Genomic DNA, 288,358 nt, shown 5'->3' on the forward strand with positions numbered 1-288,358 from the left:
TATATTACGTTTGAAACAACAACAACAACAACAACACAATAACAACACGACTAATATAAACATATGTTTACGTTTGAAACAACAACAATAAGACAATAGTTATGTTCGTTGAATTTTATTGGTCAACAACAACACGACTAATATAAACATAAACAACAATACCAACAACAGCAACAACTAGATCTCAGGGTTCCCTGTGGTTTATTGAGCCAGTTGAGCTCAAGCAGGATTGAAAGAGGTCCCAGTTTAGAATAAGCAGGAGAGCGTGTTTGGGCGCGCGGTCAACGATTCAGAGACCCTCTAGCTTGGTTCGAATTATTCAATCCGCACTGCTGCTGCCACACCGCGCTTCAATCTGTGTGTGGAGATTGATGTATTCTAGGAGGTAAAATACCTTTGTAACAACCTCAAAGGATGAACTTTTATATACATGTAAGTTGTAGATCTTTGTTTAACATTTAACTTACGCTTAGAAGCAAATAAGATTGACTTAGTCTTTCCCAGACGCAGAGATAGTTAACAGAAACAACGGGGACATCAAATTAATAAAAGGAAAACAAAAACGATATCCTGATGAATTAGAGTTGCGAAAAACATTCAACAAATTAATTACATGTAACCCAGACTTAACATATACAAAACTTGTAAATTTCAACACAGCTATTGCTGACATTTAAGATGTTTGTCATGGCCTTAAAGATATTGCATATAATGAAAATGATAAAACAACGCGAAATAACAAAACCCTTTCCTGGTTGATTTCTCCCACACACAGTTTTACAGTCATTCATCATCAATGACAATGTTTGCTGTTCGTTGCGAAAATCATAACGCACTCCATCCCGGCATCAACCCACACAGGAAGACAAATATTGACACCAGTACCCTCGAAAACACGTCATCAGGTTTTTAGAGTTGCAACTTTCGATAAATAGGGTTGTTGCTGAATACCATGCAGACATTTACTCGGAGCAGCATTGTTCATTTGATTGTCTGCTGACTCATCGGAAGGTAAGCACTGCAACATTTCTATACGGTGAAATTTCTTTTACAGATTGCATTCGGATGACAGTGGGACTAACTACAGACTTACCTCAACGGCGTGAATGGACAGAGTATTGTGAGTTGGTAGAATTGACACACTCTTTACATGTTCAACTTTATTGCGGTCTTGTTGCGTTTGTCTTTGCGGCGGAATGTTGCAGCAAGAAGTGAATTTTGAAGTTAGTACTTCGACACTTAAGAATTGGGTTTTGGTTTAGCTGAGTAGTTGTGATGACAAGTTTAACAGGTACTGTGTAGGTTATGAGCTCGAATCCGATCGAAAAATGACAGACTGATTTTCAAGAATGATGCGCCATGAGAAACGTCAGTTACAAAGCACCTTCCTCGAACAAGATTAATGTTTAAACCGTAATTGAAACAGAAATGACCCTGAATTCATAAAAGGTACCAATGATGGCAATCTTTTTCACTTTCAATTTCTGTGTCCGAGTCTCTGCTGCAGTATTTTAACAAACTGTATTTGTGTTATTGTGCAAAGAAATGTGCTCCCTTTCAAGGAATCAAACCCAGGGTTTTGTCATTGCAGTGATTGTTTAGATGAATGCATTTGGTTTTTCGCCTTACCTGATTCACACACTGTGATAAATAATTTGAGGGGAGCCAGCAATTATCAATCGTTCACCTCTTGGTTCACAACCTTGGTGTTACTCTGCAGCTTGATGCACCAGCATTTAAAAAGCTGGTCGAAAGTTTATAGAAGTCAGCATCGTTTGTTTCATTGAGATTTTGAAAAATACGCAAACTTTGATCAAAACTCTACTGAAACATTTAAGTCAATGCCCTTACCACACCCAGAACTTGATTACTGAAACAGTTTTCTTTTTGACCCGTCGAATGATCAATTCAAGAAATTACAGTTTATTCAAGACTTGGCTGCACACGTTGTATCATTGGATCACATTCAATCAGTATTGTTTAGCTTGCATTGGATTGCTATTCAATAGGTAAATCGAGTTCGAAGTTTTCAGGTTTTGAAAGTTGCGTACAAGTTGACAGAGCTATTCAACGTTCGTATACCTGGTCGCAGTAGTCAGTGGCGACTGCTGCAGAGGGGTTACACCACTCACTCTATACCAACCATGTCGGTAACACGGTTACTTACTGTACATCATTTACTGTTTGCACACCGCAGTCATGGAATAGATGTAAAATGTCGTGTAGAAACTTGTACACATCTTCTGTATAGAATTGGTACTGTGATTTTTATCTGTCAGTGTGTTGTTTGATCTTTCTTTTCTGACGGTGTCGTTCAGCATTATGTGATTTCTTCTTACGCTAAAAACTCCTGTTTTTGTTGTCTTTATTCTTGGTATTATTCTGATCATAATATGGATTATACCGCCATGTTAACTTTTCTTTCCTGTAGGTCTTATCAAAGTTGCAAAATGTTGAAGACTGTCATACTAGTCTCATGTATGTTATTCAGTGCCGCATTGGCAGGACGTGAGTATAGGCCAAGTTTTGTCTTCTTGAAACTTCCATGCGCGAACGAAACTCTCACTTCGTGTGCAACGTGTTTTGTAGTTTAGGCATATGTAGATTGTAATGAGCGCCCCGAAATAGAATTCGAAGTTTTTAACTTGTGTTATTTCTCTCATCAATAACTTTAAAGCATTGTTTTTTCAAAATAAATAATTTAGTCAGCGTTAACTGTGCAAAATCTGGGATTAATGAGCCAGATTACCTACAAGTTATTGATATTTGAAATTTAAAGTGACCGCTAAGACTATGTCAACTCTATGGAGAAAAATCAAAAATTAGGATGTTCACAGAAAACAAGAAGCCTCAGGTTCAGGTTCAATTTCTCGACATATACCGGCATCATAGTGATCCCATAACAGTAGCTGATAGGAAACTGTCCAAGATGAGGAAAATACCTAAGGGGCGTATAAATACATGGGGGTTGGGTTACGATGGCCGGCAAATTATTCTTGCTCCTCCATAACCCCTCGACAACTTAAAAGAAACAGATGTGAAGTGGAAATGCTCCCCTGTTTTGGTATAAGTCTTGTGCAGAGTTTCCTATCTAATTACTGACAATACTCCCATTCCTTGTTATGATCAACATCGTCACGAACATTCATCATATTTACCGAAGCCATTACCAAGAAAGGCGAAATGTTAAAAGAATTACCGATCTTTTGCAATGAAATTGCAAATATCTTTTAGTTCACTTATATGTTTTAATGAGCGATATCAGACCTGTGTGAAATTTCATTGAGTTTGATGCAGTGACAAAGTGGTATATAGCTTCAATGAAAACATCAACACGATTGGAACTAATTTGGGAGGATTGGATCTTTCAATTGTTTAATTTCATCAAAAATGTAAGTTGTCCTATAGCTGAAAGTTGCAATATTACAAATTACCCATAAAAACAAGTATATTGCAAAAAAAGCAGACGAGCTCACATTTGCAGATTAAACCAACATCATTACTACATTATCCAATTATCCCAAATTAGTTCCAATCGTGTTTATCATTAATTTTACGAATAAGCAATTAACTGACATGGAACTGTTTAGTGTTTTTCTCCACTATTTATATATGTGTATCGTAAAGAACAGCAAGACATCAATATTTCAGCTATCAAGCATCACAGATTAAACTTTTATACAAGTAGCACATATTTGTTAACCTTAAACTTTCACTACCCATTTCAGCTAAAGCATGACAAGAACATGCCATTCCCACCCTTCTGGTAAAAGCTATGGTATGACAAGGCATAATGTACTTGCTACGAGAAGATATTAATAAAACAGAAAATACTTGTTTTCAGATCATATTTGTGCGGAGTATGGCCTTTATTTCTTAGAATATTTTTGCACGCTAAATCCGGGGTCTTTTTTGACAGTTGGTTAGTAAATCCATCTTTTTCCCGTGTGAAAGTCACCGCCCCCCCCCCCCCCCCCCTCTGCAGTTTTCAAATTTCAGATCATCCACCCCTAAATTTTGCCGGCCAAACTTGGAAATAATAACTGAACGCTCTCTAACACCAATAAAGAGCAGCATTGGATAGCACCATATCTTGCCATTAAAACCAACTCCTGCTCTCGAAAACTCGGTCTTACTGGCAAGCTCATTTCAATGTTATGACCATCTGAACCAGGTCTCACATTATTACACGCTTCGTGTATCGAACGTCGCGTGCTCCATAGGATTTCAATGGTAATACGTCGATGTCTTCTCGGGCCGCATAGTCATCATTTGACTGACAGTGAACCAGAAGTATTTTAAACGTGACAATTTCGGTGTTTAAATATGTAAAGTTGCATTTTGCACATGGTTTTTAGAAAATAGCCTACACATAAAAATCGATAAACCGTATTATTTTAATTTCAATATGTCGTTCGGATTTTCGTCTAACATGGAAAGAAAGCATGTGATTGTCATTTGCGAATTCCACAAAACATTTGGAGTGAAAACTGTGAAAGAGAGGTATGTGATAAAAATGTTATGGCCAAACAAGAAGCTATGTACCCTCGAGACAGGAGAAAATTTACCCTTATGACGTCGGGCAAATGGTCATATACCCTCGGGCACACAGTCCCTTGTTTGGACTATAATATATATGTTATATCTGCTCCTTTGCCCGTAGCTTGCCCGTCTGGATGGATAAAGTTTAAGAAGAGTTGTTACCATGGAATCGCGTCTCCAATGTACACATATCAAGAAGCAAAGCAAGTGTGTGAGGGATTGCGCAGTACTCTGGCGGTTGTCAACGATGCGGAGGAAAATTTGTTTTTGAAGAGTAAGATCGACTTTATAAAGACTCCATTTGACATCTGAATCTTTATTTCCCAAATCAAGAAATTTACTTATGCAAAGGTTATTAGAAAACATTGCTTGTTATGCACTGATAATGACTAACTTCTTCGGAAAATATCCTTAATCGAGAACTTTGTAAAATTCTGATATGCGGGCACAGAAATTGTACAAAGTATGTGCGAACTTTAGGGAGAATGAGGATAAATACGAAGGCTGAAAATTAAGTTGGAAACACTTATTCTATATGGCAACGCGATTTTTATCTTAGATTTTTATATTAATGTGTTTAAGGCCCCAATAGCAGTAACTCTATGAAATTTGTTGACCTCAAAATATCTTCCTATTCTCTCCTGGTTTCGGTACAAATAGGCACAGTATCCATACACACATGGGGCTGCGAACATTCAATCGCAGTGTAATCTTTCTTGTTCAAAATTGCATATACAGTCCAAGAGGGTAGTTAATGATAAGTGTGTACACATACCTAAATTAGTATATTATTACAAACTTATATTAGCTTAAGAGTAAAATCTTAAAAATAATTTTAAACGATACAGCAAAGTGGGGCTTTCAAATTGAGTCCGAAACATTTTGCAGTTGTTTGTTTGTCATCGAAGCGTTCGTCTGTCCATGGCTTGTCATAACAATAATGCATAATAAAATGTATTACGTGTAATAAAAGAATAAGGATTAAATTCAGGAGAATGTAATGAAAAACATCAGTCCTGAACTAAAAAATTTTAAAAACTTTAATGATTTTGCGTCCACAGGATACACACTCAATCAGTTTCACTTTTGGATTGGATTAGATGACATTGACAGTGAAGGAAATTATGTATGGGCGGACGGTTCCTCAGTAAGTATAAACAATTTATATTTTTTCCATAGAACTGTAAACATGACGTATTTCGGGCAAAAGCCCCAAGAATTTTAAATTTTGTCGTCTGTCTGTTCTGATTTAATGTTGTGAAGTATTTGCCGCCTTGTGAAACATGTGTGGGATAGATTTAGGCTGTTTTGTGATATGCTATGAATTTAAGTATGATGTACCGATATGTTTTGAATAAGAGATGTTTTATTATTATACATTTACAATCGAGAACAAAAGACTTTTGCGTGCGCTAAAAAAGCAATATGCAGCGAATGTGATATTTACCGTTTCCAGGTGCCCCCATATGCTGATACTTGGTGTATTCCGTGACTGCCTCTGCGCGTTCCTTGTTGAATCGTTTCAAGGGACCCATTGCACTATGACCAGAATATGATTCGCGCTCAGTACGTGACGTGTACAGCAAAGGCTATCCCCAGAAGCGCGTATGATACGCTATAAGTCGGTCAATAAAACGGTCAATACTCGGCCCATTTGATGCTTATCCTCGAGAAATGTTCTAAATTACTTTTATCTTTAATGCAGCTGACATACAGTAACTGGAACAGCGCTCAACCTGATAACTATGGCAACAACGAAGATTGTGTGCATCTCATATCAAATGCAGATGGAAAATGGAACGATTTGCCGTGTTCGAATCGTATCAGTTTCATTTGTGAACGGAAAGCTCGCAATTAGAAGTGAGTTGTGCTTTCTTTGCATCTTTTTATGACATTTTGGTGCAACACTTTTATGTGTGGAAACAGTGGCTTTGCGAATATAGAAAAAGGGTTGAAAAGATGCAGGACAGATATCCACTAGTCACGTTCTTGACATACTTTCTTTGTGAATTGTTGTACACTTCCCTCTATTGAAGCTGTGGCCAAAGAGAAAAGAGCGGGATAGCAACAAAACCACTGATGCGTTTGGTCAGCTTTAAGAAACTAAATAAAGAAACCAGAAATCTAAATTAAACAGCATCCTACCAGGGTCGACTCTGGATCAACATTTACAATATTAGTCCATCAGCCTGGCTCTTCTTGTGCTGGGTAGTCTACAAGGTATCTCCCAGGCAGTTTGTCTTTCCAAAGGCACTTAACTAAACTTCTTCCTCGGGTGCGCGTTTTAAACATCCAATGCCATGTATATGCGGGATCCTCTTTCTGTACACGTTGTACACTTGCGCAGTATAGAACAGTGTGTAAGTTAGAGAGCCATACGTAAGAGAACCAGACGTGACACCGGTAAGATATCCTCTTGAACGCCAAACTGATGCCTGCTTGGTATAAGAGTGTTATTCAAAAATGCTTCGCGTAAACTTATATTGCTTTACTATTCGTAAGAGTCAATGTTACCAAGTCGTGTCAATCTACTTTTCTACTCGTCGTTCTTAGAGTTCTCTGTCTGTCTGTCTGTCTGTCTGTCTGTCTGTGTCTGTCTGTCTGTCTGTCTCTGTCTCTCTCTCTCTCTCCCCATAGGCTTATATTGCCTTTTAAAGACACCATGTTAATCATTCATGCCTTTCTGACTTTTTCAGCTTAATGCGTATGTCAGATTCTCTAGTGTAGTTGATGTATCAAGTTTAGATGTCATCCTGAGAAGTTCAGAGACCTGGCCTAAATAACTCTTCATTCCTTGAAGGGTATCCATATAATACAATGTCATGATTAAGAAATTCAACTTTTGCCTTTACAGATGAATTCATTAAACAAACACTCATTACTAAGTGTTAAATAAATGAATAATGAAATAAAAAAGATCAATCATGACTTTTTCAAGTATGAAAGTACGCACGCACCTATAAGCTTATGTATGTATGTATGTATGTATGTATGTATGTATGTATGCACAACTCTCACTTAAATTGCTGAATATACACCGTTACATAAAGTTCGACCTCAGTCAAGCTTTTGTAATGAACTCTTCATTCGCAGTGCCTTCCATGCAGATAAGAATGGCAGCTTTCCCTTACATTCTGGGAATGATTATTTGTCATAGGACACATGTCGGGATTGGAATAGTCAACATCGGAATAGAAGATATTTAGCAACGAAACAATCGGGCATCTTCCCCTAATGATGGGGACCAGAAACAGAGAATCCTTGCATGCCGAAAACACCTTTACTCCAGTGTACTTGTAGGGTCAATGACCTTGAGTGACCCCATGCCAATCCAAAGTGCAGAAAATTGTCTGTTTTTGTTGCTTGTTTTTACGCCCTGTCTGAACTTTTTCCTGTATGTGTGGATCTTTTCTATAGATGAGTGAGTTCAATGTCATGCAGAGTGCTTTGGTAACCCACGAAGATAGTCCATAAAAAAGTAGTGTCTGATTTAAAGTTGTCTTTATGTTGAGCAATACTCTTGCCTAACTTTTAACTTGAGCTTCAGATTTGAGAGGTTGGTGACAAATCAGTTTAGGCTCCCAATATCATATTCAATGTCGATGAAAACTTTGTGGAGATTAGTTAATTCACTGTCATGCAGAGTACTTTGGTTATCCATAGTCGTCAGGGTGAGTTGTACTTTTCCGACATGCAGAAATTCTTGTTTAACGTGAGATTAACATGTGAAAGACACGTGATAAAAAGCCGCTTCATGCTCCTACGGATGTGTAAAAGTGAGGTTAGAAGTAAATGTCAGAAAATGTTGTCCATCTCAAGATAGCAGAGGCGAGTACTCAGAAAGCGAGAGAGTTGCATTCCTTTTAGAAAACATTTAACTACCGAACAATCGGATATCTTCCCCTAAACACAGCAGAGGCAAGTACTGGGCCATGTGGGGCGTTTTGGGGTAAACCAGGAAAAAAAATAGAGGCTCCGCCGGAACGGGTAATCCACAAATGGCGAATTTTCCCGTTTTTTTTCTCTCGAAATTCAGTTTCTTTGCAAGCCAGGCTTATATTTAAGAATGTATTTACTTTTTTCGACATATAACCACTTAGTAGGTCAAAACCACTTAGTGGGATCAAAAGCCTCCATGGGTAGATAAGTTTTAATTCAGTCAAAATACTAGAATACAAAATACTGAGAAGCGCAAGTACTTGCCTTGAATAATCCTTCATTCCTTGAAAGCAATCGAAAAAATACAAACAAGTCATGTCGAATCAATTGAAATTTTAGCTCTATTTTACCAATGACTTTACCGTGAAACAAACGCTCATTACTGGATGTTAAGCAAACTTTGAAAAAAGAACTACCATGACTTTTCATGTATGAAAGTGTGCACGCATCTAGTGGGTAGTGGTCTGTATGTATGTATGAAAAAACTATCACAGGGCAAGACATCCAAAGTGAATTGTGAATCGGATTAGTAAATGAAAATAACTTAAAAATAAGCACACTGACATCTAGTTATTTTGTTTAGACTTAGGTGTATTTCTTGTATACTGTCAATTGCAAAATAACAGTGAAATTTGTTCCATTTAGCGTACACAGAAGTTAAATGAAACTTACAACAGATATATATATATATATATATATATATCACCCTCTTTTCGAAAGTTATAAACATTTGTCACAATTGACTATTATTTTAACCATCAATTTAAATTGGTCTGTTTCATTACTGTGACAGAGTGTATTTAAAGGAATTATCGCTTTATATTTAAGTAAAGAAAAACAAGTATAGGTCAATTTGAACATTTGACTTTTCCAAATTATACACCACCATTCCCCACGATAAACTAAAAACAAGGCTGTCATCTCTTGTGAAACAAGCGCTCCTGCATAAAAGTGGCAGTGCAAGGTACCAATACATTATCATCAAACATAGGTCAGGTTTAGTAACAAAAACACGAATGGAACTAATTTGGGAAAATTGGATCAACATATTTTTCAAATTTCTCAAAAGTGTTTGGTGCCCCATGGCTGAATGTTGCAATATTAAAAATTACTCATAAAAACAAGTGTATAACTCAAAAAGAAAAGCAGATGAGCTAATATTTGCAGATAAAAATATAACCGACATCAGCATCCAATTATCCCAAATTAGTTCCAATCGTGGTGAACATGGATGCCCAGCATAAATACACAGATGAAGTTATTAAAAAGCTTACAATGATTGATAACATATTTTTTAGTTTGGTAATATGACATTTCAACAATCTATCCGTGTACCAATGGGTTCGAATTGTGATCTTTTCTTGTTGACTTATTTCTGTATTCATATGAAGCGAGTTCCAACAATCTCTCTAGAAAGTACTGGTGCAGTGCCAGGGACTGGAATTGTTTCAATTTCACCTCCCAAAACAGGTAGTGCTTCGTGCAAACAAATTTGGATGATCCATCTCTTATCACAAATTATACCCCTTTACATTGTGTTGATATGACTAGTAAGAAACATGTTTTACATTGAACACGATTGGAACTAATTTGGGTTAATTGGATGGTGTTGTAATGTCGATTTAATCTTTAAATGTAATCTCATCTGCTTTTCTTCTTATATTACACACTTGTTTTCACGAGCAATTCGCAATATTACAACATTCAGCTGTACGGCACCTAACACTTTTAAGAAATTTGAAAAATATGAAAATTCAATTATCCCAAATTAGTTCCAACCGTGTTATTTTTAAGAAACATGTTTCAGACCACATTGATAAACATGTATGGCTTGAAATCTAGGCAGCTGCACCTCAAATCTAATCTGGTTAATAAAATTGTAACATGCTAGCACCCAAGCTGAACTGTTCTGCAAAACACGTTTCAGACATGTCAGCAATCAAGAATCTATCCTGCTCAATAAGGGATTATCATATGTGTATGTGTCAGTTTATAAAAGGTCTTAAAAAATTTCAAATTTCTAAAGTGTTCTGGTCATGACAATAAATACACCCTTAAAATGAAAGAAATGCAACTTTTGAAATTCCTCAGAATTTCTCATCTGCTATCACTACTATAATACAATCATGCCATAAAATACCATAATCTTTAAAATGCCATGACTAGAATTTGGCTTTTCAAAACAGTCTGTATATGTGTACTATGTGTTATCACATGTACAAGCTAGGTTTGTCATCTCAGAACAAAAAATATGGGATTTATTCTCTAGTAGTTCTACATCATGACAACACACATCTGTGTCATCAACTGTGGTGCATTGGACCTTTTTTGCATTGATCTTCTGTGTGCTCGTCAATGCAGGGCTAAAAATTAGCGGTAAATTTTTGGATTTATCGGTCTATGCCAACTTGAGTTAATCCAACTCAATTGCTCCTGCCGAAGAGCACACAAAATGATGATCATGAGAGAGTGGGCAAATCGTGAATTCTGGCTAATTGTCATATGGTTGTGATAAAAACTGAGCACAGTGACCTAATAAAATTTGTTTCAAAAGTACAAGACATATACGAATTAGTTGCTACTCAAAATTGACAATACTGGAAGGTCAAAATATTCAATCAAATAAATGTTTTCATCTCTGAAATTTTGGTTGTAATAATGCTAAATTTGGTTAAAAAATATCTAATTTAGTCAAATCTTTTTTCATTTAGTCTTTACTGTTCGAAGTTTTGCTTTTGTATGAATTTATGATGAGAATGTGAAAATCTAGAAAATCAAGCATGGTGACCATATCTTTTTTCTTTAATATTTGATTATTCTCATATGCCAGAATTCAAAAATTCCCCATAACTTTTCAAGTCTCCTGGTCTTCCATGTGTTGCTCTCTGGCCTGATCTTGTGTCTGAGTATGTTTCACTGTCATGAGCGTCATTTGACCCACTCTTCTTCAACTACCATGTACATCAGAGTCAGAGCTACCTCTATCACTGCTCTGATATGCAGTGACAGTGACACTGCAGTAGCAGGGCGGTACCTGATAGTGACACTGCCCGCAGGGGGTAGCTGTATTAACTTTGATAATTTTGACAATATTTTTGTTCAGTTAATACAACTGTGTTCTTGTTCTACTCCCTGCAGCATGTTGAACTGTCCAGTATTCAGCTTGCTAACACAGCCTGTGTATGTGTACCATGCATCTGTATCATCAACAACTGACTGTCAGTCTGGACTCTAATTAAATTATAACCTAATACATATTTGTACATACAGGCTTTGTCGACAAACTGAATATTGTATGTTTGAGGATGCTATAGGGAAATAGCAAAAAACTGTCATTGATATATTGCACAGAAATACTGCAATATGGTCTTGATATATTGCACAGAAATATTGCAATATGATCTATTTTTATCCCTGCTACAGTATGTCTCAGTGCTGAGAAGGTTGTGTCGTTGTTATGACGACTATCAAAATTTGCATACAACTATGGGAGTGAAACGGGTTGTCAAATAGATCACCAAACCTGTTTCCTTGGGTATTAAAGGTGTGCAATATTCACATCAAATAACTAGAAAATTCACTTCATGGGCAGAATCTTGAAAAATAGTCTTTTCTTGTCTGATTAACGAAAAAAGATATCCCTGAACTAAAATATGCATGGGCTACCAGCCATTCTCACTGGGCTACCAATGTCAGAGAATGGTAGCCAAAGTGGACTACCTGGAAAAAAGGTTAATTTCGAGCCCTGCAATGTAATCAAATAGCATAGCGGTCAATATTTCTCCCAAATCAAACTGTGCCTGACGTGAAAATATCGAAAAAAATTAGTCATAATAATTCTGGTAAGACAAAATACATCCGCTTCAAATATTTTAAGTCCTTATTTTAGTTTTGTCGCCAATTTCGGGGTTTGTAATGGTGTGGACCTTGCTGACACTGGAACTTTCGACACACTGTATCTTTTATGTGGTAGACATGTGGTGTCTATTGCAACAAGGGGGTTAACTGCAGTGTCCAGGCCTCAAATAGTCATGTAATGAAATCAATATTTTCATGGACTAACATGATAATAATCCGAACAATGAAAACACAAGAGTGTATTGCCTGTATATTCCAAAGGAATTACATGAATAATTTGTGGAAACAAAGCACTTGAATCTGGTCGCCTTACTGTGGGATTCGTAAGCATTGTAACCAGGGTCAGGCACAACATTACACAGTGTTCACGCTGTATGGATTCAGTCAATTTTGTTCCCAAAAAATAGTGCAACTCTGTCTGAGGTAAATTTCTAAGCCTACGTTATCTTTGAAATAGTGAATTTGCAGAAGGTGTGTGTAGACTGAGAAGTTGTCTAGCATTTATTACTCCATACATGATCGTGAACGCTGTGTTCCTCGCTCTCGCGATGGATTTCGACCCCACAGAGTCTGCTTTCTTTATAACCTACAAGTCCTTATCTCCTCTCCAACCTGTGTGCATACTACTTACAATAATTGTTCCGCAAATGTTGCCAACTTGCTAATTGGCTGTCCGTATTAGTGGATTGCTTGATTAAGTCAACACGACAGCCATCCCACACGTAGCAAAATATGACAAGGGGTGAAGATCGTAACACAGTGTCACGATGTTGTCCGTAAAACTAGTGGATGTTTTATATATTTATGAATTCGTAAATAAACAGGAAGGTACACAACTTATAATTCAGAAGTAGATGGGAAATGGGCTTGCTGGTGACTAGTCGAGGAGAGAAAATACTGAAAGTCTGAAAGCCACAACCTCGCGACCGGTTGTGGAGAAAAGTTACTGAAAAAAAGTAAGGAAGACCCGAAAGCCATGATCCTACGACAGGTCGTGGAGAAAAAATGTCGGGAAAATTCCACAATTTACAGCCATGAATGACCTGGCGATTGGTCGTGGAGAGAAATTACTGAAAAAAGTTAAAGGCCTGAAAGCCACGACCTAGCAACCAGTCGTGGAGCAAATGTCGAGAAAAGTTCAACTTTGTGCTTAAATGATTGGCCACCAGGTATGTGAGTTTTTTGTCGGTCAAAATGCAGAGATGTTCCACAAACCTGTCGCCTAGACGACATTTCATTTCACCAATATATAGCATGCTGCATCGCCGTCTATTATAGACAACATTAGCCGAGGTGCAAGTGAACACGCCGGAGTCACTGACTCTTCAGTGAGGGCCTTTAATAAAATTAGTTTTGAAAGTGTAGGGCAAGTACTACAAACTCGGTGGCCATATGATAATGTGCCAGTTGCACATTCGTGACTTTGCACACTTGAATGAACAAGATGGTCTTTGATATTGGAGTCATGTAAAAATGCCATATTGGCAGGTGCAGAAAATCTGTGACAGGTGTTGGAGGAGTTAGCTAAAATTGAAAACTCCTCAAAATGATTATGCAAATATTATGGTTAGAAGGGTGATAGGTTAACACTAGAGGGATGCAATTGCATTGCATGCCAGAAAATGCCAAGACATTTTGACCGGTTGACCTCGCTGTTAATTTTATGCAGGAAATTACAATAACAATGCTTGGTCGAATGACGCAGTGCCTTGAGGGTGGGATCGCCAGTGGTATATGGGGAGGAGTACCTTCCCGATGGTGATAAGTGGTGCAGATTACCGTCGCCTAGGTGACTGGCGTATACGTGTGCCAAAAGACACCTATGGTTGATTTCCTGTTGACCAGTCGGATGGCAGAGTTGCAAATACCTGGACTGAACATTTGGTTTTTTGTGGGTGTCGGTGGTACTTTGACAATATAAGTAAAGATGCACATATATTGAGTTTATTGTCTTGTTATGAGCGGCCAGTATTTCCAACAGCATAAATTATGTGCATTTGCCCTTGAAGAAATAAATAATTTTCGAATAAAACATCGCGAATGTAACTACATTCCTTAAGCTCGACGTACACTTAAGTGCCCCAAAGAACCATGAATCGCCCGACTTTCGATTGAAGAGATGAGTTTTGCCAAACCGCGAATACAGAAAAAGTGGCAGATGACTTTATTTTTAGAATCATAGACAGTGTAGCGAGATGTAAAAAATGTGAAACAGGCTCCCCACCTAACTATCCTAAATGTTTTTGTGTCGAGTTTGTGTTTGATTCGTTTCGAAAATGTGTTCCTACATTCTTATCCGATTGTTTGTGTTAATGAAATGTTTGTTTCGCTTTGGATATTTGTAGAGAAGTTTGGATTAGTGTGTACGGTAATGTTTTGTTTGTGTGGGGAAAGCCTATGGTGAGACGCAGCCGGACCTATGTTGTTACAAAAGTTGATAGAGTCGCCCTTTGACACTTGCGTTTCGAAACCCGAGTGTGGTTTCTCATCAGTCGCAGTGTAGATTCTTTCCTTAGTTTGTGTTTGTGAAAATTTATTTTAATGCATTTTAGTGGTCTTGCTTTCCGATTAGCGAGGCGAGTATATTAATTTTGGTCACGTTGTGAGTCCGTTTGGTGTTCGGGTTGTTTGTTCTATATTTCTTTACTTCAGTAAATTTTGTTTTGACTGGTGTGTCTTTTAGATTTTTGCGGAGGTTTGTGAATTTTTAGGCAATAAGTACCACTGCGGGGTACGGATTTTATGTTTATTGGATCAAGATACTTACAAGTATCCTGGTTGATGTGCTTGTTCTCGTACATTTTAATTAATAGTTCGTTTACTTTGTTTACTGTTTGTTCTGGCTTGTTGTGTATAATACTGAGTGTTACGTAATTGCCTTTCGCATTCGAGTACGTAATCGTTTGTGTTGACAATAACGAAAAAGCGACCCTTGTCGAAGGGTTATTTTCCCAAAATTTGTCCATTGTTTGCAAGCTGGTTTATCGCGATTCTTTTGGCACGCGACATGTTTTGTTTCCTTGTTTGAAAGGGTATCTCTAGAAGTGCGAGTTTAGAAGCTTCAGATAGCTTTCAAGTTTTTGTTTTTTTGTTGTTCGTGGAGTCCAATTTGACTTTTCTTTGAATTGGTGTTGCGATTGTTTGTGTCTCACGATGTAGCGTAGTCACATTATACGACTTTATTTGTTGAAATCCTGAGGTGGTTTTATTCTGTTTGGTTTTGTTGGTGTCCGAATGAATTTTAAGGCTTTTGCCTAGTACTATTTTTCGGAGTTTCATAGTTTGAGCGATGATAGGTTGTTGTTGAATTTCATGTTGTTGTCGGCTTTTCTTTGGAAATAGCTGATTTATTTCTACGGCCATGTTTTCTGTTACGTTACTGTGATTGTTTATTTTGTATTCAATGTTGTGTTTCAGTTGTTTGTTATGTGTACGATTTTTGTTATTTCTTTAAGTGTTTGTGTGTTCTACGTCATTTTATCGTATTTTTTGGTAGTTCTCTTTTTGGAGTATTTGGTGGCCCTGAAAAGGGCCGCTTGGTATGGGTTTTTTGTTAGCGCTTGGCGCGTTTGTTTTGGCGATGAGCCTAGCTTTTTTATGCTTCTTTTCGCCGATTCGATGTGCTTGGTGAGTAGGTGTTTGCCGCCTTCTTGTCACTGAGTGTGCGTACATGGACAGTCTGCATAGCCCTTGAATGTGGTCTCGATTTTGATCAAACTTACAAAATTAGGAGTATATATCAAAACTGATAAATGATTTATGTGATTACTGTAGCTATAGATAGGCTACATTCAGGACGGGCAGTAATTAGTAGGCAAAACAGGTGGTTTTCACCGTGGGCAGAACTCGGTGCAATGATACTGAACATTAATAGTAAGCCTGTCACCTTGAAGGTAATGCTGTAGGTGAAACAAGGACTTCAAACGCACGATGGTACAAACAACACCACAAGTGAAACGTACACATAGAAATACACGCGTTCCTACGTTGTGCCCACCCGGGCCACGCAATTAAAATATGACTGATACTGCTGGATAGTGTTAATTGGGTCGGTAAACAGTCAATTAATAGTTTAATTGACTACCTGGGTGATTGGCAGGTCGTGTCCAACGACGCATATGCAAAGCAGGCCAAAAGACAAAAGCCCCAAAGATATTGACAGCTGGCCAGGGGTCACCATGAATACGTAATGACGCTTCACTACGCAGAAACTGCGTAGTCAAACCCTTCTTCACCGGTCAAACCCTCTTGGCATTTTCCCTCATGTGGGAGGGGGTGGTTGACACCACTGGTGCCTCTTGTGTTACTGTTTTGATGTGCTGCTTGGTTTTGTCAACTACAGAGCAAAGATATCCTCGAGCCGTGAACCAGGTGCTTATGGTATCTATAACTTTTACTCAAGTCCTGATGATCAGAAGAAATATGGCGAGCACATAAAAATTGTGATAATATTGGAATGAATTCCTTCCCAGCATAGGCCTGAGACGAACTGAAAACACAGTACGCATGAGAGTCTGTAGCTCTATAATGAATGGAGGTAGACAACGAATCATCATTCATTGAGACTAATATGTCCAGAAATGCAACCAATATGTCTAAAGCAGTGAAAGTAACAGGGAAAGACACTTATTTTTTTATTCACTTTGGGCAAGTGGGGGGTTAAGTTCACTTGCCAGAATTGGAAAACCACTTGCCCAGTAAAATTAGGTGTTTTGAAAAAAGCAAAAGCATTGATTTTTTATTTCATACACTTTATTTCAAAAACTTTATTATGTTATTCATCAAAAATGTCAGTTACTCTCTCACTATTCTCCACAGACTTCCAAGAGTGCTGGACAGCTCATTAATATTCATGATCATTAATATTCATGAAAAAATATAATATTTAATATGCTTTTACATTTACTTTCTTAGGGCTATAATAATGTACAAATAATAACAGCCACTTCCACTGTACCTTCAAGGTATTTTTTCAGTCTTAACTGAACTATACAAAAATAAAAATCTTTAGAAGTTATAAAGGGATGTCTTGAAGCTTCTGAAAATAATGTACTTCTTTTCCATGTTTTTACACTGCGTATATCATCCCTCACAAGTTATCATTACATTACACTGTACCAGTATCCTTTTTTCTGATGACCTAGGTGGTCTTTTGAATGCTCATGCGCAGATTCAGTAACTTTAAATCAACAACTTAAGGGTGTGAGTGAATTTTCAATGTTTTGAAAGCTGAATTTCTCAATATGAAATTCTGTCCGATTGCTTCTTGACAGTCATTTTAGAATGGGAAAAATTCACAAACAGAGAGGTTGGTTGCCAAGGACAAGTAACTTTTGGCTTATTGACCAGAGAAATAAGTCAGTGTTCATTGAATTCAAAGACTGGACCAGTTATTAGTTAACACCAAAGCTTGCTCGTGACCATACTGTCATCTTTGAACACAGTCTTTCCGCAGTGCCACCCGTGAATGCCACTGAACCGTGCATTGTAGAGTACGTTTTAGTAAAAGTCCTATTTTTTTGTGCTTATTTTCGCTACCTAATTTTATTTTTATAGTGTTGTAAACATTCATACAAAACACAAAAACTTCGTGTGTGTCTCCTTTTTGATCGTACAGACATGTGACACCATAACCTTGTCTTGTGAGGGCAAGGAACTTTGTGGACGTACGCTCAACCAGCGTACGGTAATTAACCGATGGTATTGTTTATTGAAAACGATCATGCAATTTTGTGAAAAACTTTATGCTAGTTCGCACAATGACATAAAATGATTATTATTTGTTGTTTAAGTCGGTGTTCCCACATCAGAAAATCGATCTCATGGATTTGATTTCTAGGTAATTATTTTTTCACTTGTCCCGTCGGGCAAGTGGCATCGGCGTTTCACTTGTCCAAATGGGACTTTCACTTGCCCCGGGCAATCGGACAACTGTTAGTGTCTTTCCCTGAGTAAATTCCAATGCAGGGTCAAAAATGTGAAATGAATTCAATAAAATCGTCCAATTTAGTGCAAGAACAAGAAGCAACCCCGAAGCAGTCATGGACCAGTGTTCTTCCTGAATAAGGTAACAGGGGCGTGGCGCCCTCTTGTAAATTCCGAGCGCCCCTTGCCAGAAATGAAAGACCAACTGTATGTGTGTAACATCTAATGCTTCTATGATTCATCGCATTCCTTCTATTTATCTCAATAGAGTTAAATTAGCATTTGTCACAAAGAAGACACATTTGGGTTTTGTTCTCAACAATCACTTTTGTGATGATGACGATATTGAGCGACAGATGATTTGCTTTTATATATCAGCTAATATGCTTAGGAGAAAATTTTCTCAAATGTACTTTTGAAGTTAGGAGTGTTTTTTCAAAACATATTGTTATTAATTATATGGTGGTCCAATTTGGGTGTCATGTTGCTTATAACAATGCTGCTCGTCTCTTATTTGGATGAACATGATTGTGCGAGCTCTGTGATTGTATCTTACGGAATCAATAACTGTGATCAGCGGTCGAGAAAATTTGAGTGCCTGAAGGCTGTCCTGATAAGCAATGGAAGTATGGCGGGCCTTTACATCAAGTGTAAATAAATAATCAGTTCATACTCATAGGTGAGTTTCACGACTGGAAAGAGGTCGTACGACCAGTCGTATGACTGGTCGTGTAGCATGCTCATATAAAATGTTGGCTCATTTAAGGCCAGGTATCTAAGTTCGAACTTTGACCTTGTAGAACATTCAAAGCATCATGGCAAATGTTTACTACTTGGTTGGAAATACACAGGAAATAAACAGGTTTTAGGACAAAAGGTTCTACTTCAGACTGCCACCATGACAGACATCGCACCACGGCCGACTCAATAATATAGAAATAATGGGCGACGTGCTGACCATTAACGTTTATTTATGGGCAAGGGCGAGAGGAAAGCCAAAAATTAACGGGTGAGGCTTGCCGGGCCTGTTAATTTTGGCTTTCCTCAAATCTGTTATTTCTATTATATTATCAACGAACCAAAGAACTGAGCAATACGCAACGCACTGTCACCAATTTTAAAATTTGGGCAAATCCGGAGATGTTTTCCGAAAAAATGTATCTCAACTTGGCCCACAAGTGCCCCATTCTATATTTTGATTGATTATGATTTACATTTCAGCTGTAAAGTTAAGAAACTTTGAGTTGTTAATCCTATTATTCATATTCATGGCCATGTAAACAAACCATGACTGTGTATTTGTAGTCAGTCAAATGGTTCAGCTCGACCAATCAAAATGTCACGGTCAGGGCATGGTAATATAACGTAGGTTAGTTTTCTGGCTCAATACAACCATTCAGCATTTCATCAGTATACTGATACCATTGATAGTTGTTAAATTTCGATTGACTTCCATACCTGCTTAGATTTTTATTTTGTCGTGACACCATGTCTGTGATCTTTACCCCTTGTCTTATTTCACTATGAGTGGGACGGCTGTGGTGTTGACTTAATCAATTAATCCTCTGATACGGACAGCTGATTAGCAAGTTAGCAATGTTTGCGGAACAATTAAAGTAGTATGCACACAGGTTGGAGAGCAGATAAGGACTTGTAGGTAATGAAGAAAGCAGTCAGGGGACTGACTGCTTTTCCCTGTCATTGAAATGGACCCTTTTCCTACCTGCAGAGTGAACAAAATCTGAGAGCCATGAATCAATTATTTTCTCAATGAGTAAAAGACAACATGAGAGTTGAGATGCAAATCAACAGTTTCAAGAACATTGCATGACCTCATTCATGTGAAACATAGATGACCAAACCCAGTGATTCAAGTATCAAATTACTAGTGAGAAAAAGTTGAAAAGCAATAAGACATAAAACATAGTCATAGTCCTTGATTTGCAATGTTCAATTCTAGCAAGTGAATCAAAGATTTTGCCACAGTTACCATGGAAAGAGAAAATCTAACCAATCACAGATTTTAAGCAGGTGGCCGCTTTTTAAAAACAGCGCCCTCACATGGGTATACATAGATTACAGGTGACTGTATACCTTTAAGCAAATAAGGTTCCTGTGTACAAATCAAATCAAAGAGAACTAGGTTAGGCTTACTTTTTCAAATATGCATAAAAGAAGTAAATAAATCGAACAAAACATGATAAAATAAATCATAAAATAAATCAAGCCTACAAATCACCCTCCTTTTTCCTTAAGTGAAATCTTGATGCTGTGAAGAGACTGGAGAGTGCCGCATTCACTTGAGCTTCAGTTAGTTTCTCTTGGCAGTTATGCTGACAGAATTCTGTATACACAATAAAATGAATAAAAAGAACATCTCTAAATATAGGTAGATGCATTTCATATTTTCATTATCACAAAATAATGCATAAATAGGATTGACATTCAATATTTAAATACCTTATGAAATGATATCAAAAGAATCTGACCATTATGCCTTTACGGTGATACTGAAGGATTCAAGTATCTAGGCAATGGTTGCTGGGGAAAATTTGTAAAATCCACGAAAACAAGAGCTTTTGTTCATTTATTGACCCGAAGATGCAAAACAATGGCACCAAAACCAAGCAGCTGCATGGTTGCCGGTCATGGAACGTGTGATGTCATAGATATGTAGATTAGCACAGCATGTTTCTCAAAAGATTAAGCCACTTCAAATATACTCAAAATCTCCTGAAATATTAAACAGTGATACTTGACATACTCCTTTAAAGTCCCAGGCATAGATTTGGTCAGCCGTGAAACAAACACTATGTTTTTAAATGGCAAAAATCAACATTGTAATTTCGTACAATTTTTAATCCTATTCCTGCAATATCTCAAAAATTATTGAGAAATTTTCTAAAAGGCATGCTTAGCCTTATTTATCTTGGCGGTGAATAAAATTCTGCCAAAATTCATTTCAACAGATGAAAAATTGGCTGACTTGAAAGCTTTTAAACATTTGCACAACAGAAGAAGACTATAGTGCCTGGAAAACTGTGTAAATAGTGCCTGGAAAACTGTGTAAATGGTAACAATTTTCATGTGCAAGAACGCGCTTTTGGAACACTGCCAGCCTTAGTGACCACATGGATTGAATCCTTCGGAATCGCCTTAAAAATGAAGTAGTTTATGCTTTCTTCAGCTTTCTTGATCATAGGAAAGCTCCGTATAAGCTGATATTAAATCTTTTTATTAAAGGGGAACGTCACAAGGCTGATTTTGTAATGTGTCTCATTTTGTTCCCATTAAAAGATAAAAATCATTTTCATTGATCATAAATCATGCGATTTCTCTAAAACAAAAGATACATGACAGGTGTGCATTTGCTGGGTTTCAAAATCCAAATTCTGAAGCTCTTAAATATGTACGGTATGAAGGGCCAACCATTTTTTTGCACAGGGACAGGCTCTGCTGATGCTGTTGACTTTTCATATCTATTGTTTTCAATTATCATCACATGTCGTGTACCTGACAATTTTGTATTACTTCTGACTTTGTCTGTCTTCTTTTCATTACTGTAGTATAAAGATTGCAATTCAACAGCCACTGACAATTAGTAAAAGTTTCACAGTATTGTTCCCCTTGCAAAGATGGTTATCCCTCTTGTATATTAAAGAACCCCAGCCATCTAGTTTGAAGCCCTGAAATGCATACCTATCACACTTTTCATCTTTGTTTTAGAGAAATTACATGATTTATGGCCAGTGAAAGGACTTCCCCTTACTCACCAAACCTAAAACAGACACGTATGACAAAATCAGGCCCGGTGACCTTCCCCTTCAAAAAGTAAATTTTTATCTTGACCAGTGTTCTCAATGGGCCAATTTAATGTGGTGATGCACCACAATAAAATTCATGTGCCCCACATAAAACTAACTGCTGCCACTACAACAAAGTGACTTTGATTTTCAGGATGAGCAATGTTTCTTCCTTCATAGAGCCGTTTTTGTCAATAAACTTTGTATCATTGACACAACAGGACCTTTGTCTTGCACAATGTGTGAAACTCACCATTGTTTGACATAAATGTAAACCGTTCAACACATACTGGAGTACGTATCAACCATAGACTCCTTTAGTCCAGAAGCCTGCCGATATTATCACACTGTTTTACCTACTCGGTCACTGACACGAAGGCATTGTTTTAAACAATGTGGACTGAACATACTGACAGTTACATAAAAAATATTAAAGAAATGACATGTAATCTTGTCAGATTACTTCTGTTGCACTCTGAATTGTTATAAATACACTAATTATATTCTAGCAGTACTTTTTTGTAATCTACTCATGCTTAACATTTTAAATAATACTGAAACATTTTATTTTCTCTCATCAGGGGCATGACCGGTTCATTATAAGTGTGTGTGGTAACATCAAAGCAAGGTTTCCTGATGTTGCATTTTCTCAGTGTAATCCAAAAGCTGTTCCAGATTTGGAATTATGTGAGGTTCTGGATAGTCATAGTCAGGACAAATTACAAGTAAGTAAGTACTCATCGGTAACAAAAAACATGTTTTTCAACTTCCTCCCGTTTTGAGTTTTAGTTCAAAAAAAGAAATTGAACACTCCAGTATATGATAAACCAGATTATACAATAACTTTGAATTCCAGTTTTCTGTTTCTTCTTTAGTTTTCTACAATTCTTTGAATCATAGAATGGAGTCTACTATTTGTTTTTCAACATTAAATTTCTAAAATCTCTGTTCTCTTTTTTCAGATACTTACACAACATTATGAGTGCATCTTTAACATGGAGGCAACTAAAGAAGAATGGAAGTGCCTACTACCAACTATTCACAGAAGAAGAGACTCGCTTACATTCACAGACACTCTGAGACTGGTTGTCACTGATATGGCAGCAGCCTTCCCAACTTGGCCAAACTTGCGGAGGTGTCATTGACAATACCAGTATCCAAAGCAGGTAAGCCTTCCCTTAGTGTCTTTAAATAGTTCATATGACTTCAGAATTGTTTGTCAGGTTGGTAAGCTAACTTTGTGATGAATGATTGCTGCTATCATTTGAGACAACTGGCAAGAATAATTGTACATGTATAATAACTTCAGTATTTCTCTTTTTTCCCTTTTCAGACTGTGTGCATGGCTACAGCGTACTGTCCAGGGTGAAGACAAGGATGAGGAATCGTCTATCAAAGAAAGTGCTGAATTCACTCTGAATGGTATCCATCAACGGCCCTTCCCTGAACAATTCAACTTCACAGAAGCTGCCTGGCTTTGGACCACCATGAGGAATAGAAAACTGACCATTGACAATGACAACTGATGAAAATCTAGGGATTTTCAGATTGAATGAATTGATGCCTCATTTGTTGTTATTAAATTGATGATTTACTTGTTATCGAAATTTATTTGTTTATTTACTTGTGTTTATTGAAAAATTTCCCTTTATTGGGAATGCTGTATTTTATCACTCTATTGTTTATATTCACAATTTATGAGGGGAAATAACTTTAAACTCAGTAGTTAATAATGTAAGTGGTTGTTCTTGTATTTTTTTGAGTGTTTGTTGTCAAATTGTGAAGTGAGATGCCTGTAGGAAACTTCTTTTGACAAATGCAAATTTTATTCAAATTCTTTTGACAAATGCAAATTTTATTCAAATTCATGCAAATTATATATGCTTTATTTTATGCAAATTAGGCGCCACATTAATTTTTCAACCTGTGGAGAAAACTCTGTTGACTAAAATAAACGTGCAAACAACATTGCACATTACAGGTATAGAGTGTTGACAAGCTGAATATTGGGCATCACAACATGCTTTATGGAGTGAGACAGGCACTGGGAGGAAGAAATAATAATCCTGAAAGAGACAGTTACTGTCCCACTGACTATCATAGTACTCAGCATAAAATTTGTTACACAGCAGCTCATCACTGAATGAACCACCAGATAAGTGTACAAAAGAATAAGACTCACCAACTATGGCAGTTCTGATATCCGGGTCGATTGCTGACTTCCCATGCTTGCCCCTATGGTTCATTCCAGCCAACTCCCTTTCTGAGAAGAAGCAGCGGCCGAGGAATCTGGCACATTCAGAATATGATGAATGTATCTTGGCCAATGCCTTTAGTCGTTGACGGCGGTGAACATACACCATAGTATCTGGATGAAGTTCTTCCATCTTCATAGATATAAAACACACAAGGGAAATATTAATGCACTGAAATTGTACTTAAATGTAAGTATGAAGAGTATTATTTAAGGTGGTGCCGCATGTCATCTGCACCTTTTTCAAATTAAATTTATAATCAAAGACAACATGGAAACCCCTTCACTCTATACATTTTCAGAAAGCTGAGTATCTGAATCTCAGTATAAGAACAATTATTGTTTTCTTTGAAATTTTCAAAACATGTGAAAAAAGAAGCCAAATTAGGGGATTTGCATACATCTGCATAAATTAACACCTCACTCTCGCCCACCTTGCAACTCCTTATTTTGCAAAAAAGTGCAATCTGCCAGAATATCAGGTTAAAATTAACATATATGGTACTGAATTTAGATCAGTTTAAGGCAATAAAGTAGAATGTGGCAAAAACTCTGAGTAAAATGCAGCGCCACCTTAAATGAAAAAAAGAGCAAATTATAAATAGAATCACTCCACACATTCCTGTTGCCACAGCAGGATTTGAATGGGTCCGTCACTTCAATGTCGTTGCCTAGCATAGTGGCTAACAGTGTGCCCTCTAAGCCTATGTTTGACATGCCGGGACTCAAGAATATTCTCTGTGACTAAAGAAAATTTTCAGTTGAATAGGGAATATAAAATTGTGACTCAAGAAAATTTCACAGATTTTTCAATTGGCTCAAGAGTTTCCCGAAATGTTTGTAACAGGGCAAACTGGTAGCCAGTATAGACGGGTGGGACACCTTATGAGCAAATTTAGTAGAACAGAAAAGGGGCGTATTTACTCCCTCCTATGGTGTTTTTAACACAACTGGCTTTATGCAAAGAAAAAAGATGAAAAAGACAGAGGTGAAAACTCAAAAGATACCTTTGGGCTGACACAAGCTGAAGAATTTTATGTGCATGTCTGAACATGAGTGATGCAGATTCACACCTTAATGCCCGCCTTCAGACATCTGTATACTTACATGTCAACTGCCAATAATTCACATTTTGATGTTGTTCTTTACAAGGAGATGAAAGTTAGACATGATAGTCTGAAAACACTTATGAGTCAAAAAATACTAAAAATGCCTTTGTCCTTTGTATCATAGTATGTCAATAAAGATGCAATCTATTCTTGTCCCTGCTGATTTGACCAGTTGAAAACTTTGTGTTTAGAGGCGTACTTCATATAGAGTGGAGCATGAATCTCCACTTGATAATATCCACTGAAAAATCTGTCAAGAGTTACAACTACCATATTCCTCTCAGAAAACATTTTTGGTGCATACAAATGTAATTACCTTGTATTCTGTCACCAAATTAGAGACTGATTTACTTTGGAACATTTTTAAAAACAATATTCAGGTAATTATCCGATATGAATTTATTGCCATACCTTAAAAATTCTTGCGATGTCCACACCCACTTTTCCGGCTCTTGGTGGAGTGGCTGCTTCGATAACATCAAGGGGAAGATCTGAAAAAAACAAAACATTCATTAACAAGTTATGCCAGACAGTGTAAAACAACCAGTCACATACATGTAGGCATTGCTAGCGGTATCAATTCATGACTTATTAGCCTGGCCATTTTTCTGTCAATTGGTAAATGTACATCCTTACGGGTTTTTTTGACGTGATCATTACATTGCTTTATTAGCATTTGTAGCTGCAGACACTTATTTTTTCTGTTATCACATACCGGTATACAGTTTGTGTACACTCTAAATTAGGAGACGTTTAAAATATATCCCGTAAACCCCCATGTGACTAAAATGAACCAATCACCGTATCGATAACGTCATGCGGGACACTGGCGCCAATGTTGAGACGTACGTCTGTGGTCTGACACATGTGCATATCGCGACTGCTCAACTCCGCCTATCGAGGAAAACAAAAGTTCTTGCCATGGACAGACAGAAGACACTTTCACATGGTCTTCAAGACATTTTTCGCTGAGGACTCACAATTGATGTAAACATCGGATAGCCAGTCATTTCATGTCTTCGTCCACGGTCCGGACCGTGCTTTGTCGTTCATGCCGTTGATTATCGACATCGTGTTGTGACCAATGAAAAATTAAATGAAAAAGAACTCATCAGGGCCACAGCTGGAATACACTACCGGTACTGTACTAGTCAGGCGACCGGCGATCAACAATGCTTCCCATTTTCAAAACCGTGCAGCGTTGTGCACCTTTCCGTGGCACCCACGTGTTAGGCAGCGTTAGAAAGCTGGTTTTCTGCCCCTTCGAATGATATAAGAAATAACTAAGTAAGCTAGAACTATGATCGTAAAACGCCCGCAAAAATGAGTCAACTGTCAACGTTAAAATCGCGGGCAAGTGTAATGGCGATTTGCGTATTTCAATGACTGACTTCAAAATGATGTAACGAGAAAAATCTCGCACGTGCCGCCCTCCAAAGCTGCCATTTTAAAGTGTAGATCATTTTGGAGATATTTTCATCTGAAAGACACCGAATATCTGTCAACTGGGGTTAAAAAAACCCGCCGAAAGTTGCCAATGGGCTCGTTCCCGCCAAATCGTTCACCAATTTAAACATTCATGAAAACAGGGTTCATACACTTCAAATAAATAAAAATTCCAGGACTTTCCAGGAGATTTTTTGCCATTTTCCAGGAATATTTGTGGTTGAAAAATGCCATTTTCCAGGAGTGTTTGCATGATAAAGCGTGCAATTTTAATAAGTATCATACACCAATTTTTTCTTAAGTTTTCATTGTCCACAAAACTTCAGCCTATAAGACATCATTTTGCTGACAAATACAGTCAATGACGAGTTGACAGGTTTTGACGGTGACGACATCTTGAATAACATTGCTGATGACTGAGACAGTTGCGAGTTGCGAGTGTAGTGTCGGGAAAGATAAACCCGGGGAAGGCTTAGAATTAGTCGTTGACTTTACATTTGATGAAGATCGGGCAAAGAAATCATTAATATTTCATTTACTTGCTCCTGTTTTTTCCTACCAGAGCTCGATGTTTTGCTCCTTAAGCATGGCTTTTCATAGCCCAGCGTACGATACTGTGTGTTCCCGGTGTTATAAAGCCTCCCACTACAGCCCTGCTAAGGTCCATAGACATGCGGTCCCAATTTGGACCGCACACGAAAAACCACTTTTCTAACTACTTTCGGCCGAAATCAACTCGATTCCAATCTATGCCTACCCGAATCACTCAACCGCTCACAGACTGCAAAAAAGAATTGTTCGCATGACGTCCAAAACCATTAGTTTGCTGGCGATGCATGGTCAAGGGCCCAAAGGCCGGCAATATCTCGCATGAATGTACCGAATGGTGAGCCACGGAGCATCATACGCAGGGCTAGGCTTTTCGATACATCGAAAGTCTTTTCACAAAGTTTGCATCTTGCTGCGAATTTATCTTGTGCCAGCTCCAGCCATCCTATGTACTCGGGCTGTTTCAACCAATGATCGCTGAATAAACACTTTCCAGGAGGCATTGCTGTGACTGATGACCCGAACAAGCTTTAAATTTCAACACAGTCCCTCCACAAGCTACTCATGCATACTTCGATGTCACTGTACGTGCGATGTTGCGTGCAAAACCGTGGATCATGGAATACACAACATGGTCTCGCCCACGCTAGTACAAGGGTACCCCTTTACGACATTATAAGAAACACTACTACGCTTTCCAAATTTTGTCTCAGGAGGGCTCCCCACCTGTCGCAAAACATCTTTTCACATTTTACGATTTTGACGTTCGACAATTCTACTGTTTGACTCTCGCCTTTACGATCTGGCCGTTCTCGACCATGTGCGATCGTAACTAGCGATTTTCCAGGAGTTTCCAGGAGTAAATTTTGATTTTCCAGGAGTTTCCAGGACTTTCCGGGAGTGGTTTTAAATTCCAGGACTTTCCAGGACTTTCCAGGACTTTCCAGGAGCGTACGAACCCTGGAAAAATGTCCTCCTGCGATTGGCCAATACAAAAGGTCATGACTTCAGCAAACGTCTCCTATTTTAGAGTGTACATGAACTGGTATATGATTCAGCTTAAAAGCTGACTGGTTTAATATCAGTGTCTTTACTACATGGCATATAAAATTGTATAACGTAATAACAAATCAAATTGTCTGGATGTAATCATGTCAAGGATTCTGAAAACCCCAACATATTTCAATTTCAAACAAAATACTGTAGACAAAATTTCAAATGGAAAATTGATTAACTAAAGATTGAAATATGTTTACAAAATAATCATGAGATAAATTGAGAAACAGCGGCCATATTGGATCATATCACAAAAGAAATTGATGTGCATATTTATGCCATAGTATTTCATCTGTGTACCAACATTGAACGAATCAGTTCAGGGATAGTTGATTTATGGTTCGAAAACATGAAAAAATCGCAACAAAATGGCCGTCTGGTGGCCATATTGGATCGTATCACAAAATGAATTGACGTGTATGTGTATGTCACAGTACTTTATCATTGCACTCAGTTTAAAAAAATTGCGTCAATGACACTGTAGCTCCCATCCTGGACTATTTAGTGTTTGTTCTCTGGTCAGATATTTGAACATGTGTGAAAGGGATAAAGTGCATGAAGTGAAAATACTTAAATGAAATGTACTGGAGACAGTGAAATATGTTTAATGTAATTATTCAGAATATAAAATGGAAAAATACAGAATTAGATATGTCGAATACTGTGATACAACCATTAACTCAACAAGTCATTTACAATGACATAGTCCCCACTTGTAATAGGAGTATTAGTCTTGATGGGGCAGGAATATGTGGTCATTAAGAAGTATCACTGGAGTGTATATGTTGAGATCTATGGGCACATAGGTCTATGTCGTTGTTCCCAATTTGAAACACATGAGGCATGTCTAAGTTATGGTTCTAAATCGGGAAAAAAGATCAGACCTCTAGCAGTATTGGCCAGCCAAGAAATACATATGCGCATTATAAATGAGGTACAAGATGTGACATCTTAAGGTCTAATATCCTATCAAAATTGGAGGGTATAGAACTTGTGGTTACTGAAATATGCATATATATGTATAATCAAGGTCAAAGGTCATCGAGGTCACATGACATTTTGAAAAAAATTATATTGCTAATTAATCCCTTTATGCCAAAAAAATCCGATCTCTAGCTCTATTCGCTTGCCCAGAATTAGATGTGTAACATAATTAATGAGGTAAAGCGTGTGTAGTCATAAGGTCTCCCATCCTACTAAATACAAAGGACATAGCACTTGTGGTTACTTATTTATTGACATAAACATATATTTTAGGTAAAAGGTCATCGACGTCACATGACATTTGGTCAAAAAATTTCTCTCCTATAGTTATCCCTATATACCAAAAATCAGACATCCAGCTCTATGGCTCGCTAAGAATGAGATATGCGCATAATTATTGAGGTACAGTATGTGGCCTCATAAGGTGTCCAATCATACCGAACATGAAGGGTGTAGCACTTGTGGTTACCGAGTTATGGAAAATATGTATATTTGAGGTCAAAGGTCACCGAGGTCATGTGACATTTTGTCAAAAAATTGTTTTGCTAAGTTATCCCTATATACCAAAAATCAGACCTCTAGCTCTATTGGCTCGCTCAAAATTAGATATGTGCATAATTAATGAGGTACAATATGTGGCGTCATAAGGTGTCCCATCATACCATACATGAAGGGTGTAGCACTTGTGGTTACTGAGTTATGGGCAAATATGTATATTTGAGGTCAAAGGTCACCGAGGTCACCTGACATTTTGTCAAAAAAATTGTATTGCTAAGTTATCCCTATATACCAAAAATCAGACCTCTAGCTCTATTGGCTCGCTCAAAATTAGATATGCGCATAATTAATGAGGTACAATATGTGGCGTCATAAGGTGTCCCATCATACCATACATGAAGGCTGTAGCACTTGTGGTTACTGAGTTATGGACAAATATGTATATTTGAGGTCAAAGGTCACCGAGGTCACGTGACATTTTGGAAAAAAAATTGTATAGCTAAGTTATCCCTATATACCAAAAATCAGACCTCTAGCTCTATTGGCTCGCTCAAAATAAGATATGCGCATAATTAATGAGGTACAATATGTGGCGTCATAAGGTGTCCCATCATACCATACATGAAGGCTGTAGCACTTGTGGTTACTGAGTTATGGAATAATGACAATATGTATATTTGAGGTCAAAGGTCACCGAGGTCACGTGACATTTTGGAAAAAAATTGTATAGCTAAGTTATCCCTATATACCAAAAATCAGACCTCTAGCTCTATTAGCTCGCTCAAAATTAGATATGCGCATAATTAATGAGGTACAATATGTGGCGTCATAAGGTGTCCCATCATACCATACATGAAGGCTGTAGCACTTGTGGTTACTGAGTTATGGACAAATATGTATATTTGAGGTCAAAGGTCACCGAGGTCACGTGACATTTTGTCAAAAAATTGTATTGCTAAGTTATCCCTATATACAAAAATCAGACCTCTTGCTCTATTGGCTCGCTCAAAATTAGATATGTGCATAATTAATGAGGTACAATATGTGGCGTCATAAGGTGTCCCATCATACCATACATGAAGGCTGTAGCACTTGTGGTTACTGAGTAATAAATGGACAAATATGTATATTTGAGGTCAAAGGTCACCGAGGTCACGTGACATTTTGTCAAAAAATTGTATTGCTAAGTTATCCCTATATACCAAAATCAGACCTCTTGCTCTATTGGCTCGCTCAAAATTAGATATGCGCATAATTAATGAGGTACAATATGTGGCGTCATAAGCTGTCCCATCATACCATATATGAAGGGTGGTAGCACTAGTGGTTGCTGAGTTATGGACAAATATGTATATTTGAGATCAAAGGTCATCAAGGTCACATGACATTTTGTCAAAATATCCGAGATATCTGCGTGAACGGATGGACTCACGGATGGACGAACAGACGGACATGACCCAATCTATAAGCTCACTGGACTTCATCCGTGGGGACTAAAAATTGTGTCACTGCATCCTTTTTGCAATATGAATACGATGAGAAACTAAATTTTTATTTTTCGTGGCCTTATACAGGGAGTCTATCAAGATCTGCCTATACATGGGAGTCTATGGATGTGTAAACTAAAAATATGCAAATTTCACCACGATTTGCCCAAATTTGGGAAAGGTCACTCCTATGCACTTCCATACCAAGTTTCAAATCAATCGGACTTGTGGTTTCAGAGCAGGAGATTTTTTGACCAAAAATGGGAGAAAATTACAAAAAATTACATATGGCTATGGGAGCTAAAAATTGCCTCAGGGATGACAGAGAAACGACTGCTGATGGACGGACGGATGGACGAGACTCAATCTATAAGTCCCCGCCCGACTGCGTCTGCGGGGACTAACAAAAGGATAGATAATTCATACAAATTGCCTTGCTCTTCTAAAAATTTCAATTTGATTGTTAATTAGAAGGTGAAGTTGGTTTTGTGACAAAGTGAAAGTGGCTTCACACATCACCTATCTTGTTCTGTATGTGCTTCAATGTATTGTGTATATATTGTGTTTTGGCTGCTAGCAGGTGAGTGTGAAAATTAACAACAGGCCATTATCGCTAAAACAATGAAGACTTAAGTTCAGGTTTGAAATCTTTCAGATTTTCTTCTATCTATGTCTAATCATGAAAGGTGGATGCCTACATCTTCAATGTCGATTGAGTATTATTTGTGCCGAATTTAAATCAAGCTTCTTTGTTGTGAGACAATACTTTTTGTCAGAGCAAAGTCTGATATCTGTTCTCTGCAGTGGTTGGTTGTCACATAGGGTTTATATGTACGTCACAACTTCTTGGCACAGGTTTCCCTTTTCCTGCCAAGTCGGTGAAAATCCGCTTGAAATTCGGTGTAGCCAGAATCTAAGCACTGGTGACCGTTATTCTACCAACCCGGTGGAAATCGGGCCCTTTTTGGGTACCCCCTTTCCTGCCAAGTCGACGGCACTACGTTTTGCTATCCCCTATGCGTTTAGGGGTCATCCGAGGACAGGTTTTCTGACAAGGAATGCCTTTTCCCCTCGAAATGGGTTTGCAGGGAGTCGATAGACAGGGAAAGGTGCAGAAACCTGTCCGCCAGTCCCCCACACCCGAGGGGGGCTGGGTTTTTTTTACCGCTTTTTAGCGGACTTGGCAGGATAGCATGGTGACGTTTTCTGGCGGAGTTGGACGTACTTGGCTGCCTGGCACTATAGAGATTGCTGCCGAACTTGACCAACTCGGCAATGCTAATCTAGAAGGCTACCTCTTGCAAACGACTTGGCAGATGGTGCCGATGGTGCGAGACGAAAGTCACTTATTCAGTTGTGCATGACTGAAAATGAGAACGTATTTTTGACGGGACGGCTCGACTTGTTCCTCCGATGGAACGGATATGAACGACTCGGAAATACCATTACAAACTGGTGTCCGACGTACTAAGCTGGGCTTCAGCTCTGCAAGTTCAAGCCAGGCAACGTCCTTCACTGCCTTGGCCGTGCCATTCAATGGACGTGGCTTTGGATTTTTTATTTATTCCATCGTCCGAATATTGGCTCTGGTTAGCAGGCAAACATATCCTCTTGCCGACGCATTGGTAACTACGTACGCTGTTTGGGTACGGAGAATTCAAAAGGGGACATGAGATCAATGCTACGGGGATACCGCCTGCACTTAGCAGGGACTGCTTTTGTTATGCAAACCAGCTAGTAGTACAATGGCCGCCAGGCATGTGGACACGTCAATGGCTAGAACAATGGAAGCATATTGCGTTGTACCCGTGCATCGCAAAAGTGAGACTGACAACTTGGGTGTAGTGACTGGTTATCACTGGTTAGCTGCAGCCCAAGCCATGACGGTACAAACCCGTACCTGACTGAGGACCACTCGATTAAGTTGGTAAGGCCAAAAAAAAAATATGTGCTGTTCCGATTACCCGACCTACCCCAATTTTATCCCCCCGACCCTAGACTTTTTAGAGCTTCGTAAACCCGGAAGTTAAAATAATGATATGAAAAACCGTGAAACGCATGAAACTAATTTTAGTTCGATTTTGATACTTTTTGAACTACTTCAATAAAATGCTGTTGAAACGATACAACGCATAAATTTCCGTACGCTGAATTTGCATATGAAAGCCTCTCAGCCAGTTGAGAGTTACGTTCACAAAAGTTCATTGCCCTTGCCCGATAAGGTTTCTGTGTCACATCGTCTCTGTACGATTTAGAAAAGGAGACAAACTGAAGTTTTTGTGCATCATATGAATGTCCATAACACTCTGAAAATAATTCTGATAGCAAAATTGACACGAAAAATTGGACTTTACTGTCACAGAAACGTGTTCAGTGCAGACTGCACAAGCATTGAAGCAAGCTGTGGTGTCAATGGGCCCGGTTTTTGAATTCAGTGAACAGACACTGACTCATTTTTCGGGGCAAATAAACCCTAAAATTAACTGTCGGTGACAACCAACCTTTCTGTTTGTTATTTTCCCCATTCTAAAATGACTGAAAAAAAGCAACTGGAGCAAATCTGACATCGAGAAAAACTCAACTCCGCATTCAATTCAAAACAAGGGATCTGACCCTCTAGTTGTTCGTTTTACCTCTACTGAGTCTGCGCACAAGACTACAAGACCAGCTAGGTCACTAGAAAAATACAGCTCATTGGTTTGCAAAGGGCAATGTTGATCCAAACTTACAGTAGTGAGGGATGATATACGCACAGTAAAAACGTGACAAACAAGCACATTATTTTTTCAGAAGCTACAAAACATTCTTTTATAACTACAATAGATTTTTTCTTCCTTTGTGTAGTGCAGACAGTTCAGTGAAAAATGAAAAAATCCCTTGAAGGTACAGTGGGAATTGCTGGCTGTTGTTAATTTTCATGTTTGAATGTACATTTAGCCCTATGAAAGCAGACTTACAGAATATGTGCTAACAAACATACAGAATATTTAAGCATGAGGGAATATGCTACAATTTTTAGGGATATTAAAGCTTATGAATATTAATGAGCCGTCCGCCACTCTTGGAAGCCCTATACATTCACAACAGTGATACCCAAATTTGTTGACTTTTGAAAAAATCTTATAGAGGATGGTGTTTGGAGCCAGCAGCTTGGATTGTGTAAGCAAGTGATTTATGGCTTGAAGTATGTATATCACAAGTGACATCACTGCAACATTAAAACTTACATATAAGATGTCATTAAATGTTTCAGTTAAATCCCCCCAAAATTTTAAAATCCCCCTCAAAAATTCCAGTAGAGGGGGACCAATCCTCCCTGGTATAGTATCCTAGATGAAACACTGCATTGATGACAGTAAATATTGTGTTTTGTCAGTTCTTACAAGTCAGACTTACCTGTGGATAAACAGTTCACTTTCCTGTCAAAGAGTTGTAATTCAGCCATATCAATTTCCGTGGCAGTCTAATAAACTAAAAATTTCAATTCTACTGATGAATATTTATTTTAATAAATTGGTATTCACTTTTAGTGCGTTTCATGAGAAATTGTTCACTGGTAGTTTGTTTGAACGCGTACAAAATGCACATTGAGAAATAAAATAAAATTGAAAAAAAAAAAATTTCCCTACCTACCTACCCTATTTTTGAAAACCATGTAATCGGAACAGCACAATTTTTTTTTTTTGGCCTAATGAACGGTAACACTCGTAAGCCAACTCCCAATGAGCTGGCTAAACTACGTGGAGCTGTGCTTCAATGGCTTAGCCATGTCGTTAATACAACGGCAAAAACGTAGTTTTTGTGCTACACTGCCAAGTCGTTGAAGGTACGTATTCAATTGACCCTACCCTGGGGAAACAGGACAGGTTTGCCGGTGCTGCCGCACCCCTAGCACGACCCCAAGGGTCTCTGACTAACAGACGAGTGAGGTGATGTTTGTGCCTAGAGGACGTGCGCAATACTGAAGGAGTTTATTTCAGAAAAAATAAACATGAAACGGCAATAAAATGACACACTCCCAGGGCAAACAAAGCCGGTGACCTCAATTTTTTTCTGCAGTAACCCTTGAGCTCCTTCCCCTGTCTACGGGCATGTAGAAATTATCAAAGTCTAACACGTATAAGTACGGCTAAAACTACCCTGAAAATGGGCGATTTCTGCCAAAATGCCTGGCAGGATAACGTGCAGGAGAGCCAATCTCTAATGGGGCGGTTTTCTACTGACTTGGCAGGATAACGGACAAGGGCGCTCGGCAGGAAAAGGGTTAATTAAAGTCTAGTAAGCTTAGCTCCGTGGTCTAAGTGAGATGACACAGTCCCTCTCCACACATTCTCCATAAGTCGCTTCAGTTTCTGTGCGAGCCAGTGTCACAGCATGACTATTACAATTATAAACATGGCAAATACTGGAAATATGTCAGCAGAATTAGCAAAAGTGGTAAACGGTAAATTGTGTAACTAACGTTAGGGCAAATTAAACATTGTAACTAATATTGTGTTTGTCTAGTACAGACTAAGGAGAACTCACTATTGTGAGAACCAGGGATTGAAAATTGCCACTTTAACTTAAGTACAGTACTCTTCTCGTTGTCCAGTTTGAATGATTTGAAAAATTGCACTTGATTGAGAAAGGAGATGGCAATTTTGATGAATTGTTGGACACTTTTGTAGCCAGCTATACAGTAAAGTTTACAGGAAAGTAGGGAGACAAGTTGCACTGTTTTGTCAAATAAACAGATACTGATTATTTTGAATGGACATTACAGAAGAAATTTGCATGTAAACTTTAAAACAAGCGACCTAGCGGCCGATATAGCTCCGCTGTGTTTATGTAGAGAATAACTATTTTTGACACATGTTGATGAAGAAGGTGGAAATCTTTGATAGCTCAATGCAGTGGCCAGAAAAAAGTGGCTAAAATAGCTGCAAAAATACACAATAAGAGATTTCATTGTACTTTGAATATATCACATTGGATCATCCCTAAGAACATGTCAACCAAAGCTATCTGATGAGTAGTTTTTTGGAGAATAAAATTTTCTGACCAAAAATGGCACCAATTGCCCCCAAAAATTAAATTTGCAGATTTCATCATAATTTCAAAAGGTCAAATTTAGTTCATCTATAGAAACCTGTATACCAAATTTCAAAGCTGTCGAACAGTACTTTTTGAGAAGCACATTTTTTAACCAAAATTGGCAAACATTGCCCCAAAAATACAAAATTACAGATTTCATCAGAAATTCAATATATATTACTTAGCTCATCTGTAGAAACCTGTATACCAAATTTCAATGCTATCAGACCAGTACGTTTTGAGAAACACATTTTTTGACCAAAAATGGCAAAAATTGCCCCAAAATTACAAAATTGTAGATTTCATCAAAATTTCAATAAATATTATTAAGGTGATCTGTAGGAACCAGTATACCAAATTGCAAAGCTATCAGATGAGTAGTTTTGGAAATACACATTTTTTGACCAAAAGTGGCAAAAATTGCCCCAAAATACAAAATTACAGATTTCATCAGAAATTAAATATATATTACTTAGTTCATCTATAGAAACCTGTATGCCAAATTTCAAAACTATCAGACCAGTACTTTTTGAGAAATACATTTTTTGACCAAAAATCGCAAAAATTGCCTTAAAAATGCAAATTTGCATATTTCTGCATAATTTGAACAAATCTGAAATAGATCATCCCTAGGGACATATGTACCAAATATCAAATCTATCTGACTGGTAGTTCTGAAGAAGAAGATTTTTAAAGATTTTTTTACCAAAAATGACAAAAATTGCCTTAAAAATACAAATATGCAAATTTCACCACGATTTGAACAAATCTGACTGAAGTCACCCTAAGTAAACTGCATATCAAATTTCAAAGCAATCGGACAAGCGGTTTCAGAGAAGAACATTTTTTTACCAAATACACAAAAAAATGCCCCCAAAATACAAATATGCAAATTTCACTATGATTTGAACAAACTTAAGTGGGGTCACCCCAAGTGAGCTGCATATAAAATTTCAAAGCAATTGGACTTGCAGTTTCAGAGGAGAAGGCAATTGTTGACGGACGACGACGACGGACGACGACGACGACGGACGACGACGGAAAATCAACCTATTTGATAAGCTCCGCGTCGCTGACAGTGGAGCTAAAGAGAATGGCCACCTCAGTTGGTCATTACCAACCTTCCAAAAGTGTGTCATTTGCACTCCGTGCAAACCTTGAATTTTTGCCATTTAGTAGTTATTTTGAAACTTCTACTGGAACACTAAACTTATAGGCCGTGGGCTAGAGAGGGTCTACGTACACCCCCCACAGGATAACAAACCTGTATTTTTCAGAAGCCTTGGGATCCCTAGAATACAAAATGGAATTTTAACAGAAAAAATATAGGGACGCAATAGCTGTTATGGTCATGTTTTGAAGGGTACCGAAAAATCACAATTTTCCAACCCAAATGCATTTTCGTCAAATCTGCCTTCTTGTAAGTCATGTGCTGAGCTTAATTTTTAACTTAACCTCATTTGTTTGGTATCATTAGAAAGGAAATTTATTCCTCTTTAAGATTACATATTGTACTATGCAATTTCTTCTACAATTTTTGTGAAAATTGACCAAAACGTACCAAATATCCCAAAATTTATCATTGCAAATTACAGTAAATCTCAAATTCTACCAATTTTTTAGCTAGGCATAATAAAAAATAGCGTCAATGACACTGTAGCTCCCATCCTGGACTATTTAGTGTTTGTTCTCTGGTCAGATATTTGAACATGTGTGAAAGGGATAAAGTGCATGAAGTGAAAATACTTAAATGAAATGTACTGGAGACAGTGAAATATGTTTAATGTAATTATTCAGAATATAAAATGGAAAAAATACAGAATTAGATATATCGAATACTGTGATACAACCATTAACTCACAAGTCATTCACAATGACATAGTCCCCACTTGTAATAGGAGTATTAGTCTTGATGGGGCAGGGAAATGTGGTCATTAAGAAGTATCACTGGAGTGTATATGTTGAGATCTATGGGCACATAGGTCTATGTCGTTGTTCCCAATTTGAAACACATGAGGCATGTCTAAGTTATGGTTCTAAATCGGGAAAAAGATCAGACCTCTAGCAGTATTGGCCAGCCAAGAAATACATATGCGCATAATAAATGAGGTACAAGTCATTTTAACAGTTCTCCTTTTTGATTCGTGTATGTTTTTTTTTTCAATTTAATGTATCGTGCTACTTTTATGGTTGTCTTGTACATTTGTCTTGTGATTGTGTGACTTTTTTGTTTCGCAGATCTGTTAGTGGGTTTGCCCGTCGATCTGTGTATCAAATAAAAAAATAAGATGTGACATCTTAAGGTCTAATATCCTATCAAAATTGGAGGGTATAGAACTTGTGGTTACTGAAATATGCATATATATGTATAATCAAGGTCAAAGGTCATTGAGGTCACATGACATTTTGAAAAAAAAATTATATTGCTAATTAATCCCTATATGCCAACAAATCAGATCTCTAGCTCTATTCGCTTGCCCAGAATTAGATGTGTACATAATTAATGAGGTAAAGCGTGTGTTGTCGTAAGGTCTCCCATCCTACTAAATACAAAGGACATAGCACTTGTGGTTACTTATTTATTGACATAAACATATATTTTAGGTAAGAGGTCATCGAGGTCACATGACATTTGGTCAAAAAATTTCTCTCCTATAGTTATCCCCATATACCAAAAATCAGACATCCAGCTCTATTGGCTCGCTCAGAATGAGATATGCGCATAATTATTGAGGTACAGTATGTGGCGTCATAGGTGTCCAATCATGCCAAACATGAAGGGTGTAGTACTTGTGGTTACCGAGTTATGGAAAAATATGTATATTTGAGGTCAAAGGTCACCAAGGTCACGTGACATTTTGTCAAAAAAATTGTTTTGCTAAGTTATCCCTATATACCAAAAATCAGACCTCTAGCTCTATTGGCTCGCTCAAAATAAGATATGTGCATAATTAATGAGGTACAATATGTGGCGTCATAAGCTGTCCATCATACCATACATGAAGGGTGTAGCACTTGTGGTTACTGAGTTATGGACAAATATGTTATTTGAGGTCAAAGGTCACCGAGGTCACGTGACATTTTGTCAAAAAATTGTATTGCTAAGTTATCCCTATATACCAAAAATCAGACCTCTAGCTCTATTGGCTCGCTCAAATTAGATATGCGCATAAGTAATGAGGTACAATATGTGGCGTCATAAGGTGTCCTATCATACCATACATGAAGGCTGTAGCACTTGTGGTTACTGAGTTATGGACAAATATGTATATTTGAGGTCAAAGGTCACCGAGGTCACATGACATTTTGTCAAAATATCCGAGATATCTGCGTGAACGGATGGACTCACGGATGGACGAACAGACGGACATGACCCAATCTATAAGCTCACTGGACTTCATCCGTTGGGACTAAAAATTGTGTCACTGCATCCTTTTTGCAATATGAATACGATGAGAAACTAAATTTTTATTTTTTGTGGCCTTATACATGGGAGTCTATGGAGATCTGCCTTATACATGGGAGTCTATGGACGTGTAAACTAAAAATATGCAAATTTCACCACGATTTGCCCAAATTTGGGAAAGGTCACTCCTATGCACTTCCATACCAAGTTTCAAATCAATCGGACTTGTGGTTTCAGAGCAGGAGATTTTTTGACCAAAAATGGGAGAAATTACAAAAAAATTCATGAAAAATAGCAAGTCCAAGATACTGACCCAAGATGCGCACAATCATTTCATGTCAGCCCAAAGTACTTACATGCTAATTTTTCATGTAATCTGCTCAGTGGTTATTGAGTTTTTTCAATTTTGACTGTTTTTACATTTTTTCACTTAATTTGCATATTTTTGGCAATGACAACTTCCTTTGAACAAAATCTCATCTACAGCCCATCATCCATGTACACACCAAATATCAAGATGAAATGTGCAGCGGTTTTGGAGTTTTTGATGTTGACGGACAGACATACAGACATACAGACATACATACATACAGACATTTTCCTAGCCTATAAGAATAGCTTCCATTGCCATATATACATATGGCTATGGGAGCCAAAAATGCAATGCTTTGTATTAAATCTGTTTTATTTGATAGAGGAACATGTAAGAAATATCAAATAGACTTTTAACATAAAAAATATTGGGATTCTACAGCTGTAATAGTCATATTTTGAAGGGTACCACAAAATCACAGTGTTGCAGATTTGCATGTATTTTCGTTAAATCTGTCTTCCTATAAGTCATCTGCTGAGCTTGTTTTTGAATATAACCTCACTTGTTAGGTATCATCAGAAAGATAATTTACTAATCTTTCAAGTGACATATTGTAACATGCAATATCTTGTATAGTTTTCATGATATATGACCAAAACTTACCCCATACCCCAAAGTTTACATTGAAAATTGCAGTCATAGCTAAAACCAAATTCTACCAATTTTTTAGCTAGACACAAAAAATCTGGCCGGTTCTGTATTATTTGGTACAGGGACATGTCAGAAATATTAAATAGACTTTTAACAGAAAAAATATTTGGACTTTACAGCTGTAACAGTCATATTTTGAAGGGTACCACAAAATCACAGTGTTGCAGATTTGCATGCATTTTGGTTGATACTGTCTTCTTATAAGTCATCTGCTGAGCTTGGTTTTGAATAACCTCATTTGTTAGGTATCATCAGAAAGATAATTTACTAATCTTTCAAATGACATATTGTAACATGCAATATACACCATACCCCAAAGTTTACATTGAAAATTAGAGTTTTAGCTAAAACCAAATTCTACCCATTTTTTAGCTTAGCAGACACAAAAAATCTGGCCGGTTTTGCTATTAAATCTGTTTTATTTGGTACAGAGACATGTCAGAAATATTAAATAGACTTTTAACAGAAAGAAATATTTGGACTCTACAGCTGTAACAGTCATATTTTGAAGGGTACCACAAAATCACAGTGTTGCAGATTTGCATGCATTTTGGTTGAACCTGTCTTCCTATAAGTCATCTGCTGAGCTTCTTATACAAAATAATGTTAGTTGTTAGGTATCATTAGAAAGATAATTTACTAATCTTTCACATGACATATTGTAACATGCAATATCTTGTATACTTTTCATGATATATGATAAAAACTTACCCCTTACCCCAAAGTTTACATTGAAAATTGCAGTCATAGCCAAAACCAAATTCTACCAATTTTTAGCTAGACACAATAAATATGGCCTATTTTGCTATTAAATCTGTTTTATTTGGTACAGGGACATATCACAAATATGAAATAGACTTTTAACAAAAAATTATTGGGACTCCACAGCTGTAACAGTCATATTTTGAAGGGTACCGCAAAATCACAGTGTTGCAGATTTGCATGCATTTTTGTTAAACCTGTTGTCTTATAAGTCATCTGATGAGCATGTTTTTGAATATAACCTCACTTGTTAGGTATGATTAGAAAGATAATTTACTAATTTTTCAAATGACATATTGTAACATGCAATATCTTGCATAGTTTTCATGATATATGATTAAAACTTACCCCCTACCCCGAAGTTTACATTGAAAATTGCAGTCATAGCTAAAACCAAATTCTACCCATTGTTTACCTAGACATATATAATCTGGCCATTTTTGCTATTAAATCTGCTTTATATGGTACAGGGATGTGTAAGAATATCAAATAGACTTTTAACAGAAAAAATATTGGGACTCTACAGCTGTAATAGTCATATTTTGAAGGGTACCGCAAAACAACAGTTTTGCAGATTTGCATGCATTTTTGTTAAACTTGTCTTCTTATAGGTCATTTGCTGAGCTTATTTTTGAGTATAACCTCACTTGTTAGGTATCATTAGAAAGATAATTTACTAATCTTTTAAATGACATGTGTAACAGGCAATATCTTGCATAGTATACATGAAATATGACCAAAAGTTACCCCATACCCCAAAGTTTACACAGCAAATTACTGCAACTTTGAAACTCTACCATTTTTTACAATTTATTAACTTTGTATACAAAAGGCAATGCTTGTATGCAATCTATGAAATCTGTGTTTTTGTTAAAAATGTATGTCACAAATATGAAATTAACTTTTAACAGGAATATGATATGATTTTGTAGCCTTTTGGATCATATTTGGAAGGGTACCCAGGTATAACATGGCAAATTTGCCGAAACACATACATTTGCCATATATGGGTTCCCCCTCTAAAAATGATCCAAATTGCTACTAAATTGCATTATCTTCCCGTTTAAAGTTAATTTAATACTTGTGACATACTTTTGTAACAAATAAATCAGATTTTATACAAGAATTGCCTTTTGTATTATGTGTAGCAAAAAATGATAGAATTTAAGATAAGCCGTAATTTGCGATTTGAACTTTTGGGGTATGAGGTAAAGTTTGACCATATTTCAGGAAAACTATGAAGGGCATTGCATATTACAATATGTCGTCTTAAAGAAGAATAAATTGCCCTACTAATGATACCTCACACGCCAGGTTGTATTACAAAATAAGCTCAGTAGATGACTTACAAGAAGAAGAATTTAACAAAAAAGGTGCCAGTCTGCGGTACTGCGATTTTGCATTTCCCTTCAAAATATGGCTGTTACAACTAAACAATCCAAATATTTTAATGTTAAAAGTCTATTTCACATTTCTGACATGATCCAGTACCAAATACAACAGATATAATACCAAAACAGAGCTCTTTTTATCAAGTCTAGCTAAAATTTCGCGGAATTGATCACGATAGCTATGACAGTACTTTCTATATAAACCTTGGGTACAGGGTAAGTTTTGGCCATATTTCATTAAAACTGTACAAGATATTGCCTGTTACAATATGTCACTGTAAAGACTGGTTAATTACATTTCAAATGATACTAAACAAGCCAGGTTATAATCAATAACAAGCTCAGCAGACGACTTATAAGAAGACATATTTAAACATAGGGCCAAAGTCCCTGAAGCTACTATAGACATGGATACAAATTAAGTATTTCCTGACTGTATGAAATTATCTCACTAAGGTCATCCTAGGGACTTGTAAACCAGTTAATATTAAAGCTGTCTGAAAAAACAAGTGACCCAACAGTTGATAGAGCTCTGCTGTGTTATGTAGAGAATTAAACCTTTTGTGACACATGTATTGATGAAGAAGGTGGATATCTTTGATAGCTCATTTCATTTAATAGAAATAGTTTTCTCAAATTATATATTTTATCTACACAACAAATATCAAATCAGTAAGTACTGCAGTTCTCAAGATATTTGAGTGGGCGGACGCCTCACAAACGGACATACATACATACATGCATACATACAGACTGATGGTGGACACCGGACGGATACCCATCCCAATAGCTTCTATAGACTATACCGGTATTAGTCTAAAGTAGCTAATAAATGAGAGTTAATTACATTTTAATTAAAGTAAACAAGACTTGTTATCAAGATTTACGTCATAAAAAACAGCATATCTGTTAGGTTATAAGGAATCTTCACCTGGTTTAATCTTTATCAGTATTTTCATCCTATTAACCAAGCACATTTTAACTTTCAAATTAACATTGTAAGTATTACTAAGTTCTTTGAATAAGTTGAGACTGTACGTACTCAGAGAAAACACACTGAAGAGACAAATGTTTGAAACTTAAGAAGTCCAAGGTCATCAAAAGCATTATAAGGAATCATGTAACATTTTCATTGCACTGTTTACACAGATTGCATAATTGCTATAAATAGCACATGAGGAATCTTACAGCCCAGCTTTACCATAAAAACCCTATCACTTTGACCACTCTTTTAATTGACCACTCTATTTTTTTCCTCAAAAAGTAATTTTAGTTTATCCTTACCAAGTCAACCATAAATGGAAATTAGAACTTTCTCTATCTCTATTTATTTGACCACCCTATCATGACAAACTATTTGAGCAATTTCTTTTAGATAACATACAGAGCGCAATATATGATGGTTCAGAATATGTCAAAGTTGGGATTAAGGAAAGTTGCCTTTACCCCTTTTCCTGCCAGACAGTAATAACTGTATCACTTCCCCATCAGCCAAGTCAGTAAAAAGCGGTATTGAGCCAAAACATGACGGATTTTCACCCACTTGGCCTGGTATGTTATAGCATCTTTAGTCAAAAAAAAATCAACTTTACAGTATTATGTTTTCAGCAGCCTTCAAATGTACATTATTATATGTTAAAATACATCATATGGAATACATTTTGTTTCATTAATATTAACCAACTTGACCTGGTGGTGAAATATGGACTTGGCAGGAAAAGGGTTACATGTTTTAATCCTCCAAGATGGTAAGCATTTCACTATGAACTGTCAAAAAAGTTGAACTTTCTAATAATTCTCCACTAAAATCATTTGGCTTTGATGATCTCCTAATTAATTCAATTATTTAAAATCTTATTTCTTATTTTTTTCTGGGTGAATTGATAGGGTTTATACAGTACAAGAACTACAAACAACGTACCGGTAAGTCAAATTTTGACCAAAAATGACAAAAAAATTCCTTAAAAATACACATTTGCATATTTCATCACAATTTGAACAAATTTAAGTTGGGTTATCCCTGGGGACCTGTATACGAAATAACAAAGCCGTCTGACCAGCGGTTATGAAGAAGAAGATTTTTTACCAAAAACGCCTTTTTCGGCATTAATTTGCATATTTTCAACAATATCAAATTAAAAAAAAATGGTTTCTCAAAATCATATTTTTCATCTACATAACAAATATCAAATCAGTAAGTACTCTGCGGTTCTCAAGATATTTGAGTGGACGGACGCCTCACAAACGGACATACATACATACCGGTACATACATACAGACTGACGCCGGACGCCGGACGGATACCCATCCCAATAGCTCCTATAGACTATAGTCTATAGTAGCTAACAAAAACACTTGCGAGTCATGAATACTGAGATTTTGCGGTACCACTCAGAATACGACTGTTACAGCTATAGAATCCCAATATTGTTTCTGTTAAACGTTCATTCCATATTTTTGATATGGTTAAGTACAAAAGAAAACAGATTTCATACTAAGAATCGCCCAATTTCTTATGTCTGCGTAAAAAATTGGTAGAATTTGACATTAGCTATGACAGTAGTTTTCGTTGTAAACTTTGGGGTATGGGGTAAGTTTTGGTCATATTTCATAAAAACATTACAAGATATTGCATGTTACAATATGTCATTTTAAAGGCTAGTTAATTATCTTACGAATAATACCTAACAACTTACATTATATCCTATAAGAAGCTCAGGAGATGACTTATAAGAAGATAGATTCAACAAAAATGTACGCAAGTCAGGAATACTGAGATTTTGCAGTACCCTTCAAAATCTGACTGTTACAACTACAGAATTCCAATCTTTTTTCTGTTAAAAGTCAATTTTATATTTCTGACATGACCAATTACGGAAAGAAATAGATTTCATACAAAAAATGCCTGATTTTATATGTCTAGGTAAAAAAAAGGTAGAATTTGATTTTAGCTATGACTGCAATTTTCAATGTAAACTTTGGGTATGGATTTAGTTTTTGTCATATTTCATGAAAAATATGCAAGATATTGCATGTTACAATATGTCATTTTAAATATTAGTAAATTATCTTTCTAATGATACCTAACAAGTGAGGTTATACTCAAAAACAAGCTCAGCAGATGACCTATAGAAAGACAGATTTAACAAAAATGCATGCAAATCTGCAACACTGTGCTTTTGCGGTACCCTTCAAAATATGACTATTTCAGCTGTAGAGTCCAAATATTTTTTTCTGTTAAAAGTCTATTTGATATTTCTTACATGTTCCTGTACCGAATAAAACAGATTTAATAGCAAAAACAGCAAGATTTTTTGTGTCTAGCTTAACCTGTTCACCCCCAATTCCCTGTACACAGGTCCACACTCACCATTGATAACAATAGGATTGGGCCAAACCATGGTGGTGAAAGGGTTAAAAATGGGTAGAATTTGGTTTTATCTGTGACTGCAATTTTCAATGTAAACTTTGGGTATGGGTTTAGTTTTTGGCAATATTTCATGAAAAATATGCAAGATATTGCATGTTACAATATGTCATTTGAAATATTAGTAGATCATCTTTCTAATGATACCTAACAAGTGAGGTTATACTCAAAACCAAGCTCAGCAGATGACCTATAGGAAGACAGATTTAACAAAAATGCATGCAAATCTGCAACACTGTGATTTTGCGGTACCCTTCAAAATATGACTATTAAAGCTGTAGAGTCCAAATATTTTTTTCTATTAAAAGTCTATTTGATATTTCTTACATGTTCCTGTACCGAATAAAACAAATTTAACAGCATAATAGGCCAGATTTTTTGTGTCGAGCTAAAAAATTGGTAGAATTTGGTTTTATCTGTGACAGCAATTTTCAATGTAAACTTTGGGGTATGGGGTAAGTTTTGATCATATATCATAAAAACTATACAAGATATTGCATGTTACAATATGTCATGTGAAAGATTAGTAAATTATCTTTCTAATCATACCTAACAAATGAGGTTATATTCAAAAACATGCTCAGCAGATGACTTATTAGCGACAGGTTTAACAAAAATGCATGCAAATCTGCAACACTCTGATTTTGCGGTACCCTTCAAAATATGACTGTTAAAGCTGTTGAATCGCAATATTTTTTTCTGTTAAAAGTCTATTTCATATTTCTGACATATCCTTGTACCAAATAAAACAGATTTAATAGCAAAAACGGCCATATTTATTGTGTCTAGCTAAAAATTGGTAGAATTTGGTTTTAGCTATGACTGCAATTTTCAATGTAAACTTTGGGGTATGGGGCAAGTTTTGATCATATATCATGAAAACTATATAAGATGTTGCATGTTACAATATGTCATGTGAAAGATTAGTAAATTATCTTTCTGACGATACCTAACAACTTACATTATTTTGAATAAAAAGCTCAGCAGATGACTTATAAGAAGACAGGTTCAACCAAAATGCATGCAAATCTGCAACACTGTGATTTTGTGGTACCCTTCAAAATATGACTGTTACAGCTGTAAAGTCCAAATATTTTTTCTGTTAAAAGTCTATTTAATATTTCTGACATGTCCCTGTACCAAATAATACAGAACTGGCCAGATTTTTTGTGTCTAGCTAAAAAATTGGTAGAATTTGGTTTTAGCTATGACTGCAATTTTCAATGTAAACTTTGGGGTATGGGGTAAGTTTTGGTCATATATCATGAAAACTATACAAGATATTGCATGTTACAATATGTCACTTGAAAGATTAGTAAATTATCTTTCTGATGATACCTAACAAGTGAGGTTATATTCAAAAACAAGCTCAGCAGATGACTTATAGGAAGACAGATTTAACGAAAATGCATGCAAATCTGCAACACTGTGATTTTGTGGTACCCTTCAAAATATGACTATTACAGCTGTAGAATCCCAATATTTTTTATGTTAAAAGTCTATTTGATATTTCTTACATGTTCCTGTATCAAATAAAACAGATTTAATACAAAGCATTGCATTTTTTATTATGCCTAGCTAAAACATAGGGCCAAAGTCCCTGAAGCTACTATAGACATGGATACAAAATTAAGTATTTCCTGACTGTATGAAATTATCTCACTAAGGTCATCCTAGGGACATGTAAACCAAATATCAAAGCTGTCTGACCAGCGGTTTTGAAAAAACAAGCGACTCAACAGTTGACAGAGCTCTGCTGTGTTATGTAGAGAATAACCTTTTGTGACACATGTATTGATGAAGAAGGTGGATATCGTTGATAGCTCATTTCAGGATGGCCTGACCAAAAATGGAAAAAAATTCCGTAATAATACAGATTTGCATATTTCATCAGACTATATTAGTCTATAATAGCAAATAAACCAGAGTTAATTGCATTCTAATTAGAGTAAACAAGACTTGTTTAAATCAAGATTTACATCATAAAAAACAGCATATCTGTCAGGTTTTAAAGAATCCTGAGCTGGTTATCTTTTAATATCAGTATTTTAATCCTATTAACCAAGCACATTTTAACTTTCAAATTAACATCGTAAGTTCTGTTGAATAAGTTGAGCCTGTAGGTAATCAGAGAAAGCACACAGAAGAGACAAATGTTTGAAACTTAAGAAGTTAAAGGTCATCAAAAGCGTTATAATGGATCATGTTACACCTTCATTGCACTGTTTACACAGATTGCAAAATTGCTATAAATAGCACATGAGGATCTTACAGCCCCGCTTTACCATAAAAACCCTATCACTTTGACCACTCTTTTAATTGACCACTCTATTTTTTTCCTCAAAAAATAATCTTATTTTATCCTTTCCAAGTCAACCATAAATGGAAATTAGAACTTTCACTATCTCTATTTATTTGACCACCCTATCATGACAAACTATTATGAGCAATTTCTTTTAGATAACATAAATGGTGGTTCAGAATGTATCAAAGTTGGGATTCAGGAAAGTTGCCTTTACATGTTTTAATCCTCAATTCACTATGAACTGTCAAAAAAGTTGAACTTTCTGATAATTCCACACCAAATTATTATGGCTTTGATGATTTCCTAATTAATTCAATTATTTAAAATCATATTATTTTTTTCCGGGTGAATTGATAGGGTTTATACAGTACAAGAATTACATACAATGTAAGTCAAACTTTGACCAAAAATGACAAAAAATTCCTTAAAAATACACATTTGCATATTTCATCACAATTTTAACAAATCTAAGTTGGGTTATCCCTAGGGACCTGTATACCAAATAACAAAGCTGTCTGACCAGCGGTTATGAAGAAGAAGATTTTTAACCAAAAACACCTTTTTTGGCATTAATTTGCCTATTTTCAACAGTATCAAAAATTAAAAAATAGCGTCAATGACACTGTAGCTCCCATCCTGGACTATTTAGTGTTTGTTCTCTGGTCAGATATTTGAACATGTGTGAAAGGGATAAAGTGCATGAAGTGAAAATACTTAAATGAAATGTACTGGAGACAGTGAAATATTTTTAATGTAATTATTCAGAATATAAAATGGAAAAAATACAGAATTAGATATATCAAATACTGTGATACAACCATTAACTCAACAAGTCATTTACAATGACATAGTCCCCACTTGTAATAGGAGTATTAGTCTTGATGGGGCAGGAAAATGTGGTCATTAAGAAGTATCACTGGAGTGTATATGTTGAGATCTATGGGCACATAGGTCTATGTCGTTGTTCCCAATTTGAAACACAGGAGGCATGTCTAAGTTATGGTTCTAAATCGGGAAAAAAGATCAGACCTCTAGCAGTATTGGCCAGCAAAGAAATACATATGCGCATTATAAATGAGGTACAAGATGTGACATCTTAAGGTCTAATATACTATCAAAATTGGAGGGTATAGAACTTGTGGTTACTGAAATATGCATATATATGTATAATCAAGGTCAAAGGTCATCGAGGTCACATGACATTTTGAAAAAAAAATTATATTGCTAATTAATCCCTATATGCCAAAAAATCAGATCTCTAGCTCTATTCGCTTGCCCATAATTAGATGTGTACATAATTAATGAGGCAAAGCGTGTGTTGTCATAAGGTCTCCCATCCTACTAAATACAAAGGACATAGCACTTGTGGTTACTTATTTATTGACATAAACATATATTTTAGGTAAAAGGTCATTGAGGTCACATGACATTTGGTCAAAAATTTCTCTCCTATAGTTATCCCTATATACGAAAAATCAGACATCCAGCTCTATGGCTCGCTCAGAATGAGATATGCGCATATTATTGAGGTACAATATGTGGCGTCATAAGGTGTCCAATCATACCAAACATGAAGGGTGTAGCACTTGTGGTTACAGAGTTATGGACAAATATGTATATTTGAGGTCAAAGGTCACCAAGGTCACGTGACATTTTGCTAAGTTATCCCTATATACCAAAAATCAGACCTCTAGCTCTATTGGCTCGCTCAAAATTAGATATGCGCATAATTAATGAGGTACAATATGTGGCGTCATAAGGTGTCCAATCATACCAAACATGAAGGGTGTAGCACTTGTGGTTACAGAGTTATGGACAAATATGTATATTTGAGGTCAAAGGTCACCGAGGTCACGTGACATTTTGCTAAGTTATCCCTATATACCAAAAATCAGGCCTCTAGCTCTATTGGCTCGCTCAAAATTAGATATGCGCATAATTAATGAGGTACAATATGTGGCGTCATAAGGTGTCCCATCATACCATACATGAAGGCTGTAGCACTTGTGGTTACTGAGTTATGGACAAATATGTATATTTGAGGTCAAAGGTCACCGAGGTCACGTGACATTTTGTCAAAAAAATTGTATTGCTAAGTTATCCCTATATACCAAAAATCAGACCTCTAGCTCTATTGGCTCGCTCAAAATTAGATATGCACATAATTAATGAGGTACAATATGTGGCGTCATAAGGTGTCCCATCATACCATACATGAAGGCTGTAGCACTTGTGGTTACCGAGTTATGGACAAATATGTATATTTGAGGTCAAAGGTCACCGAGTTCACGTGACATTTTGTCAAAAAAATTGTACTGCTAAGTTATCCCTATATACCAAAAATCAGACCTCTGCTCTATTGGCTCGCTCAAAATTAGATATGTGCATAATTAATGAGGTACAATATGTGGCGTCATAAGGTGTCCCATCATACCATACATGAAGGCTGTAGCACTTGTGGTTACTGAGTTATGGACAAATATGTATATTTGAGGTCAAAGGTCACCGAGGTCACGTGACATTTTGTCAAAAAAATTGTACTGCTAAGTTATCCCTATATACCAAAAATCAGACCTCTAGCTCTATTGGCTCGCTCAAAATTAGATATGTGCATAATTAATGAGGTACAATATGTGGCGTCATAAGTTGTCCCATCATACCATATATGAAGGGTGGTAGCACTTGTGGTTACTGAGTTATGGACAAATATGTATATTTGAGATCAAAGGTCATCAAGGTCACATGACATTTTGTCAAAATATCCGAGATATCTGCGTGAACGGATGGACTCACGGATGGACGAACAGACGGACATGACCCAATCTATAAGCTCACTGGACTTCATCCGTGGGGACTAAAAATTGTGTCACTGCATCCTTTTTGCAATATGAATACGATGAGAAACTAAATTTTATTTTTCGTGGCCTTATACATGGGAGTCTATGGAGATCTGCCTTATACATGGGAGTCTATGGACGTGTAAACTAAAAATATGCAAATTTCACCACGATTTGCCCAAATTTGGGAAAGGTCACTTCTATGCACTTCCATACCAAGTTTCAAATCAATCGGACTTGTGGTTTGAGAGCAGGAGATTTTTTGACCAAAAATGGGAGAAAATTGGCTCGCTCAAATTAGATATGCGCATAAGTAATGAGGTACAATATGTGGCGTCATAAGGTGTCCAATCATACCATACATGAAGGCTGTAGCACTTGTGGTTACTGAGTTATGGACAAATATGTATATTTGAGGTCAAAGGTCACCGAGGTCACGTGACATTTTGTCAAAATATCCGAGATATCTGCGTGAACGGATGGACTCACGGATGGACGAACAGACGGACATGACCCAATCTATAAGCTCACTGGACTTCATCCGTTGGGACTAAAAATTGTGTCACTGCATCCTTTTTGCAATATGAATACGATGAGAAACTAAATTTTTATTTTTTGTGGCCTTATACATGGGAGTCTATGGAGATCTGCCTTATACATGGGAGTCTATGGACGTGTAAACTAAAAATATGCAAATTTCACCACGATTTGCCCAAATTTGGGAAAGGTCACTCCTATGCACTTCCATACCAAGTTTCAAATCAATCGGTGGTTTCAGAGAAGAAGATTTTTTGACCAAAAATGGGAGAAAATTACAAAAAAATTCATGAAAAATAGCAAGTCCAAGATACTGACCCAAGATGTGCACAATCATTTCAGGTCAGCCCAAAGTACTTACATGCTAATTTTTCATGTAATTTGCTCAGTGGTTATTGAGTTTTTTCAATTTTGACTGTTTTTACATTTTTCACTTAATTTGCATATTTTTGGCAATGACAACTTCATTTGAACAAAATCTCATCTACAGCCCATCATCCATGTACACACAAATATCAAGATGAAATGTACAGCGTTTTGGAGTTTTTGATGTTGACGGACAGACATACAGACATACAGACATACAGACATACAGACATACAGACATACAGACATACATACATACAGACATTTCCCTAGCCTATAAGAATAGCTTCCATTGCCATATATACATATGGCTATGGGAGCTAAAAAATAGTTTCTCAAAATCATATTTTTCATCTACACAACAAATATCAAATCAGTAAGTACTGTGGTTCTCAAGATATTTGAGTGGACGGACGCCTCACAAACGGACATACATACATACATACATACATACATACATACATACATACATACATACAGACTGACGACGGACGCCGGACGGATACCCATCCCAATAGCTTCTATAGACTATAGTCTATAGTAGCTAAAAATTGGTAGAATTTGAGATTTACTGTAATTTGCAATGATAAATTTTCGGGTATTGGGTACGTTTTGGTCAATTTTCACAAAAACTGTAGAAGACATTGCATAGTACAATATGTCATCTTAAAAAGGAATAAATTTCCTTTCTAATGATACCAACAAATGAGGTTCAGTTAAAATTTAAGCTCAGCACATGACTTACAAGAAGGCAGATTTGACGAAATGCATTTGGGTTGGAAAATTGTGATTTTTCGGTACCCTTTAAAACATGACCATAACAGCTATTGTGTCCCTATATTTTTTTCTGTTAAAATTCCATTTTGTATTCTAGGGATCCCAAGGCTTCTGAAAAATACAGATTTGTTATCCTGGGGCACGTAGACCCACTCTAGCCCACGGACTAATACATTTATTACATAAAAACATGAAACAATAGTCTTTTATATGTCAAATCTTCATTTAAATTTCTCAAACAAAAAAAAATTACAAGAAAAGCAAGCTTTAATGGTACAAATCAGAGAGACTTGTGGGTAATTGAAAGCACTGTTGAGTACAATACCCAAGTTGACAGCTGATTTTGACACTGACCAAAATATAAAGAATAGAGATGTAAAATACACTCACCTTTATTTTCCTTTGCAGCAAGTTGTACCCTAAGGTTGGCATTTTCTTTCTCCAGATTTCTATAATCTTTCTTCAGGTCTCTAACCTGCTTTTGCAGTTTTTCTTCTCTTGTGCTGCTACTGGGTCTTCCATGACTGGTGGATGCGGCACAACTGGCTGAACTGTTGGCACCTGCCATTGTACAACGTCGGTTTTTACTGCTGGAAAGTGACTCATCATGATGGGTTGAAGTGTTGGATGACGGGCCGTGCTGTGTTTCAGTTATTGAAACTGTGCGAAGTTCAGCCGCTGGACATGGTCCATCAGTTGTAGGCCCAGGAGTATTGGTGTTGGGTGAAGATGATGCAGAGGGCAGTACAGCAGCTGGTAGGTGATCAGTATCAATATCGCTGGCTGGCAATTCTTTACTTTGAGTTGATTCTATGGTTGACAGAATGTCCATGCTTCCAGTTACCACATCAGTTGTGAAGGTACTCCCCTCATCATCACATTCACTCTCCTCATCATCACATTCACTCTCCTCATCATCACATTCACTCTCCTCATCATCACATTCAATTGAATGTGTACCTTCAAAGATGCCTTCATCCTCTGTGATATCTAAAGCATCTGAGTCATCAGAGTCACTGAAAGGAAAATTAAAGAACTCATTATTTTTTAACCCTTTGGGCGCCACAGTCAATTTCTGTCACCTTTATGAAATATTCCCCAGTCAAACTTTGCTGATATTTTGCCAAAGTTTTGATAGAAAACTGAAATGTGATGTCCATTGGATCCAAAGTTATCAAACAAATTACAAAAAATTCATAGAAATAGATAAAAATTGCACTAAAATTTTGGTGGGAAAAATTACAGTACTCAAAGAGTTAATACATTTAAAGAGTCTGACTTTGTGCATGTTTTAATATACCATACTGACAAACCAATGAAAGCATGAAATACGTCTTGCTCTTTTGATTGTTCAAAGCCGGAATTTTCAATCCCAGGTTCTTGCAGTAGTGGAGTTCTCCTCCCAGTCAAACACTTGGCCAGTACAATATTTAATTTCTATAATATTAATTACACAAACTGATCTCAACCTTTTAGCACCTTTTGCTAATCCTGCAAAGAGAGTTTATACAAGCGTTTGATTAACGGTCGGTTCAAATCAGGCAACGGCCATTGATTCCCCACCACCGACGCTCTAATTTCGTAAAAAATCATCTTCCAGTCACGTTAGAATTTAAATATAACCACAGAGTTCGATCGGCAGCAGCTTTGCGCTGACCGCTTGGCAGTCTGTCTGCATTTTTGCGGCCTGAAAAAACTAAAATGTGGCACTTTCTGGAGCGTGTGCCCATGTGTTGCTGGTTTGGTGTCCACCTATACAATGAACGCCACCATAGCTCGGCCTTTAACTCCTCGAAATTTTGTTTCTATCTAGTTTTAATAAATAACAGATTCACTGGTTCATAGGACAATTAAAAATCCAGTGGTCTAGCTTTGGGGAAATTGGTGATCCTGGAGCTCTGACCACTGGATTTCCTCACCTGCACCTGTTTTTTTCCTTGTAAGCACAAGGTTTGTATACTCAAGGCCACTCAAAGTGCAGGACATATTACACATTTTTAGCAGTTTCTAGGAACATCTTAACCCTTTGAACCCAGCTCGGACATAAATGTCCGCATGACTTCATACATGTAGGGTTCCAGGGGGGCAGGGTGCAAAGGGTTAATAACAATTTACCCATTTCCAGTTGGTTTTATTTTTCCACTTTATTTTCCATATCATTTTGTTACAACTACATTTTACAAAACCCTGTAATTCTAATAGATCACATGCCTCAAACCATATCCTCATTCGGCATTTTCTTTCAATATGGCCCTCCTCTCCATAGCCACAGCATTTCGTATTTTATTGCTTGTATGTGTGTCACTGGTGATCAGTAGGGTGATTGCAAGTGACCTCGAATATTATTCAAAAACTTCCCCACTTGAATTTTTATTTCTTCCCGCTCTTTGAAAGCCAGCAAAAGTATTATAAACTTCCGCATCTATTCTGAACTCATTTCTCTCAAATTTGGAAAGACGTGACTGTCCATGGGCGTTGAAACTGTCGATGATTTGCTGCAGTGGCTCTATCACCCAGAAGAGTTGAGGATTTCAAATCTTGATGCGAACCTGTGCAAGGTCCATAACTCTCGGAGTGCCACGCCCTTTCCATGTTTGCGGAGTCTACGTCCCCGCAGTGCAGCAGTATTTCGACCTTGCTTTGCAAATGTAGTCGTGCATCTCCTACAAGCAACTGCAAACAGAAGGAAAAAATCTCTTTATAAATTGGCCCCAAATGCCAGTCAAGGTGTCGGACACCATACACAATCTTATTCATTCCTCTGTGTACATATCTCCGAAGCGTCCTCGCTCTAATGAATTATCAGTATCTATCGAGCCTAAGCGCTCGTCCCAACCCTTTCAAACACAAGAAGCAGAGACAAAGATTTGAGAGAGAGAGAGAGAGAGAGAGAGAGAGAGAGAGAAAAGCAAAGTACAGGGCTGACCAACATCACAACTCTTTCACGAAAGCCAAATAGTCTAACAGCTGTGCTTGCGCCCGCAGTAGAGGCAACATACAAAAAACTTTGCACATAAGATTTCAATTACAAGGGCTCACCTGAGTTGCACAATATTTTGCTGTAAAGGTACCGTTGGCACACTTAGAGAAGGCGGAGTCCCTACCACTGATGGGTCAGAGTTTGTAGCTGTAATACCCTGAGTTACTTCAGCATGCTTCAGCTGCAAACGGGTTGCCATGGGCTGACACAAAAGATGTGCTACACTGCATGGTTAGCGGAGTAGAAGTGTGACTGTTGTTCTGCATCGCCGACGTTATCAAGAGAGACTGAGAACTATTGTCTTGGACTATTTTATATCTATCTATCTATCTATGTATATATCTCATGAGTATTCATTACATGCGTAGTGATATCGGTCAGTGATTCGGCTTTTACACAAGATTAAGACTGGCACTTTCTACAATGATAATTTTAATGAGTTTGCTAAATCATCTGTACAAGCTTTGCATTTGTTTTTCTCTGTCTAATACTTTCGAGACGTTGAATTGATGAAGTTTATTTTGACATGATAATGCAATGTCTACTCTTCATTTGAATTGTTTGCTAAAATAAGATTTTATTTCTTTTTCAAATAACTGTATGGTATTAGCATGACAGAGAACAACATGTCATGATTTTTGAATCCTGCAAAAGGACAAAAGTTATATAGGTTGCAACTCTATCACAAAAGACAAAAGTTACTGTTGAAAACATGCCCAAATAAAGGAGATTGGCAACTGCTGTCTTGCTTCAGCTAGAGACAGTGCGCATTTGTAGATTTATCTGAAACTTATGAAAGCTCCAGGCAACATTTTTTAACCCTTTCACCCCCAGTTCCCTGTATACAGGTCCAACTTTACCATAGAAAACAATGGATTTGGGACAAACCATGGTGGTGAAAGGGTTAAGGTAGAACGCACCTCGGGGACAGACATTCGGACTCTCAAACTTTTACAATTCTCTTCTGATATACCACATGTGGGGGTTCATTTTAAAGCTCTTGGTGAAAGAAAACTTTTCACCGGCTTACTTTTTCGAAATTCGAAAATTTTTATTTTTCCCCATAGAGTTAACACAGGGATGGCGGCCATTTTGAATTTCTAATATCGGTAAATCTTGGGTAATTTGTTTCTCTAGTACCAAAATTTGCACGGTGACCCCCGATTTTTATTCTTGATTTTGAAAGAGAATGGTTAAAAGATTCCTTGAGGAAAGTTTAAGCAAAAGTTTAAGTCTTTCACATTCAAGGTGCATACTACCTTAACTTCTGAAAAAAAGGAATTTTTATCCCTATGACTTTGAATCATATTTCTACCGTACTTGAAGCCGAGATTTGATCAAAGGATGACGATAAAGGTGTTATTAAATGAAGCAGTACTTTGTGTATGTTGTATCATCATTCAGTGTACAGGGGTTTCATTAAGAGCCGGCAGCCGGCGAAATTGACCGGTTACTCTCACGATTTCGCCGGCTACTTTTTTGGAAAATTTTGAGTCTTTCATCGCTAAAATATGTTTTACCTTCTGAAATGGTTCGGACAAGTATCACAAGCTGTGCTATCAAACTATTCAACAGGTTTTATGTGAAACAAAGTTTAGTAGACGGGCGACCACTATGATTGCCGTGTAGCACAGTCTAGCTATACTGCCTGAATAAAAATCGGAATGGCAACGGACGATTTTATTGGCTACCTGAATTGCTGACTCCTACGTGGTGACTTTTATATTCGCCAATGAAAACGTGCGTACTACACCTGTCGGCCGTCATAAGCTCAATTCAAAATGGCCGATAAACAACTGAAGAAGCGATCACAAGGTCAAGCTTCGCTGTACGATCGTGGGTTTTAAAGTGCACCAAAGAACAAGAGAAGGATAATTACGTGGATTTAAACTGTTTTCGAAGGCAATGGTCTGATTTTTTCTCACGAAAAACATTCCCGATTTATTACAGTTCGAATTTTAGTAGGTCGACGTGCGTTGCACTGCAGTAGCTCCGTAAGCTTAGAAAAGGTATAACCAGCTGGAGGTATGATATGTAAGCCTACTGCTTTTCGGTCTATCCACGCCAATAAGAAGTCGTCTAGCGTGGTTGAAAATACCAGCACACCCTCTGAACTCACTTCAAAAACGATGGTCAGGTTAAATCCATATATGAGCTTCTGAACGTAAAAATTTTCATATCCTATATCAAGGTTCTTACTTTGCATACCCACAAGCTTATCTTATAGGCCTGTCAAATAACCTTGAGGATCTTGGTTTCTATTAGCGAAGTATGGTCATTATTGTCATTTTTAATTATTATTGAAAAATAAATTATCCTTTTAACCTCCCTAGAGGTATAAAAGTTCTTCATTTACAGATTTTCATACCCAACATCAGGGTTCTTAATTTTAAGCATATGAAAATTTCTCGTTTTCTTTGTTTAAAATATCAGTCTCATCCAGGATGGCATCAACAGGGGGATTTCCCCCTTTACCAGAAAATTTAGGGGTAATTTCACCAGTTTATGTGTTCTATTTGTATCTCTAAGGTGTGACTTGCACCATTTCATTGGGGGGCTGCCCCCCCCCCCCCCCCTTGATAAATTAATTTGGGGTGCCAGCATGTAAAAAGAGGAGGAATGTCCCATCCCACTGTCAAGATGAAACACTGTATCATATCATATACAATATCAAATTTATATCATTAATAACAATAGTTATTATAAATTATCTCAGAAAGCATATAGGTTCTTGACATACTGATTTCCATACCGGTGTGGTTCTTACTTTCAGAGCAATATTGTCAAACTATTTCTAGACTTTAGTTTTCTGTGTTCAAAATATAGTCAACATTTCCACATTTTATCATTTTTATTACAAATTATCATATTCAATCTCCCAGGAAAATGGCTTTTATGTTATGAACAAGAATTGTCCTTGAACACTGCTGACAATACTTTCTGTCATACTAGAATTTCAAGTGACTGTGAGCTGTAAAAAGTGAAATTTTTAGCTGATTTTCAAAGGCTTCCGGCCTTTGGCCGGGAGGGGAAACACCTCCTGGAAGACTGCTGACAATACTTTCTGAATATACTAGAATTTTAAGTGACTGTGAGCTGTAAAAAGTGAACTTTTTAGCTGATTTTCAAGGGCTGCCGGGAGTGGGAATACCTCCTGGAACACTGCTGACAATACTTTCTGAATATACTTGAATTTCAAGTGACTGTGAGCTGTAAAAAGTAAATTTTTTAGCTGATTTTCCAGGGCTTCCGGCCTTCGGCCGGGAGGGGAACACCTCCTGGAACACTGCTGACAATGCTTTCTGAATATACTTGAATTTCAAGTGACTGTAAGCTGCAAAAGTAAATTTTTAGCTGATTTTCCAGGGCTTTCGGCCTTCGGCCGGAGGGGGGAATACCCCTTCCGGACCCTCCCCCACAACCGCTTTGTGGTCGTGGCAGTTGCAAGCCGCCTACTTTTTTATTTTGGGCCCCTTTTCAAAACTTAGTGAAACCCCTGGTGTAGTCCATACAAAATAGATGTTGCTTTTTGCTTGTACAATGTTGCACTTTGCAAATTCCTAGTTTACTGACAAATTTTGAAATTTACTGAAACTTTTGAGACGCAATTCATAAATTTACTACGAATTTTCAGAAGCCAGAGGAAACACAGTAAGATAACGCTCATCCCACCGGTCTCTCCTCTTCCGTCCAACAATGGAGCTAGAAACGGATGGTCAAACAAGTCCAGAAGTTTTTGTACATACTGTTAAAGGACTAAAAAGTGTGGGGTTAAATTTCGCGCATTCTTAATCTGGAGCATTATCGCGATGTTTTAATAATTTCGCGGTTTGACCATGACAATGCCAAACAATCAAAGTTGCTAAACTGCATGATCAAAGCTGTGTTGCCGATCCCCATTTTTCATGCAATAAACTATAAATGACACAAATGTGATAACTCGTTAGCGACGTGTTGGTCACATTTCAGACCTTTTTCGTATTTGAATTGGCGTCAGGTGTTTACAGGGATTTTCAGCAAGCAAACAATCTGTCGACACGACCGCCAAAGGGAAAGTGTTTCACAGCCGCAAGATGAAAGTGAATGATTGTATAAATGGAGTCAAAAATTGAATCTGACTTCATTCGCTTACGAGCCAGTGACCTGTACACAGCTTACTAGAATCACCAACGAATCGATCAAAAATACCGTAGTCATGTGTCTTACACAGTGGTTGAAGAAAGCAGCTTTGCCCATTCCCACTGAACCAAGTCTACTTGATCCTAACAACGACAGCGATTCAACAGCCAACAGAAAACGAAAGCATGGCAACAACCAGCATTACAGCAACGAGACACGGGCAAAGGTAGCTCGCTATGCCATCAACAATGGTGTGATGAACGCTGTATGTAAATTCAGCAAAGAACTTGATAGTCCAATCCGTGAAAGCACCGTGAGAAGCATGAAGAAATCGTACCTAAAAGAAGTTCGAAGTGGGAAGGAAAACATCACATCATTACCAACATCTAGGGGTCGACCTGTACTTCTCGGTGACGAACTTGATTCGCAAGTTCACTTCAATCCTACATTCGGCACATTCGAGTCAAAGGTGGCGTAGTGAACTCATCAGTCTGCATTGCTGTCGCTGCTTCAAGAATTTGGCAGTCATATCAAGCTAACAACAGACTGGGCGAAGTCACTTTTGCGGTGGATGGGCTGTGTGAAGCGGAAGGGCACAAAGGCTGTGAAAAATGCATTGAAACCTTTCCTGAAATCAAAGAGAACTTTTGCCAAAGAATATGTATCAGTGACACTAGTGGTTCCGTCTTTGATCCGTTTCTATGTTGGAATTTCGGTGACGTGATTTGTAGCTTATTCAGTGTGATTTACTAGTAATGTGCATTTTCAATTCTCATGATTCGAAACTTTCTTTTGGTGATGAATACATGAAAAAACAAAACTGACTTTTGTGTAAACAACTTGTAAAACTTTAGATAATGATATGAATGGTGCGATATTTTACTTCATGCTGACATGTCTTGTATTATTTTTATTTTGCTATGGTTTATTACTTTTTCCATGTTGTAAAATAAACTACACATTCGATGCAGTTCTTTGTGTTGATCAAACTTTATTTGTGTATGACAGAGATCGTGGTGAGTGTGTGAATGCTGAGATACTAGTAATACTGGTAGTGTGACAACCATTGTGCAGGCTTCCTTGACCATGCCCCCAAATAAACAAGTCATCGAAAGATGACACAGTCCCCCGCTGTTTACATTGTTTGGAATGTTTAGTAGCTGTAAACTACGCACCGTTATGCTCCACCAAGGGATAGCCATCGGGCAGAGCATGGCTCCTTCAGACTTTGAAAGTCGACGTTCTTTCTCGAGTATTTTATTTCGATCCCGTACTAGCCGTTCTTTCAACTTCCGAGTAGCGAAAAAAGTTGAATATTAATGACGGTTTTTTCGGTACTGCATTACTTTGCGGACGGCATCATTCATGGCCAATGCAGTCGACGTCGAACGCCGCCTTCATTTTTTCGTCCCGTCATGACGGACCGTCTGATCCCAAACAGATAACTTTGTCAAACAGCCACATTTCACAGCACGTGTTCACTGTGACGCGTGATCGACGGATTACTATATCGGTTCTTGCTGCTGACACAATATTGTTACATTTTATCAGAAGCTGGTCGCGTAGTTTAGCGTGATTCAGTCTTATTCAAAATACACGGAGAACAGAAGGTGCCTATCAGTGCCCCTTTTGAAGCGGGCTTTTGTATATTTTTGCAAGATAAAGCAGCCAATTTAGTAACGTATGCCGTACGCAATGACCGGCTCAATATGCATTCAAAATTATTTCGTTGCGTGTAATTACGCAAGTACGCAAAATTTTCCGCAAACGGAAACTGCATCGAGTAGTACATGACACGTATGCCGACAAATCACGGGATGAAATACTGGTAAATATCTCTGCATGTGTACTGATCCATTTCATCAAACAATCACAAATTTCAATCAATCAAAACCAACAGTCATTGACATGTCAAGCACGCTGTTTCTCACGCACAGCCCGCCTAAAACGTTCCCATCCACGGCACACTACGTGCCTACTACGGGCAGGAGACATACCAAACCAGACAGTTAAACTTGAACGAAACTCCTGCTGCTACCATCATGAAATGACTCACAATTCGTAAAGGAATATCGGGAAAAGGCGATTACATTAGAAAAAAATAGTGCACTCTAGAAAATCAAATCATACCGATAAAATCTTCGTATGAGCAAACCAGGTCTCGTTTATACCTCCATGTGAAAACAATGCCATGGATTTGTTTCAAAGTCGAGTATGCATTAAACGTCAAATTGATTGTTTTGTTTGCTCGTTTCCTTTTTTGCACGTTAACAAATGAATTAGATCAGGAAATTTGAAGACGACATAACACTAAACGAAATGGTTTTCGGAACATGTAGTTACACTCTAGAGGTAGCTACCTCCATGCACTCACCCATCACACGCATCTAAAATCACTCTGTTATTGTTAGCAAAGTTGCACCTCCATGCACTCACCCATCACACGTTAACGCGTCCAAAATCACTCTGTTAGCAAAGTTGCACATGAAAATACACCTACCTTTTCATCTGTCAAAAATACGTAGGGTAAAATGTCCTTTACGCTCAAGACAAACAGAATCATTTGAGCATCTATGTGCGTTGGGCACAATCAATAGTAGGGCGACATAAAGCTGATCAGCTGTGAGGCATGTGATCACCAGCGATTCAAATCGTCTGACCATACCATTATTTTACGGAGCCCGCATAAACAACCGTAGTGCTTGTCAACGATGACGTTTAAAACTGACGAGATGACATTTTTTGCAAATTACTAAAGCCTTCTGTGGCTCTCGTTCATCACGACAGACAACGCTTGACGCCTAAAACTCCTAAAACTGACCAACCAAAACCGTCACCAGTCCTGCGAAATACCTTTGGGAATCGACTACAACCTTTGCTAGCGTCTCCCCCATAAATAATCGTACAGTCCGGTGATTTACGTCATCAGTGTATTTACATGATCCAAACATTGGCTTCAGATTCGGATTCAGAGAAAAAAAGTCTGAATAAAAGACATCAAGAGTAATTTTGGTGACTAAATTGAATTATTTTGAGATAATAAGGACTGTGCATCAAGAGACCATATGGTACTACATTTATGCCCAGTTACAAAACGATCGCTTCACAGATGCCACAGAAATCGTTGATGACAGGTGCACGGACGGTAGGACGCCGGGACGGACGTGACCTAACCCATAAAGTCCCCGCTTGCGGGGACTTAAATAGCGGTGTTTTAATTTTGCGCATTTAGTGTTTGCGCAAATTGCGCGAAATTCAATCCCTGTGAATAATTAAGACTTTTACAGTATTTGGTCGTAGGTTTTCAAGGCTGTTTCACCTTTTGTGAATGTCGCTAACATTAACAGACATATGATTTACAAGCATGCCCATGGAAACCACACATCCTTCAAGCGACATCATGTCTGATATTTGCCCGACTTTCTGAGCATGAATAATACCTCGAGCCTATGGGTAACCGACCACTGCTGAATAATGCCGATGATCAACCGAGTTATAATTTGAGTATGGCTGCATGGACAATAAGAACACGTATTTTCAACCATTTTCCCGTTAGCCGTTGATGGTTTCTGCCATGTTTGCCCTCTCGTGCATCCACTGAATGCGTTGGAGGTCAAATTTTCAAATTCAAGCAGGAACCATCAACAGCTCACCGAAAAACAGTCGAAAATACATGTCATCAGAGTCGGGATCATTAGCAGGAGTAGGAGATGAGTCGTAGATGTTAGTGGCGGCTATCGAACATGCTCCGGTCTTGGGTCACCGCCACTTACCACTGCGAGCCAACCCATGTGTTTTTTTTGGTAGTTTACTACGACACCGATTGGTGTCGCTGAATTAGCTCTCAAAAAAATACCGTCAAGGACAGTGTGCTCACATTCGGTTTGAATTGGTAAATTCAAGAAATATTTAAACCAGAAAAACAAGAATGACAAAAGCAAATAAGGTCTGCAACTTAGGTACTGGAGGTCATCTTTAGGAACATGCATATCAACTTCTATAGCAATGGGACAAGCAGATCCTACATACATAAGCAAATGTCAACAAAAAAATTAGCCAGAGAAGCTTGACAAAAAGAAAAGGTGGGAGAGTGGGGAAAAAATAGAGTGGGAAAAAAAATGTACAAGGGATCTGGTAAAAAGTAACGCTACCTCATCAATCTTCTATCCCCTCCCCCTCCTGAATATCAAATGTTCCACACCTTACATAAGACCAGCTGGCACAGAATGTATTTACAACCTTGGGGATGTTTTAATTTAATGCTATGAGTGCTATCATTCGAATGTAAACAGCACTTAAATCAGTTACAGATAGTGAAATGCCTTCCACTGTGGGGGGGATTACAACATCTGGAATTATCCTGGATCCAAATTTCTCATCAGTTCTTGTGTGTCTTACATGCAAAAGTTGTAAAATTGGTTCACAATGAAAAAATTTACCTCAGCTTTGTTTTCTGGATCAAATTTTACTACAAATTGATATTAAATATGACAAAATTATGTTTACAGCCTTCAAAACTCTCTCACAACATATCCTGGGTTGGTGTAGGTCATTTAAGGTTACAAAAGAAAATTTCCTAAAATATAAAAATTTGGGGGTTTCCCAACACTTTGAGCAGAAAATTTATCTCATAACATCCCTCGGGACTTTTGTACCAAATTACAAAGCTATCAGACAAGTAATTTTGAGAACAAGTTTTCTTGACCAAAAATAACAAAATTGTCTTAAAAATACAAATTTGTATATTTCAGGACAATTTCCACATATCTAACTATTGTCATCTCTGGACATCAGTACACCAAATATAAAAGCTGTCTGTCCAGGGGTTTTAAAAAGAATATATCTTTTAAGATTTTTTCACCAAAAAATGACAAAAATTGCCCCAAAACAGTAATATTTCCAATTTTGTTGTAATTTCAACAATTAGAAGGGTAACACCCTTGCAAACATCCAATCCAAATTTGAGAGCAATTGGGCTAGCGGTTTCAGAGAAGAAGAAATTTTACTTAAAATGAGAAAAGTAACCAAAAAATTCAGCAAAAATACAAAATTCAAGATATCTTCACGATATTCATTAAACTGATTTTGATCAACCTTAGGAACCTGTATACCAAATATCAAAGCTATCAGATTAGTAATTTTTCAATAAAAAAAGTTTTGACCAAAAATTTGGAAAATTGCCCCAAAATTACAAATATTTAAAATTTCAATTCAATTTGTATACACTTGACTGAGGCCATCCTGAGGAACATGTATACCAACTTTCAAAGCAATCAGATGAGTGGTTTCAGAAAAAAACATTTTTTGACTAAAAACTGAAAAAATTACCCTAAAAATAGAACATGCAAATTTCATCCCAAATTTTAAACACCTACTTTAGAATGCCTAAAGGAACCTGCACACCAAGTTTCAACCCAATCTGACCAACGGTTACAGAGATTTAGCAATTTGCAGGGTTTTTCCTTTTTTTCCCCTCACCTGTACACCAAATACTAAGACAGTAAGTGCTGCGCTTTAGGTGTTTTTGACGTGGACGGACATACATACATACATACATACATACATACAGACATGCAAATGGCATGCAAATGAACTGATTCAGCTTATACGATTACCTCACATTGGTATACCAAATGTGAGCTAATAATAAAATAGATTAACCTTTGAATGAATCAACATGTACTAACTGTGTCACTGACTATCTACAACTCATCTCTTACTCCTGCTAACTATTCTGACTGTGACAACATGTATTTTTGACCTTTTTTTGGTGAGCCCTTGGTGGCTCCTACCCGAATTTGAACTTCTGACCTTTGGAGGACACATTTTCAACAGTGTATAGGAATTCCCATGGGCACTAACTGTGCTCCCTTACTTGCCGACTTATTTCTGTTCTCATATGAGGCAGAATTTATCCAGAACCTTATCAAGCAGAAAAAGGTCTCTGTAGCTCGTACTTTCAACCTTACATTTAGATACATGTACATAGATGATGTTATTTCATTGAATAACCCTGAATTCAGTAAATATCTCGCTATGATTTATCCTCCAGAATTGAGATTAAAGAGACTACAGAAACGGCCTCTTCTGCTTCATATCTGGACATTTTACTTGAATTTGACTCTAATGGTCACCTTTCTACTAGGCTATATGACAAGAGAGATGATTTCAACTTTAGTATAATTAATTTTCCACACCTCATCAGTAATATTCCACTCTCACCTGCTTATGGGGTATACATTTCCCAGCTTATTCGATATGCAAGAGCATGCAGTTCATATGGTGATTTTGTAGAGAGACATGGCCATCTCTCTTTAAAACTGTTAAATCAAGGTTACACCAGAGCAAGACTTGTCTCTACATTCAAACGCTTTTTTGGCAGATATCGCAAGCTGGTTGATAAATACGATATCTCTCTTCGACAAATGATCACTGATGGCATCGGTGACATGGGGCCTTAGTTAGTGACCACTACCTATCTGACTTACATATTGATATATGGCGGGTGCCACATGTGGGGCAGGATGCGCTTACTATTTTCGAAACACTTAACATCACTTCTTGGTCCATATATCTTTCTTTCATGAATTTGACTTTGTTTGTGTACCGTCTATTTACTGTCTGTTCTGTGCTGTTTTGTGTCTATGTTTACAAATATTGTCTTACAAATTTTGACCTAGTGTTATTGGATTATGGATTGGTATGATTGCGATTATTCTCCAACGCATTCAGCGCGTTGTACACGCAAGCTGGCAAACATCGCAGAAACCGTTGATGGCTCACGGGAAAATGGTTGAAAATACGTGTTCTTATCATCAAGGTAGTTAAGAAGCATACAGAATTAGTCTTAGATTATAGACAGTCAATGATAAAGATGATACAAGTTTATATATTCAAAGACGAATACATTTTATTATTTTCCGAGGTTAATCAGCAACACTGATCTGTGTCGTAGTAAACTACCAAAAAAGCCTATGGATTGGTTTGCAGCGGTACTGAGGTGGTGACCCTTGACCAGAATGCAATCGATAGCCATCACTAGCACGGCTGCGTTATCACAGCTATGTTAAGTGATGATGTTGAGGAGACCCTGATTCAAATCAAACTGTGACTAACTGAAAATGAAGCAATATTTTTTGCTTTAGTAATGTCGTAATACCTTTGAAAGTGTCCTTGTTCCTTCATAACTTCTAATGAAGCCGCATAACTTTGAAGAGTAGCTTGGTATTTTGCCATTTTCTCTTCTGTGTCCCTTCTCTTGCACTGTGCTCCAGCTTTATCAGTTGTGGGAGCCTTTCTTTTGCTTGCTTGAGTTGGCTTTCTCTGCACTTTACCCCGACGTTGGTGTGCTTCTCCAGCTTTGTCTTTTGCGACAGCACTTTCTGCAAGGATTTGATATGCCAATGTTACATGATCTGAGGAATATGTATCATTGAGTAATACTGAAAACTAAAAAAACAAAATTGTATGTGACACAACAGAAAACATACCATCGTACGTAGCCAAATTGAGTTTTTGTTGACCTTGCTCTTTATGTTGAGGCTGAAGATGTAGGTCTTTGCATGGATCTTTTTATCTTGAATCATTCGTTGACAGTTCCTTCTTTAAAATGGCGCTCTTTGCAACCAAGTTGAAATTTGTTCAGCTAGTTGCCATACTTAGGAATTTATCCTTGTTTGCAATTTATATTTAATTTTGAATATTTTGTGTGAAAGAACTCGCTTATCAAAACCAAAACTTTCTATATGAATACCAGAATCATACATGAAAACTGAACAGTTACATCTTGCTTTTTTCAGCAGTCCAACTTCTGTTGTAAAAATTCAACTTGTACTCTCATTGCATGATGAAACATTGGCGAAAAACACATTGCGTCACTTGTTTACAAAATTATACAGATCAACGAAGCCATACAATCACAGGGTTGTGTACCCCCGCAAGTTTGTGGGTACATAAACACATTACGGCTTACCATAACAGAAAATTCAGATGTCCAGGTATTTACAGGAAGGATCATCACCAAAATTTATGAAACCCCTGTCGTTTTAGTAACTTGCCTCCTTAGCGAACCTAAAAAGAGACCTGAACTTGAAAACAGCGTGAAACGCTCAGAACCCACACACCGACCACCATCTTGGAAATCGCCTGATCTGTTTACGTCACACAGCACTGTGGACATCATTTCGTGACCAAAAATTTAATTCAAACTCATATTTTTACAAAATTTGCACAAAATTAATAAAAAAAAGATGACAAGAATGTACAATTAGCTAAAACTTGTAAACTGACAGTGACCCCAACATCATGAAACTAGTACCATAAGGCGTACCGGCCCTCACACACTTGGGCCCTTCTGCTGTATGACCTGGGTCCGCAAAAGCCGTATCAGGGCTGTAAAGATTATTACTGGCAATTTTTTCTCCACTATTTTTCCATTTATCACCTGCATTTTCTAGTCCTATTCTCCCCACAGCATCCTAGAATACCAATATTCCACTTGGCAACATACAACCATATCCTTTTTATCGATTAATTTTGGTGTTCAGACCAACTGACATAAGTTTGATTCACGTACAAACAACATGTATGCTTTCAATAACTCTCCTTGGCTTATCGAGTCACGGACTCGTACCACCATATGTACTCTAGTCAATCCGTTCGCCAAGTTTGATCACATATTTTGACGAGCAAGCCACAAAATGCACCATAAAATAGAAAGAAACCACTAACTATCGAGAAAGTTTCATGCCTTGTTCATTTCAGTTAAAAAATGCTTGTCCGGTAGGGAATATCTCGTAAGGTCAACAATTCGGAACAACTTCATTTGTGTGAACAAACTGGTTCGACCATCAATGGCGGTCTCGCTCCGGTGAGGTGGTCACAATATCAACAGTTTAAATAGGCTTACTAGTAGTCAATTGCTTGAAAAATCGACAAATACACTTTAATTCAACAAAATCCTTAAAAATTTCTCCATCTTGAATGTTTTGGGCTTAGAAAACCTCATCCTCGGGCTGCATGTCGAGAGTTCTGCATCACACAACGCCGCCATCTTGGAGCCACTGATACGTACAAAGTTCGTTATCGCGATTGATTTGGCTAGCAAATCGCTTCATTTTTCAATTCTCATTCTCCAAAAACTGTAAAATCTGCCATTTCTATTACTCAGACGGAAGTAGCTTGGCATAACATAATTTTTCTGTGTCTACGGCATGGTAAAGCTTTCAAAACGTACATGTTTCATTCAATGCACTTGGCGGTATCCGCCTATGGGTGAAACTGCAGACCTGATTAAATATTCATGCAAACCGCTGACCTCTTTACAGAAAGTTTGCATAAATTACGAGAAATTTCAATTGTTAGGCTGCATGTCATTATTTTAGTCCTTATATGATACTAAACTGGGTTCAAGGGTCAGGAATAGCCTTCTTCTGGCTGAGTTCGGCAATGCATAGCTAAGTTAGGCATAACACATAGAAGGCAACAATTGTCAGTTTATATACCTATGTGGCGCTGAGAACGAGAATGTAGTGTCGGTTTATGAACCGATGCAGCGTGTTAAGGGTTAAGTAAGCAGAACAAGAAACTGCTGTAGATGCAGAAACAAATAATACTCCAAAAAAATAGCTGAAAGTTATTGTAGCTGTAATGTGAGCATTGAATCGTGACAAGATGTGAAAGTTGTGAAAAAAATTAGATTTTAGTAACATTTCAAACATCTTAATCTCACACACTATAACATATCAGAAATAAGCATGTTTCAAACATGTCAATCTAAAAGTTGATAGTGTTTATTCTTTTTAGATCTGTATTTTTTACCAATGATTGTTCTTTTTAACTGTGTTGTTACTGCCTTTGTTTTTTTGTTTTGCTCTTTGTTAGTTTCTTTATGTCTTTTGCTGGAACTGTAATTGGGCGAAAGCCCGTTGTTCCCAGCCAATAAATAAATAAATAAATAAATAAAAAAGTTCTGCGCTTTATTTTATAAAACTACCACTCAGAAAAGGGTCAATGACACTTTGCTCACATTTGGTTCGATGTGGCAGGCAAGAGTAAAAGTATTTAAAGTCAGCAACTGTTGCAATGGACTTCAAAAGTACAATACCATGCAGCCTGGTACATGTACATCAAAACTGGCGATAAAAGCTACCATACCAAGGTAAAGATGTCCTCTTGTGGTATGTAACTACATGAAATTAATGTAAACAATATTTGGTAATGCATCAAGCCACAATATTTTAGAAAACAACTTATTATTGGCTTGAGGTCTCAGGTTGAGTTTCTGTAAAAATATCACCATCATAGATATTCTGACTCACAGTTACTGACATTTTCACAAAGATTACACATATGCTGCTCATTATTTTTTTATTTAGCGTACTTTTTGCGAATGATAGCTTCATTCAAACAATTTCCCTTTTATAGTTTAGCAAGAAACTACACACCAAATACAAAGGTGAAGTGTGCAGCCATTCTCAAGTTTATGCAATTCAATAAGAGAATTCAAGAATAGGATATTTGGCATTTTTTGGACCAAAAACAGCAAAAATTGTCACAAAAATACACTATTTCATGTTTTGTCACAACTTGAACATACATTGTACTCAACAAAGTTTACCCCTGGGAACATGATTATCAAGTTTCAAAATAATTGGAAAAGCTATTTCAGAGAAAATGATTTTTTGACCAAAAATGCGAAAATTTGCCAAAAAATTTAACCAAAATTTGAAGATTCTCAACGAAGGTTGTTCCTAGGTACATGCAAACCAAGTTTAAAAGCAATCAGAATACTCCATTAAAAGAAAATTATCTTTTTACCTATCACTGACAGCAGAGCTAAAAAACAGTACTTTGCAATCTAATATTCCTTTCACTTTGCTCGTATTTTCAAATGTGTATATTCTTACCTGAAATGGATGGAGTGTTTGATAACACTTGTGGAGACACAGGAATAGATTGTGTTGATGTAGATGCCTGAGAGTCTGACTGCATGATTCTGGTTGAGGATTGCCTTTCAGATGTACCGGTACGCTCCCTTTTTTTCAGCTCAACAGCGTGTCTCCCTTCATCAAAAGATTCAAGGTACTTCTTAAACTTGAACTTGTTGTCACTCAGGGGGGTGTTTGTCAGTCTTTCATTCCACATTCCATCGACCAACCACCCGGAGTAACCAAGACCATTCTCCAGCATCCATTGGAATGTTTGCCCGATGAACAACCCAAACTGTATTCTGTGCTGACCCACACCACAAGTTCATCCTGCCAGTCACCACCATGTTGCTTTATTTCATCTATTGCCTGCTTCCTGACAGCATCAGCAGTCTTACAGGTGTATGGTCCATTAGTTTTTGTCATTTTCTGAGCCTCCAAAGAATGACCCATTTTCAGAACACCGTTGAACAAACGTTGAAAAGCTGGTTTGGCGTCCATATCTGTCAAACAAAAACCAGGCAATGTATCACCATGCTTTTCAACAAGTCAGACATTTACATATATAAACGTATAAATGACTGCATGTATAGTTCCACTATTTTCATAGTCGTACTATACAAAAATAAAGTTACCCATTTCTCGTCATACTGTACAGAAATTCATTTTGTTTTGACATTTTCATTTGAACAATTTCACATTTCCACCCCTGGGTGCACCTGTACACCAAATACTGAGATGGTGGGTGTTGCGGTTTTTGAGTTTTAGAATTAGAAGTGGAAGGACGTGCATGTAAATACATACAGACGCCGCTTACCATATCAGGGGCTGTGGATAATTAAAACATGCACACGGTAAACGCAACTGAGTGCGTTTGGCCTCAACTCCCTCCCCTAAACGAAAGTTTGGAAGTGCAAAAGCATCATTCTGTATCTACAATTGGTAATTATGACGCAATGGAATCCCGCATACATGTACTCTACAAACCCCCACCCCCACCCCTCGCATTCGCCTTCTAAAATCAATCTTTGTTCAGCGCTAATTTGACAATGATGTGACCAACAAAATGAAATGAAATAGTGTATTCAAAATGATTGTTTACATTATTTTACTTGTACGCTGAACCACACTCACGCCAAACAATATAACGCGATATTTTTTCGATACATAAAAACATGTAGCAGGATGTTGAGATATAAAAACATGTAGAGCAATTTTTTGCATGGTAATCGAAATACAGCCAAACCCCCTCCCCCTTAAGCATAGAAATTGTGTTTACCATGCACATTTTAATTATCTATGGTCCCTAAGCTCACCCTTTTCCCCTATAAAAGGGGATAATGGTAAGACTATGCAAAAGTGAAAAAGTCACGCTATGGGTAAGACACTCTCGATTTGCTCCGAGATCTCCAGGAGTTGGACGTGTGAACAGCGTTAAGTTTGTATGTGCGATGTGTGATAGTGAGCATGCGTGGGTGAGTGCTTCACGTACTCTACAACGTGTGGAGCGGTCTCAGAAAAATGTAACAACTTAGCCGGCTATTGAACCACTCTTTTTGGGAGTGGAGATTTAGCCGAGCGGTTCTCTCTGTGGCCTCTCCGCTAGGCGACTGATGCCGTATGTTGTGGGTTCGAACCCGATTGAAAACTAGCCGTATATTCCATCCAATCTCATACCTAACAACTGTCAACACTGCTATTTAATTTAGAAAACACATATTTTCACAAAGTGTGGTCCAAGAATGTCCCATTTGACCTTGTGTTCTAAATGTTAATGTATGCTGTCAATCATTACTCAAATTCAAATTGCAGCCTGAGCGATCTTGATCTTTCCTGAGCACAATTAACAAGTATATAACCGTTATGTACCTAAACATATGCATACACAACAACATGCATGATAAAGAGACATATACGGAATATGAAAGAAATGGTATGCTCTTTTTGTAGTGATTAGTAGTCATGGAAAGAATGTTTTGTATGTGGTCCTGTAAAGGTCATGAACATTGAGTGTCTTCACCCGTTGCTTTGAAGGCATTCAAAATTTAATTTCTTCCTTAAGACATCTTTTCTCTCATACTTTAAGGAATTACCTTTGTCAATGTGACTGGTTTGATCATTGTTTATATCAGTTGATTTAATTCCATTGAGCTGACCCAGGACTTGAAATTTCAGGGTCTAATCCATGCACTCTAACTGGCTACATCAATATTGCATGGTTTGATCATCCACATCGACGACAGAAGCTGTGATATCACAGCAGTCATAGACAAATATATTTCATTATTTGTGAGCTAAATCAGCGATGCCAATTAGTGTTGTAGTAAACTACCCAAAAAGTCAATGGGGTGACTCACTGCAGTTCTGTGGAGATGACCCTTGACGCGAGCGCATTCGATAGACGCCACAGCACCGATGCAATATATCACAGCTACGATGACGGATGCAGCCCTACACAGCTGTCCTGAGGGAATCATCAGCTTCATTAACTTTCTTTAATTCCATTGTATTTCAAAATATTTGGCTGTCATGGTCATTAGTTTCCCTATTTTTAGTCCCCACGGACACCGTCCGGGAGGGACTTATAGGTTTGGTCATGTCCGTGCGTGCGTGCGTGCGTGCGTGCGTGCGTCCGTCCGTTCACGCAGATATCTCAGAGATGCCGGGAGCGATTTCATTCAAACTTGGTACAAGGATTACTTCATATGTCATACAGATGCACATCAATTTGTTTTGTGATACGATCCAATATGGCCGCCAGGCGGCCATTTTATTACGATTTTTTCATGTACAGAGCCATAACTCAGGCATGTTCCAACCGATTTTATTCAAAGTTGGTACAAGGACATTGACCAATGTCATAGATATGCACGTCAATTTGTTTTGTGATACGATCCAATATGGCTGCCAGGCGGCCATTTTATTACGATTTTTTCATGTACAGAGCCATTACTCAGGCATGTTCAAACCGATTTTATTCAAAGTTGGTACAAGGACATTGACTAATGTCATAGATATGCACGTCAATTTGTTTTGTGATACGATCCAATATGGCTGCCAGGCGGCCATTTTATTACGATTTTTTCATGTACAGAACCATAACTCAGGCATGTTCCAACCGATTTTATTCAAAGTTGGTACAAGGACATTGACCAATGTCATAGATATGCACGTCAATTTGTTTTGTGATACGATCCAATATGGCCGCCAGGCGGCATTTTATTACGATTTTTTTCATGTACAGAGCCATTACTCAGGCATGTTTCAACCGATTTTATTCAAAGTTGGTACAAGGTTATTGACAAATGTCATAGCTGTGCACGTCAATTTGTGTTGTGATACGATCCAAAATGGCTGCTGTGCGGCCATTTTATTACGATTTTTTCATGTACAGAGCCATAACTCAGGCATATCTCAACCGATTTTATTCAAAGATGGTACAAGGACATTGACCTATGTCATACATATGCACGTCAATCTGTTTTGTGATATGATCCAATATGGCCGCCAGGCGGCCATTTTATTACGATTTTTTCGTGTACAGAGCTATTTCTCAGGCATATCTGCATGTTTCAACCGATTTTATTCAAAGTTGGTACAAGGACATTGACCAATGTCATAGCTATGCACATCAATTTGTTTTGTGATGCGATCCAATATGGCCACTGTGCAACCATTTTGTTACGATTTTTTCATGTCCTGAACCATAACTCAGACATGTATCAAGCGAATTCATTCAAAAGTATTTTTATCACAGACCTAATGAAGAGGACTCTATCCTCTCTGAGGACCTGTAATCAAAATACCCATTAACAAGTGGGGACTGTGTCATCAACGATGACTTGTTTTTTAAGTTTTCAGGCTCACACATTGTGAAAAGCTGAGCATGAAGGTAGGGATTTTACATGAAATTGATAGACAGCTACAATAATAATAAATTATATATCAAAAGAAAGCTCTCTTCAAGACCAATTGATTGCATTTTGTTTGATGAAAATCGGTTCAGTACATGCAGAGATATGTCCTGTTGAATTTGAAAAAAACTTTCTCCTGTTTAGAAATTATGCCATGGTAGACACCTGTAGTTATCATAACCACCAGGTGACCCCATTTTGAACATTGTTTGAGGAAACTAGAATTGCAATTTCTTGTGCTTTTTGCAATAACTCAAGCATTTCTTATTGAAAATTGATGAAATTTTTTGTGGATATTGCTGACGAAATGTTCAATGGTTTTTAATTTTTATAAGTGAAAAAGGTTATTTAGAATGCTGTTTACAAGGTAAACAAAAAAACAATACCTGTAAAAAATCAATGATACCTGTGACATTGATCGCTGTATGCATTATGTATCGTGAACATCTACAGAAATATGATAATCATATTCCATCATATTTACTTTGCATATGTGAAAAAGTTTAGATTTATATTTACAAGGTAAACAAATAAACAACAATACCTGTAAACAATTAAATGATACCTGTGACATTTTAGAACTTGATTTAAATTTAACAAAATATTTTTTTAGATTTTTAACGTTTGAAAGGGTAAAGTATATTTCTCTAGTTCCTTGCGTTAGATAAGAAATCAGACAAATCTAGCTGCAAAATCATGAACGTCGGAACTCAGCTTAGACCTCCTGACACAGAACATGCGGCGAAGCGCCGATTACTTGTATGTGATTCCTGGGAGTACCCGGATGTAAAGTTGGGGTGAAACCATACTCGCTAAAAAGGGCCTTAAGCATCATTTTTCGCATCGTCAGACTCGTAATTATTGCAGAATTACAATTAATATTTATCATAAAATTAATTTTGGGGCCGAACGTTTAAGGAAATCAAGATTTTCTTTCAAAAAAACAAAACGAAACACAAAGTTTGATCACAGATTGAGTTTTTCTCGGCCGATTTTAACGTTTGCCCCCTCAAATGAAGCCCATGATCTCTACTTTCGTACCAACTCAAAAAATAGTGAGGCGATCAGAATAAGTCATGCGGAGAGCCTATCAAAGAGGTATATGTTCGATCTCCTTCGCAGGACATTCGAGGTCACGGCACAACGCTCATAATGGACGCCAAAATCGCCGGTACGCGTGAGTTTGTAGTCGTGCTGCTTTGCCATTTACGTAGTACAAAAGTGAAAATTTCCCAAAATGAAGTTAAAATAATAATCTTCAACACTACAGTTTCATTTTCTCTGATTCTTTGGTCTATTTAAGAATTAACGCGAAAGTTCGGACTAGACCTGCATCGAACGCGTACGTTCAACACAATTGTCACGTGACCTAAAATCCCTAATGAAGGCGCGACATACATGTAGGCTTTTTCTTTATTATCGGATAATATCGTCTAAAATGTCTAAGTTAGAGAGTTCCAGGAACGTGAGACCAAAGTGATCTAACATGGATAATATTATCGACATGATCTGATAAAACAGGCTTTTTAGAATTTTCTACCTATCCGCTTCTAATATCAGACTCTAACTTATAAGTTAGACGATATCATCGATTTTATCCAATAATATCCGATAAGACAGCGTGTCTAGCATCAGCCAGTTCCCCCTCTAATATTAGACTCTAACTTAGAAGTTAGACAATATTATCGATTTTATCGGATATTATCCGATAAAACAGCATGTCGGACATCAGCCCCTTCCCCACTCGTCTAATATTAACTTAGATGTTAGACGATATTATCGATTTTATCGGATATTATCTGATAAAACATCATGTTGGGCTTCTGCCTCTTCCCCGTCCTTCTAATATTAAACTCTAACTTAGATGTTAGACAACATTATCGATTTTATTGGATATTATCCAATAAAACAACATGTCGGGCATCAGCCCCTTCCCCACTCGTCTAATATTAAACTCTAACTTAGATGTTAGACAACATTATCGATTTTATCGGATATTATCCAATACAACAGCATGTCGGGCATCCTTCTAATATTAGACCTTCTAAGTTAGACTAACTTAGATAATATTATCCGATAATGCCTATATAGTGCCAATGTCACGGTATCCCTGGGGGGTTGACATTGACTGTTGTATATAGGCATTGATAAACGAGGTTTAATTACGGGATCAGGAGGTACTACTCACGATAGCCGCTTGCTGCGGTTCCGTAGCCCTACCACTTCCTGGCCACTCCCCACAACAACCAGCCAGGAGCGGTACCGCAGCAAGATAGCCGCCATCTTGACTCAAAACAACAATCACTTGTTCGAAAAAACACTCGATACTTCAAGCGGCATTTGATATGTAATCGCCAAAAAACTGCCTACCCATTCAAAGTAGGTTTAAAGCATACCACGAGGATAGTAGTAATGTCATTCTTGAAACGAACACCTAGAAAGTCTACAAAAATCAAATACGTGTCGATCGGCCTACATGCAAAAGAGATCAAACATGAACACAAAAATCATTGCAAATGTTACAAGGAAATACTGTAAACTATTCATATAAGGCAACGCTCACCAGAGAAAATGTACGTCTCCTAACTGTAGGATGATTCAGACGCAAAAGATTAGCAGATTTTAAAGGAAAACGGCTATAAACTGGCTATAAACACAGAACACTGCATTCAAAAATGGCGCCCAACGCTCAGGTGATATGTCGCTGCGAACTGACCCAATAGTCGCGGTGATTCACACCATCACCTTTCAGACCTTTGACAGTGGAAATTAATCTGTGTCATCAGACCGGTGATAGAGGGACCGTGACACAATATTACGACTGCAGAATGCATCAAACTCGAGTCTTACTCTCTAAGTCGGCGACGGCTTATCAGTCGCTGGCTACGGTGAGTAGTCGTGGTGAGCTGCAAGTTGTATGGTGCGAGTGTTTGCGGTTCCGGTTGTTCCAGGGTAACCTCGGCATAGCTCAGCAGCGGGACCACAGGCGCTCAGTAGCTGGGTAGTCTGCTAAGTAGATCGATTTTCGGATCGTATTGATCCCGTAGTCGATATGCCCGCCACTGCAACCTAAATACTCACTGTATACTAAGTATTTAGGATGCAGTGGCGGGCATATCGACTACTGGATCAATAGATCGAGCCGAAAATCGATCAATTTAGCAGACTACCCAGCTACGGAGCGCCTGTGAGCGGGACCCCCATGGTGGCCAAAGGTCAATTCTTTCACTCAAAGTTTCGAGAACACACTGTTTTTGTCTTCACATTGTTTTAATTACTATGTAGTTATTGATGTCGCCTTCCAACATAATGCTAACACACCCGATGACAACATTCCTGACCAGTTTGATTCACTTTTATGAGCAAACAACCACAAAAAGTGGGGTAACTTACCAGTCGCCGATGGCTGCGCGCGCCGCTTTTCCCTCCAATATATCCAGATGGGGGATAGGTCAGGTCAAGATATCACGGTTGACGCTGATTGGTCACTTCTTGGAAAGCCTCTCCAAACATTACCTGGATCACGGTCCTAACTTGGATGTTGCGATGCAAATAACAATTTTCACCTCTAGTATGCTCACGCTACACGCCTCGGCTAGAACTACATTAACACAGGTTCACATGGCGTATATTCTGTATTCAGGGAAATTAGCAATGATAAATGTAACGTCACAAGGGACTGGTCAGTTTCTTCTACCGGTGGGGACGATGGATTTATGGGGTGGGTCACCCTGTTTTTGACTTTGGTGATAGGGTCGGGTTCACCATGTTTTTGAAATACGTTAGCCAATAGGGGGGGGGGGGGTGTCAATGTGTTTTTTGAATTTCGACACGGGCTCATACTTGCCTAAAATGCATTGTGCCAGCAATGAACAAAGTTCAGCATTCAGTTTCTTTTTCGGTACGCCCTTTGGGTGAGTAACTTAAATAATCAGACATATTTTTCAGCATGCCCTTCAGGCGCATATATTATATATATATATATATATATATATATATATATATATATATATATATATATATATATATATATATATATATATATATATATATATTATATATATATATAATATATATATAAAAGACATGTTTAATATTTTTCGGCACGCCCTTCAGGCACGTTACTTTAAAATATCAGACATTTTTCGGTATGCCCTTCGGCTGCAAGACTTTCATAAAGCAGACATATATCAGACATATCTGGATGTTTAATGTTTTTCGACGCGCCCTTCAGGTGCGGTACTTTAAAATATCAGAGATATATGTCAGAGATATCTTGATGTTTGCAAATTGAAAGTCTTTTTTGCAAAGTGTACTAATTATTATGAAATCTGCAATTCATATGAAAAGCATGAAAAATTCCTGATACTTTTCTGTTTTCTCTATGAGAATATAGTATAAGAAAGCAACATGCACTGATATTTCAAAATATAGCCTATTTAATACAGTGACATACTTTAAAAGAGAAAAGACAAGATATCTTTCGTTCTCATTGATGCACCCATTTTCCTCTGTGTCACAGGTTTACTGTAAAATGGTGGTTTTTTTCATCCTAAAATAATTAACACAAGGCAATTAGTTGTACTTTCATGGTTTCAATGTCAAAGAAAGAGTCCTCACAGACACTGAGCATATCAGATTGGGTACATCTTATAAAAATAGCTCTCTATTGGCTTCTCAGGAGATGTAATTGGATGCATGGCCGGCAAGTCTAAACATCAACCAAAGTTTTTTGATTTACTGCTTTTCTCTCTTTGATACTAATGATTGACATCCATTTATGTACAACAGTTCTGGACATTTGGTTATGCATATAGAAAGTATGAAATACATTTACAGCTCATCAAAAATGTTGACACTTTGAAATTCCCATATAACAATTGACATGACAACAATTTCATTAAAACACAGAATGACTGATTGTTTATAATGATACCCAAAATTATATATATATATATATATATATATATATATATATATATATATATATATATATATTCCACCTTTGTTTTACCTTTTTCGCGGGCCACAGGTGAGGTGGGTTCACCTGGTTTTTTTAAATTTGGAATAGGGGTGGATCACCCTGTTCCCTGTTCTCTAAAGTTGGAATGGAGGGGTCATCCGCTTTTGACGGCGGCAAAAAATGATCCACCACCCCTCCTAGGCCGAAGAAACTGACCAGTCCCTAATCTGACAATTAGGAAATATGAGGAATATCCTTAAGGGTGGACCATTTGTTTTGCAGGGGGAGGTGGAGGAAAATGAGTACGGAAACAATTGTGTTTTTCACCAATCCTGGCAGCAATTTTTTTCCCCAAACGTTACCTTGAAACATGTTTTCTTGGTGCAGAGTCAAAGCAAATTTCTTTTTCAACAAAAAACAAAATCGCTGATTGGCATACTATGGTATTGCGCACAGCACAATAAATTAACATAAATCTGTTTGATTATGTTCTGCATATAAGCAGTAACGAAAAGCAATAAAAATGTTAGATAATATTTAGTTAAAGTATACGTTCAGATATTTCAGTAAGAAATTCAAAATAACCATTAAAGTCAAATATTCTTCAGGTACGTTTAGGAAGCACGTAACTGCAAGCAAGTAACTGACGGGTTCATTTTCTGAGAGACATTAGCATGAAACTTTCATCTGTTACTTCCATCGGAAAATATCAATATCATTTTGTTCCATAAAACAAGTGCAACAAGTCTCCCCACTTTCCATATATTATTATGTATAGTAGCTTAGGACACAATCTGTGGAAAATGTTAGACAACCGCTTTCTCTTTTCTCAAACAAGCATAATTTTCTAAATCATTTAAAATGGCAATAGAGAAGAATATTGTAGTGAAAAATACCTTTTCAGAATTTTTAAAACTAGTCAATGAATCTGTCTACTCGTGCATGGTATACATGGTAGCCTTCCCGAGGAATCTTCAATGGTACAAATCATAATTAATCATGGAATATCTCCTCTACTAGGTAGCGTCCCTAAATTTTGAAATAACCAGGACTGGTGTCTGGCGTCTAAGTGCATTATGCAGGTCATACCTAAACAGATCTTGATACTTCTTGATATATGCAAATCATGAAAAATGTTAACTAAGGCATCAACCTATTTTAGATTTCCTACATTGTGTCTTTATTTTTCAATGACAGTCATAAAATCTATCTAGAAACGCCTTATTTACATGTAGTTCTTTTGAAATTTACTTTTCTCGTTCCTACACTGAGATGCTCACATGAGGATACTTCAACTTGCAAGTTATGATACAGTTAGCTGTATTTATTATAGGAAAGCGTAGCTTTTCAGAATATCAAAAAAACCATCATCATTCTGCAGAAAATGCTTTTCTGATTGCTTGAAGTTTTAACTATGGTTTTCAGATACCAAGCATTCCAAGAAATGTGCCGTTTTATAAAACGTTTATAGAAAGTTGTTATTCAGACGTTTTAAACGGATAAAGTCGCCTTTATTTTTTCTGAAGTACAGTTAGATTTTCTAAGTTTAAAAAAATTTGCAAAGTTGCTTTGACTTCACAAAGTTTTGCATAGTGTGTATTTATCCTTCAAATATTTAGTTCCAAAATTTTACAAAATGTTTTAGGGTTCAGCAAAACAAGTTAATATCTGTTCACTGTAAGAATTTGAATGCATAGCATAGACACGATTAGCTTTTCATCAAATGTAATATTTCAATGCAGTGGACCCTACCGGATGCACAACTGAATCTTGGGAGGAGAATGCAAAGGATAATGATATGCAAATATTTTTTTCACGTTCCAACATTTGAAGGAGTTAGTTCTTTGGACAGGTGCAACATGAAGAACACTTTCCCCCCTTTCGGGGGAATTTCATGATCAGAACTGCCAGGAAAATCTAATTTTCACATTTTTAGTCTGCAGATCTTTTTTCCCACTTTGACCAACCCTCCCAAAATAATCAAGGGCGACTGTATAATTGTAATGTTTTCAACCATATGGGAAGGGAAAGTATTTCCCCATGTACTTCCTGCATATCCATCGATACCACTGGGTAAACCAGTATAGTATTGCTTTTCCCTATTTGTATTTGCCTTATTTTTCCAAAGTCACGATATCGCCTTACCAACATTGAGATGAGTAAAGACAATGAAAACTCTGAAATTATTAACTGCTGTTCAGGCCAGACAGGGCAGCAATTGACCATGATTTCAGAGTTTATTACAAAGTCTGAAGAATCGATCTCAATGTAACATATTATCAATAGAAGTTTAAAAAGAATGAAAAGTGACACTGAAGTAGTAACAGGGGGAAATATGGTAAAGGCAATATACTGACAAAAAAGGTTGCAAAATACCTATTTTCATGGAGGCAAAATCATGGAAAGAAATAAAACGCTGGCACGGTTAGTTCTCCCACACGAGAGTTTTACGACCCAAATTTTGCTATTCTTTCCAAAATTGCAATTAGATCTATCCTTACAGGATGCAAATATCTGTACAGTTATCCTTGAAAACATTTCATTTCGATTTGTAAATACGCAATTTTGATAAAAAGGAATACAATCGAATGCCAGCAAGTTAATCAAGTGGAGCTGTATTTAGCAGTACCGTTGATTGGCTACATCAGTTGAGTATTGACAGATTTCTACACAGTGGAATTTCTTTTACAAATAACATTACAACAAACCAGGTTAAAATGCAGATTTACCTCAACGGCTGATTTGTGAAGTGTGATGGTAAATCACAAATTGATTACAATGCACGTGCAAAATATTTTCATCGAAGTGCATGTTAAAAATTGACTTGTCAAAACATTGCCTAGCCCTGCGTACAGGTCTGTGTGTGTTCCCGGCCGTACAACGCCGAGGGTCACTTTTCTCTAGCAAACACTTGCTAAAGGTACCGATCACTATATTACGTGCAGACCCATTTTAAAAAACACTAGCCCTCCCTTCCGGTAATTTCGAGCCAGTCCCTTATTTCGCTATTTTGCCGTTTCGCTATTTCGTTGATTATATAATTAGCAAGCTATATGACCCCCGGGTATAGACCCAACGCCAGGAATAGTGTAGTATTCTACCGAAGATTTGATTTGCTTCATGTAAATCAGAATTTCACAAGAAATTTGACATGGATATTCTCGAATCGTTTTCTCATTGGACGGGGCGTATTTTAGAGGAACAATTCAAAGTTTAAAGCAATTTTTGGTGATAAATACTTTCAAAGCGTTAAGTTCCTGTTGCAAGCAGGCGTTGCCATCTTGAAAGAACACCCTTGTGTGGCCACTTGACTATATATATCTTAGTGGTCAACTATGGAGTTTCTCAGGGTTTGCAGTACGTTTGTTCCAGTTGTCCATTAAAGGATTTTCCCCGTCCACCGCTGGTTTTAGTGATCCACTGCATGGTTTCCATTCCCATCCCTATTTCATGCCTACCCTTTGTATTTAGAATTTCCTGCTATTACGTGTAATGCCCCATACTACTGTAGTATTGAAATACCCCATAACAGTATGTATTTGAAATGTCTCCATATATGCATATTCCCATATTAACATGTGTAAATCTCCCAGTGTTAATGTGTGTATTATAAATTGTCGCAATATTACCATGTCTAATACTGGACAATTTGAAGTCCCCAAAATACCGTGCTGTTCTTGAAAATCTACCAATTAACTGTCACCATGTAGAGTTTTCACCAGCAAATTTAGCAGCCAATAGAGCTCAACTACAGTATTTTCAACGCGTCACATATGGGTGTCTCTTAACAAAGAACTGAGCCAAAATGGAGCCAACGGAGCCAACAAACCCGAATGGAGCCACAAATACCTTAAATGGTTGACTGTAATACCTGACCGGGGTTAAACGGGATCAAAAGTTAACTACAAAAATGTAAAACAGCCACAAAACACAGATCCCGGGACATCAATTACCTTTGGGCATTGCAGTGTCTATATGATTAACTGAAGCGCTGAGGGCGCCATTCAACACTGACCGTGAGCTTGACGTATCATTTATTTTCTAGCAGCTTCCTTTCAGTTTGTGAGGTTGTTGTTTATAAAAGTGTAACGAAAATTTTAATGTTGGTGTCGAAAATGTTCCCTTTGTTGTATCGATGATCTTTTATGGATAATTAAAAATGTTTGAGTTCACGAGAAGAGCTTTCAATCTAAAATGTGAAAGTGGGAAGCATTTTTTAGATTTTCGATATGAATTCATCTTCCTTCTGCGTTTCATCATCATCGTTTACTGGACTCAGATATTCATACTTATGTGTGATCGCCATGTAGATTTTTTTATATTATACAGTTCTGTTGTGGTTTGATTTTGAGTCATCTTTTTACTCTGTTGTTAGTTTTATGCCGATCGCCCAGTTTGTCGCTGATATTCTCTTATGTATAAATCACCAGTGTCAAGAACTCCTGTTCCCCTTCCTTTATCGTTTGATTGTTATATTCTTGTTTTGGATAGCATTTTCAACGCTATACGTTCTGCGAACGTCATGATACTTTTTGTGTTCCTGATGGGGATGTTGAAAAGAGGCATTTTCCGTAGCTTCCAAAAGGTTTCCTAGTTTTGTGTTCCTTGCTGTATGTATGTATGTATGTATGTATGTATGTATGTATGTATGTATGTATATGTATTGATATTCGTATATTGCGACTTTTTGTTATTTTGATCATATAATGTTTTCCCGTCTGCATTTTCTTTTGTTAGCTTTGTTATGTTTGTTGTATTTTCAGTTGTCATGTTTGATTTGTGTTGCGTGTTGTTTTTTTTTCGGAGTTACATTTTGTTTTGGCGAAAGACGCGTTGGCATTGAAAAAAGCCGTTTTTAGTTTGGTTTAACCAGGCAAAAACATTCATTTATGTTGATCAGACTGCTTATTGTTAATATTGTCTTTCACCTCAGTTATTCTTAGCCGAAGTTACTTTGTTCGCATTGCATACGACTTTTGGAAGCTGGAAGTTTGAGATTGAAGTTACCAAGCTACCATGCGTAGTGACGCACGCTCGATCGACCTGGAAAGGCTGATTGTAAAATCCATCCGCATCAGTGCACCTTCTACATTTGCCGAAACAAACACACTTTCCCCGATCACAGTCCTTCCATGGTCAAAGTACACAGATGATTTAATAGAGGGAAAGCCTGCACCCCTAACGGTGGGGGCGCTCTTCTCCATACGTGTTTCACGTAATCGCAATTCTGGTTCAGTAGTCAATCAGGGGAAAGACTGGAAAGACGTCGTCGATATAGTCAATTTGGAGGACTTCTGGTTCCATTTGGCCCGGTCAGGTATCAGAGTCAACCATTTAAGGTATTTGTGGCCCCATTCGGGTTCGTTGGCTCCGTTTTGGCCCAGTCCTTTGTTAGGATATACCTTTTTTACACGATCTGCAGTTCCAAACATGATCTAAATTCACAAAACTGGCGGTAAATATTTCAACTTCGTACCATCCTTGATTTGTTTAGACCAAAAAGTACAGCCCTCAAAGGATTTGTTTTTACAAATTCAGGTATGCGAAAAGAGAAATCTTTCTCTTATTATTAGTAAAAATATTTAATGTTTCTGAATGAGATTTCTCAGACTGCCCTCTTCCATTGTTGTGTCTGCAATTCCTCCCAAATAAGTCTTCGTTGATAGCACAGTTCCCACTAATTTAATGTTGTTTGACTTTTTGGTTCTTTGATTACAGACAAAAAAACAAAACAAAAGCAAGCGACCTAGCGGCCGATAGAGAGCTGCTGTATTATGTAGGGAATAATTATTTGTGACACGTGTGTTGATGAAGGTGGAAATCTTTGATAGCTCATTTCAGTGGCCTGACACAAAATGGTAAAAATAGCTGCAAAAATACACAATTAAAGATTCATCATAATTTGATCATATCACATCAAGGTCATCTGAAAGAACATGTCAACAAAAGCTACCTGACGAAGTTTTTTGAGAATCAAAGTTTTTAACCAAAACTGGCAAAAGTTGCACAAAAACCAAAATTGCAGATTTCATCATAATTTCAATATATCATATTAAAATAACCCCTTTGAACCTGTATATCAAATATCAAAACTATCAGACAAGCAGTTTTTGAATTTTTTTTTCCCAAAAATGGCAAATTTTGCCCCAAAAATACAATGTTGCAGATTTCATCATAATTTCAATATATTACATTTAGTTCATCTGTAGGAACCTGTATGCCAAAAATCAAAGCTCAAAGATGAGCACTTTTTGAGAAACACATTTTTGCCCCAAAAAATGCAAAATTTGCACAAAATACAAAATTGCAGATTTCATCATTATTTCAATACATCAGAAATAAGATAACCCTTGGAACCTGTGTACCAAATATGAAAACTATCAGTCGAGCAGTTTTTGAGAAACAATTTTTTTGACCAAAAGTGGCCTCAAAAATACAAACTTGCAGATTTCATCATTTTTTCGATATATCACATTTAGTGCATCTGTAGGAACCTGTACGCCAAATACCAAAGCTATCAGACAAGTGCTTTTTAAGAAATACATTTTTGACCAAAAAATTGCAAAAATTGCCCCAAAATTTGCACAAAATACATGATTGCAGATTTCATCATTATTTCAATACAACAGAAATAAGATAACCCTTGGAACCTGTGTACCAAATATCAAAACTATCAGATGAGCAGTTTTTGAGAAACAAATTTTTTGACCAAAAGTGGCCTCAAAATACAAACTTGCAGATTTTATCATATTTTCAATATATCACATTTAGTTCATCTGTAGGAACCTGTACACCAAATACCAAAGCTGTCAGACAAGTGCTTTTTGAGAAATACATTTTTGACCAAAAATTGCAAAAATTGCCCCAAAATACAAAATTGCAGATTTCATCATAATATCAAGATTAAACATCAAGATTAAAGATGAACCTGTTGATACAAATAAGAAATAAAATCAGGAAACATTACATGTTGCTTATCCCTATGAACCTGTATATCATGCGTTTGTCCTGCACATTTTATTACCCCCAGTCTCAAAAGTTGACATGTATGCATGCTTGCATATCCTTTAGAACACAACCTGCAGTGAAATTTGCATCCCTTAAAATCTGCCTATACTGGAGGAGTATTGTTATGTTTTTTTCAATTGTAATCTCCTATTATCATTGCTAATATCTCAAAGATATTTGACTATGACGAATTATCAGATATTGCACCAATGACTTTCAATGTTGATGAAATTTGGAAAGTATGACAGAGTATTGCCAAAAGCAAGGCATCTAGGTTTATTTTGTGATTTTTATTTCAAAATGATGTATGCAGAATTATCCTCTTTGTAATTTTCCTCCTATTGACTAGGAAAAAACAGAGGTGTATATCTTCCATTATCTAATGGTGTCCAACTTTCCTCATGATAGAATGGTGATACGGAACTAAATAATTCTTTTGTATCAATAAATGCTTCATTTGAAATGAAAAATACCACAGACATTGCAATATGAACATGTTAGCTTACCTACGTTGTTGTTCTGATCATAGGATGTCCTAAGTTTAAATTGCTCAGTATAGGTAGTGGATGACTTTCTTGGAAAGCCCTAAGACTGAGACAGTTAAGATGAGCAATCAAATTAAAAAAATAGCGTCAATGAAACTGTAGCTTCCATCCTGGACTATTTAGTGTTTGTTCTCTGGTCAGATATTTGAACATGTGTGAAAGGGATAAAGTGCATGAAGTGAAAATACTTAAATGTAATGTACTGGAGACAGTGAAATATGTTTAATGTATTTATTCAGATTATAAAATGGAAAAAATACAGAATTAGAAATATCGAATACTGTGATACAACCACTAACTCAACAAGTCATTGACAATGACATAGTCCCCACTTGTAACAGGAGTATTTGTCTTGATGGGGCAGGGAAATGTGGTCATTAAGAAGTATCACTGGAGTGTATATGTTGAGATCTATGGGCACATAGGTCTATGTCGTTGTTCCCAATTTGAAACACATGAGGCATGTCTAAGTTATGGTTCTAAATCGGGAAAAAAGATCAGACCTCTGGCAGTATTGGCCAGCCAAGAAATACATATGTGCATAATAAATGAGGTACAAGATGTGACATCTTAAGGTCTAATATCCTATCAAAATTGGAGGGTATAGAACTTGTGGTTACTGAGATATGCATATATATGTATAATCAAGGTCAAAGGTCATCGAGGTCACATGACATTTTGAAAAAAAGTTATATTGCTAATTAATCCCTATATGCCAAAAAATCAGACCTCTAGCTCTATTCGCTTGCCAAGAATTAGATGTGTGCATAATTAATGAGGTAAAAGCGTGTGTTGTCATAAGGTCTCCCATCCTACTAATTACAAAGGACATAGCACTTGTGGTTACTTATTCATTGAAATAAACATATATTTTAGGTAAAAGGTCATCGAGGTCACATGACATTTGGTCAAAACATTTCTCTCCTATAGTTATCCCTCTATACCAAAAATCAGACATCCAGCTCTATTGGCTTGCTCAGAATGAGATATGTGCATAATTAATGAGGTACAGTGTGTGGTGTCATAAGGTGTCCAATCATACCAAATATGAAGGGTGTAGCACTTGTGGTTACTGAGTTATGGACAAATATGTATATTTGAGGTCAAAGGTCACCGAGGTCACGTGACATTTTGTAAAAAAATTGTATTGCTAAGTTATCCCTATATACCAAAAATCAGACCTCTAGCTCTATTGGCTCGCTCAAAATTAGATATGTGCATAATTAATGAGGTACAATATGTGGTGTCATAAGGTGTCCCATCATACCATACATGAAAGGTGTAGCACTTGTGGTTACTGAGTTATGGACAAATATGTATATTTGAGGTCAAAGGTCACCGAGGTCATGTGACATTTTGTCAAAAAAATTGTATTGCTAAGTTATCCCTATAGACCAAAAATCAGACCTCTAGCTCTATTGGCTCGCTCAAAATAAGATATGCACATAATTAATGAGGTACAATATGTGGCGTCATAAGGTGTCCCATCATACCATACATGAAGGGTGTAGCACTTGTGGTTACCGAGTTATGGACAAATATGTATATTTGAGGTCAAAGGTCACCGAGGTCATGTGACATTTTGTCAAAAAAATTGTATTGCTAAGTTATCCCTATAGACCAAATATCAGACCTCTAGCTCTATTGGCTCGCTCAAAATTAGATATGCACATAATTAATGAGGTACAATATGTGGCGTCATAAGGTGTCCCATCATACCATATATGAAGGGTGGTAGCACTTGTGGTTACTGAGTTATGGACAATATGAGGTTATCTGTGAGGGTGCGCGCCGCATCACACTCGTCTTCGACTCGTGTGATGCGGCTCGCTCCCTCATTCGTGGCAATACGTCCCAACCAAGCGCTGATATCGTGATATCGTGCCCATGACCGTATATTTATGTAAAAGGTAATTAAAAACAAAGAAATTTTATTAGTTTTTGTCAGTCTTTCGAAGGGACTATGTTTTTATTTCTGCCGCTTGTCTGAGCGCTTTGATACATGTTTGTTTACAACAGCTGATCAAGTCGTCGATCACATCGTGTCGAGTGTATACAGTCTAAACAGGATTATTTCCGCGCAATTTACCGCAGTTCAGAAAAGGAATGGAGCCAATTTACTTATTCTGGTCACCGTCCCGGTGTTCTGGTGGATAATTATTACACGGACAATATTGTAAGTTTGAATTCTCTTTAATAACTCTTGCTGAAACCATGCTGAAACATGGCTGATGTGAACAGGAACGACGAAGTAGCGCGAAATACAACAGATTGTAAACATCAACTTTTAATTTTCTACAACAACCTGTCCTGTAACTCTCTTTAGATCTGAAATAAAGGAACGTTAAATTCATATGTACTAGTAATATGTTTCGTTTTATATCAGTAAATTTTGATTGAAGTGAAAGATGGATTTGATCGTTAAATGCAAGATGAACATCATAACATCAAAATCGGAAATAAACAACAATTGATGACGTATAACGTGCCGTATCAGACTGATGTTTTACGTTCCACGTCACGACGCGTCAGAGGAGACACGGATACGGTCATGGGTATATGATAAATATGTATATTTGAGGTCAAAGGTCTTTGAGGTCACATGACATTTTGTCAAAATATCCGAGATATCTGCATGAACAGATGGACTCACGGATGGACGAACAGACGGACATGACCCAATCTATAAGCCCACTGGACTTCATCTGTGGGGACTAAAAATTGTGTCACTGCATCCTTTTTGCAATATGAATACGATGAGAAACTAAATTTTTATTTTTCGTGGCCTTATACATGGGAGTCTATGGAGATCTGCCTTATACATGGGAGTCTATGGACGTGTAAACTAAAAATATGCAAATTTCACCACGATTTGCCCAAAGTTGGGAAAGGTCATTCCTATGCACTTCCATACCAAGTTTCAAATCAATCGGTGGTTTCAGAGAAGATTTTTTGACCAAAAATGGGAGAAAATTACAAAAATATTCATGAAAAATAGCAAGTCCAAGATACTGACCCAAGATGTGCACAATCATTTCAGGTCAGCCCAAAGTACTTACATGCCAATTTTTCATGTAATCTGCACAGTGGTTATTGACTGTTTTTACATTTTTTCACTTAATTTGCTTATTTTTGGCAATGACAGCTTCATTTGAACAAAATCTATCTTTTAGCCCATCATCCATGTATAAACCAAATATCAAGATGAAATGTGCAGCAGTTTTGGAGTTTTTGATGTTGACGGACAGACATACAGACATACATACATACAGACAGTTCCCTAGCCTATAAGAATAGCTTCCATTGCCATATATACATATGGGTATGGGAGCTAACTAGTACCTTGATGAGCTGGATTCTTACAGACCAGTTCCCTCAGCAGGTACCAACACGAGTCCAGAAGAAATTGACACAATTCAGTGACTACTAACAAGAGAAAGGGAAGGCGGGCAGACTCGTAAAAGAAAATTATGACAACAATTTCACGCTATTCAATATTGTCCTTTTGTTAATTGCTTCAAAGATCATGGTTAAAATGTAAAATATTTTATTTCCTTAACTAAATTTTGTCACTTTAAATGGCTAAATTATACTTTCTTTTTATATCTAGGTAACAAATAGCATCCAGCAACAAACAGGAGGAAGAGAAACCTGTTGATTGGGAAACAAGCCTGCTAGATCAAGGCCTGCTTGCAGAGAACCAATTGCAATTGGAAACATGTCAATCATTATAATTGATGGAGACAAACTTAGACGGAATAATATCTTTAGAAGTATATCACAAAGTAAGTAATGGTGTATATCGACCTGCAACTCGAGCTAATGGAGCTGTCCATGTTAAAAGTGCGCCAATAGGCTGTGTTTTGCACACCTTCAGAAGCCTAACCTCATTAAACAAGCTACCCCGTGATATGGCACAAGCATTAGAAAGATTACAGAACATGCAGGACCAGTAAATTTCTAATTTACGATAGGCACCACAAATTATGCATAGAAGTTTAACAAACTGGCATTCTGGCAATCAATAAATTGACATGTTTCATTTGTAATAATAACTCACTAGTTTGAAATAAAAAGAATTACAAGCTATGTATTTCCAGCATATTTGTGGTCTGTCACCTCCTGTGTTATAAGACTGCATAAAGTAGATATTAATTTAGTCTACGCCTCGAAAGTGAAAGATTTTACTTTTGCTCAAACTTTCCTTAAAGAATTTTTCATCCACTCTCTTTTAAAATCAAGAATAAAAATCAGGGTCACCATGCAAATTTGGTACCGAAAAACAAATAACCCATGATTTACCGATATTTAAATTCAAAATGGCCACCATCCCTGCGTTAATTCTATGGACAAAAATAAATTTTCCAATTTCGAAAAACTAAGCCAGTGAAAGTTTTCTTACACCAAAGAGCTTATGAACCCAAACAAGTGGTAGATCAGAAAAGAATTGTAAAAGTTTGAGAGTGAATATCTGTCCCTGAGGCGCATTCTACCTTAAAACTCAGTTGTTTCTTCCTTGTGTGTCTTCTGCATTGAGCTGCAAGATCTGGATTTCAGGATTGCAAGTAAGCTGTACCACTTGCTTTGGCTGCTACAACCAGGTCAACAGTCACTTTGCCCAATTAGTTCCTGTTAGCATGTCTGACAGAAAAGCAGCATATATTGTGCAAGGGACAAAAAAGCGTCTCAAGAATTATGAAATTAGTATTTTAAGGTGGCTGGAAAGGCTATTTTTGCACCAATTCTTTTCTCAGAGTTAATGTCAAGTTTCAAGTGTTAGAATCAAGATATTTAGTTCAAATTTTCAGGATAACTTCCTTAGTTAATATTTTCTCCAAAGAATATAAAAATTGTATATTTGCAGCCATGATTTTGAAATATGACACCAGTAAATATTAAAATTTAATTTTTCATATTTTTTTTACATATTTGAATTTAATAATAATTGAATAGTATTAATATTACCAAATTAGTTATAAATATTTTGACACTATTTATTGTAAGATTTGTACGGCAGGATTTGTAAATAAAATTTGTTTTTATGATTTTACATGGGTTTATATATAAAAAAATTATTAAAAATTCTTTCAAATTTCAAAATGTGATTTTTCAAAAAGTACTTCAAATACAGGAAAATTGTGCCATACAAATCTTATCTGTAACCTTGTTAATAGGCTGTAAAAATTCCATGTCCATACCTCATTTCAAAGTTGGATTAAATTGGTATGCAATTATGTAGGAAAACTGTTATTCTGTCAAAAATGTTGTAAACAAGCCATATTTGCACCCCTCTTTTGAAATCACAGAGCAGTTTTTTTGGTTAATCTCACTTTTGACACCTCTTTGACGCTCAAAGAATCTAAAAATGCATTTACAATAGCAGTCACTCACTCGGAATGCCAGCACCGCCTTGTCAAACTTTCCTGAAAACAGCAAATAATGACTTTCCCTTTTCAATCATTTTATTAAAAGCTAGGGGACCTCTACCATAGTTAATACACGAAGGACTCCCCAACTTCTTCTTATTTGGTCAGTTTTTCAGAAGTTTCAACAGGCTATAACTCTGCAATGCCTTTGTGCCCAAATGTCTAGTTTTTTTTATTCCACAGAGAATGTTGACTACTTTTATATCTTAATAGTTTTGTTGAACTTTATAACTGACGCTCTAGCCTTTCCAACCACCTTAATCTATTAAAGGCACTGCTTGCGATCCCTGCGATCGCCTTTGTTCTGGTCTGTAAGAGGATTATGAAGGTGGGAGATAGCCTTTTGTTTTTCATTGAAATTGTAATCAGGTGGGTAAATTTTCTGATGAGACAATCTAATGCCAATGCATGCCTTTAAGTGACCCTTGCCTCACCTGACTTGAGACTTTTGAATGAATGTCCTTGATCAGTGACTTCTCAACAATAGCTATATGTACTATAATAGCTATAAGTAAAGTAACTGACATGATTAGCTCAATAAAGGTTACATGTCACTGCAAGAGAATGCTAGGACAACTTTTAAGTACACAGAACAGTTTTAAGCCCAGCAAGTTCAGCATTTGGATTTCCATATTGAAAGCAAAAGATCTGCATACCCAGATTGTAAGTACAGTATCTGGATTTCCAGATTGCAAGTACTGAGTATCTGGCTCTCCAGACCTTATGCTTGCAATTTGGAAATCCAGGTACTGTACTTGCAGTCTGGAAATCCAGGCTGCAAGTATAGTATTTGGATTTCCAAATTGCAAGCATAAGGTCTGCATATCCAGATCACAGATACCGGTATAGTATCTGGATTTCCAGATCCAAGTACAGTATCCGGATTTCCAGATTTCCAGCATATGGTCTGCATATTTAGACTGCAAGTATAGTATCTGAATTGCCAGATTGCACACATGGGGTTTGCACATCCGGATTGCAGATGTAGTATCTGGATTTCCAGATTGCAAGTACAGTGTCTGGATTTCCAAATTGCGAGTACAGTCTCGATTTCCAGATTAATAATGCATTATCTGAATTTCCCATTGCAAGAACATAGGTGTGGTATTATCTCTTGGTTGACTTCTTTTGGTAGTATTGATGCACAAGTGCAATTTTGTATACATATGCATTGAGGAAAAATGTGTATCAGGGTCAGACTGGCAGACATTACTATCTGTCAAAACGTAAGAGATAGTGTTTGATGTCAACGGATAAGAGAAAACATGATAAGAGAAACATGAGACCGAAAAGCCGGATAAGAATCCATCAAAACAGAGAGAGAAAGAACTCGAAAATTTGAACACGTGTTTCCCTAGACAAAGGGACAAAGGCGATATGCCAGACACCGTATATGCAAAGAAAGCACATCACAGTTACACCAGTGTTCGAAATTCGTGGAAAATATCAACCAGTCAACAGGACTGGTAACTTTAAAAAGTTGCCTGTCCTGCCAAAAACTTGCCAGTCCTGATATTATGCCTTGCAATTAAAAGTAATCAAGTACACCTAAGAGTTACCTATACTGTAATAGGCTATTACCTTGTCTGTGAACAAATGAAGATGGGATGGAATCATCTTTCTCTTTAAATAACCTTTATTTGTAAACGAACATAAATTGCAAGGTACATATACTGCACAATACGTGAGTACTTTACTTTGTATTCACAATGCGCACTGTCACTTTCCATGTATGACAGAATACAATCTTATATTTAAAGTCATGAGTCTGGGAGAAAACAGGTACACAATGTACACAGTTATGCATGAGCATGAGCGTTTCTGAATAGTTTGGACAGCTTATCAAATGTTGCAGTGTTCATCGACTGCAGTGTCCTTTACGCTACTGAGTCACCTGGAGCAGCATTTTTGCATATTTTTTTGCATATATTGCTTGGCAAATTTATGACCCTCTGAAGTTTCATGTGTTTTCAGAGTTTTGTGTCTGAGATCTGTAGAGCCTCTCACGAATGACCCATTCCAGTATTTTTTGTACTTGCCAGCATGTTGTTGTTTTTAGGCAATGGGCGTGTACACAGTTCTGCATAATTTGCAGTGCAACTTCTGCTCGCGGGCACTATCGTCGAGACTAACCAATCTTTTAATTCAATATTCCATGCCTGAACAGTTGTTCTCTTATGTTTAGTGGCATCATACTCCCTGTTTGCCCGTAAGGTTTCCTCCAGGGTTCTTCGTTTAGCCGAGAAAGTTTGTAGGTCGAGAATTGCGGAGCATAATTCTTCAAAACCCACCACCGCACATTATATTACCATGCCCTGCCCGTCGCATTTTGATTGGTCGAGCTGAACCACGTGACTGACCACAAATACACAGTAATGGTTTGTTTACATGCCCGTGAATATGAATAATAAGATTAACATGTCAAAGTATCGTAACTTTACAGCTCAAACGTAAATCATAATCAATCACAAAATAAAGGGAGAGCACTTGTAGGTCAAGTTGAGATACTTTTTTCTGAAAATATCTCTGGATTTGCCAATTTTTACAGCGCGCGTGACAGTGCGTCGCGTATTGCTCAGTTTCTGGGGCCCAGTTGTCGTTCGCTCCTGAAATTTTCGGAAATTTTGACGGTTTTCTTGGGTTCGCTGATAATATAATGGAAATAACAGACTCCGCTCTGACCATTAACGTTTATTTGTGGGCGCGGGCTCGAGAAAAGCCAAATTAACGGGCTCGGCAAGCCTCGCCCGTTAATTTTTGGCTTTCCTCTCGCCCTTGCCCACAAATAAACGTTAATGATCAGCGCGTCGCCCGTTATTTCTATAATGGTTCTACTCCGGAATAAAAAGGACGCGATGTGTTCTACAGACTGATCAGTACGCCCAAATAATCACGTGATGCTGGTACAAACAAGCCCATATGTGTACTAACGCGTATGGAAATAACACGTACGTCCAAGCGCGTTTGCGCACATGGCTTTGTTTGTACCGTGGTCGATTCGAATTCCGGGTTTGGCCTATTCCGTGTTATTGTTGATTGACTCAGTACTTTGAAACTCATGCAAAATCTACTATGATCGGTTGATTATCAAGGTCATGCGTCACTCTGTCGAATCAGCTTGTTCCTTACTTACGATACATGAACTGAGGAGGGGCCAAAAGATACCGCTGGTGGCGCTATCCAGGACGGCCAGTCTCACATCACGGTCTATGAAGTATGATCGCCAAAGGTTAATTGTCGACCCCACGCTGAATTCTACCTGTCCGACGGACTGGTAACTTTTTTATTTTACCAGTCCGGTGGAAAAATAGCCAGTCTCGGACTGCCAGACAGGCGTTATTTCGAACACTGGTTACACTACAAAGCAACAGAAAATGTGAGAGCTACCAAGAAAGCAAAAAAGTACTTTCTACCATCAAGAAGGAAGAAGGACTTTGTTCTGAAAAACAGCAAGCAGAGATACAACATCTTTCGCAATCGTCTTGTGGTAACTTAGGAGAAGGGCAGGAGCAGACCACAGCACTGTGTTGTGGAAGGCTTCAAAATCAAAACTGAGGGCCTATGAGGTGTCACCTGCTTTTATAGTGCACATTAAGGACCCCAGGTGAGAGAAACATTCTTCTGTAGGTTTGTCTTGGGCAAGAATCAAGAAGGCTAATTGTTGTATTGAAGGTAAGAAGGCTAATTGTTGTATTGAAGGTAAAAGTGCGGCAAGATAATTAACATAATGTGAAGCCAGTAGCAGCCAACAGTCACATTGCGGCATATGAACAATCTTAGCAGCTTTGTCATGGCTAAAGGTAGCTATGATGCATGAAATGTATGTGCAACATAGATGTGTGAAGATGTCAGGGGAACTATCACAAGTTGAACAATCAGTGCATCTTTGACACATGAATGTTGAGTAATAGTGCAAATGTAAATGAAGACAATTATTATACTGTCAAAAATACATACAAAAACACAGCTTTCAAGGGCAACTTGATTTTATTGTTAAACTAAACATCCTTTGAAATAGATAAAAATGGCATGTAATAAAATATATGGCCTTGTCACACCTTGACGATTTAGCCAGCGTGTGCCAAAGTATGAAAACTTTGGCTAACACGCTCGGTATGCATCGAAACGTTATGGGTAAGTTTTCTATAAGTTAAGAGCACACTGGTATACGACATAGGTTATCCAAAACTTTTGTGCATGCACAAAACTTAAGCAAGGGTATGGCTCATAGGTCCCGCACATGCAGGCCATAAGTTGTGGGTTGGTTATGCGTTCGTTGACACATATTTGCACATGCTACTTGTAAGTTGCTCATAAGTCGAAATGTGTTGAGATGATTGTCTAGCGTACCTATGAGTACGTTATGAATATGTTATGTATATGCCCAAAATTGAAAAATACATTGTAATTTCAGCAAGCCAGTGTTTTAGAGAAATTTTGATAAGTCTGCATATGCTGGCTAAATCGTCAAGGTGTGACTGAGTGTCCAAAGTCATAGTTAAAAACTCACATGCAGATCAGGAGATCATGAACAAGCAGGTCTATCAACTACATATCATTTCCTAAGACAAAATCTACCTTAAAATTAGCTTTGCTATATTTAGCTTGTTCCTACATACCATGAAATCTTGGACAGAATGGTACAAGCCATTGTTTTGGCACAGTTTTCATGGGCTACACTTGACCAAGATGTGTATTTTGACTTTTTGATACATTAACACTACAGCATGTGAAACTGTACACCTGTTTGGCTCCCAAACAATCAGCATACATTTCAGGTCCAGCAGAAACTGCAGTGAAGTAGCTGTCAGCTGTGTCAAGCTTTTGATGTTTTTGAGATGAATTTCATGAGGAATTGCCAAAATTTGCTGGTCAGACTCATTATACATTTCAGAGAAGCTATTGGTAAGGATGTCATCTGAAGACATTACCTTAAGAAATTGCGATGTGAGTAGATGCAAGGCTAGTGAAATGTACAATGTTTTACCCACCTTGTGGTTTATAAGCAGTACCAAGTTTTCCAGAGGTTTTTTTGTGGTTTCTGTCAAGATTTTGGCAATTATTTGAGTGACGGTACATTTTTTCGCCAGGGAAATAAATACTACTGACTCTTTGAGAACATCAAAAGTGTGCCTTCATTTTGATCTCATGCAAATCAGGTATGGAAGTATTTTGGAGACTGGGGGCCGTATAGACTGAAAGATTCAGTCGTGTGCGCTGCGACCTACGAACCTTCACTAGGACTGAAGGCACACTGTTAAAATCCTGTTCTCAAACAAACTTTTGTTGGACCCAATGATATTACAGGAATGAGTTAATTGACAGTATGTAGAGCAACAAGACCGCCCACAACGCTCACTCATTATCGTCATTACGTATGTAGATAGCCCAGGTGATGAATATTCAAATTACAATACCATGATTTACATATTTGAGAAGTCTGTAATGACAGTTGTGGGCGGTACTTTTTTCTTTTGAGTTTGCCTCAGCCAAGTACAGTGTGCCTTCTGTCGTAGTAAAGGGTCATAGGTCGCAGTGCACTGGAGCGCCCGCACACGACTGAATCTTTCAGTCTAGGGATTGTACAATTGCAAGAGGTTTGTTCACTCATCCTGTAGAGCTGAAATTGCTTGGTGTTCAAATTACACAAAGTGAGAACAGGAATCAATGTTGATTTTGCTCCCTCGGCACTGTGAATGTGTTATGAAATCTCACTCTATTTGCTGTTTATCATTACATTGTTTGTACAAATCATTTGAAACTTCAATAAATAGAGTCTTATGTGGTAGCCTGTACAGGTCTATCTCGGTTTTTGTTAACCATATCAAAGGTATGAATGAGTTGCATGTTTTCTAACTGATTCAATGGGCAGTGGACTGGTATTTCTTGTGTCTTGCATGATACAGTATTTGTTTCGTAATTGAAATCTATGTGTGAAAATAATGTTCATATCAACATTTTCAAAAGACGCTTAAAAACTTACATCTTCCAGAGAGCATTTTCATTGTAACTCTAAGCGCCACTGAGCATTGTTTAACTTTGGATTTTAGGCGCTATACAAATTTTCTAGATAGATAGATAGATAGTGCACAATATCTAACTGTGCATTGGATTGAGTATAAAAGGTACAAACCAAGTGCAGCAAGGTAGCTGTATAATGCAACATAGCTACAAGATAAATGTGTGCTGCAACATAACAGCAAGCAGTGTTACACTGATGTAAGAAGCCAAGTACTGCTGCAATATCACCACAGCCCGCAGCTCTGGTAAGCATGAGTCTGAAATCAGCATAATGCATCAGGAAGGTGTGGATACTCATTTCAATGTGTGCCATCATTCTGCGCCTAAAATCTGTGCATGTCTGACACCAGAACTGCTGTTATGTAATGGCAACCAAAGCGTCTGTCTAGAATTTGCATGGTGAAAAAATGACATTGTGCAAGCTACCTTTCGCGGTGCAGCAGGGCAGGGTGGGCAGGTCTGATATAGTCAGATAAAATATCCTTGATCATCAAACTTCTTTCGCTTGTTGTCTCCACGATCAACAAACTGTTGCTTCCACTCATCATACGGCATCTTCATCGTGTTGGGACAGTAGTAGTTGCCATAGTATTGTCGGTGGTTCACATTTGTTGGTTGGTGACACTCTTGGCACACTGTTTTCCACACTCTGGCAGATTCTTTGTCAAATTTAACTATCTTGTGCCACCTTACACTGGCAGATTCTGGCAGACTGGATTGGTGTATCTGTGCTACTGGTTGGCCCGACGCTCCTGAAGATGGTTGGCAATACACACGCACTGACGGTAATGCACGAACAGTTGAGAATACACAATGGGTTACACTTGGCGGCAACAAAACATAAATTGGCTTATTGCTTGTTGATGCTACTTGTGACAGGCTGGTTGTTGCACCTGGTTTTTGTTGAGATACGATCACAACATTTTTGGCGTTTGCTTGGCTGGCTGTTGATTCCTTGCTGGCTGTGTTTGCTGGTACACTAAGATTCCAGATCACTGGTTGCATGGCTGCAGCTGCCGAAAGTGATAATGGTTTTGCCCTGCCATCGTTAAGTGCCACAGACATGGAAGGCACACTTGTTAGCAATGAGACCCCTTTTTTAAACATGTCTGGCTCTAGACACCTTGGTGTCTTGTTGTACCTGCCAATAAAAAAAATTAAAACTGAGTTGATGAAATGAGATGGTACACAATACTATATGCACACTCTGGAATGTGTATAATTATGTTTATTGCACAGAAAAGGCAAGCTGATAAAGTTCTTTCCACAAGTTTGTTATTATATAATGAATCATTTTTCTTCTGAGTACTTAGGCCATTCAAAGAAAATTCTTTGTTTGCCATCCTTGGATTTTTTGTAAAAACCTACCAGCCAGCCAGGGATAAAAACATACATGGACAAAAAACACAAGTGTATTATCATAAGCTCATTTTTTATTAGGTTTCCTTTGAAAAAAGAACATTTCCCTTACCGAAGATTATTTCTACTGCAAAGTTGCAGCAAGTTTGCTGCAAATATGCAGCAAGCATAGCTTGCAGGAAGGATTTGCAGAAGTTTGCAGTTAGCTGTGACCCTCCAGCAAATCCTTAAATCAGTTGGCAGCAAATTTGCAGCAAACAAGGTTATTGCTGCAAATATGCAGCAACACATGACGGACATATTGCCCACTATTTCATTACAAGGGAGTACAGTGTACCATTGCACTTTGTGACCAGTCATATTCAAGAAAACAAAACTGACCTTTCATTTATATTTTAAATTCATTTATTTTTATAACAGATAATCCACTTTTAAATTATAATAATTGGTTAGATAGTAAACAGCTTTAAAGCACAGTTCAGCTGGTGAAAGCAACATAACTCAGCAACATTGCATGGATATGAGAGTGCATCAACAGTATACCATAGTGACATTATTATGTAACAAGAGTGCCCTTCGACAATCTGGTCAGGTAAATCATGGTCGGATTGACAACTGAATTTTTAGAAAAACAGGGACTTGTCTATCTTGCAAGTTAAACTCTGTATTTTCTGCGAATGACACCAAAATGCAAGCAGTTTTGAACCAAATATACGCGTCGTAGACTTTTGTTACTGCAAATCTGTACCATAAAAATATCGACAGATGAGAACTTTTCATTGTAGAAACCGACAAGTAAATGTCAATGTTGGTATGAGCAAGGACCCACTACTATCTCAAAGCGGTGTAGTGGCTGTGCTCCAAGCTATAAAGCAGTATATGGTACGTGTATAGTCTGTGTCCCGTCATCGTCAACAAAATCTCGCCTTCTGATGACATGGCTTGATGTGAAAGCTTTTGTCCATGTTTTCAGCATTAGAATTATATTGCCGAGCACAAATTTGAGGTTTAGGATTACACTCCATGCCGAGCCACTGTATGAAATGCCAGTATATGCTACTTCGCCAACGTCCAACACGTCCTGTATAGCCAGCTATGAGCAGCCTTCATGTTTACACTCTCAGGTGACAGTTCATCAACTTCAGTTTGCGCATTGATATTGATTCTTCACGCTGAAAGAATTTTTACTCTCTTTAGAGTCTTTCTATGATAAAAATAACCATTTTCATTAAGGTGGCTGGAAAGGCTATTTTTGCACCAATTCTTTTCTCAGAGTTAATGTCAAGTTTCCAGTGTTAGAATCAAGATATTTAGTTCAAATTTTCAGGATAACTCCCTTACTTAATTAATACTTTCTCCAAAAAATATAAAAATTGATTGCATATTTGCAGCCATGATTTTGAAATATGACACCAGCAAATATTAAAATTTATTTTTTTCATATTTTTTTACATATTTGAATTTAATAATAATTGGATAGTACTTTATATTACCAAATTAGTTATAAATATGTTGACACTTGATTATAAGATGTGTACAGCAGGATTTGTAAATAAAATTTGTTTTTATGATTTTACATGGGTTTACATATCAAAAAATTGTTAAAAAATTCTTTCAAATTTCAAAATGTGATTTTTCAAAAAGTACTTCAAATACAGGAAAATTATGCCATAGTCATCTTGTCTGTAACCTTGTTAATAGGCTGTAAAAATTCCATGTCCATATCTCATTTCAAAGGTTGGATTAAATTGGCATAAAATTATGTAGGAAAACTGTTATTCTGTCAAAAATGTTGAAAACAAGCCATATTTGCACCCCTCTTTTGAAGTCACAGAGCAGTCTTTTGGTTAATCTCACTTTTGACACCTGTTTGACACTCAAAGAATATAAAAATGCATTTACAATAGCAGTCACGCATTCTGAATGCAAGCACTGCCTTGTCAAACTTTCCTGAAAAACAGCAAAAAATGACTTCCCCTTTTCAAACATTTTTTAAAAGCTAGGGGACCTCTACAATAGTTAATACACGAAGGACTCCCCAATTTCCTCTTATTTGGTCAGTTTTTCAGAAGTTTCAACAGGCTATAACTCTGCAATGCCTTTGACCCCAAATGTCTGGGTTTTTTTATTCCACAGAGAATGTTGACTACTTTTATATTTTAATAGTTTTATTGAAGTTTATGACTGACGCTCTAGCCTTTCCAGTCACCTTAAACTTATAAATTATTATGTTATATCAAGTATGAAACATAACAGATTGTTGCAGATGTAGAGTCAATTCCAGCATTTCAAAACAGGACAACATTATCAGCATTTCAAAACAGGACAACATTATCAATCGCATAATGATTTATAGATCACACTTCCGTTAATGTCATGAGGCTTGATCGGAGTGAAGTTAGATTTTAGTACCATCAGCTGTGTACTTGTGATCAGGGAGTTATCTTGTGGACAATTTCATGACCTTTCTATGGAATCGCCAGCCATATGATATCATAGTGTTGCAAAAACGTGTAGACAGTACCAGAGACAGACGGCGTTCTAAATTTGTGAACGCGAACAGCAGTAAAGACGCCGACTGTATTTTCTAATGTACACACAGCCTGGAGAGACCTGCAACCGGGAATCGTCCAACGTCTACGAGCCGTTCACAAATGTTAGTCTGTCTGTAGATCGCTATTATGTTTTGTGATCCTTGTATTGCTATGTTTACCTACAGATAAATTTTCGTTGAGTACTGATTCATGCTGAATTCACTTTCTTTTCACACTTACAAAAAGTGCTGAGATTTTTGCAGATTGTTGCCGTCATGTACATGAGGGGATTGGCCGGTACAAACCATGTAGGTAGACAAATCCCCTGAGAGCGGAAAAATTCCGCATTACCGAATTAACGGCTTATGACTCCTCAGAGAGTAAATAAACTACCGTTCAAGTAAAACAAAAGATCACAATGTTTATGAATATGACACCACCCGTGATATTTGTAGAGGAATCACTGATTGACAGGCAGTTCAAACCTCAAGTAAGGTATCTTTTCATATGGAAATGATTTCGAACCTACAGTGTTTGTGCTGGGGAATCTTGGCATGTATGTAAACATCATACAGCAAGCTGTCCACCATCGGACATTTTGATCGTTATTAATTTAATAACAATCAAAATATTTATGCATTTTTCTGCTGTCAGTTTTTCAACTTGTTTTTGTCTCATTTTCAAATAATTATCGATTTCTTTCATCAAATTGCAATGTTTACAATGTTTGGTCAAACAGTAAAGGCTTTCAATCTTCCCTGAACAATTTGTATTTTTCAGAATGCATTGCTGGTACTCTAAAGAGACAAAAAATTCAGAGAATAGAAAGCCAAATCGCAGCCTTTGACAGTAATGTACATGTTACATGAAACTTCTCGAGTCAAAAGAAAATCTCTTGAAGATACTTGTGGCATGAAATGAACATGGCATATAAAATATATCGTACCACAATTTGAATTTAACCTTTTTTTCTCTATTGTCTTTTTTATTTTATTTTATTTTATTGCACTGACCATTGCTTCTTGTGAAACTGGTATTTCAGAGCTTAGTTGGATAAAACACATCTTGTGCTGTCCACAGTCTGCCTTAAGATATGTCAGGTCACAGAGGGACTGGTCAGGTTTTTATTCTCAACCGTGTCACTGACATTGGCCATGAGTACATGAGTGATTTTACAACTTCTGTGTACATATGTGAACTGAACTTATTATAATGTTGGAGGAGATAAAAATGTTGAAACCTGTGGTAAAATACAAGAAATTCTGCTGTCACTTAATTGTGTTGCTTCTTTGGTTTTCAGTATCTCTCGTTTATTTAATAATGTACTGGTATTAAGTTTTCTTACTGTTGCTGAAATCGGAAAAAGTTTATTCCAGAGCTGACTGCTGTCAAACTAAGCCAACTTATAAAGGAAATTTTGCATGTTTAGTTTGCAACAAATGTGCAGTAACATGCAAAATAATTTGCTGCATGGAGTTTGCGGCAAATTTTCAGTAACATTCAAATTAATTTGCCACAAATTTGCTGCCAAGAGTTTGCAGCAAGGTTGCGGCAAGGAGTTTGCTGCATATTTGCAGTAAGTTCACAAGAAACCTAATTTGCGTCTGAAAAATGAACCACCAGCATATTTGCAGCAAATAGTTTGCTGCAAATTTACTGCAAAGCTTGCGGTAAATTTGCAGTAACAGTTTGCGAGAGGCCTAAAATATCGGTAAGGGTTTTGTCTGTAATAGTGTTAACACTGTTTTTGTCTCTTAATTTTCTCTGAAAACCTACCAGCACGTGGACGGCAAACAAATAATTTTATTTAAAGAACCTTACTGATTTTTTAAAAATAAATTGTAACATTTACAACCCAAGTGTCTGATGTGTACCACTGATACAACATCATGTGACACAAGTCATTGTAAAATCTCCCCCTTCTTAGGCAGTATTGTTTTGATATCCTTTCCACTTACCACTGTGATATAGTAGTTTGATTGATCTCGGAAAGCTGTATCGATGTTTCTTTCATCACTGCAGCATTGTCAAGAACCAACCCTTGAATATGTTTGTATGCTTTATACACAAGGGGAAATTTTGGGTGTGTTGTACCATCAATCTCCTTTGTAGATGGGTACCGCTCACATAGTTTTGCAGTGAGACATTCAACATATCGGTTGCAGTCTGGCCATTCCACAGTTCTAGTAAGCCTTAAAGACCATCTAAAAATTAAAGAAGGGAAAACATATTAGTTTCAGTGTTCTTAATTGCTTAGAAAAGAGCAGAGGGGCGACTGATTTACATAACAATGCATAATTTGCATATTGTTTAGTTGTGAAAATGTATTCCTGTGTATGGTTATTAACAGATGAATACATTACTTGAAAACCAGAAGTATGGTCCACCTTTAAGTATCCTCTTGTGGATATCACGTGATGCAAGCTCCAAATCTGGAGCTTTTTTCCCATGATTCAAATTACATGGGCAACTTCCTGTACTATTTTTATTGGTTTTTGTAAAAAATTGTGCGAGTTATAAATGGCGAAAACAGCTTTTCAGAGGTAAGTGACCACAAAGCTAGCACATATGTAAAAATCATCCTTGTTGAACTTCCCCTTTAAATACACATTGCCCAATGCTTCTCAGTACAATTAGATATCTATCAGATCAATATCTGTAGCACGTTTCATCAAATTTAATGCTGTAATATCACTAATTATAAAGTTCATTAAATATGCAAATAAACCCTTAATTAACTTGACACTGCTCAATGTTTCATACCACAATTAGATATTTATCAGATCAATATCTGTAGCAGTTTTCACTAAATTTGGTGCCGTAATTTCAGAGTTATATACCTAATTACAAAGTTCATTAAATATCAGAAAGAACCTTTAATTAACTTCACACTACTGTATAAATGCTTTACAACACAGTCAGATATCTGTCGGATCAGTGTCTGCAGCAGATTTCATCAAGTTTGGTGCATTTATTTAGGAGTTATATGACTAATTACAAAACTTCATAAAATTGCAAATGAGCTATTTATTAACTTGACACTGCTCAACACTTCTCGGTAAAATTAGATATTTTATCAGATCAATATCTGTAGCAGTTTTCACTAAATTTGGTGCCGTAATTTCAGAGTTAGATACCTAATTACAAAGTTCATTAAATATGCAAATGACCCTTAATTAACTTTACACTACTAAATGCTTTACACACCACAGTTAGATATCTGTCGGATCAGTATCTACAGCAGATTTCATCAATTTAGTGCAGTTCTTGGAGTTTATGTGACTAATTACAAAACTTCATCAAATATGCAAATGAGCTATTTATTAACTTGACACTGCCCAATGCTTCTAAGTACAATTTGATACATATCATTTCAACATTTCTTGCATGTATCATCAAATTTGGTGCAGGAATGTCAGAGCTATGTCGCTAATAACAAAAGTTCATTTCATATGCAAATGAGCAGATAATTGACATGACACTCACAGTATAATAATGTTCTGAGATTGTCATCCGTGAAAAGTTTCATGACATTTTATGCAGTATTTCTTGATATATGTCAACACTGTCATTAGTGTCTCCATAGGGAAACCATTATATGAAAAAGTACCGCAATTATACGGTGTCGCTCAAATTTGATCAGAATTGGTACATACCAAAGATCAACAATAAGTGTTATTTCTATCTGTTCAGTGCAGGAAAATTATACGTTGATGTTATGACAATTTCTGCAGTACAACCAGAAAAACAAGAAATATTTAAACCAGAAAATTAAGAATGACAAAAGTAAATAAGGTCTGAAACTTTAGGTACTGAAGGTCAACTTCAGCTAGGCGACTGATGCCGTATGTTGTGGGTTCGAATCCGATTGAAAACTAGCCGTATTTTCTACCCTGGGTTGGTAACACTGCTGGTGGACAGAATTGTCCCCGAGGTTATCGTTCACCCAGTTAAAGCGATGAAATTTGTTTCTTCGCTTCGATAAAGTGTGTATGTGCGATGTATGATAGTGAGCATGCGTGCGTGAGTGCTTCACGAACTCTACAACGTGTTGAGCGGTCTCAGTCAGAAAAAAATGTAACAACTTAGCTGGCTATTGAACCACTCTTTTTTGGGAGTGGAGATTTAGCCGAGTGGTTCTGTCTGTGGCCTCTCAGCTAGGCGACTGATGCCGTATGTTGTGGGTTCAAATCCGATTGAAAACTAGCCGTACTAGCAACATGCATAGCAGAGAATCTTTCAACCATGGATGTACAAAAAATAGACATCCATGGTTTCAGCAGATCTGTTAATATGTCACAGTTCATAAACAATGACAGGAAATGACCAATCAGCTGTTTCAGTTACTGCTACCACTCCCAAACATAATAGGTACCCTGTATACAAATAGGTTAAGGGTCAAAATCCTCTTATTCAGATGTGTGGGCTGATTCAGTTCACTGCCACCACTCCTGCACACTTGCAGTATTTCCCTTTTTCTCACTTCATTTGCACAAATTCACATCTCAACCCCTACATCTACCTGTACACCAAATACTGAGACGGTACCTTTGGCGGTATGGGAGCCTTTGTGTGTGACGGACATACATCCGCACATACATACCCACAAATATACAGACATACAGACGCCACTCAGACTCATCATATAAGCTCTTTTTGGTATTTATATATAAAACAAGTTATCGTTGATGACAGTCCCCACTTGTTAATGGGTACTTGATTACTGGTCTCAGAGAGGATAGAGTCCTCTTCATTAGGTCTGTGATAAAAATACTTTTGAATAAATTCGCTTGATACATGTCTTAGTTGTAGTTCAGGACATGAAAAAATCGTAATAAAATGGCCACAAGGCGGCCATATTGGATCATATCACAAAACAAATCAATGTGCATATGTATGACATAGGTCAATGTCCTTGTACCAACTTTGAATAAAATTGGTTGAGATATGCCTGAGTTATGGTTCTGTACATGAAAAAATCGTAAAAAAATGGCCGCACGGCGGCCATATTGGATCGTATCACAAAACAAATCGATGTGCATAGCTATGACATTGGTCAATGTCCTTGTACCAACTTTGAATAAAATCTGTTGAAACATGCCTGAGTAATGACTTTGTACATGAAAAAATCGTAATAAAATGGCCGCCTGGCGGCCATATTGGATTGTATCACAAAACAAATTGACGTGCATATGTATGCCATAGGTCAATGTCCTTGTACCAAGTTTGAATAAAATCGGTTGAGATATGCCTGAGTTATGGCTCTGTACATGAAAAAATCGTAACAAAATGGCCGCTTGGCAGCCATATTGGATCGTATCACAAAAAAAATTGACGTGCATATGTATGACATTGGTCAATGTCCTTGTACCAACTTTGAATAAAATCAGTTGAAACATGCCTGAGTTATGGCTCTGTACATGAAAAAATCGTAATAAAATGGCCGCCTGGCAGCCATATTGGATCGTACCACAAAACAAATCAACGTGCATCTGTATGACATATGAAGTAATCCTTGTACCAAGTTTGAATGAAATCGCTCAGGCTTCTCCGAGATATCTGCGTGAACGGACGGACAGACGGACGGATGCACGCACTGACACATGCACCCACGGCGGGACCAAACCTATGTCCCCCCGGACAGTGTCCGTGGGGACTAAAAATTCAAGACCAGAAAAGTATTTTAAAAATTTGAGAGTGAATATCTGTCCCTACAGTGGATTCTACAATAACATATTCTGACGAAAAATGACTGATACCTCTTCAAAACAAGTCATCATTGATGACACAGTCCCCACTTGTTAATGGGTGCTTTGATTACAGGTCCTCAGAGAGGATAGAGTCCTCTTCATTAGGTCTGTGATAAAAATACTTTTGAATAAATTCGCTTGATACATGTCTGAGTTGTAGTTCAGGACATGAAAAAATCGTAATAAAATGGCCACATGGTGGCCATATTGGATCGAATCACAAAACAAATCAATTTGCATATGTATGACATAGGTCAATGTCCTTGTACCAACTTTGATTAAAATCGGTTGAAATATGCCTGAGTTATGGCTTTGTACATGAAAAAATCATAACAAAATGGCCGCACAGCAGCCATATTGGATCGTATCACAAAACAAATTAAGATGCATATGTATGACATTGGTCAATCTCCTTGTACCAACTTTGAATAAATTTGCTTGATACATGTCTGAGTTATGGTTCTGGACATGAAAAAACGTAATAAAATGGCCACACGGCGGCCATATTGGATCTTATCACATAACAAGTCAATGTGCATGTGTCATGACATAGGTCGATGTCCTTGTACCAAGTTTGAATAAAATTGGTTGAGATATGCCTAAGTTATGGCTCTGTACATGAAAAAATCGTCACAAAATGGCCGCACGGTGGCCATATTGGATCGTATCACAAAACAAATTGATGTGCATAGCTATGACATTGGTCAATGTCCTTGTACCAACTTTGAATAAAATCTGTAGAAACATGCCTGAGTAATGGCTCTGTACATGAAAAAATCGTAATAAAATGGCCACCTGGCAGCCATATTGGATCGTATCACAAAACAAATTGACGTGCATATCTATGACATTGGCCAATGTCCTTGTACCAACTTTGAATAAAATCAGTTGAAACATGCCTGAATTATGGCTCTGTATATGAAAAAATCGTAATAAAATGGCCGCCTGGCAGCCATATTGGATCGTATCACAAAACAAATCGACATGCATCTGTATGACATATGAAGTAATCCTTGTACCAAGTTTGAATGAAATCGCTCCAGGCATCTCTGAGATATCTGCGTGAACGGACGGACGGACGGACGCACAGACGCACGCACGCACGCACGACACACGCACGCACACACGCACGGACATGACCAAACCTATAAGTCCCCCCGGACGGTGTCCGTGGGGACTAATAATAATGTAATCTTTTAATGTTGAACTGTAAAGGTATTTTTGCCTTACCACACTTCTTCAGTGTGTTGTTGCGCAATAAACATTGTCTATAAAACCAAATATGAGCTAAAAAAAGATATGTCATAATTTCATTAATATGCACGCCACACTAACCAAAATTTAATCAGTTCTTGCAATTAGCATATGGTACCTGTCTACCAAATCTGACTTGAATCTGTCTGGGCATTTTTGAGTTATCAAGTAAACAGACAGACAGACAGAAAGACAGTTACACACACACACACTCTCTCACACACACGGACAGACAAACAGACATCACTATGACATTAGCTCACGTGCTTGAACACGTGAGCTAAAAATGAGAAAAATTGCCCAAAAATTGCAAATATGAAAATTTCACCAAAAATTTAAGAAACCCTTAAAAAGACAACCCTAAGATCAAAAGTATCAAGTTTAAAAGCAATCTAACAAGAATTTTGGGAGAAAATTATTTTTATGACCAAAAATTGGAAAATATGCTCCCAAAATACAAATATGAAATTTGACCAAATTTGAAAAATCTGGCAAAGACAAACCCTAGGATCACCCATACCGAGGAAAATTTGCACCAAAAATTCAACTATCAAATTTCACCACAATTTAAACAAATCTAACTGAAGTCACCATAAAGAACCTGCAGACCAAGTTTCAACCAAATCCAGCCTGTTAATACAGAGTTTTAGCAATTTGCTAGATTTTTTCCATTTTTTTACCTCATATATTGTTGACACTGAGATGTTCACTTGAACAAATTCACATCTTGACTTTCAGGTGCACCTGTACACCAAATACTAAGATGGCAGATGCAGTGGTTTTGGAGTTTTTGATGTGCACAAACATAGATAGGATAGGATAGGATAGGATAGGATAAATAATTTACATAGCGCCTAGTATCCATCAGCAATGTTCACTGGCGCTTTACACTAGGTCACAGGTAAGCTCCCTTGAAGAAATGAGTCTTAAGCAAAGATCTGAAGGTGCGAATGTCCAGGGCTGATCGAAGAGGAGCTGGCAGTTTGTTCCATAGAATTGATGAGGAATAGGAGAAGGATCTGTCACCGTATGATTTTAACCGAGTTCGTGGAACTTTAAGTGTGGTTTGTAGACTTGATCGGAGAGATCTGCTAGGGGTGTTGACTTCAATGAGTTCAGCCAGGTATGAAGGAGCGAGTCCATGTATTGATTTAGATACGTACATACATACATTCATATGTACATACCTACAGACATTAAAGAGGCACTCCCGCTTGGTATAATTTTTAAAACACGTCTTTTTAATGCCAACGGTTGATATTTGACGTGGCGACTGCGCGCGGATCGCGAGATATCAATTTAAACATGTCATTTCCCGAGCGTATTTTTCACATCCTGAAGTTTTACGATCGTTTCTGATTTTGACCCGAAATCCCCCGAAAGGTTTGTTGTTGTGCTGATTGACGACATTCTAGGGAGTCTACAATAAGTTCAAACGACACGATTAATTTACTTCCCAATGTAAAGACTTTATATACAGCATTATGCCTTTACCTCAGGTACGTTTTTTAAAACTTCTCCTTAGTTTTTGTCGTTTTCATTGTTCTAAATCAGTTGAATTATATTTTAACCAATACCACATAAACATCAGTTTTACGTGTTTAATATTAGCTGCCTCCGATGACTACATTTGGTCGTCTGCCACACAGTACCTGTGGTTTGCCGCGCGCGTAGTATGCGTCTATGCATACCACGTGGCGGCCGCTATGTATCAACCGCACGTAGCTGTGCTAGTTACCTATGCGAATTCTGGTGGAATCAGCAAAAATTGTTTTTCGTTTTTTTCGCCAAGTCAGTAAGACTCAGCTTTCACCCACGGGGCATGACCAATCACTGACGCGAGTGGTACTGTGGCATACTGCAGCGTAAGTGTAGACTCGTACTCCATAGCTTAGTTGACAATGGCCTCAGTGCCGAACGTTCGATGTTCGGAAGCCCAATTTAGGTGGGCCACCGGAATTCACACTTTTACTTTTTGAAGACATTTTTTATCGATATCTCGCGATCCGCGCGCAGTCACCAAGCCAAATATCGACCGTTGGCATTAAAAAAATGTGCTCTAAAAATGTTACCAAGTGGGAGTGCCACTTTAATTAAGAATATTTGGTGTATCATGAGGCTGTTTGTGGAGTCATATCAAGATCAAATCAATATAACAACTTCATACCTTTTGTTAGTTCCAACGTCAGCTGCAGTATTGGACACTTCTTTGGATCTGCTTTGAGTTTGTTCAGTGCGGTAGTGAGGAGAAAAGCAGGTTGAGTTACGATCACACTCATCGAGTTTCTTCCACAGCTGTATCAACCAGGCGGCTTGCTCATCTGACAGTGGTTGGTGAACTGAGTCTAACTGTACAAGGAATTCAGCCAGGTCCTCTACTTGCTCATACCCAGGAATGTCATCAGGTTTGACAAATTCCTGCATTTAACCCAAAATATGATATATAAGTGATTTAACCTCTTCAACACCATGGTTTGGCCAAAACCCATTGTTTTCAATAGTGATTACACACCTTTTACTTGGAATTTGGATGAACAGGTGAGTATGTGACCATGCACATTCAAATGGGTCAAACCCAGAATTCAAATGGACCACGGTACAAACAAACCCTCGTGCACAAACGCACATAAAAGTATGTGCATTTTCGTACACATAGGCTTGTTTGTACCACCACCATGTGATCTCTTGGGCATACTGAGTCTAGGGAACAGAGCGTGCCCTTTTTATTCTGGAGTAGAACCCTTACCACACACTGACAACCATCATTTTCTTTGCTTTTGTTCATTGTATGCTGGCTGAACAAACACAGAGTATCTACTCACATCAGGTGGACAAGAAGTCTTATTGGTCGTATCAGGAATGGTTTCAGTGCGTGCACTGGTTTCCATAGGTGTACTGGTTTCTGTGGATGCACTGGTTTCAATGGGTGTACTGATTTCCATGGGTGCACTGGTTTCCGCAGCACGAGGTACTACAGGCAACTTGATTTTCTCCCGAACTACAGATAAAATTTTACAGAATCTGTAAAATGTATGGCCTCATGAAGTCAGAGAGGTTTTAAAGCTGGGTAGGTCAAACTTTCAGGAAGAATGCATCTCAGGGACAGATACTTGGACTCAAAATTTTTCACAACTCTTTTCTTATCTACCACTTACAGGGGCTCATTTTAAAGCATTTAGAGTAAATAGTTTTCACCAGCTTACATTTTGAAAATTGAGAATTGAACTTTTCCCCATAGAATTAACACAGGGTTGACAGCCATTTTAACTTTAAATATCTGTAAATGTTAGGTAATTAATGTTTCTCTGGTGCCAAATTGTGGCCCCCAATTTTCATTCGGTAAGAAAATGACAGAAAGTTTCACCAAGGAAAGTTTGAGCAAAAGTTTAAGTCTTTCACTTTCAAGGCATGTACTACCGTCCGTGTGAGAGAAAATATCCTTACCCTCCTGTGTATCTTGTACAGTGAAAATGAAATCATCTTCATTTGTGTCCATAGGCTCAGCTGGCTGAAGACTAGCAGGAGAAACTGCATTGGAGGCTTCATGGAGGGGTAGTTCTTCTAAACAGACAGTTGCATCTTCAACTGTGTCACCTTCTTGTAAACCATCCTCTGCCTCCTCTTTCTCATCTCCATCAATTGGCTTATGTTTGATGGCATCAGCGGTGTCTGGATCTATTGTGTAGTACCGTAAGACTGCTCCTGTCTGATTGTAGAGATATTCAACGCCAATCAGCTCACCTACTTGTACAGAGATAAAAATAAATACATCCATAATGGTCTAAATGTTGTTGTCCAAATAAAATCTTTTCTGTGAACATGTTTGCTCTGTACATATGGAAAAATAAATGAACTACAGTGGATTTCAAGCAAGCTCCACATTCAACTGTCTGAGACAGCCACACTGTATGGACATTATAAACAATACGCTTTTGTACCACAGCATGTTTCGAGGTGACCACCACATTCTGTCTATTGAGATCAAGGATCAGATGAATTGGAAGATCTCGTTCAAAAGCTTTGTGTATATATAGTGCAATCAACTGATCAGCTACCTGGATAGACAGACTTACCGACACTACTTTATTGTATTCGGATATTGTACATTGCATTTGGTTATGTCATATGGTAAGTTGTGGAGCCAGACTAAAATTCACTGTTGTGCATACCTGTGTAATTCTGAGGTTTCCGGTATGATTTATTCACTTCCTTTCCCAGAACACTATGACTTAGTTTGTTCACTGCATAGCCATCAATACCATCAGCAGAACATGGCTCAGGAACTTGGCCACTAGCAGGAGTTACTACCCTGTCCCCATTCCACCTGACCAAACCGCCGAGGAGGTATGTCTGGAATTGTAAATCAGTGGCAGTTGTAGCTGTAAGCAAATAAATGTACAACAGAGAATTCTGTCAGTATTTCTAAAACAGATCACGCCCACAGCTGGGAGATATTAACGGAATGAATTCACTAGAAATATGAATTAGGATTAGCAATTACTGTTAATAAAATGTAGCGACATTATTTTAGTATAAGTAACTTCACATTGCACTTGTAAACAAATTTGTACAAATACAATGCCAAAAGGGCACTGCATTTATCGTGAAGTGCTTCTGATCACCAAGAATTGCTGAAAGTTATTTCACATATGATATCATCTGAGGGCACACACGGACAGAAAAAGTGTTTGTGTTACCCAGGCCCAGCTAGGAAACACCACGGAGTTCAACCACAGCTTTCCAGGGCTTCAAATACTAGAGTGCAAACTTCACTATGCATGTTCATGTTACCTTGAGGTGGGTAGATTGTCAGATCCATGCACAAGCTGCACTTGCTGAAAATGATACAGTACACATTATGAATTTTACCTGAAAATGCCAAGTCATCCCTGCTATTTGGCATTTTGACTTAGCAAATTTTTTTATTTTAGCACCGATAGCAAAAGACATCATTTTTCTTTCATTAACATGCAAAAATAAATATTTGCCTGCATTATCCACAAGGACGACAAAAATAAAACCTGTCAGTATTACAATGGATACTAAACTACAAGCTGCCAGAAAATGTGTCCAAATTTCAAGAATTACCATACATTAGTGTCTGATGTCACACGCGTGCAGCTATATCTCAGTATTGAGAGATAAACATCTGTACTATGTTTCATCAAATTTGATGCAGTGGTTCTGGAGATAGCCCACTAATTAGAAAAGTTCATTAAATATGCAATTAGCAATTAATTCCCATGACACTGTTAGGTGTCTTTGTACACTGATATGTAGACTTGGTTCAAGTCGGTGAATTTAAAAAAAATAGCGTCAATGACACTGTGCTCCCATCCTGGACTATTTAGTGTTTGTTCTCTGGTCAGATATTTGAACATGTGTGAAAGGGATAAAGTGCATGAAGTGAAAATACTTAAATGTAATGTACTGGAGACAGTGAAATATGTTTAATGTATTTATTCAGAATATAAAATGGAAAAAATACAGAATTAGAAATATCGTATACTGTGATACAACCCATAATAACTAAACAAGTCATTGACAATGACAGTCCCACTTGTAATAGGAGTATTAGTCTTGATGGGGCAGGGAAATGTGGTCATTAAGAAGTATCACTGGAGTGTATATGTTGAGATCTATGGGCAAATAGGTCTATGTCGTTGTTCCCAATTTGAAACACATGAGGCATGTCTAAGTTATGGTTCTAAATCGGGAAAAAAGATCACACCTCTAGCAGTATTGGCCAGCCAAGAAATACATATGCGCATAATAAATGAGGTACAAGATGTGACATCTTAAGGTCTAATATCCTATCAAAATTGGAGGGTATAGAACTTGTGGTTACTGAGATATGCATATATATGTATAATCAAGGTCAAAGGTCATTGAGGTTACATGACATTTTGAAAAAAAAATTATGCTAATTAATCCCTATATGCCAAAAAATCAGACCTCTAGCTCTATTCACTTGCCCAGAATTAGATGTGTGCAAAATTAATGAGGTAAAGCATGTGTTGTCATAAGGTCTCCCATCCTACTAAATACAAAGGACATAGCACTTGTAGTTACTTATTTATTGACATAAACATATATTTTAGGTAAAAGGTCATCAAGGTCACATGACATTTAGTCAAAAAATTTTCTTCTATAGTTATCCCTATATACCAAAAATCAGACATCCAGCTCTATTGGCTTGCTCAGAATGAGATATGTGCATAATTAATGAGCTACAATATGTGGCATCATAAGGTGTCCAATCATACCAGATATGAAGGGTGTAGCACTTGTGGTTACTGAGTTATGGACAAATATGTATATTTGAGGTCAAAGGTCACCGAGGTCACATTACATTTGTCAAAAAAAATTCTCTCCTATAGTTATCCCTATATCAAAAATCAGACCTCTGGCTCTATTGGCTTGCTCAAAATTAGATATGCACATAATTAATGTGGTACAATATGTGGCATCATAAGGTGTCCCATCATACTATACATGAAGGGTGTAGCACTTGTGGTTACTGAGTTATGGACAAATATGTATATTTGAGGTCAAAGGTCACCGAAGTCATGTCACATTTTGTCAAAAAAATTGTATTGCTAGGTTATCCCTACATACCAAATATATTATCAAAACAAACCACCAATTGTATGAAACATGGGCCTAAATACAGAGAGACTGACATTCACAGACTGGCACAGAGTGATGACATTGACCCCAAGTGTGCCTTGGCCCATGGAGAGTGATAAAGATATAACAAAAAGCTGAATGTAATGATAAAATAGTTAAGTATAGGCCTACAGACACTGAGGGTGAATATGTTACAGCAATTTGATTAGTTTCTTTTCATTTTCTACTTCTGTGATAATTTTTAAGACAATCAAACTGCAAGGCAGTTTTAATATTTAATTGACATAATTTAATTTAATATTTAATATTTAATTATTTTATATAATTTAATTGACATACATGTTATCTTTTACAAGCACACAGCAAACTGTTCTTGATTTTTCATTTACAATATTTGACATAGACTGAAATACATAACATGCAACAAATATTTACATTTTCCCATGCACCAGATACATGGAGAGATTTCAACATGCAATCATTAACTCAGAAACCCTATCAGGGAAAAGTAAACATTGTTTTCTTCCAGAACAGCTGGTATATCCACATCTGGAGCAACTTACAAACTTAACCAATTACACAAGGATGATGACACAAGAGATAAGTTAAACTGTGGTGAACTTGACTATTCCTTTCAAATCCTTACCTAACTTGATTGACATCTTAAACTAAAATACACTGTTTATGGCACATGATTTAATGGCACACATAAAATACATCAGGGGTGTACCATTTGATAAAAGGGGGTGTGTCTGGAAGATTGATGAGGAACATCTTTTTTATCCGATACACTGTACATTCTTTTTTTCCCACTATCCCACCTTTTCTTTTTGACAAACCTTCTGTGGCTGATTTTTTTATTGACATTTGTTTGGATTTTTTCAAAATCTGCCAGGACCCCCCCCCCCCCCCCCCCTCCATCATTCTTTAACATTGAAAAAAATTTGAATATATTTGTTGGAAACCAAACCTGCTAAAATCACTCAGCTATGTTTTCTCATTATTTTTTACCGCATTTCAACACCAAATACAGTTTACCATTTCAAATGCTTACTGAATCACAGCATTATCTTAAACATAGGGCCAATGTCCCTGAAGCTACTATAGACATGGATACAAAATTAAGTATTTCCTGACTGTATGAAATCATCTCACTAAGGTCATCCTAGGGACCTGTTAACAAATATTAAAGCTGTCTGACAAGCGGTTTTGAAAAAAACAAGCGACCCAATAGTCGACAGAGCTCTGCTGTGTTATGTAGAGAGCAACTTTTTGTGACATATGCATTGATGAAGATGGTTGAGATCTTTGATAGCTCATTTCAGGATGGCCTGACCTAAAATGGCAACATTAGCTGCAAATATACAAAATTGATGATTTCATCATAATTATGTATAAAAATGTATACAAAATATCAAAGCTATCACATGAGTAACTTTGGAGAAACAAATATTTTGACCAAAAATGGCAAAATTGACCCAAAAATACAAAAATTGAAGATTTCATCAAATTTCACTATATCACACTAGGAGAACCCCCAGGAACCTGTATACCAAATATCAAAGGCATCAGACAAGTAGTTTTTGAGAAACACATTTTTTGACCAAAAATGGCAAAAATTGCACCAAAAATACAAAATTGCAGATTTCATCATATATTCTGTATATCATATTTAGTTTATCTGTAGGAACCTGTATACCAAATATCAAAGCTGTCAGACGAGCGGTTTTGATGAAATAAATTTTGACCAAAAATGACAAAAAAATTCCTTAAAAATACAGATTTGCTATTTCATCACAATTTGAACAAATCCAAATTGGGCTATCCCTAGGGACCTGTATACCAAATATCAAGCTGTCAGACGAGCGGTTTTGATGAAATAAATTTTTGACCAAAAATGACAAAAAAATTCCTTAAAAATACAGATTTGCTTATTTCATTACAATTTGAACAAATCCAAGTTGGGCTATCCCTAGGGACCTGTATACTAAATATCAAAGCTGTCAGACGAGCGATTTTGATGAAATAAATTTTTGACCAAAAATGACAAAAAAATTCCTTAAAAATACAGATTTGCTTATTTCATCACAATTTGAACAAATCCAAGTTGGGCTATCCCTAGGGACCTGTATACCAAATATCAAAGCTGTCAGACAAGAGGTTTTGATGAAATAAATTTTTGACCAAAAATGACAAAAAAATTCCTTAAAAATACAGATTTGCATATTTCATCACAATTTGAACAAATCCAAGTTGGGTTATCCCTAGGGACCTGTATACCAAATATCAAAGCTGTCTGACCAGCGGTTATGAAGAAGGAGATTTTTTACCAAAAACGCCTTTTTTGGCACTAATTTGCATATTTTTGGCAATGACAACTTCATTTGAACAAATCTCATCTACAGCCCATCATCCATGTACACACCAAATATCAAGATGAAATGTGCAGCGGTTTTGGAGTTTTTGATGTTGACAGACAGACATACAGACATACAGACATACAGACATACAGACATACAGACATTTTCCTAGCCTATAAGAATAGCTTCCATTGCCATATATACATATGGCTATGGGAGCTAAAAAATAAAATCATTTATAATAGTTTCTCTTGTGTCTCTCCTATTTTGTACAAACCTAGCTGGAATTTGGCAGCTCACGCCAGGTTTTCCCAGCGATTCAATGCGTCACGTTTGAGTCTGCGCAGTAGTGAGTTAGTTTCTGCCTGATTCACCGACTTGGACTTCTTGCAAAGTACAGGCGGTGAGACGGACTGTGTACACAGTGACGTAGAGCAAATACAAAATGATTGACAGTCCCCGCTGTTATTCTGGCCAATAAGAAGAACGCATGCTAATAAACCTCTGCATACATTAAAAAGTTTGTTGTCATCTCCGTGCAAAGCTAGACATCGATTACGTTTTATATCTGGGCGAATAATGGCATCAAGTTCGTACATCAACCGCGTTTTACAACTGGTCGGTCGACCATCGCTAATCATTCGAGATTACCAAAGAAAGCTTGTTGAGAGTTACATTGAGGGAAAAGATGTGTTCGTCAGCACACCAACCCACAGTTGCGAGTGTAGTGATACGCACAGGCTCTAGAGTCAATGCAGGCAAACCGCTAGCCGTCACTGATACAATAAAAATCAAAAGGTGAGCAACAGCGGAAGCCATGCATGGAGACCGAGTAAATTTCAACAGACGGTTTTGCCCTCTTTTATCTCAAACACAACTTGTTTATTGGGGTCGATCGATGCTCCAGTTCATCAACTTCATGAATACTCACACCAATATCCAAAATCTCTCTGTTAAGTCCATGAAAAAGCTGTGTTTTCGGAGCAGTGGCAGCTAGGAAACGCTATAATCATACATGACCCGCACTGACCTATCACGAAATGTTCTGATTGGTTGTTACTTTTAAGGGAATACGTCATCCATTTCAGGGGGTGCTACGCTCATGAGATTTAGTTACACGTAATTACGTTCGATCAGTATCCGTAACGTCTTTGTCATGCAGTGTGCGAAACTCATGCAAATCTCTACTGGCCAAGCGTGCCAGCAACTTTAAAAAATACCGTCAAGGACACTATGTGCTCACATTCGGTTTGAATTGGTCCATTCAAGAAATATTTAAACCAGGAAAAACAAGAATGACAAAAGCGAATAAGGTCTCCAACTTAGGTACTGGAGTCATCTTTAGGAACATGCATATCAACTTCCATAGCAATGGAGAAGCAGATCCTAAATACATAAGCAAATGTCAACAACAAAAAACAGAGAAGGCTTGATAAAAAGAAAAGGTGGGAGTGGGCAAAAAATGCACAAGGGATCTGGTAAAAAAGTAATGCTACATCATCAATCTTAATAATAATAATAATTTATTTTTCTTAAGCGATTTCCATCAATAAAATATCAAACCGCTTTACAATAGAATACAAGATGAAAATACAATAATAATAAAAGTACCATAAAAATGCTCTGGTTAAAATACAACAAGTACATTAAAATACTCCGTTAAAAATACAAACTCTACAATGCAACATGATACGAACATCAAAACGATGACTTAATCATTATAGTACTTTCTGAAGAGATATGTTTTCAGAGATGTTTTAAAAGAGGCAACAGATGGTGACAATCTAATTTCTTTTGGAAAGGAATTCCATAAAGTGGGAGCAGCATTAGAAAAAGAGCGGTAACCAAAATGTTTCTGTTTCCAGTTCACCGGCTCCAAAATTGGTGTGAACACTGAGCGTGTAAACCCTACCCCCCCTGAATATCAAATGTTCCACCCCTTGGTATTACATAAGGCCAAATGACAGGAAGTACATTTACAACCTTGGAGATTTTTTAATTAATGCCATGAGTGTTATCATTCTAATGTAAACAGCACTTAAGTTAGTTACAGATAGTGAAATGCCTTCCACTGTGGGCGGTGATTACAACATCTGGAATTATCCTGGATCCAAATTTGTCTTACATAGAAAAGTTGCAAAAATTGGTCCGCAATGAAAAAAATCACCTTAGCTTAGTTTACTGGATCAAATTTTACTACAAATTGATACCAAACATGACAAAATTATGTTCACAGCCTTCAAAATTGTCTCACAACATATCCTTGGTTGGTGTAGGTCATTTAAGGTCACAAACTGAGAAAATTACCTAAAATATACAAATTTTGGGGTTTCCCAACACTTTGAGCAGAAAATTTATCTAATAACATCTTTCGGGACTTTATACCAAATTATAAAGCTATCAAACAAGGGACTTTATACCAAATTACAAAGCTATCAAAAAAGTAATTTTGAGATAAAGTTTTCTTGACCAAAAATGACAATATTGTCTTAAAAATTTGTATTTCAGGACAATTTCAACATATCTAACTATTGTCATCTCTGTACGTCTGTGTACCAAATATGAAAGCTGTCTGTCCAGGGGTTAAAAGGAAATACTGTTTAAAATTTTTTGACCAAAAATGACAAAATTGCTCAAAAATAGTAATTTTCCCAATTTTTTCATAATTTCAACAAATTAGAAGAGTAACACCCTTGCAAAGAGACAACCAAAATTTGAGAGCGATTGGGCTGGCGGTTTCAGAGAAGAAGAATTTTTACTGAAAATGAGAAAAATCACCCAAAAAATTCAGCAAAAATACAAAATTAAGGATATTATCACAATATTCATAAAACTGTATAAGGTTCACCTAAGGTACTTGCACACAAATTTTCAAAGCAATCAAAAAAGCAGTTCTTGAGTTATTAATTCTTAACCATTTTCACATTTTGTAAGCTCATTTGCATAATTTTGGCAAAGCAGACTTCATTTGAACAAAATCCCATCTATAGCCCAGGATGCATCCACACACCAAATACCAAGCTGAAACGTGCAGCGGTTTGCGTGTTTTTGATGTTGACGGACATACTGTACGACATACATACATACATACATACAACATACATACATACACACATACATACAGACGCCATCGACTTCAGCCTATACGATAAACTCACATTGGTATAACCAAATGTGAGCTAAAAATCACTGGCCCTGAAGGAAATCAACTGGTTAATCGTCAGGTCAAATCCAAATATAGTGAAGATTTTTTACCCGCGCTCAGTATAGGGGCCAAGAACATGGGATTGAAAAATAAATAAAAGACACCACTTCAAAATCCTAACATCAAACTGTTTTTTTATGCCTTTTAATTCTTTTATTCTTTTTTAATTCTTCAAATGAAGATGATTATCAAAACCGAAAGTTGGGGCAACTGATCTCAGTGTTAAAAAAACATAAAATCAGTGAAAGGTTAAGCACTAACACATAAACGTTTTCATTTCCTAAAATTGCCTTTCACGAGAGCACAAGCGTGGGCTTGAAACACGTCCCAACACGGAAATGCTAAGAATCCAGAACTCCGATCAGGGATGGGTAAGTTTTGGCAGCACAAACACCGGATCACGCACAAATTGAGTCAATATAACACATGACTCTTCAAAAAACGATTCTGACTTCTCCCTTTTGAGGGACTCATCATCAAATTCAATGAAGGGAATACAAAAAAATAGGGTAACTGATAAAGAGAAATAATACTGAAATGTCTAAACCCACATTAAAATACAAATCACAAATTTAAAATGTGAGCGTAATTTTTACAGTGACCAAGGCAAATGGCCATCAAGTCAATGAAGACGGTACTTTGCACGATGTCGGACATTACTTTCTAGTATCGAAGTTTGATGTCAGACATAATGCCGTCATCGTAACGATCTATACTATCTGGTCTAAAATCGATACTAGACAATACAAGAATGACTTGCCTCTTGTCGCTGCACGCCGGGTTTGAGGAATTGCCCATATTTTACCCCAGGCCGATACATATCGGCGATTTTGAGGACTCTTTATAGTAAACGATACTAGGCAATTCTGGAATGACTTGCCTTGCGTCTCGACACGCTGGATCTACGAAATCATAGATATTTACTCGATATTTATCGGCGATTGGGACCCCAATATCGTCACCAGAATGACTAACCTCGTGTCTCGGGCACGCGTGGTCTATGTAAAATCACCGATGTTTATCGGCGATTTCGGGACAAACGTTCGATATATATGTCGGAGATTTGCCACCTCACAGATCTTGCCAAGCCCGACTTCATCATTTCGGCTCTAACTTCGATACTATACTTGTTAAACTTTACAGATTTTGCCCCGCGGTCTAGCCAAGCCCGATTTCAGTAGTCCGACTTTAACTTAAATTATACGATACAAGACTTGTCTAAAAGGTGGGTAAATATCCAATATATATGGGGGTTTCACCATCTTACAAATCTGACCATATTTTTGTCAAGGGTCTATGATCAGACCAAACAATTCTAATTTCGTTACTGTGTTGTCCAGTAGCTGCAAATATCCGATATCATATAAAAGTCCAATGTTGAAGTGTCATCGAAATCCAGTTTACCTCGACACATGCAACTTGATCGATACGCTAAACTATTATTCTTTTATGATCACGACGAGATCTCCACCCTAACACATGTAAGGTCTTTCGCTCTGATGCAGTATCGTATCTTTGAATAATTTTGTCAGGTATTTAGCTTAGCAAAACATTCTGGTAAACTTCTGGACAATAGGAAAGGAACAGCACCGGGACATCTTTCAAGAGTTACTGGTACGTCGGGCATGGAAACTGTTGGTCTCCGGCCATTGGGTAAGCGTGAATTCCCCACGCTGTTTTCATGTGATAACCAGACGTTGCGTGCGTGTGGAGCAGTAGTTTGTAACGTCGAATGACACTTTACACGTAGTCATAATTACTAATAGTATTTTTTCAGATTTTCTAATGATTTCTGCGAATTGTGACAAGCAATCTCGTAGAGTATCACTGTAAATTGCCAATTATCTTTGAGGCCAAAAAAAAAGAAAAGGAATTGTGCTGTTCAGATAACATGGTTTTCAAAATAAGGTAGGTAGGTCGGCAGGATTTTTTTTTCTTTTTACAAAATATTTTTATTTGTAAATATGCATTTTACAGGGGTTCAGGGCGCTCAAACACTGGCCATAACATTTCTAGATAAAATGTACCATATAGGTATATAAAGGAAAAAACATAAGACATCCTCTTTCAAGCAAAAATCAAATGCCAAGTAACGAACGTGTGATTTTACGGATTTTTCTTTCTTTTCTTTTTAGTTCCTTGTTTACGTAGCTCTAAAAAAATTAGCGTCGACAGATAAAAAATAGAGTAGGTCGGGTTATCGGAACAGCACAATATTTTTTGTTTGACCTAAGAATACTTCGTATTTGCAAAAGCACAAGAAGTACTTGCTATGATTTCCTGATACAAACGAAATGTAGTATTCAACATTATATGTGACGCCGTCACAAAGATTTCTGTAAACCGTGTAAATAATTGTATCTAAGGGAATAAAGTAGTCCTCGCGTACAGAAGATAATGTTTCTTAGAGCTTGCACGAATTTCGCTTGTTTCACATATGTACTACACATGATCAAAACGAAAACAAAATACTATAGCAGGAGCCTGTACAATATGTACTTCCATTCCCACTTGCACTAGGTGCAAACCCCTTGTTAGGTACGGCAATAAGTCAGGAATGTTGAAGAAAATTTTATTCAAAGTAAGATCAGAAGTGAGAACATTAATGAGGAAAACTGTAAATCTTACTTACCAGTATGAATACGCTGCCATAGCGAAGCTTGTGGTGCGGACAAGTGAAAGTCAACTGATATTTTGAATTTACGTTCGAAAAGCCGTTATCCAATCACAAGCTTCCCCTTGTGGGTCATGACCATTGACCTCAGTCAGTGCGGGTCATGTATGATTATAGCGTTTCCTAGCTGACACTGCTCCGAAAACACAGATTTTTCATGGACTTAACAGAGAGATTTTGGATATTGGTGTGAGTATTCATGAAGTTGATGAACTTGAGCATCGATCGACCCCAATAAACAAGTTGTGTTTGAGATAAAAGAAGGCGAAACCGTCTGTTGAAATTAACTCGGTCTCCGTGCATGGCTTCCGCTGTTGCTCACCTTTTTGATTTTTATTGTATCATTGACGGCTAGCGGTTTGCCTGCATTGACTCTAGAGCCTGTGGTGATACGTACCGGCCGCCGCGTACTATGCCAATTATTCTATGCATAGTACGCGGCGGCCGGTACGTATCACTACACTCGCAACTGAAGAAGAACACGTAAGAGAACAGGCTACAACTGTAAGGACGGTGTCTTTTTCAATCCTTGAATAACCGGCGACGATTTTCGCGTTTTGCAACATGGGCCCAACAAACAACACAGATATTTTCACGCGTTTTCGGTGATACAACAGAGGTCGTGCTGACTTTTGTGGAAGTGATCGCACTTGACATTTTGTCAACAACGCCATGTGAGTTTTATGCACTTCTCGTTTGGGTCCTCCCAATGTGTAAAATTTAGTGATGTCATCTTATGAATAATATATGAGTAAAGAAACCGTCATCTCATGAATATAGCATCGCAGATCGTGCAAGAAAGCCAAGTCTGTGATTCCGGGTGAAACTCCGCCGTATAGCGTTCACTTCACTCATCGCGTTCACCCTACTCATCGCGTCCACTCACGCGCGCGTTTCACATGAAAGCAGAATACAAATCATTGCGTTCACTCCACTCAAACATTCACAAATCACAGATTTGAACAAAGTCTAACTGATATGAGACTGTGTGCAAAAGTTCTGAACCAAGTTTCAAATTTTCTGCAGCATTAACAAACTTATCATCCTAATTACAAAAATTCATCAAATATGCAAATTAGCAATTAATTGATACAATACTGATGTATGCTGTCAGAGCTCTGTGTGACAAACATCTTCACAAAGTTTCATCAAACTTGGTACAGTCACTCTAGAAACAGAGCTCTTTTTCAAATAGTCATTGTCAATGACATAGTCCCCACTTTTTAAATAAAATGTCCATCACACGGCCAGGGCTCGAAAGTAGCGGTAGTCCCACATCCACAGACTACCAACTTTTCCCTGGGGCTACCAAAATCCATGAAATGGTAGCCCATACGGACTACCAAAGACCGGGACATAAAATTCGGTCAGTACTTGGGGTGCAATGTCCAATATCTGAACTGACTTACTTGAATGACAGGCACTGGAAGTGGTGGTCAATGAAAACGCAATTCATTGCATTTTGATCATAATGTATCAATCTAGGGCAATATGCCTCCTCCCTACAGATAGCCAATGGTCTATTTTATCACTGGTACAATATATCTAGTCTCGACGTGCTGAGAAGGTCGTGGTCGTTTGTCATGACTACTATCAGGGTTCGCGCTAATGTTCGCCACAGTCGCAAATTGCGAATAAATGTCCGATGTGGCGAAAAAAAATTGCTACGCCTTCGCCACGCGTGGCGAAAGCTCGTGACCGGGTGCCGTGTTGGGATCATTGACCCTAGACGTCTTCGAAAGTCAGGTCAGTCCTGCGATCCCAGACTGACCATTTTCCCGAAGGACCAAGAATTTCGACATGCGGGTGTTCATTGTGATCGATCCAAAATATGTACTGGATTATTTATGTAGCCTATCATTCTAACAACTAGTCGTTTTTACAAATAAGTCTACGTAATTTTCTGCAATCCAAATTTTCCAGCATAAACGCTGAAAGCATCGTACGAAACATTTGACCACGTACATCGCGTCAGGATGCAAGCATGAAGGGTAATTTGAGTTCACGCCGGCCAGCATAGCAGCACAACGTATTCCAAACAGCGTGAACCATCGTTAATCACGCCGGTTCTGTCACTTTTAACGTATCAAAATAACCCTTAGATCGGTCAGATTATCAAAATATTCAGTCATTTAAATATCTAGCCTTTGAACAAAATAATTCGTTGCTCTGTCGTACATCAACCGATGATCGACGGCAGAGTTCCTGAGCGTGCAACTGATCGACTGAAGTGATGGCGTTGGACTTTGCCCAGAGCTAAAATGAGCATGCGCAAAAAAGTTTCAAGATCCCCAGTTTGTATATTCCGGTCCGTGTACGGTTCGGGTAGTTTCAAGACACCCAAACAATGCAAATACGTTATGAATGCACGGTACGATGCGGCTAGCGGGCAGCTACAGTTGCCAACTTCAAATAGTTTATTGATTGTTCTCAGCTGGGAAAGAAACTAGGTTTAAAATAGCTTCTAATTTATAAAAAAAAAGGAAATAAGAAAACCACCGAGAAGAGAACAAAGACAGACGAACCACGGTCTAGACCATGGTCGAACAAATTACAGCAAGGTTTTTGTCTGTGCATGGAAGTATAAAATGTGAGACTACAGATGAGTTGGTTGATCATAGATTTGTCGTATTGACGAACTGCTCTTTTGATTTTTCACTGAGTTTGCGAACTTAATTAATTTTCAAAACCAAAGCAATTTTTAATACCAATAGTTTTCTTTGATACTTTATGGACAATGCTTTGCATAGTCAGGCAATCACTGTAATTTTATCCAGGTCACTAGATAATGGTATATACAGCAGTTTTTAATTCATGTAAAAAATAAAAAGAGGAACAATTATGGCCAATGATTAGACTTTGATGATTTTTTTCATGACATGTTGTGCAAGTTTTGTTCAAAAAACTCTATTTGTTGTTTGTGTCATAATAAAAGTTAAAAATAAACATAAGTTTATATGTCCCTATCTATAAAGAGAGGGGTCAATTTATTCACCAGCATTCATGAAAAGTTAATACTAATTTTTGTTTAATACATATTTTTTAAGGACAGACAATTTTCACAAAGGACCTGGAGTTTTACTTTGCTCCTGGTCATTATTATCTGCAGCTATAAAATTGGCAGAAAATGTGCTCAGCGGTTTATCTGTCGAGGAATTAAAGTGTATGTACAACATCCCTGGCCAAACATGTGGATAATAAGTACAAACGTTATTGAAAATAGGGTTTGTGCAATTTATGTGAAATTGATTTGTTTGGTGTGGCTAATAAAAATTGCTTGTGGCTAAAAAAAATTTGATAATTTTAGCCACACTAACAGACTGTGGCTACCGTAAAGTTCCTAATTGAAGCCGCGGCTTGTATTAGAAACATTTTTGAGGGACCCCTGGGATCATGCGCTGAAGTCCAGGTGCGGCTTCAATTACGTACATTTCCTGTGTTTCGATTTTTTTCTCAATGCCAGTGTTCGCGCTAGCGCTCGCCACACTCGCAAAATGCGAATAAAACTCTCATTTTGCGAAAAATTTTTGAAAGTCATTAGCCACGCTTGCGAATTGAATTTTTCACCTCAAAATTGTTTGGACACATCGTCGGATCAATCACTCAACTACGATCGCCTGTGCACTATTACTTCCGGGTGCTGGAAGCGACGCAATACTCCGTTCACCAGAATAGGAATGTATATATTTTATTATAAGGGGTGAGCAAATTCACTACCCCGAACTCACGGGCAAGCAGTTTTTACCGCCGGGCAAGTAACTTTTGGTACCTCTTCTAGCCCGATCGGCTAGCGTATGAAATATAGGAGACAGCTGAGGAGAGAAGCAAAGTCGATCGGGAGCAAACGACATGTAGAAACGCATTGCCTGCAGCAGATTGAACACAGAGACGGACGTTTCCGAGCCTATGTAACTGACATGAAATTCCTCATCCAAATTCGATTTCAAAGAACGTATGCAATTCTGGGATGAAGAAGACGAATTTCTAGGAAATTGCAGCTTGAATTTAATCTTGGAAAAAAGACAAACAAACCATGATACGATTTGACGTCAAGCTCCGTAAAAATTCAACTGAGGTGGGTCTACAGTACATGCATGCACTGCACTGTGATTTGGCCGTAGCAGCACGCAAAAATACAGACCTTTCAAAGATAAAAATAAACAATATAGCAATGAAATTTGTTGTAGTCATGAGCGAAATGCCTAAAATAAAAGGATCATTTATTTGGATCGTGCTGTGACACATGAAATCTCTCTTGTCAAGAAAGAAAATAATCGTCCATCGCATCGCCACGTTGAGACAACCGGACTGGCATACAGGTATGGCGGATATGACATCAAAAAAGGACTCTTCTATTAGAGAATAGGGACCGAGGATTAAAAACACCACAAATAAGTTTGGTTTTACTCGCAGTTCCGTCACTTGAACTTCCATTCTCCATTACTTGGTTATCGTCTATTGCTTTCTTCCATCAGTAAGGTAATCTTATCAAACGTAATGGGTTTGTAAAAGTCCGTGATATTTGCTAACCCCTTTCAACAAATAGTGCAATCATCGTGACCGTCCATGCTTTTGAACACAACACATGTATGTGGGAGTCAACCACCATCGTCGCATCGGACACTGCGATCGCATGACATGCTATTTTGTGTAGATTTTGTTGTTGTTGCTGTTGTTGTAATTTCATTTATTTCCGCAATTATTACATGGGTACCAAGGAGCAGAATGCTTCCAATGCATAGGGTATTGTATTCACACAGAAATTCACGTGGAGCTCCCGAGGTTGTAGAAAGGCACAAAAGCATAGTATTGTTATCAGATCAGGTACTGCAATGTTATATCATGTGTAAACGGTCATGCTCTACGCTAAAAAAATGACTGATTCGTATCTTCAAAGACAAGGAGAAAAAGTCTGTGGTATTTTGCTATAGTTTTTGGTACACAAGTTTCGTAAATTCATGTAAAAAATCTTCATGTCAAACGCAATTTTTCCCTCACATTTTGCAGCTGAAGAGCAGGCAGTGAAACCTCAAGTCACAGGCAGACCAGTTGAAACTGGCTGTGCTAGCAATTTTTTTGTCTTCTTGCCCGGGGACAAGTGAGTTTATGACTAAAAAATGATTTGCTCATGAAGTGTGTTTAGAAAAGTTCCAGTGACATCTAACATTTATTTATTTATTTATTTATTTATCTATCTTTGAAACTGTTTAAAACGCAAAAACTGCAGAAAAAGCAGACCACAAACATTGTTTACTTTGAATAACAGAGTCACATCAGTTGCACATCTTTGTGTTTTTAGTAAAATATTTGCGTGGCTAATCAATTTTTGCTGTGGCTAATGTTTTTTTGCATCAGTTAGCCACACCAGCAGACCGTGGCTAATTTGAAAAAAATCCTAGCGCGAACACTGCAATGCTCACCAAGCATTGCAGGGGCAATCGCTATTGTTATGCAAATTAGTATCAATGAATTCTTCGTGAATAAATTACCCGCATAAAAAGCCCCTACCCAAGTGTAACTCCAATATAGAAACGTTAGGAGAGTGTATTTGGTCGTTAAACTTAGTAAAATTCCTTTTAGATAATAAGGAAACAATTAAAAGATGTTAAACAATGAGAAACTGGAGTTCCCTTGACAGCATCGTAAGGAAAATGACACTTTTTCCATTACTCTCCCGGCCAGTACTTTCTTGATTCTCTGACCCTGCTGACCCCCGTCCCCTAAATAGAATAGTCTCACTAAGGTCGGCCATGTTGACCAGCTGGCAGCATGCATGATCGATGTCTTTGTTTCAAGTTTAGGGGTTTTTGGACGCTGAAATTTCACAAAAATGTCACTTCTGTATTCAGAGATTGTACAATCAATTTCTTTGGACGTGTAAGTCGATTTTGAAAGCGATAGAAGATCAAATGGTTTTGAAAAAAATCGTGCATAAAATTTGCATACATTAAGCGTCCATGGCAGATGGGTCCCCTTGATTTACAGCTGTCTTGTGTTGCCGAACCGGTGGCTCATACTCGGATAGTGCAATAAAGGCAAGTGAATGACTTTGGTAACTTTACTGGCATGTTTTTGTGAACTGTTTTGTGGTCAAATTTTATTTTCTCATGATCAAAAACGGAACGTGTACAAGCTTATATGCACCCACCATGGTCATTCAGCAGCCACAGTACAGTATAGGCAGTTCATTATGTCAATATGATGCAGATGGTGGTGTTGTACGTCAGGCATCGGTACGGGTACGTGGGTATTGAATGAAAACTACGTATTTGAAACATGGTATCTCAATCTCTCAACTATTTTAACTTGTACACAAACACCGTTGCTTCAAAATTGTTGCATCAGGTAATTGACTATGGCGGTGTTTACCACACTGACAAAAACTTCGGCCGTGTTCAAACATACAAACAAACGTACCGATACATGGGGCATTGTTTGTACTTTTGTTACTATCAATGACAAAATGCACAATGGTAGTAGTGTTAAAAAGGAACTTTTTATTGGTATTTTTTCTGTAAGAAAGACACCTGTCAATCATTAGCACAAGTCAATGAGGCGACGTAAGCCAGCTGGTGTGAATTTCAGCATGCATTGTTTCATGATGGGCTCAGAGAAGGGGTGCGGCTTCTATAATGGTACAATTCAAAAACCCAAAATGGGCAAACAATGAGCCAAGACAATGTTTCAAAGTCAGGGTGCGGCTTCAATTAGAGGTGCGGCCTCAATTGGGAATTTTACGGTACAATGAAAAAATTCCTAGCGCCAACACTGACTATCAAAATTCTCATACAACTCTGAGAGTGAAACAAGTTGCCAATAGATCACCAAACTTTTGAGTATCACTGTTGTCCATTGTTGTTGTCCACTGTGGTCACCGCGTGCATCATTTCAGAACCTGCGCGTCATGGTATTTTTATTATGTTACATACTGATCAGTACAGCTATCCTTGATATCCCTGTTTGCATGTCTTAAAAATGCTAAACAGAAAACTGAAGTATTATGCAGCCAGTGATAAAAGACAATAACTGTTGCATCAATAGTGCCAAACCAGCATTGTTAAGGAAAAACAGGAAAAAAAGAAAAGCGCATTGCCGCATCACTTTAGATGAATGTCAAGGGAGCAGAAACATTTTTTTTTGGTGGGGGGGCCTTATACCTGTTTCCTTTTGGTACTAGGTGTGTAATTATTAACATCAAATGAGTAGACAGAATCTTGAAATATTGCTTTTTCTTGTCTGGTTAATGAAAAACAATATCCCTAAACTAAAATATGCATGGGCTACCAGCCATTGTCACTGGGCTACCAACTTCAGAAAATGGTAGTCCAAGTGGACTACCAGGGAAAAAATTTTCGAGCCCTGCACGGCCACATTGGATTGGATCACAAAACAATCAACGTGCATATGTATGACATAAGGAGTAATCCTTGTACCAAGTTTGAATGAAATCGCTCTGGGCATCACTGAGATATCTGCGTGAACGGATGGACGCACGGACTGATGCATGCACGAACGCACACACGGACATGACCAAACCTATAAGTTCCCCCAGATGGTGTCCGTGGGGACTAAAAACACTAACTTGAAAGGCCGGAAAAATAAATGCTGTTATTATGTAACAGCGCCCCTTCATCCAATCTGGGCACATTTCATCTCCATACAGCACTAAGCCTCATGGCTCATGACTTGTGCTACACATTGCACATTGTACTAAAAATCTCGTGTATATCTAACTTTGGTAGGGTCTATCTCTGAAATTTACCAATTTAGCTACCTTTGGGCATGACTGTATAACTGAACCGATTTAATATCTGTACTTTTCTGTTAACAATGCGAACAGTATTTACCTGGGATAAACTGATTGAGACAGTCGTGGAAAGACTCTACAGATGTACAGCCTCTGACACACTGATAAATTGGCAACATCATACCATCTTTACAGAGCTCGCCAGTCTTTAAGTACAGCTGGAAGTTAGGGGGATCCTGGATACAGTCAATGTGCTTTTTCTGTGTTTCCCATACATTCCATATACAACGCTTGTCGAGTAATGGTACACCCATGATGTCCAAACCCTGTTTACCATCAAAGGTCTGGAGCACGTGGTATATGCGAATGGTAATGTCTGCGACTCCCCTTGTCTTACGTCGACAATGGATGCTCAGCTCTTTCTTTGTAATCCGCTGCATGACATCTTGATCTGAAGGGTTGACACCTTTCTCTAAGACCATCTGTGCCCATGTGGCAGCCTTCAATCGATCTAAATCCTCAGAACTCCATTCAAAAATACATGATGACAGCTGTTGCATGAATGTGTCATACAGCTGGTGTGAATCGCTTGTACAAGCAGCAGCAAACGGGCGCATGAAGTGTGAGATGTCCAGTCTGATCTTTAGGTCAGGCCATCCAGGGAACATCATCTCGAGTCTCTTCCGAATATCACAGCAGTTCTTATCAACGTACAGAAGGTCTGGAGGTGGTTTATTGGCACGACTGTAACGTTGGACAATGCCATTGATCATTGGATGCAGACCACCTCCTCCTTTAGCTGCTGCTAACACACTGACGAGCACTTGCCCGTGTTCATTTCCTACACTGGTGGTGCTGACTGCTGTACCAGCAACATGACCTGAGAGTTTCCTTGCAATCTTGAACAAGAAAATGAAATAAGAGAGCTGTTAAAAACTGCAACATGAAAGTAAACATGTAAAAGATATTGTCCCTAAATCTGACTTAAATCAGAATACAGTTCGAAGCAGAACAAACACACCAAAAGGCTCACCTCAGGCTCACCTCAGGCTACCCATTGGAGACAAGTTGTATACAAAATTATTCACGAGCATGACAAAGGGCAGGAATTCACAAGTTATTGTTGTTGTTGTTGTTGTATTTTGTATTTTATTTCTTTAAGTGTCCTATGTGGACTTATTCACCATATAAATAAGTTACAATGAAGTGTTTTCTATTGCCACATGCAGCCTGCTGGGCTTATAAGATGCGTTAATAATTAATAATATATATCACATTAAAAACGAGTCATAGTTGATGACACAGTCCCCACATGCAGTTGTTTAACGAAACGATTTCACTTCTCATATGAAAATGTCAAAAAACGCGATATTTCGGTGTTGAACGGAAGTACACATATTTCATTACTTGTACAAAATACAACATGCTTGTTTTTTTAAGAATATCTCAGTCTGTTATTGATAGATTCACAGTCAACTGAGTTTCCAAACAAGTTGCCTTTGTAACTCCCAGAGCTTCATGTCACTCTATTTTATGATTTTAAAATACTCCAGATGAAGTCGTTATTTGACACAATTTTAAATGTCGCCGATGCATTTCCCAAACCCCAAAAAATAAAATAATTAAGTGAGCCATACAACAAATTTGGCCTTCATCTTGCCACTGCAGACTTGAAAACAAAGTCTGGCCATGGTCAGTGACCCTCGCCTGGCTCAGAAATTTACCACAAACACAGCTAGATAAATTGGAGGGTATAATTATCAACTGTATGGAGATTTGACCCTTCAACAAAGTGGGTCACAAGCTTTCCTTTGAAGTGAAGGTGCTTAGATTTACATGCAGAATAAAAGGCACCCTTAGTGTGACAAATTGTTGGCCAGTCTACAATGAAATTACAAGTCTAAAGGGTTAGGTTGAGTTTAATCTTGCTCAATGTAACTACGATGTGGCTGAGTCAGTTATCGTAGCGACATTTAAATATGAATGTTAATATAGAATTAACGGGCGACGCGCTGACCATTAAAGTTTATTTATGGGCAAGGGCGAGAGGAAAGCCAAAAATAAACAGGCGAGGCTTGCCGAGCCTGTTAATTTTGGCTTTCCCCTCGCCTGCGCCCATAAATAACATTAATGCTCAGCGCTAAGTCTGTTATTTCCATTATATTATCAACAAACCCCCAAAAAACATCAACATTTAAGAACATTTCCCATCGCCCGCACCCATAAATAACATTAATGCTCAGCGCTAAGTCTGTTATTTCCATTATATTATCAACAAACCCCAAAAAACATCAAAATTTAAGAACATTTTCAGTGAGTAGCGCGTACTGTAAAAATTTTGCAAATCTGGAGATTTTTTTGAAAAAAGTGTCTAAACTTGGCCCACAAGTGCTCCATTTTGTTTTGTGATTGATTATGATCTTTGTACGAGTAACAATTTACGGTTTAGCTGTTAAGTTACATTGTTCACGATATTATTCATATTCACAGGCACATAAACAAACCATTACTGTGTATTTGTGGTCAGTCACATGGTTCAGCTCGACCAATTAAAATGTGACGGACATCAGTGTTCGCGCTAGCGCTCGCCACACTCGCAAAATGCGAATAAAACTCTCACTTGGCAAAAATTTTTTGAAAGTCATTAGCCACGCTTGCGAATTGAATTTCTCGTCCCCCAAAAATTGTTTGGACACATCGTCGGATCAATCACTCAACTACGATCGCCTCCGCACTATTACTTCCGGGTGCTGGAAGCAACCCAAATACTCCGTCACCAGAATAGGAAGTCACAGGCTATCAGTTTTTACCGCCGGGCAAGTAATTTTTGGTACCTCTACTAGCCGGGAAAGTAATTTTTGTACCTCTTAGCCCGATGGGCTAGCATAATGTAGGAGACAGCTGAGGAGAGTAGCAAAGTTGATCAGGAGCAAACGACATGTAGAAATGCGTTGCCTGCAGCAAAAGGAACATAGAGATGGGCGTTTCCGAGCCTATGTAACTGACATAAATTTCCTCAGCCAAGTTTGATTTCGAAGAACGTATGCAATTCTGGGATGAAGAAGACAAATTTCTAAGAAATTACAGCTTGAATTTAATCTCAGAAAAAAGACAAAAAATCCATACGATTTGACGTCAAGCTCATCCGTAAACATGCAACTGATGTGGGTCTAGTACATGCATGCACTATGATTCAGCCATAGCAGCATGCAAACCACAGTCCTTTCAAAGATAAAAATAAACAATATAGCAATGAAATTTGTTGTAGTCATGAGTGAAATTCCTTAAATAAAACTATCATTCATTTGGATCATGCTGTGACAGATGAAATCTCTCTTGTCAAGAAAGAAAATAATCGTCCATTGCGACGTTGAGATAACCCGACTGGCATAGCAGCTATGGCGGATATGACATCAAAAAAGACTCTTCTATTTGGGCAGAGGGACCGAGGATTAAAAATACTGCAAATAAGTTTGGTTTTACTCGCAGTTCTGTCACTTGAACTTCCATTCTCCATTATTTTGTTATTCTCTACTGCTTTCTTTCATCAGTAAGGTAATCTTATCAAACGTAATGGCTTTTTAAACGTTCATGATATTTGCTCATCCCTTTCAACAAATAGTCCGCTCATCATGACCGTCCATGCCGTATAATTAAGCAATAACCCCCGCTGCAGGAGGGTATACACGAGATTTTGGTACAATGCGCGACATATAGCACGAGCCGATAGGCCAAACTTATTTGCAAAAGAAAAAGTAACAATTTTTCCGTAAATTTACATAAAAACAATAGTGCTTTTCTTTCGGGGGGGGGGGGGGGGGGGGGGGGGGGGGGGGGGGGGGCGTAGTAGGCTACACTAAAAATAGATTTTTCTCATTCACTGTCAGTCCGGTGTGCGCAACGTCGTAACATTCAGACAGAGGAGGTGGTGCAGCTAGTGGGGTTACAGGTTCTATTTTTGATGGATATTTTGGATGGATAATTTGTACCAGAAAACGTGCAGTTTTGAAATAATCCAGACATGGATTACAGCAACTGTTATGAACAGTTGCAATATGCGAGCAGAGTGTGTTGCCCGATTCAGTGAGAGCTGGACGCTGACACAGCGATTTTCGTCGCAGTCGTCAGGAATGATCGCATTGTTATTTTGAACTTCAAGTTCTTGGGTTTAACATCGTTAGAACAACCTGGTCTGTTACAGCCCAAAATTTAGGAAGGAATATCTGACGTACCGTTACTGTGAGGAAGTTTCAATTTATTTGTGTATGAACGAATAGTAGCTTCGTTTTAAAGAGCAGTATGTCGCGTCTCAACTCCTGCTGAATCGATCAAGCAAACTACACAGTGCGCTGTTATAATAAATGTGTTGCTTCAGAGATTTCTTTCATCATAGACTGCTTACTTTCACCAAGAGGTGAGTTACAGAACCATACTTTATCTCTGTATCGAAATTCGAACTCGGTCTTTGAAACAAAGCGGACTGTTTCGGATTAAGTTCAGAGCCACATCGTTCAAATGCACTGACCGGGCAATTATCAAAAATGCTGCTTTAGGGGCCCGTTTTACAACCGCTATCAGTGCTAAAACAATATTTTAGCATCGGTGGAATGAGCTCTCATCCAATCAGAATGGCGCATGGTAGTATGATATAATATAATACAACACATGCATGTACTAGGAGTCAACCACCATTGCATCGGACATTGCGATCGCATGACATGCTATTTTTTGTGAGTTTTGTTGTTGTTGCCATTGTTGTATTTCATTTATTTCCGCAAATATTACAAGGGTATCAAAGAATGCTTCCAAGGCATAGGGTTATTGTGTTCATAGAGATATTCACATGGAGCTTCCGAGGTTGTAGGCAAGCACAAAAGTATAGTATAGTCATATCATGTATAAAATAGGCCTAACTGATTCGTATCTTCAAAGACAAGGAGAAAAAAGTCTGTGGCATTTTGCTATAGTTTTTGGTACACAAGTTTCGTAAATTTAGGAAAAAATCTTCATGTCAGACTCAATTTTTCCCTCACATTTTGCAGCTGGAGAGCAGGCAGCGAAACCACAAGTCACAGGCAGGCCAGTTGAAACAGGCTGGGCAATTTTTTTGTCTTCTAGCCCATGAGTTTGTGACTCAAAAATGATTTGCTCATGAAGTGTGTTTAGAAATGTTCCCGTGACGTCCAACATTGTTTACTTTGAATAACAGAGTTACATCAGTTGCACATCTTTGTGTTTTGAGTTAAAAATTTTTGCGTGGCTAATCAATTTTTGCTGTGGCAGTGTTCTGCCAAGGTTTTGCATCAGTAGGGTCTGAGGGCCCATGGAAGCTCAAAAAGTGGGTCGCTGTTGAAAAAAGGGGGTCATTCTCAAGACAATTATACACTTTATTACGTGCCATACCCATGTTGTTGTTTCGAAGTTCGAACTCGCAGATTCCATGAGTGCTGCGGTTTTATGGTCCTACCTACAGTCTACATGGCGAGTAAGTGTACTAGTTCGGAAATTCATGTTGTCTCAGGTCATCAAATTTGTTTATTATTATGCTTTATACATACTTTGCAAGTCATCGTAGTGGAGCCAGCTTAAATCACGTAACCATTTTTCATGAAGACGTCGAACATGCCTCAATGAAGGCTGAGTTTCCGATGCATGGCTGCTCAATGTTTTGAGACTGCTCTGTTTCTGACTAATGCGTTTCCGATGTGGATTGCAGCATCGTGCATTGGTTTTCAGTTTCCGATGATGTAAACGGCTGAGACACAATGTCATGTTCGATCGAAATGTCTTCACTCTTCCGGTTGTTGGATTTGCCTTTTTAGGGGCTGAATTGGTCCAAAGAAACTAAGAATTGTTCTGCCTCGGCGTTTTGATTTATTCATGGAAGCCATTTTCCTTTCCAGAGAGTACTGTGAGGCATTGAATTTAACAGAGACGCTGACTGGCTGACTCGAATCTAGCCAATGAAAACCTAGTTCAGGATTATGCAAATAAAAAATCACTGAAGGTTGCTATGGAAGCAACACGTCACATGTTCTCACGAGCGCTCGAGTAGCATGCACACATGAGCAGCGTGGAATGTCTACTTCCGCGTTTGGCCTTTCGCGTATAGCACGTAAATAAGTGTATTTTTTTACCGAAAGTTTAGTGGGACTGACGGCGCGCTGCGCCTTGCGGACCCGATGATTGATTTTTTGGGGGTCTTCAATTTTAAATTATTTTTGCGGCAATGGCGCAAGGCCGCGGCCTCGGCAGAACACTGCTGTGGCTAATTTTTTTTGCATGAATTAGCCACATCAGCAGACCGTGGCTAATTTGAAAAAATTCCTAGCGCGAACACTGGACATGGCATGGTAATATAATGGTTATTTCTGGTGGGAGATAATAAGCTGTTGAGAGCATGCCTGTGTGGTCTGAGACGAGCCTTGGGCGTGCCTGAGGCGAGTTGGGACAGTGTGTTAGTTTCACTTTGAAACACTTGCAGGGGGCTCATTTTGAAGCTTATGGTGTAAATGAAGTTTTCAACAGCTTAGTTTTGTGACAATCAGAAATGTTATTTTCCTCATAGAGATAACACAGGGGTGGCGGACATTTTGAATTTCAAATATCTGTAAATATTGTGTAATTTGTTTCTCTAATACAATAATTTGCACAGTAACCCCGACATTTATTTTTGATTTTGAAATAGAATGCTTGAAAGTTTGCTTGAGGAAAGTTTGAGCAAAAGTTTAATTCTTTCACTTTATTTTCAAAGCGCTAACTACCCAGGGAAGACAATCTGATTGGTTTCTTAAAAGTATGAAATTTGAATAGTCCCCTTTATGGCAGCTGGTCACATATTGGGATGACATGAATGCTATTTGATTTTTCTCCATATTCGACCTTTGAAAATGACAAGACAACAACTAACAACTGGATGTCTGTATTGATTTCAAGTCATTTACAAATGAACACGAATTTCCTACCAGCAATTTGTTTAACAATACATACCTTCTTGGTAGAGTGTAACTTAAGGACTCTTCCAAAAACTGACGTCACTGAAGCTTTTATCTCATCCAGTCTCTGTATTACATCATTACAATAGATGAGCTCAAACCAATGGTGAGTGGGGATGGGTGCCATGATAGGAGGATCCTCAAAAGTCGGCTTAGTTGTGAGTCCATTCACGTGTGAATCAACAAAACCTTGACAGTCTGCCAAATATCGAACAGTTTTCTTCTGCCAGGCATCACTATGTAGCTCTTGGATCTTACGTTGCACTTGAGACACACTATTTCCCGTTCCACTCTGACGTAACAGTCTAACAACATGATTGTTGCAAGCATTTCTGGTTGACAGAAATACAGGAAATTGCAAACGGTGTCCCACGTCAAGCTGTTTGATTACAGCATCACTCCAGCTGATAACTTTATTTGTGCATGATTGACACTCCAGGTGCTCTGCTGCAAGGTTGTAGAAACCATCAACATCAAGAACCTGGCGCACATACGGGTAAATACCAAGAGATGTCAGCTCGCACTGACAGGTAGGCTGGGGACAGAGAAGGCGAGCTTGCAACAACTGTCTTGGCATCCACAGTAGAAGTCTCTGAGCATAATACTCGTCAGGTCGTGGCAGCTGACTGCGTTTCACACTTGGATGTGGAGGATACCACCAGAGCTGGTCAATCCTTGACCAGTCTGGTTCCACCTGTCCATTGTTTGAAGTTTGGAAAAGGGCTTTGGAAATCCACAGATGGTCAGCTTTTGGCAGAGTTTGTTTCCATCCATCAGGCAAGACAATGTCTGAAATACAAAGTTAACTGTAAGTACAAAACAAACTACATAATGATGTCATTTATTTACCAGTGCAAATCCTAATGCAATGCCAGTGTACCGACAAAAAATAAAGCAGAAATCAAGGTGTATGCAGAACAATGACAACAGGTAAATCATTGAAAATTACATTGAACTGGCAGCAATTGTGATCCTATCACAAGAAATATTTGATTGAAAGAAATATGCCCTTCAGTAAAGCTCGAAAACATTTCGCCAATGAATTGTTCATATACTTACAGCTGAGCAACAGTCAGGTGATGGCTTGTCTCATGTAGCATCACCTGATTGCACGTTTTGATTATATTAATTCTTTCATTGTTACTTTATCTTTCAAAAGAGTATAGAGATTATCAGAAATAGGCTTTGTTTAAACTTGATTTCATCTGATGTTGCTGGCGTCATTGTCACCACTACGATCAGAACAAGGAGACGTTTTCTAATCCAATGCTGGTTATTTTTGCAAATGGAATATTTGCAGACAGCAACATGCGTAGTAAAGAGAATGAGGATACACAGGGATCACTTTGGGGCGCGATGACGCGATATTTACGCTCAAAAATCAGAAAAATCGCATTTGGAAAAATCAATTGGGCAAAAAAGTCGCGCTGATAATGCAAATGGCGCATACGTGATACATATTCGTGATCTAAATTCATCGGTTATATTTGGCAGGTTTTCAGTATAGAACCACTCATTGTGTCGGTAAGAGAGCGCTATAATTACACTAGTTCTGTACCAAGAACCTGTTGCAGAGTTACCCGTTTCAAACAGCGTTTGTGATTGGTTGCCAAAAGGAAGTTTTGCGTTCATTGACAAATCATTGCAGTCCATACAGCAAGTGTTCATTGCTGATGTTTAGCGTGTTGTCATCGCTCAAAATGGCCCTTTCGAAGGAATTCGTGTCCAGTACGAGTGGTAGTGCGAAGAAAAAACGTAAATGCTCTATTGAACTTCCGTTACTCCCGCACTAGAAAGTATGGATTCGATCGCATCCGCTAGTGAGGACGAAGAATCGACAAGTATTGGTGATGGTTGCAAGACCAGCCTGTTAGCCCTGCGTACAGGTCTGTGTGTTCCCGGCGTTATACGGCGTATAAAACGCTGGGAACACACAGACCTGTATGCAGGGCTAGCTAGCTGTGTACTGTAGGGGTCTTGGTTAGACTGCCATGACAAGGACGTACTGGGGTGAAATGTTCTGTTCCCTCTGTCGAGATATGTAATAAAGGGAAAGCGGCTCCACAGATCGCCTATACTATTTTTTCGTTCTCTGTGTTCATGTTTAATTTTGTGTGTTTGGCTATTGGTGTAAATATAAGCCATGGCGAGGAGTAGCCGTAATCTGGCTGTCGAATGACAGCTTGATCCTTTGACACTACGTTTCAAAACCAGAGTGTGGTCTCTTCCTCAGTCGCTTTTTGATACTTGCTCTCCTTGGATTTTTGTTTCACTGTTTGTGGTTTAAAACTTGTCAGTGTTTTGTCATCCAGTCAGGAGGCTAGAATACTTATATTTGGATCAGTTTGTTGTGTTTCATTTGTTTGTAGAATTTGCTGTTAAATTCAAATGTGTTGTTTTTCAGAATAATCTACAACGTGTTGAGCGGTCTCAGTCAGAAAAATGTAACAACTTAGCCGGCTATTGAACCACTCTTTTTTGGGAGTGGAGATTTAGCCGAGCGGTTCTGTCTATGGCCTCTCTGCTAGGCGACTGATGCCGTATGTTGTGGGTTCGAATCCGATTGAAAACTAGCCGTATTTTCTACCCCGGGTTGGTAACACTGCTGGTGGACAGAAATGTCCCCGAGGTTATCGTTCGCCCAGTTAAAGCGATGAAATTTGTTTCTTCGCTTCGATAAAGTGTGTGTATGTGCAATGTATGATAGTGAGCATGCGTGCGTGAGTGCTTCACGAACTTTACAACGTGTTGAGCGGTCTCAGTCAGAAAAATGTAACAACTTAGCCGGCTATTGAACCACTCTTTTTTGGGAGTGGAGATTTAGCCGAGCGGTTCTGTCTGTGGCCTCTAAGCTTGGCGACTGATGCCGTATGTTGTGGGTTCGAATCCGATTGAAAACTAGCCGTATTTTCAGAATAATGTTTAGCATAACTAACATTTATTCTGTTGGTGGCTTAAATATTTGTTTGTCCATTGTTTGTTTGCGTTTTGCTGTTTAAAGCTTTGCCGACTCCCCGCATGGTCTCATCATGGAGGTAGTAGAGAAGGAGTCACAACTAGGCGGAGATCAAAGGGACCATGTGTTTTGCCACTGTTGGCACCAGCGGGACTTGCAAACGCGTTTTCTCGGATTTAAGAAACAAGATTAAGTTCGTTCGGGGTCGTTCGGGTGTTTCGGCCGTCCCTTGGCAGTTGACAGATCTTCAAACATGGCGTCACGTGTCCAAGCATCGCGACGGGAAGTTTGAGTCGTTCCACTGATTTTGATGTACACGATGTTAAAGAGGTCGAGGAACAGATAATTGAGGAAGGGAGCTTTTGTATCTGCAAAGGCGCGGAGACTGAGTTGATGATAGCTCGCGATCACAAAAAAATGCCATACATTGTAGAGCAGCATTGTTAACACGCCAACTTTTTCCAAATCCAGTTCTTGGTTCTTGCCGTGTTTTATCACGTTGTACTGGCATTAATGATAAGGTTAAATAAGAAAGCATAGCTTGTAACTGCTACGTCCATGACTTTAATGAATGGTCGCGATATAAAAACAACACGTACGATGCATTGAAACACAGCATCGCAGCGTCGCCTATGGCGTTGCTGGCGTTGCGTCATAAACACCCAGGAAACCGGGAAACGCTACAAGTTTAACCCACGCTCACGGCAGTGCTGCAGTCCGCTGCACCATACTGTGTACATGATTGAAAAGTTCGTGATCAGAACTTTCATTCTAACATGGAAAGGTTCCTGCAATCGAATGTAAAGTATATAAAAAACGACGTTAAAATTACCAAGATTTTGAGAATGAAAAACTTAAATTCCTTGTAACTTCACTTTTCGTGGACGGAACGTGTAGGTTCTTATACTATCATGACGCACTTGACCCAAGCTACGCAAATACAGTCTTTGCGCATGTGTTATGACACTGTGGAAAAACTGAGTCGCATTAGCAAACCCAGGTTAATTTCACTCGATTCGGTTGCGAAGGTACCGTCAGCAACGCAGATGGGGGGAAAGGGGTGTTAAACAATGGACATAAAGGGATTAAACCAATGGTGCACAATAGTAATAAACATAATTATCTCATTTGTGACTCCTTCTCTATTACCTCCATGGTCTCATCTTGTTGTATGCTTGTGTACATAAATACTGCATATAAACTAATGTACTGGCTAAGATAGCATTGTTTGGAACATTAAAAACTCATTACCATAACAATTACAACTATTGTTATGCAAATTAACCAATATACAGAGACTTTGAAATTCTCCCACTGTTTTTTTTCACGTGGGATTTTATCTCATGCAGTTCTTGAGCCAGGGTAATCCCTGGGTACATGTAGTTCAGAAATGCAAGTGATTGCCCCCATTTGGACATGATGTGTCTGACTAAAATTTTTGAATCTTGCGCGCTGTTGTTTAAAGTAAAATTTTCAAATACTAATGTAGATCTATAACGCGATGCATCATCCGAAAAGGGCATTGGTACAGGGTTCTCAAAAATTTTTTAAGTAGGCGGAAAATTCAGAAAAGTGGGCGGTTAGCTTCTGTGTGCAATAAGGGTTCCCTGGACCGGGGGGGGGGGTGTTTAAGTATTTTTTTTTTAAATTAAAGACATTTCTGAGTATTTTCATGCATTCTTATGGAGTGTATAAAAGGTTATTCCAACATACACAGGGGGAGGGTTTCAGGGATGTTGGCAAGAAATTTTGAAGACATTTTAGAGTAATTTTATGCATTCTTGTACAGTATTAAAGACCATTTCAGCACACAGAATAATCATTATCATTGTCAATTACAACATGTTTTCAAGGGATAAAGTTTTTAAAAAACATCAGAAAAATTAATTTGATATCACTCGGGCCTGTCAACTGCATTCAGTTGACAAGAATAATAGCAAAATTTCACCAGATTGTTGTGTAGAATTATGTTCAGCTCATGAGTTGAACAAACATTTTGAAATACATCATAGAATAGGGGTTTTCACAACCCATAAAACGATCCACTAGAATCCTGACTAGCCTGGCTGTACAAAGTTTTTTACTGATTTAAATAAACTTGATTGAAGATACAGTAAAGTCAAACAGTTTATTCAATTCAATGATATATAGGAACACAATTTTCAGTGATTTTAATTCACTGTACTGTACTAATTTCACAATAAAACGAATCCGCGAGCTGATTATGGATTTTTTGGTGATGATGAATATAATTGAAAAAGAGAGCTAAATTTCAGTGTTCATGTTTAATAAAACCTCTAACGACACCGAACGCCAGCATGTACTACACCTTGTGTGTACAAAGCACCGGCAGTCAATTGTAACACAGTACACACAACGCGATATCGGTCGACCTGAAATTTGACACTGTGATCGACGTAGCGTTTCAAAAGTACGAAAAGTGAGACCAAGTAATTTTTTGTTTATTTAGATTTGATCTAAACCTTCCAAAACCAACAGACAAAGTTCTACTCTTACGCAGAAAATCAAAGTTTTCAAGTGTCGACTTTCTTTTCCGCGATGCACACAACCACGGCCCCTCCACAAAACGCGATGTCAATCGACTTGAATATTGGCATCGTGATTGACCATGGATGGATTGATATGGCGTTTCAAAGTATGAAAAATGAGACTCAGTAACTTTTGGTCACTTTAGATTTGATCAAAAACCTACAAAACCCATAAGACAAGGCTCTACTACTCTTACACAGAAAACCAAAGCTCTCAAGTGTCGACTTTCTCTTCCGCGTTTGAGCGAAACAAAAGTCAGCTTCATTCGGAAATGGTTGCGTATTCGCGGGCATACCGTAAAATTTGTGTGTTAGTCCAATTTTCAGCTATACCCGATGTGAACGTCGGAATAATTCGGCCTGTGATCGGGCAAGCAAGGTTGACCTCGAGAGTGATTCTCAGTATGAGTACAACACATTCGCTGATCTCGGTACTACAGTGATAGCAACAAGTTCACCACGTAAATTGCTAGACTATATACCGGTATAGCCACATCGGCACTTCTGAAATATTATCTCCGCCTTGCAAGACCACCAAAAAATCAAAATATTGTTATCAAAACCAGAATTTCCCGGCCAGAGAGGGAAACAGTGTTGAAAAGTAGCCGGCCAAAATACGAAAGTAGCCGGTCAATTTGGCCGGCATCCGGCTAAAAATGAACACACTGATTGGTATCAGGATGATATGTACAGTGTATGCTAAAAAAAATGCACTGATGTGAAGGAGTTTCTTCTCCATAGCTTTACACAGTCACTTGAATCTGGGTATATGCACACATATCTTAACACTTGTGTAGATTTCAGAGATGTCAAATACATACCAGTCATATGTGATGACAGAGTCTCACTGAGACCTGTAGTAGTAACACCAGTAGCAATAGTCTCACTTGCTGGTGACATTGTCACAGACGGCGCTGATGGTACGTCGCTTTGCACACCGGTAGTAGTAACATCTGCATCACTATCCTCACTTGCTGGTGACATCGTCTCAGCAGGCACTGATGGTTCATCGCTTTGCACATCTGTAGCAGTAACAACCGCAGCACCAGCGTCACTTGCCGGTGACATTGTCACAGCAGGCACTGATGGTATGTCGTTTTGCACATCCGTAGTAGTAACATCCATGGCACTAGCCTCACTTACTGGTGTCATTCCTGTTGTCACAGTAGACACTGATGGTACATTGGACTGCACATCTGTAGTAGTAACAACCGCAGCACCAGCCTCACTTGCTGGCGACATTGGCACAGCAGACACTGATGGTACGTCATTTTGCACATCTGTGGTAGTAACGCCTGTAGCACTAGCCTCACTTGCTGGTGACATTCTCACATCAGGCACTGATGGTAAGTTGCCCTGCTCATCTGTAGTAGTAACAACCGCAGCACCAGCCTCACTTGCTGGCGACATTGGCACATCAGGCACTGATGGTAAGTTACCCTGCTCATCTGTAGAAGTAACAACCCCAGCACCATTCTCACTTGCTGGCGACATTGTCACAGCAGACACTGATGGTTCATTGCCTTGCACCACTGTTGGTGATGGCGGCCTGTCTATGTTGGTCATGTCCACATCAGTGTTGGGTTCTGAAATAGAATACAGGAGAGCGTCATTACTTGTCACAACCTTTCACTTACAATGATGATTGCATTGTACAATGCCCAACTTTTCCAACGGATGCATTGATACAACGTGAACTTGTACAACATGGTAAATACATGAAGGTGGAGCTGCATGTTGCTAACAAAGTATTTTTCAAAGCAATATTGCTCATCAAAGATGACAAGGAAACCCCCTCATACTAAATATTTTCAAATAGCAGAGACTCTTAAGTTTAGTTTGGTAGCAGTAGTTTACTTGAAGGATGCAGTATATTTGGGGTAAAAACCTCAAATTATTAATGATAACTTGACGCTATTTTCTGAAATGTAATATTTCACTTGAAAGAAGAATATATGTAGAAAGAAACAACTATTTCATTTTGCATTATCTATCCTCATTCTAAAATGGCATGGGTTGAAAGACTGACACTCAAAAAAAGTGATTAAAATCAAAATGAAATTCAAAATGTAAGAACTTTATTGCCGAACAAATAGTAGTTTTTTTATATAGCATTTAAAAAACATAATGTGAAATTTCAGAAAATTTGACCCAGCCAGAGTGGAGTTCAATTCTTTGGAAATCTTGAAATTGAGAGAAAAAAGAAGCCACGAAATTGGGTGATTTGCATACATTTGCATAAATTAACATTTCTTTATCACGCAACTTACATTTGCTTGACAAGCTGAAAGGTGAACCCCACTAATATTAATCTTGGGTTAATTAATTAAAATTAAATGAATATTTGCAAAAAAGTGATTTTTGAGCAAAATACGCTGTGTTGGGTGGAGTGCCCTCTTAATGTCCTCTTGAAAAATCTGAGTGTTATTGAACAAAGTTCATAAGTTGAAAGCATTCTTACCCTGAGACACACTGGCTTCATTCTCTTCCACCATAGCTGGCATTTCCTCCTCCTCGATCTTTATACAAATCACATTTCCTGAGAAATACAATCATTGCGATGATGTCCTCAGTAATGGAAGTAAAATCACATGAAGACATGATAACAAGTAATCAGGTACAGTGCAAAAGTGGAGAAAATGTCACAATTTGTAGCCTGACAAAATTATGGAATGATGCCCCAAGCAGCATTTCTTGATCGAGCACATGGGTATTCTAAGGATGCGATCACATATGCATGTCTTTGATTTCTAACGGACACTTATGAAAATGAAGGACACCCATGAACCAATCACAGCATCAGCTTTATCCTCACATGTAGAAATGTACCCTCATCTCATAACACTGCATCTCATGGATAATTAAACATCAATAGAATTTGCTTCCAATAGACCTGTATCTACCATGGTAATATTATATTTTATGCCCAGCAGGTTAATATGAAGAAGTAGAAAATATCAGTCAATACCAAGACTGGGCCTGTCCACTCAGAAATTCACATTTATCAACAGCTGTGATAGTAAAATCATTCCTTAGTCCATCGACCAACCACCCTATTCCGGTTTCCCCATCCCTCAAAAAACAGATATTCGCCATTCAATATTCTCTTCGCTCATATATTCTCAAGTGTATAGATTCTCACCTGAAGTGGACTGTGGGTTTGATAACACTTGTGGTGACACAGGAACAGATCGTGTTGATGTAGATGCCTGAGAGTCTGATTGCATGATTCTGGTTGTGTTCTGCCTTTTGGATATGCGCTCCCTTTTTTTCAACTTAACAGCGTGTCTCCCTTCATCAAAAGATTCAACATACTTCTTAAAGTTGAACTTGTTGTCACTCAGGGGGGTGCTTGTCGGCCTTTCATTCCTTAGTCCATCGACCAACCACCCGGAGTAACCCAGACAATTCTCCAGCATCCATCGGAATGTCTGCCCAGTGAACATTCCAAACTGCAGTCTATGCTGACCCAGCACCACAAGTTCATCCTGCCAGTCACCACCACCTCGCCGTATTTCATTCACCGCCTGCTTCCTGACAGCACCAGCAGTCTTACAGGTGTATGGTCCTTCAGTTCTTGTCATTTTCCGAGCCTCCTCAGAATGACCCATTTTCAGAGCACCACTGGACAAACGCTGAAATGCTGGCTTAGCATCCATATCTGTCAAATGAAAACCTAGTAATGTTCCTCAACATGCTTTTCATCAAGTCGTATACTTATATATAGATATATACATGATTACATGTACAGTTTCACTATTTCCATAACTGTAAAATATACACAAATAAAGTTCCCCTTTTCTCATAATGTTGTATAGAAATTGTTTTTCAAAGGATAAAGTCATAAAGACAGTTGTTTACCATAAACAACAATAGAATAATTTATTGTCTGACAGTTGACTATACCACAGCAAACACAGACTACAAATTTTCTGAACTTTTACTGGCTACATATATTAGCAATTTACCAATAAACACAACAACATTTTACATACCTGTATTGGTCTTTTACCAGTTGTTCAGGTCCAGTGAGAATGTAAGCACTTCACATACTTGAAACTCGTACTGCACACTACACAAGACAAGGAACGCAGAGATAAGAAAATCAGAATGGTGATTGTCAATATCATGGTGGCATGTAACTCTCTATGAATAATTGATGAATTTCTTCCTACAAAGGAAGAAATCAACTTCTACATTAAAATGGTCCTGTGCATGGCCTCATGAGGTAAAAATCAAACCACTTGTAAGATCTTACGGAAAGTACGAATAGTAGGGATACAAATGTAAAAACCAGGCAAACCTTTGTCTTTTAATCATGAATTCAAACACTGGGGCCACACTGGAGAAACATGTAATTATCATCATGCGTCCTGGGCCCACCATTCTGAACATGGGCAATGACTAAAACCGTCACTAAACATGTAATACCTTCCCAGTCTGGAATACCTTCCCAGTCTATAAATAAAAGAGAAGCTAAAAACCTAGTCTCGGTTTAACCAGACTGTTCTGTGGGCTCCCTTCCAGCTGTCCCTAAACAGTCTGGAGAAATTTCATTCAACAGCATCAATGACACTTGGCTGAAATTCTGTTCAATCTGGCATGCCAGAGCGAGTGTAGATACACCATATAATACATAGTCATGCCAGCGGCAAACTGACTACACAAGCATCAGTTCAATATACTTTGCCAGTAACTGGAAGTACGTGTGTAACCATCTAAATTCATTGGCACCGCCATGACTTTTTGCTTGTAAAGAAACAAATACAAAACATGCAAATATTATTTTTTAACTCCCCATTAATATAGTACCGCTGCCATTACCCAATAAATATTATTCTTCACCACGCAATTGATACAAAATATTGTTACCATCACGCAGTTTTATTGAATGAGGTCTCACACCAAGAATGCTGGGATTGAACTCACATTTAGAAAAGCGCCCTCTGTGTCAATAACTAGATATAAATTGCAAGCTTATAGACAGAAAGGTTTTCCACAATACCAGATGTTAGGCAGTGTAGTTACTATGGCAACGATAATGACGGCACAATATATCCCTTATAGAACACAATGGATTGTTATAATGGTAAATGCAAAACTTTTTGTACAAAAATTGCCATTTCTGTCAAGTTTTTGACAAAATACACAGGAAATCTATACCTTCCTGGGTCTGACAAAGTTTGTTAGAGTGTGTGCATTAGTGGGTGACCAAGTACTCTGGGGTTTGAATTTATTGTTTGTAACGTCCGTCGTTGTCCGTCGTCCGTCAACAATTACCTACTCCTGACACCTCAAGTCCAATTGCTTTGAAATTTTATATGACCTAACTGCACTTAAGTTTGTTCAAATCATGGTGAAATTTGCATATTTGTATTTTTGGGGCATTTTTGAGGCATTTTTTGGTGTTTTCGGTAAAACAATCTTCCTCTATGAAACTGCTTGTCCGATTGCTTTGAATTTTGATATACAGTTTACTTAGGGTGACTTAAGTCAGATTTGTTCAAGTCGTGGTGAAATTTGCATATTTGTATTATTAAGGCAATTTTTGTCATTTTTGGTAAAAAAAAAATCTTTAAAAATCTTCTTCAAAAGTACCTGTCAGGTAGCTTTGATATTTAATTTGTCCCTAGGGATGATCTATTTCAGATTTGTTCAAATTGTGCAGAAATATGCAAATTTGCATTTTTTAGGCAATTTTTGCCATTTTTGTCAAAAAAATGTATTTTTCAAAAAGTACTGGTCTGGTAGCTTTGAAATTTGGTATACAGGTTTCTATAGATGAACTAAGTAATATATTTGAATTTCTGATGAAATCTGTAATTTTGTATTTTTGGGGCAATTTTTGCCATTTTTGGTCAAAAAATGTTTATTTCCAAAACTGCTAATCTGATAGCTTTGAAATTCGGTATACAGGTTCCTACAGATGATATAAATGATATTTGGCGAAATTATGATGAAATCTGTAATTTTGTAATCTTGGGGCAATTTTTGCCATTTTTGGTCAAAAAATGTGTATTTCCAAAGCTACTCATCTGATAGCTTTGCAATTTAGTATAGAGGTTCCTACAGATCACCTTAATGATATTTATTGAAATTATGATGAAATCTGCAATTTTGAATTTTTGGGGCAATTTTTTTCCATTTTTGGTCAAAAAATGTGTTTCGCAAAAGCCCTTGTCTAACAGCTTTGAAATTTGGTATACAGGTTTCTATAGATAACCAAGTTATGCTTGTAGAGGGTTTCTTTCAGATTTTTTGCGCTCTCAGCCTGTTTTTTTTGCAGTATTCATGGAAAGGTCTAAATAATTGGGGCAATAATAATGAAGTGATCTTTTTATCAGTAGAGTCACAAAAAGAACATGTCAACTGGATTTTTATTATCTTAGATCACTTCCAGTGGTCATTGGTATTTTGATTCATCTTCTGTTGTTTTTAGTATGCCTTGACCGGCTAAAAACCTCATGAAATAAGCAAGATACACTCAGAAATTTGACCATGGTAATGTAATTTTTTAATATTTAAAGCTGCAAAAATAAGACCCCCTTGTCAAAAACCTTATTAAGAAGAGGTCCACTGGCTGTAACTCTTGAAATTTGTTGACCAACAAATATCTTCCTAGTCCCTCACCGTTTTCTCTGAATACTACACTGAAGGAATATGGGCTTTTACTGCTTTTGAAATCATTCCTTTGTGAAACATTTGACAATTCAAATCTTAACGGTCATTTTGATTTCTCCCCATTTTCAAAAATTGGTAATATTACAAAGGAAACAGAACATACAATGTCACAGTTGAAAACATCCACGCCTATGCATTACATTGGACTACTCTGTGCAGTTTATGTGAAGATTTCAGTGCAGATATGCACAGTATCCAGAGTTTTTACTTTTCCGCATGGGGCTGCGATTTAATGTTTTGGCAAACATTTAATGGCAGTGCAATCCTTATCTTGTTCAAAATCATATAAACAGTCCCAGCAGGTAGTTTATAACAAGTGTATGTACACACACCTAAATTAGTATATTCTCACAAACTTATTTTGGCTTGAAAGTAAAATCATCAAAAATAATGCTAAAAGATGCAGATAGTGGCGCTTTACTTTTAAAGGGAATTTTAATTATTTGGTTAAATTTTAATAGAAAATGAAACCCTGAGCAGAGGAGCATGTGGTAGAGTTTTGTAAAGATGGAAAAATATTGAAACACGGCTCAGGCTACCAGTCTTTGACTCCAGGCTACCAAATTTAGGACATGGTAGCCCATTTGGGCTACCAAGAAAAAAATGAATATCGGGCCCTGTATACACATGTGTGTGTGTATATATATAAGTGGGGCATTATAAATAATTATACACAAATTATTTCAAGTACATGTACAAAGCAATAATCCTGCATTCTTCATACAGAACTGAAAGGATTTTTTAGCTCTGAAAGGATTCTTCAGACAGAACTGATATAAATGAGAGAGCTAAAAATCCTTTCAGTTCTGTCTGAAAATTGCAGGATGCATGAAACTTAAATTCCTTTATATCTATTTGCACAAATTAGTGTCCCTCAATTTAATGACAAGTAAGTACGAATAAACATGAACAAGGAAAAGACATGTAGGGACTAAGCTCTGCATGACAGGACTGTACGTTACCAGCCACACCTAGATTGGCCAGTAACATAAAGTATGACACGGTCCTGCTCTGCAGATCTAGGAGGGTCTGTACATGAAGGTACTAGCGGAGGCCTCCATAGACAAGACTACATGGAATAACGAGGGGGGAGGTTTGTCATGAAGGTCACGAGGTCAATTATGCTACGATTAAGCAAACTCAAGTAATATTGACCTCGACCGTGATGATCATGACAATGAAACACTGCCGTTCCGTGTGTGAACTGCCACTCTTGTACTCAAAACATGTATAAGTATGTGGAGTGAAACCAAAAACCTCCCATAAATGATGTAACTGTAAAATTATGAAATTAAAGATCCCCCAACACCATTTCCAATTCGCTTCCGCAACGGCACAACTTACCATGAACATACCATAGTACGGTACATCCATGGACTGACCCAATAACCTTCTGGAAGTGTGGATTCGTGTGTTAATAGTACTAATAATATGAGCATGGCACTGGATGAATGCATGTTTCATTCCTGCCACTTACATCATGTACTATGACTGTGCCGTATCCACGTGGTACATGATCACAGCATGCATCGTCAATATACTGATACAAACAAATGTGGCGTTGACGGCGCGGCATGCATCAAACTCCAGTCTTTAACTCTTAGGCGCGGGCTTCAGTGACTGCACGAGCACCCAGTGGTCGTCATGTGGAATGGCAGCTGTTGTATGGTACACAGCCACATATCATTTGAGGTTCCAGTTATCCCAGGGTCACAGCTCTAACGATGAGGTCATGGAGGTTGAAGCGGGACCTCCATGGGTGAACTGGAGGTCAATGTTTCAACCAAAGTTTCGACAACACGCTGTTTCTGTCCTGCACAATTTTTTTTTTTCAATTACTGGGTAATTATTGATATCTCCTTCAAACACAGTACTAAAACACCATTCCTGACCGCTTTGATTTACTTTTTTGAACAAGATAAATAGAGGACAAACTTACCATTCTCTAACAATGCGTACAAGATGGCTTCGCTTTTCTTTCTAATCACAGCATAGCGTCGTAGATGATAGCGTCGTAATAATGGACGCTGATTGGTCAATTCTTTGCAAAGTCTCTCCAATCATGAATCATCATCGACGTGGGTGTGCTTTACACTTTAGACCACCTGAATGCTCTCCTCGGTTTTATGGGGCGTATTTCGTATTCATACAGCTAACAATATTAACCGCATAATCTGATAATTTGGAAATATGAACAATACTGGTAAAAGAAATGCAGTGTGTAACACAATACCATCCGTGCGTTTTACGAAAGCCCTCCGCTTCAGTGGACATGCATACCGTAAACTGCTGTGAAACTGTTACCATCTTGACTCAAAACAACAATCACTTGTTCGAAAAAACACTCGATATTTCAAGCGGCATTTGGTATGTAATCGCCAAAAAACTGCCTATCCATTCAAAGTAGGTTTAAAGCATACAATGAGGATAGTAGTAATTTCGTTCTTGAAACGAACACCAAGAAAGAGTCTACAAAAATCGAAGGCGAGTCGCAAAACCCGGACCGAGACGAGACAGGACGAGACCAAAAGACCTCCTATCTTACTGATAGAAAATTTACGTTTTTTGCACATAGGCAGCATCTGTATCAATGCCACGGGAAAAAAAATAAACCTTCATTTTATTCAATAAATAAAGCGCTCGTTCATTTTCATTTTCAGAAATTCTAAATATTCTAAAGAGTTGAGGTCAAAGAAATATTTGTGAGTGTACAGTGTGCATCGTGTATTGTTTGTTACCCTTTTTTGTTCAAAATGATGGTATAAATGCGCGCAGGGTTGTGTAAGGGACTGGTCAGTTTCTCTGGTCTGTAGGGGCCTGTGGATCCATGGGGGTCCACCCTGTTTTTGACTTTGGTGGTAGGGGGGTCACCATGTTTTTGAAATGCCCAATAGGGGGGGTCAGAGTGTTTTTGAATTACGACACGGCTAATACTTGTGTAAAATGCATTGTGCCAGCCACAAATTTGATCATTCAGTAGCATGATTCGGTGCACCCTACGGGCGCAGAACTTTAATAATAATAAGACGTATTTTTCAGAGCCCATCCTAGTGCAAAACTTTAATATAATTATCAGACATATACATATATGAGATATCTGTGTGTTTAAAATTTTTCGGCGCGCCCTTAAGGCGCATTTCTTTAAAATATAAAACATTATTATACACCTACTGCCGTAACCTATGGGAGTTTGACCGTCCAATAACTTTCCGTATTTTGTATAGTACGCGGAGTCCCGAATACGGGAGACGCGTCTCGCGTCTTTTTAGTTCCTATCTTACAACTGACATGACAACAATTTCATTAAAAGACAGAATGACTGAATGTTCAAAAAACCCAAAATTATATATATATATATATATATATATATATATATATATATATATATATATATATATATATATATATATATATATATATATATATATATATATATATATATATATATATATATATATATTTTATTATACACCTACTGCCGTTACCGATGGGAGTTTGACTGTCCAATAACTTTCCGTATTTTGTATAGTACGCGGAGTCCTGAATACGGGAGACGCGCGACGCGCAAATTTTCATGGGTTTGTGGCAATTTTATTTCAACTGTAATCGCACGCGCCGCATCCCTCAAAATTTACCATAGACTTAGTTGATACGGATGATTAATGAAGGGAGGTGTATAATAATAGGGTTATACACAAAATACGGCCCTGTATGGACTCGGGCTCAGTGAGTAACCTTTCAGAGCTCATAATTATTAGAGCTCAGGTTCACTATCAAAGTTCTACGCTGACTTTCTTCATTATTTACGCCCAGTGCAGTCTTTCATCCAGGATGGCATCAACAGGGGGATTTTCCCCTTTACCCCAAAATCAAGGGGGGAACTTCATCAGTTCATATGTTCTACTTAATCTCTAACATGTGACTCGCACCATTTCATGGGGGGCTGGTCACCCCTTGACAAATTACTAGGGGGTGCCAACATGTCAACAGAGGGGAATCTCCCCGTCGCCCTCTCTAGATGAAACACTGCCAGCGCAAGGGAACACCGAGCTTCTGATCCGCAAACTTCCATTCCAGCGTCTGGTCAGAGAAATCGCCTAGGACTTGAAGACCAATCTCCGCTTCCAGAGCTCTGCTGTCATGGCTCTCCAAGAAGCCAGCGAAGCCTACTTGGTCGGTCTCTTCAAAGACACCAACCTGTGTGCCATCCACGCCAAGCATGTCACCACTATGCCCAAGGACATCATTGCCCGCCGTATCCTGGCGAGAGTGCCTAAATGTGTGCCTTAGCCACAGTCCCTCTATCCACTGTGGCCTAGCATACACAAACCAACGGCCCTTTTTTGTATGTTTCTAATACAAGGTTACCTTTTTTGAATTCACAGTAGATATCAGTGTAGAATCTGAATCTGGCGCTTATCGCTTAGGCCAAAGTGCCGACGTCGTAGTTCGCATGTTTCAAGCTCGCCTTGAACTCAAGTTGAAAAACCTCAACAAATCTTTTTCAGTTGTTCCAATCGTTGTGCTATCTCTTGCTTTGTGCATCGATCTTTGACACTCTCAACAAACCTCAAGCTTTCTGTAGTGTTGTATATATGATATATTTACAACGCCTGGCCTGAGGGGTCATTTTGGTCTCGTCTCGTCTCGGTCCGGGTTTTGCGACTCGCTAAAATCGAATACGTGTCGATCGGCCTATACAGAGAGATCAATCATGAACACAAAAATCATTGCAAATGTTACAAGGAAATACTGTAAACTATTCATATAAGGCAACACCCACCAGATAAAATGTACGTCTCCTGACTATAGGATGATTCAGACGCAAAAGATTAACAGATTTTAAAGGAAAACGGCTATAAACTGGCTATAAACACAGAACACTGCATTCGAAAATGGCGCCCTACGCTCAGGTGATATGTCGCTGCGACCTTTGACAGTGGAAATTAATCTGCGTCGCCCGACCGGTGACAGAACATTACGTCTGCAGAATGCATCAAACTCGAGTCTTACTCTCTAAGTCTTACGGTGAGGCCTTATCAGTCGCTGGCTGCGGTGAGTAGTTGTGAGCTACAAGTTGTATGGTGCGCGTGTTTGCGGTTCCGGTTGTTCCGGGGTAACCCTGGCACAGCTCAGCAGTGGGACCCCCTTGGTGGCCAAAGGTCAATTGTTTAACTCAAAGTTTCGAGAACACATTGTTTTTGTCTTCACATTGTTTTAATTACTATGTAGTTATTGATATCGCCTTCCCACACAATACTAACACTTCCGATGACATCATTCCTGACCGGTTTGATTCTCTTTTATGAACAAACAACCACAAAATATGGGGTAACTTACCAGTCGACGATGGCTGCGCGCGCCGGTTTTCACTTCAGATGGGGTATAGGTCAGGTCAAGACATCACGGTTGACGCTGATTGGTCAATTCTTGGAAAGCCTCTCAAAACATTACCTGGATCACGGTCCGAACCTGGATGTTGCGATGCAATTAACAATTTTCATCTCTAGTATGCTCACGCTACACGCCTCTGCATCAGCTTTAACACAGGTTCACATGGCGTATGTTTTGTATTCAGGGCAATTAGCAATGATAAATGTAACGTCATAAGGGACTGGTCAGTTTCTTCGACCCCGGGGGGGCCCGATGGATTCATGGGGGTGGGTCACCCTGCTTTTGAATTTGGTATGGGGGTGGGGTCACCATGTTTTTGAAATACGGTACCGAATAGTGGAAGGGGGGTGTCAGTGTGTTTTTGAATTTCGACACGGGCTCATATTTGCCTAAAATGCATTGTGCCAGCAATGAACAAAAGTTCAGCATTCAGTTTCGTTTTTCGGTTCGTCCTTTGGGTGAGTAACTTATTATCAGACATATTTTTCAGCATGCCCTTCAGGCGCGTAACTTTAATATATCAAATATATATATATATATATATATATATATATATATATATATATATAAATATATATAATATATATATCAAATATATATATATATGATGAGTGAGTTTCGCGACTCATGAAACAACGTTGTAGAGATGAAATTGTAAAATCAATTCTCCAGCATCCCTTATATATATATATATATATATATATATATATATATATATATATATAATATATATATATATATATATATATATATATATATATATATATATATATATATATATTATATATATAACATATGTATACAATGTGCCCTCCCGGTTATCACCATAATGCACCATAATGGCTTTATGGCAACCACTTGTCAATGTTGCATTTGTAAAGGCGGAGCCTCCTTTTAAAAGGGCGCGAAGCCATGGTTGCGTTCACTGTGTAAGTGGACACCAAATAGGCAACACGCGGGAACACACTCCAGAAAATGCCACTTTTTAGTTTTTTTCCGGCCGCAACAGGGCAGAAAACTACCAAGCAGTCAGCGCGAAGCTGCTGCCGATCAAACTCTGTGGTTATAGGCTATTCAAATTCTAACGCAACTGGAAGACGATTTTTTAAGGAAATTCGAGCGTTGGTGTTGGGGAATCAATGACCGTTGGCTATTTGCACCGACCGTTAATCAAACGCTAACCTTGTATAAACTCCTTTTGCAGGATTAGCAAAAGAAGCAAAAGGTTGAGATCAGTTTGTGTAATTAGGTATAGAAATCAAACATCATACTGGCCAAGTGTTTGACTGGGAGGAGAACTCCACTAATGCGAGAACCTGGAATTGAAAATTGCGGCTTAAATGTTGACCTTGACCTGGCGTCAAAAGTCGGACGGCTATGCCAAACATAATAAGTTTTACAGTAAATGAAAGTGTCAGTCAGGCATATTTAAGGTAGAACGCACCTCGGGGACAGACATTCGGACTCTCAAACTTTTACAATTCTCTTCTGATATACTACATGTGGGGGTTCATTTTAAAGCTCTTGGTGAAAGAAAACTTTTCAACGGCTCAGTTTTTCGAAATTCGAAAATTTTTATTTTTCTCCATAGAGTTAACACTGGGATGGCGGCCATTTTGAATTTCTAATATCGGTAAATCTTGGGTAATTTGTTTCTCTAGAACCAAAATTTTTACGGTGACCCCCTATTTTTATTCTTGATTTTGAAAGAGAATGATTGAAAGATCCCTTGAGGAAAGTTAGAGCAAAAGTTTAAGTCTTTCACTTTCGAGGTGCATATTACCTTAATTGCAAACGAGATACTCTGCTTTGTTTCCGAAACAGACGGCACATGGTTACCATGCTCCCCCCATCCAAATAGAGCTGTTTATTGAGTTGCGTTTGCCAGAGTGGACAAATTAAGTTTCAGGGTAACTACTTTTTGGCTAGATGCGTTCCTTATTCAGAATAAAATAATTGATGGGGGTTGATAAAGACGTAATTAATTTGCAGTTCTCTACAGCTCGATGTCTTTTCTTACTTTCTTTTTTCACTTTTTCCGGGATCAAGAAGTGCCTTTATGTAACTATCATCGACTGACAGCCGTTCTAGATCCATAGCTGTCCTCGTGCCAGACTTTCAGATCAGCCTCAGGCTGAGTTAACAGCGGCTCAGCATAGACACTAACTTTGCAGTTTTATCAGAAAGTATCAAAGCTTTTTACATGTAGAACCAGCTATTGAGGAAACCGTCGACAGTATAGGCGCGGATGGATGTTTTGTCTAAAATGTATCAGTCTCAGTGAGACGGGATTATCACTAGAAATGTAACATTGTCGGGTCCGAACCAATATCGAAAATCGCATATCCGAAATAAGGAGAAGTGTATCAAATTGCAATATTCGATTTTGTTGCACGCATAAGACAGAACGCGTCGCACAAGAGCAACTACTTCATGCGCAATATTGCTAGTCAACACTCGTAAATATAAATTTAAAGCCGATTCCACACAAATGTTTTTCTCTTTCCAAACTAGAAAAATGCCTGGCCGCAAAATGTATCGCGCACCTCACGCAATTTAAATTTGCGAATTCGTTCACAAAATCGCAGCGGTTTATGTAAAATTAGCTTGTAAACGTCATTTCCTTGGGTCTGAAATCTGTGACAAAATGCAATTTAGACATAATTTATCATGTCTTTCTCTGATTTCCACATCGAAATATGGTTGACCTAATAAAGTGTGTGTGTGTGTGTGTGTGTGTGTGTGTGTGTGTGTGTGTTTTAATACTTTTCGGCACGCCCTTCAGAATCCGTGGCATTATTAGGCCAACCATATTTCGATGTGGAAATCAGAGAAAGACATGATAAATTATGTCTAAATTGCATTTGTCACAGATTTCAGACCCAAGGAAATGACGTTTACAAGCTAATATTACATTAACCGCTGCGATTTTGTGAACGAATTCAAAAATTTAAATTGCGCGAGGTGCGCGATACATTTGGCGGCCAGGCATCTTTCTAGTTTGGAAAGAGAAAAACATTTGTGTGGAATCGGCTTTAAATTGATGTTTACGAGTGTTGACTAGCAATATTGCGCATGAAGTAGTAGCTCTTGTGCGACGTGTTCTGTCTTATGCGTGCAAACAAAATCGAATATTGCAATTTGATACACTGCCCCTTATTTCGGATATGCGATTTCGATATTAGTTTGCACCCGACAATGTTGCATTTTTAGTGATAATCCCGTCTCACTGAAACTGATACATTTTAGACAAAACATCCATCCGCGCCTATACTGTCAACGTTTCCTCAATAGCTGGTGTCTACATGTAAAAAGCGCGCTCCTTCCTGCCCTTGTGATACTTTCTGATAAAACTGCAAAGTTAGTGTCTATGCTGAACCGCTCTTTACTCGGCTGAGGCTGATCTGAAAGTCTGGCACAAGGACAGCTATGGATCTAGAACGGCTGTCAGTCGATAATAGTTACATAAAGGCACTTCTTCAAGTTGATCCCGTGAAAAGTGAAAAAAGAAAGTAAGAAAAGATATCGAGCTGTAGAGAACTGCAAATTAATTACTGTTTATAAACCCCCATCAATTATTTTATTCTGAATAAGGAACGCATCTAGCCGAAAAGTAGGTACCCTGAAACTTTGTCCACTCTGGCAAACGCAACTCAATAACAGCTCTATTGGGATTGGGGGAGGGGGGGGAGAGAGCATGGTGACCATGTTCCGCTGTTTCGGAAACAAAGCAGAGTAACTCGTTTGTAATTAAATATGCCTGACTGAAACTTTCATTTAATGTGAAACTTATTATGTTTGGCATAGCCGTCCGACTTGCGACGCCACTTCAAGGTCAACATTAAAGCCGCAATTTTCAATCCAAGGTTCTCGCATTAGTGGAGTTCTCCTCCCAGTCAAACACTTGGCCAGTATGATATTTGATTTCTATACCATTAATTACACAAACTGATCAGATCTCAACCTTTTGGCTTCTTTTGCTAATCCTGCAAACAGAGTTTATACAAGATTAGCGTTTGATTGACAGTATGTTCAAATCGCCAATGGTCATTGATTCCCAACACCAACGCTCGAATTTCCTAAAAAATCGTCTTCCAGTCGCGTTAGAATTTGAATATAACCACAGAGCTCGATCGGCAGCAGCTTCGCGCTGACCGCTTGGCAGTTTTCTGCCCTGTTGCGGCCGGAAAAAAACTAAAAAGTGGCAGTTTCTGGAGCGTGTGCCCGCGTGTTGCCTATTTGGTGTCCACTTACACAGTGAACGCAACCACGGCTTCGCGCCCTTTTAAAAGGAGGCTCCGCCTTTACAAATGAAACATTGACAAACGAATTAACTTCCTGTTCTACACCAAATTTCGATATTCGATTTATTCCTAGCATATTGCAAAGCGATGGTCTTTACATCTTCTCACTTGTTTCGTGCGAACATTGCATATGTGCTGGATTTCGAGCTAATACGCGTTTCGTTCTCTAATATCATCATCATATATAAGCTGGCCGCGTAATGCACGGCGTTACATGTAAAATCCGATGTTGGAAATGCCAACTCCAAAACGACAATCACAGAAAGAAAAATGACGATATTTCAGAATTGCTTCTTCGATTTCGACATTCAAATTCGGTTGGCCTAATAATGCACGGATTCTTCAGGCACGTTACTTTAAAATATCAGTCGCCATTTTTCAGGCTGCAAGACTTTTCAAATATCAGACATATCTGGATGTTTAATATTTTTCGACGCAACCTTCAGGTGCGGTACTTTAATATATCAGAGATATATGTCAGAGATATCTTGATGTTTGCAAATTGAAAGTCTTTTTTGCAAAGTGTACTAATCATTATGAAATATGCAGTTCATATGAAAAGCATGAAAAATTCCTGATACTTTTCTGTTTTCTCTATGAGAATTCAGTATAAGGAAGCAACATGCACTAATATAATATATTTAATACAGTGACATACTTTAAAAAGAGAAAAATGACAAGATATCTTTCGTTCTTATTGATGCAACCATTTTCCTCTGTGTCACAGGTTTACTGTAAAAAGGTGTTTTTTCATCCTAAAATAATTAACACAAGGCAGTTTTTGTCATTATCAGTTGTGCTTTCATGGTTTCAATGTCAAAAGAATGTGCATGTACATTTGAAATATTCCCATATTAACATGTGTAAATGTCCCGATGTTTTATGGGTGTGCAATAAATTGTCGCAATATTATCATGTCTAATATTGGGTCAATTGAAAGTCCCCAAAACTTAGCTGCCAGCGCTCAACTACGATACGTATTTCAATGCGTCAAGTATGGTGTATCCTAACAAAGGACTGAGCCAAAAACGGAGCCAACCGAGCCAACGAACCCGAACGGGGCCACAAATACCTTAAATGGTTGACTCTAATACCTGACCAGGGCCAAACGGGACCAAAATGTAAAACAGCCACAAAACACAGATCCCGGAACATCAGTCACCTTAACTATTGCAGTGTCTATGATTAACTGAAACGTTAAGGGCGCCATGATTCAACACTGACCGTGAGCTTGACGTATCATTTATTTTCTGGCAGCTTACTTTCAGTTTCTGAGGTTGTTGTTTATAAAAGTGTAATGAAAATTTTAATGTTGTCACTTTTAGTTTTAAAATGATCGGTTTATTCCATTTTTCCTTCACTTGAAGCAAATCTTTTGACTCTCTTTCACATGACTTTCTGTGCAAAATCGGCTTTGTTGTTGTATGTTCTAATGTGTCGTAATCTTTCACTTTTAATGACACCCACAAATGTTGCTGTTGGGTGGCATGAATATCTGTGTAAGTATTGGATGTACCTGCATTGGTTTTGTGTGTGTTCTGGTGTCGAAAATGTTCCCTTTGTTGTATCGATGACCTTTTATGGATAATTAGAAATGTTTGAGTTCATGAGAAGAGCTTTCAAACTAAAATGTGAAAGTGGAAAGCATTTTTTAGATTTTCGATATGAATTCATCTTCCTTTTGCGTTTCATCAGAAATAAACTGTTTCTGAAGCCCAGGCAGAGCAAAAATGTTCAGCGTGTTGCTGAGTTTCTGTCTCGTGAAATGTAATGTACCCAAATACTTGTCAGTAAAATTAATTGTTAGATTCAAACGCGTGATTTTTTTAAGATTAATTCCGGCATAGCAAGCATGTATTTTGCTGTTAGTATTTTGATGTCAGTTTGATGTTTTCTGATTTAATGCTCTGCCGACTGATTCAATTGCTTCATTGTGCGGTGTACTACTGTCCATTAAACACCCACATTTTATATTACCCTTGGTCAGAACTTTGATTGATCAATTTTCTGTATAAAGTCTGTTGTATGTTTGATGTATAGTGGTTGCCTTTTTATTTGTTTACTGGACACAGATATTCATACCTGTGGTGATCACTATGTTGTTTTTTTATATTATACAGTTCTGTTGTGGTTTGATTTTGAGTCATCTGTTTACTCTGTTGTTAGATTTGTGTAGTCCTGATCGCCCAGTTGTCGCTGATATTCTCTTATGTATATCATCAGTGTCAAGAATTGCTGTTCCCCTTCCTTTATCAGTTTGCTTGTTATATTCTTGTTTTTGGATAGCATTTTCAACGTAATAAGTTCTGCGAACGTCATGATATTTTTTGTGTTCCTGATGGGGATGTTGAAAAGAGGCATTTTCCGTAGCTTCCAAAAGGTTTCCTAGTTTTGTGTTCATTGATGTATGTATGTATGTATGTATGTATGTATGTATGTATGTATGTATGTATGCATGCATGCATGCATGCATGCATGCATGCATTCTACATAATGCATCGAAGGTTTTCAGGATGTACTCGTTTGTATCATATAACAGTTGGTTTCATTTGGGATGATTAGTTGTCGGAGTGAATTTTAAGTCTTTGTTAAGCACGCCGATTTCAATGTTTGTGAATTCGTTTGTCCGGATGAGTTAAAATTTATCTTATGAATCTGAGATAATAATTTGTAACTGTGCTCAATATTGATATTCGTATATTGCGACTTTTTGTTATTTTGATCATATAATGTTTTCCCGTCTGCATTTTCTTTTGTTAGCTTTGTTATGTTTGTTGTATTTTCAGTTGTCATGTTTGATTTGTGTTGCGTGTTTTTTTTTCGGAGTTACCTTTTGTTTTGGCGACAGTTCTCTTTTAAAAGACGCGTTGGCATTAAAAAAGGCCGTTTAAAGTTTGGTTAAACAAGGCAAAAACAGGCAGTCATTTATGTTGATCAGACTGTTTATTGTTAATATTCAGAATATTGTCTTTCACCTCAGTTATTCTTAGCCGAAGTTACTTTGTTCGCATTGCATACGACTTTTGGAAGCTGGAAGTTTGAGATTGAAGTTACCAAGCTACCATGCGTAGTGACGCACGCTCGATCGACCTAGAAAGGCTGATTGTAAAATCCATCTGCATCAGTGCACCTTCTACATTTGCCGAAACAAACACACTTTCCCCGATCACAGTCCCTCCATGATCAAAGTACATTTAATAGAGGGACTGCCGAAAAGCCTGCACCCCTAACGGTGGGGGCGCTCTTCTCCATATCTGGTTTCACAAAATTAATTCCAATTCTGGTTCAGTAGTCAATCAGGGTAAAGACTGGAAATACGTTCTCGATACAGTCGATTTGGAGGACTTTTGGTCCCGTTTGGCCCCGGTCGGCTATCAGAGTCAACCATTTAAGGTATTTGTTGCCCCCATTCGGGGTCGTTGACTCCATTTTGGCTCAATCCTTTTTTACACGATCTGCAGTTCCAAACATGATCTAAATTCACAAAATGGCGCTTAATATTTCAACTTAGTACCATTCTTAATTTCTTTAGACCAAAAAGTACAGCCCTCAAAAGATTTGTTTTTACAAATTCAGGTATGCGAAAAGAGAAATCTTTCTCTTATTATTAGTAAAAATATTTAATGTTTCTGAATGAGATTTCTACAAGACTGCACTCTTCCAATGTTGTGTCTGGAATTCCTCCCAAACAAGTATTCGTTGATGGCAGTTCCCCCTAATTTACAACCATTTTCAGTATTAGATAGCGAAGCTACCGCAGTGAACTGAAATAAAACTGTTTACACTAATTAGTTTCAGCTGTAGCCGTGGCCACTTTGGTGTTGAACAAGGCTCCTTGATACAGACAAAATGTCTGCTTGTACAAAGGCAAAACTAGCTCTGTCTGAGGCTCGGGTTCACAGGCGCTCCTTTAGTCTACTAAGTAGATCGATTTCGGTTCGATTTATCGATCCCGTAGTCGATATGCCCGCCACTGCAACCTAAGTACTCACAAGGTGTGCAACACAATCACTCAAAAAACACACCACCCGATATGTCTACCATGGCCGTGCGCTCACACAAAACATTCAGAACTACACTCCATATACCTAGTTGGATCACAAATTTAACCATCTCCTCGAAAATCACGCCAAAGAGCGTGTTACTCGCGTCATCTTGAAGAAATCGGCCGTGTTTTGAGATCAAGCGGGGTGAAATGCAGCCTACAGAACGATTCTACCATATGATGTAATTTTTTCCACTGCTGATTGGCTAATCAACGGCCAAAACAAAGGTCACTGCAAGACGTCACTGGTGAAGTACAGTTGAACCAATCAGCAGTGGAAAAAATTACGTCATATGTAGAATCGTTCTGCAGGCCACATTTCTCTACGCTTGGTCTCAAAACACGGCCGATTTCTTCAAGATGACGCGAGTAACACGCTCTTTGGCGTGATTTTCGAGGAGATGGTTAAATTTGTGATCCAACTAGGTATATTGGAGTGTAGTTCTGAATGTTTTGTGTGAGCGCACGGCCAGTAGACAAATCGGGTGGTGTGTTTTTTGAGTGATTGTGTTGCACACCTTGTGAGTATTTAGGTTGCAGTGGCGGGCATATCGACTGCGGGATCGATAAATCGAGCCGAAAATCGATCTACTTAGCAGACTAACCAGCTAAGGAGCGCCTGTGCTCGGGTGGTAAATGAGAGTTTACGATTGGCACCCTCTGTTCAAGATTAAGATACAATTTAACATTACCATGCACTGGTCAATGTACAAATCTTTTTTTTTTATTTCAACTTCCCCAGACAAACTGTCTGCATGGGACATACAATGTTGTCGACTTTTCCAGCTGGCTACAGCTGAAACTAATTAGTGTGAGCAATTTTATTGCAGTTCACTGCAGAGGCTTCGCTGCCTAATACTGAAAATGGTTGTAATTTTGTTTGACTCTTTGGTTCTTTGATTACAGACAAAAAAAAACAAAAACAAAACACAAGCAAGCGACCTAGCGGCCGAAAGAAAGCCGCTGTATTATGTAGAGAATAGCTATTTGTGACACGTGTGTTGATGAAGGTGGAAATCTTTGATAGCTCATTTCAGTGGCCTGACACAAAATGGTAAAATAGCTGCAAAAATACACAATTGAAAATTCATCTAATTTGATCATATCACATCAAGATCATCCCAAAGAATATGTCAACAAATCAAAGCTACCTGACAAAGTTTTTTGAGAATCAGTTTTTAACCAAAACTGGCAAAAGTTGCACAAAAAAACAAAATTGAAGATTTCATCATAATTTCAATATATCATATTTAAATAACCCCTTTGAACCTGTATATCAAATATCAAAACTATCAGACAAGCAGTGTTTGAGAATTTTTTTTTTACCAAAAACGGCAAAAATTGCCCCAAAAATACAATATTGCAGATTTCATCATAATTTCAACATATCACATTTAGTTCATCTGTAGGAATCTGTATGCCCAAAATCAAAGCTAAAAGACGGACACTTATTGAGAAACACATTTTTGCCCCAAAAAGGCAAAATTTGCTCTAAATACAAAATTGCAGATTTCATCATTTATTCAATACATCAGAAATAAGAACCTGTGTACCAAATATCAAACGAGCAGTTTTTGAGAAACAAATTTTTTGACCAAAAGTGGTCTCAAAATACAAACTTGTAGATTTCATTATATTTTCAATATATCACATTTAGTTCATCTGTAGGAACCTGTACACCAAATACCAAAGCTATCAGACAAGTGCTGTTTGAGAAATACATTTTTGACCAAATATTGCAAAACTTGCCCCAAAATACAAAATTGCAGATTTCATCATAATTTCAAGATTTAATATCAAGATTAAAGATGAACCTGTTGATACAAATAAGAAACAAAATCAGGAAACATTACACATTGCTTATCCCTATGAACCTGTATATCATGTGTTTGTCCTGCACATTTTCTTATCCCAAGTCTCAGAAGTTGACATGTAAGCATGCATGCATATCCTTTAGAACACAACCTGCCATGCGTACAGACGTCGCTGTGTTTACTGTACTATTAATTACTACTAATTAGTACAGTAAGCATAGCGAGGACAGGAAGTAGGCATGGCTAGAGGTCACGGAACTAAAGGTAGCATTTACATATGATCACATTCCCCGTTGAGGGCACACTATACATGCCAATACAAGCTACACAAAAGACAGCTACACAAGTGTTGTGCTCTTCAGCTGGTTTATTTGTAACATTGAAAAAGAAAGAAAAACGCTGTAATATTGACTTAAATAGCCACTTGTGAGGCCCTGTGGTAAGAATAAAAAAGGCTAATAGTTGTATGGAAGCTAAAAGTGTGGCAAGCTAATTAACATAATATGCAGCCGGTAGCAGCAAAGTGCCACATTGCCGCATTAATGAACAATCTTTGGAGCTTTGTCATGGCCAAACATAGTTATGATACATGAAATGTATGTGTGATATGGATGCAAGAAGATGTTGGGGGTGGGGGAACTATCACAAGTTGAACAATCAGTGCAGCTTTGATACATGAATGTTGAGTAATAGTGCAAATGTAAATAAAGACAATTATTATACTGTCAAAAATACATACAAAAACACAGCTTTCAAGGGCAACTTGATTTTATTGTTAAACTAAACATCCTTTGAAATAGATACAAATGGCATGTAATAAAATATATGGCCTTGTCACACCTTGACAATTTAGCCAGCGTGAGCCAACGTATGAAAAATTTGGTGAATATGCTGGGTGTACATTGAATATGTTATAGGTAAGTTTTGTATAAGTTACGAGCACGCTGAAGCACACTAGCATACGACATAGGTTGTCGAAAACTTTTGTGCATGCACAAAACTTATGCTAGGGTATGGCTCATAGGTCCCACATGAGTAGGCCATAAGTTGTAGGTAGGTTATGCATTCATTGACACACGTTCGTACATGCTACTTGTAAGTTACTCATAAGTCGAAATCTGTTGAGATAATTGTCTAGCATACAAAAAATGTATTTTTAATCTATGAGTACATCATGAATACGCTACGTATATGCCCAAAATTGAAAAATACACTGTAAGTTCAGCAAGCCAGTGTTTAAGAGAAATTTCGATAAGTCCGCATACGTTGGCTAAATCGTCAAGGTGTGACAGAGCCCAAAGTCATACCGGTAGTTAAAAACTGATTTTCAAAAGGAAGCTGACTCACAAAATGACCTGAACTATCAGAACTGGAATTTGTAGCCTTTAAATGTGTGTGTTCAGGAGCCTTCTTTCACAATATTTCAAAACATGATTATTCAAGGTGACGCCCCTGTATTTATGAAACATTTCAAAAGATAACAATTTGAAAACAAACATTTCAGGAAGGACTTGAGGCTTATACTTTGCAGCACATAACAAGTAAATCATTGGCATCAAAGAAACTGGTACCAACAGTTCCAAGTCGGGAGATTATTTATGATCTAAACGTCTCTTTGAATCATGCACATAAAATAGTCATGTAGTCCAACAAAGTTTGTCAAAACCTAATCTAAAATCTTTTCTTTCAGTAAATTTTCAACATGGTTGGCATAGCAAGATTGCCAGTTGAGTCCTGCTGAATTGAACTCGCATGCAAATCAGGAGATCATGGACAAGCAGGTCTGTCGACTACATATAAAATTTCCTAAGACAAAATCTACCTTAAAATTAGCTTTGCTATATTTAGCTTGTTCCTATAAACCGTGAAATCTTGGACAGAATGGTAAAAGCCATTGTTTTGGCACAGTTTTCATGGGCTATTTTGACCAAGATGTGTATTTTGACTTTTTGATACATTAACACTACAGCATGTGAAACAGTACACCTGATTGGCTCCCAAACAATCAGCATACATTTAAAGGTCCAGCAGAAACTGCAGTGGAGTAGCTGTCAGCTGTGTCAAGCTTTTGATGTTTTTGAGATGAATTTCATGAGGAATTGCCAAAATTTGCTGGTCAGACTCATTATACATTTCAGAGAAGCTATTGGTATGGATGTCATCTCAAGACATTACTTTCATTTAAGCCTTAAAGGTATACTGTCACCTGTTCCAATTTTGCCACAGTTACCATGGAAAGAGAAAATCTAACCAATCACATATTTTAAGCGGGTGGCTGCTTTTTAATAACAGTGCCCTCACATGCGCATTTTGAATACCAAGGAATGCCCCTTTGACCATATATGGGCATATTTAGATTACAGGTGACTGTATACCTTTAAGAAATTGTGATGCGAGGCCAGTGAAATGTACAATGTTTTACCCACCTTTTGGTTTATAAGCAGTACCAAGTTTTCCAAAGTTTTTTTGTGGTTTCTGTCAAGATTTTGGCAATTATTTGATTGACCGTGTATTTTTTCGCCAGGGAGATACCACTGACTCTTTGCAAAGATCAAGAATATGCCTTCATTTTGATCTCATGCAAATCAGGTATGGAAGTATTTTGGAGACTGGGAGCCGTACAATTGTAAGAGATTTGTTCACTTATCCTGCACAGCTGACAATTGCTCGGTGTTCAAATTACACAAAGTCAGAACAGGAATAAATGTTGATTTTGCTCCCTCGGCACTGTGAATATGTTATGAAATCTCACTCTTAGACTGTTATTTGCTGTTTATCATTACATTGTTTGTACAAATCATTTGAAATTTCAATAAATAGAGCCTAAATTTCAATAAATAGAGCCTTCTGTTGTAGCCTGTACAGGTGTATCTCAGTTTTTGTAAACCATATCAAAGGTATGAATGAGTTGCATGTTTTCTAACTGATTCAATGGGCAGTGGGCTGGTATTTCTTGTGTCTTGCATGATACAGTATTTGTTTCGTAATTGAAATCTATGTGTGAAAATAATGTTCATATCAGTGCACAATATCTAACTGTGCATTTGATTGAGTATAAAAAGTACAAACCAAGTGAAGCAAGGTAGCTGTATTTTGCAACATAGCTACAAGATAGATGTGTGTAGCAACATAGCAACAAGGTAGCTGTGTGCTGCAACATAGCAACATATAAGGTAGCTGTGTGCTGCAACATATAAGGTAGCTGTGTGCTGCAACACAGCAACAAGGTAGCTGTGTGTTACAACATAGCAACAAGGTAGCTGTGTGCTGCAACATAGCAAAATGGTAGCTGTGTGTTACAACATAGCAACAAGGTAGCTGTGTGCTGCAACATAGCAACAAGCAGTGTTACACTGATGTAAGAAGCCAAGTACTGCTGCAATATCACCACAACCCGCAGCTATGGTAAGCATGAGTCTGAAATCAGCATAGTGCATCAGGAAGGTGTGGATACTCATTTCAATGTGTGCCATCATTCTGCGCCTCAAATCTGTGCATGTCTGATACCAGAACTCTTATGTAATGGCAACCAAAGCTTCTGTCTAGAATTTGCATGTCGAAAAACTGACATTGTGCAAGCTACCTTTCGCGGTGCAACAGGGCAGGCGGGCAGGTCTGATATAGTCACATGAAATGCACTTGATCACCATTCCTCTTCCCCCTGTTGTCTCCACGATCAACAAACTGTTGCTTCCACTCATCATACGATATCTTCATCGTGTTGGGACAGTAGTAGTTGCCATAGTATTGTCGGTGGTTCACATTTGTTGGTTGGTGACACTCTTGGCACACTGTCTTCCACACTCTGGCAGATTCTTTGTCAAATTTAACTATCTTGTGCCACCTTGCACTGGTAGATTCTGGCAGACTGGATTGCTGTATCTGTGCTACTGGCTGGCCCGACGCTCCTGAAGGTGGTTGGCAATGCACACGCACAGACGGTAATGCACGAACAGTCGAGAATACACAATGGGTTGCACTTGGCGGCAACAAAACATAAATTGGCTTATTGCTTATTGATGCTACTTGCGACAGGCTGGTTGTTACACCTGGTTTTTGTTGAGATACGATCACGACATTTTTGGCGTTTGCTTGGCTGGCTGTGTTTTCCTTGCTGGCTGTGTTTGCTGGTACACTAAGATTCCAGATCACTGGTTGTGTGGCTGCAGCTGCCGAAAGTGATAATGGTTTTGCCCTGCCATCGTTAAGCGCCACAGACGTGGAAGGCACACTTGTTGGCAATGAGACCCCTTTTTTAAACATGTCTGGCTCTAGACACCTTGGTGTCTTGTTGTACCTGCAAACAAAAAAATTAAAACTGAATTGATGAAATGAGACACACACTCTAGAATGTGTATAACTATGTTTATTGCGCAGAAAAAGGCAAGCTGATAAAGTTCTTTCCACAAGTTTGTTATTATATAATGAATCATTTTTCTTCTGAGTACTTAGGCCATTCAAAGAAAATTCTTTGTTTGCCATCCTTGGATTTTTTGTAAAAATCTACCAGCCAGCCAGGGATAAAAACATACATGGACAAAAAACACAAGTGTATTATCATAAGCTCATTTTTTATTTGGTTTCCTTTGGAAAAAGATCATTTTGTTTGTAATAGTCTTAACACTGTGTTTGTTTCTTAATTTTCTCTGAAAACTTACCAGAACGCAGACGGCAAACAAAGAATTTTATTTAAAGCGCCTTACTGATTTTTTAAAAACAAATTTTAACATTTACAACCAAAGTGCCTGATGTATACCACTGATACAACATCAAGTGACACAAGTCATTGTAAAATCTCCCCCTTCTTAGGCAGTATTGTTTTGATATCCTTTCCACTTACCACTGTGATATAGTAGTTTCATTGATCTCGGAAAGCTGTATCGATGTTTCTTTCATCACTGCAGCATTGTCAAGAACCGTCCCTTGGATATGTTTGTATGCTTTATACACAAGGGGAAATTTTGGGTGTGTTGTACCATCAATCTCCTTTGTAGATGGGTACCGCTCACATAGTTTTGCAGTGAGACATTCAACATATCGGTTGCAGTCTGGCCATTCCACAGTTCCAGTATGTTGCCTTAAAGACCATCTAAAAATTAAAGAAGGGGAAAACATGTTAGTTTCAGTGTTCTTATTTGCTTAGAAAAGAGCAGAGGGTTGACTAATTTACATAACAATACATAATTTGAATATTGTTTAGTTGTGAAAATGTATTCCTGTGTATGGTTATTAACAGATGAATACATTATTTGAAAACCAGAAGTATGGCCAACCTTTAAGGTAGCGACTCAGGTTCATTGTCACTTATTTTCAATCCTCATTTCACAAAGAAGAAGTGGTCACACACCCAACATGTGGTACTTTTTTATCTGCTCGGTTAGAGTTCAGAAAATTTGTTAGATTTCTAAAACAGTGCGCATACGGCTACTCAAAAACACGTGTTTTTAAGGGTTTTTTTTCTCAAAAAAGTGTAAGTACAAATCTCCAATCGGCCTTGGTGATCTGTTTACGGCAATCGACGGCTGGGTATACTGGGCAAAAAAACCGTATTCCGGATTTTTGAAATTCGCTTTTGTTTTCGCACAATGCGCCTTCAAAGTGTCAACTTGACGTTTTTGCATAAATTATCGGCCCTGTTCACGTTTGTCAGGATATCTTCACTTCCAGGCCTTTATCGGAAATCTGAGACACTTTCTTTCAGATATATTCATTGACTGTCCACAGGTGAAAAATCAGGCTAATCTGTCCAGGCGCCGCCGACTTATATATGTCCAGGCGCCGCCGACTTATACTTATTTGAATAATGTACGCACTGCCAAAAACGGAACTGAGAAAATCGACGATTTGTGTAAACGACCTATGCGTCACACATTGTGACCAAGAAGTCCGACTCATGCACTATTTTCTGCGAATTTTCTTACACCAGGACTAAGTTGAAACATCTAGAGTCAGTTTAGGGAATTTAGAATATGTTTAGGATTGCAGATTGTGTGAAGAAAGAAATTATACACTGAACTGGCAAATGCTTAGTGCCAGCAGTGGGTGGTATTTACACAACAAACACAGAGGGGTAATTAGCGATTTAATCCATTTTTGGAACGTTTAACTAGCATATTAACTGTATACTGTTGTCTCAACGGTTACAATCTGGTTACCAGAGTTCACAGTCAAGACGAAGACGTCGAAACTTGGTGTAAAAAAGTCTATCTGATCGAGACCTGTGTGCTGTCGTCGCGCGATCGCGTCGGGCCCTCACTTGTTCTTGACTCAAGTTGTCTACTTCCTGTCTTGCGATCGGCAATTTATGCATGTTCTTTGTGAAAAATGATTGTCAAGTTCATGTTAGCGCCGACACTGTGCGAACGGGACGTCACTTGCTAGTTTTCCTACCTCAAGATGAGACGAACACATGTAACTCTTGACAACATAAAATGTCTGTTGTATTTTCTTAGCTTTTGCACCACACTGCAAACTTGTCGCCCTTCGTTACGACGGGAGAGATTGACTCGTGTTATTTTTTCAAACTTTATTTATATGTGTTCTTGTACCGATTTTATCAAACTAATAATAATCACGCCGTAGCGTAGAACAGTGCAGGCTGTCATCGACAGCGTGTTCCGAGAGACAGAGTATTGACTAATCTACAGTGGAGTCACTCGACTTGCGCAATACCAGCGCACACATAATTATTTCGGAGATTTTTACTTTTAGTCAAACTCTTGATGACTGACCTCATATAGCAAAAATTGCTAGTTTCAGCACTTCTAGAAGTTGAGCCGGGTTTGTTTTACGTTCAGTGTTGAGGTCCAGCTAGCAGCTGTGGAGTCTGCGGGTAATTGATAAGTTTAGACAACACGTACACAAGAATCATTTGTGAACCCTTGCAATTCACGTTTGACGTAATTTAATTTTTGGGTTATATTTAAAGAAAGAAAAGGCATGAAATAAAAAAAATATTTGCATTTCGTTTCGAAAAATTAGCAGATCGGTGAACTTGCTGTTGTGTATCTGCATTATGTTTGTATGAACTCATGCACTAGCTTGGGAAACTCCTTGACATAAATGTCGCGTGATGTTGGGTATGGTGTTGTTCAAGGTTTCTCAGCAAACACAAAAAGGCTGCACGATAGAAAGATGAAACTTCGACTTTAAAAATATAAAAGAACATGATACTAACACCAAGCATGTACAGCAAAAGTGATAAAATTATCGCAACTAACAGAAGTTTCATCTCGCTCAGGCTAGTTTTTGGACTTGGGTATGTTATCAGCATAGCCTAATATGTTCGAAAAGCAGCGTGTCAAATACTTTCATAATTGTTGAACTGAGCACGTCTCCGTTATCGTCTGCGTCCTCGGCCAAATCTGACTCTTCACTGCATTCTTGATCGTTATTGCAGGGAGTATGAGCCAAAGTCGGACTGTTTTACATTTAAATCGACCTTTGCGCACGTTGCCGTTTTTCAGGTCCGCTTTTGTTCACCTCGCTTACTTTTTTGACGGTACGGAGCGCGAGGGCCGGCTTTGGTCTGCTAGACGTGTTTGCCGTACCGATACATGTGGAGTTCAAAACGCCGAGCATACCGTTGAAGCTAGCGCATGCACACTATACCGCCAAGCCTATACATAATCTCTGCGTGTTTATCAAAGATATCGTGGTGTAGCTGATAGTTTGCCATTTTAGTAATATTTCAGGAATTTCCCGGTACGATGTGACCCGACACCTTCCCCAAAAGAAAGACCACATGTCAGTGGTTCGAAATTTGAAATAAAAAAAAAATTGCTAAAATTGACCTTTGAACCTGAGTCGCATCGTTAAATATCCTCTTGTGGAGAACCACAAGTCGTGATAAATATAAATTTATGAAGGGACCCTCATTTGAACTGTTATTCAGAAAAAATACCAAAAAAAGTTGATGTCAAGCAAATAAGGAGAAAGACAGACACTGCAATTTCATTGATAAGTTTTACACCTGATCGCTTAGAGCCTAGTGCGGACTTAACCCAAAACTGTAGCAACATATTTTATATAACGAAGGAGAACAAAAGACAGAAAACACCTCATAATCCTCTTAACACCTTAGTTAATCTGGATGCCAGGCCTCTTCAAGCCAGGGATTAACAAATACATCTGTTTTACTAGATGCCAATTGAAGAATTTATGTTATGGTAGAAATGTAGCTGTCCTTATACAAAGAACAAACATAGCGCCAATGACACTTGGCTCACATTTGTACCATGCAGCGGGCCAGAGTAAGTATATTTAACTAGGTTTACCTTTAGGATCATGCATGCCAAGTTTCAAAGTAGTAGGACAAGCCATTTCAAAGAAAATGATATTTTGACCAAAATGGAAAAAATCGCCCAAAATTACAAATTGTATTGTAAATTAGTTGCCCCTCTGCTCTCTGAAAATTTCACAACAATTTTAAGACACTCGACTAAGTTTGCCTCTAGGTACATGCATACCAAGTTTCAAAGCAATCAGAATAGTTAATTCAGAGAAAATTATCTTTAGACCAACCAGATGTGAACTGAATGTGTTCACGTGTTTTACAATAGGTTCATTAATAGTAGTACGCTTCACAGTACAATCAGATATCTGTTATATCATTATATGTAGCAGGTTTCATCAATTTTCACACAGTACTCTCAGAGTTAAATCACTAATTACAAAACTGTATTTAATATGCAAATGCTCTGTTTAGTAAAGGGGAAGTTCACCAAGAATGATTTTACATATGTGCTAGCTTTGTGGTCATTTTCCCCGGAAAAGCTATTTTTCGCCATTTATAACTTGCACGATTTTTTACAAAATCCGATAAAAATAGTACAGGAAGTTGCCCATGTAATCTGCATCATGGGAAAAAAGCTCCAGGCTTGCAGCTTGCATCATGTGATATGGAAGGGACCATTTTCAGACGGGTATGGCCCCGCATTGTCCACTCACAGCAACACAGGTGTAAACAGCAACACCAAATCTGACAGTGAACAGTTTATTATAAGTGATTCACCGTTTATGCGAGGATACTCAGTATTAACAAAAGTTATGTAAATACGCACAGCCTGGTTTGAGTGTTGGTGAGTGGACAATGCCATACCAATGAACAAATTCACATCTCGACTTTTGGGTGCACCTGTACACCAAATACTAAGATGGTAGGTGCAGTGATTTTGTAGTTTTTGATGTGCACAGACATAGATATGTACATACATACATTCATATGTACATACGTAAAGACATTAATTAAGAATATTTGGTGTATCATAAGGCTGTTTGTGGAGTTATATCAAGATCACATCAATATAAGAACTGCATACCAGTGTTTCATCTAGGATGCTATGCTACATTGTCCCCTCTGCAGGAATTTTTGAGGGGGATTTTAAAATTTTGGGGCGATTTAACTAAAACATATAATCACAGCTTTACACATAAGTTTTAATGTTGCAGTGATGTCACTTGTGATACACATACTACAAGCCATAAATCACCTGCTTACACAATCTAAGCTGCTTGCTGCAAACACCATTCTCTATAAGATTTTTTCAAAAGTCAACAAATTTGAGTATCTCTGTCGTGAATGTATGTAGAAGAGTGGCTCATTAATATTCATAAGTATAAATATTCCTGGAAAATTAGAGCGTATTTTGTATGCTACAATTTTCTGTATGTTTGTTTGTACATATTCTGTATGTTTGCTTTCTTAGGGCTTAAAATACATTCAAACATAATAACAACAGCAAGCCATTTCCACTGTACATGTACCTTCAAGGGATTTTTTTTCATTTTTAACTGAACTGTGTGCACTTACACAAAGCAAGAAAACATCTTTAGTAGTTATAAAGGAATGCTTTTCTATCTTCTGAAAAAATAATATACTTGTTTGTCATGTTTTTACTGTGCTTATATCATCCCTAACAACTTTAGAGTTTGGATCAAGATTGCCCTATACAACCAGTTAGCTGTATTTTTCTAGTGACCTAGCTGGTCTTGTAGTCTTGTGCGCAGACTCAGTAGAGTTAAAACCGACAACTTAGGAGGTCAGATTAGTCGCAGTCTTCCGTGTTTTGCATGGAGTTTCTTGATGTCAGATTCGCTCCGATTGCTTTTTGTCAGTCATTTTACAGTGGGAAAATAACAAAAACAAAGGTTGGTTGTCACCAACAGTTACCTTTAGGTTTATTTGCCTGACAAATAAGTCAATGTTCGTTCACTGAATTCAAAAACCTGGCCCATTGAAACTATAGCTTGCTTGTGACTCTCATGGATTGCATGCAATTCCGTCACAGTGCCACCCAATGCCATCCACTGAACTGAACACATTTCTGTAACAGTAAAGTCCGATTTCTGTGTCAATTTTTGCTACCAGAATTATTTTCATAGTGTTATGGACATTCATACTATGCACAAAAACTTCAGTTTGTCTCCTTTTCTCGATCGTACAGAGATAATAAGACAAAAAACCTTATATAGGGCAATGAACTTTTGTGAACGTAACTCTCAATGGGCTGACAGGCTTTCATATGTAAAATAAGCATACAGAAAGTACAAAAAGTATCAAAATCGAACTAAAATTAGTCCCTTTCATGTAAATGTTCTTGCTACACTATACAATGCCTGTTGCCAAAGTATTAACAGGTGCCAATAACGAGTCAAAAGTATCGAAGTGTGACACCCATGATATTTGATATGCCATTCCAGCCAGCTCAGTGCAGTGCGCGATGGGTCGCCCCTTCTATGTACAATTGGCGGCGCGCAGCACACCAAAGAGGGTGAATCGTGCAATCGCGCAGCCCAGATGAAACGCTGGCATACCTTTCGTTTGTTCCAACGTCAGCTGCAGTATAGGACACTTCCTTGGATCTGCTTTGAGTTTGTTCAGTGCGGTAGTGAGGAGAAAAGCAGGTTGAGTTACGATCACACTCATCGAGTTTCTTCCACAGCTGTATCAACCAGGCGGCTTGCTCATCTGACAGTGGTTGGTGAACTGAGTCTAACTGTACAAGGAATTCAGCCAGGTCCTCTACTTGCTCATACCCAGGAATGTCATCAGGTTTGACAGATTCCTGCATATAACCCAAAATATGACATATAAGTGATGGTTTGGCCAAAACCAATTGTTTTCAATACTGATTACAGACCTTTTACTTGGAATTTGGATGAACAGGTGAGTATGTGACCATGCACATTCAAATGGGTCAAACCCAGAATTCAAATGGACCACGGTACAAACAAACCCTCGTGCACAAACGCGCATAAAAGTATGTGCATTTTCGTACACATAGGCTTGTTTGTACCACCACCATGTGATCTCTTGGGCATACTGAGTCTAGGGAACAGAGCGTGCCCTTTTTATTCTGGAGTAGAACCCTTACCACACACTGACAACCATCATTTTCTTTTCTTTTATTCATTGTATGCTGGCTGAACAAACACAGAGTATCTACTCACATCAGGTGGACAAGAAGTCTTATTGGTCGTATCAGGAATGGTTTCCATGCGTGCACTGGTTTCCGTAGGAGTACTGGTTTCCATGGGTGCACTGGTTTCCATAGGTGTAGTGGTTTCTGTGGATGCACTGGTTTCCATGGGTGGTGTACTGGTTTCCATGGGTGCACTGGTTTCCGCAGCAACAGGTACTACAGGCAACTTGATTTTCTCCCGAACTACAGATAAAATTTTAAAGAATCTATAAAATGTATGGCCTCATAAAGTCAGAGAGGTTTTGAAGCCAGGTAGGTCAAACTTTCAGGTAGAATGCATCTCAGGGACAGATACTTGGTTCCAAAATTTTTCACAACTCTTTTCTTATCTACCACTTACAGGGGCTCATTTTAAAGCATTTAGAGTAAATAGTTGTCACCAGCTTACATTTTGAAAATTGAGAATTGAACTTTTCCCCATAGAATTAACACAGGGTTGACAGCCATTTTGACTTTCAAATATCTGTAAATGTTAGGTAATTAATGTTTGTCTGGTGCCAAATTTACATGGTGGCCCCCAATTTTCATTCGGTAAGAGAATGACAGAAAGATTCACCAAGGAAAGTTTGAGCAAAAGTTTAAGTCTTTCACTTTCAAGGCATGTACTACCGTCCGTGTGAGAGAAAATATCCTTACCCTCCTGTGTATCTTGTACAGTGAAATCATCTTCAGTTGTGTCCATAGGCTCAGCTGGCTGAAGACTAGCAGGTGAAACTGCATTAGGGGCTTTATGGAGGGGTAGTTCTTCCAAACAGACAGTTGCATCTTCAACTGTGTCACCATCTTGCAAACCATCCTCTGCCTCCTCTGCCTCCTCCTTCTCATCTCCATCAATTGACTTATGCTTGATGGCATCAGCGGTGTCTGGATCTATTGTGTAGTACTGTAAGACAGCTCCGGTCTGATTGTAGAGATATTCTACCCCAATCAGCTCACCTACATGTACGGTGATAAAAATACATCCACAATTGTCTAAATGTAGTTGTAGTGAATGAACTCTTTCCCGCTAGCATTCTTGCTCTGTACATATGGAAAAATAAATGAACTACAGTGGATTTCAAGCAAGCTCCACATTCAACTGTCTGAGACAGCCATACTGTATGGACATTATAAACAATGCGCTTTTGTACCACAGCATGTTTCAAGGTGACCAACACATTCATTGAAGTATATATGTCTATTGAGATCAAGGATCAGATGATTGGGAAGATCTCGTTCAAAAGCTTTGTGTATATACAGTGCAATCAACTGATCAGCTACCTGGATAGACAGACTTACCGAAACTACTTATTGTATTCAGATATTGTACATTGCATTTGGTTATGTCATATGGTAAGTTGTGGAGCCAGACTAAAATTCACTGTTGTGCATACCTGTGTAATTTTGAGGTTTCCGGTATGATTTATTCACTTCCTTTCCCAGAACACTATGACTAAGTTTGTTCACTGCATAGCCATCAATACCATCAGCAGAACATGGCTCAGGAACATGGCCGCTAGTTTCTAACCCGTCCCCATTCCACCTGACCAAACCGTCGAGGAGGTATGTCTGGAATTGTAAATCAGTGGCAGTTGTAGCTGTAAGGAAATAAATGTACAACAGAGAATTCTGTCAGTATTTCTAAAACAGATCACGCACACAGCTGGGAGATATTAACGGAATAAATTCACTAGAAATATGAATTAGGATTAGCAATTACTATTAATAAAATGTAGCAACATTATTTTAGTATAAGTAACTTCACATTGCATGTGTAAACAAATTTGTACAAATACAATGCCAAGAGAGCACTGCATTTATTGTGAAGTGCTTCTGATCACCAAGAATTGCTGAAAGATATTTCACATATGATATGATTTGAGGGCACACACGGACACGGCAGAAAAAGTGTTTGTGTTACCCAGGCCCAGCTAGGAAACACCACTCAGATCAACAACAGCTTTCCAGGGCTTCAAATACTAGAGTGCAAACTAAACTATGCATGTTCATGTTACCTTCAGGTGGGTAGATTGTCAGATCCATGCACAAGCTGCACTTGCTGAAAATGATACAGTACACATTATGAATTTTACATGAAAATGCCAAGTCATCCCTGCTATTTGGCATTTTGACTTTAGCAAATTTTTTTTTATTTTAGCACCGATAGCAAAAGGCATCATTTTTCTTTCATTTATATGCAAAAATAAATATTTGCCTGCATTATCCACAAGGACGACAAAAATAAAACCTGTCAGTGTTACATGGATACTAAATGTCACACTAATTTATGGCTCAGACTACAAGCTGCCAGAAAATGTGTCCAAATTTCAAGAATTACCATACAGTAGTGTCTTATGTCACACGCGTGCAGCTATATCTCAGTACTGAGAGATAAACATCTGTACCATGTTTCATCAAATTTGATGCAGAGGTTCTGGAGATAGCCCACTAATTAGAAAAGTTCATTAAATATGCAAATTACCAATTAATTCCCATGACACTGTTAAGTGTCTTGTACACTGATATGAGACTGTGTGCTAAAGATCTGAACCAAGTTTCAAATTTTCTGCAGCACTAATAGACTTATCATCCTTATTACAAAAATTTATCAAATATGCAAATTAGCAATTAATTGATACAATACTGACTGTGTGCTGTCAGAGCTCTGTGTGACAAACATCTTCACAAAGTTCATCAAATTTGGTACAGTCACTCTAGAAACAGAGCTCTTTTTCAAATAGTCATTGTCAATGACATAGTCCCCACTTTTGAAATAAAATGTCCATCACACGGCCACATTGGATTGGATCACAAAAAAATCAACGTGCATATGTATGACATAAGGAGTAATCCTTGTACCAAGTTTGAATGAAATCGCTCTGGGCATCACTGAGATATCTGCGTGAACGGATGGATGCACGGACTGATGCATGCACAAACTCACACACGGACATGACCAAACCTATAAGTTCCCCAAGACGGTGTCCGTGGGGACTAAAAACATTAACTAAAGGCCGGAAAAATAAATGCTGTTATTATGTAACAGCACCCCTTCATCCAATCTAGGCACATTTCATCGCCATACAGCACCAGCCTCATGGCTCATGACTTGTGCTACACATTGCACATTGTACTAAAAATCTCGTGTATATCTAACTTTGGTAGGGTCTATCTCTGAAATTTATCAATTTAGCTACCTTTGGGCATGACTGTATAACTGAACCGATTTAATATCTGTACTTTTCTGTTAACAATGCGAACAGTATTTACCTGGGATAAACTGATTGAGACAGTCGTGGAAAGACTCTACAGATGTACAGCCTCTGGCACACTGATAAATTGGCAACATCATACCATCTTTACAGAGCTCGCCAGTCTTTAAGTACAGCTGGACGTCAGGGGGATCCTGGATACAGTAAATGTGCTTCATCTGTGCTTCCCATACTTTCCATATACGACGCTTGTCGAGTAATGGTACACCCATGATGTCCAAACCCTGTTTACCATCAAAGGTCTGGAGTAGGTGGTATATGCGAATGGTAATGTCTGCGAATTCCCTTGTCTTACGTCGGCAATGGATGCTCAGCTCTTTCTTTGTAATCTGCAGCATGACGTCTTGATCTGAGGGGTTGACACCTTTCTCTAAGACCATCTGTGCCCGTGTGGCAGCCTTCAATCGTTCTAAATCTTCCGAACTCCATTCAAAAATACATGATGACAGCAGTTGCATGAACGTGTCATACAGCTGGTGTGAATCGCTTGTACAAGCAGCAGCAAAGTGGCGCATGAAGTGCGAGATGTCCAGTCTGATCTTTAGGTCTGGCCATCCAGGGAACATGATCTTGAGTCTGTTCCGAATATCACAGCAGTTCTTATCAACGTACAGAAGGTCTGGAGGTGGTTTATTGGCACGACTGTAACGTTGGACAATGCCATTGATCATTGAATTCAGACCACCTCCTCCTTTAGCTGCTGCTAACACACTGATGAGCACTTGCCCGTGTTCATTTCCAACACTGGTGGCGCTGACTGCTGTACCAGCAACATGACCTGAGAGTTTCCTTACAATCTTGAACAAGAAAATGAAACAGGAGAGCGGTTGAAAACTACAACATGAAAGTAAACATGTAAAAGATATTGTCCCTAAATCTGACTTAAACCAGAATACAGTTTAAAGCAGAACAAACACACCAAACGGCTCACCTCGGGCTCATCTAAGGCTACCCATTGGAAACAAATTGTATACAAAATTATTCACGAGCATGACAAAGGGCAGGAATTCTCAAGTTGTTGTTGTATTTTATTTCTTTAAGTGTCTTATGTGGACTTATTCACCATATAAATAAGTTACAATGAAATGTTTTCTATTGCCACATCCAGCCTGCTGGGCTTATAAGACGCGTTAATAATAATACATATCACATTAAAAACAAGTCATTGTTGATGACACAGTCCCCACTTGTTAATGGGTACTTTGATTACAACACAGTACTAGAGATTTCCCATAATGCATCATGATTTGTACCAACGTAGATTCCCCTGTGGAGTCTACCATGTCTCCCATGTGTAGACAAATTCCTGGACTAGTTGTAAAAATTCTGAAAACATACTTTTAAGGACACCTTTCTTCTCAATTCCCATTTTGAAGGATTAAGAAAATTGTGCTTGATTGAGAGAGGAGATAGCATTTTTGTAAATTTTCCACTGATTGTGTCCTCAGCCATACAGAATAATGTGATGGAAAGTAGGGAGACTAGTTGCACCTGTTTTATGAAACAAAAGGATATTGATTTTTTCTAAATAGAAAAGACAAAAGAACTTAACATGCTAACTTTCTTCAGAGAATGACCCCTTCAGTTTGTCATAACTTGCTTCCTAAAATGTGACATTTGTAGTACCTGCAGACAGTGACTTTTATGGTAAATTGACGGTTTCTTTGAAATTTATACTACAATATTTCAATGTACTTTTAATAAATATAATTAATCAATTATCCTGAGACTTCACATTATTGCTTTTATGCACAACTGAAAAAGTTATAAGAAAACTAATGTGGTTGGTACAAATCAAATAGCATTGTGGGTAATTTATTGTACTGTGTACAAGTCCACAGAGAGGATAGAGTCCTCTTCATTAATTACGTCTGTGATAAAAATACTTTGATACAGATGGCGCTCAGTGGCCAAGAATAAGTTTCATGGTGATGAAAACATAAAACCAATGTAGGCTGCCATCCTAATTACAAAACATTATTAAATGAGTTAACTAAGAATTAATCGACAGGATGTTGCCAAACATTTTTGCATACTATCCTTACACTAACAGATTATCACCGGTACCATATTTCATAAAGTTTGATGCAGTATTCACAACACTCTGAGATCAACATCTGTATCAAGTTTCATAAAATTTAACGCAGTATTTGTGCATATATCACTCTAATTAGGAAAGTTCATTACATATGCAATTACAAATTAATTAAAATGACACTGATAAATGTCTTTTTCAATGTTAAAGCAATGTGAGCTAAACATCTGTACCAAGTTTCATGAAATTTAATGCAGTATTTCTTGACATATCAGCCTAATTACCAAACTTCAATAATTGACCTGATACTGCTACATGACGTAAAACAAATTGATGAGCATTTGTATGAAATAGGTCAATGTCCTTGTACCAACTCTGAATGATACTGGTGGAAATATGTTTGAGTTATGGCTCTGTACATGAGAAAATCGCCACCACACAGCTATTAATTGATCTTACTGTCTAAAAAATACCGCGATTATACGGTGTCGCTCAAATTTGATCAGAATTGGTACATACCAAAGATCAACAATAAGTGTTGTTTCTATCTGTTCACTGCAGGAAAATTCTACGTTGATGTTATGACAATGATTTCTGCACAGTACAACCAGAAAAACAACACGAAATATTTAGCTGGACGTTGGCGAAGCAGCGTATTGGATTTTCGTACAGCAGTCGGGATGGGGTGTGAAACACCCCAAAATTGTGCTCGGCAATTATCTAACGCTGAAAACATGGACAAAAGCATTGAATATCAATCCAGTCATAACAGAAAGCGAGATTTTGTTAGCGATGACAGGACACAGACTTAGCTTCCAGTGCTGGGCACTGTACGTACGTACCGTATACTGTATACACTGCTATAGCGTGAAGTCTGAGCACGTCCACGGCCCTGCTTGGAGCCAAGGTACTAGTAGCGGGTCCTGCGACATTGAAGTTTATTTGTTTGTTTCTACAATGAAAAGTTCTCATCTGTCGATATTTTTAAGGCACAGATTTTTGCAGTAACAAAAGTCTACGACGCGTCCTTACACAAGTTACAGACCATTTATAGATTTCGTTCGAAACTGTTTCAGTGCATTTTGGTATCACTCGCAGAAAATACAGAGTTTAACTTGGAAGTCAGACAAGTCCCTGTTTTAAAAATTTGTTTTCCTGAAAATTCAGTTGTCGATTGAACCTTGATTTACCAAACCAGATCGTCGAAGGGGGTACTCATGTAATGATGTTACATGTCACTGCTGTATAATACAGATGTACTCTTTATATCCATCATCCTGCAATGTTGTTGAGTTTAGGCCTGTGTCGCTTTCACCAGCTGAACTGTGCTTTAAAAGCTGTCCATTATCTAACAGTTTTATAATTTAAAAGTTGGATTGTCTGTTATAAAAATAAATGAATGTAAAATATAAATGAAAGGTCAGTTTTGTTTTCTTGAATATGACTGGTCACGAAGTGCAATGGTACACTGTACTCCCGGTAATGAAATAGTCGGCAATGTGCCCATCATGTGTTGCTCCATATATTTGCAGCAATAACCAATAACAATCTGTACATGTAATGTCATTTCTGGCACACAAGCTGCACACTTTGATGGCCTGCTGCACACAAGCTGCACACTTCAAGGTCTGTTGTACACAAGCTGTACACATTTTACATTTGCCGCACACAAGGTGTACAGTATGGAGATTATTGCACAGAAGCTGCACAGTTTTGTCTCCTGCTGCACAGTTTCTGCTCAGATTAACACTGTGCAGAAACTGTGCAGCTAGCTGCATTTTCCTGCACAGCCTCTCTTGCACAGCTTTCCTGTGCAGCACTAGTGCAGCAACTCTACGGCAGAGCTGCTGCTAGTCTACAGCAGAGCTGGCCGCACAGTTTCATTTTCATAAGGGAGGCTGTCGAATGCAGTGAACGCGATGGCCTTTGGCGGCAAGTAAGGGAACCGTCAGTATTACGACCTGGGGGTCATTCAAAAATTGAAAGTTATAAGGGGGTGCTCAAAATGTTTTTTCTTTGTCTTACTCTGTCCTCAATGACATAATGATTAGTTGATTATATATATTTTACTCTGATACATATTAAATAAAAAGAAAATAAATACTCTACTAGTACAAATAAATATCAACTAGATGAAGCAAGGCAAAAAACTACAAGTAGGTGCTACTACTAGCAATACTTATTATGAAAGAGAAGATAGTGACGATGAGAATGATATCGTTGTTCATGTACGCAATGGCACCAGCGACATTAAAGATGAGGATCAACAGTGGTGATGATGATGTCACACAGTAGTTTTCTGCAGTCGTTACCAGGGTTGGAAGGAGAGGCTGGGTCATGGAGAAATGTTCTCGACAGATATCACTATAAGTGCACTGGATCTAGGACAAAACTGAACTGTTGTGAATTCATCCTTTATATTATCATAGAAATGTATATTTTATTTGACTTGAGTTCAACAACCATTTGGACATTTAACCATACCATAATGACATGCTACCCATCCAAATTTAACAATACTATATGGTCGGAGACTGCTTATTAGGTGAGCTTTTATATCTACATATTATTACATGGGCTCAGGTAAGCCAAACTTTCTGTTAGAGGGGGGTTACTCAAAGTCATCATGGTTGGCTGGGGTGCGACTCAAAATTTCGGAGTTTCTAATGTAATTCCTACGACCCCCAGATCGTAAATAATGACGGCTCCCTAAACAGCTGTGAACGCCTGAGTCAGAACGATCGGGACCAGTATACGCACTGCTGTATCTCAGCGAAAATTTAGAAAAAAAACAATGGAGCTACTGCTAAGAAATTTACAGACTCTTGGCTCTTGATGCATCAGTTACTGATCTTTTATACTGGTAAAAAGGCATTCTGAATACAGCGGTAAATTTCCTCCCAAACGACAAAGGATAACACGCGGGCATTCTGCAATGGACGCTGTCAATTTTACCTTGCTGCAGGCCCCACACCAATCTCGGCCCGGCCCCGCTGCACTTGTGCAGTCTACTACCTCCATGTAGTACAGCCTTACAGGTCTAGTAGCTGGCCAAACACACAAAAAACAACATCGCAGTATAAATTCCGTAGGTCAGAACCGTTGATCATAAATTTTCAGAACCAGTGATGTTTAAAAGTTTTGTATTGATCACTTCATTTAGGTTTATGTGAATGACTTTCTCATCGAGCTGCGTCTATAATTGTCCCGGGCATTGTCCATGCAAATTTGGGGCCTGCCTTAGCTCCCTCCGATCGTCTGTAGACTACAGCCTGAGCAAATTGTACAGTTGTGAAAGTCAGATATGTATCATGAATTTTATACAAAAATATAAACAACAGAATCAAACCAAGAGGTTAGCTTGCTGTCGGGCGGGTCGGGGCGCAGGGACAACTTTGCAGTGAGGCCGGGATCTCTCTTGTGTTTGAACGGGGTTTGAACTTCCATCGCATCGCAGCTAGCCGATACTTGTTGTACTACTGTACTCCTTGTGGGATTAGATACCCGTTACGTTCGATATTATTTTGAAATACTTTTAAATTTAATAAGTAAGACTTTTGTACTGCATTCAAGATATAATTTTTCCTTTCTGAGCGTTTTCAATTACGCCGTACGGCAACGATATGCGAAGTTGATAGGCTGTGTTGCCTGCAGCGTAGCCGGCCTGGCCGTACACAAAACTTCGTTTGAGTAGACGGATCAGAATCAGTCCCGCCATTTACTTTCAACGAAATTTTCATTATGCTCCATAACGGAAGAAACGACTAGTTCAATGATTACAATGGTGAAGTGCTGAATTTTTATTCATGTATGTTTTTCTCTCTCAATTCATTCAGCAAACTTGATCTCCGTACCATCGGTCACAACGTGCAGTGCCTTGCATGAAGCTTACAATCGACTGCCTCCGTCGTTAGTTTAGCTGTTCAAGACGTTTGTTTGCACGGCTCATTATAGTCGGAACAATCTGTAAACACTTACATATTTATATCTTTCCGGTATTTCACCAACTTTCGCGCGTTTTTAGCTGAGTCTCCAGTTTCGATGGACCAGACCTTTCGAAGAGTGTATGGTTTCTACGGACGCCACAGTAAAACTTGCGTAGATGTTGATGCGCGGTGGTGTGATTACGTTTCGTTTCGTGTGTCAACAAAGCTGACTTCTGGTCCAGACAAGAAGTCATTTTTCACTCCTTTTACTGTTAATCGTGAGGCGGGCTGGGCATGCAAACCATGCGATTCAGTATTAATTATGGTCTACTTTCACATACTGAGGATGTCATTTTAATCAAAAATATGAAAAAATTGTTAAAAGTTACAAATACTGGGGCTTTAAGAGTACGTTTTAATAAAAGTCCCATTTTTGCGGTGATTTTTCACCACTGGACTTTATTTTTACATTATTATAAACGTTCATACAAAGCACAAAAACCGCTGTGTGTTTCTTTTTTTTACCGTATCGACATATTGTGAGACACCGTAACCTCACAGTCAATGCAATGAACTTTGGTGAACGTACGCTCCACCAGCTGAACAGCTTTTTCATATGCAAAATCAGCGTACTGTATTTAACCGGTGGTATTGTTTGAACTGCATTTTATTGAAAGCGATTATATGATTCTTTTCATCAACTCTTCATGCAATTTAATGAAAAATCTTATGGAAATGTTCACAATGACATAATATGATTATTTTTTGTTGTTTAAGTCCGTGTTCCCTCACCAGAAAATCGCTCTCGTGAATCTGATTTCTAGGTAATTATTTTTTCACTTGTCCCGTCGGGCAAGTGGCATCGGAGGTTCACTTGCCCGAACGCGACTTTCACTTGCCCCGGGCAATCGGGACAACCCTTAGTGTCTTTCCCTGTAATATGCATGTTAACATAGAAATAACGGGCGAGGCTTGCCGAATCCATTAATTTTGGCTTTCCCCTCGCCCGCGCCCATAAATAAACGTTAATGGTCGGTGCGAAGTCTATTATTTCCATTATATTATCAACAAACCCCAAAAGAACGTCAAAATTCAAGAACATTTCCCATGCGAACAACAACAGGCCCCAGAACTTGTCAGTAAGTAGTGCACGCGCTGTAAAAATTTTGCAAATCTGGAGATTTTTTGAAAAAAGTGTCTAAACTTGGCCCACAAGTACTCCATTTTGTTTTGTGATTGATTATGATCTTTGTACAAATTACAATTTACGGTTTAGCTGTTAAGTTACAATGTTCACGATATTATTCATATTCAAGGGCACATAAACAAACCATTACTGTGTATTTGTGGTCAGTCACATGGTTCAGCTCGACCAGTTAAAATGTGACGGACATGACATGGTAATATAATGGTTATTTCTGTTGGGAGATAATAAGCTGTTGAGAGCACGCCTGTGTGGTCTGAGACGAGCCTTGGGCGTGCCTGAGGCGAGTTGGGACGGCGCGTTAGTTTCACTTTGAAACACTTGCAGGGGGCTCATTTTGAAGCTTATGGCGTAAATGAATTTTTCAACAGCTTAGTTTTGTGACAATCAGAAATGTTATTTTCCTCATAGAGATAACACAGAGGTGGTGGATAATTTGTACAGTAACCCTGACATTTATTTTTGATTTTGAAATAGAATGCTAGTAAGTTTGCTTGAGGAAAGTTTGAGCAAAAGTTTAAGTCTTTCACTTTATTTTCGAGGCACTAAATACCCAGGGAAGACAATCTGATTGGTTTCTTAAAAGTATGAAATTTGAATAGTCCCCTTTATGGCAGCTTGTCACATATTGGGATGACATGAATGCTATTTGATTTTTCTCCATATTCGACCTTTGAAAATGACAAGACAACAACTAACAACTGGATGTTTGTATTGATTTCAAGTCATTTACAAATGAACACGAATTTCCTACCAGCAATTTGTTAAACAATACATACCTTCTTGGTAGAGTGTAACTTTAGGACTCTTCCAAAAACTGACGTCACTGAAGCTTTTATCTCATCCAGTCTCTGTATTACATCATTACAATAGATGAGCTCAAACCAATTGTGAGTGGGGATGGGTGCCATGATAGGAGGATCCTCAAAAGTCGGCTTAGTTTTGAGTCCCTTCACGTGTGAATCAACAAAACCTTGACAGTCTGCCAAATATTGGACAGTTCTCTGCTGCCAGGCATCACTATGTAGCTCTTGGATCTTACGTTGCACTTGAGACACACTATTTCCGGGTCCACTCTGACGTAACAGTCTAACAACATGATTGCCGCAAGCATTTCTGGTTGTCAGAAATACAGGAAATAGCAAGCGGTGTCCCACGTCAAGCTGTTTGATTACAGCATCACTCCAGCTGATAACTTTATTTGTGCACGATTGACACTCCAGGTGCTCTGCTGCAAGGTTGTAGAAACCATCAACATCAAGAACCTGGCGCACGTACGGGTAAATACCAAGAGATCTTAGCTCGCACTGACATGCAGGCTGGGGACAGAGAAGGCGAACTTGCAACAACTTTCTTGGCATCCACAATAGAAGTTTCTGAGCAAAATACTCGTCAGGTCGTGGCAGCTGACTGCACCCCACAGTTGGATGTGGAGGATACCACCAGAGCTGGCCCACCCGTGCCCAGTCCAGTTCTGCCTCTCCATGGTTTGAAGTTTTGAAAAGGGCTTTGGAAACCCACAGATGGTCAGCTTTTGGCAGAGTTTGTTTCCATCCATCCGGCAAGACAATGTCTGAAATACAAAGTTAACTGTAAGTACAAAACAAACTAGCATGCCTGCAATCACAAATTTTAAGGTGGCAGAAAAATCGCTGACAAGAGGTTTGTAGAATAATTTCTCCTGTACCGTCTAGTAAAGGAACAGTGGCAGAAAATAGGACAACAAGAAGGTAATCCTGAAATGGAGTGCATGTGAAGCCACTTATGTTTAACGACTGCACAGCTGTGCAATATGGCAACTGTGTATTAAAGTAACTGAAGTAGCCAAAACCCATGTCTTTCATTGGTTGCTCTACACACTATAAAAGCATCATTTAGCGGACATAAAAATTTGAAGCAGTAGTGATACTAATCTTTCAAGCCCTGTTATGATACAGAATTTATGGACTGAGGTTGAATGGCAGAAAGGCCTGAGCATGTAAGCTTGGGCTAGGCTTGGGCTAAGCATAGACCCTCGAGAAAAACGGGACAGGCAACTTTGATAGAGAACAAAGGGTCTATGGGATTAGCAGCGTGCCATCCTACTTGGAATAATTAAGAGGTGTTGATGGGTCGGGGACGGAATGAAGCTGGACCCGATCGACTGCACAAAGTCCGGTTCATAGACACTGCATGCGGGTATACGGTAATAATGTTTTCGGATTACAGGTTATTTTGGATTACCCGCAAGTCCATTTTTAGAGAGAAAAGTGTTACAACTATTTTGAGAAGAATTCGTCAAAATGGTTTTAAAGAACTTTTTACATATTGGTAGCAAGATTCGATGCAACTAGAAGTCTGCAGGGAGTCAGTATGTTGCTGTAAAGTGACAAAGTTTCGAATAGAAATCCGAAACACATATCACTGCAGTTCCAGACTTGACAGCGGTTGACATCACAGAGTTGTTTACATTCCACAATCGTCCTTGTATCTTTTAATTTTCCCTCGTTTTTGCAGTTTTTTAACCGTTGGAATGTTTTCTGTGCAAGGAGTGCTCCATGATTCGGTAAAGTATGTATGTTAACTACTGAAATGTTGTTGTTTGAAAACTGTGAACGGCCAAATTTGCGAGAACAGCGTTCAGCTTTGTGTAAATGCATGTCTACCTTTAATACTGCTTCTGACTCCATCAACCGTTGTAGAGTCCCAATTTATCGCAAAGTTTCGCCTGACAGCAAAAGTCAGTGTTAAAAATGTATTTTCTAGTACTTTGCGGGTGTAGACATGTGTAGCATATCCGAACTTTGGTGTTACTTTAGGCTAAAACAGTACCAAAATGTTATAGGTTGTGTATTTGAGCTCCGATGGAGTAGTCATTTTTTGTATACCCTGATTTTTGTCAAATTTTGCGTGACAGATGAAATAAAGGTCAGATTTTCGTTCCGCAGGACTAGGGAAGTGTAGACCTGTCTAACTTGTAAATGTTTGTTGTTATCAGAGATTGTTATGGTAGGGAATGTAAACTTAAGGTGAAGTACTACGAATTACGTCAAAATTAAGTTGTGGTGTCATTTTCTTGAAACTTTGCACAAATATTCTTGGAAGCAGTGCAAGTGCAAAAATATATAAAAAATGGGGGTCACCACGCTCGTTTCCATGGAAACGGACGTTAAAATGGCGTCCTTAGAAATAAATAAAAATGATATAATTCACTTAAACTAAAGGAAGCAATTATAAAAAGCTTAGCAAAGGAGTTAATTTTCATAAATACCAAGACTTAAGATCCATATCTATCGAATGTATAGTTTTCATGATGTTTGTAAAGAAATTTTTACATAAGTATCGATTACAAAATGACGATATCGAAATTATATCACTACATAATTTTCGAACTTTCTTCCTATCGCTTTGAATGGTGTCATTTTGACCAAACTTGGCGAATAAAATCCTGACATAATACCATTTAGTTTACACTTTTAATAAAAGGGTGTCACCACGCTACTTTTTACAATATCTCCAGGTGAATGGGTAATATGTGGCATGTAAATGGGAGAGAAATGTTAATTTTTCGTTCATATTGAATAAAAACCAGCTTCCTAGGGGGTCAAAATATGACAAGGTTATAGGTCACATGTATTTCTAAGAGACTGGGTCAAAAAATTAGGTAAAAGCGCAATTAAACAATGACAGGTGATGTTAAATACATGTGCTACAAAGTAACCCATCTGCGACAGGCTGGAGTTAAATCTGCGCAGAAACGTTCTAAAGCGTGTGCGCGTCCGAATTCGTCGCCCTTTACCTTAAGATGTCGAAACCTAACAAGAGTTTTCTGTAGCGTCTATGGTTAAATGTAGGCTCCTTCACTGTTTTTATCGTCAGGTGTTTTCCTGTTGGCTTCGGCTAGAATCCAAAATGTGATCTTCATGGTTACCAGAACATTCACCATGACTGGTATCAAAAAAACCCTCAAAATTATCTGTGTCATTACTCGGAACGTGCCATGCAAGAGCAAAGTGTACATATTCAGAATGTCAGTTTGATCGTTAATGAGATTAAGTGTTAAGTACGAAGTATTGTTGTCGGGGACCACTTGGCAAATAAACTTAATATATTCCAAGATACATTGCACAAAGAAACCACAGCAGTTGCCTGTCCCATTTTTCTTGAGGGTCTATGGGCTAAGCTAGGGCTGTATGCGTACAACAGATGCCCACAAAAACTGAATATCAAGGTTTTGAAGTTTTTAGCAATATATATACCAAATGGAATGATAAAATATGCAGTTCAAATAACATTCAACAAACTTTTGGAGATAAAAATTCACGCCATATCAAAATTTTTATGACCATATGGGGAAAGCTATGGCTGCATACCCACTGCAGACTGATATACATGATGATGTCATTTATTTACCAGTCCAAATCCCAATGCAATACAGGTGTACCGACAAAAAATAAGGCAGAAATCAGGGTGTAAGCAGAACAATGACATCATGCATGCTAAATATGGTCAATTGGTTAAGCAGTTTAAACTGTAATTCTCTATGAAGATGGCTTTCTGAGAGTTGGTGGACGTTTGCACAATGCACCACTGAACTACACTACGAAATTTCCACTACGTATGTGTGTACTTTTAATGATCAGTTCAGTCAGTTTGTTGTTGGTGGGAAGTAAATTATTGAAAATTACATTGAACTGGCAGCAATTGTGATCCTATCACAAGAAATGTTCGATTTAAAGAAATATACCCTTCAGTAAAGCTTGTGAACATTTTGCCATGAATTTTTCATATACTAGTACTTAAAGTTAAAGCTTAGGTGATGGCTTGGCTCATGTAGCATCACCTGACTGCACATATTAATTCTTTCGCTGTTACTTTCTCATCTTTCAAAAGAATAGAGATCATCAGAAACGCACTTTGTTTAAACTGGATTTCATCTGATGTTGCTGGCGTCATTCAATGTCACCACTACGATCAGAACATGGAGACGTTTTCTAATCCAATGCTAGTTATTTTTGCAAATGGAATGTTTGCAGACAGCAACATGCATATTTAGAAAGAATGAATGTATATGTAGTTCAGAAATGCATGTAATACTCCCATTTGGACACAGTGTTTCTGACTTAAGGATGATAAATACCTTTTAGACACTTTCAGATTTTTATTTTTTTCTCAATTAAACACGTCCCAAACCCCAATAAAGTATACATTTTCTGAAAGCCCTGATAAAGAGCTATCCGACCAAGCACAGTACACGGTCATTATTTGCATAAGAGTCACGTGACAAGCGTTTTGCTGAACCTTCCAAAAACCGGTTTTCCCCGGCCTTATGCGAACACGCTGCAAGATTTCCGGTTGGAATTTCTTCATTAACAAGCCTTGACAATATCCTTCAAAACCGTGTCTGCGATTTTTTCTCGGAGGCTCCATTCAAATTATATGGCGAGATAATTAAAATTCCTTGAAAAGCACCTTCGTCCAACACCTTTAAGAGCGCATTAAAAAATAACAAAGGCATATAAAGGAAATCCCAGACACGGATTTTGAGTTCATTATGTTTCCAATGGACGGTGTGAATTTCAAGCAGCTAGTGTTTGTGATTGCGAATTGACGAGGTGCCAAAGAAGGGTACTTCGAATTCGAATTCGAGAAAAACGCAAAAAAACATGTTTTGATACTTCTACGCTACAGCATTTGATAATTAGACGTGCACGAGCCTCAACACGGGCATACTTTGTTACCTAGTGATGATGTCGGCCGGGAATGACAGTTGTTCAGAGAAAAAGTCCCAGGAAAATAAAATAAATCACGGAAAACTACCAATTTTTGGAGCCTTGCGTGTCGACACATCGCCACAGCGAATGGCTTCAGTGGGAAAAACAATGACGTCACAGTCATTACTGATAGCGGGCGTGTCCTAAATTCATATGTAGATAAGCTTGTTTGCGTTCCCTAGATCACACTCCCCTCACACGCTATATAGACATTGCAGAACCGTAGACTTGATAGTGTACTATCGCACTAATTGCAAAGTTAATTCTAGGACGCGCCATTGCGCAATAAAATCTCGAATGGCCCTCATTTCTACGTTTGACGCACCACTAAAGGCGCAACATTATATGAATGGGTCGATCACGCAGAGTTCACGTAGTTCATACATTCTCGTAGGTCCCCGAAGGTCATTACCTCAGTCATAATGTGACATGTAAAACGATTCAGTTACCTATCAACCTTTGCAATTAAATACCCACTACAGCGTATATGGTGGTACATAGGAAGCTGGGTAGAAAGGACTGATGTAGGGGCAACGGGGTTTTGGAGCCGTACGCATGTGGCATGGCCGATGAATATTAAACAACGGCACTGGCCGCTGCGTAAAGGTGGAAAGCTAGTCGACACTCGGAATTTTAACGCCAGTATAGTTGATGAACCCAGGATGATCGGACAGTCCCTTAAATTAAAGCGTTTGTAACGTCTACCGTCCATACAAACGAAACGTTGAACACTGCAAGGAAAACATCCATGATCGTTTTGAAGAGCAACACATTTTAGGTCGGACACATCTCGTTTTCCAGAGTAGCCAGGTCTTTGCATAGAACAACACCGCTGTGTAAAACCCTTTGGCCAGAACCAATGATCGTAAATTTGCAAATACATACGAGTTAAGTTTAAAAGTTGATGTATCGATCACTTTATTTAGGTCGTATGGGTTACACTCTCGTGCTATATCAGTGTATGAGTAGCCTAATTGTCGATGCGTGCAAATCGAGGGCCACTCTCGGAGTAGCTGCAATAATTGTAGCCTTGGTTGTTGGTGGGGATTGGGCTTCTGTCGTGCGGCTCACGCCTTGCCCCAAGCGCGAGCCGCACGACAGAAGCCCAATCCCCACCAACAACCAAGGTTACAATTATTGCAGCTACTCTCGGAGAAATCCTACCGGTGCGCTAAGCTTTGATCATGATTGTTTCCACGGTCAAAATCACAGCCCTTAGCAATTTGTACAGTTGTTCAAGTCCGACATATCAATAATTCATCACATAAGTTACGTAAACAATTGAATCAAACCAAACGGTTTGCTGTTGCCATTGTTGGGCCTGTTGCGTACGTACAAGGGACAACTTTGCAGTAGGCTTGGTTGGTTACGGGGGGCCCGATCTCCAGTATTCTCCTTTTCTTGACTTAATAGACTATATAGTATTTTCTGCAGAAAATTCAAGGTTTTTACATGTGTGATGATGATGGCCCCCGATTTTCTAAAATGGCCCCCTTGGGACAGGAGTTGGGGCCAACAGTGGCCTGTTGTTTTTAAATCCTAGAATGAACACTGTGTAATTGTTTATCTGACATTGCGAAAAAGACGTCAACCACCGTAAAGCGGCGCGTGCAGGCTCCGACCAACCCTAAGCAAAGAGTGATAAAACGTCGCACTGCTGAGAAATCGTCTTTGACACGATGTCTTGACCACACTAAAAAAAATGACTTGCTCTCTGGTGTAGACTGTGTTTGGAACTGTACGAATACTTGTTTATTGGACTAGGATTCGACAAACGTTTAATTATGGTTTATTGTTTACAGACAGAAGTAATCCAGGTGTTTGGAGAAGTCACAGCACGTCATTATGTAAATTAGCTCGTGCCACGCAACGTTGTGTCACTCAAGATGGATTATGCAAATAGCAATGCAAATGTGTCCACAATGTTTACAAAAGCTCCCCAATTGTTTTGATTTTTAAAAATTGTGAATTACACGGAAACCATTCCTTATCTTGAACTGGCAACACATCTCAATTCTGGGTCTTACTTCAAGGTGTATTCTCAGAGAATTTTGAAAATTTGACAGAAAAATGAACGATTTGGTATTTATCTACCTTAAACTTTTGAATCTTGCGCACTGCTGTTTAAAGTCAAACTTTCTAAATACTAATGTAGATCTATAATGCGATACATCATCCAAAAATCGGCATCGGTATAGGGATGACATGTTTGCTTTAAAAAATGCACCGATGTGAAGGAGTTTCTTCTCCATAGCATTACACAGTCACTTGAATCTAGGTATATGCACACACATCTTAACACTTGTGTAGAATTCAGAGATGTCAATTAACAGAAATACATACCAGTCATATGTGATGACAGAGACCCACTCAGACCTGTAGTAGTAACACCAGTAGCCTCACTTGCTGGTGACATTGACACAGACGGCGCTGATGGTACGTCACTTTGCACACCAGTAGTAGTAACATCTGCATCACTATCCTCACTTGCTGGTGACATCGTCTCAGCAGGCACTGATGGTTCGTCGCTTTGCACATCTGTAGTAGTAACAACCGCAGCACCAGCCTCACTTGCTGGCGACATTGGCACAGCAGGCACTGATGGTACGTCATTTTGCATATCTGTGGTAGTAACGCCTGTAGCACTAGCCTCACTTGCTGGTGACATTGTCACATCAGGCACTGATGGTAAGTTGCCCTGCTCATCTGTAGAAGTAACAACCGCAGCACCAGCCTCACTTGCTGGCGACATTGTCACAGCAGACACTGATGGTTCATTGCCTTGCACCACTGTTGGTGATGGCGGCCTGTCTACATTGGTCATGTCCACATCAGTGTTGGGTTCTGAAATAGAATACAGGAGAGCGTCATTACTTGTCACAACCTTTCACTTACAATGATGATTGCAAAGTACAATGCCCAACTTTGCCAACGGATGCATTGGTACAACATGTACTTGTACAACATGGTAAATACATGAAGGTGGAGCTGCATGTTGCTAACACGGTATTTTTCAAAGCTCATCAAAGATGACAAGGAAACCCCCTCAAACTAAATATTTTCAAATAGCAGAGACTCTAAAGTTTAGTTTGGTAGCAGTAATTTACTTGAAGGATGAAGTACATTTGGGGTAAAAACCCTCAACTTTGGTTTTAATGATAACTTGACGCTGTTTTCTGAAATGTAATATTTCACTTGAAAGAAGAGTATATGTAGAAAGAAACGACTATTTTATTTTGCATTATCTATCCTCATTCTAAAATGGCATGGGTTGAAAGACTGACACTCAAAAAAAGTGATTAAAATCATGATTAGCAAAATTAAAATGCCTCATTCAAAATGTAAGAACTTCATTGCCAAACAAAATAGTTGTTTTTTATATAGCATTTAAAAAACATATTGTGAAATTTCAGAAAATTTGACCCAGCAAGAGTGAAGGAGTTCAATTCTTTGAAAATCTTGAAATTGGAAGAAAAAAGAAGCCAGGAAATTGGGTGATTTGCATACATTTGCATAAATTAACACTTCTTTACCACACAGCTTATGCTTGACAAGCTAAAAGGTGAACCCAACCTGATCTTGGGTTAACAAGTTAATTAAATTGAATGAATATTTGCCAAAAAAAGCGATTTTTGAGCAAACTACCATGTGTTGGGTATAGCGCCCTCTTAATGTCCTCTTGAAAAATCTTCGTGTTATTGAAAGAAATTGAAAACAGTCTTACCCTGAGACATTCTTGCTTCATTCTCTTCCACCATAGCCAGCATTTCCTCCTCCTCAATCTTTATACAAATCACACTACCTGAGAAATACAATTATTGTGATGATGTCCTCAGTAATGGAAGTAAAATCATATGAAGACATGATAACACGTAATCAGGTACAGTGCAAAAGTGGAGAAAATGTCACAATTTGTAGCCTGACAAAATATGGGATGATGCCCCTAGCAGCATTTCTTGATCAAGCGTATGGGTATTCGAAGGATGCGATCACATTTGCATGTTTTTGATTTTTACGGATACTTATGCAAATGAGTGACACCCATAAACCAATCAAAGCATCAGCTTTATCCTCACATGTAGCATGTGCCCTCATCTCATAACACTGCATCTCATGGATAATTAAACATCAATAGAATTTGCTTCCGATAGACTGTCTCTACCTTGGTAATATTATATTTTATGCCCAGCAGGTTAATATGCAGAAGTAGAAAATATCAGTCAATACCAAGACTGGGCCTGTCCACTCAGAAATTAACATTTATTAACAGTGTGATAGTAAAATCATTCCTTTGTCCATCGACCAACCACCCTCTTCCGGTTTCCCCATCCCTCAAAAAACAGATATTCGCCATTCAATATTCTCTTCACTCATATATTCTTAAGTGTATAGATTCTCACCTGAAGTGGACTGTGGGTTTGATAACACTTTTGGTGACACAGGAACAGATCGTGTTGATGTAGATGCCTGAGAGTCTGACTGCATGATTCTGGTTGTGAGCTGCCTTTTGGATATGCGCTCCCTTTTCTTCAACTTAATAGCCTGTCTCCCTTCATCAAAAGATTCGACATACTTCTTAAACTTGAACTTGTTGTCACTCAGGGGGGTGCTTGTCGGCCTTTCATTCCTTAGTCCATCAACCAACCATCCGGAGTAACCAAGACCATTCTCCAGCATCCATCGGAATGTCTGCCCAGTGAACATTCCAAACTGCAGTCTATGCTGACCCAGCACCACAAGTTCATCCTGCCAGTCACCACCACCTCGCCGTATTTCATTCACCGCCTGCTTCCTGACAGCACCAGCAGTCTTACAGGTGTATGGTCCTTCAGTTCTTGTCATTTTCCGAGCCTCCTCAGAATGACCCATTTTCAGAGCACCACTGGACAAACGCTGAAATGCTGGCTTAGCATCCATATCTGTCAAATGAAAACCATGTTATGTCTCTCAACATGCTTTACACATTAGCTCGTATACTGATATATAGATACATACATGACTACATGTAAAGTTTCACTATTTTCATAACTGTACAATACATGTATACACAAATGAAGTCCCCCTTTTCTCATAATGTTGTATAGAAATTGTTTGTCAAGGGATAAAGTCATAAAGACAGTTGTTTACCATAAACAATAATGGAATAATTTATCATCTGACAGGTGACTACACCACAGCAAACACAGACTACAAATTTTCTGAACTTTTACTGGCTACATATATTAGGAATTTACCAATAAACACAACAACATTTTACATACCTGTATTGGTCTTTTACCAGTTGTTCAGGTCCAGTGAGAATGTAAGCACTTCACATACTTGAAACTCGTACTGCACACTACACAAGATAAGGAACACAGAGTTAAGAAAATCAGAATGGTGCTGCTTAGTACTTAATTGTCAATATCATGGTTGCATGTAACTCTCTATGAATAATTGATGAATTTCTTCCTACAGAGGAAGAAATCAACTTCTACTTTAAGGTAGAACGCACCTCGGGGACAGACATTCAGGCCTTCAAATTTTACCAATTTTCTTCTGACCTACCACTTGTGGGGGCTCATTTTGAAGCTCTTGGCGAAAGAAAAGTTTTCACCGTCTTAGTTTTTCGAATATCGAAAATTTTTATTTTTTCTCCATAGAGTTAACACAGGGATGGTGGCCATTTTGAATGTCAAATATCGAGAAATTGCATGTTATTTGTCTCTCTAGTACCAAAGTTTGCACGGTGACCCCTGATTTTTATTCTTGCTTCGGTAAGAGAATGGTTGAAAGTTTCACTGAGGAAAGTTTGAGCAAAAGTTTAAGTCTTTCACTTTCGAGGTGCATATTACCTTAAAATGGTCCTGTGCATGGCCTCATGAGGTAAAAATCAAACCACTAAGATCTTACGGAAAGTACGAATAGTAGGGATACAAATGCAAAAACCAGGCAAACCTTTGTCTTTTAATCATGAATTCAAACACTGGGGCCACACTGGAGATACTGTACATGTAATTATCATCATGCATACTGGACCCACCATTCTGAACATGGGCAATGACTAAAACTGTCACTGAACATGTAGTACCTTCCCAGTCTGGAATACCTTCCCAGTCTATAAATAAAAGAGAAGCTAAAAACCAAGTCTCGGTTCAACGAGACTGTTCTGTGGGCTCCCTTCCAGCTGTCCCTAAACAGTCTGGAGAAATTTCATTCAAACATAGCATTAATGACACTTGGCTGAAATTCTGTTCAATTTGGCATACCAGGGCGAGTGTAGATACACCATTTAATACACGTAGTCGCGCCAGCAGCAAACTGACTACACAAGCACCAGTTCAATATACTTTGCCAGTAACCGGATGTGTAATGTGTAACCATCTAAATTCATTGGCACAGCCATGACTTTTTGCTTGTAAAGAAACAAATACAAAACAAGCAAATATTATTTTTTAACTCCCCATTAATATAGTACCGCTGCCATTAGCCAATAAATATTATTCTTCACCACGTAATTGATACAAAATATTGTTACCATCATGCGATTTCATTGAACGAGGTCTAACACCAAGTATGCGGGGATTGAACTCACATTTAGAAAAGCGCCCTCTGTGTCAATAACTAGATATAAATTGCAAGCTTATAGACAGAAAGGTTTTCCTCAATACCAGATGTTAGGCAGTGTAGTTACTATGGCAACGATAATGACGGCACAATATATCCCTTACAGAACACAATGAATTGTTATAATGGTAAATGCAAAACTTTTTGTACAAAAATTGCCATTTCTGTCAAGTTTTTGACAAAATACACAGGAAATCTATACCTTCCTGGGTCTGACAAAGTTTGTTAGAGTGTGTGCATTAGTGGGTGACCAAGTACTCTTGGGTTTGAATTTATTGTTTATGCAATGCATAGTGGTACAACTAATATACATAGCAAGTAACAATTATTTCTATTTTATTTTTTCTTATTACGAATCAATACTATTATTGACCATGTAAGCTTTGACTGTGCATCTTCAGATGATTAATTACTTCCATGTATAGTCAAGACCCCCTAGCTCTTGATCATAGCTGATCTCAGGGAACCAGCTAGCTTATAAAAACCAGAACTATGGCAAGTTATGGTTGTAGAGAGTTTCTTCCAGATATTAGGTTATTATCTTAGATCACTTCAAGCAGTCATTGGTATTTTGATTCATCTTCTGTTGTTTTTATTATGCCTTGACCGGCTAAAAACCTCATGAAATAAACAAGCAAGATACACTCAGAAATTTGACCATGGTAATGTAATTTTTTAATATTTAAAACTGCAAAAAATAAGACCCCCTTGTCAAAAACCTTATTAAGAAGAGGTCCACTGGCTGTAACTCATGAAATTTGTTGACCTAAAAATATCTTCCTAGTCCCTCACCGTTTTCTCTGAATACTACACTCTGAAGGAATATGGGCTTTTACTGCTTTCGAAATCATTCCTTTGTGAAACATTTGACAAGTCAAATTTTAACTGTCATTTTGATTTCTCTCCATTTTCAAAAATTGGTAATATTACAAAGGAAACAGAACATACAATGTCACAGTTGAAAACATCCACGCCTATGCATTACATTGGACTACTCTGTGCAGTTTATGTGAAGATTTCAGTGCAGATATGCACAGTCTCCAGAGTTTTTACTTTTCCGCATGGGGCTGCAATCAAATGTTTTGGCAACCATTTATTAATAATGGCAGTGCAATCCTTATCTTGTTCAAAATCGTGTAAACAGTCCTAGCAGGTAGTTTATAACAAGTGTATACACACACCTAAATCAGTACATTCTCACAAACTTATTTTGGCTTGAAAGTAAAATCATAAAAAATAATGCTAAAAGATGCAGATAGTGGCACTTTAATTTTAAAGGGAATTTTAATTATTTGGTTAAATTTTAATAGAAAATGAAACCCTGAGCAGAGGAGCATGTGGTAGAATTTTGTAAAGATGGAAGAATATTGAAACATGGCTATGGGATACCAGTCTCCAACTTCGGGCTACCAAATTTAGGACATTGTAACCCACTTGGGCTACCAAGGAAAAGAATGAATATTGAGCCCACACATGGTGTGTGTATATACGCAGAGCATTATAAATAATTATACGCAAATTATTTCAAGTACATGTACAAAGCAATAATCCTGCAATCTTCATACAGAACTGAAAGGATTTTTTAGCTCTGAAAGGATTCTCCAGACAGAAGTGATACAAATGAGAGAGCTAAAAATCCTTTCAGTTCTGTCTGAAGATTGCAGGATGCATGAAACTTAAATTCCTTTACATCTGTTTGCACAAACTACAATCTCATTCACAATACCAATGACAAATTAGTGTTCCTCAATTTTAGTGACAAGTATAGCATGTAAAGTATAAAGATGAACAAGGACAAGACATGAAGGGACTGAGCTCTGCATGACAGGGATGTACATTGTTACCGGCCACATCTAGATTGGCAACATTGGTAACATAAGTATAATACGGTCCTGCCATTCAGAGCAAGGAAGGCAAGGCATGGAGGTACCAGCAGAGACCTCCATAGACTAGAATCGAGTTCCCTGTGCTTCTGAGCGGGGGTTTGCCTTGAAGGTCATGAGGTCAAATGTGCCACGATTAAGCAAACGCAAGTAATATTGACCTAGCTCTGCATGGCAGGGCTGTGTGTTACCTGCGTTACACAGCCTCCCACCACTTCACATCATGTGGTGGGAGGCCGTATAAAAAAAACTATAACGCCCGTAACACACAGTACTGCCATATGCAGAGCTAATATTGACCTAGCTGCAGTAGAGTAGATCGACGTCCAACCCAAATACCCAGGCAAAACCTTGAGCTACTCTACTGCAGCTAATATTGACCTAGCTGCAGAAGAGTAGATCGACGTCCAACCCAAATACCCAGGCAAAACCTCGAGCTACTCTACTGCAGCTAATATTGACCGTGATGATCGTGAGTTTGACAATGGGAAACTGCCATTCGGTGTGTGAACTGCCACTCTTGTACTCGAAACATGTATAAGTATGTGGACTGAAACCAAAAACCTCCCATAAATGATGTATTAAACTGTAAATGAAATTAAAGATCCTAGCTGCCCCCCCCCCCCCCCCCCTTTCCAATTCGCTTCCACAATGGCACGAGACGGGACCATGAACGTACCACAGTACGTCCATGGACTGATCCCATAACCTTCTGGAAGTGTGGATTCGTGTGTAGTATACTAATAGTATGAGCATGGCATTGGATGAATGCATGTTTTAGGGTCCTGCCACTTACATCATGCATTGTGACTACGCCCTATCCACATGGTACAAGATCACAGCATGCATCGCAGATACTGATCGATGCAAACAATTATGACGTCGACGGCGCGGCATGCATCCAAACTCCAGTCTCTAACTCTTAGGCGCGGGATTCAGTGACTGCACGAGCACCCAGTGGTCGTCATGTGAAATGGCAGCTGTTGTATGGTACGCAGCCACATATCGTTTGAGGTTCCAGTTATCCCAGGGTCACAGCTCTGACGATGGAGGTCATGAAGGTTGGAGCGGGGCCTCCATGGGTGAACTGGAGGTCAATGTGTCAACCAAAGTTTCGACAACACGCTGTTTCTGTCCTGCACAATTTTTTTTTTTTCAATTACTGGGTAATTATTAATATATCCTTCAAACACAGTACTAAAACACCATTCCTGACCGCTTTGATTTACTTTTTTGAAAAAGATAAATAGAGGACAAACTTACCAGTCTCTAACAATGCATACAAGATGGCTGCGCTTTTCTTTCTAATCACAGCATAGCGTCGTAGATGATAGCGTCGTCATAATGGACGCTGATTGGTCAATTCTTTGCAAGCCTCTCCAATCATAAATCGTCATCGACGTTTGGGTACGTGTGATTTCCACTTTAGACCACCTGAATGCTCTCCTCGGTTTGGCCCACGCGGTGGGCGTAGCCCACCTAAGTGGGCCATTGTCATAGGGTGGCGTTTGTTAGTCTGTATGTGTGTCTGTAATATGTATGTGTGTGTGTGTGTGTGTCTGTCTGTCTGTGTGTGTGTGTGTTATGGATTTGTTTCGTCGATATCTCTCAAACTCATTCATCAAATGTCATAAAATTAGGTATACAGAATCTTTAGGATGGGAACTAGATCGGATTAGGTTTTTGGGTTTGTTGGTTGCATAGTTGAGCAGAAATTAATTTTTGAAATAATATTTGACTTATTTTTGCTCATTTTTGCTCATTTACATAGCAAGGGAGGATGCACTAAATTATAAGCGGTGGGCTACAGAACATTGAACAAAAAAAATAAATTTGTATATTTAATTGATTGAAAGTATTTTGTTTTTCTAAATTTGTGCAAGTTATGATATTAAACGACAACAGTGATGCCAAAACACAAATACATCGTTTAGGAAGAAATCAAGATGCTGCATTTTTAATAGAGGAACAAATCTATCATATTAGCTGATATGATATTGAGGCAAAGTATAGGCATTTAATAGGCATAAACTGTGCACCACTTGTTGCAAACCTATTGTATTCATATGAGGCTGAGTTGATGTAGTTTCTGCACAAAATTGGATGTAAAAGGATTGCCAAGCATTATAAAGTCATAAATGATCTAATAAATTTAAACAAACCTATAATACAGCAAATTATCTTGTGTATGTATACCTAGATGACTCAAAATCATAGAAACAACTGAAACTGTGGATCAGCAACTTGTATAAAAAATAAATAGAGGTTCAAGATTACCACATGTGTATTGTTACGGCCTGGAAATTATCTATCTGAAATAGTACCTTGATTATTGAACCTGTTATATTATCTATGTGTAATATCGATATGGTTGAATATTTAACATGTACTTTTCCAGAAATTTATTTTGCCCTGATATTTATATTAAGTAGTAATTAATATGTGGATGCAATATTTCTGTGCATTAATTGAGAAATGTGAATGAAATGTATATGTATGGTTGTGTTCACTATAGAATCATGAATGTGAGTATAAACAAACGATTTTGTACATGTGGGTTCACAATTCCATATTCTGGCAGGTGAGGAAAATTGATTCAGGAGTATTGTCGTCTTAATTTCGCCAATTTTCAGAACTTTTTAATCATTGACACACATATACCAAAAGTTGAATACTTCTTTTTGTTCTAATGTTTTCCTTTACATGGTGTAATGAAAGCACAATCATTAGGAGAGACTATTGTACAGCAGGACAAAGATGTAATTTAAGGTATACAGCATCTTCTTCAAATAGCTGAAAAGTTGAAAAGAAAATGGAAGGAAGTGTAGGGATTAGGGAAAAGTGATTGCAAAAGAAGTCGATGAAGACTCAGTCTGCTAAAATCCTGTCATAGGTTATGTGCTCAACCCGGTGCTGGCAGTGTGGTCAATCTCAGTTCATTATTTTAGTATGTTTTATTAAGTAACAAATACAATGAGCAGCAGAAATACATCAAATGAATAAACTACTTAAAGTATAAGTAGGTACATCCTAAACAAAAGGAAAATATGAGTTAAAATATTAATGATATGATAACAGCATGTGCTTCATGGCAGTGCATTGTTCTAAGAGACCTCACTTAATGGGGTGTTGTAAAAATCTCCACCAATCGTAAAATGGACATTAGCACAAAAAGGCAGTTTTGGTGAAAAATCTTCTTCATAACATCTGATCAGACAGATGAAAATCTTCAATTTTTGTCTTATTGGGTGAATTTTTGCCATTTTTGGTCAAAATCTTCGTTTCTCAAAAGTTACTCATCTGATAGCTTTTATATTGGTATACAGACTCCGAGGGTTTACATTAATGTTATATATTGAAATGTTCAATTTTGTATTTTTGCAGCTAAATTTGCAATTTTTGGCCAGGCTTTCCTGAAATGAGCTATCAAAGATATCCACCTTTGTGTCACAAAAAGTTATTCTCAACATAACACGTACCTCTGTTGACTGTTAGGTCGCTTGCTTTTTCAAAACTGCCGGTCAGATGGCTTTAATATTGGGTATACAGGTCCCTAGGATGACTTTAGTGAGATAATTTCATACATTCAAGAAATACTTAGCTTTCCATATATGTGTATAGTAGCTTCAGAGGGACATTGGCCCTATGTTTTTAGTAAGCAACTGGATGGAGTTTTTTGACCCGACAAGTCCTCCTGGAAACCCCCCCCCGATAACAAATGGTCCATACCTAATTGTACGCCCTAGAATTTTATGTAGTTTTGTAAATGAAGTGATAAAGATATAACTATAAGTGCGTATGTCTTAACACCCATAGTCACATCATAATCGGTATGGTGATTATGAACCCTCTCTGTGTAGTAAAGAATGGTGTAGCCCTACAACACGTGACTCAACTTTGCACTCGGCACGCATGTCATCATCACTGATGTTTCCTGATAGTCTGATCTCGGGCAGCTGATCTCTCGGTGCCCTTGAAAACTTGTGTGATCTCTAATTTTGGACCGACCAGAAGAGAAGCAATACAGTTTGTGCGGTGGTATTTGGAATCAAAGTCGTTCACTTGATGAGCAGGTAAGAAATTTCATGGTTTGCAAGCTGTCATATCTGAGTGATTGACCATGTTATTTGATCTTGTTGGTGACTTTCATTCTTGACCGTGTGAATGAAATTTTCCCATTCTGACAATGATTAGGTCCGTTTCATTTACCAGGGTAAGCAAAGTACTCATGCGTCTTTGTAGTTATGATAGTTTTCAGCTAGCTTAATCAAATCACATAAACGAAGGTATCACTCTCAAATTTCAAAGTCCCCGTACGCATACAAGTTAAAACGTCATTGAACATAAACGAGTCGTCGGTACAACCCTGAACTGGCCTCACTGTGTATACTCTCTATACTACGTCCATGGGGTAACTGGTCGTTTCGGCACCAAGTCGTTTCGGCCCAAGTCGTTTCGGCCTCGCAATTTCCGGCCTAAAGTCGTTTCGGCACCTCAACCCAAGACGTTTCGGCATCCCTGTTTCGATTTGTTTTCAAACTATTTAGTAATTGACTGACCGGTCATATTCGTAAGCGTGACCTTTGCGTTCTGACCAGTACTTTTTCTGTGCATTTGTGTGACATTTGCCGTGCTGTTTTGGCACCGCTTTCAAACATCTGCCGTGTCGGCGGCTATTGCATGCTAAAACTTGTGTCACAGATTTGAAAATGATATGAAGTTTTTTTCTTACGGTCTCTTACTATGTTCTCACAAAGTGAAGCACGATACATCATGTAGCCTACATGAATGTTATTTGACACTACTTTTTAGTGCTTGGATGTGCAACATTACACTCCAGCACTAGTTCCCTCAGATAGCCCTGAGCAGTGCCGAAACGTCTTGGGTCGCGGTGCCGAAACGACTTGGGCCTGAAATCGAGAGGCCGAAACGTCTTGGGCCGAAACGACTTGGTGCCGAAACGTCTAGAAACCCGTCCATGGTACAAGTGTGTTTTCATGAAGAGATCAGGTTGTTGATAGTTAAGGGTCAGAAATAAAAATCAAACACTGCCGTGTGTCCGTTTGTCAGAACCAGTGATCATGAATTTTCTTAAGTCCATTTCATGTTTCAAAGTTCATGCATCGATCACGTTATTTTGGTCCAAATTGACCGTTCGCGACTCCCTCGCCGTGCTGTATTTATTGTCCTTGCAATTGGGGTGGGTTGAGGTCGAAGCCATGTCTGCAGGAAGCCAAGCGGTACGCTAAGCTCCAATTGTCTCTACAGCCAAATCACAGTGCTTAGCAAATTGTACAGCTTTTCAAATTCATTATGCATGTGTCATTAATTCACGTTAAATTTATGTAAACTACGGAATCACCCAAAACGTCAGTTTGTTGTCGGGCCGGATGCCTACGGGGAACGATTTTGCTGTGGGCCCCTCAGTTCAAGTAGTTGCGTCGCGCCGGAGTGATACAACCTTGGACGTCAAAAAGATTTTTTCACTTTCATGCTCCAAAGATAGCGGTTCAGCAGAATGGTCGTTAGGTTACACGAAATGAATGATAGCTCATAAATGTATCATTTGTGTGTATGTTTTCAAAACAGGCAACTCAGAAGATACTGCTCATTGCAGCAGGTTTGCCGCAAACGTAACGTGAGCGTTTTTAGTCGCGGGAATAATAATACCTTAAAAAGTCAAAATGAATCATTGAATATGGAATTTTGTGAATATATTGACTTTTACAACAGACATAGTGAGCTGAACTGTACACTGAAGTGTACAGTACTTTGTAGGGAGGTAATGCAGATTAGAATAGAACATGATGATGGTGTATTTGGATGCGTGCACGCGTTGAACTTGAGTAGAAGAAATCGTACCGCTAAAAAACAGATACTACCAAGAGAAACTGCTAAAATACAGGTACTGCCAAGTTCAGTTCAGTTGACGCATGTACACTGTAAAGTAACCGGTTCAAGAACTAGTAATTCTATGACACGAATCTACGTGTTTCCCAGTTCCTCAAAAGATATTAACAAACGGTTTCGTGTAAAGTAAGTGTTCATAGCATAAATGTAATACAAATTGTAAAATGTTGGTGAAATTTCAGTATCCTTGGGTGTATATTGATTCAGGTAATTCAGCATTTGTGTTTGATAATACAGGGATAATGAAAGCTATACTTACTGTAGCTCTTTTGATTTTTTGCTTTCATGTCTAGTTTCTTTGTTGTAATTTTTTTGAAAAGTTATCATAAATCTTAGATATGAACAATTCTTATTCTGATAACAAATTTTTTTAACAAAGTGATGTTCAAGGTACATCTAAGAGAATCTATTCATGTCAAGCAGCCACATTTATTTTCCCACACATTTTGTGGGATATTGTGGGATGTTGGCCCATGCAGTATCTAGTATTGTCAAAAATCATTGTCTCTGAAATCACTCTTCGGATTGCTCTGAAACTTGGTATGCATGTTCCCACAGGTACTACTCACTGTGCCTGCCACATTGAATAAGCCAAGTGTCATTGACACACTGTTTCAACAGATGAAATATGAATCAGCTGAATGTGTTCTGGTTTTACTATGGATTGTTTATATCTACACTATATTAAGTCATACCTCAAGTTTCATTGTGATTACATTTATGTATATTGATTCTGTATAAGTAGGTCATGTATCCAAGTGGGAATGTATGAAATACTTAAAACATTATGAGCGTAATTGTAAGCATTACGCATTTGCATTTCTTACTTTGATTAACATTCAGAATGCACTGTACTAATATCATTGCACCTCCTTTTTTCTCTTCACAGATTTCCACTGGGAGGATTACTATTACATGAAGATAAATTCAAATCAAAGAACCCATTCACAAACACAAATAAAAGTGAAATAAAGTTATTGTATACAACTGAATCTCTGTTAGTGCATTTACTGAAATAAAAACATAGAGCATAATAATGACATACAACTTAAAACCATATACAAAAATATTTTTACCATATTTCAGAAGTATTTCCGTAGTACTTCAGCAACAAAATACTTTCCTGGTGAATTTTGCTCAGACCTTTTATGAAAACCAATGTTACATTTAATCTTGTGACACTATTCAACATATGTCACTTTTTATTCTTAACGCTTTTCATGAAAGTTTATCCTATACTCTCACAAACCCTCTTTTCCATGAGGAGTTTATCTAATGACACACTTTGTTATTGAAACCTATTCTCCCATTTCATGTTGCTTTTTTCAACTATTACCGCGTGGGCAACTTAAGTTTTACTTTGATTATGGGACGTACTTCGTATTCATACAGCTAACAATATTAACCGTATAATCTGATAATTTGGAAATATGAACAATACTGGTAAAAGAAAGGCAGTGTGTAACACAATACCATCCGTTCGTTTTACGAAAACCCTCCGCTTCAGTGGACATGCATACCGTAAACCGGCCGCTGTGAACACTGTCACCGGACTCGGGCCATAGCATTATTCTTGATCACTACGGATACGGTGAGGAAAAGATGCTAAAACCTACAGAATACCACACCAAAATGCTTTTTGTAGTAAGCTGAATATTCATACTTCATCTCTGAAAACGAAATAACGAGTCTGTAAGGCCCATACAGAACCTCGCTTCAGCACAATCTTCAATAACAGTAGGCCTAAACAGATCAGAGGGCGGCCGCGGCTTGCTCAGCACAAATTAAATTATGCAGTCTTGTTCCTGCTCCATTTCTACCGCTGGCTGTGCGCTCACGTGAATGTATAACTACAGTGACGAGCTAGCTGTATAAATAGTCTCCCCACCCCCCACCCCCAGCAGCAGCTTCATCCAGTGTTTGCTGAGTTTTGTAATTTTTGCCTTACCACACTCCTTGAGTGTGTTGTTGAGCAATAAAGTAGTGTAAAGTAAAATCTAAAATTCAACAGCATAATCACAACGTTGATTGGCTATTACAGTAACTTTATCGACTGAAGCTAGTTTCATATCCTGCTGTAAGTTTCGGGTGGTCACAAAAATTTAGGTTAATTTCAATTTTGAAGGTCATGAAGTTCGATCTGAAGTTCATTTCCAATTGAAGGCCACGCAGGTTATATTTGCATAACAATACCTACCTACTGTGTGGTAGCTTCCCTGGAGTGGCTATCTTGGAAAAGTCACATTTCCAATTCCATTTTAAAGTGAATAAAGGGCACACAGTCCATGTACCGACAATGAGATGCAAATGATATGCGGTCAAGGTCTCCTCAACTAACTTTCAGCTGGTTCTTATGCAAATGATATGCGGTCAAGGTCTCCTCAACTAACTTTCAGCTGGTTCTTCACTTTCTACTATTTTTTTAGTATTTTTTACAAAGGCACAGACTTATTCTACCTGCAACTTAAATCTGATAGTGATTTTGTAGCTCATTCTTTACTATTTTTCATAGTTTTTGGTAGCCGGTAACACACACTTCGTGTTCGTGTCGGCTACATGGACGATCTGCCTGATAAAGGGTCAAGCTATTTTGTCAACATTACCAGCGAACAAGACACTCAGTAGGCCTATGCATAAACAAAAATGCATATAGGTAAACATCAAGCCTCTATACAAACACAGAGAGTAGAGAAACGGTTTTTCTAGAAGTCAGCAAACTCCAAACTTCAGGGTGAACCGTTGCTGCAGTACAGTAGCTCGAGGTTTTGCCTGGGTATTTGGGTCGGACGGCAAAACCAGCGACCCAAATACCCAGGCAAAACCTCGAGCTACTGTACTGCAGCAAGGTGAACCGGTGAGTGGGGTGCACACAGATTAGCTGCAATAATCGGTTTATTACACATTCGCAGCTATTGTGGCCCCGGATTGTGGCTTTGATGGCACCTCAATTGCAAGATCGACAGATCACTCTGCTGCTCAGATTACGTGTCATGATAAACTGTCTGGGGCTACTTCGTGTCGTACATTACGTAATATAAAAACGAACACTTTGCAAGGTTTCTCACAAGGAAGAAACATGATTACAATCTCTTGCACGATCGGCAACAGACAAGTAGATTTTTGGAAACTTCGAGTTTTTTAACCTTTATGTTAAAGATTCCAATTCTGCATTGTAGGTCCTTGCAATCGGAACGTCGAATGGTAAGTTTTTCAAATATTACGTTGATCCAATAAAAGAAAATCGAATCAATATTGCCATACCTGAAAGGATGTAAATCGATGGATTTCCAACTCTCCCTTCAAGCCAAGTTTTAGACTGGAAGATTTTTCGCTTGAGGGCGCTCTCTATGCTCCCCTCTTGGGAGGAGGAGGGGATATTGGTCAAAAATGGGCTGAGAATCTAAGTCTCACTGACAATTACAAAGCTACTGTTGTGTTTTAGTGCACTTTTGATTAGAGCAAAAGAGACACGACTCACACAGTGTAGCCATTAACTAGAATTCTACTTTATTAACATAATCTCATAAGTAAACTACACGTCATTGGTTACTATTGGATACTTGAGATAGTGTCTCATCCTGGTGGCTTCCATCACTTAACACAAGAAGAAACACTGGAACACATCTTATTTGAGTGTAAATATGTTAAAGAAATCTGGCAGAAATGAATTTCTTTCTTTGTCAGAAAACACAACTTTGATAATAATATCAATATCAAATATTAGCAAATTGCAGGAATCGAAAATGATAATAATGCAACATCTGAGATCATTTACTGTATTACTTCCTTTGTAAAATATACAGTCTGGAATATTCGAAATTCGGTTACTCTTGATGGGATTAAAGTTTCCCTTCAATCCTATGTTATGCAATTGAAAAGTTATCTCTCCTCATGGATGAATACACTGTATTTCACTTATAAGATGATGAACAAAACTGAAGATTTTATCACAAAGTTTTCAAGCCTTGTAAGACTTGAAGGAGAAGAATGCATCCTGAATGCATTCATATGATGATCTTTGTAATCAAACAGCTGATTATTTGTTTTTGTTTTTTTCAGACAAGACACCTTGTAATTTTAATGCATTCACAGTTTTGTAGATTTGTTTTATTTGTGACTATGTTGAAATAAATTTATCTTTTTCAAAAAAAAACAGGAGGAGGGGAGAGTAGGGAGCGTCCTCGAGCGACGGACCTTTAAGTCTAGCCGAGTTTTTGCACGTACATAAGCTAAATCCTAGATACATTGAAGATCTGATACCCTCGACCAATCTCCTAGCTGGTAAGGTATGCCGCATTACTGTCTTCATGCCTATCTTGATGAGTTAGACGTTGGGCAGAAAAGATTCTTTCGTTGCCTACTTATACCTGCTTGTTTAAACGTTTTAAATGTGCTATACATACTTCACATTAGGGACTGGTCAGTTTCTTCGGCCGGGGTGGGGGGACGGTGGATTCATGGGGAGTTACCCTGTTTTTGACTTTGGTGATAGGGGGTCACCATGTTTTTGAAAGCCCAATGGGGGGGGGGGGGGTCAGTGTGTTTTTCAATTTAGATACGGGCTCATACTTGCATAAAATGCATTATGCCAGCCACAAATTTCATCATTCAGTTGCATTTTTCGGCGCGCCTTTCGGGCGCGTAACGTTAATAATAAGACATATTTTTCAGAGCCCGTTCCTGGTGCAAAACTTTAATATATCAGTCAGATGTATATATCTGAGATATCTGTATGTTTAAAATTTTTCGGCGCGCCCTTCGGGCAGATTTCTTTAAAATATCAAACATATTTTTCAGCATGCCCTTCACCTGCATGACTTTCATATATCAGATATATATCATTGATACCTGGATGTTAAATGTTTTCGGCACGCCCTTTTGGAACAGTAAATTAACATATCACAGATATATGTCAGAAATATCGTGATGTCTGTAAAATGAAAGTCTGTTTTGCAAAGTGTACTAATCATTATGAAATCTGCAGTTCATATGAAAAGGCTGACAAGTTCCTGAAACTTTTCTGTTTTCTCTATGAAAATTCAGTATTAGAAAGCAACATGCACTAATATTTCACAATCACATTTTTCTTACAACAGTTCTGGACATCTGGTTGTGCATAAAGAGAGTTGGAATACATGCAGCCCATTCAAAATACTGTATTCAAACTTTAGAATTGACACTTTTAAGTTCCTATTATACAACTGACATGACAACAATTTCATTAAAACACAGAATAATTGAATGTTTAAAATATACCCAAAAAATTAAAAAGACATATTATATACATATTATATATATATATAATATATATAATATATATATATATATATATATATATATATATATATATATATATATATATATATATATATATATATATATATATATATATACACTGCATTATTCAATTTATATTCCAACTTTTGTTTAACCTTTGTTTCGAACGGGGGAGATCAATCTGTTTCGAAAGTTGGGATAGGGGGGTCAGCCACTTTTTGACGTTGGCAAAAACTAATCCGCTGACCAGTCCCTTGTGGCAAATTTGGTGAATCATTTACATCTGTCATCCTAAATCATTTGCATCACAATCTCTCACTTCCCTGATAGTTGTGATGTAGCATTACGATGTTATTGTTTGCAGTGATGCTGTTGGTAAAGCTTTTGGCAAGGGGAGTATGATAATGATCATATATCCTCCATTTGTGTTTGGATTGTGAACGCCGGGTGTGAACGTTAACGTTTTCTTCCCCAAGACCTTGCATGTATTATACTTTCAAAATGTGTTCTTATTTTATGATATGTAAATTGTAAGTGGCCTTTCACATACAAAATCAGCTACATCTGATCAGTGAGTAACTTCCCATGGAAGAATCAACCTCAGATTTATTGGTCATTGTACAAATGCTGTAATTACAAGAAGTCCCATTTCAAACGTATATTGTCCATATATGGTAAAAGAGATTCGTCTGTCATGTTTACTCATAAAACATCGGCGGCTCCATGATGCAGTATTTTGTGTCTCGGTTGTTTTTTATTGGCTACCTGTGTAAAAATCTGTGCATATATTTTCATGAATTCTGTCCCCTGTATATGAAGTAGCCAATCACATGCTTGGTTACTTTCGATATAGGTGACACAATTTCTGTGACAGCATATCTTTTATCTCCTAGAGTAAATAATGATAATGAGCAATAATGATCGGCGACACGATGCCGGATTATTGGAATTCACAAAAAAGAGAGGCCAATGGAAGAAGGTTCCTTCTACAAACATGAATATTTTTTTCCGTCACAAAACCAAACCAGGAATTTTTGCAACTTGTGTATAGCAGCCATGCTCGTAAAATTCAATATATTTTACTATCTGCATGATTAACTGATCGAAAAACAAACATTTGCGATTTGACCATTTTACAATCCTCAGAATTGAATTAATTTGCCTATTGACACGAACATTGGGAAATAAGTCCTTGAAATATCTTCCCCAATGCCTAGAATATTTCATGGATACAAAGCATTGATAATGCGTTCTGCCACTGTCCAGACGTAGACATTTCTAGCACCACTACAGTCAAAGTAAGGGTATTTGACAGGGTCTGTAACAGTAAACAATATTCGCATTGTGTGCGTTACATCGTTTGTTCCATTCGTACATTTTACGTTGTTTTGACGACAGTCATAACTACAACCCCAAATCCTGGTATTTTACACGAATAAATTGCCAACAAGGACACCAAAACGTAACTTTCAAAAGCGGGTACGTTCATTAGCACGCAAAGCAATCATTGTCATTTGTGATTTTACATTTTTAGGGTTTGGACGATTACAGTCAGGTATTGAAACACGAAGGCCCCTTATACACAATACAGTTCTGTCGCTGAAAATGTCTTGGAACACTAAAACTTGGCAATTCAAGTTGTCGGACGGATCATCTTCCTGTTGCGCATGCTCCAAAGGACCACGTTATTGTAAATATTACACTGAAAATGATAATGATATGAATGATCCATCATTCACCATATCTACATTCAAAATCATTCTTGATGAAAATGAATTTCTGAACTTTACCAAATAGAAAATCTTGAGCGACGACCATTGGAATTTAAACACTAGTTTTGTGATAAACGGTCTAGTATTGTATACCACAATGGTAAGGCATGACAAACAATTCCAGAGTTACACCATAGTGTATTCTTTTCCATGAACACGCGGGATACAAAAGTTAGCCTAAAATCTTTGGGTCATATATCTGTTTATTGATTTCAAGATTTATTTATTAACAACAGGAGGACGAGTTATGCGTAAGATGGAATGTGACACACGGCGAGCGTAAGCTTGTATCGACATAGCCTAGATGGTTTTCTTTGTACAACAAATCATTAAAACTGCATTATTATGTTCTACAAATACTAAAAGAATACCAGTTTTATTTAGACACGCTTTGGAAAGAGAGTTTGTTTCCTGAAACAAGTATAATAAAAACAGTTTTAAAAATTACAGCTAATGTCCCGTTTATTTACACTAGTGAGGAAACCATTAACACAATTCAATTTCCATATCGATCTTTCAGGTTCATAGAATAATGATTGGCTGTAGTCTTGAATATCAACATATTGTAAGGAATTATTTCTTGTAACTGAAACCCTTTACGCTGATATAACCTACTTGCATCAGACATAAAGCCACCTGTATACAGGAATAAGTCAGTGTAAGCTCGTTTTATGCAGAAGTCAATGACTGTTTCTAATAATTTCGCTCCAATCCCCATATTTCTGAAGCCTCTGTCTACGCTCATTGTGAGAAGTTGTGCCTTCGTGGGGTCTTTACCATCCTCCCGAACACAGACGGTGCCAACCACTTTACCTCCGCATTCCGCTACCCACATATGATTTCTCGGTTTGTTCATGTACAATGCCTGTATGTCGTGAAGGTCGCTGGTTAGTCTGTTGGCTACATAGCGTTGCAGGGCATAGATACAGAAAACGTACGATGCAAGAAGGAACACTGACAAAGTTAACAACGTGAAAAAAGTGGATAAAAAGACATATGTGACAGTCAGAGCACCAAGTGTGATGACTAAAAACAACTTCGTTTGGAGGATGTCTGTATACAGAGCCACAACGTGTCCCATCATCCCTCTTCGAAATATCTCCTTCGCGTCATTCTCATCTGCATCCTGGAAGCTTCGGATCGAAAAAACTGCTGATGACTTAGCCAACATCTCCTTAACCATGATGTTGGATCAAATTAGTCGTGAAAGTGAACACCGGCAAATCTAAAACATAATTGAAAGAGGAAATTAGAAACTTAGTAAATGTTCAGAATGTCATCTATAGGGCGACTCTTCTCTGGCCAAGGTAATCTTACGATTCAAAATGGGCATTGGAGTAAAGGAGCGACGACGCTTCCGAAATAGCGGTATGTGTCATACTTAATTTTACCTCAGGTAAAATCCATACGTCAATATTAGCATTGCACTGTGTTGTCAACGAGACAAACATCACCGGAAACTATAAAAAATCTTCTTCAGAGAGGGGACAGAGTCAATTGTATTTGCATCGTGGCTCCTTCGTCTTCCACGGAATTTGATGACTGTCTCGAGATCGTGTCGACCGCATGATGTAGGACGACTCTATACAGTCTAGCTGAAAACTGTTTCCCGCCTCGTTAAAGCAGACTAAGCGGGCTAACGAACTCTGTTGCGCTAGGCTGAACAAAATATAAATGACGCCGCCAGACAATAGCTTGTAACGCTAGTGATTTTCGGACGCAAGATACAGAATTGTAGTTGTTGAAAAACTGAAATAAATTGAATTCCGACACGGACCTCGTGGAATAACGAAGGCAAGATGTATTTTCAAGCTCTAGGGTAGTTTTTCTAAACTAAAACTACTGTAGGTCGTATATTTCGAATCATTCAAACTACAAGAGTTCATTTTAAACATGCTCTGCGTGGGTGTAAGAATAACGAACGTACAGCTAGGGCGGATTCCCTAACCTCAGACTTGTTTATTAATAAAAACGACATTCAGTTTTAGAAGGATGTAGAACAGACGGCCCACAAAGGAATAAAGACATAGGCAAGATACGTTTTCTTCTGTCAAGACAGAGAGCATAGGTCATTTGCCGAAGACATTTTTAGCAAATATTGAGCATTCTTGCGGTATATTTTCAGTTAATGATATTAGGCAAGCTATTGAAAATGTGGAGAAAAGTTAAGCACGTGGATTTAACGGTATTTAAGCTGAGGCTCAGAGCATGTAATATATGTCAGTGATAGCCTTACTAAACTTTTAACGATTGTTTTCAATATGTGCACGATACATCGGTAGCTATCATCGGCTATGATTTCTGCTGTGCCCATTATCAAAGCTAAATCTGGCGACGGTAGCTGATAAGAGTAACTATAGACTTGATTCCTTATCCTCTGTATTTTCATATATTTTACAACATGTTTTACATATATATATATATATATATATATATATATATATATATATATATATATCGTTGCACCAGTAGAAATCAGATATCATTTTTATAAATATTTACTCAAACTTTTCTCCATGTCAAAGACCGCATTATACGGATTCACAATTTGCCATAAAACGAAAATGACCAAAATTATGCCTGGAAGATGTGCCTACCCCTTAAATTGCTGATGAACAAAAATACTAGTACTCATTGAAAACTATACACATAAATGCAATGTGCAATGTACTTGTTTGATTTTGTTAAGCCTAGGAAAGGAAAACAATTTAACAAATAACTGGGACTGTCATCAGTGGGAAAAGATTTCTCTGAGAGAAAGTGGAAAAATTGCTAAAATTGGCAAAGTTTGAAAAGAAAATAATCTCAGGCGGAGGCGGCAGAAAAAAGCTGATGCTCCCCAGTCAATTGTCAACAACCCTATTGGCAATAAGGTTGAGACGAGCAAACAGTGGGTTGCGTGTGATAGAGCTGTGTTGCTAGAGCCTATACAACAATTATAAACGTTGACAGTCTTGATGACTATGCACTGCACGTACGTTTTTGCCCTTTGTCGTTGTTGAACGGTGAAACCAATTGTATTCAGTGTATGCAAACGCATTCTATCAAATAACATGTATTGATCGATAGCTCACTATAATTTCTGATGTCCATCGATAGCTCAATAATCATGATGTCCATGAGAGCAACGGTACAGCTCAGAGTTGATATGGCAGCTCAACTACTTCATGAGATTGTGAATTGAAGCGCTAAGACTGACTAGTATATTAAAGTTGTTGAAAGTCAAGTTGTTTCAACGCAATCGTATGTCCTAGGCCATAGCCGTATCCAAACACCGAGTTAGCTGGAAGTAAGCGCCGCGACTGGTTAGACTTTATAGTAGTCAGTGGAATCAAATAGGAAAAGTTCATACCTGCCGAATTACAATTGGCTCGAAAGGGCTCGTAAGTTCAGTGCCAACGCTGCCCACGCGTGAACCCTGCCTGTACGATGTCAATGTACTGACGTCACCAATATGGCGATGCATTGGAATTTTACATGACCTGGTGTGACATTTACACTAATTGAAAGGGATGGACAGGTTGAAATGGGGGGTTTATCCATTGTGTAAAATATGACCCTTTAAAGTCACCCTTTAAACTGTTATCCCTCTGAACAAAGCCCTCTCCGTACTTGAATATTTGAAGCTCTTACATGTAGTATGTGTATGACCTTGTTAAATCTGCTGACTTTGATATACGCATGTCAGCTATACAGATATCCAGACTGGTTTCTACATATCCATTCATTTACTCGATGAACGCTTTATTATGAAACAGTGGAAATAATGCATATCCCACTCACCTTGCCTAAGGGACCGTTCATTTTTTACGGCGGGGGGGCAAATCAGGGGTGGGGCCTCTTAAATTTCGTAATCCAAAAAGCGGGGGGCATCTTTTTAGAAACGTTTAGGGGGGTCACTGTATTTTTTAAAATTTAACAGTTCTACTCCCCAAGACATGTTGATGAACACAGTGTTCAGCTTGTCACCTCAGCTTGTACGTGTATGAATTGCATTGTTATTGTTGACAGGGGAATTCTGATCCGGACTAGAATTCAAATGTAAACAATAACAATGCATTCTACACATCTAAACGCTAAATTGACAATGTATTTCAACATTCTTTTGGGAGTAGAATAAGAAGTTACAGTTTATATACAAAATAGAAATAATGAAAAAAGTCATCAAAAGTTAGCATTACTGGCCCTTTAAGTTAAATCACTAGTCTTGAATATACGTATATTAATGTATTAAAACGGAATGAGTGGATGAATCGAGTGGCCGTATTATGTACGGCGAAAAAGAATGGCATGTTGCAAGTTTGTAAAAGTGTGTCTGAGTGTTTGACGTACTTGATAGAAAGGAAAAGGTATATACTTGTATTGTTTGGCCGCGAAATGTCACGAATTCCTATTGTATTTGACTATTGTGAACTAAAAGGAAATGCGAAAAGCGAAAAGCGAAAAGATATAGAGGAGAAACGAAAATTTTAACTTTTTTTGCCCTAACAGTATCACAGTAGGACATTAATGGATGATTGAGGCAATGTCCACGCGCCCTATGATCTGTACGCCTGAACGATACACATTTTTCAGAGACATATTTTAGTTCCCTTGTAACATAAAGCGCTACTGAGCATTGTCACACGTTGGATATTTGGGCGCTATGTAATTTTATGAGAGAGAGAGGGAGAGAGAGGGGGGGTAAGTAGGTAGGTAGGGAGGGAGGGAGTTGGTAGAAATGACATTCTTTTTAAACATTTGCTGACAGTAATCATGTCAACTTTAACGGTTATTGACATCATGGTATCGATGTGCCAGATCAACATAACCAAAGCCCCTGTCAAAAACCATCTCAGCGGTTCTCCACATAACCATGGCTATAGCTTTCATGAGCACAAGTATGCGCCCTCAGATCACATTGGATTTATCTCTTCAAACCAATTTTACAACAACTTTGGTTTCAATATTTTCGATATTGCAAATGTCTAATGTAATCATGCCTGCTAGAATCAGGCCAGCACTGTTGTAACTGAAATGTCATAACTGGCATATTATTAATGGTATTATCTTTAAAGTATTTAAGCAATAAATCACACCCAGCGACAGTATACCACGAGATTTATGAAGAGAACTGCTCAAAACCGAGCGGTATACCGTGGCTGGGTGTGATTTATTGCCACTATATCAGAACAGTATATTGAAATTCAGGCATTGAACGAGAGCTCGCACGCGTGTGCCAGCCGTGGTGTATCGCGAATATACCACGATTCTTTCTACGTCTCGACCAATCAGATCGCTGCATGTGCACTATCGATATACTGGTATGATATAATTAGATACCGTATCAGGCAAACTGATCTCGGCTTATTGACTATTGGCACTGCTTCTTGAAAGTGTATTTTTGCCACGTCGCATGTACATTTAGACAAAGGGTCACCCTGTAATGTACACATTACATCATGACTAAACTAACTGTATACGTAGCTGAAAATAAGAAATGGCGGTGGCTATTTTTCTAAAAAGGTAAGGGTATACCAGTGAAGGTAAAAATAGCATACAACGGTGAGGTTTTAAGATTAAACAGGCCACGATAACAGATTTTTAGCCTCGGAAAGCGTGATTATTAATGCTACTCAAACATGTGGTACCGATCTCCAACATGAACTTCCCAAGAGGGAAAATTGCGTTTTTCCTCGTCCTGATTTTTTGAAACCGATAATTTTATTTCTATATGGTTACTATAGAGAATGATGACAATTATCTCTTTCAAACTTTAAGGCATAATACGTCAAATCGGAAAGAAATATTCGTGTAGACCACTGAATTTTATTTCCTCGATCGTATGAAAGACAAACGTTTCCTTGAACCATAGACAGTGGAGCGGACTTTTTCTCAATTGTCAATGGTTCAGCGGACAAAACCAATCTATCAGCATATTGTGTGTTGATGTTGTTTGGTTAGCGCTTGCGACCAATGGTGACGTATGAAATAGACAAGCGAGCACAAATAAACTGTACCAGTTTTTGCTTCACAGCATAATGAAGATGTCAATAATATAGGGTATTTTTGTACAATTAAATGAGAATCACATATTAATGAGTGAAATTTATGGATATGTAAGTTTCAAGAACTAACAATGATATTTATAAAACCGATTGATTGATATTGTTGAATTCGACTGTTGGTCGGAGGTAGATTGGATTATTAATAACCATTGCGCCGTAAAAATCCCTTTGAAGGCGGGAAAACTAACTTCAATTCAGGATACTTCTCATGCGAAAGTAAGACTGTATAAAATGTGGAATCAGTTCAGTAATTAGTGGAGTGTTGTGAAGAATACTTAATCCACATTCATCGTATATGTATTGCCCTAGTTTACCATGTAGGGCCGTGTCCCCTATCCGTGTATAAAGACTCTGAACTCCACCAGTTAAACTTCCATTAATTGCTCAGATGCTGCAATCCCACTGAACAGAATAAAATTTCGATAACGTTTGTTTCAAATATTCCTCTCTATCACCGACTTGTATGAAATTGAAGTTTGTTGGTCGGATCGAACTCAGTAGCGCGCCCCCCCCGACACACACACACACACACACACACACACACACACACACACACACACACACACACACACACACACACACACACACACACAAAGAATGCGATAGTCTGAGATGGTCTCTCAGTCATCTATCGAATTCAAGAACCACGGTAGACACATGCAGTTTGCAGTTGAATATCTCACTGCTCTTCTTGTAAAAGTGTAAGGCTTGCCTCATTTCAGATTCACCGTTCTTCTATCACTGGATATGTCGATATGATCACCACTATCAAGAATAGATTTTGCATTACCACTGAGTTTGCCTTAAAGTACTACCGGCTGCGAGAACAACACATGCATCGTAATCAAGCATTCTGCAAAGTCCATTAATTTAGTTCAAGTGAAGCATCGTGTAATTTTCAAAACCTTTTGTTTGTTGTTTTGTCTGGTAACATTCGTACAGTGAAGTTGTCTCTTTCACGGAAAAATGTCCGGTGGAAAAGTATATTGCAAGAGACAGTATCTGACAGTATCACAGACCCTGTTACAAATTCTTCTTGTGACTTTTCTAATAAATTCCTACCAGCTAAACTATCTAGATCAACAAATGAGCTATAATGAAGCATTCTGTACGGTTCAGAGTGACGTATTTACAGTTAACCACAGTGTAAATTTCAGCATGACTTGTTTGTCGTTCGGTCTGGTTACAGTTATGGACGAAGAGTCAGGAAGATGTTGCTCACATGTGGAAAAAATGTCATGTATATTGCAAGAGGTAGAGTTTCAAGTTTCAAGTTTCCTGTAACGAAATATTCTTGCGTAACTTGTAGACATTAAAAGTAGACGTTAACGAAAAAAAGGTAAAGTTTTATCTCCATTATCATTATCAAAAGAAACTTGTAAGCTTATAGTCCGTTACAACTTGCCTACAGTTTATTAACTTATGCGTTAAATATAGCCCATCCGAACGGTAAATTTGGAAACATTATTAAGATACTGATTTTAATGAAATACAGACAACATGCCCCCAAAAGACAAAATTTGTTAATTCATAACCCGATCATGAGTGGACTTGTTTGCTATCCAAGCTGTCAAAATTCTACAATGCCACCCATCCACGCAGGAAGTAAAATATTTATTCAAATACCCTTCAAAATAAATAATAGTATCAATTTTTAGATATCGTAATTCCCGATAAAATCGCGTATTGTCGAATATCAGTCACTTAATCAAGAGGAGTTAACATTGGTCAACTGGTTTGTCTACATGCTTGAGGTAAGCATCGATGGCTCGTATACGATGGTTGACTTTTCTTTCAACTTCAAAGGTATAAGGGCAGATAAGATTTTTTTCTGAAAAAAGCGCGTTACAATCTACTTCGAATCTTTGTGTTTGCTCCTGTTAACTGGAAGAAGTATGTATAGGCAAAGAAAAATGGATGAGTGTCTTCAAAGTACACATTTATGCCCTTTTGTCAGCTCCGCACATCGGGAAAACAGAGATAAGTATCGGAGAGAGACATTTTAACATTACCAGAAACGGTGACGCGGGGAATGGTCAGATTGTAAACTTAATCAATATTAAAATTGTTCTCATATGGCGAAGGCTTACTTACACACTAACAAAGTTGACAACATGCATTCGCTCCGTGATTGTAAACTCCGTGTTTGCGTCCAGTAAATGCTTGTAACAGTTCACTTTAATTGGAGCGTTAATGATAGGGCAAGGGCGCTGGAGTCCTGCGAAGGAGAAACAATAAAATTGTATCTCCATTACCGTTATCAAACACTTTGTTTCAGAGTCACTGATGTTTCGCTGGTTGGGGTGCTGGGTTTTTCAGTTTTAGAGCAAATTAGCCATGTATGAATAGTTTTAAATCCAACATGGAAAAATGTTACAAAAGCGACAATGTCACTTTAAATAACCAATCTATTCTGGGTTTCTCTTTCTTTTAGGTCGGGCCATTGTCATAGTGAAAATTTCAAAATGACGAAGATAGCTTTTATTATCACTTGTATGTTATTCAGTACCACACTAGTGGCAAGTAAGTGAGCCCAGTTCAAGTCCCTGTCATGACTTAGGGTCCATTGGTTTGTACACAAGAGACTTTCGTCCTGCCATCGAACGGTAATCTTACGTTGCCCAACATTTTGCTTCTAGTATAGATTGAATAGATTTCGTTTTAAAATTGCAAGTTATGCAGTATCTTCATGCATATAATGTTCGTTCGCGGCTTTTCAGTTTATCTCAAATTTATTGTACCATTAAACCACTCTCTAACCAAAGGGATTGAAAGCCATATTTCATAGTTATGCGATTTATAGAACAAAATGCGACACAGACAGGTGCTTAAATAAACACACATACATACATACATACATACATACATACATACATACATACATTCATACATACATACATACATACATACATACATACATACATACATACATACATACATACATACATACATACATACATACATACATACATACATACATACATACATACATACATACATACATACATACATACATACTCTTACATACACAGACGGACAGACAGACAGAGATTCACTTCAAATGTTTGTCCGTCTTGAGAATACGCAATAAAGAGGTGCCATCGGATTCCTGTCTTCGGAAACCGCTATGCTTCATATGAACAATCTCTCCGGCACCATCCAAGGGCGAAAGGAAAAGGTGTCTTTACACATTTCATAATTCCTACACCTGTAGCTTGCCACTCTAAGGGATCTCGAGGATGCCCGTCTGGATGGATAACTTTTCGGCAGAGTTGCTACTACATATATGATTATCACCTTTACACGTTTGAAGAAGCAGAAACAGTGTGTGAAGCAACGGACAGTACTCTGGTCATTATCAATGACGCTGAAGAAAATTTGTTCTTGAAAGGTAAGGCAGACATGAAAACAGCAAATTTAGTTAAATGCAGTATCAGAACGATATAGGAGCAGAAACAGAGGGATGAGAGACATGGACCTAATATGCTGGGCATTTCGAAAAAGGAGGAAGAAGGCAAAAACGATATAGAAGAAGAACTAACGATGTTTAAAGGGGCAATCCTCAATGCCTGGTTCTTGCATCAGTGCTCGCTGACATTGACTGTTTATGTGATTTAGTCATTTGTTCTCCTTTAAAAGTTGTGCACAGTTAGTCAATTTTCTAAGAGATCATTTTTTATTTTTTTAACTTAGCGTTCACCCGTAACCAGCGCCACATTTGGATTGGAATAACTGACATTGAAGATGAAGGTGTTTGGGTATGGTTGGATGGATCCCCGGTAAGTTTTGTGCGCCCACAGCAATTTTAGAAAATTTAGGCAAAACAAAAACTTGATTTTAAGAAGTTATTGTAGAGATGACATGGTTTGGAAATTAATATAATTTATTATGTCCCAGTGCTCATTTATTGTCGAGAGCATCTTGGACGATTTTACTAATGTACTCTACAAATTTACGCCATAAAAGATGGCTCACCACCTTTGTACCTTACATATTGTGAATGACACGTGTTAAATTCATTTCGTCGTCTTCTCGATAAGAATTGATGTTGAAATAAAATACAATCTATTATTCCCCTTTGCTTAGAAGAAATGTAACTTCTTTAACATGTTTATATAATTATATCGCCAAAATGAGATGAAAACAGACCATTTGCTGAACACTTCGAATCGGATGGGACAAAGCATTAACAAAACACGAAATTGATGTATTTCCATCATCGATTTTACAATTTTGCTGCACTTTATCTGACGTTCAATGATACAGGGTTGTTGATTTGATTTATGGCTTTATGACAGTCCTCCTCCTCGTGATACCTTCCTTTTTTCCTTTTTTACAACGTATGCGAACAAAGAATATTTTCGAAGTATCTCTGTACGTGTAATTTCCAGACGTCCAACAAAACTACCTATCAGTATGGCCAAATGCATTAGTTATTATTACGCCATGAGTTCCACGTCATCAGTCCATGTAGACCACGTATTTTGTTGTTGTTCATGAAATGCAGTATGACGAGCTGCTTGCAGACAATCTGGGATTTTGTCTGATTTATTGATGTACCAGACATTACAGAAAGGTGAATTTAATTTGTGTCAACCTCACACTTGACTTTTCATATAGGTGGCTAATTCTCCATAAACTCTATCGAGTCGGCTAATAAACACCCGCCAATTGACCAATCAATAGACACCATCGTATATTCAGTTGACAACGTCAACACCCGGCAAACCGGTGAGAGGGTTTCAATAGGAAATTAGCCTTTTATAAAAATTGCTTATGCTTGATATTGACTGTATAATTTGAATTAGCTTCTGGTGTCAACAAATTAATCAATTATCAGGTGTTTGTAACGGAGTTCAGGAGTTTAACTTTTTGCGCTTAAATGCCCAGTACAGGCGTAACGCTGTCAAATAAGTGTTCAGGTAATTGTGCTATAAAGTGCTTAACTACTTCAAAGTCGACTATGTATTTTCTGGAAGAGGGAAAGACTTAACTTTAAAGTTCATGACTTATCTAGAGTTTATTTGAAGGGACTTGATTCATTCTTTATAAGATTTGCAAAGTTAAAGTAATTAATTTACTTTAACTAATGTTGATAAAAGTTTCCTACCATAGAATTTCGTAATTGAATGGGAGAGATAAGACACAAGGAGTACCTTTCCCTTATTATATGTCGATGCCATTTATCTCATCGTGAGAAATTTCGTCTCAATCCGACCAGTTTTTATGGCCGTTTACACACAACGTAAAATGAGCAATGTGCAGATTTGTCGTCTTTTTCTCTTCACCTCTAGAAAGCTGCTTACAATTAAATGAGTTAATCCTTTTTCCCCGATTTTCTGTCGCCATGCAGTTGACGTACAGCAACTGGATGAACGGTCAGCCTGACAACTATGGTAAAAGGGAACATTGTGGACATCTTTATTCGAATCAACACGGACGGTGGAACGACTATCCATGTTCTTAGTGAATTGTAACTTCTTTGAAGTCCTTTTCAAGAAACAAAACACGAAAGTTTAATCAACAGTCAACAATAATTTATTCTTTAATATTTGCTTGAGACGGTTGGCGATCACGATTGTAAACCGTTCTGACTGGTTCCCAATGTTTACAACAAAATAGTTCATCACGTCCCTTCTATTTGTGTCACATTCTCTTCTCCAGGATTTTTTGGTCATTAGTGATTTACTTTGACGTGAGTCTACTCGAACGCTCTGACAACACCCATGAACGTATTTCAGTTTGCCAGGCGAAGTCCGCAACGCAGTGAAATACATGAATTCCTTCAATGTCTTAGCGATCAGATTATATCATTTTTATAAGATTAGAAAAGTCGGTGCATTCGAGTTCCAACTTCATAAAACTCCCGAATCTTTCAAAAAGTATTTTGCATCAAGATGAAGTCCTCATTTAGTCAGATTGTTTCTTAACCGTCAACCGTTTCTTTGTACACTTTACCCTGCAACGTTCGTTTTAAAAATGTCACTCCCCTAACAAACAATCGAATAACCACTGTAGAGTCTCACTTAGCTTATTATAGAGACAATCATATTGCAATGCTAGCTGAAGGTTGCGACCTTTATGTGCTGTAAATCCGCCTTTTTAACTATGATTGGAGATTTTAGAAACCATGTAATCAACATATTGCTCAGAAAATGCCTTGGGCAAGCCCTGGTCCTAAAATACAATGGGCAAATCTTATTGATTATTGTGAATATAAAAAAATCATCTGATACGGACTATACCAGTGATGAGTTGAGTAGTCCACTTCTTGTGTCAGTCACTCGTGACAAAATCTCGTAAAAAATTGCAATCACACCAATCCATAATCCGATAACTCTAGGTCAAAATTCGTAATACAGTAGTTATAAACACAATAAGCTTACAGCACAGAACAGACAGTAAATCACCAGTACACACAACAAAGTCAAATTCGTGAAAGAAAGATATATGGACCTCTGGCCAAAAGACCAAGAAGTGATATCAGGCGTTTCGAAAAGAGTAAGCGCATCCTGCCCCACATGTGGCACCCGCCTTATATCAAATAGGTAGTGATCGCCAACTAAGGCTAAATGTCACTGATGCCATCAGTGATCATTTGTCGAAGAGAGATATTGACAATATTATAGAAATAACGGGCGACGCGCTGACCATTAACGTTTATTTGTGGGCAAGGGCGAGAGGAAAGCCAAAAATTAACGGGCGAGGCTTGCCGAGCCCGTTAATTTGGCTTTCCTCGAGCCCGCGCCCACAAATAAACGTTAATGGTCAGAGCAGAGTCTGTTATTTCCATTATATTATCAGCGAACGCAAGAAAACCGTCAAAATGTCTGAAAATTTCAGGAGCGAACGACAACTGAGCCCCAGAAACTGAGCAATACGCGACGCACTGTCACGCGCGCTGTAAAAATTGGCAAATCCGGAGATGTTTTCAGAAAAAAAGTATCTCAACTTGACCTACAAGTGCTCTATTTTATTTTGTGATTGATTATGATTTACGTTTGAGCTGTAAACTTACGATACTTTGAGTTGTTAATCTTATTATCCATATTCACGGGCATGTAAACAAACCATTACTGTGTATTTGTGGTCAGTCACGTGGTTCAGCTCGACCAATCAAAATGCGACGGGCAGGGCATGGTAATATAATGACAAGTATTTATCTACCAGCTTGCGATACCTGCCAAATTTCAAAGTTTCACATTTACTGAACGTTTTTGCATTGCAAAACAAACAACAGATTAGATAGCCTTCAATGACAGTGCAATATAATATACCCCAAAAGCCTGTAACGAACAAACCAAACTATTGTCACCTGGCACAAGCCCACTAATTCACTTCCGGGTTCGTTACCCGATAGTTCGGAAGGAAAATAGCTGAAATAGTGCAGACCTTGACGTTTTGATATCTGCATGGATGCTTGTTTAGTTTGAACTTTAACGTCAAGAATTTTTGTAAAGATATTTTTCTGCCTGAATCAAAATGCAGACTGTTGTGAATAATGGCTGAAGCATTTGTTGGTAATATGAGGAGTTCTAGGGCTAATAGAAATCATAACAATAAGCCTGAATTTTGTCAAAAAACACCACTGAGGGCGCTATTTTCATCGCTATCTCAAAATTTCCGTTGACTTGCCCACACGAAAAATTAATCGGTAGTCAAGCTGACATTGACCTAACACCTGTTAAGAGGATTCGTGCCGCTGAATGTTTTAAAATAGGAAAATCGAGCTCAACGCTACTGTGGTGGCCCGTGGGATATTAATTAGTGGTCTTGTGCCACCTACTCCGGAAAGTTAATATTTCAACGTTCTGTGACACAGTTATGTGAATTTTATAGCCAAATATTCCGATCGCCTAATCTACTGATATAGTCTGAAAAGGACTATGTAATGTAAGTCATGTCCCTCTGCTTTTTTATAGAATTTGGTGCTTGGATGACGTTGGAAATGACGAATCTAGCAGAAGAAACAGATCGAAAAAATTGCAAATAAAAAATTAAGAGAATTATATAGTGATCTGAGGAACACAAGTCAGGCCATGCGTAAGGAGCACTGATAACTCCAATTCATCTTTTGCCGATTACTTTGAATGGCAGTTTATCGTCTCAGTGCTAGCAATGTTCGTTGGCTTACAGTTGAATAAATCTCGCAAAATTAAAGAGCACAGGCGATCGAGATTGAGTATATGCTTTGCAACACAATCGTACGTATGGACTACTTCCATAGATACCTTCTGTTTGTCTGTCTGTAACTGTCTGTCTGTCTGTCTGTCTGTACGTACGTACGTATGGATGAATTGGATGGATGGATGGATGGATGGACGATGCATGCATGATGCATGCATTATGCATGCATGCATGTATGTATGTATCTGTGTATGTATATATCTATGTATCTACGTATCTATCTATCAATCTCTCTATATGTCTGTCCTTTTGTCTGTCTGTGTCAAACTCACGATGAGGATGACGCATATGCTGTTGATGTATTTTGTCCGTGTAAAACTGAACATCAGATAGCTATCTTGTAGTGCCTCGACACGTAATGCTGATACAGGCAAGACTGGAAAATTATCATGTTTATAAGTCTTTTTGTAAGTCTTTGAAGTTACGCTCTCCTGCCTGCTATACATTGCGCAGCAAATACAGTGCTTTTCTAAAACTTAAAATATTGATTTTGCAATATATCTAATGAAGCGTGTTTAAAAATAATTAAGTGTAGAGCTATGTTTTTGCGAAGGATTTAAAAATAGACAACTCATTGCTAATAGACTAACACACTTTATGTTCTCGCTGCTGTTACATATCATTTTACGACATAGCAAGCATTGTAGATATAGAAAAAAAAGACACTCACATGTCATAAGATAATTAACGTACAATGCAGACAAAAAGTCTTTCCCCAGCTTTTTTAACGTTTCACATACCCCGTACGTTTATTTAGTTGAAGTCTGTTTGTTCACATACATGGGTGAGTGTATACTTTTGAAAAAAATTTCTTGGCTAAACTACAGCTTTGGAAACAAGGGAGGTCAATGTTTCAAGCCATGACGGGCTTTTTAGAATCACTTGTAAACTTTAAAAAGTTCATTTTTGTGAACTCATTTTCTAACTGTCAGCATTATATTTTCGTCGGACTTATGAAAGCAGTGGTCTAGGCTTGGATTTCATACCCATGGATTTTAAAGAAACAGAAAGAAAACTATAGGACCTGAATGATCGAATTTAACGTTCGTTACAACAACATATGGTATAAAGGTGTTTGCATTATAATTGGTCAGCATCGATCCGGAACATTGTCTTTAGCACTAAAACCACCTCTAGTTTCACAAGGGCCTTCCAGGGATACAGGTGTATTTGAAAGGTCTGGTGAAATGGTCCCGTTCGTGTGACTGAATATCTTCCAGGGGGTCAATACTATTACACTCGCAACAGAATTGCAACCTAAAAGTACGCGCAAGTGTTAATTTTTTTGATATTTCTATGCACGGCTTTCATGGGGTCATTTTGCGACACTCAGGTCACGCCCACAGCGGGGATCATGGTTGGCCATCTGTGACGTCACAGGTGTGTTCATTTACATCGATTAGCGGTCCAACGCCGCCTTATCTCTGCCCGGTATCCGCTAACAAAACAGCCGCAGTCAGTGTTCGCGCTGCCCATTCGCCACGTTAGCCAATGCGAATCGAAATCCGAAGTGTCGAAAAAAAATCGATCATAATTCGCCACAGTGGCGAAACTGATTTTTGTTTAAAAAATATGGTAAAATAAAGAAAAAACGTGGGTTTTTTAGTCTTATGTTTAATCTGCGCTTTTCTCTCGGCGATTCGCAAAAACTGTGTCTACTTCCGTATTATTGCGTTCTTTCCGTCGTACGTATTTGCAATCGAGCCAAGTCTCGCGAGAGATTTGACGTCATTTAGTCTAGTGTACAGCATGCATAAATGGCTCTCGCGAGAATTGAACCTTAGACACACGCAATCGAGCCCTCGTGATAAATTTGACGTCATTTAGTCTAGTGTACAGCGGGCATAGGAACGCTCCTTGTAGAACTCTTCACGGGTAAATATGTGCTGATCAGTTGTGTTTTGCTTGTAGATGATGTACGCATTCAGCATCATTCTGTGAAGAACGTTAAATACCATCTTCTTCCAGTATTTCATGGATTTGCGTTCATCATTGTAAGCAAAGAGCATCATGTCACTGATGTCTACACCACACATGTACTTGTTGTATGTTGTAACGATGACAGGTTTAGGAGGGTTGTTATGACCTGGGTCATTCTGAGCTGGCTCATGAGTTGACAACATCAGTACTGGTTTGGGTTTTGACAGCTTTTCACGGTAGGCAGCACATAAGACCTCACCCTGTCTGGCATACACTGTTTCACCAACCTGGGGACGGGCATTTCTTATCATCGCAGGAATGAATCTTCTATTATGGTGAAGCGTTCCAGTCAGATAGGTTTCCATGTCAAGCAGGTCTCGTGCGAGTGGAACACTAGTATAGAAGTTGTCGACCACTACATGATGAGATTTCCTCAATAACCGAGCTTCTCTGAGTAAATCAATGACAAAATCATAGCCTAATCCATTTTCTCCACCTCGGTCTCGTCTGGCACCACCATATGCATGGAGTTGTAAATTATACCCAGTTGACGCCTCACATACTACCCATAATTTCATGCCAAACCTGTGATGATGTTTGTTTGGCATAAACTGGATAAGGTCACATCGATTTCTACTACCAACCATGCTTTCATCAATACTCAACATTTCCCTTGGTTTGTAGTGTTGTTTGAACTTTCTGTTACAGTGGTCAATCAAGTTCTGGAATTTATTTCGTGGATCGTGTCCAACTTCACCTCTGCCAGGAATTGCACGATTGTCAACTATGTGGAAAAACTTCAGCAAAAGTTGGAATCTGTTTCTTGAAAAAATCTTCCGAAACCAAGGTGTTGATTGAGAGCGGTACTTTACCTCCCAGTAGTCGGCAATTCGATTTTTCTGAATCAGACCCATGTCTAAAATTACTGCAACAAATGCTTTGATTTCACTAACCGTCGTACCACCAGTACGTAACCATCGCCAGACTCTCGATGCGTGGCCCAAGGCTCTCTGATTCCGCTCGATAAAACTGGCGGCATAACGATTGGTTTCGATTACAAATGATCTGACAAGTTCAATCGTAAAGAATAGCTGAAAGTAGGCAAGAGGGCTGGCATCTCTCGGTGGTGGACGAACGGGGCCCGTAACTTCTTGGAAAATTACATGGTCACGAGCTGGCTCAGGCGGGAACACACGAAACCATGGATTGGGAGGCCTTCGATCAAATTCCTCACCTTCTAAATCAGTATCGCTGGGTGCCTGTAAATCTAAGGCGTCACTGGCATCGCTTTCCGAAGACATTTCATATCGGTGAAAAAAGAAACACTGCATCGGCGAAGCAGACTGCAAAATGTCAACAAACCGTCCGCCATGTTCTCTGAGTGACGTCGGTATCAACCTGTGACCCCTATGACCTCTCAAGTAAATTACATATCTGCGCACGTTCCAAGCCCCAAAAAATCACAAGAACGTAAATTTAGATGAACTTTGCGTTCATGAAGGGAATTTCGCCGTTTTAGACGAGGAAATCGGACATTTTCACAAAACTGTACTTCATTACAAGGACGTTGCAAAGGTCGGCCGATCGATCGGCCCGTGGCAATTTGCATAACAACAGGTGGGCCGATCGATCGGCCCGGGGGCACTCAAAGTGTTAAAGTATATAAGCAATAAATCACACCCAGCGACGGTATACCACGAGATTTTGACGAGTTCGCGACATATATAAGGGACTGGTCAGTTTCTTCGGCCTGGGGGGGGCCGGTTGATTATTTTTTGCCGACGTAAAAAAGTGGCTGACCCCCCCTATTCCAAATTTTGAAAACAGGGTGACCCCCCCTATTCCAAATTTCGAAAAAAGGGTGACCCCCCCCCCCCGGCGCGCGACATAGGTAAAAGAAAAGGTGGACATAAATTATATATATTATAATATATATATATATATATATATATATATATATATATAATATATATATATATATATATATATATATATATATATATATATATATATATATATATATATTATATTTTACATTTTCGATTTATATTTTAAATAGTCATTCTATGTTTTAATGAAATTGTTGACATGTCAGTTGTAAGATAGGAATTTCAAAGTGTCAATCTTAAAGTTTGAATACAGTACATTTTGAATGAGCTGTATTTTGAATGAGCTGTGAATGTATTTCACACTTTCTATGCTTAACCAGGTGTCCTGAACTGTTGTACTGAAATGGATGTCAATCATTAATATCAAAGAGGAAAAAGCAGTGAATTAAAAATTTTGATGGGTGTTAAGACTTGCCAACCATCCTATTAAATCTCCTGAGGAGCCATAGAGAGCTTTTTTAGCCAAATCTGATGTATACAGTGTCTGAGAGGACCTTTTCTGGTAACATTGAAACCATAAAAGCACAGCTAATAATGACAAAAACTGCCTTCTTTAACTGTTATTTTGTTCACAACATTTTTCTATCTCTAAAATAAGTCATTGTATCAAATATATATTGTATTTGTGCATGTTGCTTTCTCATACTGAATTCTCATAGAGAGAACAGAAAAGTATCAGGAATTTGTCATCCTTTTCATATGAAATGCAGATTTCATAATGGTACACTTTCACTGAGCAAACATCAAGATATCTCTGATTTATTAAAGTATGGCGCCCGAAGGGCGCGCCGAAAATATGAAACATCCTGATATCTCTGATATATATGCCTTGTATATTAAAGTCATGCACCTGAAGGGCATGCTGAAAATGTCTGATATATTAAAGTAATGACTTGAAGAGCACGCTGAAAAATATTGAACATACAGACATCTCTGATGTATGTATGCTTGATATGTTAAAGTTGGGCGTGCTGAAAAATATGACTGATTATTAAAGTTACGCGCCCGAAGGGCGCGCCGAAAAATACAACTGAATGATGAAATTTGTGGCTGACACTAGCATTTTAGGCAATGATGAGCCTGTGTCAAAATTCAAAAACACACTGACCCCCCTATTGGGCATTTCAAAAACATGGTGACCCCCCCTATCACCAAAGTCAAAAACAGGGTGACCCCCCCCCATGAATCCACCGCCCCCCCCCCAGGCTGAAGAAACTGACCAGTCCCTAAGCACGAGCGATAGTGAGTGCATATAGGAAGTGAACTGGTCAAAACCAAGGGGTAAACCGTACCGTCGCTGTTTTTGATTTATCGCGATTATATCATATCAGTATATTGAAATTTACTCATGGAATGTCAAAAATAAGGGTTTTTGATCAAGCCGAGTGCTCGCCCGTGTGCCGGCCTTGGTATATCACGAATATACCACGGTTTTTTTCACATCTCGATCAATCAGATCGCTGCATCTGAATTATCAATATACTGGTATGATATAATAATAGATACCGTATCAGGCAAACTGATCTCGCCTTGTTGACTGTTGGTACTGCTTCTTTAAAGTGTATTCACCAAACTAACTGGATACGTAGCTGAAAATAAGCAATGGCGGTGGCGATTTTTTCTAAAAAGGTAAGGGTATACCAGTGAACGCAAAAATAGCATACAACGGTTAGGTTTTAAGATTAAACAGGCCACGATGACAGATTTTTAGCCTCGGAAAGCGTGATTATTAATGGTCTTCAAACATGTGGTACCGATCTCCAACATGAACTTCCCAAGAGGAACATTGCGTTTTTCATCGTTCTATTTTTTGTGAGACCGATAATTTGATTTCTATATGGTTACCATAGAGAATGATGACAAATATCTCTTTCAAAGGCATAACACGTCAAATCGGAAAGAAATATTCGTGTAGACCACTGAATTTTATTTCCTCGATCGTATGAAAGACAAACGTTTCCTTGAACCATAGACAGTGGAGCGGACTTTTCCTCAATGTGTCAATGGTTCAGCGGACAAAACCAATCTATCAGCACATTGTGTGTTGATGTTGTTGGGTTAGCGCTTGCGACCAATGGTGACGTATGAAATAGACAAGCGAGCACAAATAAACAGTACCAGTTTTTGCTTCACAGCATAATGAAGATGTCAATAATATAGGGTATTTTTGTACAATTAAATGAGAACCACATATTCATGAGTGAAATTTATGGATATGTAAGTTTCAATAACTAACAATGATATTTATAAAACCGATTGATTGATATTGTTGAATTCGACTGTTGGTCGGAGGTAGATTGGATTGTTAATAACCATTGCTCTGCAACAGTCCCTTTGAAACAATTTTACACTCCATAAATAGTCTACATGGCTTTGAATAACTTTCTTGTTCATTTATATACCTTACTGTACATACATCTGAGATTGATAGAATATACAACAAGTCTTCTACAGGAAGAGAAATCTGAGATATTATATTTTGATCGAGTGTGGAGTTGCCATGTTAGTTGGGCGTTGCCATCTGATATAATTGAAGCAAAAACGAAGCGAAATTAAAAATTGGAGCTGTATTCATCTAATCTAGCAGCTTCTGAAAGGTTTGAATAGATCATAAGGATCCAGAGAACAGCTATTTGTGTAGCTTACAGAAAATTTACTGTCATAAAGCGCTGTATGCATGTTCAGATGACGGAACTAAATGTTCGGACAAGTGCTAAAGTCGGTAATTGCCGAGAGATGGGAAACTAACTTCAATTCAGGAAAATTTTCCACGCTAAAGTACGAGTGTTCAAATGTGGAATCGGTTCGGTAATTAGTAGAGTGTTGTGAAGAATACTTAATCCACATTCATCGTATGTATTGCCTTAGTTTACCGTTAAGTGCCGTGTCCCCTATACACTAATAATCTCCGGCAGCAATCTGTGTCATATGACTCTAAACTTTACCAGTCAAATTTCCCTTAATACCTCATATGCTGCAATCCCACTGAACAGAATAAAATTTCGATAACGTTTGTTTCAAACGTTCCTCTCGATCACCGACTTGTTGAAATTGAAGTTTGCTGGTCGGATCGAACTTAGTAGCATCCCCCCTCCGACACACACACAAAGAATGCGATAGACAGATGGTTTTTTAGTCATCTATGGAATTCAAGAACTATTGAAGGCACAATTTGAATTTGTATACCTCATGTGAAATTGGAGGGCATGCCTCATTTCAGACTCACCATACTTCTTTTACTGGATACGTCTATATGATAACCACAATCAAGAAATGGTAACAACAATAGATTTTGCCCAACCACCGAGTTTGCCGTTAAGTTATACCAGCTGCAAGAACTACACATGCGTCGTAATTTAGCATTCTACAAGTCCATGATTAATTTATTCCCGGTGAAGCATCGTGTAACTTTCAGAACTTTTACATGTAGTTTGTCGTTTTGTCCGGTTACATTCATGCGGTGAAGTGTCGCTTTTACGGGAAAAATTGTCCGATGGAAAAGTATCGAGGAAATATCTGTATATCTAAGAGTTTCAAAGACCCTGTCACGAATTATTCTTGTTTGACTTTTCTTAATAAATTCCTACCAGCTAAACTATCTAGATCAACAAATGTGCTACAATGAAGCATTCTGCAAATTTTCAGAATGGCATATTTATAATTAAGCATCGTGTAATTTCAGTAAGGCTAGTTTGTCATTCTGTCTTGTTACAGTTATAGATGAACAGCCAGGACGTTGTCGCCTATATATGAAAACTGAAAAAGTATATTGAACGAGACAGTAACTGTATGTAAGATTTGCAGAGAACTTGTGTGATTTTTAATAACGAAAGAAATATATATTATTCAGTACCACACTAGCAGCATGTGAGTTGGCCCAGTTTTTGTTAGTTGTGTAGGCCCAGCTTTCTGAAAGTTTCAAGCTACCTTCCTGAGGGTTGTATACCCCAATTCAGCACAGTCGTCTGTGATAAGCTGGGACACTACGTTGACAAAGGAACTTGAAAGGTCCGTCACGACTTGTCAACGACGTATTAAATTTGGAAACGTTGAAGGTTTTGAATTTAACAAAATAAATGCAACCATACACCATAGAAACAACAACACAGCCCACCCCCCCCCCAACAAAATTTTGTTAATTCATAAACCGATCCACCCATCATAAATGGATCTGATTGCTATCCAAGGTGTCGAAATACTACAGTGCCATCCATCCCACCAGGAAGTAAAATATTTATTCAAATACCCTTGAAAATAAATAATATCAATTTTTAGATATCGCGATTTTCGATAAATTCGCGTATTGTGGAATATCAGTCACTTAATCAAGAGGACTTAACATTGGTCAACTGGTTTGTCTACATGCTAAAGGTAAGCATCGATGGCTCGTATACAGCGGAGAACTGTGTTTTTGAGAGTATGAGAACAGAAAAGTTTTATTTATAAAAAGCTGCTAAAAACGACTTCCTAATTGAAGTCTTTGTATTTGCTCTTGATAACTGGGAGTAGTCGCGGCAAAAGTATCGGTGCAAAACATGTCAAATCTACTCTTATTTTATGCCGTTTCGTCAGCTCTGTTCATCAGGAAAAGAGAGAGAAGTGTCGCAGAGACATTTTAACATCATTCGAAATGGCAAGGATAAATTGTAAACTTTAATCAATGTTGAAGCTTCAGTCACGAATAGTTTTGCCTACTAGGATGACCTATGAACTAAGAAAGGCGACAGCCCTCCAGACAAGGTATTTGCTCTGTGATAGAAAGCTCTTTGTGCATCTCGTAAGTATGTGTAATAGGCCAGGTTTTGCGCGTTTGATAGGGCAAGAATAACATGTTCAGGAGCTGTATGCAGGTGAAATCTTCAAAACTGTCTCTTTTATCGTTATCCAACAAAGTATGTCGGGGAAAATGGCGGTTAAGTTACTCGTTCCGAGTGCTGATTCTTCTGATGGTTTAGTTCAGATCTGCCATGGATGTATCAGCAGTTTTCAATTCGCCCATTTAAAGTTACATCATGTGTTTGAAATGTATGATCCCAAACACGTTTTAGTACCAACAACCAATATTTGAGATAAACATATTTTAGAGTTGTTTTAAATTCGTTGGTCTGGTCGAACCTTGGTCACTGGCACCGTCTACAGGGAGTTACGAATCACACGTTCGGAAATAAGATAGCGTATAGTGTGCCATGGTGTAGTGGCGCCGGCAATGATTTGTGTATGCCCCTAGAATTCATCAATTATGACAACAAATCTTCGGAGCACATCTGTTGAAATTGCGATCGGTAACAGCTATGAATTGTCGGATGTTGATGATCGCGTCCAGAAAAAAGACTTTCAACAATTTCAGGGTCAAATATTGACATATGATCATGACATGAAATAAATACTTGGACAAACTACAATATCACTATTAATTCCAACCTATTCATGGCTTTTCTTTCTTTTAGGTCGGGTCATTGTCATATTAAAATATCAAAATGACGAAGATTGCTTTTATTGTCACTTGTATGCTATTCAGTACAACAATGGCGGCACGTGAGTTACTTTTGTTAAAGTTGAAAGTTCCCTTCTTATGGGTTGCATACCCCAGTTCAGCATTGTCGTCTGCATCAGCCGGGACGAAATAGTTCAATATTTTTTCCTTTTGGGGTTTTTTCCTGCATACCACTTGTTACAGGTATGTTCATAATTTGTGCTGATTCGCCAGTCGGTTTGAATGCCGGCGTCATTTCGTTCTGCAAGCACGCAGGATCGAGTATTTGAGACTCGTTATCGTTATGCTGCCTCACATTTTGCTTCGAGTAGGTTTACCTCTAATACGTTAAATAAAAACATTACATTTTACAGTTATATGCAGTATCTTTATTCGCACTATGAACATTTTAAGAGGAGAATGTAAATGCGGTGCTTACAATGGAGTTCAACGTTTATATGCCATCGATTCGGAAAAATTATCTCGCACTTAATGTACGATTGAAACCTCACCGTGTAAGAGAAATTAATTTTAAGCAGAATGCGTGAGAGAGGTAGAGGGAGAAAGACGTAGAAATAGAGAGACAGACAGAGAGATGAGAGGGAGGGAGGGAGGGAAGGAGGAGAGACAGGTTGGGTAGGGGTGGTAAGGGAGTGAGAGAGGGGCGTGAACTCAACAGTTGTCAACAGTTTACCACTTTGAAATCGCAATAAAATGGTGCCGTCAGGTTCCTGTGTTTGTAGACCACTCTGCGTGATAACAACAACCCTGTCGCTTGATTCTCCGGCACCAGTAATTCTAACATTTCTTCATTTTACATCCCTCCGCCTGTAGGGTGCCATTATAGGGGACCTGGAGGTTGCCAGGCTGGGTGGATAAACTTTGGGGAGAGTTGTTACTATGTGTATGATTATCCCCTGTACACGTTTGATGATGCAGAAAGAGTGTGTAACGGAATGGGTGCTTCTCTGGTCATTATCAACGATGCCGATGAAAATCTGTTTTTGAAAGGTAAGACGGACGCATAGCTGAAGGTTGAACTTGAAGTACATCAATTGTTCGCAGTACATAGAGAGGTGCGCAAATAGAGTTCAGAGTGCTGGAATTTTTAACAATTAAGTAAGCGAAAAATTAAGATGAGAGAGGAAATTACAAACCTGAACCATTTTGTTTCCGTAGCATTTACACGCCACCAGCGCCATATCTGGATTGGAGTAACGGACGTTGAAGTCGAAGGTGTTTGGGTGTGGGTGGATGGATCCCCGGTGAGTAAACGTTCTTTAGTGTACACTTGTAAACCAGACAGCACCAAGTGTACCTGGTTTTGCCCTAGATAATGTCCCTGTAGAGAATAAAGAATTTTAAAGAATTTTATTCTAGCTGTTCTTTTTGTAATCGTGCAGGAATAATTGATTATATTTACCGCATGGTGTCACAAATATTATACCGTGTAGAGTACAGAGTATTTAGGGACCGTTCAGTTTTTACGACCGGGGGGCCGGCAAAATCCAGGGGGGTATCGTAATTTTTGAATCCGCAAAGGGGGGGGTCATCGCTTTTTCACCGGTAGGAAAGGGGGGGTCACCACATTTTCAAAAACATAATACCAACAATAAAGTTCAGTTTATGCCATGGCCATGATCGACCCTCTTTACCGGCGGGCCGCCTTTGGCGGCCCACTACAATAAATATACATTATGTATTACCCATGACCGTCTTAACAGGCAGATGCCTTTGGCGGCCCACTCCAATTAGGTTAACTTCATGCAATGGCCATGATTGACCCTCTTTACCGGCGGGCCGCCTGCGGCGGCCCACTACAATAAATTGACTTTATGTAATACCCCACGGCAATCGTGCCGTAAAATTCCCAATTGAAGCCGCGGCTTGTATTAGAAACATTTTTGAGGGACCCCTGGGATCACGCGCTGAATAATGGTAATGGCCGCACGCCTTCAGCGGCCCTGTCCAGTAAAGTCTACTTTATGCGATAGCCATGATCGACCCTCTTTACGGCGTGGCACCTTTGGTGGCCCACTAGAATAAAGTTGACTTTACGTAATGGCCCATGACCCTCTTAACCGGAGGGCTGCCTTCGGCGAACCACTCCAATAAAGTTTACTTTATACAATGTCCATGGACATGAGTTGTCTATGGAAATGAAGTTAAAAATTGCCTTACAGTCGTCCTAATTAACAGACGTTTCAATGGATGTGGCTGAGAAGTTTGTGCACTGGCATCTCTGCTACACGAATAAAGTGCGCCGCGTACCGGAGTTCAAATCCAAACCATGCGGTAAATTTGACATAAGGGTTTTGGTTATTTTTCAGGGGGGGTCATCAATTTTTTTCGTCTGACAAAGGGGGGTCATCTTTTTTTCACAAAAAATGCAGGGGGGTCTATATTTTTTTGAACACCGGCGACAAGATTTTGCCGCCCCCCCCCCAGGCCGTAAAAACTGAACGCTCCCTTATCGTGTCGTGAGAAATACCAGGTGCCTCCCAGCAAACATCTAATTATGTGTGTTTCTTTCCTCCAATAAGTTGACATACAGTAACTGGATGCCTGGTGAACCTAATAATGCTGGTAAAAGGGAACATTGTGCGCACCTTTATTCGAATCAGCATGGCAAATGGAATGACTATCCGTGCTCGACTCGTTTTGGTTTTATCTGCGAAAAAGCAGCGGCCCAGTAAATGTGAGTTGTCCCGTCTTTCTCCATCTGTGAACGTCATTTCGTTCGGTCTCAGTTCTCGTGACTTAAAATACTCTTGGATTGATATCGAAAACTTACTGAAATGGAAATTGTATTGGTGCGCAATGATATCTAAGGTTTGCAACGAATGAAATCAATATTCTGTTATGTGTGGTAATCCTGTCCTGGTCGACTCGAAATCTAGAAGGCCATCGTCTCTTTATCGATAAGAATTCTGTGAGGCCGAGTATGGTCCAAAATGTCTCTTTTTGAACGTGCTGTCATGCGCGTTCGAATAATTTTCTACTTCAGAAACATGTTCTGAAAATTTAATATCATCCTTTGCATAATGTGAAATGGTTACCTTAATTATGATTGCGATAGTTTAAAAAGAATTTTCATGTAGTATTCGGAGAGCTATTATTGTAATAGCGACAATTTTGGCATGTAAAGATATTGCGCCCCCCCCCTCTCTCTCTCTCTCTCTCTCTCTCCTCCTCTCTCTCTCTCTCTCTCTCTCTCTCTCTCTCTCTCTCTCTCTCTCTCTCTCTCTCTCTCTGATGTAAAGCCTGAAAAGTACATTTTAGTATGATGTTACAGTACCTTATTGAATGTCTACTTCGGCAAGTAAGTCGACATCTTAGCGCCGTTGTATCGTGTTCAATTCAATTCTAAGATTTTAATCATATTTTGCCTTTCTCTTTTGTAACAGGATACCGCCGGGTAGACAAGTCCATCTTGATATTTCGAATTATAAATCGCTTAAAATTGAAAGAATGGTTATTTCAGCAACAAGCAACGAGCTCAAAATTAATGAACACACCTATGCTTAGGACCATTACGAGTAGTGCTTTTGGTCAATTCCTTAGAGTGATTATTTGTAAATTAATTGAATGAATGTTTAATTAAATCAGCTCATTAAAAACACATAATTATAAATTCGTACGTCATCGAATGAAAATTTATGTATGTATGTATGTATGTACGTATGTACGTACGTATGTATGTATGTATGTATGTATGTATGTATGTATGTATGTATGTATGTATGTATGTATGTATGTATGTATGTATGTATGTATGTATGTATGTATGTATGTATGTATGATCTCTGCGTTATTTAAGTGTCTCACGCGCTTTTTTATACACATTGGCGATATATATATATATATATATATATATATATATATATATATATATATATACGGAAAGTTACGTCACGAATAAGAACATAGATGAAACATTAAACGGATTAATTTATTGGAGTTATATATCCGTAAACAAACAAACCAAGAAAAATCGAATAAACATCTAGAAAACATCATAGACTGGGTTCCCTGAGGTCAGACAAGAGGGAAAACTAACTGAGGATGTACGGAATTCTCCCACGATAGTGAGTACGATGAATGAAATGTGGAAATGTATTGGTAGAATATTGCAACGATTACTGATGGCTGTTCGGGAGGGTACTGTGCGTCCTTCTACTTGATCCCTTACGTTCACAACCTCCAATTCCAGTTTCCAACTCTACTCCTCAAATTCTCAAAGTGACTTGTGTCACTTTGAGAATTTGAGACACACCAACAATTTGTGGCACACCAACAATTTGAACTTTGTCTATCATAGGTGGTTTGCAACTTTTTGCCGGACGTTTCTTTTACGAATTGTTGAATAAATAGTCGAAAGTGGAGATAGACATAGGTTTCAGAGTGCTGTGAGCACGAAGGGGCCAGGGGGAGTGCGGATACCTGTCTCTAAGTTGGTATATTTTTGATTGTTGATCCTTCCGACTTGAAACTGAGAGGTGACATCGATATACTTAAAAACATATTGAATGTAAGATTCATTGCGGGCCGTCGCGTTTAATATATACATATTCAAGTCCTGACGGTAATCAAGGCTCTTCCGTTAATATCTTGGCGACAGGGGAAGCAGTTTCCTCACCTTCCCTAAATATTTACTCCTCTTACAGAGAATGACATGGCCAATATATTATCGATTTTTAAAATTTTTTAACGATACTGTATTCTGCGAAACGACTTTAGCTTACATTTAATACCAGCTAAAGTACATTACATCTAAAAAATTGCCATAATTTACAATTAAGCACAGTTTCATGTTCGCTAAAATTACTATTCGATTCGAGTCAACATTACATTATTAATCCCAAAACTTGGCAATTAAAATGGCAACTCAAAAATACATACAAATGAAATGCCAGCATAATACACAAATACACTAACAAACTACAAATCATTTACAATAAGCACTGTTTTGGAATAAAGGAAAAGTTGTGTCGGTTAGACCTGCAAGCAGAATACTTAAAACGACGACCTGAAGTGAGTAAAACCTCTGAGGAAAAAGATAAACATTACATGATAAAATTGAGCGAGTTTTCCTGAGCACCTGTTTCTATAAGGCGACAATTTCTCTATGATACACCGACAATTGTGTCCGTAGAATGTTTATTTTCGACCGAGAGGTCTTTCATCCAGCACATAAAAGAAAAATAAAATAGAAACGTTTTCAATGTACGTTTTATAAAACGGGGATAAGATCTTCATATCAACCTCGATCGAATGAATCTACTTTTTCTTCTAAAATGCCGGCCTTTTTCAAAATGGTTTTAGTGCTGGAATCCCATTTCAGTTTTTTTTTATAAAAAGTGGAACTAGGGAAAGAATAAGTTAAAACAATTTCCGCTTCTTCATTATGTATAATGATGTTCTCGGAGCAGCGTCCATGTCTCCTATAATCAATAATTACATATTTTGTCTTTGAAATATTAAAAAAAAGAAAAAAATAGATGGTATTAGTTAATTTAACGAACCCACTGAGCGCGGGACAATGATGATAATCAGACCCCCACTATGGAGTGGAAGTAAGAAATCAATAAATTCTATATCAATGTAAGTACATAAATTATAAAACTTTGTGGTAGAAAATATACATGAGGGAGAAGAAACCTGTCAGATAAACAAGAGATAACTTTTGACTTACATCTCAAAGACCTTATACTTTCTGGGATTTGGTTCCAGAGTGTAACACCAGAGTATTTCATTGAACACTGTTTTATATTAGTGATATATTTAGGAATGAATGTTTGAAAAGTAACAAGGAATTTCTGAAGGAAAATTTCAAGTTATGTTATCACAAAGAAAAGTACAGTTTGATAAGTATATTGCTAGACTTTGTTCAAGTCGGTAAATTAAAAAAAAATCATTTATAATAGTTTCTCTTGGTTCTCTCATATTTCGTACAAACCTATTCGGAATTTGGTAGCCCAGGCGAGGTTTTCCCAGCCATTGAACGCATTACCTTTGAGTCTGCGCAGTGTAGTGAGTTAGTTTCTGCCGAGTGAAACTCCCCTGTATAGCTTTCACCCCACTCATAGCGTCCACTCAAGTCACGCGCGCGTTTCTCATGAAAGCAAAATACAAATCATTGCGTTCACTCCACTCAAACATTCACAAATCACAGACTTGAACCAAGTCTAGTATGTTGCTTAAAAACATCAAGAATTGCCATCTTATGAAACAATGGTGGTGTGTGCTCAAATCTATTGGAGTTTGGAAGTATGAAGTGAACTGGTCAAAACAGACCGGTATACCGTCGCTGGGTGTGATTTATTGCTTTTCTATCACAACATTATACTGCTATTGAGGCATGGAACGTCAAAGAATGTTTTTGGTAAGCCGAGAGCTCGCACGTGTGCCAGCCGTGGTATATCGCGAATATACCACGATTCTTTCCACGTCTCGACCAATCAGATCGCTGCATGTGCGCTATCGATACAGTGGTATGATATAATTAGACACTCGGCTTATTGACTATTGGCACTGCTTCATTAAAGGCACTTTTCGCGATCCCTGGGATTGCCTTTGTTCTAGTCTGTAGGAGGGTTATGGAGGTGTGGTAGCCTTTTGTTTTCCATTGAAATTGTAATCTTGTGGGCAAACTTTCTGAGCAGACAATATGGTGCCAACTCAGGCCTTTAAAGTGTATTTTTGCCACGTCGCATGTACATTTAGACAAAGGGTCAAACTCTAATGTACACATCACATCATGACCAAACTAACTGGATACGTAGCTGAAAATTAGACATGGCGGTGGCGATTTTTTCTAAAAAGGTAAGGGTATACCAGTGAACGTAAAAATAGCATACAACGGTTAGGTTTTAAGATTAAATAGGCTATGATGACAGATTTTCGGCCTTGGAAAGCGTGATTATTAATGGTGCTCAAACATGTTGTACAGATCTCAAACTTTCCAAGGGGAAAATTGCGATTTTCTTAGTCTGACTTTTATTTTCCTGATTATAAAAAAGACAAAAGCGCCCTTTAACTATACACAGAGGAGTGGGTTTTTTCTTAACTGTCTATGGTTGAACGGACAAAAACAATAATCTACCAGTGCGTACCGTAGCTACCAATGATGACGTATGAAATCGACAAGCGAGCACAAATAATTGGTACCAGTCTTTTGCTTCACAGCATTGAAACGATGTCAACAATAGGGTGATGTTTTTTACAATTAAATGACAACCACATATTAATAAGAAAAATTTATGAATATTTAAGCTTCAGTGACTAACAATGATATTTATTAAACCATGTAATTTATATAGTTGATTTCAACTGTTGGTCAGCAGTAGAGTGCACTGTTATTAACATTGCTCCGCAACAATCCATTTAAAACAATTATACACTCCACAAATAGTCTATATGGTTTTAAGAGAACTTTCTCTTTCACTGATATACCTTACTGTATATACATCTGGGGTTAATAGAATATACAGCGGGGTCTCTGCGAGAACAAAAATCTGATATAATATTTGATCGAGTGTGGGGTTACCATCCTAATTGGGAGTTACTATCTGATAATAATTGAAGCAAAAACGAAGCGAAATTGAAAATTGGATCAGTATTCATCAATGTATCAGCTTCTGAAAGGTTTGAATAACAATGTCCTTCAGACACAGAGAATGCGATAGTCTGAGATGGTCTCTCGGTCATTTATCGAATTAAAGAACTACGGAAAGCACAATTTGAAGTTGAATATCTCACTCCTCTTCTTGTAAAAGTGTAGGGCTGCCCTAATTTCAGATTCACCATACTTCTATTATTGGATATGTCGATATGATCACCGCGATCAAGAAATGTTGACAACCGTAGATTTTGCCCGACCATTGGGTCTGTCTTTAAGTACAACCAGCTGCGAGAACATCAAACGTCCATAATTAATTTATTTCCAGGGGAACCATCGTGTAAATTTCAGAACCTTTAGTTTGTCGTTTTGTCTGGTTACATTCATACAGTGAAGTTTTCGCTTTCACGGGAAACATTGTCCGCTGGAAAAGTATATTGCAAGAGATAATATCTGTGCATGTCAGAATTTCAAAGACCCTGTAACGAATTATTCGCATGTGACTTTTGTAAGTGAATTCCGACCAGCTAAACTATCTAGATCAACAAATGAGCTATAATGAAGCATTCTCCACAGTTCAGAGTGACGTATTTACAATTAACCACTGTGTAAATTTCAACTTGACTTGTTTGTCGTTCTGTCTGATTACATTTATGGACGAAAAGTCATGAAGTTGTCGCCTGCACGTGAAAACTTGTCCAGCGGAAATGTATATTGGACGAAATAGTATTTATGCCAGAGTTTCAGAGATCCTGTCACGTATTTTTCTTGTGTGAATTTTAATAACGAAAGAAATGTATGCTATTCAATACCACACTAGCACCACGTGAGTAAACCCTATTGTATACCCCAGTTCAGCACAGTCGTCTGTGATAAGCTGAGACAAAACATTAACAAAAGGAACTTTAAAGGTCCGTCACGACTTGTCAACGACGTATTAACTTCCACGTCAAATGTAGCCCATCCGTAGCCAAATTTGTAAAACGTTGAAGATATTGAATTTAAGGAAATACATGCAACCATATACCATAGTAAAAACAACGCAGCCCCCCAAAAGACAAAATGTTGTAATTCATAAACCGATCCACCCATCATAAATGGATCTGATTGCTATCCAAGGTGTCGAAGTACTACAGTGCTGTCCATCCTCTCAGGAAGTAAAATATTTATTCAAATACCCTTCAAAATAAATAATATCAATTTTTAGATATCGCGATTTTCGATATATTCGCGTATTGTGGAATATCATTCACTTAATCAAGAGGACTTAACATTGGTCAACTGGTTTGTCTACATGCTAAAGGTAAGCATCGATGGCTCGTATACAGCGAAGAACTGTTTTCAAGAGTATGAGAACAGAAAAGATTATTGAAGTCTTTGTATTTGCTCTTGATAACTGGGAGTAGTCGCGGCAAAAGTATCGAATCGATGCAAAACATGTCAAATCTACTCTTATTTTATGCCGTTTTGTCAGCTCTGTTCATCGGGAAAAGAAAGAGAAGTGTCGCAGAGACATTTTAACATCATTCGAAATGGCAAGGATAAATTGTAAACTTTAATCAATGTTGAAGCTTCAGTCATGAATAGTTTTTGCCTACTAGGATGACCTATGAACTAAGAAAGGCGACAGCCCTCCAGACAAGGTATTTGCTCTGTGATAGAAAGCTCTTTGTGCATCTCGTAAGTATGTGTAATAGGCCAGGTTTTGCGCGTTTGATAGGGCAAGAATAACATGTTCAGGAGCTGTATGCAGGTGAAATCTTCAAAACTGTCTCTTTTATCGTTATCCAACAAAGTATGTCGGGGAAAATGGCGGTTAAGTTACTCGTTCCGAGTGCTGATTCTTCTGATGGTTTAGTTCAGATCAGCCATGGATGTATCAGTAGCTTTCAATTCGTCTGTTTAAAGTAACATTTTGTCTTTGAAATGTGTGATCCCAAGCATGTTTAAATACCAACGACCAATATTTGAGATAAAATTAATTTTGGAGTTGTTTTAAATTCGTTTGTCTGGTGCATTTCCAGTCGCGAAGGGTCAAACCTTAGGAAGTTACGAAGTCACACGTTCGGAAATAAGATAATGTATAGTGTTACATGGTGAAGTGGCGCCCGTAATGATTTGTGTATACCCCTAGAAAACATCATTTGAAATTGCGATCAGTAACAGCCATGAGCTGTCGGATTTTGATGATCGCGTCCAGAAAAAAGACCTTCATCGATTGCGGGGCAAACAGTGACATATGACATGAAACAAAACATTTGGAAATACTACAATGTCACTAGTAATTCCAACCTATTCATGGCTTTTCTTTCTTTTAGGTCGGGTCATTGTCATAGTGAAATTTCAAAATGATGAAAATAGCTTTTATTGTCACTTGTATGCTATTCAGTATGCTATTCAGTTCAACATTGGCGGCACGTGAGTAGGCCAATCTTTTTAAAAGTTGAAAGTTCCCTTCTTATGGGTTGCATACCCCAGTTCAGTATTGTCGTCTGCATCAGCTGGGAGGAAAAAATTCGACATTTTTTTTTCTTTTGCGGTTTTTCCTGTTTACCAGGTTGTTACGGGGATTATCATAATTTGTGCTGATTTGCCAATCGTTTGATGCTTGTATGTTTGGTTTCAATGCCGGCGTTATTTCGTTCTGCAAGCAGACAGTATCGAGGATTTAAAACTCCGAATCGTTATGCTGCCTCACCACATTTTGCTTCGAGTAGGTTTACCTCTAATACATGAAATAAAATCATTACATTTCACAGTTATGCAGTATCTTTATTCGCACTATGAACATTTTAAAGCCCCCACTCAATTATCAGATTATCAGATTTATCTAATACGAATATTATTTACTTGATGAAATATTCAATGGAAAACAAAAGAATGACAAACTGTTAATGGGCTGTTGACACATTCGCTAATGCGAGAACCTGGGATTGAGAAGGGCGCCTTTTTAAGAGGAGAATGTAAATACGGTGCTTACAATGGAGTTCAACGTTTATATGCCATTGATTCGGAAAATTATCTCGCACTTAATGTACAATTGAAACTTCACTGTGTAAGAGAAATTAATTTTAAGCAGAATGCGGAGGTAGAGGGAGAAAGAGGTAGAAAATAGAGAGAGAGAGGGAGGGAAGGAAAAGAGACAGGTTGGGTAGGGGTGGTAGGGGGTGAGAGAGGTGCTTGAACTCAAAAGTTTTCAACAGTTTACCACTTTGAAATCTGCGCAGTAAGGCCAAGAAAAACAAAAAGTTTGTTTCTCATCCTCACGCACGTCAATTCAGACCCGCCGCGTCAACTTTTTTTTCTGCTCATGAGGAAAAACCTCAAAAATACGCGACGATAGTGCATAACATAGTACTGTATAAAACAGAACTGTAAACAAAATAACTGACACCAACATTCCATTCAGAACTGTACATATATGTCACTGTTACTGTTATATTAAGCTGTCAAAACTCTGCATTGCTGCACTGAAAGTCAAACGTACCACATAATTGTTGCTATACAAAAATACTAAAGCAACGCTGCATGCTGTGCATTTATCTCTACGTGCATTCCTATGTCGTTTTAATGTTTTTTTGTGCGCTCCTGTTGGTTGAAGAATAAAAAACTGAGAAGAAAAAAAACCGCGTCACCGCATCATTTTTGCACAATGTCTGGGATGAGAAACAAACTTTTTTATTTTTCTTGGCCTAAAACGGTGCCATCAGATTCCTGTCTACGTAGACTGCTATGCGTGATAACAACAACCTCATCGCTTGATTCTCCTACACCAGTCGTGGTAACATCTTCATTTTACATTCCTACACCTGTAGGTTGCTATTATAGATGTCCTAGAGGTTGCCAGGCTGGGTGGATAAACTTTGGGGAGAGTTGCTACTATGTGTATGATTATCCACTGTACACGTTTGATGATGCAGAAAAAGTGTGTAACGGAATGGGTGCTTCTCTGGTCATTATTAACGATGCCGATGAAAATCTGTTCTTGAAAGGTAAGACGGACGCATAGCTGAAAGTTGAACTTGAAGTACAACAATTGATCGCAGTACATAGAGAGGGGTGCGCAAATAGAGTTCAGTGTGCTGGAATTGTTAACAATCAAGTAAGCGAATAATTAAGATGAGAGAGGAAATAACAAACCTGAACCACTTTGTGTCCGTAGCATTTACACGCAACAAGCGCCATATTTGGATTGGATTAACTGACGTTCAAGTTGAAGGTGTTTGGGTGTGGGTGGATGGATCCCCGGTGAGTAAACGTTCTTTTAATGTACACCATTGAACAAGATAGCACAAAATGTACCAGGTTTTGCCCTAGATAATGTCCATGTACAGAATAAATAATTTTAAAGAATTTTATTCTACGGTTTTTTGGTTTTTTTGTAATCGTGCAGGAATAATTGATTCTAAAGTTTACCGCATGGTGTCACAAATATTATACGGTGTAGGGCACAGAATATTGCGTTCTTTGTGTCTTGAGTAATACCAGGTGCCTCCCAGCAACATCTAATTGTGTGTGTTTCTTTCCTCCAATAAGTTGACATACAGTAACTGGATGCGTGGTGAACCTAATAATGCTGGTAAAAGGGAACATTGTGCGCACCTTTATTCGAATCAGCATGGCAAATGGAATGACACCCCGTGTTCGACTCTTAGGGGTTTTATCTGCGAAAAAGCTGCTGTCCAGTAAATGTGAGTTTTCCCTTCTTCCTCCATCTTTGAACGTCATTTCGTTCGGTCTCAGTTCTCGTGACTTAAAATACTCTTGGATTGATATCGAAAACTTACTGAAATGGGAAATTGTATTGGTGCGCAATGATTTATCTAAGGTTTGCAACGAAAGAAAGCAATATTCTGCTATGTGTGGTAATTCTGTCCTGGTCGACTCGAAATCTCGAAGAACATCGTCTCTTTAAAAATTCTGTGAGGCCGAGTATGGTCCAAAAATGTCTCATTTTGAACGTATCCTCATGAGAGTCTGAAGCATTGTCTACTTCAAAAACGTGTTCAGAAAATTTAATATTACCTTTTACATATTATGCGAAATGGTAACCTTAATTATGATTGCGATGGTTTTATGTTAGTATTCGGACAGCTAGCAATATTGTAATAGCGACAAATTTTGGCATATTAAGATATTGCTCTCTCTCTCTCTCTCTCTCTCTCTCTCTCTCTCTCTCTCTCTCTCTCTCTCTCTCTCTCTCTCTCTCTCTCTCTCTCTCTCTCTCTCTCTCTCTCTCTCTCTGATGCATGTAAAGCCTACAAAAGTACATTTTGGTGTGGTGTTCTATCGTGTTCAATTGAATTTTAACCATGTTGTGCCTTTCTCTTTTGTAACAGGATACCGCTGGGCAGACAGGTCCATCTTGATATTTCGAATTATAAATCGCTTAAAATTGATTTCAGCAACAAGCAACGACCTCAAAATGAATGAACGGGACACACGTCAGCCTATGCTTGGGACCGTTACGAGTAGTGCTTTTGGGCGATTCCTTAGAGTGATTATTTGTAGATTTATTGAATGAATGTTTAATTAAATCAGCTCATTAAAATCATTAAAAACACATGATTATGAATTCGTACGTCATCGAATGAAAATTTATGTATGTATGTATGTATGTATGTATGTATGTATGTATGTATGTATGTATGTATGTATGTATGTATGTATGTATGTATGTATGTATGTATGTATGTATGTATGTATGTATGTATGTATGTATGTATGTATGTATGTATGTATGTATGTATTTTCTCTGCGTTGTCTCACGCGCTTTTTTATACACATTGGCGACCATATATACGAAAAAGTCTCGTCACGAGTAAAAAAGAACATAGCTGAAACATTAAACGGATGAATTTATTGGGGGTATGTATTCGTAAACAAACAAACAAACAAATTAACGTAAAGAAAACATTATAGACTGAGTTCCCTGAGGTCAGAAAGGAGGAAAAACTAAGTGAGGATACACGGAAATCTCCCACAATAGTGAGTACGATGTATGAAATGTGGAAATGTATTGGTAGAATATTATAACGATTATGGACGACTGTTCGGGAGGCAACTGTGCGTTCTGCTACTTGATCCTTTACGTTCACAACCTCCGATTCCAGTTTCCAAGATATAGATAGATGGATTACGGCTGACGCAGTTTTTCTAATATTTAAAACCTTCTTCCTAAGCAATTCGTTTGTGAAAGGCAATCAAAAAGCGTCGAACTCTACTCCTCAAATTCTCAAAGTGACTTGTGTCACTTTGAGAATTTGAGACACACCAACAATTTGTGGCGCACCAACAGTTTGAACTTTGTCTATCAAAGTTGGTTTGCAACATTTTGCCGCACGTTTGTTTTACGAATTGTTGAATAAATAGTCAAAAATGGAGAGAGACATAGCTTTCAGAGTGCAGCGGGCACGACAGGGGAGGAGTGCGGATACCTGTCTCTATGGTTAAGTTGGTATGGTTTTGATTGTTGTTCCTTCCGACTTGAGACTGAGAGGTGACATCAATATACTTAAAAACACATCGAATGTGACATTCGCCGTCGCGTTTTATATATACAGTGTCGCAACTCTGTTCCTGCTTCACTCTGGGTTTTACTGGGGAATAGCCTCAAGCTGTCCGTTGCGAACAGTATTCGTATATTGTCCAATCCTTACTAGATATCCGAGGTACCACGGAACCGTAATACTTGTGTAATTGAAGACGAACACGCTGGTAGAATTGAGATTGATGGCTTTATTTACTGCACGGGAACTCAGCCCGAGTTACAGCTTAAACTGTCTCATCATCGTCTCTCATCGTCTCTCATCTTCCCCCCTGAATGAATGTCATTTCTCATTTATTACAATTTTAAGCTTACTCTCTTACGCAATCTACCTTTACTCTAACGGTAATACACATTGTATTCTATTGACACACCATCTCGTGATACAACGAAATGCTGACTCTGCATGATATGTTGACTCTGCAGACTTACAGTCATTGTCGGCACTTTTATTGCCACCTGGATTGTCACCTTGAAACATCACGCATTGTACATGTGTACAATCGCGCCACTTTCTTAAATTTAAGATGCTGACGTGTAAAATGCTGACGTGGGAGATATTACAGCATAAATCTATATCATAAAACCCTGTTCGTGTCACTCGGTACTAGGTGGAAAATATACGTTCGATGTGAGAAATTCAAGACTGTGACACTTCATATTCAAGTCCTTATGGTAATCAAGGCTCTTCCGTTAATATCTTGGCGACAAGGGAAGCAGTTTCCTCACCTTCCCTAAATATTTACTCCTCTTACAGAGAATGGCATGGCCACTACATTATCGGTGATTTTGTTTTTATTTTTAACGATACTGTATTCTGCGAAATGACTACGATTTGCATTTAATGCCAGCTAAAGTACATTTAGATCAACAAAACTGCCATAATTTACTATTGAACAAATTTTCACGTTCACTAAAAATACTATTTTGTTCGAGTCAACATTACTTTATTCATCCCAAAACTAGGCAATTAAATGGCAACTCAAAAATACATACAGCATGAAATACCAGCATAATACATAAGTACACTAACAAACTACAAATCATTTAAAATATGTACTGTGTTGGAATAAAGGAAAAGTTGTGTCGGTTCGACCTGCAAGCAGAATACTTTAAACAATGACCTGAACGACATAAAGGGAGTAAAATCTCTGAGGAAAAAACATAAACATTACATGATAAAATTGAGCGAGTTTTCCTGAGCACCTGCATCTTGTACAAGACGAACGAGTTCTCTGTGGTACACCTACAATTGTGTCCGTAGAATGTTTATTTTCGACCGAGAGGTCTTACTTTTTCTTTGAAAATGCCGTCCCTTTTCACAGTGCTGGAATCCCCTTTCAATTTTTTGTGAAAAGTGGAACGAGGGCAAGAATAAGTTAAAACAATTTCCGCTTCTTCATTATGTATAATGGTGTTCTCGGGACAGCGTCCATGTCTCCTTAAACCAATATTAACATCTTTTGTCTTTGAAATATTAAAATAGGGGAAAAAATGATGACATTAGTCAATGAACCCACCGAGCATGGGCCCATGGTGATAATCAGATCCCCCCCCCCTCCATTCCCCACTATGGACGCAAAGTAAAGCGCTGTCGTCCGCAAACTTCACAAGATGACTACCCTAGTGAATACCAGTATTATCAGTGCAAATATAAAGAATATATTAATGGAAGATAGGACACTGCCCTTGGGCGAACCAGTTGATTACCACAGCATAGTTGATAAAGAACCGATAACGAACACCCTTGATTAGTAAAAAACCAACCATCAACTGAACAACTTGATTCGCGAGATTAAAATTTCGACTGGGAATTTCCCTGCAAGGATTTGTGGATGAATTGTGATGAAAGTGCAGGAAAAGTCTGCAAAAAGCTTTCTAGCAGGTTCGCCTACAACGAAGGAGTCTCTGACCAACCAATCACGAACTGACATATCAGCTTTCCACTTTTACTCTATCGTCATCCACCCTCGCCACCCTCATAGGAAGAAAAATATTTATTCAAATACCTGCGAAAGTAAATCATGTCAGTTTTTAGATACTGCAATTCTCGATAAATTCGTGGACTCTCGACTGTTGAGTCAGTCAACCAACGGTGACTGGCTAATCATTCATAAAGTCGGTTGTCTACGTACAGAAGGTAAGCATTGCCAGCTTGTATGACTTATCATGATATGTTACAATGGAATATCATGGACGGCTCCGTGTACCTGAAAAGCGGAGGAAAGTATCGGAGAGACGAAGAAAAACGGCTTTCGAATCAGTGCGTCTTTGCTTTTCTGCTAAAGGCAAAATTACCAATGCTAAAAAAAATGCATTCAGTTTTAACGCCGTTTTGACAGCTCTGTATTCCCGGAAAGCGGAGGAAAAGTGTCTGGCAGGGACAATTTTGACATTGCCAGAATTTAAGGCAAGGAATTGTAAACTGTAACCAGTATTGAAGCTGTACTCATAAAGTGAATAGTTCTGCCAGCAAGAATCATAAGCTGACGTACACTTAAATCTTTGGAAAAGGAATCACAGAGTGTCAGTAAATTACCTGTGTGCGTCTGTTCTCTTCGTCTGTACAGTTTAGTTTTCTAACCGTGTGGTAGCGCAAGAAAACTGAAGCTCGGCGAAGGAGTAATATTTTTAAGCGACATTGACTTTTATGACGTGTGAGCAGGTGCTGACTTGCCAATTACCATTCAACAGTCAGTTGTTTTCAATTCACCAATATTATATGTTTGTAACACTTTTTCCACAAATTTTAAAACCAACGGCTTCTATTTGAGTTTGCAGGATCAAAAACGATCAAAAACGATCAAAAACCAAGTTTTTTATTCAATGGCCCAGCGAATTTCAAGTTCAAGTTCTGATCTAAATACGCCACGGGCGTTCTTGTACTCTGAACCAGTAAGTTACGGAGTCGAGTGCAATTGCAGAGTTTGGCGCAGTAGAATGGCTAGAGCCTGGCCTCCTGTGAACTCCCTAACGCAACAAACTCTTCGGATCACGTCCGCTGAAATCGATTAGGAATTATGGGGATTCTGATGGTAGCGCCCATGAATAATTTTTTCTCTCTCAATTGGCCCTTTCCGCATACAAACGCGGTGTCAAATGTTGGCCTTTGGTATGAAATAAGATTGTTTGAAAATGTATGAAAAAGACGATGTCACTCAAGTAACTAACTCAAGGCTTTTCTCTCTTTTAGTGAACCTGTTCGAACCATTGTCATTTTGAAATTGCAAAATGATGAAGATGAATATTATTGCATCGTGTCTGCTAGCCAGTGTCATTCTAACGGCAGGTAAGTAGGTTTAGTTTTATCGAAGTTTCAATTTTTCTTACACTGTTGACTTTAAATAAAAAAGTCTTCCCGATGAACAACTGATGACTCTCTTACTTTTTAATCAGTCTTCCTTGCAGCGCGTCGTACTGTTATTATTAGAGAGGTTGAGTTACACGCTATTGCGATACGTATAGCGTCTTTGTCAGGTGGTAAGTGGACGCCGCGTACGCGTAGCATAGCCCTTCTGAACGCATAGTCACCATAAGGTATAATATTTTTTTCATATTTTTTCTAGGTTTTCTGATAATTCAGTCAAAATCTCGCAAATTAGCACAGTACAGTCGCCACCTCTTCTGTCGTATGAATATTGCGCAGAGGAACTAATCCCACAGTAATTTAGTTCGGAGCGATTATTTCGCATCTACAGTACCATTCAAGCTAGGCTGTTACAAAATTTATGTAAAGACTATATTTAAGAGTTACGAGAGAGAGAGAGAGAGAGAGAGAGAGAGAGAGAGAGAGAGAGAGAGAGCTTACCACATCACTTAAAACCATTCCAAGTCTACGAAATGATGCCATCACTTTCCATTGTTGTCCACAACTGCCTGCAGCTGTACGCCGGCACCAATCATGGGTGTTAGGTAATGCTTCTTCGTTCTGTATTTCCGCACCTGTAGCTTGTCACTCTACCAGAACAGGATGTCCGTCTGGGTGGATACAGTTTCGGCAGAGTTGCTACTACATATATGATTATCACCAGTACACGTTTGAAGAAGCAGAAACAGTGTGTCAAGCAACGGGCAGTACTCTGGTCATTATCGATGACGCTGAAGAAAATTTATTCCTTAAAGGTAGGGAAGACTGAGAAGGATAACTTTGCAACGATATTTCGGAGTGAATAAAGAATGCTGAGGAACAGGAGCTTAAGGTGGCGTTGCACACTCTTTTTCCAAAACAATATTTCTTACCGAGAATTAAATGGAAACCCACTTCATGTTATATATTGTCAAAATGGGAGAGAATCTAGAGTTTAGTATGGTAGCAATACTTTACTTGAGGTATAAAGGGGTACTGTAACATATTTCGCGTAGAAAACTTCAATTTTTGTATAATTTTAAAAATGAATTATGAAATTTAATATCTCATTTGAAAGAAGAGTAAATGTAAAAAACAGAGAATTTTGTTTTACTTTATCCATTCCCTTTCTCATGGCAGGGATCGGAAAACTGACATTCAAAAAAAGTAATTAAAATCATATTCAGCAAAATTGAAATGACCCTCATTTATAATTAAATGTAAGAATTTTATCGCCAAACAAAATTGTCGTTTTGTTAAATAGTATTTAAAGAATATAATGTGAATTCCAGACAAAGTGGAGTTCAGTGTTTTTGAAATTTTGCAATTGGAAAAAGAAGCCAGGAAATAGGTTGATTTCCATAAATTTGCATACTTTAATTCTCGCCCAACTTACGACTGATTGTCATGCCAAATGTGAATCCAACCAATATTTCAATCTTGGATAAACCAATTAATGAACATGGAATGAATATTTGCGGACAAAGTAATTTTGAACAAAATATAATGTCATGTGCAACGCCACCGTAAAGGGAGGCGGTGGTCAAATGTCGCTAGGCACCCCTACCACCGATGTAAACACTTCATCTGAGGTGTACATCGTAAAATTTAAATGTTGCAGCTATGTTGATATTATGCATTTATATATAGTGTATGAAATACATTAACTTGAATTTCTTAAACAAGAAAGTCGCACATGCGCAGTTCCGACGACCCCCCCCTTAACATATGGAACATTAATCACTCTAAGTAAAAGAATAAGTGAGATAAAATATGATGAAGTGTAGCGGTATAGAATTGAACTTTTGTTTGCGTCCGTAGGGTTCACGCGTCACGTGTACCATTTATGGATCGGATTAACTGACATTGACGTAGAAGGTAAATGGGTATGGGCGGATGGATCCCCGGTGAGTAAACATCCTTCATTTTAAACTGTTTATTTAAATCAAATTAAATAAAAGTAGTTTCTATCTAATATTCCTATACCACTTGTCTTCATGGATATTGATATATCTCCGCTCGCAACATCTTACTTATCAAATTAATATTGTGAATGAAAGTCGTTCTATATTTACTGTCATACTGTAGGCTTACGCTTATCCTTAAATGGAATCTGGTTGAAAGTTACCTGACGTTTGTGGTAATTTTCTGCGAACTCCTGGTAGTAATTATATAACAATGTAGGTAGCTCGTATTGCACAGGTACAAAGCAGTATTCACACCTATTTATTTGTGTGTTTTCACCATCAATTCACATGCTGTGTTGTTATTTACACTGACGTTGAATAAGTGTTTCTAAAGCGGTTGTCATGGCTTTCATATGAAAGTTAAGCGTCATCTAACCTCTTGTTTGATCCCAGCTGGTTAGTCTATCTTGAACCAACATCTACTTAAATCTACGGTACTTCACTACACGACGTTTAGTTAATTTCACTTCTGTGAATAAACACACAATTTTGCATTCTTCATGTCGTGACAAAATGTATTTCTTAGGATGTGCATTAAATTGTGTCTTTCGCTCTTTCTGTTCATGAAGTTGAAATACAGCAATTGGAATCATGGAGAACCTAACAATGCCGGTGGGATTGAGGACTGTGCGCATTTTTGGTCAAGTTTGGATGGACGGTGGAACGATTATCCCTGTTCGGCTCGTTTGGGTTTTATCTGTGAAAGGAAAGTAAGCAAGTAAAAGTGAGTTTTGTCATCTTCAAAACATATGACAAATAAAATCGAACGACCCCTTTGTTCCTCCCACTATTCTTACGCGAAATGTCACAGTCTAATCTAGATGGTGGTAGTAGCAAGTGACGATTTGTTTGGGATTTACAAATGCACTCTTGTTCCATTTAGGAAGTTCGCGCCTCGAAAGTGAAAGACCACAACTTTTGCTCTAACTTTCCTTAAGCAAACTTTCAACCATTCTCTTTCGAAATCAAAGATAAAAATCAAGTGTGACTGTGCAAGTCTTGGTTCTAGAGAAAGAAATTACCAAAAATTTTACCGATATTGGAATTCAAAATGGCCGTTATCCCTGTGTTATCTCTATAATTATCTCTATAGTTTTCACAAAACGTAGCTGACAAAAACTTTATTTGCTCCATAAGCTTCAAAATGAACCCCCCACAAGTGGTAGGCCAAATGAATATTGAAAAACTTTTGAGTCTGAATATCTGTCCCCGAGGCGAATTCAACCTTAAGCAACTTCTGTTTTTGTTCGTCTCCCTAACGTATTTGAAATGCAAAATATTGGCCTTGCAAATCGGGACATCGATTAACATGCTATGTTATCGTCGACTATCACCTACAAATTCACGAGATGACTGTGTTGACAAGTTTAAAACATTACGCAGACCGTTCCGATTCGGGAAATATAAGGAAACAGTATTTTGAAAACAGAAACCAAATATACTGCAGAACGCATAATACTTTACAGTCAATAGATCTAGAGCTGATACAATAACTTTGTTTGCCATGAGATTCAGGGTAAAATAGCTATCCAGGTGTGTTATTGACAAAGAAATAAATAGTGTGGCCGTATAGTGCTCGGAGAGCCAATGTTGCCATCGACATCAAACCTTGGTATGTCCATACGTAGCTGTCTAACCCCCCTCCCCCCCCCTTACCCCCCCCTCTCTCTCTCTCTCTCTCTCTCTCCCTCTCTCTCTCTCTTCTCTCTCTCTCTCTTCTCTCTCTCTCTCTCTCTCTCAGGCACACACATGTGCACACTCATAAATGAAAATAAGGCTTTAAAATTCTCTAAAGTTAGGTTCAATTTAAATTCGTTATTATTCACTTGTGCTTCTCTCCTTCTTTGCAGAAGAACACTTGACCGCCAGTACCGATGAAAATGCAAATTGTGAAACGTGCAATGAACTCAAATCTAATGAAAGTGAGACAACTTAGGCCACGCCAGAGACCCTTGCAATGTATTTTCTTACAGTTCCTTTGAGTGGACCTCTGTTGTAAAAATGTTTGCGTGAGAATTCAATAAATTACAGAACAGAAGTGGTATAAATACACATGGTATTGCATTGTATGTATGTATGTATGTATGTATGTATGTATGTATGTATGTATGTATGTATGTATGTATGTATGTATGTATGTATGTATGTATGTATGTATGTATGTATGTATGTATGTATGTATGTATGTATGTATGTATGTATGTATGTATGTATGTATGTATGTATGTATGTATGTATGTATGTATGTATAGACATCCTAAAAGCTAATCGAATGTAAAAGGTAGATCGGGGACAGATATTCAGACTCTCAAATTTTTAATGATCTGATCTATTACTTGCTGGGGCTCATTTTAAAGCTCTTGGAGTAAGAAAAGTATGCACCGTCTTAGTTTAAAAATCAGGAATTTTATTTTTCCCCATAGAGTAAACACAGGGATGGCGGCCATTTTGAATTTCAAATATCGATAAATGTCAGATAATATGTTTCTCTATTACAAACCATTGCACGGTGTACCCTTAATTTTTATTCTTGATTTTGGAAGTTTCATTGTGGGAAAATTTGAGCAAAAGTTCAAGTCTTTCACTTTCGAGGCGCGTACTGCCTTATAAGCTCTGTAGGCAGTCCATTTTTATATATTTGCATAAATTCGGTTGCTATAGTTTCGTGGACTCTCCGGTTAATATAAATAGTTTCCCCATATTCCGTTTGGATATTAACTCTTATTGTAGAGAATACTGGAATAATATCGATTGTTTTTCGTTAAATTTTAACAATAATGCGTTCTACCAAACTACTCTGTATCAAATACAGTTGGAAGGACTGTGAACCAACAAACGTGCTATAATTAAACGATGTGTTAACTCAAAAAGACTCAATTGCCGTCATGCCTTGCCCTAATTTACCCGTCAAACTGTAACATTAAACTTTAAAAGTGATGAATACAGGCAAGGTATTCACACAAATTTTACGAAACAGCTGCTATGATAACAAGGATTGCAAAAACATGTGTCAGAATGTATTGAAAACGAACCACAACATGTACTCAGACATACAGAGAAGTAGTTTTTCCCAAAACACGGGTTGAAACCCCATGCATTATTATTGAAATTGACTGCTTAGTGTGAGAAATGAGCAACGCCACCCGCCCCCTCATGGAGAGAAATATTTATTCAAGTACCCTCTAAAAATTATTTTATCAGTTTTAGATATCATTTTTTCTGATAAATTTGACGATCGAATGTCCCCATCCATCATTAGTGGAATTGATTGTTTAATGTGAATAATTTACAACGTTAAGCTTACCCGCACCCAGGAAGAGAAATATTGATTCAAATACCCTCTAAACATTACGATATCAATTTTTAGATATTCCATTTTTCAATAAATTCACCTATCAAATGCCAGTCACTTAATCAGATAGCCTTGCTTACATCGCTTCAGCGGGTTGCTACGTACCTACAGAAGGTAAGAGTTGAGTGTTTTCATATGCGTGGTAACATGAAAGAACACGTATAAAAAGTACAGGCTTGCCATAACTGTGTTTAAAAGAACCAGATTTGTGAGAAGCAATTCTCTGATCTTGGACTTCAGATCCGAGTCTTCCTGCCAATACGTGGCGTTAAAAACTTGGACGCAAAGAAAAGTTAAAAAGAAAAATGATGCTGTATGAAGAAGTAACGAACAACATTGTGTTATAAATATTGAACACTAACGACACATTATTGACACATTATGAGTTCGCCAGTTTTCTGATGGATCTTATGCCAATTCCGTATTGCAGGTCAAGTCCATTGTTGTCGCAGTGAAGTTGAAACATGGTGAAGATAGCTGTTACTATCTGGTGTATCTTAATTAGCACAACATTGGCATCACGTAAGTAGGCCTACATTTATCAAATTTGCAAGTCCCGGCCCCAGCCCCATGCGTATTGTCACCCAGATAGACACCATGAAGAGGTGATCTTAAGTTTTTTGTTTTTTTCTTGTTTGTTTTGTTGTTGTTGTTGTTGCTGTTGTTTTCTTTTGCTGACACACATGAAGAAAACGGCTCTATCCCCCTCTTGTAAAAATCAGCACTTGTATGAGGGTACTATAACGATGACTACAGATGCAAAGGTACACCTAAGATAATGTTGAATAACTCTACGGCACACCAATATTCTTAAATCTTGCCTTTCCGTCAATTATTATTTTGGGTTTTTTTATATCTGCTGTAGATAGAATATTGCTGTCCGTTTTGTTTCGTCTATCATTTGATGTTCGGATACAAATGAACATGCGTTTCAACACATGTTCTGGTCGACGCCATTTGTATGGGCGCGGTATTCGTTCGGCAGCGAAAAAGGGATTGTGTTGCCTCAGATATTGCTTCGATTAGTTTTGGTAGAACACTATAGCAGTGTAATTATTTTTGTACACTAGGATTGTACTGAAATCTTAGATTAATGGCGTTCGTAGTAAAACAAGTCGAGTATTTTACGAGTTATCTCGCATTCATCGGACGATTCAAGCAACGTGTTTAGGAAATATTTGAAATGTTATTTGAGAGAGAGAGAGAGAGAGAGAGAGAGAGAGAGAGAGAGAGAGAGAGAGAGAGAGAGAGAGAGAGAGAGAGAGAGAGAGAGAGAGAGAGAGAGAGAGAGAGAGAGAGATCCGAATCATGGAGACAGGTTTCAAGAGAGTTCTGTTCCTTCTCCCGCAGATTGCCCGTTTGGTTGGGTAAATTTCGGAGAGAGTTGCTACTATGTATACGACTATCCACTGTACAGTTATGAAGAAGCGGAAATTGTTTGTACTGGAATGGGCAGCACCCTCGTCAATGTAAATGATGCCGACGAAAATCTGTTCTTGAAAGGTAAGCCAGATATACAGAAGAAGAAAGTTGAATATCTTAGACCAGATGTCGGTGAGTGATATGTTGGTTTTTTGATGTTGGAGATTAATACGTCACAATTACAAAAAAGCATGGTAAAGAAGAAATATAGGCCTGCTAACAAATATTAATAAGGAGTTGTTTTATGTCTACAGCATTCACACTCAACCAATACCATATATGGATAGGATTACAGAGTGAATTTATCTGGGCGGATAGGTCATTGGTAAGTAAACATTACTTTTTCTATAAACTGTAATAAGTCAATGTGGAATGTGCATCATGTTGCGGCCAATGATTTCCCTGTATTCATTTATCATGCATGGATTCTGTGACGCATTTACGGGGGCCAACGTGTTTTTCGATATCTTTTCAATCACCTGATGGTGAATGAAACGTCATTTTTTACTCGCTACGTTGCTGACATGTTCGTAAAGTGAATTTAATCAACTGCTGCAGCTAAAGGAGGTTAGTTTGGAGACAAAATTTATTTCCCTGTACTACTAATAATATTAATGATAATGATCGCTTAGCTATGTAGATAAAATAACTCTGCGGCACTCTTTACGACAGACAGCATTCGCATGACTTCGTTTCTGTTTTTTCTTTGTTGATTTTACAAGTTCTGAGTGGCATTTCAACGGAAGCCTACTATGTTATGGGGGCGTAGTTATTGTGGTATGGAAATATGTTTTTTAACTCATCCAAGAGGGCGATAGTTTGCCTTTTGAAGCAGGAAAAGGGTCGCACTAATACCGGCGGCAATGAACACAAATGCGTTGCCCTTGTCATAAGAAATCAGTCGCCTCATGCAGTGCATTGAATTGCTGTTCTTCGTTTTCACGCAGTTGACATACAGTAATTGGATGAGCGGTGACACTAGTCAAAAGATAAAGTGTGTACACCTGTATTCAAACCAGCATGGTAAATGGAGAGATATTGCCTGCTCCAATCGTTTTGGCTTTATTTGTGAAAGAGAAGCATTCTAGGAAAGGTGAGTTGTATTTTAGCACTTTGGAAGAATAAAATTGGACAATCCTTTTCAATTTACATTTTTCCATATACTCTGTCGGTAGAGCGTTTTTACTTTGATTTGTCCTCTTGAAATAACGGCATATGATGTTTCGTGGAGTCTGTGTTTAACAGTAAACTCGGTACAAATTTTGGTACTCTGCCAGCGCGCTCGATCATAATAAGTTCAAAATATTCTTTCAAATGAACATGCCCAAACAATGCACAACGTACATGGGTATTGCAAAAAGCGCAATAGTATAGGTGACCAAACCAATTATGACGGTTTATGTTTATGTGAAGCCGTATTCGTATGCACAACATTCAATCTCTCTCTCTCTCTCTCTCTCTCTCTCTCTCTCTCTCTCTCTCTCTCTCTCTCTCTCTCTCCTCTCTCTCTCTCTCCTCTCTCTCTCTCTCTCTCTCTCTCTCCCCGGTAGGTTGCAAGGCCGTGATCCCCATGAAATAGAAACACAGGTCCTATGCAGACTACATTACTACATCTAGTATCGCCTTCTATTTAATTTTAATTCAATTGAACAATTTTTTGGCACTCTGCTTTACAACAAAATTACGTTTAGTTGAGGATTTTTGTTTCTTCAAAGTGAAGTAATACAAATTAAGCCATGCCTGGGAAGTTCTCATGTTTTCTGAGCTGCCGTCGCTATTTCCAGAATACTTAGTGTTAAATAACATTGTACCAATTAAAATGGACTGAAAATCACTACATGTGTCTATGTATGTATGTATGTATGTATGTATGTATGTATGTATGTATGTATGTATGTATGTATGTATGTATGTATGTATGTATGTATGTATGTATGTATGTATGTATGTATGTATGTATGTATGTATGTATGTATGTGTGTATGTATGTATGTGTGTGTTGTATGTATGTATGTATGTATGTATGTATGTATGTATGTATGTAGAGGCTTGGAACTGACATAGACGATATGAACGGTTCTATCGTCTATGTCAGTTCCAAGCCTCTAAAATATCTCTCCAAATTGTGATCCAGGGTAATTACATTCTTGTCAGAGTACAGGACACTCGTGAGTATTAAAGGGGAAAGGCAAGGCTCATACAGGCATACAAATACAACCAGACATGCAATAAGCATAATACTTTGGCGAACAAAAGAGAGATATGCCTAGTCCGTTAGTCTTAAAGGCCTTGCTACGCTGAAACTAGCGAGTCTTGATAACTTTAGGACATCGACGAACCAGTGAACTCAACGATATGTTATCAAATGAATACTTGCGCAATCAGTGATTTGCAATGTTTCACAATTTATTTTCCCGGCATGCGTGGTCTATCCATAACAGTATCAGGGGTAAGAGGTCAATCGAAATGTCTGTAACGTTACTACAAGTTATAAATCTATTGGTCGCAGTACAGAATCGAACGTTTTTAAACGTTCCCTTGCGTAAAGTCAGTTGCTCTTTCTCCATACATCTACCAAAAACCGGCCCCATAACAATCACATATGTTGTAGACGTCACACATGCAGTTGTTGTATGCTTGTATATTCGGCAGGTTATCAACACACAAGATGTCGCGGTCCTTGGGGGCGTCGTCTGCCTCCGACCTTTTTTCTTTTGGAAGTCTTCTGCCCGTGATCTCCGAGACGCAACACACTACTACAAGGACAACGACGATCATGCACTTGGATGCCATAGTTGACGTTTTGATTGTGTAGCTATTGCCTTTTGGTTCTGCAAGAACAATTTGTGTACAATTCTACTATTTTTATGTCTGTTACAACCACTTCTGAAAGAGTTTTCTAAATTTACGATTTTGATGATCTTGTAAATCTGGCTTATCACCTGGCCAGTAAACCAGCCAATCACAGTGTCGGGAACTATTTGCCAGGAGAGTTTTCATGTGAAGATCCAAAGACGCTCGACACATTTCTGGGATAATAATCGTATTTGATATGTAGAATTTCTATACGACTTGAATTCAATAAAAGAATCACGCGGTACATCTTGATATTACTGTACATGCCGTCTGGCATAACCGAGTGGTTATGGCTGCAGGGTTTGGGCCCGACAAACACGCGTGGTCCATTGCTGCAGTGGACCATTAGAACGAAGAGAAAAAGAGACCTTTGACTGACGGCACGAATTTTCCCTATGTATTAATCTATCATTTGGTCCATGGTTTCCAGCCATTTTGAAAATGACAAATGCAAATAAATGCAAATAACTTTTATCATTAACTTGGATTATCCCCTATAGATTTTGCTGTTTTCACCTTGATTTGACATACAACGACCAATGCTACTCCAACTCCTACAATACTCACCGACGGTTATTTTGTGCACGGCGTTTTGAGCTTTAAAAGTGAAGATAAAATATATAAACTGATACAAAAGTATATACAATAAGTGACGGTCTCGTAAATAGCATTAGAAATTTCAGTTTTGACTTGAAGGAAGGTGTTGATGGTGGCAGTGATGGTGTCTGTCAGATCGTCACTGCTCAGGAGCATGGAAAGTTGTAATCCCCGAATTATAGTCATCCTGATAACATCTTTAGTGAACCCTTTACCATCCAAGCTATATTTACTTCTTGTATTATTCTGTTCTTATTGTCGTTTCATACTGTCCATGTTGCTCATATTGACTATTTCTCTCATAGCAGTGCATAATTCTACCTAGTTAAGGTAGTATGCACCTCGAAAGTGAAAGACTGAAACTTTTGCTCAAACTTTTCGAAATGAAATTTTCAACCATTCCCATACCAAATCAACAATAAAAATCAGGCGTCACCCCGCAAAGTTCGGAACTAGCGAAACGAATTGCCCTACATTTGCGATATTTGAAAATTAAAATGGCCGCCATCCCTGTGTTAACTTTATGGGGAAAAATAAAATATTGGATTTTCGAAAAACTAAGACGGTGAAAGTTTTCCTTTCTCCAAGAGCTTTAAAATGAGCCCCCACAAGTGGTAGATCAGAAAAGACTTGTAGAATAGATAATAAACTGCATTAAGTAGTTTCAAACAGTGTGGTTAATATTGTAAAGTAATTTACAATTTGTCAATTCTTTTCCTATACTTTTAGGTTTGCATATTATCTGCATTTAACGAGGGAAAGGACAGATGAGGTGGCGGCCGCACGGTTCGACCATCCTTTCCAATGATGCGCCCCCACGCTCGCATAGGAATATATACCGTAGTTTGACCGACTGTACTACTTACTCCTTACCATTATTATTATTATTATTATTATTATTATTATTTAACACGTGCGTTAATACAAGTATGTTTGCGTCCGTATTTTTTCCACTCGTGCCTAACTTGTCGATTGTCCTGTCAATACAAAAATATCCAAAGCCTAACAATCACGCATTTTGATCTCTGAACGTTCACATTGGCGGAAGGAGCAGAATATTTGAAAGGGACCGCCCAACTTTGGAAGCATGTTATCAACGCGAGATCTAATCTGTCGGGACTCATTCAAGCTTCAGGTAACATAGGCCAAAATGCACACGGGATATTGCGTATATCCGTGATTTGGCTCTGTGAATAAGTTATGAAAACAACTTGATTTCACCTGGAAACGCCATCGCTGTTAAAACAATGTAGATGAACCGCCGCGCTTCCTGCTCACAAGAGCGAACGTAAGCTTTCGTGGAGAAATGCTAGAGGTATCTACTTACCGTCGGAGAGGGAGGCCTCGGAGGCGGACACTATAATTGCAGACAAACGAATACACGGTGATAGAATGCTGGTTGCTATGGCCAGATGGCTCCTCAATGTGATTTCGAAGCCAAAGCGTCTCCCCTTTTATTGACAGGCGACACGGCTCAATCAAAGTGTAGAGTTTGATAAATTTTGAAAGAAATATGAGAAATGTCAAGTCCAGATGAAAAGTGCAAACGGTTTATAAACATTACGATCCTGTTCAATCAACATGGTAACGCTTCATTATTCAACAACAATGAGAAATTATAGCGATGCTGAAAATATACATTTTTGTCAAAATTGAAGTTCAGGTTTCGCAGAAAAATATAAATGATATCAATGAGTTATCAGTCATAAAGTGAGGTTAATTTTTCCAAAACGCGAGTTGAAAACCAATCCATCAGTATTGGAATTAATTGCCCAGTGCGAAAAATCTGCAACGCCATCCGCCGCTCCCCTCATGGGGAGAAATATTGATTAAAGTACCCTCTAAAACTTATTATGTCAGCTTTTGATATCACTTTTTTCTGATTATAAAATTTGATGATCGAATGTGCCATCCATCATTTAGCAATGGATCGTTTAATGTGCATTTAATCTACAACGTCACTCGCCCCGGGTAGAAAAATATTGATTTGAATATCCTCTAAACATTATGAAATCAATTTTTAGATATTCCATTTTTCAATAAAGTCGTCCATCGAATGTCGGCCACTTAATCAGGTATTCAGATCATCTATAGGCACCAACAGAAGGTAAAAATTAAATGTGTTATGAGTGATAAAATTAATAGATGTAGAAAAAAGTACAGGCTTACAATAACTGTGTATAAATGGACCAGATTTGTGAGTGTAGGGACACTTTGAGCTGGGACTTCAGATCCGAGTCCTTAGTGCTAATATGGGGAAGTAAATTGCTAGGACGCAAAAAAGTATCGTTGGCTTTACTGATGTGGTGTTCCATATACGTTTATATACGTCGATATAAAAGAACGTATATAAAGTATTTTACCTAGTGTGAGTGCAAACAGATGATTTCGTCTGTGACTTCTTGACATTTTTTTTCATTCCTATGTGCATTGATATGACAAATAAACATCCCTACAATGTAAGGAAAAAACTTCTGTCCTTAACTACATGAAACGCACCGTCAATTAAGATCGCATTTACAAAAGCTTGCATGAGGTCCAAACTTTATATATTCAGTGTATGTTCAGCCATGCATGGTGAGAATTGTGCACGGAACTAGATTTTTAGGTACAGATCGTAAAATGTTTCAATAAATGTTTAATCTTGTCTGCATTGCTGCAAGCGGAGTTGAGGTAGTCCATAGTTGACGAGAATTTCAGTATGTTTCAAAAAGTCAAACAACACAAACTACTTTTCATTCAAACAAAATCCACAAAAAAAAACTAAAAAAAAAAAATACTAGCAAAACCTTGTATTTTAAACAACCCATATATACATAATTGTTAATTGGTAGGAAATATATTTGATTTCCAGATATAGACGTACATGGGTTGATCATCATGCTACGCTATGTTTTAATTCTACATTCACTATGGGTGTACATTCATTTTCTGAAATGTCATTACAAAGACCATTCTTGGGCATGACAAGGTAAGTCAAGTACCAAGAGATTCAAGCACACTTTTTTTACTTTGGCCCAATTAACTTTACCCTTCCTCAAACACATGGCGACTTATCCTGGAAAAACAGCCTTCTGACCTTGTGTATAACATTTGCTGTGTAGGGTGGGCCGTAAGATCTCGGTAGGGGTGGCCGTGTACATTTTCCCCGCGTTCTAATATTTAACAAATTGGCAAGACTGAAGAACACTTGGCCCGCACTGAACAATGTTATATATCATCATACTACTACGGGGTCAGATTCTTGGTTATAGGCCCGAAGAAAACATTACTGTATTATTTTCACGACAAAAAATGGCCCAATTTACTTCAGGTGCACCGACAAATTATTTTTCGAATTTTGTAAAGCATGTTCATGCATACTACTTTTAAAACGTCATACACTTTTTTCGGTCAATTGCCGTATATGTGAATATAATTCTCAAAAGTTAACATAGCTCCAAAGATTTTTTAGCAATTTTGCGCATATTTCCCTGTTTATTCCTATCCTTACCAAGATCTAATATTCCATTCCTTAGCGCTCTTTCCCCCCAAAATTTGTGACTCACATCGTTTTTGCACGAAAATGCCGAACGGCTTCGTGAATAAGTGCGGCCAAGGGAGAGTAACATACTTCGGTAATGGCGATATTGGAATTCGCCGGAAACTGAAAAGTATTTGTCATATAGAGGAGAACCTTCGTTAAGCATAACAACGAAGCTATTAGATTGAAGATTGGTTAGTTAACACCATAGGCGCTCCTTAGCTGGGTAGTCTGCTAAATAGATCGGTTTTCGGCTCGATCTATCGATCCCCGTAGTCGATATGCCGCCCACTGAAACCTACATACTAATACTACACACTAAATACTGAGTATTTAGGTTGCAGTGGCGGGCATATCGACTACTGGATCGATAGATCGAGCCGAAAATCGAGCTATTTACCAGACTACCCACCTAAGGAGCGCCTGTGGTTTAACACCCGCTTGATCACGATCATCTGGTTTAGCCCCGTCACCAAATCACGGGCGGCCCACACACTATAATAAGCTTATTATTGAGTTTTTCTCAGTTTCCTCTATCAGTTCCTCTCCTTTTCTTCATGCTCTGACTGATCGTAGTAAATAAAATAAATGACTATGGGGGGTTTACACGTGTTGACACCGGAATAAATTTAAACCTGTGTCAGTTGGACGTGTGAACAGACAACACCGAACTAACAAAGAACTAAATTAATTCGGTGTCAGAGGGCTGGTCCAGGTTCGGTGCTCCGTACTAAACAATGGCCAATTTACACGTGTGACCAGAACACCGAACTAAACGCCGAACTATATCCTGTCTTCGATTCGGTCATTACCACAATGGACGGTGTTCAAGTAAGAAGCTCTCGCGATCGCGGCAACAATTGGTCACAGGAAGAGATCAGGCTACTAATTTCAATCTGGAGAGACGAAAACGTCATCCGTATGATGGACGGCACGTCGAGGGATCGGCAAGTGTATGAAGACGTCGCTACCAAGGCCAGGGAGAAGGGACTCGAGAGGACAGCGGAACAATGCTACAAAAAAAATCAAACGGTTGCGAGCTCAGTTCAAGTCCGTGTCCGACAACAACCGTCGTGGTGGCAGAGCTAGAAAAACGATGCCATTTTACGATGAGTTGTAGGTAGTAAAGGGAAAGCAACTGGTAGTAAAGGGAAAGCAACTCCACACATCGTTCATATTTGGGTTGTTTGCGTTTTGTGTATGATATTGTGTATAATATAAGTGTATATCATGTTTGGCTGTTTTATGTAAAATGTTGCTTGGCCATGGCGAGACGTACCCGTAATCTACGTGTCTTGTGTTAATCCGCACTGGAGCGGAGAGACTACTGTGACACTGCGATCCTTTGGCGCTACGTTTCGAAAATAGAGTTTTCTTCATCAGTCGCTTAAAATTCATTTTTGATTGGTGAGAGGTGTTGAATGGTTGATTGTTTTTATTTGGTAATATGTTGTTCCATTTACGTTTGGTAGGGAAGCTAGAATGTCTACTGTTTGATCTTGTTGTGTTTGTGTGGGTTCGTGTGAACCTTAGTTTGAGCTATTATAGTTTTTGTGAAGTCTGGCGCTTATAAGTGTGTCGCCTATATTTCTGTTCCTTCTATATGCGATTATTGGTTGGTTTTGGAACAGTTTTTTTAGTGTTTCGTCTTTTTCAAGTTCACTCCAGTTTTATGTCAGGGCTTGCTTGATTTTTGTCGTGTCGATGTATGGGCTATACGTTGTTATGAAGACTACTGTATTGTTGGTGGCGTTATTTCTTTCTTTTTGTTGTTCAAGCTGTCTTTTCCTGCTTTTATGATCTGTCTCTCTCATAATGCGTTCTATTTCATTTTTTTATATTGTCGGTCTTGTAATTTTTCACTAATTTTTTTTCACTAAATTGTGTGACTTTCTGTGTAAAATCGGTTTCGTTGTTACGTGTTCTGATGTATCGTAATGTTTCACCTTTGATCAGACCTTTGAATGTTGCTGCCGGATGGCATTAGTTTCTTTGTAAGAACTGGAAAGTATCTGTTGGTTTTGTGTGTGTCTTGATGTCGAGAATATTCTCTTTGTTGTATCGACGACCTTTGTATACAAGTCAGGTCTAAATATATGATTTCTTGAGAGGAGCTTTCAAACGAAAATTTGAAAGTAGGATGCATTTTGTTGATGTTTGATATGAATTCATTGAGTTCGTGTTGTGTTCCGATGAAAATTAGAAAAACATCGTCCCTGAACCTCAGCCAGGTCGGTATTTGTTGTTTGCATTTCAGTATTATTCTCATTTCTGTCTCGTGAAATGTAATATCTGCTATTTCTGGCGAACAACCCCATCGAGATTATTTCCGTATAAGAGCATCCCCATATTTGCCGGTAGAATTCATCTTTGAATTCAAATGTGTTGTTTATTAAGATTATTTCTAGCTGAGCTATCATGTATTTTGTTGGTGGTTACTTGATTATGTAATTGTTTGATGATCTTTCCTGATTTAATGCTCTGCCGACTGATTCAATTGCCTCATTATGTTGTGTATTCGTGTACATGGAAATTACATCCAGTGTTACTAGTGTAGCATTGGCCGGAACTTTGACAGTCTCAATTTTCCGTATAAGAGTCTGATCTTAACATGAAACAGATACCGACATCAGACAGGGCGAGGCCAACAATATTCTCTCCTAGTAAATTACCTCGCCAAAGGCGTCTCCATTGGTTGACAGAACACGAAAAGAGCGTAGACAGCAGCTGCATGATGTGTGGGTCAGCCATTGCAAGCAAGCGATTGTTCTCTAGCCCAGATATCGCTGAGGGCGCTTGACCCGAACTAAATTCATACCTTGTGTATGACGTGTAAACGTGAGATCGCTTAGATCGCTGATAAGGAATATTTACAGAACGACTAATCAGATTCCCTCAGGTTTAAAAAATATACGTGTAAACCCACCTTTAACTCACACGTGTAAACCCCCTTTAATACTCCTTTTCATTAAATCTCTATCTTTCCAATGTTGACCAACCCTTGATAAGTCCACGGATTAGCATAATTAGTTGTGTTGACTAATTAATTACAAGATGTGTATATGAGAGATAAGCGTCCTTGTAATGGGTTGTTGAATGAATAAAGGGTCAAGAGGCTGGTTAAGGTTATATAACCATTTATTTTAATTACTCCGATCAGTCAGAGCATGAAGACACAGTCCCTATATCCATAGAGGGACTGTACGAAGAAAAGGAGAGGAATTGATAGAGAAAACAGTGAGAAAAACTCAATAATAAGCTTATTAATAGTGTCTGGGTCGCCTGTGACCAAGTAGGGACTGAAGATACGATGAAGTGTAGAAGTTACACTTTATAAGATCCAAGTAACTCTGAGGGAGCGTTCAGTTATTACAACCGGGGGTGCGCCGGCAAAATTCAGGGGGGTCACCTAAAATTTGAAAACTGCAAAGGGGGGGGGGTGGGGCGGTGTATTTTTCAAACAGCTCAGAGGGGAGGGGGTCACTTAATTTTCATATGAATCTGTCCTGTCAAAAAGCAGTTTCAGTGTTCAGAAATATTCTGAGAGATAATAATGATTCGCTGCGTGATTTCATTCTCTGAAGTCATTTAACTGTAATCTGAACTAAAGTATAATTATGTGTCACATGAACATCTTGACTAGGCAACTCTGAGGCTTGTCTTATCGTAAATCGGGCTCAATGAGGGCAATGAATAATTCCTATTACTTACATATTAGAGATATAGCAAGTTTTGTCAGGGAAATTAATTAACAGTTAGGCCTACCTGTAGACTTCTCGTACCGTGAAAAGTGAAATTATACTTTAAGGTGAAATTCCAATATCATAATATTGTCAACATCTGAACTTTCAAATACCCTATTTGAATCAAGTACATTTGTATCAATTATTAGACACCTATAAAAGCACAAATTAATTTAGTCTAGCATTCTAAAAAATTGTTCATAGTTTTCTCATAGACTCCAATAGTGAATCAACATTTCGTGAAATTCCAAAATCCAATTTCTTGCACACATATCAACCTTTAACCATCCTATAGTCTAACTAAGTACTTAAAATGACTTATCAAACGTCCATAGATACACAGATTTAGATACTTTTGAATCGGAAAAAAAGTATTCATATTTTATCATATACTACCATGTATGGTGAATCAGCATTTCAGTGAAATTCTAAAATCCAATTTCTTGCACACATATCCATTTAGAGATCACTTGCTTGTTCACAATGGCCTCATACTGAATAACAAACACAAACACAGACAAAATACAGATCAAACAAAGGAGAAATAAATAAAAAACAACCAAACAAACATAATAACTTATATTGTGAAAACAATATTTAGCTGAGTAAGTGTGACATGTTCAAGATGCCCGTCTACACCCAGGATATCAATTGGTAAACCAATGTAATAATGTATATTTTATGCATACATGCATACATAAATACATACATACATCTGTATATACATACATTGACACATCCATCCATCCATCCATACACACACACATATCCATGCATATATCCATCCATCCATCCACAGAAACATCCATCCATCCATCCATACCACGGTATCCATACACATAGATACACAGATTCAAATAGGTCCTAATGATTTGTACATGTACAGCAAATACGAGCAAAACTTGGTAATTTAAACAACCCACATCTACATACTAGTCAATTTGTAGGAAATATACTGGATTTCCAGATATAGACATACATGGGTTGAGCATCATGCTAAGCTATGTTATAATTCAACATTCTCTATTGGTGTATATTCATTTTCTGAAATGTCATTACAAAAGCCATCATTGGGCATGACAAGGTGTTTAATACAGTATGTCAAGTTCCAAGAGATAAGTGTCTGGAGTTTGAAATAAACAAAATAAAATCAACATATTTGTTATCATGGACTTTTTTATTGCTGTGATTATACAAAAAATAGGCCGAGCAAACTGGTCAAAGATGGTAGAGGATAAATAGCTGCAAAACGACAGCAACAAGAAGTCATCTACACAAAAGTTGTCGCATTAAAAAAATGAATGGCAGAAAGAAAAAAAACACTCCAATCCAACACCATTATCCACTACATGTACAGCTTAAAATTGTCAGTTACTGAGAAAATGCGACTGTGGTAATGTTGTGACTACAACCACACTACCACTTTACATGAACTTTGACCCTGCATGGCCATGTAAAAAATTGGGTTCAAGTTTTCATTCTCAAATTTTTTCCTCTCTTTGCTCACAAACTTTCAGACATAGAGAGGACAATTTGTCACTGAAAAGGGGAAAAGAGAAAGTACTTCACTTAAAACTAACTTGCAAAAGCAACAAGTAGCATACTCTAGCAACAAATACAGACTACCATACATTAGTATGAGTGCATAAAATCTTTACATATTTCTATGTGGCGCCCTCATTGCATCAGTAGATGAGAAGGCTGCACTGGTAAAACTGAAAATTCACATTTTTGACAGGTCAGAATTCTGTGCAAAGCCCAACAGGATGCCATAAAGATACAGCATTCAATATTTTCCTAGGTAGTATGCAGAAACCACACCATTTAAGTATAGTTGCATCTTTGTCTGAAATACTTTATCATGTTCTCAACAAAACGCAAAAATTTTGATCATTTCCCTCACAATAAACCTGCTTCCCTTTTAAAAAACCCACCCGAACCGGCTAAAAACGACAGGACTAAACCAAAATGTGGTGGTGAAAGGGTTTTAGCTTGCTCTGTGATATTTCATACAATTTGAAATTAATTCCTGTACAATGAGATGAAATTGCTTTATGGTGATGCGTGCTCATCACCAAAATCACACTTTTGTCAGAATGGTGAACTATCTCTCACTACTGAGCTTTACGCTGTGACAATGACAACAGTATAATACCCTATCTTTCTTGAAATACAAGAACCAGCATGGTTTTTTTCAGGAGAAAAGAGATGATTGTTAACAATACAGACATAATCTGGTATGTTCTCTTTCGCTACCTTTCTAAAATTATGGTTCAAAACAAAGCTATGATCACGTAAATAACAGTATTCAATAACTTACAAAATACAACAGAAAATTGCATATGTCTTGCTCACAGAAAAATATTCACTTAACAACTGACCACTTCGTAATGTAGTAGGGCACAATTCCTTACTCTATCATGAGATTAAACTATGTGAGGTTTGCATAGCCTAGCGTTTATTTTGCAACAGTTTTCTTAGTGTGGACAAGGAAAAATGTGGCAAAAAATGATTTGCGCTTCAAAAAGTCAGTGAAATGAAACCATGTCAATGATTTGACAGACTTACTGAGCCAAAATCAAAAGAAACGGTAGAAATGACGGGACACATGACTATGTTTCAGATTGTGAAAGTTGCGTGTCAAAAGAAATTGCATAAATCTAGTAACTTTTTATCCAATAAAATTTAAACAGTGTGATCTCAGTCTTGATGCATCAAGTATAACAAGATTCCTGAACAAGCTAGGTGACTGTGTATGACAAGATACAGAAAGCTTGGTCTGGAAGTTTGGGAGTAATAAACTTCTACGAAGCACTGAATTTAACCAAGCAGGGCAGTGGAAAGTACTACAATATGCTACAGTCCATAAACTTTGTAAAACAGTAGCATGGAGGTCTCTGTGATAATGTGAAATTCTTAAGTGTAATTTCAGTGTAATACCTTCAGTACAGGGGATTAAAGTGTGTGTCGTAAGTTGAGCTGTCCCTTGAAGAAACATTACAGTGATGATTTCAGAGTCCTGCTTGATAACAGACAAAGTCTGACAGAAATGGTAAGAATTGTAAATATATACACAAGTAAGTGATTGAAAATGTATGAAAGTAAACACCGACAAGAAACATGAAAAAGTGATATGCGACAAAAATTTCATGTCAGTAAAACAACAAAATCATTTGACAATGTCTGTACTAATTCATTGGATGCAAACAATGAAATGAACACCTATTTCTACGTCAAATAGCATTTTCTGTACAGGAGGGACTGTACTGCATACATGGATCTAGCGTGTTACAATTTCAATTCGAAGGCCTTGTACTCATTCAGACTCATATCAAAACTAAGAAGAACATGGAGGTGGGGGGGGGGAGTAGGGGTAAAAATCATACAACTAGAATAATTTTCTCCACACTGAAACTCTTCCACCACTCATTTCCCTGGATACAGAAACACAGAAATACTGAAAACAATACAGTTAGTGGTAACCGAAGTCTTTCTGTGGAGGACATTGCACAGTTCCAGCAAATGTTGGGTGAGGAAATCCATCTGGCCCAAGCTAGTTGTGAAAGCAATGGAGTATCTTTCCTGAGGGGTCCTCAATAGTTTTGGGATACAACTGGACCCCCTGAAATTATGTTGATTTGTAACATGAGGGCAGTCTTCTTCAATCTCATTATTTGATATCCTGGGACTGGTATCAAAATACATCAGTAGTCCTACATGCAATTTTATCTGACACCTCCATTACCGTTTACAGATCCATTGGTCTTGTACAATGGGAAATTGATAGATCACGTCAAAAGACATTGTCAAAGGGAACAGCTGGATTTTCTCACCGGTGAAATACTGCTATTTCTGCAAAGACAATGTTTATAATCTCTGCTTTCCAACAAATTGCCAGCTGACCATGCAATGAAATCTAACATTTCTGTATCTCTTACAACGGAACATATGAAGACATTATTCAGTAATACTGGAATAAGTTGGTAATTCATTCTATATGCTTATATGCTTGTAAAGTTCCCCTAATTCCCTTGTACCGTTCATGACCATTCACATTTTACATGGCACCATGGGGTTATTTGACAGGGTTAAGCAAATGTTTCTGGGAAGGGGGAGGAGAGGAGGGGGTTGAGGGGATTGTTGCATCAGAGCAACTGAAATATATAAACTGTCAACATATATCTCTATCATGCGTGTGGTGGATCCATCCTTACTTGAGACACTTTTTTCTTTTTTTTTTCTTTTTTCATCAAAACTATTCCACTGATTTGAGACTTGCGTCAGTTAAATTACATAAATTTGTAATACTAACAAATACTGAAGAAGGTAAAGATGTAAAACTGTAAACACTTTAACCCTTTCACCACAATGGTTTGGCCCATACCCATTGTTATCAATGGTAATCATGGACCTATTTATAGGGAGCTGGGGGGCGAACAGGTTCAGAGGGGAGCACTTCTTCAGGACTGAATTACATATCACAACAAATACACCAGTGTTGAAGCTTATCGGAACGGGGGGAAAATTCATAACACTCAAGTTCAAAGGTGAAAAGTGAAGATTCTCTTTACAAAAATATGACAATTCACACAAAAATGTCGTAAATCCTGAACATGGCAAAATGTTAAAGCATATCATGTGAGCTAAACTTATCATACAATACAATAAATAGAGGATCATAATTACTTGTTAATACCCCATTCCAATGGCAAGGTAGACTAGTCTAGAATCTGATAATGTTGACGCTCAGACCATCTGGGTTGAACTGGGCAGAGTAATGGTGAAACAGTAAATCTGCTATGAATCTTCATTAAGTTGCCAAATTCTCACAACTCTTGGTATCTACAAAACTTAATATCAACTCACGGATGAATGAGAACAAAATCTGTACTACTGCAGCATTCTAATAGAAGTCTGTTCTACAACAGGACATTTGCATTTATCAATGAAAAGACATTTTTTTACATGTTTCATATTTTTGTAATTTTTTTTGTAATGAAGACTTTTTTATGAAGATTTCATTTGAAAATTGTTCGGTGTAAACGTACATGTTTTGGACAAATTGTAACATGGGCAAGTGAGAGCACTAGGATGAAATGTCAACTGTGATGGCGCTGTACTTACTCGCACCCCCCCCCCCCAATCAATTATTCAAAAATCTCCATTCCCACGTATCTTACATTAAGCAGTAGTGTTTAAATTAATTCCCTCAAACCCAAATATGCTACCAATCATAAAAAACACAGAAACAGGATGATTCTCACTAGGTTTAAATCAACAACTAACCGTACAATACCATACACACTAAGTAGATCAAATATTACAAAGAAATGAAATCTGCCGTGTTCATCATAAAAGCTTCCCTCCCCTCCCGGCCCCCATCTCCCAAAAACTTATTAAACTGAATTTAAGTAATTAGATTTTTACGTTTATGCATATTACTATTACGGGATATGTTATGATGTGTTGTACTTGAACAGTCTGTACACGACAATTTGTATATAGCACCTGAAAAACACTTTTTTTGCATAATTTCATTTGAGATTTCTCAAAGATAAAAAGAGTTAAGTGAAAAATTTCCACGACTTTCGTAACAAAACAAAAAAATCACAGGATCAGCAAGAACAAAAGGTACTGAGACAAAAGCATGATGGCTAATGTAGTTGGAAGTTGAATACTACGCCGTCTTTTGCAGAAATAATAATGTAGGTTTTTAGTGACATCTGAGGCACGTGATAAAGTTGTGAGCTGACACTACTATGGTATATGCATGAATACACAAAATATTACCATCTTTTCTATGTATGTACAGTAAAGCACCACTGCACCTTTTGAGGGCAGTGTGGCTACAGGACTATGAACAGTAAATACAAAGATAAGCGAGTGTACAGAATAGTTTTACACTGCTGGAATTCAACCAGAAACAGGTTCTTGTCGAAGCAAATAAAAGTCCACAGGGAAAGTATTGGGAATTTCTAGCCAAGAAAAAGACTGCAAGTTTTGTTGCTGTTCTATGGAAAACAGCACTCTTAATGTAGAGAAAACTAGCAACTAGGTAATTTCAAGAATTTCTTTCTGTATGTACAGCATAAAACCATTAGATTTGTCTACCTACTAGATATGTATATTGAGGAAATCTACTTCACAAAAGTAGAGCCACATTTCACCTAATATTGTACCTTAAAAATGTCAACATCTAGTAGTCAGAAGGGTTGGGAATAATACTGCTTGTCTACTGGACTATGTAATATGTAAAGTCAGTGGCATCTCAACCCCTTCAGTGCTACCATGATGCAGTTAAATCCTCTCTTTTGAAAGGTTTGAGGTGGGATCTACTTGGAATAGGGAAAGTTTTTATTTATACGGCGCACTATGCATAACAGGTGTTGATGCGGTAGCAAAAAGAAGGAATACTAACTGGCCCCCTGTAGACATTCTCAAGGCCTGATTTACATGCTTTGTTAACAGACCTTAAATCACCATTTTTATGCCAGCAAACAGGAAGGAATCAAGCATCAGCCTAGAGAGGATGACTGGGGTTTCCTACTCACACTTTGCTAAAAGTTTTTTAACCCTTTCACCACCATGGTTTGGTCCAAGCTCATTGTTATCAATGGTGAGTGTGGATCTGTTTACAGGGAATTGGGGGTGAACAGGTCACAAGATGTTTGCGATGAGAAGCTAAGTTTTCACACAGCTGAACAGCTGTCATGGAGACATCTGCTCTGAAAGCAATGATATAACTGTGCAGATTTTCAACACAGTTCACCGTTCCATGGCATTGATGTAGCATAACTTAGATAAGGTTGTTATATCAATGTTGAATATTGAGTCCTGTACCATATTTCAGAATCACTCCATCAACTGCCACTGTGGCTGCACTTTTATGAAGGAACCCTTCCTCTTATATTAAATTTCTTTATACTTTGGATACACCTATATTCACTATGTGGTCTTCCCGTCCGCTACAACAGCATGAGGCAAGCATCTTTGCCTTTTCACCCGAACTTTCATGTATGGAGGCCTGTCCACCCTGTTGGAAACAATGGGTATTTACCAAAGTCTGGAGCAGGCAAGGTTGAAGAGATTCCGCTCTGATGCACAGGGCATCAAATTAGTGTTCTTGCAGTGGTTAGCCCTACCATTTTATATAGCTTCATGGAAGGCAGCATTGGTTCCGAGCAAAGACCCAAGTATGGGAAAGCATGCATAAAATAATTCTGAAGGCAATGTGGATTGGAATACAGTGTCTAAGGTGAAACAGCTACCTTAAAATGAAGGAAACTACATCTTACTGAAATAAGGCATGCATATTTTTATAGCAGGATATGTTTGGATCATGAATCTGACAGAGAACTTTTTTACAGAAAGTGATAAAATTTTGCCAAATTATCTCCTTGGTGTAAACTGATAATGCTTGGAAGATCAAATAATTTCAAAAGAAATGCATGTACCTGGTCTGTAAGCTATTAGATTTTGGTTGTGGCCATGTATATATGATTAAAGCTCAGCAGCACTGTGAGATAGCAAACATTTGAAGTGTCTGACTGATGGGAAGGCACAGCAGTGTTTCTGGTGATAGTAAATGATACTGAAGCTCCCCATAGTAATCTGTGGAATTGCCGAACTAATTCCTGCAAGTCTAAAGCCATTTAACTATGCGCAAAACTCCAATTGAACTTGAATTTCGTGCCTGTGGCTGCCCATACAGAGCTGTGATAGCAAATTTCAGTTTGTACCAGGCAGCCTTGGTGAGTAATGTGAGGGGAAGTGGCGGACAACAGCTAGGTGGTACAGGAGAACAGCGGAGGAGTGTTGTTCCTTTTTGGAACGCGGTGTTATCACAGCTAGAATGAGTAGCACTACTGGGTTTCTCAGTATTCACTACAGCACTTTTCAATGAAAGAATGAAACAACATAGCAATGACTGTTAAACCATTCTATTAAAAAAAGACAACTACTTGAAATAGTTCAAAAAATAAAACAGTAACAAAAAAGTCATCAGTGAGAAAAATTACGCAATACTTTCAAAAAAGGTTAGAAGAGAAATCTGTAAAGAGTTTTGGGAGATGATTTGAAGAGCTAGCTTAATCTACATACAGCACTTTACTCTTTGTTCTACCTCCATCTCTTCAAAAAGGCACTTGCAGCTGTTGCTGTCGAGATGAATGTAACGATTTACAACACACACACGAAAAAAAAAAGACAGGTATGAAAGAAAGCACAAATGCATTTTCAAAATGGTGTAAATGAATAAATACCAAACGTACATTACATATATTAATGATACAAGCAATCTCCCAACAGAATGACTTATCACTTGACATTTCCTTGTTGAGAAAACAAATTAATTTACAATGTAGGGAACCACTCACTACATTCCTTATAAACCCAATGACTACTTCAAATATAGCTTCTATTTTTTTTTATTTTTTTCAATTTTTTTATGTCAACTATTAATTTAAGAACTTTTTTGTGGATGCCTATACAAGAAGCATCAAGAAAACAATTTCTTTTTCTGACGTTTTTTCTAATTTACGTTTTTTCAGTATTCTTTTGTAAGATTCTCAATCAAACTAAAAAATAAAGATGACAAATAATTCATCATATAGTAAGTTTTGTAAAACTGTACAGTAGTATGTGTTAGTGACAAAATAAGGACATACAGAAAACACTGTACCGCTATGAAATCTACCTATCAACAAAGCTACTAAACACTACGGCTGAAAAGCCAAAGTTGGGAAATTTCCTCCATACTTTTCTGAGAAACTCGTTGCAAGTGACGTAAAAACTGACTATGGACAAAATTTGTAATGTTCTTGGGGGAAAGAAACTCTCTCTGACAGCTTCAAATGGCACCTTCAAACATTCAGCTTCCACCGTCCAGTAGCAACAAACTTTGGCTCTTCATAAGAGTGGGATTTTTTATTGCACATTCACTGCTTGAATCTACATACTATGAAAAACAAAAAAATTATTTCTTGCACATAGTACAATTGTTTTAAGATTATTTTTTCCCTACTATTTCTATGCTGTACCATTCACTAGGGCTGGTGTTTCTGACTTAAGTGTTATACTAACTTTGCCTTTGCCCTCCACAGCCTTTCCATCAACCGTTTTGTTTCCATTTGAATTCCCCATCGTGTTGTTTGATGTCGGGTTTGGCGAGGGACTGCCGTTATTTTGGTTTGTTGACGCAGCTGCCGCCTTTGCGTTTTCCCGCGTTCGCCTTTCCCTTGGTGGCCGAGATGATCGCTGTTGTTTGGGTGATTCGTCTCCTTGTGATGAGGACTTTTCGCTGGTGCTCTGTTGTTTGCTGTCGTTCTTGCTCTGATGGTTGTTGACGCTGGTGTGTGGTGGGGGCTTGCCAGACTCGCCTCTAGGGCCAGGCCTGCTGTTCAGGTTGTAGCTGTTGCTGCTGGTAGCGCGATGTGACATTGGCCCAGACTCCCCTCTAGGGCCAGGTCTGCTGCTTAGGTTGTAACTGTTGCTGCTGGTAACGCGATCTGACATTGGCCCAGTTCCCCTCTGTGAAAATGGTCGGTTTCGCACTTTCCGTTGCATTTCCGGTGAGTTTGCCTTACTCGTATCTGTGTCTTCATTTGCATTCAGGTTTTCCTGAATTGGGGACGGGGGTTCTCTAGGCTTACGGCGGCGACGGTTTCTGCGTGGTGTTCTCCGATTCCTGTCTGATGGGCCATCTGAATAAAATGGAAAGGGAAGGGTTCAATCATGTCAAATAATCATCAAAAGCCCCACTTGCACTTGCAGTTATTTTAATATCTTAAACAAACACTTTTAGGCCTGTAGTTACTTACAACGCTTACAGGCAAGCCTTGCCACTTCGATGCTTGGTATGCATGTATTTTCACACACACTAAACGTTTTCATATCATTACCAGGAAGGAACCTAATGACTGGATTGTTTGTACAGGATAAGCAACAGAAAACCGACATCGAAATATATCTGACATGTAAGCCTTGAGACAGATTACTATCACCAGTCTGGGGTGCAAATTAATGTCTTTACGACCAGACCAGTCATTAGGTTCCTTCCTGTTAATGATATGAAAACGTTTAGTGTTTGTAGAAAAACATGCATACCAGGCATCGAAGTGGCAAGGCTTGCCTGTAAGCGTTGTATGAATACTACAGCAAGGCATGCAGAACCAAATGGGAGAAAAATTCCAGAGTGCGAGCCCACCTAGAGTTGTTACATATATTTTGAAACATCTGTTCTGTTCATGATTTTCTCTGTTATGATAAATTTTCCTGATGATGAGACTTTGTTGTGAAAAGTCAAAGTTTTAATTTTCCAGATACAGATAACACAAGGTATACCACAGTGGCCATTTTGAATTTCCAAATATCAGACAATTTTAGGTAATTTGTTTCTCTAATTCAAAATGTTTGCATGGTGACCCCTGATTTTTACTCTTCATTTTGAAAGGAGGTGGTCTTAAGTTTCCCCATGGAAAGTTTGAGCAAAGGGTTAACCCTTTTCCTGCCAAGTCGGTGAAAATCTGCTCGAAATTCGGTGTAGCCAGAATCTAAGCACGGATGGCCGTTTTCCTGCCAGCTCGGTGGAAACCGGGCCGGTTTTCAGTACCCCGTTTTTTGCCAAGCCGATGGCACTACGTTGTGCTATCCCCTGCATGTTTAGGGGTAATCCGAGGACAGGTTTTCTGACAAGGAACGCCTTTTCCCCTCGAAATGGGTTTGCAGGGAGTCGAATGACAGGGAAAGGCGCAGAAACCTGTCCGCCAGCCCCCCACACTCGAGGGGGACTGGTTTTTTTTACCGCTTTTTAGCAGACTTGGCAGGAATGCATGGTGACGTTTTCTGACAGGGTTGGACGTACTTGGCTCCCTGGCACTTTACAGATTGCTGCCACGCACCCCCTGGGCAAACAAAGTCGGTGACCTCAATTTTTTTCTGCATTAACCCTTGAGCACCTTCCCCTGTCTACGGGCATGTAGAAATTATCGAAGTCTAACATGTATAAGTACAGCTAAAACTACCCTGACATTGGGCGGTTTCTGCCAAAATACCTGGCAGGATAACGTGCAGGAGAGCCAATCTTTTGCAGGCACCTATTATGGGCCGGTTTTCTACTGACTTGGCAGGATGGCGGGCAAACAAGCTCAGCAGGAAAAGGGTTAAAATTTAAGTTTCGGGGCAAGGATTACCTCACTGACTTGCCCAACAACATTGTTTTTGTAGTACAAAAACCTGTTTGTACCAACTATACTGCATTAAAGACTTGAGCATGGGTGAAAGTATGTACAATCCTTGTTTTGACAAAGTATACATATAATTGGAAATTGAAAATTGGGTACCTTCTTTTTCGGTGCCAGTAGTTTCCTCATCAACTGTTGTTGATTCCTCTCCGAGTACTGTCTCTTCTTCATCATGCTGACGTCTTCGACTGTCTCTCTGGCTGTTGTCTTCTTCGGTCTCGCTTGTTGGAGTGGCAGATCTGTGACTAACTGCAGGACAGAGAAAACACATGGCCCTTTTGAGATTTGTGACACATTTTTTTATGATTGATCATGTACAGATTTAGAAATGCGTAGGTTTATAGATAGCCACATTAGCAAAGACTGCATTTGTTCCACATCAGCTGTGGTGATGTGGAAGACTTCAATCCCTTGACTACCTTGCAAGCTGGAAATTTCATGCACCATATTGAATACATTTTCAAGTGCGGAAAGTACTAGTAACATCATAAAAGTGTGCACATTATCTTTGGTACACATATATGGTAACTTTGGCATGGTTGTCAGGAGGTTAAAAGGGGTTAAAATTGTACAAAGAGCTTATCTCTTTTCAAAATTACTAGGTGCAACACATTAATACACTTCTGTTGAAAGAATTACCCTGAAAAGAATAGGATTTATCATCAAAATCAATCACACCAAGTAAAATGTATGATTCCTATATCAGTCTAAATCACTACGGATATAATGTCACTCACAGTCAGCTCTGAAGGAGAACCCTCCTCTTCCTCTACCCCTTCCTCGGCCCCTGCCTCGTCCGCGTGCCATTCCATAGCCACCTCTGCCACGTGAAGACGACTCCCGGCGGTCTTCATCAGCCACTTGATCTGCCCAATCTCTCCGTCTCACAGCCTCATTGTCTGAATAGATATCTCTATCATGACTGTCACCTGTACAAGACACATGATGCTTTACTTTACCTGTGCCAAATCTTGGGTACATATCCACCTTTACCCCTTTCACCCCCATACCCTAGTATGTAGTTCAACCTCACCTATTGAAAACAATTGGCATGTACTAAAGTGTAGCAATGAAAAGGTTACAGGTCTCTTTTTGTAGTTTTTTAATTTGTATATTTTTTCCATTGTTTCACTTTTTCCTTGTACAGGTCTTGCAGATAATTTGACTGTATACACTTGAAAATGAATGATCTAAGCACTGCACTCTAAACTCCTTGTTTACCAGCACCTCATTTATATCCATATTCTCTCAAAGTTCCTTAAGAAAACTTAAGCTGCAGTCTGTTCATGCCCGTTGGCTGCAGTCTATACTATACATAAGGGAACTGTTTAAGTATCAAAATGAAACACAAATGATGCAATGAAAATGGTTGCTTGTACACTTGTAAGTTGATCAGTAACATTATTATTACCTGAAGTATGACCCCTAAGACCTGATTGTTTACATACAAAAGACAGAGCCAAGGAAGATTGAGCCAAGGTTTCTACAGGTGCACTGAGACTCCTCACTTACAATTTTATTGTGAACTTCACGATGTGAAATAATTCATTTTGGCATTGTTGTGTTGTACTATCACTTCAGCCCTTTACTACAAACTACAGTACAGGAGTAGATCACTGAATTTTGACACACATGATCCACACAGTCAATCTTTCCAGCATATTTTCCGGACTGTTTCCACAAATTCAAGTATACATCTACTGGCACGTAATGGCAAAAGCAGTGTGTCCTCTTATGCAAATGAGTTTTGAATATCCTGCCGAATATCCTTTTTTGGATGACAGCAACATTCATGTACCATCCATGTAGAGCAAAGGAAGGACTCTCTACACATACAGGCTATGTTGACAAGTTGAACACAGTGTTTCAACATGCTTTGGGAGTAGACAGGCCACTGAACTTAACAAACACGACATAAACGACTTTAAAAACATTAATATAGATAAAGGTTTTCCGAGTTTTTTTAGGACAGTAAACTACATGAATGGCAAATGATATCAGCATAGAGGGCACAC

General features: G+C 38.2%; 10 protein-coding genes and 1 long non-coding RNA gene across 21 annotated transcripts in view; 5 read left to right on the top strand and 6 right to left on the bottom strand.

Annotated features, from left to right (window-relative positions):
- Positions 1-942: 942 nt before the first annotated feature.
- Positions 943-7,469, top strand: LOC139119357 (alpha-N-acetylgalactosamine-specific lectin-like). Its single transcript, XM_070683137.1, has 6 exons — positions 943-1,011; positions 2,432-2,508; positions 4,664-4,816; positions 5,604-5,689; positions 6,248-6,402; positions 7,239-7,469. Exons 2-5 carry the CDS (start codon positions 2,451-2,453, stop codon positions 6,398-6,400), a joined length of 450 nt encoding a protein of 149 aa, XP_070539238.1. The 5' UTR covers positions 943-1,011; positions 2,432-2,450; the 3' UTR covers positions 6,401-6,402; positions 7,239-7,469.
- A 2,141-nt stretch (positions 7,470-9,610) lies between these two features.
- Positions 9,611-157,317, bottom strand: LOC139119361 (uncharacterized). Of its 4 annotated transcripts, none has more exons than XM_070683149.1 (7): positions 157,297-157,317; positions 71,365-71,888; positions 67,617-67,839; positions 53,749-54,374; positions 25,842-25,921; positions 24,250-24,454; positions 9,611-20,608 (listed from the first exon to the last, which is right to left on the bottom strand). In XM_070683149.1, the coding sequence occupies exons 2-7, from the start codon at positions 71,645-71,647 to the stop codon at positions 20,493-20,495; spliced, it is 1,533 nt and encodes a 510-aa protein (XP_070539250.1). In that variant the 5' UTR covers positions 71,648-71,888; positions 157,297-157,317; the 3' UTR covers positions 9,611-20,492. The 4 variants fall into 4 exon arrangements, with proteins under 4 accessions (XP_070539250.1, XP_070539248.1, XP_070539246.1 ...); XM_070683147.1 differs by lacking the exon at positions 157,297-157,317 and adding an exon at positions 78,693-78,909; XM_070683145.1 differs by lacking the exon at positions 157,297-157,317 and adding an exon at positions 78,150-78,283.
- Positions 96,943-154,103, bottom strand: LOC139119358 (uncharacterized). Of its 3 annotated transcripts, none has more exons than XM_070683139.1 (13): positions 153,896-154,103; positions 149,271-149,347; positions 148,418-148,951; positions 147,737-147,814; positions 146,097-146,861; positions 139,766-140,559; positions 132,876-133,674; positions 114,329-114,538; positions 113,604-113,903; positions 112,982-113,157; positions 112,327-112,577; positions 105,114-105,359; positions 96,943-100,403 (listed from the first exon to the last, which is right to left on the bottom strand). In XM_070683139.1, exons 3-13 carry the CDS (start codon positions 148,932-148,934, stop codon positions 99,731-99,733), a joined length of 4,809 nt encoding a protein of 1,602 aa, XP_070539240.1. In that variant the 5' UTR covers positions 148,935-148,951; positions 149,271-149,347; positions 153,896-154,103; the 3' UTR covers positions 96,943-99,730. The 3 variants fall into 3 exon arrangements, with proteins under 3 accessions (XP_070539240.1, XP_070539239.1, XP_070539241.1); XM_070683138.1 differs by having other exon boundaries at positions 96,945-100,403; positions 148,418-148,936; positions 153,896-154,102; XM_070683140.1 differs by having other exon boundaries at positions 96,945-100,403; positions 113,604-113,900; positions 148,418-148,936; positions 153,896-154,101.
- Positions 157,318-170,775: 13,458 nt separating the features above from the next.
- LOC139119359 (uncharacterized) lies at positions 170,776-205,116 on the bottom strand. Of its 4 annotated transcripts, XM_070683144.1 has the most exons (14): positions 204,918-205,116; positions 200,427-200,503; positions 199,566-200,084; positions 198,890-198,967; positions 197,509-198,009; positions 190,192-190,985; positions 182,246-183,044; positions 180,370-180,573; positions 179,633-179,932; positions 179,051-179,179; positions 178,965-179,014; positions 178,329-178,579; positions 172,354-172,602; positions 170,776-171,810 (listed from the first exon to the last, which is right to left on the bottom strand). In XM_070683144.1, the coding sequence occupies exons 3-14, from the start codon at positions 200,080-200,082 to the stop codon at positions 171,138-171,140; spliced, it is 4,545 nt and encodes a 1,514-aa protein (XP_070539245.1). In that variant the 5' UTR covers positions 200,083-200,084; positions 200,427-200,503; positions 204,918-205,116; the 3' UTR covers positions 170,776-171,137. The 4 variants fall into 4 exon arrangements, with proteins under 4 accessions (XP_070539245.1, XP_070539244.1, XP_070539242.1 ...); XM_070683143.1 differs by having other exon boundaries at positions 178,965-179,179; positions 197,509-197,976; XM_070683141.1 differs by having other exon boundaries at positions 178,965-179,179; positions 204,918-205,115.
- A 19,258-nt stretch (positions 205,117-224,374) lies between these two features.
- On the top strand, positions 224,375-228,127 carry LOC139118168 (collectin-12-like). The gene is made up of 5 exons (XM_070681462.1): positions 224,375-224,414; positions 225,095-225,183; positions 225,875-226,051; positions 226,354-226,439; positions 228,014-228,127. The coding sequence occupies exons 2-5, from the start codon at positions 225,126-225,128 to the stop codon at positions 228,125-228,127; spliced, it is 435 nt and encodes a 144-aa protein (XP_070537563.1). The 5' UTR covers positions 224,375-224,414; positions 225,095-225,125.
- Positions 228,128-232,670: 4,543 nt separating this feature from the next.
- On the bottom strand, positions 232,671-234,068 carry LOC139118169 (piggyBac transposable element-derived protein 4-like). The gene has a single exon (XM_070681463.1). It carries the CDS (start codon positions 234,066-234,068, stop codon positions 232,671-232,673), a length of 1,398 nt encoding a protein of 465 aa, XP_070537564.1.
- Positions 234,069-237,693: 3,625 nt separating this feature from the next.
- LOC139119334 (perlucin-like protein) lies at positions 237,694-253,287 on the top strand. Of its 2 annotated transcripts, none has more exons than XM_070683101.1 (6): positions 237,694-239,027; positions 240,104-240,191; positions 240,964-241,140; positions 241,309-241,394; positions 242,673-242,827; positions 253,090-253,287. In XM_070683101.1, the coding sequence occupies exons 2-5, from the start codon at positions 240,134-240,136 to the stop codon at positions 242,823-242,825; spliced, it is 474 nt and encodes a 157-aa protein (XP_070539202.1). In that variant the 5' UTR covers positions 237,694-239,027; positions 240,104-240,133; the 3' UTR covers positions 242,826-242,827; positions 253,090-253,287. The 2 variants fall into 2 exon arrangements, with proteins under 2 accessions (XP_070539202.1, XP_070539201.1); XM_070683100.1 differs by lacking the exon at positions 253,090-253,287 and adding an exon at positions 243,537-243,763.
- A 3,103-nt stretch (positions 253,288-256,390) lies between these two features.
- On the top strand, positions 256,391-261,646 carry LOC139119362 (perlucin-like protein). Its single transcript, XM_070683150.1, has 6 exons — positions 256,391-256,437; positions 257,491-257,586; positions 258,246-258,419; positions 259,465-259,550; positions 260,180-260,334; positions 261,461-261,646. Exons 2-5 carry the CDS (start codon positions 257,529-257,531, stop codon positions 260,330-260,332), a joined length of 471 nt encoding a protein of 156 aa, XP_070539251.1. The 5' UTR covers positions 256,391-256,437; positions 257,491-257,528; the 3' UTR covers positions 260,333-260,334; positions 261,461-261,646.
- A 1,744-nt stretch (positions 261,647-263,390) lies between these two features.
- LOC139118296 (low affinity immunoglobulin epsilon Fc receptor-like) lies at positions 263,391-266,229 on the top strand. Its single transcript, XM_070681562.1, has 5 exons — positions 263,391-263,484; positions 264,313-264,465; positions 264,639-264,709; positions 265,332-265,477; positions 265,935-266,229. Exons 1-4 carry the CDS (start codon positions 263,427-263,429, stop codon positions 265,470-265,472), a joined length of 423 nt encoding a protein of 140 aa, XP_070537663.1. The 5' UTR covers positions 263,391-263,426; the 3' UTR covers positions 265,473-265,477; positions 265,935-266,229.
- Positions 266,230-266,772: 543 nt separating this feature from the next.
- Positions 266,773-269,276, bottom strand: LOC139118297 (uncharacterized). The gene is made up of 2 exons (XR_011548668.1): positions 269,165-269,276; positions 266,773-267,215 (listed from the first exon to the last, which is right to left on the bottom strand). It is a non-coding gene; the product is annotated as an uncharacterized lncRNA (long non-coding RNA).
- Positions 269,277-283,027: 13,751 nt separating this feature from the next.
- Positions 283,028-288,358, bottom strand: part of LOC139119335 (RNA-binding protein FXR1-like) — a 31,828-nt gene continuing 26,497 nt past the window's right edge. For both annotated transcript variants that reach the window (XM_070683104.1, XM_070683103.1), the window contains exons 13-15: positions 287,081-287,272; positions 286,443-286,592; positions 283,028-284,804 (exon numbers count right to left, since the gene is read on the bottom strand). In XM_070683104.1, the coding sequence (XP_070539205.1) occupies positions 284,131-284,804; positions 286,443-286,592; positions 287,081-287,272 (1,016 nt within the window). In that variant the 3' untranslated portion in view covers positions 283,028-284,130. The remainder of the gene's footprint in view (positions 284,805-286,442; positions 286,593-287,080; positions 287,273-288,358) is intronic.

The sequence above is a fragment of the Ptychodera flava genome, chromosome 19 (genome assembly GCF_041260155.1).
Source record: "Ptychodera flava strain L36383 chromosome 19, AS_Pfla_20210202, whole genome shotgun sequence".
NCBI classification, from domain to species: domain Eukaryota; kingdom Metazoa; phylum Hemichordata; class Enteropneusta; family Ptychoderidae; genus Ptychodera; species Ptychodera flava.

Bases quoted from the DNA above. Each gene is read 5' to 3' on its own strand.
- LOC139119359 (XM_070683141.1), bottom strand. From the start codon at position 200,082: ATGGATGCTAAGCCAGCATTTCAGCGTTTGTCCAGTGGTGCTCTGAAA. The intron at 179,180-179,632 runs GTAAGGATATTT...TTTTATCTGTAG, and splicing joins TGTACAAGATACACAGGAGG to TTCGGGAGAAAATCAAGTTG. The intron at 172,603-178,328 runs GTATGCCAGCGT...TTTAATTTTTAG, and splicing joins GACGTTGGAACAAACGAAAG to ATGGTCTTTAAGGCAACATA.
- LOC139118296 (XM_070681562.1), top strand. From the start codon at position 263,427: ATGGTGAAGATAGCTGTTACTATCTGGTGTATCTTAATTAGCACAACA. The intron at 263,485-264,312 runs GTAAGTAGGCCT...CTTCTCCCGCAG, and splicing joins TAGCACAACATTGGCATCAC to ATTGCCCGTTTGGTTGGGTA. The intron at 264,710-265,331 runs GTAAGTAAACAT...GTTTTCACGCAG, and splicing joins TCTGGGCGGATAGGTCATTG to TTGACATACAGTAATTGGAT.
- LOC139119357 (XM_070683137.1), top strand. From the start codon at position 2,451: ATGTTGAAGACTGTCATACTAGTCTCATGTATGTTATTCAGTGCCGCA. The intron at 4,817-5,603 runs GTAAGATCGACT...TTGCGTCCACAG, and splicing joins GGAAAATTTGTTTTTGAAGA to GATACACACTCAATCAGTTT. The intron at 5,690-6,247 runs GTAAGTATAAAC...TCTTTAATGCAG, and splicing joins TATGGGCGGACGGTTCCTCA to CTGACATACAGTAACTGGAA.
- LOC139118168 (XM_070681462.1), top strand. From the start codon at position 225,126: ATGACGAAGATAGCTTTTATTATCACTTGTATGTTATTCAGTACCACA. The intron at 225,184-225,874 runs GTAAGTGAGCCC...CTACACCTGTAG, and splicing joins CAGTACCACACTAGTGGCAA to CTTGCCACTCTAAGGGATCT. The intron at 226,440-228,013 runs GTAAGTTTTGTG...GTCGCCATGCAG, and splicing joins TATGGTTGGATGGATCCCCG to TTGACGTACAGCAACTGGAT.
- LOC139119362 (XM_070683150.1), top strand. From the start codon at position 257,529: ATGATGAAGATGAATATTATTGCATCGTGTCTGCTAGCCAGTGTCATT. The intron at 257,587-258,245 runs GTAAGTAGGTTT...CCGCACCTGTAG, and splicing joins CAGTGTCATTCTAACGGCAG to CTTGTCACTCTACCAGAACA. The intron at 258,420-259,464 runs GTAGGGAAGACT...TTGCGTCCGTAG, and splicing joins AGAAAATTTATTCCTTAAAG to GGTTCACGCGTCACGTGTAC.
- LOC139119358 (XM_070683139.1), bottom strand. From the start codon at position 148,934: ATGGATGCTAAGCCAGCATTTCAGCGTTTGTCCAGTGGTGCTCTGAAA. The intron at 114,539-132,875 runs GTAAATACTGTT...ATTTGCTTACAG, and splicing joins TCTCAATCAGTTTATCCCAG to CTACAACTGCCACTGATTTA. The intron at 100,404-105,113 runs GTAAGTGGAAAG...TTTTATTGGCAG, and splicing joins CAAACTACTATATCACAGTG to GTACAACAAGACACCAAGGT.
- LOC139119334 (XM_070683101.1), top strand. From the start codon at position 240,134: ATGACGAAGATTGCTTTTATTGTCACTTGTATGCTATTCAGTACAACA. The intron at 240,192-240,963 runs GTGAGTTACTTT...CTCCGCCTGTAG, and splicing joins CAGTACAACAATGGCGGCAC to GGTGCCATTATAGGGGACCT. The intron at 241,141-241,308 runs GTAAGACGGACG...TTGTTTCCGTAG, and splicing joins TGAAAATCTGTTTTTGAAAG to CATTTACACGCCACCAGCGC.
- LOC139118169 (XM_070681463.1), bottom strand. From the start codon at position 234,068: ATGTCTTCGGAAAGCGATGCCAGTGACGCCTTAGATTTACAGGCACCC.
- LOC139119361 (XM_070683149.1), bottom strand. From the start codon at position 71,647: ATGCTGGAGAATGGTCTTGGTTACTCCGGGTGGTTGGTCGATGGAATG. The intron at 25,922-53,748 runs GTGAGTGTATTT...TGTTTTTTTCAG, and splicing joins TGCTGCAAAGGAAAATAAAG to ATCTTCCCCTTGATGTTATC. The intron at 20,609-24,249 runs GTGAGTCTTATT...TTGTGTATACAG, and splicing joins TATCAGAACTGCCATAGTTG to AATTCTGTCAGCATAACTGC.